The sequence below is a fragment of the Schistocerca piceifrons genome, chromosome 1 (genome assembly GCF_021461385.2).
Source record: "Schistocerca piceifrons isolate TAMUIC-IGC-003096 chromosome 1, iqSchPice1.1, whole genome shotgun sequence".
Lineage (NCBI taxonomy): Eukaryota > Metazoa > Arthropoda > Insecta > Orthoptera > Acrididae > Schistocerca > Schistocerca piceifrons.
Window position 1 is genome coordinate 1,054,853,858 of NC_060138.1, and position 288,358 is coordinate 1,055,142,215.

The following is a 288,358-nucleotide window of genomic DNA, read 5'->3' on the forward strand; positions in this document are numbered from 1 at the left end:
GATGGACAGTCATTAAAAACGTTTGGCAGCCATCCGGAATTAATCCAAAATAAACTGGCGTGAACGGATAGCCGAAGTGATTAAGGTGACCGCTCGCGATAAGCGGGACATCCAACTTTTAGTCCAACTTTCACTCATTTTTTAACCTGCAAGCAGAACGAACGGTACTGTTTGCCTGCATGTCTGGATGGACAGTCATTAAAAACGTTTGGCAGCCATCCGGAATTAATCCAAAATAAACTGGCGTGAACGGATAGCCGAAGTGATTAAGGTGACCGCTCGCGATAAGCGGGACTTCCAACTTTTAGTCCAGACTCGACAAAAAAGTTATGTCATTAATAGGTAGTACGTCTGCACGTGACAAAGTTGATGACAAGATATTCGCAGTCAGCGAATTTATTTAGAAATAGCTTAGGTATTACTTTAAATAAATAGAGTACGCTGCATTAAATTTAATTTGTAGAATGTTTTGACTTTGTTCCAGACGTATAAATTCACTGTGTAAGGTGGTCATGACAGTTTGATTTTTGTATGTTGTCGATGTGCACGTCACGGAGAGAGAGAAAGAGCAAGTTGCGTTACTGTTAAAGAAACTTTGGACTTGTCGTGGCACAGTCTTTGCCTCTGTTCAGTATGATTTGTTCTTAGTTGAACTGTGGTAGGTCATGGGAGTATTCAGTAGTGCTGTGTTGAGTTGTGATGGTATCTAATAGATGAAGAAAGATTTATTTTAAAGGATAGCAAGGATGAATGTGTTAATCAGAAAGAGAAAATGATTAAATTTTGAATAATGGTAGTATTTTTGAAGAGAAGAAGTTTTGAGGTAAGGCTGCAGCACTGCACAGCTAGGAATTATTATTGTCAGCCAGTTAACTTGCTCAGAGCTGAGAGAGAGACCACCCCACTCCCCTGAGTCACTCGTTAACATATTAACAGATTATGCTGTTTGGTTTTTATAGTAATTCTCTGTTAACGTTGTAACCTTTTAAAATCATTGTTCACTTTGTTAAGCATAGTATTGTTCAGACCTAAGTTATGTGTGAAGATCACGCGAAGTTCTCTTCTCTCTTTCTGAATACATACTTCATTCTAAAATCGTTGTCTTTTAGTGCCATTTCATAGGAATAGTTATTCTTCCCATCCCACTGTTTGTGATTACGCGTTGCCACATGAAAGAGTTTGAATTTACCCCTATTTAGAAATAGAAATGTACGAGGGCAGTTCAATAAGTAATGCAACACATTTTTTTCTGAAACAGGGGTTGTTTTATTGAGCATTGAAATACACCAGGTTATTCCCCAACCTTTTAGCTACACAACACTATTTTTCAACGTAATCTCCATTCAATGCTACGGCCTTACGCCACCTTGAAATGAGGGCCTGTATGCCTGCACGGTACCATTCCACTAGTCGATGTCGGAGCCAACGTCGTACTGCATCAATAACTTCTTCATCATCCGCGTAGTGCCTCCCACGGATTGCGTCCTTCATTGGGCCAAACATATGGAAATCCGACGGTGCGAGATCGGGGCTGTAGGGTGCATGAGGAAGAACATTCCACTGAAGTTTTGTGAGCTCCTCTCGGGTACGAAGACTTGTGTGAGGTCTTGCGTTGTCATGAAGAAGAAGAAGTTCGTTCAGATTTTTGTGCCTACGAACACGCTGAAGTCGTTTCTTCAATTTCTGAAGAGTAGCACAATACATTTCAGAGTTGATCATTTGACCATGGGGAAGGACATCGAACAGAATAACCCCTTCAGCGTCCCAGAAGACTGTAACCATGACTTTACCGGCTGAGGGTATGGCTTTAAACTTTTTCTTGGTAGGGGAGTGGGTGTGGCGCCACTCCATTGATTGCCGTTTTGTTTCAGGTTCGAAGTGATGAACCCATGTTTCATCGCCTGTAATAATCTTTGACAAGAAATTGTCACCCTCAGCCACATGACGAGCAAGCAATTCCGCACAGATGGTTCTCCTTTGCTCTTTACGGTGTTCGGTTAGACAACGAGGGACCCAGCGGGAACAAACCTTTGAATATCCCAACTGGTGAACAATTGTGACAGCACTACCAATAGAGATGTCAAGTTGAGCACTGAGTTGTTTGATGGTGATCCGTCAATCATCTCGAACGAGTGTGTTCGCACGCTCCGCCATTGCAGGAGTCACAGCTGTGCACGGCCGGCCCGCACGCGGGAGATCAGACAGTCTTGCTTGACCTTGCGGCGATGATGACACACGCTTTGCCCAACGACTCACCGTGCTTTTGTCCACTGCCAGATCACCGTAGACATTCTGCAAGCGCCTATGAATATCTGGGATGCCCTGGTTTTCCGCCAAAAGAAACTTGATTACTGCCCGTTGTTTGCAACGCACATCCGTTACAGACGCCATTTTAACAGCTCCGTACAGCGCTGCCACCTGTCTGAAGTCAATGAAACTGTACGAGACGAAGCGGGAATGTTTGAAAATATTCCACAAGAAATTTCCGGTTTTTTCAACCAAAATTGGCCGAGAAAAAAATGTGTTGCATTACTTATTGAACTGCCCTCGTAGCTTAGTCGCTGCCTGCTTGCTGTTTGCTGTTGTGCTTTCGAGAAATCTGCAACAATGTTGTCAAGACGCGAGGTAAGTGGAAATTTTGATTGGGGCCAGATACTTGTTTTACTTCAGTTGCGCATTTAATACGAGGGGGAGTTGGAAAATAAGTTTCCCCTGTTGACTGTGGGCAGAGTTGTGTGATATGGGCGAAAGACGACACGGCAGGTGAACGCGCACGTGCAAGACACCGATACACCACTGGGTAGAGGTCAACCGCGACCAAGCAGATGGCGCTGTCGCAGTGCCTGCGCAAAGCGGAGGCCAGCTGCTCAGTCTTTTCCCGAAGCTATGGAGAGAAGATGCGTTTTGGAGTCGTGGTCAAAGGCGAAAGCTGTTATTCTCTATGAATGGGCACGTGGAGTATCAGGCACAGAAATTCATAACCGCCTTGTTGAGGTGTATGGCTCAGGTGTGATGTCGAGGCAAATGGTGCGGAGATGGTGCCAGCAATTCAGTGATGGACGTCAGCAAGTGCAGGACATACCGAGACCTGGACGGACGCGCACGACCACTACAGATGCAAATGTCAGGAAGGTGGATGACATGATTAAAGCGAACCGGTGTGTCATCATCGATGGAGGAGCGGCAGAACTTGGAATCGGACATGAGCGAGCTCACAAGATCATCCACGACGTTCTTCGATACAGAAACGTGTCAGCACGATGGGTGCCCCGGTAACTGACCCCGACACACATGGAATAACGCATGACGTTCAGCCTGGAACAGCTCATGCGTTACCATGAATCTGATGACCTTCTGTTTCGGATTGTGACGGGGGATGAAACGTGGGCCCATCACTACACGCCCGAATCGAGGGCCGCATCTATGGAGTGGAAACATCAGTCATCACCTGTCCGAAAGAAGTTCAGAAGCACACCGTCTGCAGGTAAAGTGCTACTCACCGTTTTCTGGGACGCCAAAGGAGTTTTGCCGCTGGAGTTTCTGGAGGGTGCAACCATTAATGCTGCGCGGTACTGTGCCATTCTGTCGAAACTGAAAGAGGTGATTCGAAAAAAGCGGCCTGGACTTCTCAGATCTGGCGTTCTGCTGTTGGATGACAATGCGAGACCACACACGGCGACGGCAACGCAAAACCATATTGCAACACTTGTTTGGGAGCGCCTAACCATCCGCATTACAGTCTGGATCTCGCACCGAGTGACTTCCATCTGTTTCCTGCTTTGAAGAAGACTCTCGGCGGAAGGCGCTTTGGCAGCAATGCTGACGTCAAACAAGCCGTTCAACGCTTTTTCCGTATGCAGCGCCCTAATTTTTTCCTGGAAGGCTTTTTGAAGCTTATAAAGCGGTATGACAAATGTCTCAATGTCCATGGAAATTATGTAGAAAAATAAAGATATGTCTTATCTTTAATGTCTCATTCTCTTTTTTTCCGTTCGCACACAACACTGACCACAGTCGACAGGGGAAACTTATTTTACAACTCCCCCAGGTATAAAGACAACCTGCATTTAGATCAGTTACAGTTCAGTTCAAGTTAGGTACTACTTAGTCAAAGGTTAGCACAGGAGTTTAAGCTGTATAACAGTTTGTGGGTGCATATTTTTGGTAATACATAGAGTTTTATAGAGTGGGAGGAAAATCTGCGATAAATTTCAGACGGAAACAAATATAATGGGGGGGGGGGGGTTACAATTGTAACATATTATGTAACATGAATCATATTCGTTTAATAAACGACGGTTGATAAGTGTCACAAAGAAACTTGTCAAGCTGTGTCCTAAATACGAGGTGTGTTTCAGCTTTTCCATTATGTAACTGTTGGTGTGTAATGTCTCCTCTTTCATCATTTTCTTCCGGCAGAAGTACGACGGTAAATCGTGATCAGTAATTTGAGAAACGTGAGTCTACTTGCAAGAACTGTTCACGATTCTGCTGCGGGTTACTTGTACATGTCGCCGTCAGACAGTGTGCGCAATAAAATATTTTTAATTTCTATTTCCTTCATACTTTAGTGAGATGTAACTTTCCTTCCAACTTTAGAAACAGTTTCGATATGTTAGCTACATTTAGCACACAACAATGTTATCACCTAAACTGAACCAAACGTAAAGTAGCCTACACCCACATTTTGCACTGCAAGCCCTTCAACTTTTATGCTGCAAAGTACTAGGAAGTTATTCAGAGTAACTAAATGATCAATACCGAAAAATAGACACTTCATCATTGAGCTGTGATATGAGACTGTAAGACAAGGGAGAAATCAATTTTGTGCCCATTTACTTTCCTCAGAATAGAATGAGAAAACGTGCAAATGTGAAACAAGCTGTTTTTCATTTTTTGAAGGAAAGGGAGAACATATACCTGAAAAGTAAGCTCAAAAGTTGATGTAGCTGTGCTTCATTTACGAGGGTCACTCCAAAAGAAATGCAGAATTTTTTTTTAAAATCCATGTTTGAAAGTTTTACAGTGTGCAGATACATCCTTTAGAAACAATATTTTCATTTCTCCACATAATTTCCTACCCTCTCAACTGCCTTACGCCATCTTGGAACCAGGGCCTGTATACCCGCACGGTAAAATTCTGGACCAACCTGTTGGAGTCACTGTTTGGCAGCATGCACAAGGGAGTCATCATCACCTTGTTCCATGAAGAGAGTCTTTCAGTTTCCCAAAGAGATGATAGTCACATGGATCCAGGTCAGGACTGTAAGACGGGTGTTTCAGTGTTGCCCATCCGAGTTTTGTGATCGCTTCCATGGTTGTTTGACTGACGTGTGGCCGTGCATTGTCGTGCAAAAGGAAAACATCCTGCTTTTGCCGATGTGGTCGAACACGACTCAGTCTAGCTTGAAGTTTCTTCAGTGTCGTCACATATGCATCAGAATTTATGGTGGTTCCACTTGGCATGATGTCCACAAGCAAGAGTCCTTCGGAATCGAAAAACACCGTAGCCATAACGTTTCCAGCAGAAGGTGTGGTTTTGAATTTTTTTCTTGGGTGAATTTGCATGATGCCACGCCATTGATTGTCTCTTCGGCTCTGGTGAAAAATGGTGGAGCCATGTTTCATCACCTGTCACAATTCTTCCAAGAAATTCATCTCCACCATTCTCGCACTGTTCCAAAAGTTCGCTGCATACCGTTTTTCTTGTTTCTTTGTGAGCCACTGTCAACATACTGGGAACCCACCTGGCACAAACATTTTTTAACGCCAACACTTTCAGTATTCTGCAAACACTTCCTTCCCCTATCCCAACGAAGCGTGACAATTCGTTCACTGTGATGCGTCTGTCAGCAGTTAACTCTCTGCACACTGACTGGAGTGTGTGCAGTACGAGGCCTGCCGCTGCGAGGACAATCCTCAATATTGCCGTGCCCGCTTTCATCATGTAGCCTGCTTGCCCATCGACTAACTCTACTGCGATCGACAGCAGCATCTCCATACACCTTTTTCAACCTCTTGTGGGTGTTTCCCACTGTCACGTTTTCACAGCACAGGAATTCTATGACAGCACGTTGCTTCTGACGAACGTCAAGTGCAGCTGCCATCTTGAAGACATGCTGTGACGGCGCCACTCACGGGAACAGGTTGAACTAAGTTTGAAAACTAGCGGGAAGGATGTATCTACACACTGCAAAACTTTCACACATGCAGAATGAAAACTGTATTTTTACAAAAATAGTGTGTATTTCTTTTGGAGTGACCTTCGTACATACAATATTTTTTACGGTTTTATAATCTTATATTTTTTACTGCAATAAGACCAGGGAACTCATTTTTTTCTTGTACTGCTATCGGACACTTCATGAGAACTGTCGTTGCTCTCCTGTGTGGCCTTTTCTCTTACTACAGCTCATAATACACTCCTGGAAATTGAAATAAGAACACCGTGAATTCATTGTCCCAGGAAGGGGAAACTTTATTGACACATTCCTGGGGTCAGATACATCACATGATCACACTGACAGAACCACAGGCACATAGACACAGGCAACAGAGCATGCACAATGTCGGCACTAGTACAGTGTATATCCACCTTTCGCAGCAATGCAGGCTGCTATTCTCCCATGGAGACGATCGTAGAGATGCTGGATGTAGTCCTGTGGAACGGCTTGCCATGCCATTTCCACCTGGCGCCTCAGTTGGACCAGCGTTCGTGCTGGACGTGCAGACCGCGTGAGACGACGCTTCATCCAGTCCCAAACATGCTCAATGGGGGACGGATCCGGAGATCTTGCTGGCCAGGGTAGTTGACTTACACATTCTAGAGCACGTTGGGTGGCACGGGATACATGCGGACGTGCATTGTCCTGTTGGAACAGCAAGTTCCCTTGCCGGTCTAGGAATGGTAGAACGATGGGTTCGATGACGGTTTGGATGTACCGTGCACTATTCAGTGTCCCCTCGACAATCACCAGTGGTGTACGGGATTGTGGCGCTCACCTGCACGGCGCCAAACACCCATACGACCATCATTGGCACCAAGGCAGAAGCGACTCTCATCGCTGAAGACGACACGTCTCCATTCGTCCCTCCATTCACGCCTGTCGCGACACCACTGGAGGCGGGCTGCACGATGTTGGGGCGTGAGGGGAAGACGGCCTAACGGTGTGCGGGACCGTAGCCCAGCTTCATGGAGACGGTTGCGAATGGTCATCGCCGATACCCCAGGAGCAACAGTGTCCCTAATTTGCTGGGAAGTGGCGGTGCGGTCCCCTACGGCACTGCGTAGGATCCTACGGTCTTGGCGTGCATCCGTGCGTCGCTGCGGTCCGGTCCCAGGTCGACGGGCACGTGCACCTTCCGCCGACCACTGGCGACAACATCGATGTACTGTGGAGACCTCACGCCCCACGTGTTGAGCAATTCGGCGGTACGTCCACCCGGCCTCCCGCATGCCCACTATATGCCCTCGCTCAAAGTCCGTCAACTGCACATACGGTTCACGTCCACGCTGTCGCGGCATGCTACCAGTGTTAAAGACTGCGATGGAGCTCCGTATGCCACGGCAAACTGGCTGACACTGACGGCGGCGGTGCACAAATGCTGCGCAGCTAGCGCCATTCGACGGCCAACGCCGCGGTTCCTGGTGTGTCCGCTGTGCCGTGCGTGTGATCATTGCCTGTACAGCCCTCTCGCAGTGTCCGGAGCAAGTATGGTGGGTCTGACACACCGGTGTCAATGTGTTCTTTTTTCCATTTCCAGGAGTGTATATTTCTAACCGTAACAGTACATCGAACAACTGTTGACTTGTAGTTTATTCCGACAGCTAAAATGTACAATTAACAAAATAAACAAAAGGTATCCATTCGCCTTTTGCTTCAGACACTGCTGTTACTAGGTTTCAATATGGCGGACTTCTCACATGGTCACTACATTTTGGCGCGTGGATTGCAGCTAAGTTTCCATTCTGTATACTCTTTGTGCCGAGGAAGACACTAGGTTAAATGGTGTTATTCTAGTACGCGGATGAATAACCCCACATTTTTGGACAAATATCGTGGTGTTTATCGCCTCATGAACATGGTTAAACTCGGACAGATCGATGTCACTGGGATCTCATCGCGCCCTCCACGTTACTCTCCTGTTCCTTCCAATGTTAACTCCAAATCCTAATGTTTGATTCTCAATCGATAACACAAGAAAAACTATTGTTTACACGCCGCGGCACAGATGTCAACGAGGTAGGCTGCACAGGTCATTCCATCAGCGCAAGGGTTCTATTCTTGCGAGGGCGCGCTGGTCGCCTATTTTTATCCATCGATTGCGAGCGGCCACCAGCGTCACGTAACTGGAGAGACGGCGCCAAGTGACGTTCCTCGTCGAGTGTCCTCCACCCCCACCACGGCGGCCGGCATCCTCAGGCTCTGCACTGAGCGATCGAACGTCTTCGAGGAAAGTCCAGGTAACGTAAGCCTGTACGGGGACCACATTCACGCACAGTACAAAAGAGGGAAAAAATGTAGTCGTTCATTATAACGAACGTAAGAAGCTTTCATCTAAACTGCTCAAAAAATTTATTTCGCCACCCTTATGAAAAGTTCGACCTTTTTTTTTATCAGAAGCTTCTTTCTCAGTATTGTTTTGACCAAAGGAAACAGTTACGTACAGCCATAGCAACACCGGTAAAAAAACTGCACATATGACTTCCAATGCACGAGCAATGATGCTCACACAGTATTCTGTTAATATGGGAGAGTTACAGGAACGGTTGTGGGCGAAGGGGAGGGGGCTGCAACACACGGAGAGCTTACCTGCATATTAAAACGTTGTTAGCTGTGGTGACCTTTTGTTTGACACGGTCGTAAAACATCTCTACTGCGTAACACTGCCCGTCTAGAAGTCCCTCTCGTTCCATCACGAAAACCGTTGCTTTTTTCTCGTGCACTGGCTCCTCCCATGTTGCCAACACCAATGGTTTTGTGAACACGCTCTTACCACAGGAAACGCAGACGAATTTTTCTTTGTTAAGTCTCTTGGTAAGGTTGATTTTGCACATGGCATGTGAGTGACATTGCCTTTCTCACCTCGGATGAATTTGAACGACCTGGCTCCCATTTCCCGTCCCAGGAAATGGCCATTAGGTACAGGTGACAGAAATTGTTGGATAGCGATATGCACGTATACAGTTGGCGGTAATATCGCATACACAAGGTATAAAAGGGCTACTCATTGGTGAAGCTGCCATTTGTGCTCAGGTGATTCAAGTGAAAACGTTTGAGACGTGATTACCGCCGCAGGAATTAACAGACTTTGAACGTACAATGGTAATTGGAGCTAGACGCATGGGACACTCCATTCCGGAAATCGTTACGATATTCAATATTCCGAGATCCATAGTATAAAGCAGAGCTTTCTCTTCTTTGCTTAAAATATCATTTCTTGGTATTCATATTGCTGCTTTTCTTTTCTCGTGAAGTCTCTTTAATTTTCCTGTAGGCGGTGTCTATCTTTCCCTGTTTATATTTGCTTTTAAATCCTTCCATTTCTCCTTTAGCCATTGCTGCTGAGCTATTTTGCACCTTCTGTCAATTCCCTTTCGAATACTTCATTAGCTGCAATTTTTATATTTTTTCCTTTTGTCAGTTATATTCAGTATGTCCTGTGATATCCAAAGATTTTTACTAGGCTTTCTATTTTTAGCTGTTTGATCCTCTGCTGCCTTCACTATTTCGTCTCTCAAAGCAACCCATTTGTCTTCTACTGTATTCCTTCCCTCGTTTCAGTCAACCTTTGCCCAATGCTCCCTCCGAAACTGGCAACGACCTGTGGGTCTTTCAACTTATCCAGATCCCAGTTACCTATTTTCTACGATTCCTTCAGCTTTAATCAGTAGTTCATTATCAACAAATTGTGGTTATATTCCAAATCTGCACCTGGAAATGTCTTATAGTTCAAAATCTGGCTCCGAAATTCCTATCGCACTGTTATAAATGAAAGTGAAACCGTGCGGTGTCTCCGGGTCTCTTCCACATATACAACCTTCTTTCATGATTCTTAAAGCAAGTGTTAGCGATGATTAAATTATGTTCTGTGCAAAATTCTACCAGAGGCTTCCTCTTTCATTCCTTTCCCCCAGGTTCATATTCACCTACAATTTTTCCTTCTCTTCCTTTTCCTACTTACGAATTCCAGTTGCACGTCACGGTTAAATTTTCTTCTCCGTTAACAATCTGAATAATTTCTTTTATCTCATCATTCATTTTTCGAATCTCTTCATAATCTGCGGAGCTCGTTAGCATATCAAATTGTACCGCGTGTATTTTGGCAACGATAATGTGTTCACTATGCTGCTCTTGCTAGTTTCCCCGCTTTCCAATTTCGTTACTCATTATTACAACCACTCGTGGTCAGGTGAGTACAGGCCAGTAATTACAAGGAAGGTTACTGCAAAGAAGCCTTTGGTTACAGGTGAAATACTTCGACGACGAATAAAAGAAGGAGCCGGCCGCTGTGACCGAGCGGTTCTAGGCTCTTCAGTCCGGAACCACGCGGCTGCTACGGTCTCAGGTTCGAATCCTGCCTCGGGCATAGATGTGTGTGATGTCCTTCGGTTAGTTAGGTTTAAGAAGTTCTATGTCTAGGAAACTGATGACCTCAGATGTTAAGTCCCATAGTGATGAGAGCTATTTTTGAAGAATGAAGGGTGTACAAAAATGTAGAAAAGACATAAATACAGGAATATAAATCATTCAGGAAGGAAATAAAAGGAAGTGCAGGGCAGCCTAGGCGAAATGGCTGTACAATATATGTGAAGAAAGTCGAAACAGCTATCTGTGAGATTAAGAGAAGGGCGGAAACATTAAGAGAGCAATGGAAATTCCACTGTTAAGTACAGAGGATAGAGCAGATCGGTGTAAAGAGTTCACTAAAGGCCTCTACAAAGGGGAGGAATTGTCTGACGACTTAACAGAAGAAGAAATTCGAGTCGATGTGGAAGAAAAAAAAAAAGGTTCAAATGGTTCTGAGCACTATGGGACTTAACATCTGAGGTCGACAGTCCCCTAGAACTTAGAACTACTTAAACTTAACTAACCTAAGGACATCACACACATCCATGCGCGAGGCAGGATTCGAACCTGTGACCGTAGCAGTCGCGCGGTTCCGGACTGAAGTGCCTAGAACCGCTCGGCCACCGCGGCCGGCGATGTGGAAGAGATGGGGAATCGATTACTATCAGAATCAGTATTTAAAAGAGCTTTGGAAGGCTTGAGATCAAGAACGGCAGAAAGGTTCGATAACTTTCCACCGAACTTAATTGGGAGAAGTGGCAACCAAACAACTATTAAAGTTGATGTGCAGAATCTATGAGACTGGCAGCATATCATGCGATATTCCGTCTAATTTCAAGGAAAAATATCATCCACGCAATTACGAAGATAGATACGTGCGGGAACTATCGCACAATCAGGTTAACATATCATGCATCCAAGTTGCTAAGAAGGTAAAGACACCGAAGAGGCAGTCCTAACATGCGCTCGATTATGAAGCAACACTAATGAAAAATTGAGACACGTTCATAGGCTTTGTCTACCTGGAAAAAACTTTACACTACGTAAAATGGAGAAAGATATTTGAAATTCTGAGAAAATAGGAGGAAGCCTTAGGGTAAGTTAATAAATACGAGAAATAAGAGGAAACAATAAAAATGGAAGCCAAAGGACGAAGTGCTCGGATTAACAAGCGTGTAAGACGGGAATGTAGTCTTTCGCCCCTACTACTCAATCTGGAAAGAAGGGATACAAAAGCATACACTCCTTTACAAATTGTGTTATGAAACTTATCATTTATATCAATCTGTTATTCCAATATGCACACACTTTTACAAATTGAGTTATGAAACTTATCATTTATATTAATCCGTTATTCCAACTTGCGAAGAGAAAAAGGAACGAATTATTTTTATGTCTAGTATGCACAAAAAATATGAAATTAGATTTTGCAATCGCAAGAGAATTCTGAAATCTTGTGAACTTTAATTTCAGTTTTCCCGAAACTTCAAGAAGTTTTTTTTACACCCCTTTGCTTCTCACTTCCTCAGTTACAAATGATGGAAAAAGATGGAGAGAAGTCCCTCTACTTCAGGGAAATGAACGCGCCAATTTGGAAAGGTGGGAGAGCGAGAACCTATCGCGCCAACGCTAGAACAAACCCCAGTTTGCAGACATTCATTGATATGGAAGAGACTGGAACGAAGAAGTTGCGTAGAGTGTGTGACATGATTAGCCACGGTTGGATGTTTCTGGCCAGTATCATTGCCGAAGCAACTTAGTGTAAGGAATGTAATGAATTAGAACTGTAATATTGTACCTGAGGCAGTGTTTTGTGACTTTTACTAAATATAATTGTTTATCGAAATTGTGTGTGACAAGCCAACATGTTTGACCGGCATCACTTCACCTATATTAGGATTTTATTCATAATCCACGAACTGTTCTGAATGAGCCTAAAAGTGACAGTTTTCACTTAAACAGTTAATTAAGTTATTTGCTAAAATGTGCTAAATAGGCCGGCCGTTGTGGCCGAGCGGTTCTAGGCGCTTCAGTCTGGAACCGCACCACCGCCACCGTCGCAGGTTCGAATCCTGCCTCGGGTATGGATGTGTGTGATGTCCTTAGGTTAGTTAGGTTTAAGTAGTTCTAAGTTCTAGGGGACTGAGACTTCAGATGTTAAGGCCCATAGTGCTCAGAGCCCTCTGAACCATTTTTTGTGCTAAATAACCTGAACGTGAATGTCGTTTTCGAGTGCCCCACTTGTTGATCAGAGTGAATAAGTTTATTTAATACAAAATTATATTTATTCAGTTTTGTTTATAGAGGTAATACAGACCCTTTTTAATTTGGACCTGAAAAGTGTATTGTACAGTAGGCGTGTACTACACCACCTTAAGGGCTTTCTTCACGTTCTACGCGGTAAATGCTGATTTGTGATATGTGAAGTTTTGTTGCAGAATAATATGTTTATATTTTACTAGATGATTCATCCTAAAAGTGACTCTTGAGTCTTTAATAGAGCATAAGGGTTTCCATACTTTACAGGGTTGCACATTATTAATCAGTCTAACTTCATTAAAGAATATACGCCTGAATATTACGAATGTTTGTCTAGAGATTCATTCGCGTATCATAAAAGATTCAGGGCCCTAAGTGTATGTTACTGTAAGGTTGAATAATCAGTTAACGTTCATATAATAACAGCCTGGTTACATTCTATGTGTTGGTATGTTATAAAAGTTTGATCAAGAGTGCAAAGGTGCACCACAACAAGTTAATCAATTGGTGATCATTAAAGAACATTAAGGTTACCTAATTTGTCAGCTAGTACACTATAATGTGAAAAAGTTTATTGCTTCATTCATACTTTGATAATTGCAACGCAATAGTAAATGACTGATGCGGCAGGTTTTTTTCTCGTCCGATTTCATTTCTGTTTTGGATTCTGAATGTAGAAGGAATTACGAGCTTAGTTTTCGTTCTTCAGCTATTAAATTCACGAACATTTATTTGAATGCGTGGTGTCTATTCCGAAAGAACAGACACCACGCGGAATACGCAGCTGTGATACATATTATGGAAATTGAAGATGGAGGGAGGAGAAAGGAAATAAAAGGACTAGTGATATCAGCTGCATCGCGACTTTATATGAAATCAGCAGTGACGAGTGAACATGAGTGCCAGACCGGGATGTACCGCTTACTAAATAGTTGTGTTAACCACTGTACCACAAGAACAAATCGTTTGTCGCAATTGCGTCGCAAGCTCCACCTGTCCGCAGTCCCTGTCTGTGTCCTCGATGGTCGCCGCGTAGGCATTCCCGCTAATAAGAAGACCCAGGTTCGAGTCCCGGCCGCAGCACAAATTTTAATTCATTTCTTCTGCTTCGATCATTATCAAACATGTGAATTCGTGGTGTCTGTGATACATATTGTGTATATTGAAGGTGGAGGGACAAGAAAGGAAAGGAAAGGGAACGGACTATTGACATCTGTTGCATCGGGACTTTATGTGGAATCACAGCTGCGTATTCCACGTGGCGTCTGCTCTTTCGAACATGCTCCAAAGAACAGACACCACTCATTCGTATAACTGATTCACCTCTATGAGCTATGAATCCACCATCATAGGTATCTTATAGATTTTTTCGATCATTATTGTAGATAATGAAGAGACTTAAATGTCAGAGGGAAAAATTTAATTATAAGCTCTTTAAGATCACCTATGGTACAGGACTTTCCCATTATGTCAACGGTGGGGTGTTATTCCAATGTCGGAGAGCCCTGGCAATAGTGACAATGTAAGGGAAAATAAGCAGCAGATATGAACTGAAGTTTGTCTTGGGCAGAGCATTCAGCTTATGTAGTTCGTGCAGCAATGGTGACCATCCTGCTGTGGTGGTGTAATGGTTAGCATTTCTGCCTAACAAGCTAGAAGGCCCGGGTTTGAGGCCTGGTCGCAACACAAATTTTAATTCATTTCTTCTGCTTCGATCATTATCGTAGATAATGAGGAGACTTAAATGTCTCAGGGAAACAATTATAAGATCATATATTTGACTCACCTCGACAGGCGATGGATCCACCACGTTGAGCGCGGATGCACAGTCACGTCCGGCCGCCTGTGGGAATATCAAAGTAGCGAGCATAGAGGACATGGACGGGGACACGGATAGGCGGTGCCAGGTGGGAGTGTGGATCGGCCGAGAAGCGTGCTAGAATAATCAGCGCAATTGCGATAGACACTATGTGCGGGTGACGCAGTGATTAACGCTACTGTCTATTCAGCACGAGATCCCAGGTTCGGTGCCAGTCCGGCACACATTTTTCACTCGTCGCCGCTGTTCCGCATAAAGTCCCGATGCTGGTGACATGAATAGTCATTCCCTCTCTCCTCCCTCTACCTTCAGTTTACATGATATCATGAACGTTTGTCCTGAAATTATTTGTCCATTTTGGGCTGGCGGTAGTTTTTGTTCAAACTGTCACTTACTGTTACTGTTTTATGAGGAATGTTGGGTCAAATCCTGTTATTACTTCAGTTTATTTCTTTTAATACGGGGCTACGTTAGGAAAAGAAATTCATAATCCAATCATCTAGTCCATCTGATGCACATTCACGGTCGACTAAAATCCTGTAAAAGTGATAACATTAACTGAATTTGCGGAAGCGCTGCTGTAATAGTGCTTCAAATGTTCAAATGTGTGTGAATTCCTAAGGGACCGAACTGCTTAGGTCATCGGTCCCTAGACGTACACACTACTTAAACTAACTTAAACTAACTATGGTAAGAACAACACACACACCGATGCCCGAGGTAGGACTCGTACCTCCTGCGAAATAGTGCTTCAGTTGAATGTTTTATCACTTATGGTATATTGAGTGTGATAGGCTCACGGCTTAGATGACGGCCTCTTTTCCCTATTTATCTCTTTTTTGCTGATTCGTTCTGCTGCCATTTACAACTTATCATCTCACGACTAGGTATTTTTTTCCGGGAAAGTTAATCGCTTTCTCAATCGGAGTTCTTCACCGTTACCCTGATCTTAACGTCATAGGGGTGTACCCCAACGGTGGCAATACTAAGCGCTCACAGAGTTCATGGTATTATGAGTGCTTCTAGAGCAATGCATTGTGGCTAGATTCCCAATTTGTCTGAGGTTTCATCCCAAAGGATTAGCAAATCTTTTACTCGTTTCGTTTTGTCTCCCCCTCGTAATTATGAGCATCGTTCTTCGGTACTTCATTGCATCAACTTCACCTATTCTGCCAACTTTACTTCTTTCTTCTGGATTCTATACTCTCTAACTCTCTTACCTGGTATTAAGAATTATTTCATTAGCATCCGATGTGTCAGTTCCTTGTGTTCGTGCCGGCCGCGGTGGTCTAGCGGTTCTAGGCGCTCAGTCCGGAGCCGCCCGACTGCTACGGTCGCAGGTTCGAATCCTGCCTCGGGCATGGATGTGTGTGATGTCCTTAGGTTAGTTAGGATTAAGTAGTTCTAAGTTCTAGGGGACTGATGACCACAGATGTTAAGTCCTATAGAGCTCAGAGCCATTTGACCCATTTGACCCTTGTGTTCGTATTTTTATAAGTCTCCTGTTTTCGTAGTCGTGGTCACAATATGTTATTTCTGCAACTTGCGGCGTTCCTGGCTCCTCCTTCGGACTGGAATCCATCAAAATAATTCACAAATTCGTGTTTCCCTGTTCAATCTTTCTTGATTCAACAGCTGTTTCCTGACCCATTCTAACCTATTTGGGCTTTCTTCGGATGGGGAACGAAGTTTTTTACTTTGTCTGGAAGGCAGTTTTAAGTCTCATTGAAAATACTTCAGGAAGGAAGAACTGCCATAGAAATCGCAGCTTCCCAACATATTGCAGTTCCGCTATCGTGTGTGTTGGGGTTTATGGGCGCTCAACATCGAGGTCATCAGCGCCCTTGGTTCCGCTATCAGCTCACCTTTGACCTGCAGGAGCCGTTTTCTTGCCAAGTATTGATTAAAGCACTTCCTTACAGCTCTTCAAGCTTTCCGGGTTTATAACATGCAGAATCTCACCACAGACGACAATCAGTAAGTAGTGTTGACCATAGTCCGTGTTTAAGCCAGTTTCGTTGCTCTAAACAATTACTCGAACTTTCCTACGAAATTCACTGGTTAAATTCGTAAATGTATGTGTGAAAATGTTTCCCGAGGAGGATTAATGATAGTCCACTGCACTGACCGCGCAGTGGGGTAAGCAGCGACTGGAATCTAGCAATCATCTGATTTTCTACTCGAGTTTCGTGAATTCCTGATTCTCTCCTTACAGCCTGCTCTACAGTCGTTATTGATGACTGCACGGTCTCCAATGCTGCTGGTGGAAATGTTCATTCCTTTCAGGTTATTCTCGTCAGTGAGACATATATTCCTGGTTCAAATGGCTCTGAGCACTATGGGACTTAACTTCTGAGGTCATCAGTCCCTTAGAACTTAGAACTACTTAAACCTAACTAACCTAAGGACATCACACACATCCATGCCCGAGGCAGGATTCGAACCTGCGACCGTAGCGGTCGCGCGGTTCCGGACTGTAGCGCCTAGATACACTCCTGTCTATGAAATCTGCTGATTACCCCCACTAACTAATGGTAGAACTACACGAGTGAATGAGGCACCTAATAACCCTCTGTTTCTGTTTCCTTCATCGACAGGGTCTGTCAGAAGTTACATTCCAGCACCAGATAGAGAAATCTTCTCACTTGCAAACCAGGTTCCTTGGTTTGTACTCACAGTACGTTTACTATTAAAAAGAAGCGGTATTTTATACAGTTTTTCTCTCTGGCAGATTTATTTATCGCTAATATAGTCTCTACCGTGTTAACTAAAGTTTCTAGTTTATTATTTCGTTGTTCATCGTTGCTTATTAAACATCAGGCATTTTAGTTGTATCTACATTTTGGTGAATGACACTTATTCTACTTCACAAACTCCCGTATTAAATGCTTGTAATCCATCTGAAGCTCCCTGTATACTTGTTTGCATACCATCAGCATTTTCCTCTATGTCTTTCAATCACTGATAAAACCTTGAAACTGATTAGTAACGCCAGAGGATAGTAACGATTTGCTGACCCTGAACGTAAATAATTGTAACACATTGCACATTCTTAAGAAAAGAAATCCGCTACTGTATAATTACACTATTGATGACAAACCGCTGGAAACAGCATCAGAGTAAAATATCTAGGAGTAACTATCCAAAGCGTCATTAAGAGGGATGACCACATAAAACAGATACTGGGAAAAGCAGATGCCAGACTCAGATTCATAGGAAAAATCTTAAGAAAATGTAACTCATCCACAAAGTGACTTATAAGACGCTTGTTCGACCGATTCTTGAGTATGTTTCATCTGTCTGGGATCCATACCAGGTAGGACTGATAGGAAAGGTAGAGAAGATCCAACGAAGAGCGGCGCATTTCGTCACGGGATCGTTTAGCTGGCGAGAGAGCGTTACGGAGATGCTCAACAAGCTCCATCGGCAGACGTTACAAGAGAGTCGTTGTGAATCAAGGAGATATTTACCACCGAAATTGCGAGAGAGCGCTGTCCAGGAAGAGTCGGACAACATATTACTTCGCCCCACGTAAGTCTCGCGTAATGACCACGAAGAGAAAATTCGAGAAATTAGAGGTAATACAGAGGCTTACCGACAGCCATTCTGCCCGCGCGTTTTCCGAGTGGAACAGTTAGTGGCACAAAAAGTACCGTCCGCCGCAGACCATTGGGTGCCTTGCGGATTATGATGTAGATCTAAAGTTGCTCTCTAGGTTTTTTCTGCGTAGTGGCTAAGTGATTCATTATATGTTGCGTGAAATCCGCCTTCTGGGGTAAGGACCTTTTCGGTTAGTCGAGATTTTGGTGGATGTGCTGATGCAGTTGGGACGACTGTCGTAGAAATTGCTGTTATCACTGGAACAACCGGTTTTTGCTCATATTCGTTTTTTTCAACGCCATTTAACCGAACAATTAAAACCGCTTGAAATACTAGGTTTCTGAAATAATCGATTTTTTTATTCCTGTTATTTCCTGTATTAAACGTGAAAATGGAACAAATATTGACTCTTTAGTTTCGAGATACGTAGAATCAAAATATTAAACAGGCAAATTAAAGGAATCTTAGTTCGGCCATCATTCGCTGCTTTCCTCGAAAAGTGATAAGCGGTTGACTACTACAAAAAGTCACCAGTATTCTGCTGCTGATTCTAATTTTCTGAAACTCTGCTTAAAAATGATGTTGTAATCGCGGACAATACAAAAAGCCTGTGCTAAAGGGTGAAAACTGAGTCTGAAGAACTCTGTTTTTCGTGTTAATTTGTCCAGTTTCAAGGCCTGCGGGGAGAGAATGACATTTTATGTAGACACAGAGAGCAGATCAGCTACTTTCTATTTCAATTGTAGACTACGAATGAATGGTTAATTTTTACGTTTTCTCCTTGTACGGGGTATTCAAAAAGTCTCTCCGCAGTGCCGTATTATTGGTAGCCGTGCGTGCCGTATACCGCAGTGAATATACCGAGATAAAACTCAGTGATATACAAGATATTAATTAATTTAATATTTATTTTCACTTACAAATTTTCACATTAAATGTTTAAAGTGTCCCCCTTATTGTTGAATACACAATTCAATTCGTCTAATCATGTTTCCAAACACAAGCTGTAACATTTCTTCTGTAACAGAAGCATTGAAAGTGGATATTGCAGTTTTCAATTCATCAATGGATTTTGGACGATTTTTATAGACAGTTGCTTTCACTGCACCCCAGAAGGCAAAGTCAGATGGTGTTAGGTCACGCGATCGTGGAGGCCAAAGTCCCTGTAAAATTATGCGATCACCAGAAACATCAGCAAGCAGTGACATTGAAACGCGAGCTGTATACGCGGTTACACCATCTTTTTGAAAATAGCTGTTCAGTATTTTACTTAAAACAAGTTCTCCTATGAATGGATACAGAGTACCACTGCAGTATCGTTGTGCGTTTATTATTTCGTTGAAAAATATGAGACCCACAATCCGACGTCTAGAAATTGCAATCCAAACTCCTATTTTCACAGAATGAAGTGGTTCCTCATGAATACACAATGGATTTGCTGTACTCCACATACGTGAATTTTGCGAGTTCAGCGTTGATAAATGAAACCGCCCCTCATCAGTGAAAAACGTTTCATTAAGAATATCCCTTCCATTTTGTTGAACGAAGTTTTTGGAGCGTTGACAATGATGCAGTCTCTGGCCATGATCAGTATTCTTCAGTTCTTGCACGACTGTCACTTTGTATGGGAAAAGTTCTAATTTTTTCCCTACAGCTGTGTGGGCCGTTCTGACACTAACGTCGTTCCTGGACGAGTTTTCTTACTGACTTGTTCGGACTCACGGGCATTCTATCGAAAAACGCTAGGACGGCCACTTCTCGGTGCATCTGTCACCGAACCCGTACTTCGAAATATGTTTGTCAAATCGTGCACAGTATCGCGATGTGGGAGTGTTGTCTCCGGGAAAACTGAATTAAATGTTTGACGAACTGAAACTGTGAATTTACCGCCAGCTTTGAACACTTCAATGGTTAGCATTTTATCAGTGACAAAAAAGAAACAAACGAACAAAGGAACTAAACTTAAACGTTCACGTCAACACGTAACGACACACACCAACGATACTACTGACGCTGGCTGAGATAAACGAAACAGTGGAATGTTGGGAGAGTCCACTGCAAGGGAAGTAACCCACGCAGGCGAACAATCATACGGCACTGCGGAGAGACTTTTTGAACACCCCGTATTATGACACAAGTGGGTTGTGGCTCGTCCCGTTTTTAACCTTTCATTCGTAACATACTACCAGACTAGGGATGATGCCATTTTGTAATATGCTATAACGACCGTCCGACGATAATGAGAAACTACCATATAGACGAGCTGGCGCAAATCTTGCACACTGGGTGTCCACACGTGCCATTTAATAGGCCGCGCCACGTTGGAACAGGTAATTATTGCCTCGGCAGTACTGTAGCAATTCTTATCCTACGTGTTTGTCGCTCGTTTCGGTCGGTATTGTTATTGAAATAGCACTAGCGCTTTGCACATATTATGTAATGACGCAATATTTCAAAGGATTGCAAATTCTACGAATAAAAATTACTCATTCTTAGAAAAGGTTTATTTGAAAACGAAAAACTGTCCCTATTGCTAATTGTTATTTCCTTGTAAATAATAGATTTCAGCTATCAGTAGTCCTTTTGAAATTTTATTGGCAGATCTAGATTTCAGCTAGAAACTAACCATTCTCAATGCACTATCATTTTTTATCATCGAGTATTCAATGAATTGTGGATGAAGCCCAACCAACTGGCATTACATGCATTGATAAAAAATTATAGTGCATTGAGAATAGTTACTTTCTAGCTGAAATCTAGATCTGCCAATAAAATTTCAAAAGGACGACTGATAGTTGAAATCTATTATTTACAAGTCAATATAACTGTCACTGCGTGCAACAGCCTTCTGAATGGAAGGTAACTCGAATTAGTATTTCAGTCTTTTTTACCCGGTTATTAGAAAAAATAAAAACATCTGTTATAATCGAGACCAAACAATCACCGAAAGGTACCGGTCATTCGGAACTAAAATACCGGTATCGGCTTTAACCGGTCGGTTTTTCTCATCCCTAGACAGTTGTCGAAACGGCTATGCCTCTGAATCCCTCCCATGGCGTCAGCATGGCTCCCCAACAGTGGCGACGCTCTAGCCCCGACTCTGTGGTCAAATGGTTCAAATGGCTCTGAGCACTATGGGACTACTGGAGAGGTCATCAGTCCCCTAGAGCTTAGAACTACTTAAACCTAACTAACCTAAGACGTCACACACATCCATGCCCGACGCAGGATTCGAACCTGCGACCGTAGCGATCGCGCGGTTCCAGACTGTAGCGCCTAGAACCGCTCGGCCACCCCGGCCGGCCTCTGTGGTCATTTCGCTGCTCCAGACTGGTTTTTACCCTCGTACGGTTAATTGAGAAGGCCTTGTATTCTCGCAATTCATTACATCCCCGCAGTGTGAGGTTTCCCTCCACACCGGCGAGTGCAACCACGGACGCATTGCACTCATCTAACTAAGGTGTTGCTGAGACAAACTTTTACATCAGCGTGAAAACTGCTGTTTCTTATCTCGGAACGTCTGCAATGTAGAAGGTATGTGGACACACGACTCGGGAGCTTGTACGTTGTTAATAAGCGCTTTGGTCTGGCTGGCCTCAGGCGGCTGCATTCAAAAATATGAGACTGCGCTCTCCGAATCCTGCCTCCCTGCTCTGGGTTGCTGGATGCTCTTAGCTACCGTATTTGTAACCAGTCAGAACGAACGTAGACCACGCGATTGCCCTCTTTCTCCAGCATCTCTGCACAGCTTCTAGCCGAATATTTTCCCAGGATGCTTTGTGGTTGTGTATGTCGCTGGAAACATCAGGTCCTGTCACAGTAAAGGCAAGATGCAGTAACACCCTCTGCCGATATCCGCATGGCGTTAAGTAACAGCTCATACTCATTGATGCTCACTACCGACTTTGCCTGTATGACTAGTAAAACAGTTTGAATTAAATGCAGTCACCAGATTAATGTTACTCAATGACTTCTCGGAAAGAATCTAAATACACGGGCAGGAAATAACCACATTACCAACAAATAATTAATGTAGAGTAATGAAACTGAATGAAGAAGAAAGCAAAAATAAGGAGGGGAGTAAGGCAAGGCTGCCCATTATCACCATATTTGTACAACTTATTTGAAAAATTTAAAAGAATAACCAAAGGAATTAAAATTAATGGGGAACGAATACACTGTATCCTTTTTGCAGATGATATAGTAGTACTTGCTGACTCAGTCAAGGAAATGGAGTTTATGTTGCTAAAACTTGCCTAAATCCTAAGAGAATTTAATCTAAAAATAAATAAGAAGAAAACAAAAACTATGGTAGCAGGGAAGACAAAAGAAAATGGTAAAGTTAATATTAAACTAGAAGATGATGTTCTAGAGCAGGATGAGAACTTCTGTTATTTGGGGAGCACAATCATTGACGACAATAAATGTATCACAGATATAAAGAGAAGAATAGCCTTGGCAAAGCAAGCTTTCCGAAATAAAAGGAATAAGACAATCATATATGCCTAGAAAGTAGGAAAAAGTATGCCAAAACTTTTGTCTGGAGTGTCTTAACACACGGATGTGAAGCGTGGACTCTGGGGAAGGCAGAGAAAAAGAGACTGGAAGCAATTGAAATGTGGGTATGGAGAAGAATGACGAAAAGAAGCTGGATAGCTAGAAAAAGTAATGAACAGGTCATAAGAGAAGTGAATGAGAATAGAACGCTGCTAAATTATGTACGAAGAAGAGAATCAAAAATGATAGGGCACATAATGAGACGCAACCAGTTCCTAAAGAATGTATTTGAAGGAAAAGTTTTAGGGAAAATATCAAGAGGCACGCCAAGAGCAACGTATTTTAATAACATCAAAGAAGATTTGGGGATAAAATCGTATGAAGAATTGAAGAGGATGACAGTGGAGAAAGGGACGTGGCTAAATCGACAAGGTATAGCCTTTAGTTTATGATGATGAATGAAACTGCGGGAATACATTTGTCTAGGTGAGATATTTAAATGATTAACATTGCAAGATCACAGATTAATGTAAGCGCGAGAAACGCCAGTGCAAATGTGAACTGCTGGTACATTAATAACTGATGTAACCGCCAGAATGTTGAATGCAAACATGTATGCATTGTGTTGTACAGGTATCGGACGTCAGTTTGTGGGATGAAGTTCCATGAGTCTTCTACTTGATAGGTCAATACAGGAACGTTTAATATTGTTTGCGGATGACGCTGCAGTTGTCGTCCATTGATGTCCCATAAGTGCTCGGTTGCAGACAGATATAGTGATCGAGCAGGCCAGGGCAACTTGTCGACACTCTGCAGACCATGTTGGGTCACAATAACGGTATGTGGGCGAGCGTTCTCGTGTTGGAAAACACCTCCTGGAATGCTGTTCATGAATGGCAGCACGGCAGGACGAATCACCAGAAGGTCGTACGAATTTACAGGCAGGATGCGTGGAATAACCAAGAGAGTGCTACTGCTGTCATACGAAATAGCGGCTCGGATCATAACTCAACGTGCAGGTCCAGTCAATACAGCAAGAAGACATGTTGGATGCACGCCGTCAATTGGTCTCCTCCTGATCAACGCACGGCCATCACTGGCACCGAGGCAGAACCAGTTTTCATCATAGGACACTACAGGCCTCAACCCTGCCCCCCTCACCCCCCCCCCCCCCTCCACACCGACGAGCTCTTGCTTGTCACCACTGCACCACTGAAGTCGCAAATGGCGGTGGTTTGCGGTCAGGGCGTCTGGCTCGGAACTGTCCTTGAAGTAACCGATATATTACAGTCTTCGGTTGTTTGCAGATGAGGCTGTCGTTTATCGACTAATAAAGTAATCAGAAGATCAAAACAAACTGCAAAATGATTTAGAATAGATATATGAATGGTGCGAAAAGGGGCAGTTGACCCTAAATAACGAAAAGTGTGAGGTCGTCCACATGAGTGCTAAAAGCAACTCGTTAAACTTCGGTTATACGATAAATCAGTCTAATCTAAAAGCCGTAAATTTAACTAAATACGTAGATATTACAATTACGAACAACCTAAATTGGAAAGAACACACAGAAAATGTTGTGGGGAAGGCGAACCAAAGGCTGTGTTTTATTGGCGGGACACTTAGAGAATGTAACAGACCTACTAAGGAGACTGCCTACACTACGCTTGTCCGTCCTCTTGTAGAATACTGCTGCGCGGTGTGGGATCCTTAACAAATAAGACTGACGGAGTACATCTAAAAAGTTCAAAGAAAGGCAGCACGTTTTGTACTATTGCGAAATATGGGAGAGAGTATCACAGAAATGATGCAGGATTTGGACTGGAAATCATTAAAAGAAAGGCGTTTTTCGTTGCGACGGAATCTTCTCACGAAATTCCAATCACCGACTTTCTCCTCCGAATGCGAAAAAATTTGTTGACACCGACCTACATAGGGAGAAACGATCACCACGATAAAGGAAATCAGAGCTCGTACGGAAAGATATAGCTGTTCATTCTTTCCGTGCGCTATACGAGATTGGAATAATAGAGACTTGTGACGGTCGTTCGATGAACCCTCTGCCAGGCACTTAAATATGATTTGCACAGTATCTACATCTACATCTACATCTACATCCATACTCCGCAAGCGACCTGACGGTGTGTGGCGGAGGGTACCTTGAGTACCTCTATCGGTTCTCCCTTCTATTCCAGTCTCGTATTGTTCGTGGAAAGAAGGATTGTCGGTATGCCTCTGTGTGGGCTCTAATCTCTCTGATTTTATCCTCATGGTCTCTTCGCGAGATATACGTAGGAGGGAGCACTATACTGCTTGACTCTTCGGTGAAGGTATGTTCTCGAAACTTTGACAAAAGCCCGTACCGAGCTACTGAGCGACTCTCCTGCAGAGTCTTCCACTGGAGTTTATCTATCATCTCCGCAACGCTTTCGCGATTACTAAATGATTCTGTAACGAAGCGCGCTGTTCTCCGTTGGATCTTCTCTATCTCTTCTATCAACCCTATCTGGTACGGATCCCACACTGCTGAGCAGTATTCAAGCAGTGGGCGAACAAGCGTACTGTAACCTACTTCCTTTGTTTTCGGATTGCATTTCCTTAGGATTCTTCCAATGAATCTCAGTCTGGCATCTGCTTTACCGACGATCAACATTATATGATCATTCCATTTTAAATCACTCCTAATGCGCTACTCCCAGATAATTTATGGTATTAACTGCTTCCAGTTGCTGACCTGCTATTTTGTAGCTAAATGATAAAGGATCTATCTTTCTGTGTATTCGCAGCACATTACACTTGTCTACATTGAGATTCAATTGCCATTCCCTGCACCATGCGTCAATTCGCTGCAGATCCTCCTGCATTTCAGTACAATTTTCCACTGTTACAACCTCTCGATACACCACAGCATCATGTGCAAAAAGCCTCAGTGAACTTCCGATGTCATCCACAAGGTCATTTATGTATATTGTGAATAGCAACGGTCCTATGACACTCCCCTGCGGAACACCTGAAATCACTCTTACTTCGGAAGACTTCTCTCCATTGAGAATGACATGCTGCATCCTGTTATCTAGGAACTCCTCAATCCACTCACACAATTGGTCTGATAGTCCATATGCTCTTACTACAGAGATGTAGATGTAGATATAGAACAGTTCATTGTGTCGCTGTGGTGTCAACTGCCGCTGAAACTGCTGCTGCAGGTGCGGTATGGTGCGCCACACCCATACGCTGAACACGATGGTCTTTCCTCTCGGCAGTGCCACATGGCCGGTTCTTCTTGCGACCGTACATTCCAGTGACCACTGCTGCCAACAGTTATGTACAGTGGCTACATTTCTGCCAAGTCCTTCTGCAATACCGGAGAAGTAACATCCAGTTTCTCGTAGCTCTATTACACGACCTTCTTCAAACTTAGTGAGTTGTTGATAACGGCGTCTTTGTCGGTTTAAAGGTATTCTTGGCTAATGTCAACACACCACTTTCAGTCTCAAAAGTAACTAATGTTCACTATGGTTACAGCATGTATTTAAAGAAAATCTGTTTTACATCTTCACAGCGGCGGTACTAGCGCCTCCCATGCGAATGGCTCCAAGTTATAATAGACATCATCTTTCAAATATAGAAACACCCCTACAACTTTCGCTTACATCGCACAACTCCTTCTTGGGGCTGCGATTTTTTTCCCCATCAGTGTATTTTTGGGGCTGGTCATACAAAAGAATTTGTGAACACAGGAGTTTTGGTAACAAAAGGAAATACACTGAAGAGCCAAAGAGACTGGTACATCAGCCTAATATCGTGTTTGACCACCGCGAGCACGCAAAAGTTCCGCAACAGGACGTGGCATGGACTCGACTAGTATCTGAAGTGGTACTGGACGGGACAGACACCATGAATCCTGCAGGGCTGTCCACAGATCCTTAAGATTACGAGGGGGTGGAGACCTCTTCTGAACAGCACGTTGCAAGGCATCCCAGATGAGCTCAATAATTTTCCTGTCAGGGATTTTGGTGGCTAACGGAAGTCAAATAAACTCAGTGGAGAGTTCCTAGGGCCACTCTGTAGCAATTCTGGACGTGTGGGGTGTCGCATTATCCTGCTGGAATTGCCCAAGTCTGTGGCAATGCACAATGGACATACGGATGCAGGTGATCAGAAAGTATGCTTGCGTACGTGTCACCTGTCACAGTCGTATCTAGACGTATCAGGGATCCCTTATCACTCGATCTGCATACGTCCCACACCATTAGAGAGCCTCCTCCTGCTTCAAGAGTCCCCTGATGACATGCAGGGTCATGAATTTATGAGGCTGTCTCCTTATCAGTACACGTCCATCCACTCGATACAATTTGAAACGAGACTCATCCGACCAGGTAACATGTTTGCAGTCATAAACAGTCCAATGTCGGTACTGACGGCCACTATACAAAATTTCTCCCGATGCTCGACCAAGAGCTGTTGTATCCTGCCTACTCGTCGACTATGGGGTGCCTAGGAAACTTGCTATCTCGGATCGCTGGACAACAATTCAGGCAAATCGTATTAATGAATTTTTATTACAGTAAGAGAAATGACAATACTTAACTTTGGGAATTTACAACTGTGTGTCGCAAGCAATTGGCTACAGTCAAATAAGATGTCTCTTCAGTGTACACAACTCCTAATACAAGTGAAACAATACTGTTCATAAGTCGCTGCTGTAGCGTTCGTAGAATGACTTGTCTTTTTAACAAATAAAAATCAAATAAAGTAATAATATAATAATAATAATAATTCAGACTAAGAGCAGCCGACCAGTTGCAAAGGATAAAGTAATCTTTACCTAGGTTTCAATAGATATAAATCTATCTTCTTCAGAAGAGGGCAGTATTATAACAACATGAAGTGATATGTCCTTATCGTTTAGGCAAACATCTGCGTAGTTACATTAATTATATAAAATATAGCCCTGAAAACAGGGTTTGTCAGACAAATAAAATAGGTACATAGAAGTTGGAGAGCGCCTGCAACTTCTATGTACCTATTTTATTTGTCTGACAAACCCTGTTTTCAGGGCTATATTTTATACAATTAATGTAACTACGCAGATGTTTGCCTAAACGATAAGGACATATCACTTCATGTTGTTATAATACTGCCCTCTTCTGAAGAAGATAGATTTATATCTATTGAAACCTAGGTAAAGATTACTTTATCCTTTGCAACTGGTCGGCTGCTCTTAGTCTGATTTACGTGGAACCGTTGCTGTAGCGCAGCTATGTTTAAAGTACTATAATAATAATTTGTAATAATAATAATTGTTTGCATAAGTATTTGAGAGATTAATGTTTGTTTCGCCTTTAAGATCGGAATTGGATTTCTTAATGTTTCATAAAATCTTACGTAGCATTGTTCATTGTCACACAATGAAATAAATGCAATTTATGCCGTGAATTTATCGAGCTTCGCACGTCCGAAGATGTACGGAACGTAGCCAGGGCTCATTATATATTTTTTGTAGACAAAGTCTGATATCTGACCTCAGCTTCAATCATGAGAATGGGGTGACTAAAACTACTAAAACAGAGAAAAGCATACGTTTAAACAAAACATGTATTCATTTCAACATATACATTACGATATGAGTGACACTTACGTAAAATTCTAGGTAAATAATTGCAGATAATTCACAAATGAGAGCGACTTATTAATTCTGCGCCTCTTTTCTGCAAATAAGTATCGATATATCTTAAGAATAGTGTAGGCAACTCTTGTTGCGTAAATGTCAATTTTTCTTCTTTCACAGTTTCACTAGCAAGTGTGTATTCAAACAGTTACTAAATTGAAGTTGCCCCCCCCCCCCCCCACCCCGAATGTTCCTCAGTCACGACCTGGGGCTCGGTAATGACTGGTTCTAGTTTACCTGGTTTTTCTGGTCATTGGTAAGTGTAGTTGTAGTTTCATTAGCTATCTCGATAATATTTACATTAGGGTATTGTCTTTGCCAGTCGCCTGTCTGTTTTCGGTTGGCTGATGTTATTTGTTGGTGTTTGTGTCGCTTGTTTGTGCAAAATTCCCTTGTGGCATCTGAATATGATTTTGTGGTGGCGGTTGCTGTGTTTGCCACTGTCTCGCATAATACTGATTGTTGTTCCGGTTAAAGTGCGGTGTAGGTGTTCCATTTCTTGTGTAATCTGTGTTGTTGTTTCTTTGCCAGTGTTTCTGTTTGGCTTTGTGTCCGTTGTTGTTTCCGTCATTCCTTCTTGAATTAAAATTGTCGTTTCTTCGTTTTTTTGTACGGGTTATCTCCCTGTGAATAGTTACAGTTGTTGTTTGTGTGCAGCTGTGAGTTTTGGTGATTGTTTTGCATGTTTACTGTGTGTTGTGAACTTTGCTGCCTGTTTGGTAATGTGGCAATGTAGACATGTTGATTCCTTCTGCGTGAGTTGTGTGTTGATTCTTGTTCTTCATACAGAAAATCAACAGCATCTAACTTTTCCAAAAAATATTCAAGATCGTCGTCGGGTAAGTACAGTAATTTCTCTTTAATATTAAAAGGAAACCTTGCTTTCAGTGATCGGATCACATCTTTTGGTTTCACTGGTTCATTAACGAAGTGTATCATGTTTAGATACTTCTCGAAATATCGGCGCAGATTGCCGTTTTTAGGATTGAAGTGTTCGGGTTCAGTGACTTGTTTGCGGATACGTTCCTGCACAGTGGGTGACCAAAACTTATTCAAGAAGGCGCGTTCAAACTGCCCGTATGTTACACATCTGTCGCTTTCATGGTAAGCCCAGACAGCAACGTTTCCTTGAATGTAATCCACAACGTGTGCAATGCGTTTGTGGTCGCTCCACGAACCTGGGAATGCGTTGCTAAAAGCTTTTAAGAAGATGACAGGGTGTACTGTGTTTTTGCCTGGTATAGAAGGTTGGAATTTACGGTGCTTGAATAGACTTTCTTCTTCTTTGTTACGTGTTCGTCTGTTTCTGTCCGTGTAATCATTGAATTCTTCCCTGTGTGTACATGTTTCTTCATCAAAATGATAATTGTATTGTATTTCAGGTGATGGGTATCTGTTGCTTTGCGTGTCACTGTATTGTGTATTTGAGTGTTGAAATTCGTGTGTGTAGGCCTACATGTGTTCATTTCCGAATCGAGATTTTCTTCTGTGTGTGTTAAAATGTGTATTGGGCGTACTATTATGTTGTGCTTGGCACTGAGTTGTCTTCGTTTGCATATCGTCATCGATTACTCGTCTGTTGTTGTTCATGTATTCCACTACAGAATCGTGCACAATATGTGGCAATGTGTTTTGTATACATTCTTCAAAAATTTGGTCTTTGTGTGCTGTCAATTCTTTAAATTGTGAATTAATGCGAGAGAAATGGGGTTCAGCCTCTCTCTGTATTGTTGTGTGAATCTGTTTGTGGATGTCAGCTACGTTTGTTTCTATTGTATTCACCTTTAAATTAATTTCGGCACATGCGTGTGTGTTTGATTCTAATTTGCAATTAATAGTTTCACAGGTTTTTGTCAATTCATGGATGTGATTGGCATTGTCGCTTTGTCGTAACTCTAAATTTTCAAATTTTTCCGTAAGATCGTTGAACTGTTTGGAAAGACGTGTATTAATTTCATCTACCTTTTGTGTCAGTTGTTCATTTGATGCTCTCAGAGTGGCGAAGTCTGATTTTATCTCATTTCTGAAAGCAGCATTGTCTGTCATTAATTGTGTGAATTTTTCGTCATTTTGTCTTTGATTGGTTGATACATCTTGCTTAATATTGGATATGCCTTCCGAAATTGAATTCAGTATAGAGGCAAAATTTTGATTGCAAAATGAGCTTGTCCCCGCCGCGTCATTAGACGTGACGTGGTCTCTCAGGTCTCCTTTGGGCGTTTGTGTGTGTCTGTAGCAGGTTATCTTGATGTGTTTGCGTGTCTGTATTAATTTCTGTGTCTGAATGTGTCTGTGTATCCATGTTTGCGTTACTTGATTGTTGTTCCATTGTGTACTGGTGTCGAGTTTTTACCATATCGTGAATAAATAGTGTGCAACAAAAAAAATTGTTTAAACGCGTAGTGTTAAAATATCCTGCCTATGTGCGTGTTTAAATGAGTGAGAATGACTTTAAAGATCGAAAGTAGTATACGTGTTAATGGTGACTAGCCATTTTGCTTGAATCTTGTACAATGTCGGCCGTATTGTGCAATGTAACTTGCGTATTGTTGGATCGGAATATAATCGTCTGAATAATGAGATTTCGCAGAATTTGGGAAAAAATTACTGAATGTACACTGAATATTGAATTTAATTCTGAGAAAAATAATTTTGAATGAAAAATGTGCTTGGAATCAATTGTGGATGCGCGAGTGCTGCGTCTTACCGTACGTGTCGTCTTGATGCGAAGATTGCATGGCCAGTCCAAATTGTCCCCAGATTTTATTCGTTTTCTCCAATATTCTCGTCACATAGGTTGTTGCCGGTCAGGATGTACATGAAAAAGAACAATTAGTTGCAGTACAGATACAATAATGAGTCCTGGCACGCAGTCGACAGTTTAACAAATAAAAATAAAATAAAATAATAATATAATAATAAGTTGTAATAATAATAATTGTTTGGATAAGTAATTGAAAGATTAATGTTTGTTTCGCCCTTACGATTGGAATTGGATTTCTTAATGTTTCATAAAATCTTACGTAACATTGTTCATTGAGGTCACACAATAAAGTAAATGCAATTTACGCCGTGAACTTATCGAGCTTCTCACGTCCGAAGATGTACGGAACGTAGCCAGGGCTCATTATATATTTTTTTGTAGACAAAATCTGATATCTGACCTCAGCTTCAATCATGAGAATGGGGTGACTAAAACTACTAAAACAGAGAAAAGCATACGATTAAATAAAACATGTATTCATTTCAATATATACATTATGATATGAATGACACTTACGTAAAATTCTAGGTAAATAATTGCAGGTAATGCACAAATGAGAGCGACTTATTAATTATGCGCCTCTTTTCTGCAAATAAGTATCAATATGGCTAACTGTGGAGCCACACAAAATATGACGTCCTTCTAGGACAACGAATGCCTACTGGCTGCGACAAGAGAGCGGTGTTAATTCCTTTGTTTTGCTTTCTCTTGTCTTAAAAAATCGATACAAATAACGTAAGTTTTGTAAATTAAATATCGCCTGTGCTCAAGTGCAAATGGTTCCTTAAATCTTCCACTGGGCAGAGTGGTGCTTATGTTCTCTTCGCCTAGAGGCCGCTGCTGTTTCGGTGTCATCCTAGAGAGGGGTCGGTCAGCCCACTATTGGCTAACATCGTCTCACAGCCCCCTCTGCTCTAACGTTCTTGACCGTCGTGCCGGCACTTGGCTTTACGCCGGAACGACAGCCATGTACTACCCAACGCGCGATCCTCTCCTCTGTTGCTTACCTCGCGCATGTCTTTGCCTGTTTTAAAGTAACATCTATAATCGGAAATAAGCGTTTGGCGTCATTGGCCGGGAGGCCCCTTGCGCGGCAGGTCCGGCCGCCTTGGTGCAGGTCTTATGACATTCGACGTCACATTGGGCGACCTGCGCGCCCGATGGGGATGAAATGATGATGAAGACAACACAACACCCAATTCCTGAGCGTAGAAAATCCCCGGCCCAACCGGGAATTGAACCCAGGCCTGTAGGACGGCAATCCGTCACGCTGACCACTCAGCTACCGGGGAGGACACATGTATAAATACATAACTTTGTCTCATTACCACAACCCCACCTGTGTGATGACGAATCAGAATGTCGGTATTACTACGCACTGATCGTCAGCTCCATCAGAAGTGTAGGATTCTTTGTGGTATGTCTTGTAAATTACTCGATTAGCGCCCCCTCATCGACAGTTTTCAGTTGTTGCAACGTGATATTATTAGGCGGAATTGTATTTCTTTTTTTGAGCCGCGGCGGATTCGTTTTGGTCTGTTTTTAGTCACCGCGGGAAAAAACGAACGAAAAATAGGAAGGTTGTACATTTTTTGTTACTTAAGAGCTATTTTCCATGGTGCGAATGGAACGTAATTCCTTACATTAGGGCTGTCGTACAAATCTTGGAAAAATGAGCACACTGGTAGCATCGTCGTCAGATACCACTCGTCTGTCTTGTAGAACTTACCAGAACAAGATGGAAATAAAAAAGGAGTCTATCAATCCATCGTTTTTAACTTGGAGAAAGTCCAGTATAATTTTTTCTGGATTTGTGGGAAGTTAAATGGAGACTGTTATTCGTGCTGTATTAGTCTAGAATCTTTTGTCAAGAAAAGGTGTCAGTTGGTATAGCATAAAAGTAGAATGTTAGTATGGATAAGGACAAGCACAACCTTTTTCATTTAGAGTTTATTTCGGGTTATTGGAATGTGTGGTCGTTACATGTAAATTACTGTCACTTAACTTACGGAAATGTGGCTGTAGAATGAATTCTTAGTGAAGCGTTCTTCAAATGATCTGGTACGAGGAAGGCTCGTAAGCATGTTGTTTCATAATTTTGCTATCATTGGCCACAGAATATAGCCTACACAAAAATTTAAGATGGTAGAAACAGTGTCTAGAGCCATTCATGTATCGCAGTAAGGCCGGTGATTGGAACTTCACGTAAAATGCATCATTTCAGTTTCTTTTACTTTCATCCAGTTCTACATCGATTTTCTTTAATTCAGTGTAAATAGTATTTTTTCTATCATTCCCCTAAAACTTGTAATTCTGTGCCGGCCGAGGTGGCCGAGCGGTTCTAGGCGCTACAGTCTGGAACTGCGCGACCGCTACGTCGCAGGTTCGAATCCTACCTCGGGCATGGATGTGTGTGATGTCCTTAGGTTAGTTAGGTTTAAGTATTTCTAAGTTCTACGGGACTGAGACCTCAGAAGTTAAGTCCATACTGCTCAGAGCCATTTGAACCATTTTGTAATTCTGTGTAAACAGTGGAGCAAACAGAACTAGAAGTCACGAGGTACCTGATTAGTACGGTTTGGCAGAAAGTGAAGTGTTTTCTGAATTTACAGGCTGATTTCTTTCCCCGTGTACAAACTCTAATGATTGATCGATGAGAAGATATGGAAAATGAAGGTCTAATGAACTTATGTCCGGAAATACCTTGTTTCCCTTCTACAGAGCATTTATTCAATCATACATTGTTACAGAGACAGCAGTCTAATACCCGCTACCATGCAGAGACAATTTGCACCAAATGTTCTAACGTAGAACCACAAATGTAGATTGTAGACGGTAAGCAACAGTACATTATAATATTCCATAAAGAAGAATTTTGTTTGAGTTTGAAGTTTACAGATAATACAAGACACGTAATATGTTTCTGATACTTAAGTTGCAAAAACATCTTCTCGAATAGACAGTGGCAAGTGGTTCAAGAATGGTTCCAACGCAGCTTATTTCCACCTTAGTGTGTGACTACTGTTTGATATTTCAAATTTTAGTTTCACTTGCATCTGAATTTCTTTTTGTAGAGCCCGAAAAACGCTTACGTCGTTATTTACTGTCGGAGTGCTGCGTAATCGAGGAATTTCCATTGTAATCAGCGGTGACGTAGCGCCTGTGGGACAGGCGGCTGGTTTATCAGTGTCAAAGTCATAACTGGAGTGCTTGGCCAAGAGTGAGTAGCCGTCAGCGTCAGCAAGATAAGCAATTAGGCCGTCGCACATGAAACGCCCGATTTCCAGATGACGTAAGCTGGGTATTTGCAAACTCAGCTCGGTGGAGCTTGTGTATTGGGGGGCTTGGCATCCATATCCCCTGAAATTAGAGATGGGAGCAATCGAATGTAAACAATCGACTGAGCTGGTTGTTGGAAAACAATCGTCTTATTCGATGATGATTTTATGTTGAGGATCACTTTTTACCCAGTCAAATGCTTTCTTCGACCATCATATCCCTGATAGTTTTGGCATTTTGATCGATAGGAAGTTTACTATGACGTAAACGCCTATTCATAAACAGGGACGAGACACTGGCACTAAATAAAAGCGAATATCGAGACACAATAATAGTGACGATTGGCGATACCGGAATGCAGTCAACAATCAAGATTTATCAATACTGAAGTTTTCATTCACTTCACTCTAAACTTCTGAAAATATTTCATTTTTGGAAACTTACTTTTTATTCACCTTTTCTTAATATAACATACAAGGGCTGTTTGGAAAGTAAGGTCCGATCGGTCGCGAAATGAAAACCACAGTGAAAATCAAAAATATTTTATTCGAAACAGTTAGTGACACCTTCCAGCTATCTCTCTAAATAGTCGCCGCTCGGACTTAGACATTTGTCGTGGCGTTGTACAAACTTTCCAGTATTCTCGTCACAGAAAGCAGCCGCCTGTGCTTTCCACCAATTCTCTATACTGGTCTGCCCTTCGTTGATTATGCCAAAATGTTGTCTTTGTAACCAGCAGTTCATGTGAGCAGAGAACAACGGAGCGAGTCAGTCAAGGGCTGCATTGTGGATGATCAAACACTTCCCCTCGAAAACGCTGCAGGAGAGTCTTCATTGTCCTTGCAAAATGCGGCTGAAAATTGTCTTCAAGAAAGAAACGCATGGCATTTACACTCCTGGAAATTGAAATAAGAACACCGTGAATTCATTGTCCCAGGAAGGGGAAACTTTATTGACACATTCCTGGGGTCAGATACATCACATGATCACACTGACAGAACCACAGGCACATAGACACAGGCAACAGAGCATGCACAATGTCGGCACTAGTACAGTGTATATCCACCTTTCGCAGCAATGCAGGCTGCTATTCTCCCGTGGAGACGATCGTAGAGATGCTGGATGTAGTCCTGTGGAACGGCTTGCCATGCCATTTCCACCTGGCGCCACAGTTGGACCAGCGTTCGTGCTGGACGTGCAGACCGCGTGAGACGACGCTTCATCCAGTCCCAAACATGCTCAATGGGGGACAGATCCGGAGATCTTGCTGGCCAGGGTAGTTGAGTTACACCTTCTAGAGCACGTTGGGTGGCACGGGATACATGCGGACGTGCATTGTCCTGTTGGAACAGCAAGTTCCCTTGCCGGTCTAGGAATGGTAGAACGATGGGTTCGATGACGGTTTGGATGTACCGTGCACTATTCAGTGTCCCCTCGACGATCACCAGTGGTGTACGGCCAGTGTAGGAGATCGCTCCCCACACCATGATGCCGGGTGTTGGCCCTGTGTGCCTCGGTCGTATGCAGTCCTGATTGTGGCGCTCACCTGCACGGCGCCAAACACGCATACGACCATCATTGGCACCAAGGCAGAAGCGACTCTCATCGCTGAAGACGACACGTCTCCATTCGTCCCTCCATTCACGCCTGTCGCGACACCACTGGAGGCGGGCTGCACGATGTTGGGGCGTGAGCGGAAGACGGCCTAACGGTGTGCGGGACCGTAGCCCAGCTTCGTGGAGACGGTTGCGAATGGTCCTCGCCGATACCCCAGGAGCAACAGTGTCCCTAATTTGCTGGGAAGTGGCGGTGCGGTCCCCTACGGCACTGCGTAGGATCCTACGGTCTTGGCGTGCATCCGTGCGTCGCTGCGGTCCGGTCCCAGGTCGACGGGCACGTGCACCTTCCGCCGACCACTGGCGACAACATCGATGTACTGTGGAGACCTCACGCCCCACGTGTTGAGCAATTCGGCGGTACGTCCACCCGGCCTCCCGCATGCCCACTATACGCCCTCGCTCAAAGTCCGTCAACTGCACATACGGTTCACGTCCACGCTGTCGCGGCATGCTACCAGTGTTAAAGACTGCGATGGAGCTCCGTATGCCACGGCAAACTGGCTGACACTGACGGCGGCGGTGCACAAATGCTACGCAGCTAGCGCCATTCGACGGCCAACACCGCTGTTCCTGGTGTGTCCGCTGTGCCGTGCGTGTGATCATTGCTTGTACAGCCCTCTCGCAGTGTCCGGAGCAAGTATGGTGGGTCTGACACACCGGTGTCAATGTGTTCTTTTTTCCATTTCCAGGAGTGTATGTTATGTGGGCTGCATAGCTTCAGGCGAAATCTCTCACCAGATCCACATACTAGACAGGAGACACTGTTGTTTTAGTCGTTTCTAAGTGATCACTTTGCGCTCTGAACCGAAAAGTGCGATGTGAAGCGATCGATAGGCACACTAAAGACTGTGCCCAACGCATCTGTGCAAATTTCCATCGGATTTTCACAGTGGTTTCCATTTCGCATTTAACCAGACCTTACTTTCTGAATACGCCTCGTACGTTATTTGTTTTCGTAAAACTTGGAATTGCTAGTCATGGCTCGTGTACGGCCGAAAATGCTGGAAAAGTATGTGGGTGAAGACATTCATGTAACTGACGTAATCGTTAGACTTCTGTCAGTCGGTTATCTCACATTAAAGGAAACCACTCAAACCCGGAGGGCGAGTGAAAATTATTCGTGAAGCTGACATGGACCAGAGATTAGTTTCATTCGGTTGTTTCACTGGACTGAAAAGACCGACTGAACGGAAAAACAATCGACTAGCCAGTCGGTTGTTAAGCAAGCTGGTTGTCCCATCACTTCTAGAAAAGAGCAAGGAGTCGTTCAAATGGCAACTTTTTGGTGACGCAAAATACGTAATGTTTCTTGGCTCTGAGTTCGAGATTAGAATAATAAAAAGAATTGAGAAAAGTTAGGATGGTCCTTTTAATATTTCAGGTGTACTACATAGTCTGTCCTACTTGAGTACAATGCACAGAACGTCTTTATAAATATGTGAACCTGTCAGACAAGTTTGTATTTATGACGTTGTTCAACTTAGGCATCACACAGACTTTAATGTCGATTATGTCGACAAAGCTTTCACGCTTCACTGAATTTTTGCAGATTGTCTTTTTGTGGTAGGTTCGTGTTGTTAACACTATGCCTCGTCACTCGTGGTGACGTTTCAGAAAAGAATTCTGTCACGTTTTTCAACTTAATTAAATGGCGGAAAGCGTCTCTGTATCCTTATTTTTGTTAGGGAATCAAGATGTGCGGGACAAACTTTGCACACACTTTTGACTTCTCGGCACATCCTGGAGAATGTCTTGAACACTTGAGTTAAAGACGTTCTGTTCTTGCTCCATTGCTATTTGTGACACAACAACGTTACCACACTATGGCTACAAGTCACTACATAACACTGCCTGCTCACACCTGACTGGTCGAATGCACATATGTTGTTCACAGTTGTTAGTTCAAGCTACTACCATAGTTACTGCATTGACGTCGCTTGCACCGCAGTAATAAAATGTGTCTGAAATTTGTTGGGCAGAATGTGTATATATACTCTAGAAGAAAGTTAAACATGAATATATCTAGTACGATAGTGAAGAAACACTATACGAGGTGCGACAATAAAGTAATGAGACTGATTTTCTTTGTAAGATGTGGCAACCCTGCAGGCTTGCGTACGCACAATATCTTTGATCTTGGTCTATAAGCTGCTTCTAGTCCAAGCAGCACATCAATGCAACTGCTCAGTCGTGAGTTGTGCTGTAGTAAGTTAACACATGTTTTCCCTCGTCACGGAAATGGAACCGCATAATATTGCGCAACGGTATGTCATTTCTTTTTGCGTTAAATTGGGTGAAAACGCGACGACAACTTACGGTAAGCTTCAGAAGGCTTTTGGAGAGGAGGTTATGTCAAGAGCTCAAGTTTTTCGTTGGCATAAAATGTTTAGTGAAGGCAGAACGAATGTTGAAGATGAAGACCGCAGTGGATGACCATCAACCTTACGGACTGATGCCAACATGGCCAGGGTGCGTGAACTCGTACGATCTGATCGAAGATTATCCGTGAAAATGGTTGCAGAAGAACTGAACATCAATCGAGAAACGGTTCGTCTATTAATAACTGAAGATCTTGGTATGAGAAAGATTTGTGCAAAAATAGTCCCCAAAAATCTCAGAGCACAACAGTGAGAAACACGGAAAAATGTGGCAGGCCATCTGTTAGAGCAAACGGAAATCAATCCAGAATTGTGGAGCCGTGTTATAACTGGAGATGAAAGTCGGTTTTTTCAGTACGGTCCAGAGACAAAACGCCAAAGTTCGCAATGGTGCTCAAAGGAATCACCCAGACCAAAAAAAGCTCGAATGTCAAAGTCAAAAGTGAAATGCATGCTTGTATGCTTCTTTGATTCCAAGGGAATTGTTCATAAAGGGTGGGTGCCTCCTGGAAAAACAATTAACCAATATTACTACAAAGAAATTTTAGAAAGACTTCGTAAAAGAGTTCCTCGTGTCCGTGCCAACATTGCTGATAATTGGATTCTGCATCACGATAGTGCGCCATCCCATACTGCTCGGTCAGTACAGCAATTTTTAACTTCAAAACAAATTTCAATACTACCATAGCCACCTTATTCACCAGATATCGCTCTGTGCGAAGTTTTTTCTATTTCCAAGAGTCAAAACGGCGGTCAAGGGACACCATTTTCAAACAACACAAGATGCCCAAAAAGCTGTGACGAGGGTCTTGGAGAATATTACAAAAGATGAGATCCAGAAATGCTGCGATCAATGGCAGAAGTGCTGGAAAAAGTGTGTGCAATCAGAAGGGAACTAATTTGAAGGAGACAACACTAAACTTGACTAAAATGGTAAGCGACATTTTTTTTTCCACATCAGTCTCATTATTTTATTGTCGCACCTCGTATTTTACCGTAAAAACTGAGAAACTTTTTGAATATGTCCAATATCTGTTTGTAGTTAGCGCACTGCGTTTCTAGATTTCTTTTCCCTTACCCTCTATTTTTACTCCTCTTCTAGAACGCTTCATCACCAACATTTTCGGGATCACTTGCTTTTCGTAATTTCTTTCTCTTCTTTAGGAGTTCAACTGCAAAATGCGGCTCTGCAAATAAATCTTTATAAAAGAAAGAAACAATGTCATTAAGGCATTGCAGTTACAATAACAGCAATAATGTTAACTGATTTTTCCGTTGCTTCTTGGTAGAACATCTCCATCATTACAGATGAAAAACATAATACTGTATGAGTTCTAATGTATTAATGTATACTGTTAACCAGTTTTCGGCTTACAAGATCAATAACAAGCTTTAAGTAACTATCGTGGTCAAAGAAAGTGCAATAGTTATGAACAATATTGAAAAAGATGTTGCACCCTATGAGTGAGGTACCAACACAGAGAACAGACATTTCAATGGTAACTCAATTAAAAATAAGCTAAACAGTGAATAAATGTGAAGGGAGAAAACCAGAAAAACGTTAACATAAAACTCGTAAAACCAGTACCTATGTAATAGTTTATATTACGAGTAATCAGCAATCAAACTGAAATGAAATTAGTGTGACAACGGTACTGAGTGACAGGTTGAGGAGATATTACATCTGGAAGGTAACGCAAAACGGAATAAAGGGCAGAATTGGTACTTATAACAACAGAATAAAATGGTCCAAATGGCTCTAAGCACTACGGGACTTAACCGAAATCCTGTAACTATAGGTTTCCCTACTACTTGATGAACGCGGCAGTCAGCTGTAGTTTCAGTAGTAAAGGTAAGACCCGTTTAGGGGCTAGTCAACACTGGGATGTACAAAATAACCTATCCCAACTGTGATAAGTTGTATTTTGATGTTAAGTCCCATAGTGCTCAGAGCCATTAGCCATTTTATTTTGATCAGTCAGGTATACATAGCAGCTGAACATGAACGAAGCTGGAAGTTGCAGAATTATGGCTCCACATTTGCAGGTCATGTAATGAGTGATGGCAACAGCTACTGGATGATCCGACACAGCTTCCCACATTTAGCGCTGCCAAAAGAAGTATCTCGGCTTGAACAGGAATCCGTTATTCCAATAGATTTTAGAAGTTTTACAGACCACGGTGTTTAGGATGGTGGATGGTGAAAGCATTCCATTGTGTTACTCTTAATTTGCCCACTATCTGATTTTAAAAATATGCATGAAGTTACTCAAAAAATATGCATGAAATAATGTGCAGAACCACATTTGGCGAAAGCAATATCTGGGAAATCCCCGCAGTCACATTCTTGAGCTGCAATATCATATGCTATTTGAATCACATTCTAGAATTCAGTAACATGTGCATGAGTATTGTACCCAGCCACTTGCCAGGAATATCTGAGCGTAAGCTGATACATTGGAGCTGACAATTGCTTATAAAGGATATGATGTACTTTCATTATAAAAATTCTATTTCCTAATTTAGTGTCGAAGTCACTTCAGAGAGTCCTTGTAGAGTCTGTTATCGTTCTTGCCTATATTTTCTATTGCCTGAAGAAATATACATGCAAAGGCTGTACGTATTTTGTTGTTCTTGGTGGAATGACCATGCACTCAGTATATTTACCGCAAATGAATCATTTACTTTTGTTGTGTCCTCGTGAGCACTCCAAGCACTCCAAGACTCACAAAGTAGATACATTGCTGGTTATTTGCTACACTTACAATAACAAATTTCAGGAAAAATGATTTTAAATGGTCGTTTGACCATTTTTCCACTTGTGCTAGCCTCGAAATGTATGTTTGATAGAAGACTGTCTTCAAGAGCCTTTTTAACTTTCGGGTTAAAAGTTTGTTATTAGGTGTACACTCACTGAAAGTCCAACATCTATTGTATAACTATGAGTTGTATTATGTATAGACTGGACCAAAGACAACTGTTGATTTTTCTTCGTTTTTAATGTCACATCACAAGTTAGTTCATAATTAAACCCACTTTGATGAGACGTAGGACTTACTGAAATTAAGAGAACGTGGATGGGAGAACCCATCAATATAACTTTCGTTTTTTTTTTTTTTTTTTTTTTTTTTTTTTTTTTTTTTTTTTTTTTTTTTTTTTTTTTTTTTACAAAATGAACAAATTTGTAAAATGAATAAGCTTTTGCGAGAAAAATAAAAACAGCAAACAATATTTCAACGATTACAAGCCGACCGGACCTGCAACCCGCCCGTTACTACCGCGCTGGACACACTTTCTCTTAATAAATGCCCTTCTGCAACACATGAGAACTGTATAAGCACAATTAATGACAAGAGTGGTTCAATTATTCAAAACAGATGACGCAACTTTTCATTTGAAATCTGTATGTCGAGGTGTTCGGGGTTAAGCCGCGCACCAGTGCATAAAGGTTAAACAGATTAGGAAACAATACGACAATGATAAGGCTTACTTCAAAGCAATCAACCCCTTAATTTCAATCCGCAAGCAAGGTGCGACTGGATTCCAACCCGTCCGTTTTGACAATCTTATCTTGACTAAAGGCCTGGCTGTTAATATTTTCCAAATTAAACTGGTTGTCATTTATTAAGATCGCTCTGAAGAAACGTCTTAAAACATTACTTGTGAACACTTACTACAAGAGAACTCACTCGGCCGAACCACAAGATCCAGTTAAAAATACACCAATAATGACCGGTCTTTCAAATACAACAACGCACAGCTTAGTACAACAGGTTGTTCAGATTATAACTAATGCAATTACAATAAAGAACTGAACCGGTTAACATCTAAATCTAACCACAAGACCCCTGTTTTGTTTAACAGCAACCTGTGCCTCAGTACAATTGTTCCGGCTGTATTTACGACCAGGAGCTGATTAATTAGAACATTAATGATCGGATATACACCAGAAAGTAAAGGCAATATAGTAGTGGAACAAATTTTCAAACGACAACTAGTGTCTTAGTACAATACTACGGCATATATTTACGACCAAAGAGCCGACCGAGTAAAACTCTGAGGGGTCGGGTACAAACCAGAAAATAATTAGGAGGGCAACTAGACAATGACACAAATCACCACGAGGATTACAGAATACTACTCCCCTTTATCAACAAGCGGTTCCATGGATACACGATGCGTCGCGGCGGTTACTGAGTGGTGCTCATGGAAACCAGCCAGGCCACGAGCGGTCGTCCGATACGAATGCTGCCAACCAACCAACGGAATGTCGGCCTGCTGTTTGTAGTCGACGCTGACTCTGGTGAAGTACTCCGGTATCTTCGCTCTGCGCAGGTCCTCCTTGAGTAGCTCGTGGCTTCGGCCGCTTGGACCTCGTGACCACATCTTGTAGCGACGCTACCGCCAACCCCAAGCGTCGTGCCTGCCCGTCTTTGGCCAGCGAACCCGTATATATATATATATATATATATATATATATATATATATATATATATATATATATATATATATATATATATATCGGCATAATCGGCAAGCAAAGACCTTCTAAGGACACAACCCGCCGATACCAACTCTTCCTCATAGATAGTGCCAATGGGGCCGCAAGAGGGATAGTCGATACTACCCTTGAGCTAGTGGCGCCAGACAGAACAGTCTTCTAACTTAGTGGCACCCCGGCCTTCATTCTGTTGCCAAAACTGTCAGTTCTATCGTTTACTCGGTTTCTGTAGCACCTTACATATGTATTATCTCTTCAAGCTGTTCTTTAGGACTCTTTCCACGTGACAATTGTATTTTATTGGGACTGACAAGCTTTTTTGGGTAATACAGTACGTAAACGGAGATGAAAATCGAATGATCATGGGGGACTGGAAAGCAGTTGTAATAGAATGAGTAGAAGCATAGGTTACAGGAGAACATGGGCTTGGCACAATGAAAGAGAGAGGAGGTGGAGTAACTGAGTTCTGTAATAAATTTCAGGTATTAATAGCGAATACTCTATTTAGGAATCACAAGATGAGGAGGTATACTTAAAAAATGCCTGGTGATACGAAAAAATTTCACTTAGATTACATCTTGGTCAGACAAAGATTCCGAAAACAGATTCTGGATTGTAAAGCGTTCACAGGAGCATATATACAGGGTGTTACAAAAAGGTATGGCCAAACTTTCAGGAAACATTCATCACACACAAAGAAAGAAAATATGTTACGCGGACATGTGTCCGGAAACGCTTACTTTCCATGTTAGAGCTCATTTTATTACTTCTCTTCAAATCACATTAATCATGGAACGGAAACACCCAGCAACAGAACGTACCAGCGTGACTTCAAACACTTTGTTACAGGAAATGTTCAAAATGTCCTCCGTTAGCAAGGATACATGCATCCACCCTCCGTCGCATGGAATCCCTGATGCACTGATGCAGCCCTGGAGAATGGAGTATTGTATCACAGACGTCCACAATACGAGCACGAAGAGTCTCTACATTTGGTACCGGGGTTGCGTAGACAAGAGCTTTCAAATGCCCCCATAAATGAACGTCAAGTGGGTAGAGGTCAGGAGAGCGTGGAGGCCATGGAATTGGTCTGCGTCTACCAATCCATCGGTCACCGAATCTGTTGTTGAGAAGCGTACGATCACTTCGACTGAAATGTGCAGGAGCTCCATCGTGCATGAACCACATGTTGTGTCGTACTTGTAAACGCACATGTTCTAGCAGCACAGGTAGAGCATCCCGTATGAAATCATGATAACGTGCTCCATTAAGCGTAGGTGGAAGGACATGGGGCCCAATCAAGCACTGGACTCGCATTCGGGAGGCCGACGGTTCAATCCCGCGTCCGGCCATCCTGATTTAGGTTTTCCGTGATTTCCCTAAATCGCTCCAGGCAAATGCCGGGATGGTGCCTCTGAAAGGGCACGGCCGACTTCCTTCCCCATCCTCCCCTAATTCGATGAGACCGATGACCACGCTGTCTGGTCTCTTTCCTCAACCAACCAACCAACCCAATCAAGACATCACCAACAATGCCTGCCCATACGTTCACAGAAAATCTGTGTTGATGACGTGATTGCACAATTGCGTGTGGATTCTCGTCAGCCCACACATGTTGATTGTGAAAATTTACAATTTGATCCCGTTGGATGAAGCCTCATCCGTAAAGAGAACATTTGCACTGAAATGAGGATTGACACATTGTTGGATGAACCATTCGCAGAAGTGTACCCGCGGAGGCCAATCAGCTGCTGATAGTGCCTGCACACTCTGTAAATGGTACAGAAACAACTGTTTCTCCCATAGCACTCTCCATACAGTGACGTGGTCAACGTTACCTTGTACAGCAGCAACTTCTCTGACGCTGACATTAGGGTTATCGTCAACTGCACGAAGAATTGCCTCGTCCATTGCAGGTGTCCTCGTCGTTCTAGTTCTTCACCAGTCGCGAGTCATAGGCTGGAATGTTCCGTGCTCCCTAAGACGCCGATCAATTGCTTCGAACGTCTTCCTGTCGGGACACCTTCCTTCTAGAAATCTGTCTCGATACAAACGTACCGCGCCACGGCTATTGCCCCGTGCTAATCCATACATCATATTGGCATCAGCCAACTCCGCATATGTAAACATTGCACTGATTGCAAAACCACGTTCTTGAATAACACTAATCTGTTGATGCTACGTACTGATGTGCTTGATGCTAGTACTGTAGAGCAATGAGTCGCATGTCAACACAAGCACCGAAGTCAACATTACCTTCCTTCAATTGGGCCAACTGGCGGTGAATCGAGGAAGTACAGTACTTGCTGACGAAACTAAAATGAGCTCTAACATGGAAATTAAGCGTTTTCGGACTCATGTCCACATAACATCTTTTCTTTATTTGTGTGAGAGGAATGTTTCCTGAAAGTTTGGCCGTACCTTTTTGTAACACCCTGTAGATTCAGATCACAATGTAGTAGTGATGAAGAGTAGGCTTAAGTTTAAGAGATTGGTAAGAAAGAATCAATACGCAAAGAAGTAGGACACGAAAGTAATAGGGAATGACGAGATGCGCTTGAAGTTCTCTAAGACTATCGGTACAACAATAAGGAAGAAGAGGAATGGACATCTCTAAAAAGGGCAGTCACAGAAGTTGGAAAGAAAAGGATGGGTACAAAGAAGGTAACAGCAAAGAAAACGTGGGTAACAGAAGATATATTTCGGTTGATCGATGAAAGAAGGAAGTACAAAAGTGTTCAGGGAAATTCAGGAATACAGAAATACAAGTCGCTGAGGAACGAAATAAATAGGCAGTGTAGGGAAGCAAAGACAAAATGATTGCATGAAAAATGTGAAGAAATCGAAAAATAAATGATTTTCGGAAGGACTAACTCAGCGTATAGGAAAGTCAAAACAAACATCGGTGAAATTAAAAGCAAGAGTGGTAGCGGCGCGCGGGATTAGCCGAGCGGTCTTGGGCGCTACAGTCATGGACCGTGCTGCTGGTCCCGGCGGAGGTTCGAGTCCTCCCTCGGGCATGGGTGTGTGTGTTTGTCCTTAGGATAATTTCCGTTAAGTAGTGTGTAAGCTTAGGGACTGATGACCTTAGCAGTTAAGTCCCGTAAGATTTCACACACATTTGATCATTTTCGAAGAGTGGTAGCATAAAGAGTGCAACGAGAATTCTACTGTTAAATGCAGAGGAGAGAGCGGATAGGTGGAAAGGGTACATTGAAGGTCTCTGTGAGCGGAAAGATTTGTCTGATGTGATAGAAGAAGAAACCGGAGTCGATTTAGAAGAAATAGGGGATCCAGTATTAGAATCAGAATTTTAAGACAGCTTTGGAGGACTTAAGATCAAGTAAGACAGAAGGAACAGGTAAGATTCCATCACTGGGGAAAGTCGCAACAAAATGACTATTCACGTTGCTATGTAGAATGTATGAGTCTGTCGACATGCCGTCTGACTTTCATAAAAATATCATCCACACATTTCCGAAGACTGGAAGAGCTAACAAGTGCGAGAATTATCGCATAATCAGCTTAACAGCTTATGCATCCAAGTTGCTGACAACAATAATATACAGAAGAATGGAAAAGAAAATTGAGGATGTGTTGGAAGACGATCAGTTTGGCTTTAGGAAATGTAAAGACACCAGAGAGGCATTTCTGACGTTGCAGTTGATAACTGAAGCAAGACTAAAGAAAAATCAAGACACGTTCATAGGATTTGTCGACCTTGTAAAAAAGTTCGACGGTGTAAAATGGTGTAAGATGTTCGAAATTCTGAGAAAAATAGGAATAAGCTGTAGGGAGAGATGGGTGATATCCAATATTTACAAGAGCCAAGAAGGAATACTAAGAGTGGACGACCAATACGATGTGCTCGGGTTAAAAAGGGGGCAAGACAGGGATGTAATCTTTCGCCCATCGAAGAAGCACTGATGGAAGTAAAAGAAAGCTTCAGGAGTGGAATTAAAATACAAGATGAAAGGATTTGCTGATGACACTGCTTTCCTGTGAAAATGAAAAAGAATTGCATGATCTGCTAAATAGAATGAACTGTCTAATGAGCACAGGATATAGACTGAGAGTAAATCGAAGCAAGACGAAAGTAATGAGAAGTAGCAGAAATGAGAACAGCGAAAAACTTAACATCGTGATTGATTGTCACGAAGTAGATGAAGTTAAGGAATTCTGCTACCTAGGCAGCAAAATAACCGATGGAGCAAGGAGGACATCAAAAGCAGACTAGCACTGGCAAAAAGGGCATTCCGGGCCAAGAGAATTCTACTAGTATCAAACGTAGGTCTTAATTTGAGGAAGAAATTAATGACATATGTACGTTTGAAGCACAGCATTGTATGGTAGTGAAACACGGACTGTAGAAAAACCGGAACAGACGAGAATCGAAGCATCTGAGATGTGCTGATACAAACGAAATTTGAAAATTAGGTGGACTGGTAAGGTGAGGAATGAAGAGGTTCTGTGCAGAATCGGAGAGGAAAGGAATATACGGAAAACACTAACAAGAAGAAAGGACAGGAAAAAAGGCAATTGTTAAGGCATCAGGGAATGACCTCCATGCTGCTAGAGGGAGCTGTAGAGGGCAGAAACTGTAGAGGAAGACAGAGATTGGAATACACCCAGCAAAAAATTGAGGATGTAGGTTGCAAGTGCTGCTCTGAGGTGAAGAGGTTGGCACAGGAGAGGAATTCGTGGTGGGCCGCATCAAACCGGTCAGAAGACTGATTACTCAAAAGAAAAAAAAAAAGAAAGCTTAGAATTTTATCTTTGTAAGTGTTACATCAGTATACAGTCTGGACTGGAAGACTTGCCTTCATTAAGCGATTTAAATTAAATTGCTTCCCTCCACAGACGGTATCTACTTCTAAGTTCCTCATGTTGGCAGCTGTTCTTGATCCGAATCCTCGGAAATTTACTTTCTATTCTTTGGTTATGGAATTTCGGAAAACTGCGTTCAGTATTTACGCTTTGTGGTACTTTCTTTGGTAACATCGCTGTTGCTATTGTGCAGTGAAAGTATTGATTGTGTTTGCAGCTGGTGTACTTTACATACGACTAGAATCACTTTCTATTTTCTGTCTGATTTCGAGACAGAGTTATGAAATGAAGTTCTATCCATAATTCCATGTAAAGGCTAAATTATCTTTCGAGAAAAGCCACAAATGCTCTACGATCAAATTAACCACCCTGCGAGCTAGCTGCCAACAGGTTCCGCGATTCCATTTATGCGGTAACGTCATTTGACGACTGCGCGAAATTACGTTTTCATGTGCAGTGATGACTGGACCCGAATACACAATTTCTATGATAAGCAGACAGATGGCGCATATAGTCTCCAGCCAGTTTTCCTCTTCAATTGAAATAATTTATAGGCAGATCATGAAGTACAAGTAACTGTCACGAACCAGTGCCAAAATGATGATTGATCAGCTTATCAAAAAAAGCGCATACGTATATAGACTTGGGGAAAAACCACACACAAAGACAAATACCGGTATTACGGAACCCGTTCATTAGTATGCTAACACTTTATTTGTTAAAAATGGTTCAAATGGCTCTAAGCACTACGGGACTTAACATCTGAGGTCATCAGTCCCCTAGACTTAGAACTACTTAAACCTAACTAACCTAAGACATAACACATCCATGGCCGAGCAGGATTCGAACCTGCGACCATAGCAGCATCGCGGTTCCGGACTGAAGCCCCCCTAGAACCGCTCGGCTACAGCGGCCGGCTCTTTATTTGTTAGGTGAAATTCGTGACTACTGTCACCCATAGTCCAAAATTTCTGTGTACTCATACTGAATTTCAGTTAAAAGTCTAACAAGTAAGTCCCGGACTTGGGAAATGAGCGTCAGGCTCTGATGGGGGAATACCGCTTTGCAATACTTGGAAAGGTCCTAGTGTAAGTGGATTTGCTGTTGCCTTCCTCAGAACTGTTACGAAGTGTCAGGTGTGTCTCTTACGTTGTGTGGATTATTGAGTTTATCTTGCAAAGAATGAATGGATAACAGAGCGTGAAAACCGGTCCCGGTCTCGAATAACACTAAGGGCGCTGCCGAACTCAATGCACTCATCCAAGTAAAGGTTCACCATCAAAAGCCTTGTGCCACGATACACATGATACGCAGTGGAGATGATTGAAATTTAAGTCAGGACATTGGCGCAAAGTCAGAAGATAAGGAACTTTAGCCATCACCTCTCCTTCCCTTGCTGTGCAAATACAGGCGATTGAAAGTTTTCCATCGTTAGGCTTCGAACTAGTGACCTCAGGATCGAGGACCACCGCACAATTGTGTATTAGCCGACTCGATGTTGAAATATCGATTAGAAAACAAATATATACATTTTTTGAAAACACAATTTTAAAAAATTTTTCTCTACAGGTAGTTGCCGATTTTGGCGAAGTCCCAAAATGTTAGCTTATTTTTCCTATTTCTAATACCTAAGACCATAAGAAAAAATATTCTGTGGCTGTTTCTCTTAGTTACACTGGGACCGCGCTTACTCCTCTTCAACGATTTCACCCAAACTTATGGTATTTCCAGGGTTTGGCAAGAAATGAAAGTGACAGAAACGGGAAATCCAGATGGCCAAGCGTTTGGAAAAAATAGCATTTTCAATGCAGATCGGGAGAGGAATGAGCCATTTACATTCGCGTAGTTCGTAAGCTCCGGTTGGCGCAGTGGAAAGAGTTCAGTTAGGTTATCCCAGGGTCTTGGGGTCGAGTGCCTTTGCGGTAACATTATTTTACTGTCAATTTTTACGTTACTGACACTGCAAATAAACTGAAGTAAAGCTCAATGTGTAGTATTTATTAATATCTTCAAAAAGGCGCGAAAAGAAAAATTTGAGATTGCAAGCAAATTTTCAAGAAATGATTGCAATTACAACGTCCACGAGGACTCAACATTTTAAACTACATTCTTTCATTATTTTGCTGTTGATGACTTACACGTCATGGTATTACATTATTCGTAAAACAGAGAAAGTACTAGTTAATACATCTTCCACGTATTATAAACTCCACATTTTTACAATTAAGGTGTGGTTTTAAAGTTTCTTTAGAAAAAGAAACTTGCTTTAAATTCACAAAAGGTCCTCTCTCACTGCACAGTTTGATAGCAAACCTCGCGTAACTCTGCTCGAGGGTCAATATGAAACTAACGGAATAGGAAGTCACGTACGCTTTAATTACAATCCCTTCTTGAAAAGTTTTTACAGAGTCCTCGTGGTGGAAAGCACAATCCTTTCTTGGAATTTTATTTGCAATCACGAATTTCCTTTCGCATTTCCTTTATGTTAATAATATAATCCTTTGTATGAATAAATACAGTATATTGAGCATTATATCCGTTTATCCGCAGTGTAACTAACGTAAAAATAAAAAAAAGAAAGAAGTTTCTTAGTAGGGACTTGACCCCATGACGCTCGTATTATCGTTATGTATTCGTTCCGATGTGCCAAACTTTGGATGGAAACTATGCAAACATAAATGACTCCCATCTCGCCCGACCCGCGCCTAAAATGCTAGTTCTCCTAAATGCATAGCCATCTGGAGTTCCTCCTTCTCTGATTTTCATTTATGGCCAAGCTCTGCATATAATCACACGGAAAAAACAACATGTAGCTATGTTTATACATAAAAACCGTTTGAGTATATTGTGCATACTGTAAACACGTGACGCTCTCAGAACTCCTCCGGACCACTGTAATGTTACGAGCTGTGTGTTGGCTATGTATAGATTGTTGAAAAGAAAGGAAATTGTGGTTGAACTTCATGTAGCTGGCAATCTCCAAAATTAACTTGTTCAGAAAATAGCACTAGTGACGACAAGAAAGTTCTCGGGAATCGTTTCCTTATAGTCAAGGAGACAAGAAAGTGTCTCCTTGACTATAAGGAAACGACTCCCGAGAAGCTAGTTGAGTCCCTGAGAACGGCTTCACAACGTATTTTCTTGCATTTGAAATTTATCATTATTGACTGGTGAAAATCTATTACAAAAAAATATAAATATTTTAAGATGTAACAACAGGAATAAAAATGATATCCATTATCCATTAATTAATATTACAGTGTTCCAGTAATGGGCTAATAAACAGTAACAAGTTTCAGAATGAAGATATGTTTTATTGGCAACGTATAGTGTTTAGTAGATGAAATGTGTGTGTAAGTTGTGAAAAATTAATTTATTCGTAGATTAATACTAACATGGTACTGTAAATGCAAGAAACTCAGGTAAATGGTCTACGTCTAAATATACATACACTGAGAAAATGAATTTTTATGTATCGGCGAACATGTGCAACGAAACATTCAGTTGCTAAATAATTCCTCAAGGATCATTCTTTTACAGATGATTTGTCAAGGTATCCGTTCACACTGCAATTCTTCCCAAGTTTCCTTCCGTTCTGCATAAACAAATTTTCCGGTCAGCCTCGTCTTCGGGTGCGAAATGTTTTCCAACGAATTTGGAAGCAAAGTCTAATATACCGATGAGATAGCAGAAAATTTTAAGGAAAGAAGGCTAGAGTTTAATGCCCAGTCGAAGAGAGCTCATTAAAGATGGAGGATAAGCTTGGATTGGACTACGATGAGTAAGGAAATTAGACGCGACACTTCTCAAAGAAACAGCTTCACCATTCGCTTTAACTGATGCAGGGGAAATCACGGAAATCCTAAATCTGGATGGTTTGATAAACGTTTGAATATCGCTCCTCTCGAATGCGCGTACAGTGTCTTGGACGTAGTAAATTACTTCCGCAAGCAAATGTCATCTGTTCAGTCGCTAATTGATCAGTCTGGTACCGAAATGAAGGAAGACAAAGGGTGAAATATTTGGGTTCCGTCGCACTGAAGAAGACCGTACTACGGTTCGTCTCGATTCTTTCATGGACACTGCACGGTTGGATATAGAAATGAGTGATCTTTATCTCGTCAACCTGAACGCTGCTGGGTTCACTCATACTTCTTTTCTTAATGCTAGTCTCTTGACCTTCTCGTAAATTCTGCCATCTTTAATTTCATCCCCTGTCTTCTTCCCTCCCTCATTCCCTTTATCAGAGAAATGAAGTGGCATGAATGGCGGATGAGATGGCGAAGCAGAGACTGTTTTGAACAAACTCCTTGTCCGTCCTTTTACCTGCTGTCAGTGCATGGGACCTTCAACAGTCTCCTCTAACACCACACGTCGAAAGGTTGCAGCCTTTTCTTTTCCAGCTGAGTCCAGTTTTCTGCACCACACCTCCATCGACTCCAAAAGCAGCTCTTTAAGAATCGTTTCATAGTAGTCAAGGAGATACTGTTTTTTTTTGAGTCAGTGGTATTCTTTTTTGAAAAAGTAATTCTTTTGGTTGGGCTATCCCAGTCTTAACGTAGCGATATTGAGAGCGGTATGTCCGCTATGTAAAATTATTCAGAAGAACGGGAGGTTTGGTTGGACATCATGTAGCTGCAAGATCCCGCAAGGTCGCTAGGCTAGGTAGCTATGCGAGTGCAGGGGAGAACTGAATGTAAGCATCCTGGAATTCCAGCAGCGGTGACGGTAAACTGTCCCTGAGGAGTATGGCCAACTTCTGACTGTGCTAAAATTGGAGCTACTTGGATAAAGATGGTGTCATTATTCTGACATATCAGCAATGCTGCTCATATGGAATCTTGTCATCAATAATACCAAAAATTACTCGGTGTACGAGACCACAGACTGTACTGCAGCACAACGGCTTCGTAACAAGAAAATCACCATACTGTGGGTGAGGGGCCACCATCGTATCAGTGGCTAAGAGTGCCATCCCTGGACGGAGAAATACGAACATTTTCCCTGCACAGATCTCATGCAACATACACGGCAGCAGATCACAAACTTGTGGAACAATGATTGGCGCCTACCGTATCAACAAAGGGGAATGCATTAAGCAACTATACTACCATAGTCTGCACTACCGTGGTACTGCATTGATATGTACCACAGACGGTTTCTGGTCACGGTGTAACCAAGGGCGGTTCAGACTGCATCTCTGTCGGCTACAAGTGACTGACTCGCCTCTACGTGTTTGTGGCATGAGGGAGGTCATTGACCACACCATTCTCGACTGTCCACTGCCATAAAACGCGACAACTGAACTGCTGCTGTACTTGGTGCTTAGTGGACAACAGCTGATGGGATGCATCTTTTGATTTGTAACAAATGATGTGCTGGAGGCTGGCTGAATGGATAATGTCCGAAGGCCACAATAATTAAAAGAAAAATAAATAAAAAAGGACCACTCCTAAAGCAAAGCTTCAGATATTCACTAGATACACTAAAATCACTACCAGACGAGCACCAGAAAATCAGATGACAGTACTGAAAACTCAATAAAAAGACGAATTCAATAAAAGCATTGCCGTATTTTTACAACAAACATTAACAAAGTAGTAAACATTAATGTCTATAATTGTTTGTAACAACAGTAAAAGAAGCTACAGGCGCATTACATATGCGTACAATAACCATTAGATAGGTACTGAAACCAGCTATAAAATGCCCATATTAATTTTAATACTGCATAGGCAAACTAATTGTCATAAACAAATAATTTAACAGTTATTAACTGAGTTCCAAAACAAAGGGTTCTCCACAGATACACTATAGGTTAGCATCAGCATGAATGGTTTGTCTTATTATTCCAATTTTTTTACATCTACATACGCTGAAAAACACATTTACGTGCCTGGCTGAGGGTTCATCGAACAGCCTCCACAATAATTCTCTATTTTCCAATCTCGTACAGCGTGGAAGAAACGAACACGTGTATCTTTCCGTGTGAGATTTGATTTCCCTTATTTTATTATGATGATCATTCCTTCCTATGTACGTCAGCGTTGTAGGGAAGCAGCCTACTCACGCCGTAGTAAATTCACATCAGTCTTTCCATTGTGTGCCAGCCAGTCCGCTGTAACTAGCTCTGATGTCATAAATGTTGCGCAATACTTTAAAAATCAAGTAAATAACCTAAAATGTTTCTAGCATGCCAGGAGTAAAACTAAATTAATATGTGTTGAATATCAGTTCGATAACTTTAACCATGTTCGAAATTTGGACGTTTTCTGTAAAAATCATTGGCGCAACAAAAAAGAGCTAGAGACTTAAAAATTTATATTTAGATTCCTTTTTCATAATTATTTAATAGAAACAGTCTTGTGGATCTCACGAATTAAGATTGTAGTTGTAATTCAATATTTTCTGGTTTTTGTCTTAAAAATTAAGGAAGCAAGATAGATTAAGTAGGCTAATAAATAAGGCTAGGATGTTTATATTTAAGTAGAATGGAGATCCGCTATAATCATAAAGATGTGAAAAATTTCAATTGAATAACTATAAAACTATAGCGTTAGCGTATCACCAAAGGGCAAGTTCAGAGCTCGTCTATTGTGTGTAGTGTAATTAAATTAATTCTCTCGCCCAAAATAATTGACTTTGCCACATCAGCCTTTTATTATGATTACTTACGTGTGTGCTGATTGCACATTTAAATTGAGAGCTTCATCTGCCATCAGCAAAAGCAGCTATGATTTATTCAATAACTTAAAGTGGTGCATTACTAGCCCAGCGGCTAGTCGGGAGAGACGATCTGATCAGGCGTTCCCTTAGCCGTCCGCACCGCGGCTTTATATATAAGAACGCTGCGCGAGGAAGCAAGGCCCCAGTTCTCTCCAGACGCTGAATAGCACGCCATTTGTGTCGGGAGTCGCGTCGGTATCATTGCTATAAACAGCCTCGGATGCCTTATTGAGTTACTCGGGATACGCGTAACCATGAAATCATTTTCGAGTGAAGTATTAATTCTGGAATGACTTTAATGACCTATCTTCAGTTTGCGTATGTCGTATTTTCACGTGCCGCCGCGGGACAGACATTCTACCATTATTTAGCGTGGCGTTTGATGAACATTATCTTCAAATTATGGCGAGCATTCACTTAAACATTTAATTTGGATAGTTATAGTTGCATCAGCGCATTAGACTCTGAACTGCTCTGTTAGTCAGATTGTGTGGATCCTTTTTTTTCATCTGTGACTTTCAGAATATATCGAACGTTTTTTTTTCACGATCGTTTTTCATTATAAATCCCAGACAATCTCCTAATTCCTCAGAGCTATAAGCTGTAGCTATAAGTGTATATCTCAGATGAAGTGGGCACTAGGAATTCTAATTACAGGCTTCAAGTTTTGTTAATCACTTTCTGGTTGCCAATATTGTAGTTAGAGAGCCAGTGTTGAGAACGGCAAACAACAGCATAAATAATAGGAGCATTTATATAACAATTAATTCCCCCCGCCGCCCCTCATATGGTTAATCGGCCGTGAAGTGTTTCAACATTCAAACATTTATAAAACAATAATTCTACCCGCCGCCCCACATATGGTGCATCGGCTGGGAAGTGTTTCTACATTCTACCAAACATTTATACAACAGTAAAATAATTTCACCCGCCGCCCCACAAATGGTGCATCGGCCGGGAAACAAACTGAGTAAAAGTGAAAGTGATTTTTAAATATTCGGATTCGGGAGTGAAATGCGACACGCAATTGAGTAATAAAACAGTGATAGTGACGTGTGCATGTGGACGACATAACTGGATTAACAACGCATCTGGATTGACATACAACAGCCGTCGGAGTGCCGTCTGCAGTTCAACGTGCCGCGTCGCATCAGTAATCCTGGTACGCCGCGCCAGCAGCGCCATACGTCGTGCAGAAGGAACTAAGTTAAGTGAAAAGCTGTTAAAAATTTTACTAACCTGCACTAAAAGACTGTCGGAAATGGAAATGCCAGAAGAAACCGAGGTTAAACTTAAATCAGAACATATGTGTGTTGAGGGAACTGTAAATCCAGACAACGGTTCAAGTGTAAATATGCATGAAAATAGTAATATTAAAGCGAAATATGAAGTATCGTCTCCTGGCGGTAGTGTGAAAAGGGGCAATGTTTCAATAATAGAGACCCCTGTAGTAAAGCAGAAATCAGAAATTGTTGATTTATTGGATGATAGTTTATCTGATGAGTTAAAAACGAAACAGTCATCAGAGGTGGTAGAGTTTAAACAGTAGAAGTTAGATATGACTGATCAAACAGAAGTTTCATTTAGTTTTGATGATTCTGGTGTTGGAGCTAGTTTTTCATCACCCGAGTGTGATAAAAAGCCAGCTAGTGAGCAACCCAAAGACACTGCGGCTATTGATTTAAATGTTATATTACAAGCAATAGCTGCCAGTATTGCAAAAATGTCAGCCAGTAATGCTAGAATGACAGCTGAATTAAAGTCTGAAATTGTGGCCAGCCAAACAAATTTTAATAAACGGTTTGAGGCAATGGACAATAAATTAGAATCCAATAATGCTGAATTAAAGTATGAGATTGTGGCCAGCCAAACTAATTTTAATAAACGATTGGAGGTAATGGACGATACCTTCAAGGCTGGTTGCAATAAGTTGAAAGAGGATCTGGACAGTTTGAACTATAAAATTGATTACAATCATGAGGATATTAAGAAAAAGGTTGCTCAACAATTTTCTGAAATGTATAAAACAGTAAAATCCGAAGTTGCTGAGATTCGCAAAGACTTCCAAATGGAAGATGCGAAGCTGGAGCACAAGTTAACAGAAAAGATCGAGGCGGAATCTGAACTGTGCTCAGATAGGTTTAAAGATGTTAAAATAAAAGTAAACATATGTCAAGCAGAAGTAGACGCAATCAAAACTGAGACTACTCATATTGTGCAAAGAGCAGATAATGTTGAAATGAGAGTAGAAAATATTAGTACTAACATTGCTAACATTGAGAATAAAGTAGCTTCAGTAACTTCTGGTAATGGTAGTATACAACAAGTTGTAGCTGCAAACGCCGCTTTTATCAGGTGTCGGCAGTTCTTGCGGTTCGATCCAGATAAAAGTATCCAACCGCTAGATTTCTGGAACGATTTTGAAGATGTGATTCCACCAACTTGGTCTGAACGAGAGAAAATCTCATTCATTAGAAGCCATTTAGCAGGTGACGCCATGCGTTGGTCAGCTGATGTTATGTTGAAGTGTAAAACATTAGCGGAGTTTAAAACAGCTTTCATTAATGAGTATTGGTCTAGCAATAAGCAAAATGAAGTGTTGAGTGAATTTTGGAGTGGAAAACGGTTCAATGCAGGCAAGGAATCTATTAGAGAGTTTGCCAGGTCATGGATCTCACGTTTGTCACATTTGGACGAAAAACTAAAACCTGAAATGATAATACTAGGTCTTGAAGCCGAACTGCCATGGTATTGGCAAACTAGAATTATATCTGCCCCTAGAGACAATCTGGATCGTTTCATTGAATATTTGGAACGTGTAGAACGTGTTGCTGCCAATGAAGAGCAAGCACGTAATAACAGAAATGCTAATAACACTAGTAGTAATCTGAAGTACGAGCAGAATGGCAATGTAAACATCAGGAAAGTAGGTGTTCGCCATCCTAAGAGAGGTAGGAATTGGAGAAATAATTATCAGAACCAACAATGGCATCCAAATGATAGTAATTTTGTTCCAAAAAAAATTATGCAGGTAAACACAGTGCGGAAAGCAATGCTGTGCCAGTTAACTATAATGGAAATAAAGGAAACAATAGTAGGCCGAGGCAGGAAAACTAGTTCCCGTCTATGAGGACACTGGCGCTCACCAGGCGGTTACTTTTCCTAAGCCAGTAGTTACGATAATTTGTAAGACAGATCAGAATACTCAGACTGAATATGTGGATGAAGGGTCGGTAGCATCTAAGGATACAGCTGAAATATTAGACCACTCACAGTATTTGATAGATACCGTGTTAGAGACGCTCTCTAAGTGGGAAGAGGAAGAGAAGGCGCAGCAGTGTAACGGTAAGGAAGAGCTACAACATACTGAATTGTCAGGTGAAGAGCAGAAGAAATTCATGCTTATATTTACGATGAGGATGATGTGCTCTTATCTAAAGTGCCTGTGCATAATGTTGATACTGTACTAATAAATTTAGAACAGGAGGTAAGTGAGAATGTAGAGGGTAGCCTGTTGGGGGTCGATGAACCCAGTAGCTGTGACCAGTTGTCACTTGAGAAGGAACCCGACGATAATAGAGAAAGTGGTTTAGCTGTAACTAGTATTATGCCCGGTCTGGATGCGCAGAATCGCTCAGACTATAGTATTTTGGGTCATGTTCAGCAAACTAAATGTAATGAAGTCGTGCGGTGTTTCGATTTAAAATTAATAGACCGACTGGAAAAGGCAGCTGATAATGTAATTCAGGAAACCCCTACACACTTTGACCTAAATTTAATGAAGACAAATGTCGATCACTTTAGTTCGAGACAAATCCAAAAGGAACTATTGGATGAATTTGAGGAGCCACCTGTACAACCTAGAATAAGCCACCCTATAATAATAGTGAATATGTTGGGTATCAATGTACGTTGTCTCTTAGACAGTGGAAGTGAGGTGAGTGCAATATCTCAGTCCTTCTTTGATGCATTACCTGGTAAAGACAAGCTTACAGTAATGAGGATATTAGGACTAAGAATAATTGGTGCTACTGGCAAGGTGTCAAAAACGGTAAAGCAAGAAGCTTTGCTGCCCTTTAACATTAATGGTAATTTAATTGATCATCCATGCTTAATTGTAAACAATCTCAGTATTGAGGTTTTAATTGGCATAGATTCCTTGTCAAAATATCAGAGTGTTGTTGACTTTGAAAGAAGCCAGTTAAAAATGGTCTTGCCGATAACCGGAGTAATTACAGTACCTTTTAGTGATAAACATGTATTAGCTAATGATGGAACTTGGGAGCTGCCTATACGAGTTCTGAAAAATAGGAAATATTGGGATGAAGATGTTAATCTTAGTAAAAGTAAGCTTAACATAGAAGAAGAAGAAGCAATTATTTTGGACAAAATAGAAGCTAAATTGCAGGAAATCTATAAAATTTCAGCTAATCAGAGGGAAGAACTAAGACAGGTTTTAAAAAGGCATCATAAGGTATTTTCAAATCGACCTGGCGTGGTCAAAGGTTATGAATGTCAATTAAAGGTGAAACCTGGCCAAGTGTTTTTCAGGAAGCCATACCAAATACATGTAGCTAGGAAGGAGGCAGTTCGAAAGGAGATACAGAGAATGCTAGAGTGGGGTGTAATTGAGAAAGCGGTCAGTGAGTACAATAATCCGCTTGTTGTTGTACCAGAAAGAGACAGGAGTGTCAGATTGGTCTTGGACGCTCGTTGGTTGAATGAAGTAGTGGTTAGGGAAAGTGATAGACCGCAGAACATGGACGAGGTATTGCAAAAGTTCCGGGGAGTAAAATTCTTAACTTCTATGGACATCACGTGTGGATATTGGAATTTGCCACTGGCGGAAAGTTCAAGGAAGTACACAGCTTTCTTGTACGAAGGAGTTTGTTACCAATATCGTGTGGTACCTTTCGGACTTAATATCTCTGTTTGTGTCTTCGTACGTGTGATGTGCCATGTTTTAGGACCGGCCTTAATTAATAAAATAACAGGCTACGTAAATGATCTGTTAATAGCATCTCCAACCAGGGAAGAACACATAGCTTTATTAGAGGAAGTGTTAGAGGCTATTGAGAGAGGTGGCATGAAACTAAAGATTGAAAAGACAGAGTGCGTTAAAGAGGAAATAGGTTTCTTGGGATATATGATAAGTGGAAAAGGTATTCTGCCTGACCCAGGCAAGCTAGCAGTCATTGAAAAATTTGAGGCTCCCAGAAACAAGAAGCAGTTGAGATCGATGTTCGGTCTTTTCGGTTTCTATAGGCGTTTTGTTAGTGATCAGGCTTTTAATGCGCCCTGTCTTCACCTGCTGCTGAAAAAGAATACCCCGTGGGTTTGGACAGCAGAATGTCAACAGGCGTTTGAGGTGCTTAAACAATCTTTAATTAATAGTCCTATTTTACATCATCCTGATTTTGAAAAACCATTCTGTATGTCTGTTGATGCTAGTGGCTATGGTATAGCTGTGGAGATATTCCAAGTAGAGATAGAGAACGAACAAGAAGTGCACAAGACTATAGCTTTCGCAAGTCGATCTTTACAGGCAGCAGAGAGAAATTATGGCATCTCAGAACTGGAAGCATTGGCAATTGTATTTGGGGTACAGAAGTTTGAGCAGTATCTATTAGGTCACAAGATAATTGTTTACAGTGACCATAAGGCGTTGACCTTTTTAAAGACCTGTAAGTTGATAGAATGCTCGTTTGGTAAGATGGTCATTGTATCTCCAGCAGTTTGACCTTGAGGTTAGATATATTCAAGGGAAAGACAATCTGGTAGCTGATGGGTTATCTAGAAGTGCGGAGCTCTGTGATGGCGCAGGAATTACAGCAACAGACCTAAGTGAAGTACGAATGTTTGCGTTGCACGAAGTGAAGGAAGAAAGTGCATTAAAGAGAGTGATTAAGAACTTGAGACGTGAGCAGAATGCAGATAACCAGCTGAAATTAGTGAAGAGCTATTTAGGAAATGCAAACTATCCTAAGGTTTCGCCATACTATTGTCTGCATAAAGGTATTATGTTTAGGAGGAAAAAGGTAGGTGTTTCTGAGTGGAAGCTCACAACATGTAGACTTACTAATCGACTATGTACACCTGAGGTATGGGCACTACGGTGCAAAGATGTGCATTGCAAAATTAAAAGAGAAGGTTGTGTTTGACAACATGTACCGCCGTGTGGCCAAGCGTCTAGCATCTTGTGTAGTGTGCCAGAAAGTCCGTGCTTCTAACACCAGAATACAAGGAGATATGCATTCAGTAGAGCCAACTGAAACCCTAGAATTACTGGCTTGTGATTTGTTTGGCCCTCTTCCTGCTTCGAGAGGTGGGTGCACCCATGTTTTTGATGTTGTGGATGGATTCAGTAAATATGTTAAGCTGTACCCAATTAAAAGAGCAAATGCAAAAATGCTGGTAGAAAAGTTGGAAAAAGATTTCTTCGTGAACGTTGGCGTTCCGAAGAATTTGCCGTCAGACAATGGGCCTCAATTTACTTCTGATAGATTTAAGGAATGTCTAGATATGGCCGGAGTGAAACATCTGAAAATATCTGCGTATTTCCCCCAAGGAAATATTAGTGAACGTATTATGAGAGAATTGAATAGGCTTTGCAGGGCTTATTGTGCTCGGAAACACTCAAGTTGGGCAGAGCACATTAAGTATTTTGAGAATGTAATTAACAACTTAAGACATGATGCAACTGGTTTTGCACCTTGCGAATTGATGTTTGGCCAAGATGTTTTGGCCGAAGAATTTGCTGTCAGACAATGGGCCTCAATTTACTTCTGATAGATTTAAGGAATGTCTAGATAAGGCCGGAGTGAAACATCTGAAAATATCTGCGTATTTCCCCCAAGGAAATATGAGTGAACGTATTATGAGAGAATTGAATAGGCTTTGCAGGACTTATTGTGCTCGGAAACACTCAAGTTGGGCAGAGCACATTAAGTATTTTGAGAATGTAATTAACAACTTAAGACATGATGCAACTGGTTTTGCACCTTGCGAATTGATGTTTGGCCAAGAACCACACAATGTGATTGCAGATATGGTAGAATTCCCTATTCTAACGCAAATATCCACAGACGAGAAGAAATTAAAGGCTAGGGCAAATATAAGAAAAAGAGCGTTGGAAAGGAAGAAGCGTCATGACACAAAAGCTGTACCCACCAGTTTTGAAATAGGTCAAATAGTCCTGGTCAAAACCAAGGAAAAATCAAAGAAAATAAATGCAGAAACAAAGAAATTCATGTTCGTATACCAAAGACCTTTCAGGATCATAGGAAAACCACATGCCAATGCATATAGGCTAGAGTACCCTAAAAGTAAAAAGGTATTAGGTCTCAGGAACGTGATCGACCTAAAGAAGTTCATAGGCAGTGAATGAATGCTGTAGGGAGGAGGTTGTTCTGTAACCTCTACACAGTGTGGCAGCTGTGCAGTCCCGGCTGTGTGAGATCTTCTTTCCTTTTCAGCTCTCACTCATTCTTCATCTTTCCTGTCTACAGAAATTTCGACCCCTTCTTTCCCATACGAAAAAATTTCTGAAACCAATGAATGCTGTAGGGAGGAGGTTGTTCTATAACCTCTACACAATGTGGCAGCTGTGCAGTCCCAGCTGCGTGAGATCTTCTTTCCTTTTCAGGTCTCACTCATTCTTCATCTTTCCTATCCACATAAAATTTCGACCCCTTCTTTCCAATACGAAAATTTTCTGAAACCAATGAATGCTGTAGGGAGGAGGTTGTTCTGCAACCTCTACACAGTGTGGCAGCTGTGCAGTCCCAGCTGTGTGAGATCTTCTTTCCTTTTCAGGTCTCACTCATTCTTCATCTTTCCTATCCACATAAAATTTCGACCCCTTCTTCCAATACGAAAATTTTCTGAAACCAATGAATGCTCTAGGGAGGAGGTTGTTCTGTAACCTCTACACAGTGTGGCAGCTGTGCAGTCCCAGTTGTGTGAGATCTTCTTTCCTTTTCAGGTCTCACTCATTCTTCATCTTTCCTATCCACATAAAATTTCGACCCCTTCTTTCCAATACGAAAATTTTCTGAAACCAATGAATGCTGTAGGGAGGAGGTTGTTCTGTAACCTCTACACAGTGTGGCAGCTGTGCAGTCCCAGCTGTGTGAGATCTTCTTTCCTTTTCAGGTTTCAGTCGTTCTTCATCTTTCCTGTCTACAAAAATTTCGACCCCTTCTTTCCTATATGAAAAATTTTCTGAAACCAATGAATGCTGTAGGGAGGAGGTTGTTCTGTAACCTCTACACAGTGTGGCAGCTGTGCAGTCCCAGCTGTGTGAGATCTTCTTTCCTTTTCAGGTTTCAGTCATTCTTCATCTTTCCTGTCTACAAAAATTTCGACCCCTTCTTTCCCACATGAAAAATTTTCTGAAACCAATGAATGCTGTAGGGAGGAGGTTGTTCTGTAACCTCTACACAGTGTGGCAGCTGTGCAGTCCCAGCTGTGTGAGATCTTCTTTCCTTTTCAGGTCTCACTCATTCTTCATCTTTCCTATCCACATAAAATTTCGACCCCTTCTTCCAATACGAAAATTTTCTGAAACCAATGAATGCTCTAGGGAGGAGGTTGTTCTGTAACCTCTACACAGTGTGGCAGCTGTGCAGTCCCAGCTGTGTGAGATCTTCTTTCTTTTTCAGGTCTCACTCATTCTTCATCTTTCCTATCCACATAAAATTTCGACCCCTTCTTTCCAATACGAAAATTTTCTGAAACCAATGAATGCTGTAGGGAGGAGGTTGTTCTGTAACCTCTACACAGTGTGGCAGCTGTGCAGTCCCAGCTGTGTGAGATCTTCTTTCCTTTTCAGGTCTCACTCATTCTTCATCTTTCCTATCCACATAAATTTTCGACCCCTTCTTTCCAATACGAAAATTTTCTGAAGCCAATGAATGCTGTAGCGAGGAGGTTGTTCTGTAACCTCTACACAGTGTGGAATTCTTTTATTATGATTACTTACGTGTGTGCTGATTGCGCATTTAAATTGAGAGCTTCATCTGCCATCAGCAAAAGAAGCTATGGTTTATTCAATAACTTAAAGTGATGCATTACTAGCCCAGCGGCTAGTCGGGACACCCGATTTGATCAGGCGTTCCTTTAGCCGTCCGCACCGCGGCCTTATATATAAGAACGCTGCGCAAGGAAGCAAGGCCCCAGTTCTCTCCAGACGCTGAATAGCACGCCATCTGTGTCGGGAGTCGCGTCGCGTCGGTATCATTGCTATAAACAGCCTCGGATGCCGTATTAAGTTACTCGGGATACGCGTAACCATGAAATCATTTTCGAGTGAAGTATTAATTCTGGAATGACTTTAATGACCTATCTTCAGTTTGCGTATGTCGTATTTCCACGTGCCGCCGCGGGACAGACATTCTACCATTATTTAGCGTGGCGTTTGATGAATATTATCTTCAAATTATGGCGAGCATTCACTTAAACATTTAATTTGGACAGTTATAGTTGCATCAGTACATTAGACTCTGAACTGCTCTGTTAGTCAGATTGTGTGGATCCTTTTGTTTCATCTGTGACTTTCAGAATATATCGAACGTTTTTTTTTTCACGATCGTTTTTGATTATAAATCCCAGACAATCTCCTAATTCCTCAGAGTTATAAGCTGTAGCTATAAGTGTATTTCTCAGATGAAGTGGGCACTAGGAATTCTAATTACAGGCTTCACGCTTTGTTAATCACTTTCTGGTTGCCAAGATTGTAGTTAGAGAGCCAGTGTTGAGAACGGCAAACAACAGCATAAATAATAGGAACATTTATATAACAATTAATTCCACCCGCCGCCCCTCATATGGTTAATCGGCCGTGAAGTGTTTCAACATTCGAACATTTATAAAACAATAATTCTACCCGCCGCCCCACATATGGTGCATCGGCCGGGAAGTGTTTCTACATTCTACCAAACATTAATACAACAGTAAAATAATTCCACCCGCCGCCCCACAGCGTCAACAAAATATTCTCGCATTCGTAGGAGAAAACTGGTGGTTGAAATTTTGTTAGTAGATTCTATAGCAACGAAAAACGCTCTTGTTTTAATGATGCTCACCCAAAATGCTGTATCATTTCAGTGACACTCTTTCCCCTATTTCGTGATAATACATAACTTGTTGCCCTTCTTTGAACTTTCTTGATGTACTCCTTCAGTCCTATCTGGTAAGGATCACACATCGCGCAGCAGTATCCTAGAACAGGACGGACAAGGTAGTGGAGGTAGTCTCTTTAGTTTACGTTTGTTTAATAAAAATTTTTACAATTCGTTATTTGTAAGATGTGTGTTTCAGTAGCACAGTGCGGAAGCGGCAAGCTGAATAAAGTTGCCTGTTTGACTAGTGACAATCGTTCTGTTTTTACGATGTATAAAATATAAATTACAGTTGACTGTTCTACAATGTGTAATGAAGTAATATATGTCTGAAAATTACCTATACATGTATATTATATACATGTAAAATATTTAAGACTGTAAAAACTGGTTCGAATCCTGCCTCGGGCATGGATGTGTGTGATGTCCTTAGGTTAGTTAGGTTTAAGTAATTCTAAGTCTAGGGGATTGATGACCTCAGATGTTAAGTGCCATAGTGCTTAGCGCCGCGCCATTTGAAACATTTTTTTTTGAAAAAACTGGTATTCTGTAGAGTGGTGGTCTAACTTCAAGATACTCAGTTGACTATAGTGGTTAGTCACATGACGGAATTGGCGAGCAGAGTATGGATCTTGGACTTTTGTGTTCGTATCTGGTTTGGTAAGGTTCTTGGTAAGATTTCAGCGGCCCTCTTAGACGCGTGTGTTTAAGAGATGGTTCAGCGATGGGAATGTTTGGATATGCACCTATTTTTTCAGTCCAACAGTTTGCTACTTAGAAAATATTGAATAGTGACTGCTCGTATAGCTATAAGTGACTTTTCTTTGCCGTGGTGACGTATTTATTGTGTTCAGTCTTTAATAAACTTACTGAACTTCAGGAATATTATTTAGTTTTAGTGGCTTTGGTGCAATAATGTCTTTGGCTTATTGCATCATTCTCTGCGAGTGCTCTGCTAGGTCAGTTACTTCACATTTTACTTGGTTCACTGTGTATAAATGTTAGCCTGTGTAAGGCCGCCATTCAGAGTACCTAACATTTGTTCTGAATGAATCGCTGGGAAATTTTAATCCTGTGGTTAGGGTGCATCAGTATCTTGTGAGCTCAATACTTTCTTACCTCATTTATTTATGTGCGTTTGTAAACTGTTAACTGGTTGTTCATTTGACTGGACGAGGCGTGATTAATCGATGCTTTCGTAATAGCATAATGCAACAGTGGACAACCAAACCCCTTAATTTGCGAACCAGCCATAGACACTTTTACGGTTCTGTACTCTTCCTCCGATGGTTAGGTAACAGCAAACTGTTTTCAGCTGACGGTCCACCTCATAGTATTTATCAGTTACCTTGAAGCAACAGTGCAGTTGCAATTGTTTGGTCCCATCCGGGATTAAAGTAGTTTCAGCTTAAGACGTTACATCAGTTACACTTTTTTATCCTCTATGACACAACTTCCCAAGTACCTGAATTAATCACTTGCGTCAGATTTTTGCCTTGTAAGTGCACGATTGCGTTCTAATTTGCACCTCTTGTGCAATTCCTAATTTTCGTTTTGCTGTTGTTGGTCTTCATATAGTATCCTTCTGGTGAAACATCTTTTGTTGCTCGCCTTGATTTTTGTGTAATAAGGCCATGCCATTTTCGATAAAGATGGTTTTGAACTGTTCTCTGTTAACTTCTTTCCCGTTGCTGATAGTTCCTCACATTTCGATTATTGCATTTTCCATGTAAACATTATGTAATAATGGAGACAAACAATATTTCTGTTTAGTCCTTTTAATATCGAGTAGGTGGTCCGTTGCCTCCTATGATAGCAATCTGACACTGGAATTACAGGATTATTCTTTTCTACTTTTTTCTTCATCTCTTTCAATCATATCTTCCAGTTAACGTTACCAAATGGTTTCTGTGTCTATGAAGACGCTAAAGCTTAGTAAGTTGAACCTCAAGGATTCCTCTATGAATACTCGCAAAGTGAGAACTGCCTTTTACGTTACACGGTTACTTCGAAACGCATCCTGGTCATACTGTGAACATTCTTTTGCTTTCTGCTCCGTGCTATAATAGATAATACAGCTTAGCATTTTTGTGGGAAGTGTTACGACACTGTGTATTCAGCACTGTTCGGACTTATTTGCGTTGGTAGTCTTTGGAACGGAAGTCTTTACGTGTCTGCTCAAAATTGTGGGGTATTTCTCCCTTCACTTACATTTCGTTTATCATCTGAAGTAGCGTATCTTTAAATTTTTATCCGAGTGATTTCAGTAATTCTCTAGGGATGTTTATGTTCGAATGTGTGTGATTTCCTAAGGGACCAAACTGCTCAGGTCATCGATCCCTAGACTTACATACTACTTAAACTTACTTAATCTAACTTATGCTAAGAACAACACACACACCCAGGCCCGAGGGAGGACTCGAACCCCTGGCGGGAGGGGCCGCGCAATCCGTGACATGGCGCCTCAAACTACGCGGCAACTCGACGCGGCTCCACGAACTTTATAATCTTCCAGCTCCTTTAATGCTCTGTCGAAATCTTCCCTGAGTATTGGTGAGCCAAGGTCCTCTTCGTAAACCTCATTAATTTTCTAGTCATTTATACACCTCTTCTACTCTTTACGTGTTACTACTTTATCTGCCTACTCGCGTTGTCTGGTATTCTTTCCTTTTAAAGGAATAATACTTCGTGTGAATTAGGTTTGAATGGCTTGATATGCACTTTCCGTATGACCTTTTACTAAATTTTCATCCACCACTTTAAATTTATTTAAAATCATTCTTTCCGTGATTTCATCATCTACATCTACATACATATGCCGCAAACCACCGGCGTGGCGGAGGGTAACCTATTCCACTACTTGTCATTTCCTTCCCTGTCCCATTCGCAAATAGACCGAGGGGAAAACGACTATCTGTATGCTTCCGTACGAGCACTAATGTCTCTACCCTAATCTTTGTCGTCCTTACGTGAAATGTACGTTGACGGCAATAGAATGGTTCTGCAGTCAGTCTCAAATGCCGGTTCTCTAAATTTTCGCTATGGCGCTCCTCGAAAAGAACTTCGCCTTCCCTCCTGTGAATCCTATTTGAGTTCCTGAAGCTCCTCCGTAATAAGTGCGTGTTCTTAAAACCTACCGGTAACGGATGTAGCAAAGCGTCTCTGAATTGCTTCGATGTCTTCCTTTTATCAGATCTGGCGCGTATCCCGAACATTCCAACAGACCTCAAGAGTGGGTCGCACTAGTGTCTTACATGTAGTATCCTTCACACATGAATCACATCTTCCTAAGCTTTTCCCAATAAACCGAAGTCGGCCATTTGACTTCCCAACTACAGTTCTTACATGTTCATTCCATTCCATACTGATTTGCAGCATTACGCCAAGACTTTTAACGTTGTGAGTGCGTCAAGCCGCGCGGGATTAGCCGAGCGGTCTAGGGCGCTGCAGTCATGGACTGTGCAACTGGTCCCGGCGGAGGTTCGAGTCCTCCCTCGGGTATGGGTGTCTGTTTGTTTGTCCTTAGGGTAATTTAGGTTAAGTAGTGTGTAAGCTTAGGGACTGATGACCTTAGCAGTTAAGTCCCATAAGATTTCACACACATTTGAACATTTTTTTTTACTGCGTCAAGCAGCACACTGCTAATGCTGTACTCTAACATTGAGGGTTTGTTTTTTCCTACACATCTGCATTGACTTACATCTTTCTAAATTTAGAGCTACCAGCCATTCATCATACCAACAAGAAATTTCGACTAAGTCATCATGTATCCTTCTACAAACTCAACGGCGACATCTGCCCCCTGACTGCTGCTTGCGCTGTCCGCCTGATCGTTGACGTATGTGGAAAATAACACCGGCCCTATCACATCTCCAGTCTGATCTACGGCTATTTTGCATTTCATCCTTTCATTAATCATGGTCAGCATATTTTCCATTATACGTGGCTAATCCTATACTTTTTCTTTCCCGAAACACTTTTCTGCTCTTTTCAAAACCAGAATTTTTGAGTTGATTACTGTATCTGTTTTTTTATTGATACGTAGTCTAGTTGGTAGCAGTCATTATCATCTGGCACAGTTCATTTCTGGTTGCCTGAAGAACGTATTCGCCAAAACAAAGCTGTTGTGGAGTCATTCGATACTGGGAACGCATTATACATGATGTGGTAGATACTCGATTTTGTACAAAACTTGTTCCGCAGCTGGCAGCGTTTTATCGTAGTTCGTTAGAAGAACGAAATGAATTAAGAGATAAGAAAGAGGCCCAGGTCATTCGCGTTTCCAAGAAGATTTCCTGGACTGATACATAGAACGATGAACCTGTATCACTGACCTCAATTGTTTGTTTAATGGTACACCTTCTAAATACGCTTATTGTGACCTTTTTGGAGAATCTCCTCTGGATGAATCAACACGGATTCCACAGGAATGACGTGGAACAGATACCTTTCTGGTTGTGCCGTCGAGATAATAAAATATATTTCGGGGACAAATTGTTATATTCGCAACTGTGGACGGCTCTTCCTCCTCCTGATTTGTCCATAAAAGCGCAATCACCTTTTGCGCCATTGCAGCGAGATGTTTCCTTAAATACTACATGAGTTATGTCAACGGATATACTAATGGGAGGAAAATGAGTAACGAGGAGGACTACTTCTCGAGACATACGTTAGTTATTTGAGGTACGCAGGGGACGGTGTGTAGGAATTCAGTATCCCGAGGGCTCGCATTGCAGAAAGATTAACATAGGTACCCAGCAAGTTACCATACGCAACCTTGTACAGCTACTAGTCATTCGCTTTCCCGTTCCACTCTCAAATGGAACCAGCGAAAAACGATTGTCCTTAAGTTTCCGTACGAGCCCTAAAAGCTCTTACGTTGTCTTCGGGGTCCTTACCTGAGATGTGTTTTCGTAGCAGTCAGTCGTAAATGTCGGTTCTCTAAACGTTCTCTGTATTGTTTCGCGATAAGAACGTCTTCTTCCCTCGAGGGATTCCAATGTGAGTTCACGCAGCATTTACGTAATACCCGCGTGTTGATCGAACTTACCGTCAACAGATCCAGCAACACACCTCTTAACTCGGCTTCCCTGCCACCGACCTTACATGCTATTTCCATTTCGAATCCCTTGCAAGGTTACGCCTAGATATTTAACTGACGTGATTGTGTCAGGCAGCACGCAACTAGTGCTTTATTCTAACATTATAGACTTATTTTTCCTGCGCATCTACATTAAGTTAAATTTTTCTACATTTAGATTCCAAACTCTCATGCACACCGAACAGAAATTCTCTCCAGGTCAATCAGTATCGCCGGCCGCAGTGGCCGAGCGGTTCTAGGCGCTTCAGTCCGGAACCGCGCGACTGCCATAGTCGCAGGTTCGAATCCTGCCTCGGGCATGGATGTGTGTGATGTCCTTAGGTTAGTTAGGTTTAAGTAGTTCTAAGTTCTAGGGGATTGATGACCTCATATGTTAAGTCCCATAGTGCTCAGAGCCATTTGAACCATCATCCAGCATCCTCGAGAGAGAGAGAGAGAGAGAGAGAGAGAGAGAGAGAACAAGGGCACTCCTATCACATTTGCCTGGGGCACTGCTGATAATACCCTTGTCTCTGATGAAGGCTGACGTCTTGCTCGTAACTTTGAAAATATGGATACATAGACGTCCAGATATGAGTCAAGAAGTCGTAAGCACTGGCCGAAAAGCGGGAAGACTTAAGCGACTGCTACTGGCCAAAAAGGAGCCATTTTACACATCAGCGTCGAAAATCCATTCAGATGATCAGAAACCTCAATTTGCCAATGAGTGAAATTACTGTTCGGCGATGTTATCATACTGCAGTTTTTTTTCATTGCAGTGCTGCAAGAAAACAAGCCAATGCACCTCGTCATCGAGAAACTAGTCCAGCTGGTAAGGATTTCTGTCACTTACGTTCCGACTGACACCAAAAACCATTATCCCAGCACAAAATGGAAGCATATCGTGGATGTTTAACAGTTAAATGCCTGCAGCCTGCATAGGATTTTACGTCTTATCAGCATAAGCATACTTGGGACAGAATGGTTGTACAGTCGGACGCAACCAGGCAGTCAAGTCCTATAACGCATTTGCTGGAAGCAAAGCGGAGGTACGATGAAGTACACAAAAGGAGAAAAACCCGTACATTCTCAGAAAACACTTTCGAAGAAAAAAAATACCCCATGACTGACTTTTGCGATTTTCCGGTGAGTTGGCGTACTTAGCTCGCTTGCTGTTACTTTGAGAATGACGAATTTTCAGTTCGTTTCAATGAAACTGAAAGAATACCACAATTTCGAACGATCTAAGAGTTGCGTAAATTCCGAGTAACTGCAAAGGACTGAAATACTGGTTAACTGGAACCTCGGATGCCCCTCTATACTGTTTGCAGTCGATGCTGTTTTCTATAGGGATGTTGCAGCACCAGTGAAACTGTGGCGAAATATCTCTCTAAAACAAATCTCTATTTTCTAGGCTACTGTCGTGTGAGCAACGATTTATTTCTCGCTGAAGAGGTTACCGTGTGAAACGCTGTCCATCTCCATCAACTAAATAACTCAAAACTGGATAGATGCGTAATCCGTAGAAAACCGCCCCTATCGGAGTACAAAAAGTGTGAATATATTCGTGACTATTTAAAAGATTGACTGAAACGTGGGGTACTAGCTGCCTCATTCTACTTTCCTCTCCTCCTTTAAAATTTTCCCAATAATTTGGCATCTGAAAGTATTTCCTTATTTTAACATGCAACTCGTCTCATACTCCCACAGGCTCCCACAACAGTAGTTAATTCACACCCATTGGTCCATCGCTGTCACTCATACCCATCCAATCCAGTTGCGCTCTCTCACTGACTCACTCAGCCCAACTCATTGCCATTATATCTTTGTGTCTGTCTGTCATTGTCTCCTGTGTCATAGCCACTGTCTCCTTAATTCTGTCCTGCTACTACAGTCTTCTCTCACTGTCACTGTCTCCTTCTTTGTCCCTCTTACTGCTAATATCTCATTACTCTCTTCCTACTGCTGTTGTTTTTTGTCACTGTTTCCATGTCTCTCTTCCTTGTTGTCACTGTCATATATTCTATCTCTCATTATCACTGGCTTTCACCCACTTCCACTTTCTCTTTATTCCTCACCACCCCTACTTCCTCCTGGCACTGTCTCCTTCATTCTTTTCCTACCACTGTTCAGTCACTGTCAACTAAGTTCCTCTTACAACGCGTCCCTATCTTTCTCTTACACTGCCATTGACACCTTTGCTCTTCATACAACAAACAGCTGTCTACTATCTTCCAGTATTTATTACTTTACCGTCTCTTTGCCAATACCACTGCCTTCTTCTGTCTCAGAGGCGCGAATGTGATTGCATGACAATATGTTGGGAAAAATTTTCAACGCTACTCAGGAAGATACTACATTTTTCAGTCAGAGTCTTTCAAATGAACAGGAATATATTCGCATTTTTTGTAGGGATATTTCTCGTAGGTTCCCTTCTTTTCCCTGCTGCAGCAGGGCGTGTAATTCTTATGAAAAGCAATATATCCGTGGGTAAAATTTAGATAGTTTACCCACATGAAATTGAAATAATGCAAAAATAATTTTACACCTCAGACCGGATTTTATGTGCAAAAAAAAAAAAAAAATTGCATGTGCTTCAGTACTACAACATGGTGGTTCCAGATGATAACAGAGACTTTTCTTGCAGCATATTTTTCCGTCCTAAGCAACTTTATAATCTACGTTTCCGGTTCACACTGGATTTTACTTGTACAAGCAGGGTAACTTTAAACCTGTATATCTCGGAAACGGATAACGATACGAAGAAAATTTACAAGATTGTTCGAGATCGGCATTTTAGGAATACATCGTAAAAATTACATCCGTTTAGTGTACATAGCCATATCAGACAAGGGTTTTGGTACAAATAAAAAAAAAAAAACGTTTTTGGGGTGTTTCAGGGCAACGGATGAAGATTTTAGGAAATGGGGAGATGTTTATTGTAGATAAAGATCTAGAGAATATACTATTAAAATTTGAACAATTTGATGTGGTTGTTTATTATGTTTTGCCTCAGACAGTAATTTACGTGTAGAAGTAGGGTAACTACGAACCTTTGTATCTCGGAAACTGATACAGATATCAAGAAAATTTTCAAAGTTTTTCGAGATTGGCATCTTAGGAATATTTCGTTAAAATTTCAGCCATTTACTGCGCTTACCTGTGTTGGAATATTAGACTGGGTTTTGGTCCGCAAATGTAGTAAAAAATCCCTTTTTTGGGATTTTCCGAGGAATCGACCATTAGCTAATAGTGCCTCCATAAGTCCCACCAAGCCCACTGTAGACCGCATCAAACGGAAAAAGAACCGACCGATCTGCTCCATTTGCCTAAGCAGAAGGAAGTGTATAATACTGATACTTTGACCCTGTACTGCAGGTTAGTAACATTAAGACGATCCTTCCAAGAGATATCCAAAACACTTGACCCTACCTTTTTATCACTAATAGAACCCGAGGCATGAGCACCAGAAAATCCAGTTGTTTTGTAACATGAATGCCGACAAGCCATAATAGTGTCCTGTAACTGTGCGCGCTTTTCCATTTGTGCGTAAATTTGACACGGAATTAGTTACGCAGTATTGTTTCTTTTAAAACTGTAAGTAACAGTTTAACATTGAATCTCGGATCAATCAGAAATGCGTTGTCGACTCGTGTAGTATGAAACGGAAAGCAGGACCACAGATCGGAGAAATGTCGAAAGAGAAGGCCTGCAACTTCAATTACACCATTGATTTTCTCGATGTTGACTAACAACAGGTGTTCAGTAAAAGGTTGTGTACAATATCTTTGTTCCAGATATTCCCGGTATACCGCATTTTCAGTTACCGCCCTTGAATGTGACACCGCTTTTCCAAGAACAGCGAGCGCCCTTGCTGCCTTCGGGATTCCCGCATCCCTTGCGCACGCGAAACATGCGTGCGGAGGTCCGCGCCGTCTGCAGGTAGGCAACCCGCCGCTCCCGATGTCAAGGTCGCGCGCGCCCTGCCTCTAGCGTCGCCCACGCAACCCAGGCGCAGTGTGACGTCAGCGCGCCGCGCCGTGACGTCAGGCGCCGTCGCCATGGCGACGCCGCGACGCCGCGTGACGCGTGCGGCCAGAAGTGCTGCTAGCCCCCTGGGACCCAGGTTTCCTTGGAGGAACGACCGACTCCCGCACTGACGTTGTTTCACCCATGCTTCTTCGGTGGTTGCTACGGCACACTGTTATACACAACGAACACGTTTTTGTGTATTATTTGTTCCGTAATACTGTTTGTGAGTAAACACACTGTACGAATAATAGGTCTAACGCTCTGCCTATAATTTTGATTGGTTTCTGCTACTAAAAAATCTACAACTACGTGGATGGTACTTTTTGCCGATGATACAAGTACAGCTATCACACCCAACAGACAAGAATTAACTGGTGAAATTGTAAACGATGTTTTTCAGAAAAACATTAAGTGGTTCTCTGCAAATGGGCTCTCATTAAACTTTGACAAAACACAGTATATACAGTTCCACACAGTAAATGGAATGACACCATTAATAAATGTAGACTTCGATCAGAAATCGGTAGCTAATGTAGAATATTCAAAGTTTCTAGGTGTGTGCATTCATGAGGGGTTGAACTGGAAAAAAACACACTGAGGATGTGCTGAAACGTTTGAGTTCAGCTACTTATGCTATTAAGGTCATTGCAAATTTTGGCGATATACATCTTACCATGCCTACATTCATTCTCTGCTTTCGTATGGCATCATATTCTGGGGTAACTCGTCATTGAGCAAAAGAGTGTTCATTGCACAAAGCGTGTAATCAGAATAATTGCCGGAGCTCATCCAAGATCATCCTGCAGACACTCATTTAAAGAGCTACAAATCTTCACTGTAGCCTCACAATATATAAATTCACTTATGAAATTTATTCACAATCCGAACGAATTCAAAAGTAATAGCAATGTACATGGCTATAACACTAGGAGAAAGGATGATCTTCGCTGTTGTTGTTGTGGTCTTCAGTCCTGAGACTGGTTTGATGCAGCTCTCCATGCTACTCTATCCTGTGCAAGCTTCTTCATCTCCCAGTACCTACTGCAACCTACATCCTTCTGAATCTGCTTAGTGTATTCATCTCTTGGTCTCCCTCTACGATTTTTACCCTCCACGCTGCCCTCCAATACTAAATTGGTGATCCCTTGATGCCTCAGAACATGTCCTGCCAACCGATCACTTCTTCTGGTCAAGTTGTGCCACAAACTTCTCTTCTCCCCAATCCTATTCAATACTTCCTCAATAGTTATGTGATCTACCCATCTAATCTTTAGCATTCTTCTGCAGCACCACATTTCGAAAGCTTCTATTCTCTTCTTGTCCAAACTATTTATCGTCCGTGTTTCACTTCCATACATGGCTACACTCCATACAAATACTTTAAGAAATGACTTCCTGACACTTAAATCTATACTCGATGTTAACAAATTTCTCTTCTTCAGAAACGCTTTCCTTGCCATTGTCAGTCTACATTTTATATCCTCTCTACTTCGACCATCATCAGTTATTGTGCCCCCCAAATAGCAAAACTCCTTTACTACTTTAAGTGTCTCATTTCCTAATCTAATTCCCTCAGCATCACCCGACTTAATTCGACTACATTCCATTATCCTCGTTTTGCTTTAGTTGATGTTCATTTTATATCCTCCTTTCAAGACACTGTCCATTCCATTCAACTGCTCTTCCAAGTCCTTTGCTGTCTCTGAAAGAATTACAATGTCATCGCGAACCTCAAAGTTTTTATTTCTTCTCCATGGATTTTAATACCTACTCCGAATTTTTCTTTTGTTCCCTTTACTGCTTGCTCAATATACAGATTGAACAAAATCGGGGAGAGGCTACAACCCTGTCTTACTCCCTTCCCAACCACTGCTTCCCTTTCACGTCCCTCGACTCTTATAACTGCCATCTGGTTTCTGTACAAATTGTAAATAGCCTTTCGCTCCCTGTATTTTACCCCTGCCACCTTTAGAATTTCAAAGAGAGTATTCCAGTCAACATTGTCAAAAGCTTTCTCTAAGTCTACAAATGCTAGAAACGTAGGTCAGCCTTTCCTTAATCTGTCTTCTAAGATAAGTCGTAAGGTCAGTGTTGCCTCACGTGTTCCAGTGTTTCTACGGAATCCAAACTGATCTTCGCCGAGGTTGGCTTCTACTAGTTTCTCCACTCGTCTGTAAAGAATTCGTGTTAGTATTTTGCAGCTGTGACTTATTAAACTGATAGTTCGGTAATTTTCACATCTGACAACACCTGCTTTCTTTGGGATTGGAATTATTATATTCTTCTTGAAGTCTGTTGGTATTTCGCCTGTTTCATACATCTTGCTGACCAGATGGTAGAGTTTTGTCAGGACTGGCTCTCCCAAGGCCGTCAGTAGTTCCAATGGAATGTTGTCTACTCCCGGGGCCTTGTTTCGGCTCATGTCTTTCAGAGCTCTGTCAAACTCTTCACGCAGTATCGTATCTCCCATTTCATCTTCATCTACATCCTCTTCCATTTCCATAATATTGTCCTCAAGTACATCGCCCTTGTATAGACCCTCTATATACTCCTTCCACCTTTCTGCTTTCCCTTCTTTGCTTAGAACTGGGTTTCCATCTGAGCTCTTGATGTTCATACATGTGGTTCTCTTATCTCCAAAGGTCTCTTTAATTTTCCTGTAGGCAGTATCTATCTTACCCCTAGTGAGATAAGCCACTACATCCTTACATTTGTCCTCTAGCCATCCCTGCTTAGCCATTTTGCACTTCCTGTCGATCTCATTTTTGAGACGTTTGTATTCCTTTTTGCCTGCTTCATTTACTGCATTTTTATATTTTCTCCTTTCATCAATTAAATTCAATAATTCTTCTGTTGCCCACGGATTTCTACTAGCCCTCGTCTTTTTATCTACTTGATCCTCTGCTGCCTTCACTACTTCATCCCTCAAAGCTACCCATTCTTCTTCTACTGTATTTCTTTCCCCCATTCCTGTCAATTGTTCCCTTATGCTCTCCCTGAAACTCTGTACAATCTCTGGTTCTTTCAGTTTATCCAGGTTCCATCTCCTTAAATTCCCACCTTTTTGCAGTTTCTTCGGTTTTAATCTACAGGTCATAACCAATAGATTGTGGTCAGAGTCCACATCTGCCCCTGGAAATGTCTTACAATTTAAAACATGGTTCCTAAATCTCTGTCTTACCATTATATAATCTACCTGATACCTTTTAGTATCTCCAGGATTCTTCCAGGTATATAACCTTCTTTCATGATTCTTAAACCAAGTGTTAGCTATGATTATGTTGTGCTCTGTGCAAAATTCTACCAGGCGGCTTCCTCTTTCATTTCTTAGCCCCAATCCATATTCACCTACTACGTTTCCTTCTCTCCCTTTTCCTACACTCGAATTCCAGTCACCCATGACTATTAAATTTTCGTCTCCCTTCACTATCTGAATAATTTCTTTTATTTCATCATACATTTCTTCAATTTCTTCGTCATCTGCAGAGCTAGTTGGCATATAAACTTCTACTACTGTAGTAGGTGTGGGCTTCGTATCTATCTTGGCCACAATAATGCGTTCAGTATGCTGTTTGTAGTAGCTTACCCGCATACCTATTTTGCTATTCATTATTAAACCTACACCTGCTTTACCCCTATTTGATTATGTGTTTATAACCCTGTAGTCACCCGACCATAAGTCTTGTTCCTCCTGCCACCGAACTTCACTAATTCCCACTATATCTAACTTTAACCTATCCATTTCCCTTTTTAAATTTTCTAACCTACCTGCCCGATTAAGGGATCTGACATTCCACGCTCCGATCCGTAGAACGCCAGTTTTCTTTCTCCTGATAACGACATCCTCTTGAGTAGTCCCCGGCCGGAGATCCGAATGGGGGACTATTTTACCTCCGGAATATTTTACCCAAGAGGACGCCATCATCATTTAATCATACAGTAAAGCTGCATGCCCTCGGGAAAAATTACGGCTGTAGTTTCACCTTGCTTTCAGCCGTTCGCAGTACCAGCACAGCAAGGCCGTTTTGGTTATTGTTACAAGGCCAGATCAGTCAATCATCCAGACTGTTGCCCTTGCAACTACTGAAAAGGCTGCTGCCCCTCTTCAGGAACCACACGTTTGTCTGGCCTCTCAACAGATACCCCTCCGTTGTGATTGCACCTACTGTACGGCTATCTGTATCGCTGAGGCACGCAAGCCTCCCCACCAACGGCAAGGTCCATGGTTCATGGGGGGGGGGGGGGGGGGGATCTTCGCTACTCAAGGTTAAATTTGACTTTGGCTGAGAAGGGGGTAAATTACGCTGCCACAAAAGTCTTTGGTCACTTACCTAATAGCATCAAAAATCTGACAGATAGCCATATAGCATTTAAAAGGAAATTAAAACAGTTGCCTAATGGCAACTCCTTCTACTCATTAGATGATTTTTGGGATATAGTAAGTGGGTAATTTCCCAGCCCCCACAAAAAAAAAAAAATTAAAAATATTGAGTGTCATAATATTTTGTGTAATGTAATATCTTGTATAGACACCTTTTATTAACCTGACACTTTCCACGTCATTACGGAGTGTCGTATTCATGATCTATGGAACAAGCACTATTCTAATCTAATCTCTCTAAATCACATTTAAGTGCCTGGCAGAGGGTTCATCGAACCACCTTCACAATTCTCTGTTATTCCAATCTCGTATAGCGCACGGGAAGAATGAACACCTATATCTTTCCGTACGAGCTCTAATGTCCCTTATTTTATCTTGGTGATCGTTCCTCACTATGTAAGTCGGTTTCAACAAAATATTTTCGCATTCGGAGGAGAAAGTTTGTGATTGGAATTTCGTGAGAAGATTCCGTCGCAACAAAAAACGCCTTTCTTTTAACGATGTCCATTCCAAATCCTGTAGCATTTCTGTGACACTATCTCCCATATTTCGCGCTAGTACAAAACGTGCTGCCTTTCTTTGAACTTTTTCGATGTACTCACTCAGCCCCATTTGGTAAGGACCTCACACCACGCAACAGTATTCTAAAAGAGAACGGACAAGCGTAGTGTAGGCAGTCTCCTTAGTAGGTCTGTTACATTTTCTAAGAGTCCTGCCAATAAAACGCAGTCTTTGGTTAGCCTTCCCACAACATTTTCTGTGTGTTCCTTCCCATTTAAATTGTTCGTAAATGTAATACCTAGGTATTTAGTTGAATTTACGGCTCTTAGATTAGACTGATTTATCGTATAACCGAAGTTTAACGCGTTCCTTTTAGCACTCATGTGGATGACCTCACACTTTTCGGAATTCAGGGTCAACTGCCACTTGTCGCACCATTCCGACATTTCTTATAAATCGTTTTGCAGTTTGTTTTGATCTTATGATGACTTTATTAGTCGATAAACGGCAGCGTCATCTACAAACAACCGAAGACGGCTGCTCAGATTGTCTCCCAAATCGTTTATATAGATAAGGAACAGCAAAGGGCCTTGGGGAACGCCATAAATCACTTCTGTTTTACTCGATGACTTTCCGTCGATTACAACGAACTGTGACCTCTCTGACGGGAAATCACATCTCCAGTCACATAGCTGAGACGATATTCCATAAGCATGCAATTTCACTACAAGCCGCTTGTGTGGCACAGTATCAAAAGCCTTCCGGAAATCCAGAAATACGGAATCGATCTGAAATCCCTTGTCAATAGCACTCAGAATGTGAATAAAGAGCTAGTTGTGTTTCACAAGAACGATGTTTTCTAAACCCATGTTGACTGTGTGTGTATAGACCGTATTGAATTAGTTCAAGTCTGTTATGTGTTACCATTATACCTAAATTGAAAGAAAAAGAATCGTTTTTTACGTTAATTTGTTCCAAGCGTTTGAATCCACTGATGTAGCTTAGAAATAAACGAAAAGCAAGGAAATGTTGAAATTTGAAACGCTGATAAAAACGGATTGATGCAGACAAATGGTTCAAATGGCTCTGAGCACTATGCGACTTAACTTCTGAGGTCATCAGTCGCCTAGAACTTAGAACTAATTAAACCTAACTAACCTAAGGACATCACACACATCCATGCCCGAGGCAGGATTCGAACCTGCGACCGTAGCGGTCACGCGGTCCCAGACTGTAGCGCCTTTAACCGCACGGCCACACGGGCCGGCGATTGATGCAGACCTTCAGTTGGTATTTTATACAACCTTGCGTCTCATGAATCTTATTTTGAGCTGTTTAGTACGTCATATTACGTCTAAAACTTCGCTTCCACCGTTTTTTCTCGAAGTTCGGAGGTTTATTGTGAAAAACTTACAGAATCAAACACTCGATGAAGTAACACATCAGAAATTTTGGCTACAGTCTTTCTGCCATACATTCACAGACAGATGGACAGAATCGGCCACATATTGAACAAACACGGTGTAAGGCCTATTTATAAACCGACAAAGAAGATCAAACAGTTTCATATCGGCAAACAACGAACATAAGCGGCATTGTAGGTTGGGGCAGGTGGAGAAATCGGCTGTAGCGGAGCACGTGCTGTGTGAGACCGACCACATAGTAAAATTTGTCGCACGCAAGTTTTGCGGTAGAGAAGAGCTATCACACCCGGTCGTTCAGAGATGCTATAGCAACACACAAATCCTGGATTTCCGTGCTGCAGCGAACGGCCGTTGCAGATAGGAAGCGGAGAAGTGCAGCGGAAATCATCACTGTAAAGCCCTCGGACGTTGGCGCGCCAGGTACGTATAATCTGCGGCCGCAAGCTCGACTCCAGTCCACCACCAACAATGGAGAACGAAGCTTTGACAATGCCAGCCACTCGTGCTGGCGAAATGTTAGAAAAATCATCAAAGAAATGTCGACCGAAGAATTCGGGGCAGAAGCCAACAGGGAGTTTGTCAAAAAAAAAAAATTATAGTTCAAAGTACTGGCCATAGCTGACCGCTACTTTCTCCCACCTTTCGGGCAGCAAACAAATCCAGCGACACAGGAAATAGTCGTCTTTTGAATAGATCCATGAATCGATCCAATTTTGCAATTGTTCATTTGACCGGACATACTAGAAAGCCAACCCGTCTGCCATTGTTCGAAAAAAGTGGAAGTCAGAGATGGCAATGTCTGGAGAATCCGACGGGTGGGGTTTCCAAGTTATGTTTTGACGGTCTTGCAACATGAAGTTGAGCAAGTTACAGTGTAAAATCACCTTTTCATGTCTGTCACTGTACTGTGGCCGTTTTTCAGCGTTGGGCTTAAACGCATGATTGCTTTCGATAACGGTCTCCTATGATTATTTCCGTTGGTTTTAGAAGCTTACAATACTATCTTTCTTCCACCGACATGCCGGTCTTTGAGTCAAAATCACAGTTCTTGAACCGGTGAAATCACTCCCTGGGCATTCTTTCAGTAATACGTGCCTCATCATAGGTCTTACCCAGTGTTTTATGAAACACAACCGCAGGTTTCTTCAAGTTGAAGCGGAAAATGAAAACTTCCCGCAAGTGAAGAAAACGGGTGTCGTAAGCTGACTAATTCTATCAAGAATAACTTTATGATGGTGTAACAAATCGACTAATATTCTGATGTCTACAAATCCCTAGCTTATAGTATGACACTTACCACCAACTACCTACGCCACCACTTGCAGCTGCTGCCATCTATTGCAAAACGTCGGAAGGAAAGTTATAGACCTAATAGTATGACATAGTTACGAATCGACGTAAGTGATTGTATCAGAACAGTATTTCGTTGCCATAATGAACTAATTTGTCGAGTTTTATAATAGTCTGTTATTCGAACTACTACTACACTCCTCCATGTGATGCTGTACAACAGAAATACAATCGTTTTCGACACTTATGGAGAGAGGAATCTAGGAAGTAACCACAAATCAGCAGTAAAATGTAGTATTCCATTAAGGTCATTGAGGTGTGGGATGCACAGAAAAAGTGAGGCAGAGTTTACTGTCGAAGAAATTTTGGAATGAGGTGTCTTCTAGGAAAGGTACTAACCTTGCTGCATTGCGAAGTGATATTAATCTTTTCGATTCGGAATTATGTTCCTAACGAAAAGTAAGGAAAACTATCTGAATGAAGAAGAACCGTTGCTATCGATAAAATATCCTGGTCACTGGATACCTGGTTTTATTGCTTTCCTTTTGTGACGTTTTACAACCCAAACGCTACTCGCTCGATAACTTTCGGTTCCGTTTTCTGCTCACCTCAGTCCACTGGCGTCAGTTTCGTCGACGTAATGTTTGACGTAAGAAAACAGAGATAAGACAAAGAACTTACGCTCAGCATTGTAACAAGATACTATTGCTAAGTTCTTCTTCTTTCTCTGAGAGACCTGCGGTGCTCGCGTTACCATTACTGAAACACTTTACATTTAAATCTAGGGTGTCCGTAAAGACCAGCTGAAAAGTCTTGGAAACTATTAGCGATAGCTCATCTTAGTTGATCGAAATTCGTTGTTATGCCAGACCCATGGTCGCTCGTAGAACATCAAGACGAAATGAGAGTTCTGCCCATGTACGGGTCAGCGTTGCAACATGAACAATTCTGATTGCTTCATTGATTGCTGCACAAAGGGTAGAAATGTCTAGCGTCATTGATTGATGTGAACACGCAATCCTTGACGTAATCACACCAAACTAGTCTAATGGCGTGACGTCGGAAGAGCGCGGGGCCATGCGATTGCGCCATCACGACTCACTATGTTAACACTTTATGAACAGTAGATCTTGCTTACCGCAATGCGCATGATGCAGCACGAATCAACTTTTGGGGACTGCTCATTCCGCTGATTCCGTCGTATTTCATCCGTACCTGATGGAGATTAATTTAGCGTCGGGTTGTCGTGAGGTTTGCGGGAAACTAAGTGGACTGAGTACCACGCTATAGGCATCCGTGTTTCTCTAATTCCAAGAAAGCGAGTACCGGGATGTTTCCTATGAAAACTCCGCTATCAATATCCCGCTCCATAGTGATCAGTTCGAGCTTGTGCTCATTCGTCGATGAGACCATAAACCTATTATTCTTTTTTCTTCGGGACTTAAAAATGAAAAAAGTAAGCGAAGTAAGAGGCATACTTAACGCGAAGTAACTCCAAAATGCACCATTGTCTTTCCAAACGTACTCTTTTTCGGTAGTGGTTTCATATGACCAGTTAGTTTATTTCTTGTTTGTAGAGAGTCGTCAGGAGGTTGAGTTTTACTGTGTATGACGAGTGAGAGTAGCATTCATATCACGCTAGGTGAGGAGAGCCCTACGTCATACTAACGTAGGCGCGCGTCATCTTGAGTTTCACGAGTCGTCCTATCGACTGTTGTGTGCATTCTGTAAACATCGACTGTTGTGTGCGTCTCGAATCTGTATTGTCCATTGTTCTTAGTTGATTTAGAACTTGAAATTAAACTTAAATGGCACTAGCTGGTTTAATATTTCCCGCAACATTCGGAATTTTCTTCGGAACCGCTTCAGTTTCCCAGTTTAACGGTTCTGCCCACATGAATTATGTACAATTCATTGGCTTTTATAAAAATACGAAACACTTTAATTTCTCCCTATTTCCGTTTTTATCCATATGATAATTGGATTAAAAAATGACTAGACACTTTCGTTATGATTCCTTTATTCAGACATTTATTACGTTCATGAAACACACAATAAAATCCTACAGTCTTTGGATTGCAGCTTAATAATTAATCATTTCACCTTTCCACTCACACGATTTATTCATGATTAATCGGATTTTAAAAAAATTACTAAAAGCTTTTTTTTTACTTTCATTATGATTCCTTCGTTCAGACATTCATTATGTTCATGAAACACTCAATAACATACCAAATTGTTGGGATTACAGCTTAATAATTAATTCAACTGGGATGAGCATAACAGATAACTCCTGTCACCTCGTTTGTGCATATGTATTTACATTTAGATTTGACGTTATCGGTACAACTGCAAAGATCGATATACGTACTCACGTAGTCGATTTAGGCTATTTACGTCACGATGACGTAGTCTTACGTCACTGTGACGCAGGGTTCTCCTCATCTAGCGTGAGATGAATGCTATCCGACGAGTGGCGTATGTCTGCTATTTGGTTTAAGTGGCAGTGGAAAGCTATGATGAGTAATGACAGCAGGCTGTCTATGGAACAGTGCCAAACTTGTAGTTGTCATAATTACTTTGTTCTAAATTTTAGTCTCAGTACTTATGAATATTTACATCCTTAACCATTTCTCGGATGGTTGATTATTTGAAAAAGACGGCATTGGAACATCCCGTAGTTAACTTATTCACTATTTCTGGGATGCTACATGATCACTGATTAGCACATCACGAGACACGGCGTTGAAGCAATAAGTTTTCATATAGAATTATGATCGAAGCAATTATCACCTTACAGTTATTTGTTCTACAAGGGGCTATCAAAAAGTTTCCGTTCGAAGGCCACACTAAACCAATGCCTGCGTGCCAGTGCTTATATAACCGCATCGGAGTCGCGCTAGGTTGCATATACGCTGCAGTAGCGCCCTCGAACGGAAGCTTTTTGATTCCCTTTTATACAATTCGATATTCCCCGGGCGTATAAAAAACTGTACGAATTATATACTATCTAATCACAGGCCCTATTGTACTCAGATGTGATACACACCATCAGCTACAGACACCATCATTAATTAATCCTCCTGCCACATATAGTACCAACACCACATCTTCTGCAGTTGAAAACTGCATTGGATACACAACCAACCCTAAAGTCAAGTTAATGTGGCAAAAGAACTCTCAATATTGAAACGAATATCTTTGAGTAATGATTGTAATAATAACCTAGCACATCTTATGTCAAAGCGGTAGGTGGATCAAAACAAAATGTCCAGACAAAAAAAAAAAAAAAAAAATGGTTCAAATGGCTCTGAGCACTATGGGACTTAACAGCTGTGGTCATCAGTCCCATAGAACTTAGAACTACTCAAACCTAACTAACCTAAGGACATCACACACATCCATGCCCGAGGCAGGATTCGAACCTGCGACCGTAGCAGTCGCGCGGTTCCGGACTGCGCGCCTAGAACCGCGAGACCACCGCGGCCGGCAAAATGTCCAGACACTCTGTGACCAAAATGGTACTGAAACAGAGGATGGCAGACTAAAGGCCGAAATACTAAATGTCTTTTTCCAAAGCTGTTTCACAGAGGAAGACTGCACTGTAGTTCAAATGGTTTAAAATGTTTCAAATGGCTCTGAGCACTATGGGACTTAACATCTGAGGTCATCAGTCCCCTAGAAGTTAGAACTACTTAAACCTAACTAACCTAAAGACATCACACACATCCAAAGCCCGAAGCAGGATTCGAACCTGCGACCGTAGCGGTCCCGCGGTTCCAGACTGTAGCGCCTAGAACCGCTCGGCCACACCGGTCGGCGCACTGTAGTTTCTTCTCTAGATTGTCGCACAGATGACAAAATGGAAGATATCGAAATAGATGACAGAGGGATAGAAAAACAATTAAAATCGCTCAAAAGAGGAAAGGCCGCTGGACCTGATGGGATACCAGTTCGATTTTACACAGAGTACGCGAAAGGACTTGCTCCCCTTCTTGCAGAGGTGTACCACAGAGCGTAGCGTTCCAAAAGATTGGAAAGGGGCACAGGTCATCCCTGTTTTCAAGAAGGGACGTCGAACAGATGCGCAGAACTATAGACCTATATCTCTAACGTCGATCAGTTGTAGAATTTTGGAACACGTATTATGTTGGACTTTTCTGGAGACTAGAAATCTACTCTGTAGGAATCAGCATGGGTTTCGAAAAAGACGATCGTGTGAAACCCAGCTCGCGCTATTCGTCCACGAGACTCAGAGGGCCATAGACATGGGTTCCCAGGTAGATACCGTGTTTCTTGATTTCCGCAAGGCGTTCGATACAGATCCCCACAGTCGTTTAATGAACGAAGTAAGAGCATATGGACTATCAGACCAATTGTGTGATTGGATTGAAGAGTTCCTAGATAACGGAGCGCAGCATGTCATTCTCAATGGAGAGAAGTCTTCCGAAGTAAGAGTGATTTCGGGTGTGTCGCAGGGGAGTGTCGTAGCTATATATTTGCTATTCACAATATATATAAATGACCTTGTGGATAACATCGGAAGTTCACTGAGGCTTTTTGCGGATGATGCTGTAGTATATCGAGAGGTTGTAACAATGGAAAATTGTACTGAAATGCAGGAGGATCTGCAACGAATTGACGCATGGTGCAGGGAATGGCAATTGAATCTCAATGTAGACAAGTGTAATGTGCTGCGAATACATAGAAAGAAAGATCCTTTATCATTAAACTACAATATAACAGGTCAGCAACTGGAATCAGTTAATTTCATAAATTATCTGGTAGTAGGCATTAGGAGTGTTTTAAAATGGAATGATCATATAAAGTTAATCGTCGGTAAAGCAGATGTCAGACTGAGATTCATTGGAAGAATTCTAAGCAAATGTAGTCCGAAAACAAAGTAAGTAGGTTACAGTGCACTTGTTCGCCCACTGCCTGAATACTGCTCACCGGTGTGGGATCCGTACCAAATAGGGTTGATAGAAGAAATAGAGAAGATCCAACGGAGAGCAGCGCGCTTCGTTACAGGATCATGCAGTAATCGTGAAAGCGTTACGGAGATGATAGATAAACTCCAGTGGAAGACTCTGCAAGAGAGACGCTCAGTAGCTCGGTGCGGGCTTTTGTTGAAGTTTCGTGAACATACTTTCACCGAGAAGTCAAGCAGTATATTGCTCCCTCCTATGTATATCTCGCGAAGAGACGAGAATAAAATCAGAGAGATTAGAGTCCACACAGAGGCATTTCGACTATCTTTCTTTCCACGAATAATACAAGACTGGAATAGAAGGGAGAACCGTTAGAGGTACTCCAGGTACCCTCCATCACACAACGTGGCCTGCGGAGTATGGATGTAGATGTAGATGTAGATGTAGAACCTATCCGACAGACGGCACAAAAAAGGAACAAAAAAGTGAAAACTGAAGGAAATTGAAAACAAATTCGAATGAAAATAAACAAGAAACAACAAAATCTCTGACAACACCTTCGAGAGGAGAAATTTCTGAAAATACAGCCAAACGTCTTGTTTACGTATTTTCTCTAGTGGGCTGTTTGAAATCCGGTCCATAGGAGAGTCGCGGTTTTTTCCAGCCAATTATTTAGTGAGTTGATTGTGGGGCAGAAGGAATCTAAGTTGGGAATAAATTTTTTTATTGTTATTTTTTATTGCTTTTCGTTCTATAGGTGTAGCGGCTGTTCAAGCAATGATCCATATACAGCCAGTGACTTCACAGCCAGATACGTTGTGAGGTAGTAGTGAGCTGGAGGGAATCTAGTTGGGAACATTTGGGAGTGGACATACTGGTTGGATATTTGCCTTACAACCCAGCAGAACCTCCCTGATACCTTATTCAGAATCGGGCGATGCCAATATTTTCAATTCTGGGACTGTATCTCGTTCATCAAAGAATAAAAGCTTAGCGGAGCATGAGAAAGTGTACTTGTTTACGAGTATAAAGAGCAAATTAGATGACATTCTGGGTGACAATTATTGAACTATATGAAATAAAAGCGTCATAACATCTGAACGGTTCGCGCTAGGAAGATCAAACTGCATCGTTGGCCATGAGGGATGATGGGAATTAGAATGCGCTATATGGTTTGGGTTAGCAACGAATCCCACTTTCATTTGGGTGGGTTCGTCAATAAGCAAAACAGCCGCATCTGGAGGACTGAGACTCCGCATTTCACGATCGAAAAGTCTCTTCACCCTCCACGGGTGACTGGGTAGTTTGCAATGTCCAGTCACGGAATAAGTGGGGCGATATTCCTTGATGGTACGGTGACTATCGAACGGTACGTGAAGCTTTGGAAGATGATTTCATTCCCATTATCTAAAGTGGCCCTGATTTCGACAATATGTGGTTCGTGCAAGACGGAGCTCGACTCCATTGAAGCAGAAGAGTTTTTAATGTCCTGGAGGAGCACTTTGGGAACCGTATTCTGGCTCTGGGGTATTCAGAGGCCACTGACATGGACCTCGATTAGCCGCCATATTCTCCGGACTTGAAAACATATGACTTCTTTTTATGGGCCTATATTAAAGAGATGTACAGCAGTCACCCCAGGAACATTGTTCAGATGTTAACAGCCATTCAACAGGTCAGCAAGAGCTCAGATTTCTCAGCTCTTTAAGAGTAGCTGTCATAGATGGAACAAAAAACTCAGTCTTTTATACGAGGGTAATCCCAGAAGTAAGGTCTCCTATTATTTTGTAAGTACTCAGACCTGTTTATTTCTACAATGGTTTACATCAGTTTACAGCCTGAACATTTAGCTATTTTTCGACATAATCACCATTTATGTCGATGCATTTTTGTAGACGCTGTGGCAGTTTTTGTATGCTTATGTCATACCAGTTTGCTGCCATGCTGTTCAGAAAGCTATGAACCTCTTCTTTCACCTCGTCATCGGAGCTGAATTGCTTTCCGGCCAAATGTTCTTTTAACCTAGGGAACAGGTGACAGTCACTGGGCGCCAAGTCAGGACTATAGGGTGGGTGGGTGATTATGTTCCACAGAAACTGTTGCAGGAGAGCAACGGTTTGGCGAGCGATGTGTGGGCTAGCGTTGTCATGGAGAATGTGTGCGCCTTTGCTCAACATTCCTCTTCTCTGGTTCTGAATTGCCCGTTTGAGTTTTTTCAGAGTCTCACAGTACCTGTCAGCGTTAACTGTGGTCCCAGCGACTCAGCTCCGACGACGAGGTGAAGAAAGAGGTTCATAACTTCCTAAACAGCATGGCGGTAAGCTGGTATGACATGGGCATACAAAAACTGCCATAGCGTCTACAGAAATACATCGACAGAAATGGTGATCATGTCAAAAAATAGCTAAATGTTCAAGCTGTGAACTGCTGTAAGCCATTGTAGAAATAAACAGGTCTATGTACTTATAAAAAAATTGACCTTACTTTTGGGATTACCCTCGTATATCCCGACACACAAAAATCACAAGGTGTGCGGTATGGTGACCTGAGAGGACAAAAGCAATGAACAACGTCTTGTTGTCCACCTCTCCCAACCAAACGTTGTGGGATGGTGTTGTTAATATAACGCTGCACCTCAAGGGGAAAGTGAGGTGGCGTGCTGTCAAGCATAAAAATGAAACAATTGGAATATTCGTGAAGTTGAGGAAACAACCATTTTTGCCGCATATCGAGGTAAGACATTCCTGTCACAGTTTTCTCCGCAAGAAGTGGTGCATAAACTTTGTGAACAGAAACGGTACAAAACAAAAGTAGTTTCGGTGACTCTCTTTCATGATCGACGACCCTGCCAGGAATCTGTGGTCTTCAAATTCTTACATTATGGTGGTTTACCATACGCGATAGATGGAACGACGAATCGTCCGAAATGAAGAGTCGTTCCGAAAAAGTGTCCTCTGCCATATCCTGGAATACTGCAATGTAAAATTGGTACTTTCTGTTACGGTATCCGGGACGCAGTTGTTACAGTAACTGCAAGTGTCGTTTCAGGATACGCCGCACGGTTGTTTGAGAAAGTTAAAGTTTTTGGCCTGCCCGTCTTGTGGACTTCCGAGGGCCCCGTGTGAGCGCATCTCACATACACTCGTCATTTTGATCAGACTTCCGTGGCTGACCAGTCCTCTTCCCTTTGCATATGCAACCAACATCCAAGAATTTTGTACGTCAGTCATGTACCTGCTTGTCCAGAATCGGTTTCTTGCTGAATTGACGGCGGAATCCACGTTGCGCGTGAACAATGGATTGACTTTGCGCAAATTCCAGTATAGAAAATGATATCGCTCGTGGTGTAGTTGTGATGTCGCTGCAAACAAACAACGACGCAGCTGTGCGAAAACTTTGATCCTTCCTCTGTCCAGTGACATGTGCAATGTGTTTCTATCTTTTATGTTTTGTCTGTAACAAGCAATTGAAATACGTTCTTTCTTTTTGAATTACCTAGCACATCGTTGATTTCTACAACCGTAGTACATAGAAGCCACTCATCTGTGCGTCTGATAGTTACACCTATATACCCTTATTAAAACATTTCAGATACTTTACGCTTAACTCGTGAAATAATTCTTGACAGATCTTACCTATTGTAAAGTATTATTATGTATTACTTTACATTTCTTCGAGTGAGTTGCATTTTTAGAATTTGAGCGAGGAGGGGGCAGTGAATCATAGTGGGTTAAAGATAAAATAAAGTGCGGCGTGGGATAAGTGAGCTGCTCAGTAGGCCGGTATTCATTTCGCCGGGCGGTGACGCGGAGCTACAGGTCGTCCACCTGTGACGCGGCTGTTTCGTGACCGGCGGACTGCGCGCAGTCTGGGTAATTGCCCTGCTTAAGGCGCTCAGAATACGCTCCGCCTCTCCTTCTTACGCCGTAATCTAGTGCCGCCACTTTTAGCTCGCGTTTTAATCCTGTTTGTTCAAGATCCGTATCTCGCTGTCCAGCTAAGCAGGAACAGCAAGAGCGAAATGCAGAAACTGCAGGTCACTGAAACGTTCCCCGATGGATTCAGTACCACTAACATAATACTAAAGAATAAGAAAGGATACCTCTGTTTTGTAAGTTCTTCTGCTTCCACGGCTAGTACCAATACGAATAAAATTATTGTGAGTAACAGGCCGCATCGTTATGAAACAATGAAATCATCCAAAATACCGACGGTTCGACCATCTTTGCTGCGTTGTCTTCAGGAAGACTAAATATCTATACTATTTTTGTTCTAGATGAGATGTGGACACGCAATAATAGGGGATGACTCTTGCACATTGTTGACACTTTTCATAGTGAATTACCTGATGCTAATTGCACCACTAACTAAAACTGCGACACGGAAAACAAAAAATGGTTCAAATGGCTCTGAGCACTATGGGACTTAACTTCTAATGTCATTAGTCTCCTAGAACTTAAACTACTTAAACCTACTTAACCTAAGGACATCACACACATCCATGCCCGAGGCAGGATTCGAACCTGCGCCTGTAGCGGTCGCACAGTTCCAGACTGAAGCGCCTAGAACCGCTCGGCCACTTCGGCCGGCTACGAAACACCGATTTATCAGTAGGCCCAAAAATATACAGGGTATACAATAAATAACAGCGAAAACTACGATTATATACGAAAATATACAATAATAGATTGAAAAACGTTCCCGTAAACATGGGTCCGCAAAACAGGTGTTTGCGAAGCAATTACCAGTTAGTGGGTGCGAGGCACCACTGACTTCAGTACGAAATATTCTCCTACTTAGTATGAATGTATCTGAAATGACAGCTTTTCGATTTTGCTATATGGTAACAAACGAAGATTAAGAGTTACTGGGCCACTGAACCTTAGGGACCATTTTCTCTTGGGTTGAATTTGTTCCGATCTCGGTCTTAAAGCACGCGATTCATAATCTTTACTTAAGTATGCTAAACACTGGACTATTTTCCAGCAATTTGTTTTCCTAATTTGTTTGTAACTTACGAAATCGTTTTTGTGGGTTACGGTGAGTAAAGATAACATCACCAAGAAACGCTCAGTCTATTGATTTCTCCTTAAAAGTCATCATATAATTAATTTAACAGAGAATTAGTATCTGTAAAAGATGTAATTTTCTATTATATTTCTGGTATAATTTACAACGAATGCCACGTGTACTTTCTAAACATCCAAATTCTTGATCATTTATGCCAAATTGTAATTTATTACGCACTAGGTAAATAGCCTTCATTTTATTCCGAATCCACATATTATTTTGCCATAAACTATTTCACGTAGCACAAAAAGTAATGTTCCCAAATGAAAACAAAACTTGCCACGTAGAATATTTTGTTTGTTCTAATTCTTAATTGTGGACTATATAGAGTATCTTTTGTAACTATTTTAGTTCTCAGATTTTCCTATTGATTAAAAGATGCGTTTTTACTTAGATTTTTCACTGTTATTAAAGCCGGATTTCATTACCATAATTAATTTCACAAAGAAATTTCTAGAACATTGTATCGTAAGGCTGATTTATAAATACACATATCAAAAAAGTTTTGCATCAACTCGGTTCCTAGAACTCCTGAAGACAGCCGTTGACTGTGGATATTGTATCACAGACGCAGTCCCTTTGACTGTTCAGAGATGTCACTAAACCAGCCCAAAGATGTAAACAACCATGCATGAGCAGCGCCTATTAGACGGAGGGGGTCCGACAGTCGATCAGTTGAAGTCATTCCACCAGGAACAGGTACACGGCTCGTATTGTCTGTAGTTCAGCCATGCCTAAACGGTCAATACCACGGTTTGATCGCGTCCGCATTGTCACTTTGAGCCAGGAAAGGCTCTCAACAAGGGAACTGTCCAGGCGTCTCGGAGTGAACCAAAGCGATGTTGTTCGGACATGGAGGAGATACAGAGGGACTATCGATGACATGCCTCGCTCAGGCCGCCCAAGGGCTACTACTCCAGTGGTTCAAATGGCTCTGAGCACTATGGGACTTAACTGCTGTGGTCATCAGTCCCCTAGAACTTAGAACTACTTAAACCTAACTAACCCAAGGACATCACACACATCCATGCCCGAGGCAGGATTCGAACCTGCGACCGGAGCGGTCACGCGGTTCCAGACTGAAGCGCCTTTAACCGCACGGCCACACCGGCCGGCCTACTACTCCAGTGGATGGCTGCTACCTACAGATTATGTCTCGGAGAAACCTTGACAGTAACGCCAGCAAGTTGATTAATGCTTTTTGTGCAACCACAGTACGTCGTGTTACGGCTCAAACTTTGCGCAGTAGGCTGCGTGATACGGCACTTCACTCCCGACGTCCATGGCGAGGTCCATCTTTGCAATGACGACACCATGCAGCGCGGTACAGATGGGCCCAACAACATGCCGAATGGACCGCTCAGGATTGGCGTCACGTCCTCCTCACCGGTGAGTGTCGCATATGCCTTCAACCATACAATCGTTGGAGATGTGTTCACAGGTAGCCCGGTCAGGCTGAACGCCTTAGACACACTGTCCAGCGAGTGCAGCAAGGTGGAGGTTCCCTGCTGCTCTTAGGGTGGCAGTATGAGGGCCAGCGTACGCCGCTGGTGGTCATAGTAGGTGCTGTAACGGCTGTATGATACGTGAATGCCATCCTCCGACCTATCGTGCAACCATATCGGCAGGATATTGACGAGGCATTCATGCTCCTATCGTCCACATCTTGTGAATGACTTCCTTTAGGAGAACGACAGCGCTCGACTAGAGTGGCCAGCATGTTCTCCAAACATGAACCCTGTCGAATGTGCCTGGGATAGATTGTTTCTGCATAGTTTCCGGAACAGTCGGAACCGAGGTCATGCAAAACTTTTTTTGAAGTGTGTACCACCGAATGCGCACCAAAGATATAGTTCGTATTTTGCATTGGAATGACACACATCATTGTTGGCATGTCTGTGTAAGCGGTTCTCAGCGTGTCTTTTGTTATCTGCAACTGCGCGCGAAAGAAATTGTATGGATGAAAGTATGTTATGGTTGAAATTGTATTTTCGACACAAAGTTCTATATTGTTGCAGAAAACGAACCGTGGAATCTTTTTCAATGTGGCACATTATTCTGAAATATGACTGACAAAGAGCAATGAAACGTTTGAAATAACTCAAATAATGAATGTTTAACAACAGTGTATTTCCTTGCTGGTATGTCCTTTTGTACTGACGAGACAAAGACTGCCATATTTAATTGAAGACATAAAAAGATGGGAGCCTAGTTTGTTCTGCTAATCATTAAAGTGAATTATGGATGACTCCTTTCAACGAATTCTATTTCCGTTAAAATAACAAAAACATTCGCTGAAAGTCTATTGGATTCTGAAACAAATATAACTTTATTACGGTAAATCGGAAGAGAGTCATTTTACCATCTAATTGGGCTCAAATTTCACCTATGGAGCATGGTTGGTAAACGTGCATGATGGAGAATTTGCACATTTTTCTGCTGAGAGACCATTTCAGTCCAAGATGGACAGGCTGAGATCACCTGACCTCTATATTTCTCTGTCTGCCAACCCAAAAATAAAGCGTACAGCACTCTCACTGAAACGGTCGTAGAGATGCAACAGCGAATTGTGCATTCTTATCAAGAGTTATGAGATGATCCGCCATGTCTGACAGAATTGGTAACTGACTGCGGGGAAGAATGCAGTATTGCTTACAGTCGGGAGGACCACAAGCGCAAAGCTTCCTTTAACAGGTAAGACTGTGCAGTTAACTGTAACATGTAACGTGGTGAATTTGTATTGTACGAGTATTTCTTGTGAAAGTAGGCCGTGGGTAAAATTTGAGCCGACCGAGATGGGGAATCAAACGAAAAGTTGACGTTTCAAATACGTTTGTATTTGTTTGCACGTGTATTTGATACTGAAATCAGTGGCGGCACGTAACCATGCGAGTATATTTAATAGAAAAACGAAACAAATGAACAGTGAGTGAGGTAAGAGTTATTTAATCAATTAGATCGACTGAAAGGCATTACTTACAATTATTAGCATCCATTGGTTTATTCCTGGTGCACACATTACCTCTGAAAACATGACTTAAGTTTTCCAGTTACGTTCCATCTATAGCACTACACAAATTTTGCCAAAGGCAGCAACTTTCAGACGCCCACAGAATGTAAACAGACGATAGAGAGCTACCAAAGAAAAAAAATTTGTCGGCACAGAGATTTTCTTTGAACAACACTTGCATTATCGATAGCTGCATATTGACGATAGTAAATATACGCTGTTGTTGATGTTTTTGTTGTTGTTGTGATCTTCAGTCATGGGACTGGTTTGATGCAGCTCTCCATGCTACTCTATCCTGTGCAACTTCTTCATCTCCCAGTACCTACTGCAGCCTACATCCTTCTGAATCTGCTTAGTGTATTCATCTCTTGGTCTCCCTCTACGATTTTTACCCTCCATGATGCCCTCCAGTACTAAATTGGTGATCCCTTGATGCCTCAGAACATGTCTTACCAACCGATCCCTTCTTCTAGTCAAGTTGTGCCACAAACTCCTCTTCTCCGCAATTCTATTCAATACCTCATTAGTTATGTGATCTACCCATCTAATCTTCAGCATTCTTCTGTAGCACCACATATCGAAAGCTTCTATTCTCTTCTTGTCTAAGCTATTTATCGTCCATGTTTCACTTCCATACATGGCTACACTCCATGCAAATACTTTCAGAAACGACTTCCTGACACTTAAATCTATACTCGATGTTAACAAATTTCTCTTCTTCAGAAACGCTTTCCTTGCCATTGTCAGTCTACACTTTATATCCTCTCTACTTCAACCATCATGTTATTTTGCTCCCCAAATAGTAAAACTCCTTTACTACTTTAAGTGTCTCATTTCCTATTCAAATTCCCTCAGCATCACCCAACTTAATTCGACTACATTCCATTACCCTTGTTGATGTTCATCTTATACCCTCCTTTCAAGACACTGACCATTCCGTTCAACTGCTCTTCCAAGTCCTTTGCTGTCTCTGAAAGAATTACAATGTCATCGGCGATCCTCAAACTTTTTATTTCTTCTCCATGGATTTTAATACCTACTCTGAATTTTTCTTTTGCTTCCTTAACTGCTTGCTCAATATACAGATTAAATAGCATCGGGGAGAGGCTACAACCATGCCTCACTCCCTTCCCAACCACTGCTTCCCTTTCATGTCCCTCGACTCTTATAACTTGCATCTGATTTCTGTACAAATTGTAAATAGCCTTTCACTTCCTGTATTTTTCCCCTGCCATCTTCAGAATTTGAAAGAGAGTATTCCAGTCAACATTGTCAAAAGCTTTCTCTAAGTCTACAAATGCTAAAGACGTAGGTTTGCCTTTCCTTAATTTTTCTTCTAAGATAAGTCGTAGGGTCAGTATTACCTCACGTGTCCCAACATTTTTACGGAATCCAATCTGATGTTTCCCGAGGCCGGCTTCTACCAGTTTTTCCATTCGTCTGTAAAGAAGAATTCGTGTTAGTATTTTGCAGCTGTGACTTATTAAACTGATAGTTCGGTAATTTTCACATCTGACAACACCTGCTTTCTTTGGGATTGGAATTATTATATTCTTCTTGAAGTCTGAGGGAATTTCGCCTGTCTCATACATCTTGCCCACCAGATGGTAGAGTTTTGTCAGGACTGGCTCTCCCGAGGCTGTCAGTAGTTCTAATGGAATGTTGTGTACTCCCGGGGCCTTGTTTCGACTTAGGTCTTTCAGTGCTCTGTCAAACTCTTCACGCAGTATCATATCTCCCATTTCATTTTGATCTACATCCTCTTCCATTTCCATAATATTGTCCTCAAGAACATCGCCCCTGTATAGAACCTCTATATACACCTTCCACCTTTCCGCTTTCCCTTCTTTGCTTAGAAATGGGTTTCCTTCTGAGCTCTTGATATTCATGCAAGTGGTTCTCGTTTCTCCAAAGGTCCCTTTAATTTTCCTGTAGACAGTATCTATCTTACTCCTCGTGAGATAAGCCTCTACATCCTTACATTTGTCCTCTAGCCATCCCTGCTTAACCGTTTTGCAGTTCCTGTCGATCTCATTTTTGAGATGTTTGTATTCCTTTTTGTCTGCTTCACTTACTGCATCGTTGTATTTTCTCCTTTCATCAATTAAATTCAGTATCTCTTCTCTTACCCAAGGATTTCTACGAGCCCTCATCGCTGGGTAACACAATTAAACGATCATTGTTTCGAAACGGTCTACTTGCCTCCTGTTAGGACGCAAAGGTTTGAAATCTGGTTCAAGGGTGCCTACAAAATTTCTTCTCTATTGGTGCGCTGGACGTCACCCTCGGGCTCGGTGACCCTCAAACAGCGGTAAGTTGACTCATCTGAAAAAGAGGCCACAGCTCAGCAGTTCATGTCAGGTGTAAGGCGGATAAATTATGTCACATTGGCACCAAATTTCGCCGCAATTCTCTCCACAGCCACTGCGATCTGGCACAGGATGCGAATGTCATTGCATCCCCTCTTATCCACATTTCACCCCTTGATTTGAGGCCTCTGTGTTGGAGATCAGAATCGCGACGTCTAGCCTTGAAATCAAGAGGTTTTCTTATCTTTGACTGAGAAAAACATTTCAGATACAGCGAGGCTCAGAATTGACGCGAGGAGGACTTATAGGGTGGCATAAACGGCGTCAATGAAACCTACCCTGCCCCTGGGGCGTTGATTCCCACACATTTCGCCGTTGAAAACGACAGCTCGCAGTGTGGTGAGCAACAGAATGACGATAGAGACAATCTTTGATACTGTTGACACCCCTGGGCAGTTCAGCCCTTCCTCAAGGACATTGTCACAGCAACACCATGACGCGATCGTACTTGTTTGGAGTGCAGTTCCACTAGCAGTTTTAGCTGTGGTGTTCAAGGTGGAACCACTAGGGTCCTGTCAAAGCCATTCGACGAAATTGGAACTCAATTGGAAACAGCAGAGGGTGCTTACGCGTCTTCAGACCTCTGTTTCGTGTTCTCCTGTGACGTGATTGCGCCATCCAGTTCGGCGATATCCTCGGTGGCACCTGCTTGCCTTTACTGAGCACTTTAAAAATGTACCTCTAAAAGGCAAACGGTGATGGAATCCTGCAGATAGGCAGCCTCTTGTCACTTATCCAACTGAGTATGCCTACTAACAAGCGTAAGAGCTGCAGAGTGGTCTGTCTGCAAGCGACTAGGACTCTGGCAGCAATTTCTCTCTGGGTAGGTACATTTTTAAAGGCTTCAACAAAGGTGGGCAATTTCCACTATGGGTGTTGCAGAACTGGGGTCTTAGAAGGGCCCTTTGCCGATTTGTCCACGCACGTTGCAATATTGCACCTCTACCTGACCACACAACAGGAGGGTGCGAAACGAATGGACTGAAAAGCATAAGCTCCTTTTGCTGCTTCGCACTGTGTTCATATGGTTCCAACTTGTACACTAGAACAAAAACGGCTACCATACTGTTTTCCAAAGGAGTGTGGTCATTTTCAATGGTGCCCTTAGGGAAGGGCTGAATCGTCCGGAAGGTATCATCTGTGTCAAAGACTGTCGAGAACGTCGTCCTGTCGCTCATCAAACCGCGAAATGTGTTGAGAAAGGGGTGCTTTTCCTCGGCCATTCATACGAAAACCGTGCGATTTAAACTCTGGGTGTCGTGCTTCTGACGTCCATAGCAGAGACCTCGTACGCGGTGGCGTTGCGTATAATTTTGGTGAAATTTCGTGTCAATGTGGCATCAGTGACCCACCTTATACGTCACATGAACTTCTGAGCCCTAGTCTTTTTTGGCTTGAGTCGACACTTTGCTGTTTGAAGCGTCGCCCAGTTCGGGGATGAAGTCGCAGGGCGCCACGCTTTGGCAACGTTACAAAGAACCGTTATCGGCACCTTTAAGCCAAATTTCAACGTTGCAACGGAAGACAAGAACACCCTCTCAAAAAACTGATCCCTAAACTGTGTTGTGGAGTGTAACAACTTCGACACTGTAGCGTCGTTGGATAAACATGGGTTGCCATCCACAAGCTGCTCACAATACCTTCGGAAACCCCCTCTCCCTAGCCCCACCCCACCCCCTCGCCCCCTCACTCGCCACGAAATTTGTCAGTCTTAGCGTGTTGTACGAGACGGCTCACTGGCGATTTTTCGATAGAGTTTTGGGAGCTATGGGGCGTTAAAATTCGTCGACTGCGCCGCTAAAGCTTCTTGCGATTTCGTTTGGTGTTTTAATTAGCTATGTAATCAATAATCATATTATAAAAGAATAATCAAATTGCTTTCCCAAAACCTTAATACCTGTCATAAACTTTTCCTTAACGCCCTCTAATTAGAACAAAATGACAATTTGTCTTTAGTAAATCCATAAAACCTCAAAACGTGTGGAACAAAAGATGAAGGATATCAGATATAGTGAACAATGAGTAAAGATTCTCTTCTTCTTCTTCTCACGATCAGTGTTAATTTTTGGAAATCATTCCAGATGGTATCCTGCAGCGACCAGTTCCTGGATAGAATGACTTGACTATCTAAAACACTATGTCTACCCATTCAAATGGTTCAAATGGCTCTGAGCACTATGGGACTTAACATCTGAGGTCATCAGTCCCCTAGAACCTAAAACTAATTAAACCTAAATAACCTAAGGACATCACACACAGCCATGCCCGAGGCAGGATTCGAACCTGCGACCGTAGTGGTCGCGCGGTTCCAGACTGAAGCGCCTAGAACCGCATGGCCACTGCGGCCGGCCTACGTATTCACTAGCATGTTGATCATCTTATGGAATGCTGAACAGCAATGATTATTCGTGGCATGGATTAGACAAGTCCTCTTATTTATCGGTGTGGAGCTAGAGACGGTGACCCAGATGTGTTACATCAGTTTCAGACCAGATGGATTTCGTGCCAAAGACTTCACAGTCAGTCCACTGTAGTACTCCTCAAACCATTGGCCTTTTGACACGAACACTTATCCTACTGGCATATGCCATTGTCGAAGGGGAAGACATCAAGCATGAAGTGGTGCAGGTGGTCCGCAGTGATGTCCATGTGGACCGCAGCTGTCATGGTGCTTTCGATTACTACCACAAATTCTATGGAAGGGCAAGTGAATGATGCCCTCCCCGAGCGGTATAACAATGGCCCTGCTGGCCCGCGTCCATGATGTGGTGCATACTTCGAGCAGCCATTCGATCGGACGGCGGCGTATCCGGATACGTCCGTTCATTTGCTGTACAAGGAAACATGTTTCATTCGAGCAGATGGCACCTTTCCATTGAGCCAGGGTCCAATCTCGAATATCCCGTGCTCACTACAATCGTAATTGACGATGTCGTAGGGTCATCACAGGACAGGCAATGGTCTTCTGCTGTGGAGCCCCATGTGGAACAATGAGTGCTGAACAGAGTGCTCAGAAACACTCGCGCCTGAGCCAACATCATGGTCTGTCATGAGATTTGCTGCCGATCGCCGCCTGTCTCACTTGATAGAGCGTGATAGAGCGAGCAAGTCTCCAACCTCCACTTTCAGTGATGAGGCGTTATGTCCGACATCTTGTCCCCCGCTCCTGGTTTCACCATTCTTCAGCACTTTCCATAGATAATCACGACAGTAGCACACTAGAAAGCGAGCGGCTTCGCCTTTTCTAGATGCTCGTTCCCAGGCGCAGGAGAGTAACGGTCTGCCATTTATCAAAGTTGCTTGTGTTAGTGGATTTCTCCATTTGCTGTCCGTTTAGTGGCAAGAACCATTTCCCATTCCTGTCTGCTCTGCTTATGTAGTTTCCCCATAGCGTCACGTGCCGACAACGCTGGGACGCTGGGGCTCGTGTTGGGCAATGTTGATAATGTTTTGGCTTATATACTGCTTCAGAAAAGGAGTGGAGCTAACAGAGACATGGTCAGAGGTCAATGTGACTTCGTACACATATACGCCATAAAAGGGTACGTAAATCGTTAGAGATGCAAATTTATGTGTCAGGTAGTACGGCCACCAGAGTGCATTAATATTCTACGTGTTTAGTGGTGTTACCAGGCCTGGTAAGGGTTGTGAGCTGCGTCGGATATTGAGTGATCACTGTGAAGAGTACGGAGATGCCGTGTGGTCATGTGCCACTGTCTTATCAGCAGCTGAAAGCGTTTGAAAGAGCCTCATTGTGTATGCATTTGGCCGGCTGGTCGAATAGTACAGTATCCACTTTTACGAGGCGGATGTGACAGAAGCCTGATGTTGCACTCCATGACAACGTGGGGGTAGGACTACTCATCATCAAGGTATAGGTGGAGCACGTATGAGCATGATGAAAGAGGATCGCGCTCTTGTGCACCAAGCATATCACTTCATCACATCTGCGTCTGAATTCCGACAACAACTAATGTACTCCCTGCAACATTTTGTTTCATACCGCGCCGTTACTCGGAGACTAGCAGCAGCCGGACCAGTGAATTACTGTCCCATGCGCAGTGTGCCGACGTTAACACCAAAACACAACTGGCCGTGTTTGGAGTCGTGTCGTGATCTTAGTGTGTTCAGCAATCGTCTCACGTCTGCGCCACCCCGGATGTGGATTGCCTGTGAGTATGCCGGCGACTTGGGGAGAGGTCCCATTTTTCCAGTGTTCTCACCAAGTAATATAGTTCTGCCATTTTTCAACAGGATAATGCCCATCCATACATCACTATGAACTGTCTGTGTGAAGCTGAGATATTCTGCCGGCCAGAAAAATCTTCAGATGTGTCCATGCATGCGACCAGTTCGGACGTCAACTGTGTCCTAATTCCAGTATCAAGGGTATAAAGGAACAGACACAACAGAGTGAAAATCTCATTCTGGAAACATCCCCCAGGTTGTAGCGAAGTCATGTCTCCACAGTATCTTTTCTTTCAGGAGTGCTAATTCTGCAAGGTTCGCAGGAGAGCTTCTGTGAAGTTTGGAAGGTAGGAGACGAGATACAGGCAGAAGTAATGCTGTGAGGACGGGACGTGGGTCGTGCTTGGGTAGCTCAGATGGTAGAGCACTTGCCCGCGAAAGGCAAAGGTCCCGAGTTCGAGTCTCGGTCCGGCACACAGTTTTAATCTGCCAGGAAGTTTCATATCAGCGCACACTCCGCTGCAAGGTGAAAATCTCATTCTGGAGACACAACAGTAGTCGCCCTTGGAGAGGGCACAACGGCTTTACGACGCCCTTCCCAGCAGAATCAGTGCCCACATACTGGTCAGGTGGGGTACAACATCAGTGATAGTGGGCTGATAATGCCATGTTATTCGTAAATTTGAGTCGATTTTGTGATTACTGAGATAACATCATATACCCTCTCAACCAGTGAGGTTTCAGTCCTTTTCTCTTCCCTTTCTGGTTGCTTACCTTTTTTGTCAGGCAGTCTACATAAATTGTGCAAATTATAAATGTATAGTCGTACTGTATTGTCAAAAATTTGTACTTAGCAAACCGTTTCCATATGGTTCCCTAATTATTACAAAGTAACTGTACCTCAGTAGCAACACCCGAAAACTCCAAACGTTTCAAAAAAAAAAGTAAATCACATATAGTGAACAATGAGCAATGATTCTCTTCTGTTTCTCCCGATCCGTGGTCGTTATTGGTGTAAGGTGTCAGGCAAATCCAACACCTTCCATGAAAACCCTGACATGATAAGCAAATCCAGTAGTATGTCACATAGCTCCGAATAAATCGTGACATTAAATTAACAAAAGTAATACGAGTAACAAGTGAGCAAATAGAATTCCACAGACTAACACAAGAATGCCTAAATGCATGTCGTACCTTCCCACCGTGAGACAGACGCAGTTCCGAGGGGAGAAACGAGAACAGAAGCCGAGAGCAGAGCCGTGTTAAGCTGGAAGGCCCTACGATAAGGGACGGACACCCACGTCGCCAGCTAACCGCTAGGACCATCCCCCAGCCCATGTTAAAAGCTAGAGCCCTCAAGAAGATCAGTATAGATCTTACGATAACACTAAAAGGACCACACCAGCTGCAAGTTTTAGCGTGAGACTTTTTCGCGTCTCTGTTACGTTGCAAACTTTAAAAACATTGCCCCACCACGAAAAGTATAACGTTTCTCATTGGATAGACAGAATTTTTGTAGGCGGAGCTTAAGGTTAACATTGAGACCCTGACTGGTCAGATGAAAACACAGCCAGATAGTTTTTTAAACCAACTTCGGTAAATTGTAGTAAGGAGAAGTTAGGAGAGAGTTGCTTGAGAGTTGCTTCCGAGAGGGCGAGCTGGACGGAGCTGCGCCGACCGCCGCCCCCTGACGGACACCGACAGGGTAATGAACGCACGCGATGCCGCATAACAGCGCATAAAGCTTCACTCAGAACTGCAGAAGTGTCATCTGTTACACACCCTTTTTGCGTAATACTAGTGTCGATCGTCAATTAAAGCTCATGGTGTTCACATTTGCCACTTGAAGTAAAAATCTGAAACGCGATGATTTTTCTGTTATATAGTTACTGAGAAGCCACATCAGCCACTGTAATTTACGACAAATTAGATAAGTAATTAAAGATAATTGAGGGTCACTGTAGACCATTTTGATAGTTTTCTCTTTTGTGAAACTTTATTTAAACCTAGATTATAGATGTGATATGGCATAGGTCATCCTTCTATCTATTGTAGAACGTGGAAACCCATTCAGGGAATATTCGTTCACATTTGTGTTGAGCGCAGTTGGTTTTTACCATGCTGTATTAAAACATTTCCTTTTATCAATAGTGCAATTTATAAACAATGTTTTGTGAGTAGAATAAAATTTCCAATGGTAAACTTAACTGCTATTTCGACGTTATTTTACCAGCTAACTAAAAATAGGAAAGCCTTGAACCCCTTCCACTAAATTTAGTTAGTATTAAGATTCTTTTACAGGGAGTGCAGTGAAGCTGACGCTGAAATCATTAAGTATTTCGTTATATCATCGCTAGTCTTACTGAACTCTTCTGAACTCTACATGTCTATCTATCTACATCTATCTACATTTATACTCCGCAAGCCACCCAACGGTGTGTGGCGGAGGGCACTTTACGTGCCACTGTCATTACCTCCCTTTCCTGTTCCAGTCGCGTATGGTTCGCGGGAAGAACGACTGTCTGAAAGCCTCCGCGCGCGCTCTAATCTCTCTAATTTTACATTCGTGATCTCCTCGGGAGGTATAAGTAGGGGGAAGCAATATATTCGATACCTCATCCAGAAACGCACCCTCTCGAAACCTGGCGAGCAAGCTACACCGCGATGCAGAGCGCCTCTCTTGCAGAGTCTGCCACTTGAGTTTATTAAACATCTCCGTAACACTATCACGGTTACCAAATAACCCTGTGGCGAAACGCGCCGCTCTTCTTTGGATCTTCTCTATCTCCTCCGTCAAACCGATCTGGTACGGATCCCACACTGATGAGCAATACTCAAGTATAGGTCGAACGAGTGTTTTGTAAGCCACCTCCTTTGTTGATGGACTACATTTTCTAAGCACTCTCCCAATGAATCTCAACCTGGTACCCGCCTTACCAACAATTAATTTTATATGATCATTCCATTTCAAATCGTTCCGCACGCATACTCCTAGATATTTTACAGAAGTAACTGCTATCAGTGTTTGTTCCGCTATCATATAATCATACAATAAAGGATCCTTCTTTCTATGTATTCGCAATACGTTACATTTGTCTATGTTAAGGGTCAGTTGCCACTCCCTGCACCAAGTGCCTATCCGCTGCAGATCTTCCTGCATTTCGCTACAATTTTCTAATGCTGCAACTTCTCTGTATACTACAGCATCATCCGCGAAAAGCCGCATGGTACTTCCGACACTATCTACTAGGTCATTTATATATATTGTGAAAAGCAATGGTCCCATAACACTCCCCTGTGGCACGCCAGAGGTTAGTTTAACGTCTGTAGACGTCTCTCCATTGATAACAACATGCTGTTCTGTTTGCTAAAAACTCTTCAATCTAGCCACACAGCTGGTCTGATATTCCGTAGGCTCTTACTTTGTTTATCAGGCGACAGTGCGGAACTGTATCGAACGCCTTCCGGAAGTCAAGAAAAATAGCATCTACCTGGGAGCCTGTATCTAATATTTTCTGGGTCTCATGAACAAATAAAGCGAGTTGGGTCTCACACGATCGCTGTTTCCGGAATCCATGTTGATTCCTACATAGTAGATTCTGGGTTTCCAAAAACGACATGATACTCGAGCAAAAAACATGTTCTAAAATTCTACAACAGATCGACGTCAGAGATATAGGTCTATAGTTTTGCGCATCTGCTCGACGACCCTTCTTGAAGACTGGGACTATCTGTACTCTTTTCCAATCATTTGGAACCCTCTGTTCCTCTAGAGACCTGCGGTACACGGCTGTTAGAAGGGGGGCAAGTTCTTTCGCGTACTCTGTGTAGAATCGAATTGGTATCCCGTCAGGTCCAGTGGACTTTCCTCTATTGAGTGATTCCAGTTGCTTTTCTATTCCTTGGACACTTATTTCGATGTCAGCCATTTTTTCGTATGTGCGAGGATTTAGAGAAGGAACTGCAGTGCGGTCTTCCTCTGTGAAACAGTTTTGGAAAAAGGCGTTTAGTATTTCAGATTTACGCGTGTCATCCTCTGTTTCAATGCCATCATCATCCCGTAGTGTCTGGATATGCTGTTTCGAGCCACTTACTGATTTAACGTAAGACCAGAACTTCCTAGGATTTTCTGTCAAGTCGGTACATAGAATTTTACTTTCGAATTCACTGAACGCTTCACGCATAGCCCTCCTTCACTAACTTTGACATCGTTTAGCTTCTGTTTGTCTGAGAGGTTTTGGCTGCGTTTAAACGTGGAGTGGAGCTCTCTTTGCTTTCGCAGTAGTTTCCTAACTTTGTTGTTGTACCATGGTGGGTTTTTCCCGTCCCTCACAGTTTTACTCGGCAACGTACCTGTCTAAAACGCATTTTACCATTGCCTTGAACTTTTTCCATAAACACTCAACATTGTCAGTGTCGGAACAGAAATTTTCGTTTTGATCTGTTAGGTAGTCTGAAATCTGCCTTCTATTACTCTTGCTAAACAGATAAACCTTCCTCCCTTTTTTTTATATTCCTATTAACTTCCATATTCAGGAATGCTGCAACGGCCTTATGATCACTGATTCCCTGTTCTGTACATACAGAGTCGAAAAGTTCGGGTCTGTTGGTTATCAGTAGGTCCAAGATGTTATCTCCACGAGTCGGTTCTCTGTTTAATTGCTCGAGGTAATTTTTGGATAGTGCACTCAGTATAATGTCACTCGATGCTCTGTCCCTACCACCCGTCCTAAATATCTGAGTGTCCCAGTCTATATCTGGTAAATTGAAATCTCCACCTAAGACTATAACATGCTGAGAAAATTTATGTGAAATGTATTCCAAATTTTCTCTCAGTTGTTCTGCCACTAATGCTGCTGAGTCGGGAGGTCGGTAAAAGGAGCCAATTATTAACCTAGTTCGGTTGTTGAGTGTAACCTCCACCCATAATAATTCACAGGAACTATCCACTTCTACTTCACTACAGGATAAACTACTACTAACAGCGACGAACACTCCACCACCGGTTGCATGCAATCTATCCTTTCTAAACACCGTCTGTACCTTTGCAAAAATTTTGGCAGAATTTATCTCTGGCTTAAGCCAGCTTTCTGTACCTATAACGATTTCAGCTTCGGTGCTTTCTATCAGCGCTTGAAGTTCTGGTACTTTACCAACGCAGCTTCGACAGTTGACAATTACAATACCGATTGCTGCTTGGTCCCCGCATGTCCTGACTTTGCCCCGCACCCGTTGAGGCTGTTGCCCTTTCTGTACTTGCCCAAGGCCATCTAACCTAAAAAACCGCCCAGCCCACGCCACACAACCGCTGCTACCCGTGTAGCCGCTTGTTGCGTGTAGTGGACTCCTGACCTATCCAGCGGAACCCGAAACCCCACCACCCTATGGCGCAAGTCGAGGAATCTGCAGCCCACACGGTCGCAGAACCGTCTCAGCCTCTGATTCAGACCCTCCACCCGGCTCTGTACCAAAGGTCCGCAGTCAGTCCTGTCGACGATGCTGCAGATGGTGAGCTCTGCTTTCATTCCGCTAGCGAGACTGGCAGTCTTCACCAAATCAGATAGCCGCCGGAAGCCAGAGAGGATTTCCTCCGAGCCATAGCGACACACATCATTGATGCCGACATGAGCGACCACCTGCAGATGTGTGCACTCTGTACCCTTCATGGCATCCGGAAGGACCCTTTCCACATCTGGAATGACTCCTCCCGATATACACACGGAGTGCACATTGGTTTTCTTCCCCTCTCTTGCTGTCATGTGTGGTCTGGCGTCTCCTTACCAGCAACAGGTCCCAGGTTCAAACTTGTCAGTTCCCTAAAAAACACGCTCAGAGCGTCGTTGCGCGAAAGTGGTAGGGAGACACGATATAGAAAAGACAGACACCACGCAGAATGTTAGATTGGGAATCATTCTAGACGATAGTTCTGCAGCGACTGGTCTTTGTGTGATACGGCTAGAATGCAAAAACAAAAATCACTACGTGTATCGCAGTATAACTTCTAACTGTTAAAAAGCCTACGTATTCCATTAAATTACCTTTTTTGTGCTGGAGATAACACGAGACTTTTGAGGGAAACTTACCTCACCGATTTCAGGGGAACCACCTTGGCTCGTAAAACGTTCCTGATACGACAACCGCATTAAAGATTTCGCTAAGTATGTGGAGGTCGAAAATGTTACATCCAATAGTGTTCCAAACTACCTCATTTAGCGTTTGTTCACGGTGCTGTTCCAAAAGGCCAGTTGCTCACGGTAGATCTTAACACAAGTACATAGGAAAAATCGAAACTGGTCTTATCTGCAAATAAACTTTGTCACTCATCACGCCAGTAAGGTCGTTTGCGTACCAATTGCAATCAGATGCATTTGCGGTTCTTGGAAACTGTATGATACAGAGTGTCTACTCTCGTTGCAGCGTCCCTGTGGACAAGGTGTAAGGCCATTATCACGGTAACCTGAATGATTCGGTACAACATTTGGTACGGCCTTTTCCTCCCTCTACCCTTAAAACCGCTCTTCTTCAAACAACTTCACACCACTTCTATCACCTGATGGCCCATATTCGTGGGTAATCTCACCCACACGTAAAGAAAACATCACAGAACAGCATCCTGTGAGTTCCTCGACGTAGGTCTAATTACCAACAAAGGCACAGGTGACAGTAGAAGTTTTGCAAAGGTCAGCAAGCTAGTGCGGGCGTGGAGGGGCTCCATTTATAAAGAGAGCGTTCGCTGTAGTGTTCGAAATGTCACGATGTAACAAAGTCACATCGGAAGACAGGCCGCTTTTCCCGCACTAAGTTACTTGCTTGGTGATATTGCGTCCTTTGATGTGTATAAGGCAACCAGGTATCCGCATTCATGTTTCCACTGCGTTTGACAGTGCTTTACGTATCGTGTTTGGCGTTTCACTGACATTTCCGCTCACACAATAGAGATCACTTCTGCACGTCTTACACTGTACCCAATCGCTCTACATTCTACATCGCATACTGCTGGGACACGGCATTACGCATTCTCCGACTTCGAATTCATTCCGGCCAGTCTCTCTGGCAGTTGGAATCTTCACAAAAATGTTTCCATTTGTCGTGTATCTAACGATCGCTGTTAATAACAATTTGTATTGTAGAAAACCATACTACCTGCATACTTAGTTTTCTATTCGGTGATGGGGCATAGCTAGCGAAATTAATAGCTCCGCAAAATATTAATCAGTTTCCTATCGTAGCTTGTGTATCGCAAAAATATTTTAACATGTGAACGTCCTGTAAACTGAGTAACAATATAAGATTAAAGCGATGCCACAAGACTGTAACCTCTAAATGAATTAAGATGGAAACTTTAAGTAAACTTTGACTTATGCACAGAAATTAAATGTTTACATTGGCGTTAGCTGTAATTTATCGGTTCACGTTGTTTCCAGTAGTGGTCTCCCTGGAGCACATATACTGCCAGAAAAAAAGCAACGCCAAAAAATAATTAATGTAGAGCAATGAAATTTTGGGGATATATTTGTCTAGGTAAGATACCCATATTCAACTGATTGACATTGCAAGATCACATGTTAATGAGAGCACGAAATAAGCGACTGCAAATGGGAGATGGTGGTATGTTAAAAACCGGTGAAACCGCCAGAATATTGAATGCAGATGTGCACGCATTGTATTGCATAGGTGCCAGTTGTCAGTTTCGGGATGGGGTTTCATGCCTGTCACACTTGGTCCATAAATACAGGGACGGTTAATGCTGTCGTCCAATGATGTCCCAGGCGTGATCGATTGGAGACAAACCTAGTGATCGAGCAGGCAAAGGGAACATGTCGACACTCTGAAGAGAATGCTGGGCTACAATAGCGGTATGTGAGCGAGCGTTATCCTGTTGGAAAATACCCCTGGTATGCTGTTCATGAATGGCAGCACAACAGATCGAATCACCAGATTTACGTACAAATTAGCGTTCAAGGGGCATGGGATAACTATGACGGTGTTCCTGCTGTCATACGAAATAGCACCCAATACCATAACTCCAGATGCGGATCAAATGTGCCTAGCATGCACACAGATTGGTTGCAGGCCCTCTACTGGCCCTGTCCTAACCAATACACGACCATCACTGGCACCAACGTGGAGCCCGCTGTTATCAGTATACGCAACTGACCTCTACCCCGTCCACTAATTAGCTCTCTCTTGACACCATCGAAGTCGCAAATGGCGGTGGTTTCTGCTCAGTGAGATGCTCGCTACAGGGCCTCTGGCTCGGAACTGTCCTTGAAGTAACCGATTTGTAACAGTTCGTTGTGTGACTGTGGTGTCAACTGCTGCTCAGACTACCGTTGCAGACGCAATACGATGCGCTAGAGCCATAAACCGACCAGGATGATCTTCCATTTCGGTAGTGCCACGTGCTGGTCGGAGCCCCGGTCTTCTTGCGACCGTAAATTTCCTTGACCACCGCTGCAGCAATCATGTACGGTGGCTAAATTCATAGCAATTCTTTCTGGAACATCGCAGAAGGAACATATATCTTCTCGTAGCCCTACTAAGCGACCTCGTTGAAACTCAGTGATTCGTTGATAATGGAGTCTTTGTCGCCTTAATGGCATTCTAGACCAACGCCAAATCACCACGTCCAGTCTCAAAGGTCACTAATACTCAATACCGTTACACCGTGTTTAAAGCACATCTGATTGGCATCTTCATAGTAGTGCTATTAGCACCATTCTTACACGACTAATGCGTAATTTGAGTAGACGTCGTCTTTCAGAGGCGGAGACACGCCTGCCAACTTTCCCTTATGTTTCACAAATCATTCTTGGTGTTACGATTTTTCTCCGTGGGCGTAATTCCTCCTCGGTCTTGACTAAATGATTAAATATTACTTGTTCCGCATAATTAGCTAAAAGAAAGATAGGAACGAATTTATGGATCACTAAAATCTGTAATTGTTGGTCCGTTAGTAATATAGTGATGCATCGTGCAGAGAAATTTAAATATTTCACCTTAGTATTAGCGTAAAAAGCAATGTTGCTTTAAATGGGCTGACTTCAGAAACCAAATTCTGAAAGAAACGCAGGTTCCTGTACTGATGATGCGGTATGCATTTAAAATGGCAGCATTGGCTGTCGATCAATGGAATCACATTATTAGTAAGAACAACCTAGTTTTCGCCCCCTGATCACACTACTGTAAAACGCATTCAGAAACAAGGTTACGACAGGAAATATTAATACCGCAACAAGTCGTTAATTCATGTTTAAATCAAACGTAATTAGTCTAAATTGTAGAACAGCATTACCTTGTGCTATCCAAGCAGACAAGTGAGACAAGTAGAAGCGAGACGGAAATGTCAGTTGTTTTCAGATAAAAAGAAACGAAAAAATCACAGAAAATGTAATGTCTATGGCATACGAATTATGGGAGACAGTGGGTTTATTGTTCTTAATTTTTAGTGTCCTATTACTTGCAACTAGCTTGCTCGTTCATGTGTGTCGTGTCGAGATGGCGACAACACACGTTGCGACGCAAATAATTTACTGCGCAGGGCTGATTAAAACTGGAACACTTTTCACTACTAAAGTAAAAGGCCGCTGAAGCAGATCAGTTCGGGCCGCCCATACAAAGTTAAATCAGAGGCTACCTGCTGATATCGCAAGTACTGTCAAGAGGCTCCCAGCTGTTACCACAAAGACCCGGCACAATAGAGGTACCAGAGTTACGAAATTGTCGACGCAGCAGAAATGCAGAACCACTGTGGCGTAGGTAACCGGATTGCTTCACGTCCAAGCCATTGTGTTATTGACGCTTACGTGGTAGTGTGATTGATACCTTAGCAAAACAAGGACGTGTACAAACTCTAGGGATTGATCGATGGTTGTATACGAAAAAAAATTACATGGTTTCAATGCTAGAGACCATTTATTCAGTCATACATTGTTACAGAGACTGCGCTCTAGAACGCTCTGTACCAAACAGCCACAGTTACCGTATGTGTTGAAAATGGTGTCTGCGTGCCTCAAAGCATGCGTGTATGCTTCGTAGCATTTTCTGTCTCACACGTTCACATCGGCCAGGGTGCATCTGAACAGTGGCAAAGACAGCATGAATACGCTGCTCCAGTGTCTCCACATTTGGAATGGGCTCTACATGCACGATACTTTTGACATGGCCCCATAACCGGATGTCGCACGGGTAGTGAACCAATATTCAAGAAAGGAAATATGAGGAACCCATTGCATTACAACCCATATCACTGACCTCAATTTGTAGTAGGATTTTGGAGCATATACTGTACTCGAACATTATGAATCGCCTTTAAGAAAATGACTTATTGATACATAACCAACATCGATTCAGAAAATATCGTTCTTGTGCAACACAGATAAGTCTTTATTCCCATGAAGTAATGAGTGCTGTTGACAAGGCATCTCAGATCGATTCCATATTCCTAGATTTCCAGAAGGCTTTTGATACCGTTCCTCTCAAGCGACTATTAATCAAATTGCGTGTATATGGAGTGTCGTCCCAGTTGTGTGACTGGATTCGTGATTTCCTCTCAGAGAGGTCACAGTTCGTAGTGATAGACGGTAATCCATCAAGTAGAACAGAATTGATATCTGGCGTTCCGCAAGGTAGTGTCATAGGTCCTCTGCTGTTTCTGATTTACGTAAATGATCTACGTCATAATCTGAGCAGCCCCCTTAGACTGTTTGCAGATGAAGCTGTAATTTACCGTCTAGCAAAATCATCAGACGATTAATTCTAATTACAAAATGATCTAGAGAGGTATTCTATGTGGTGCGAAACGTGGCAGTTGGCACTAAACAAAGAAAAGTGCGAGGTCATCCACATGGGCACTAAAAGAAACCCGATAAATTTTGGGCATACGATAAATCGGACAAATCTAAGGGGTGTCAATTCCACTAAATACCTAGGAATTACAATTACGAGCAACTTAAATTGGAAAGACCACATAATTAATATTGTGGGGAAGGCGAAACAGAGACTGAGCTCTGTTGGTAAAACACTTAGAAGATAAGACAAAGCCACTAAAGAGACAGCCTACATTACATTTGTCCGTCCTGTGCTGGAATATTGCTGTGCAGTATGAGGTCCTTACCAGGTAGGATTGACCGAGGACATCGAAAAAGTGCAAAGAAGGGCAGCTCGTTTCGTGTTATCGCGCAATAGGGGTGACAGTGTCACTGATATGATACGCGAGTTGGGATGCCAGTCACTGAAACAAAGGTGGTTTTCTTTGCGGCGAGATCTATTTACAAAATTTCAATCACCAACTTTCTCTTCCGAATGCGTAAATATTTTGTTGACACCCACCTACGTAGGGAGAAATGATCACCACAATAAAATAAGAGAAATCAGAGCTCGAACGGAAAGATTTAGGTGTTCCTTTTTTCCACGCGCCATTCGAGAGTGGAATGATAGAGAAGTAGTATCAAAATGGTTCGATAAACCCTCTGCGAGGCACTAAAGTGTGAATTGCAGAGTAACCATGCAGATGTAGATGTAGAACAAGCAGGCCATGCAACTGGCCACCTCGTCCGATCCATCGACCAGGAAAGACACGGCTGAGATTCGTCCGGACATGAACAGTGAAGTGGGCTCGAGCACCATAATGTAGCAGCCACATAACCCTTCGAATCACCAATGGTACTTCTTCCAACAGGGAGGCAAAGTCGCCCACAAGAAACGCCGGTAGTTCCGGCCTGTTAGACGACGTGAACGGAAGACTGGTCACAAAAGATGGTCGCCAATTATCCTGGCCCACACATTCCGGCTGCACCGATGCCGATGACTCGCTGTCATAAATGGGGGTTTCGCATACTACTCTACAGATGACTGTTATGAAAGTTGAAGGTACCGCTCCGTGTAAAGGTGGCCACATTTATGAATAGGATGGATGACACATAGCCCGGAATCGTAGTTGTCTGGTGAAGAAACCAGTGACAAAACTGCTCCAGATGTAGAAAGTCTGTTGTTAGTATGCCCTGCCCACGCTGTAAGTGATAAGGGTAGTAACAATTGTCATGGAGAATGTTCCACACAGTCGACTGGCTTGCCCTGTATACTGGCGGGCCAACTGCCTGGTACTGACATGGCTGTCTCCTTCCACAATGTTAATCATATTTTCCTCCAAGTCAGGTCTCCGAACATTTCGGGTACGTCCTTCATGACTTCTTGCTTTCTGAAACGACCCTGCTCAGACAAACGGCGAGACACTGTCGCAGACACTGAATTCTGTAGTTGTTGTCAGCGGGGATAGGTCTCCTGATACAACCTAGCTCCCCGCCGCCAGCTGCCATTTGTCTTTACGTAAGTAAACACCATGTCGGCAAGCTCTCGATGCGAATACGGAACCGACAAGAGAGATGAATCGGACACAACATTACCAATTACTACGGCAGGAGAGGTTGCCAGGGAATGACGTAGAAGGAAACCGTGCATACTGTAACTCTGGCTGCTTGGTACAGCGCCTATTAGACCGCAATCTCAGTAACAAAGTAACAATAAATGGTTTCTAGCGTGGAAACAATGCATTTCCGGACATAAACTCATTAGACCCTTTTTGTTCCGCGTCCTCTTCTCATCGACCAGTTCCTAGAGTTTGTACACGGCGAAAAAAATCACCCCGTATATACAGGGTGGTCCATTGATAGTGACCGGGCCAAACACATCACGAAATAAGCATCAAACGAAAAAACTACAAAGAACAAAACTCGTCTAGCTTGAAGGGGGAAAACAGATGGCGCTATGGTTGGCCCGCTAGATGGCGCTGCCATAGGTCAAACGGATATCAACTGCGTTTTTAAAAAAATAGGAACCCCCATTTTTATTACGTATTCGTGTAGTACTTACAGAAATATGAATGTTTTAGTTCCACCACTTTTTTCGATTTGTGATAGATGGCGCTGTAATAGTCACAAACGTATAATTACGTGGTATCAAGTAACATTCCGCCAGTGCGGACGGTATTTGCTCCGTGATACGCACCCCGTGTTAAAATGGACCGTTTACCAATTGCGGAAAAGGTCGATATCGTGTTGATGTATGGCTATTGTGATCAAAATGCCCAACGGGCGTGTGCTATGTATGCTGCTCGGTATCCTGGACGACATCATCCAAGTGTCCGGACCGTTCGCTGGATAGTTACGTTATTTAAGAAAACAGAAAGTGTTCAGCCATATGTGAAACGTCAACCACGACACATAGGGAACACACACGGCACAGATATGTAAGTCCACGGTGTTGGTGATAAGTTGAGAAACGCGTCCCGAAACACATGTGCTACAAAACTCCACTGTTACCGTCGCATGTACCCCGACATCAGTACGGGATATTATCAACATGCACACATACACAGGCCGCACAACGTGTTGGCATACTCTGGATCAGGTGGTCGAGCAGCTGCTGGGGTACAGCCTCCCATTCTTGCACCAGTGCCTGTCGGAACTCCTGAAGTGTCGTGGGGGTTTGAAGACGTGCAGCGATACGTCGACAGAGAGGATCCCAGACGTGCTCGATGGGGTTTAGGTCTGGAGAACAGGCAGGCCACTCCATTCGCCTGATATCTTCTGTTTCAAGGTACTTCTCCACGATGGCAGCTCGGTGGGACCGTGCGTTATTATCTATCAGGAGGAAGGTGGGACCCACTGCACCCCTGAAAAGGCTGAAATACCGGTGCAAAATGACGTACCGATACACCTGACCTGTTACAGTTACTCTCTCAAACACATGCAGGGGTGCACGTGCACCAGTCATAATCCCACCCTACACCATCAAACCCCTACCTCCACTACCTCCATACAGGTCCCTTTCAAGGACATTAAGGGGTTGGTATCTAGTTCCTGGTTCACGCCAGATGAAAACACGGCGAGAATCACTGTTCATGCTATACCTGGACTCGTCCGTGAACATAACCTGGGACCATTGTTCCAATGACCATATGCCGTGTTCTTGACAGCAGGCTTTGCGGGCTCTCCTGTGACCAGGGGTCAGTGCAATGCACCTTGCAGGTCTCTGGGCGAATAAGCCATGTCTGTTCAGTCGTTTGTAGACTGTGTGTCTGGAGAAAACAGTTCCAGTGGCTGCGGTAAGGTCCCGAGCAAGGCTACCTGCAGGACTCCGTGTGAAGTTATTTATATGTTTACTAAAAGAAATCAGCTACATTTCGATTACGCGATAAGTCACAAAAATCTGAAGGCTGTAAATTCAGCTAAATACTTAGGTATTACAATTACAAAAAACCTAAATTGAAACGATCACATAGATAATATTGTGGGTAGAGCAAACCAAAGACTAGGATTTATTGGCAGAACAATTAGAAGGTGCAACAGGTCTACTAAAGAGACTGCTTACACACGCTTGTCCGCCCTATTCTGGAGTATTGCTGTGCGGTGTGGGATTCGCTTCAGGTGGGACTGGCTGATAACATCGATAAAGCGAAAAGAAGGGCAGCTTGTTTTGTATTATCGCGAAATAGTGGAGATAGTGTCACAAACATGAGACGTGAATTGGTGTGGCAATCATTTAAATAAAGGCATTTTTCGTTGCGACGGAAACTTCTCATGAAATTTCAATCTCCAGTTTTCTCCTCTGATTGCGAAAACATTCTGTTGGCACCCACCTACACAGGGAGAATGATCATCAGGATCAAATAAGAGAAGTCACGGCTCGCACAGAAAAATTTAAGTGCTCGTTTTTCCCGCGTTCCGTTCGAGAGCGGAACGGTAGAGAGACAGCTTGAAGGTACTTCATTGAACCCTCTGCCAAGCACTTTATTGTGAATAACAGAGTAATCACGCAGATGTAGATGTAGAATTACCAGATTTACGTACAGATTGTCAGTCAAGCGCGTGGGATAATCGCGAGAGTCTTCCTGCTGTCACATGAAACAGCACCTCAGACCATAGCTCCAGGTGTAGGTCCAGTGTGTTACCACACAAACAGGTTGGCTGCACGCTCTCAACTGCCTTCCTTCAAAGCAATACACGGTCATCACTGGCACTGAAGCAGAACCTTCTGCCATCAGTAAACACAACTGACCTCCACCCTGCCCAGCAATGAGCTCTCGCGTGACACCACTGAAATCGCAAATAGCGGTGGTTTAGGGACAGTGACCTGCACCCTGCAGGGCGTCTGGTTCGGAGCTGTCCTTGAATTAACAGGTTTCCAACAGTTCGTTGCGTCAATGTTGTGCGAACTGCTGCTAAAATTGTAGCTGAAGATGCAGTACGATGCGCCAGAGCCATAGTAGTGCCACGTAGCCGTTCGGTGTCGGCCTTCTTGTGATCGTACATTCTGCTAGCAGTCATGTACAGTGGCTACATCCCCTGCCAAGTCTTTCTGTAATATCGCAGTTGCTTCTCACAGCCCCATTACACGATCTCGTTGAAACGCAGTGAGGTCTTGATAATGACGCCGGCCGGGGTGGCCGAGCGCTACAGTCTGGAACCGCAGGACCGCTACGGTCGTAGGTTCGAATCCTACCTCGGGCATGGGTGTGTGTGATGTCCTTAGGTTAGTTAGGTTTAAGTAGTTCTAAGTTCTAGGGGACTGATGACCTCAGAAGTTAAGTCCCATAGTGCTCAGAGCCATTTGAACCATTTGATAATGACATCTTTGTCGCCCTACAGATGTTCTTGACTAACATGAACCCTCCAAGTCCAATCTCAAAGGTAGCTAAGACTCAGCTCGTGTTTGAAGCACACCTGGTTTGCATCCTCTTAGTGGTACTGCTAGCGCCTTTCTTTTGCAGCTGATACAAAATTTGAATAGTTTTTTAGATGTAGAAACACGCCTACCGACTTGCGTTTATGTCGCACAGCTTGCAGTTCTTTTTCCGTCAGTGTAGCTTAAGGGCGAGAAAGATTGTGGCAAATTCGTTGAATCTGGGTGCGGCCCCGGCACCCCTGTAATTGGCCATCATCCCAAATCTGTTGCAGTCAAGTATTTGAAGGAAGCACCTGAGGTGCGAATTCACGACATCTGGAAACATGTGGCCCCAGTAAGCCAATACCGATTTTGAGAGGTGCATATGGGGCCTGAAGATGTCGTAGTGAATTGCCCAAAGTGGTAATGAAAATAAATAAAACAACATCTCAGTTGCACGGCTGTTTGGCAAATTTCATTGTTAAAAAGGCTGTGAAAGTGGATTAGGCAGCCATAGTAGAGAAAGTAAAAGCTGAGAAAGAATGGGAACGAGATTAGAGCAGTCCAGTTACTCCGGAACAAGTGGCCAAAATGTGACAGGAATCGGACGCTTGGTGAGCTGAAGACGCCGAGTACGTTTCTCCAGCGCTAAAGAATATTACGAATTTTTGGGAACTTTAGATATTAAGAAAGATACAGGAAGGGGAGAAAAGGAGAAAGAAGTCATTAGTGTGAGCTTAATTGTTGCACAGAGTGCTAACGTTGTAGAAATGAAGGACAGTAATGTAGAATCATCAGCTCAGTAGCTTGGGAAACCCTGGAGTCTGATCTAGCTCTAGAGTCTGACTAACTAAATGTCCGGTGCACTGAAGCAAATGAGTGTGCGACTCGCAACATGGGTGATATTGATTTAGGTGCCGTTATATCTACGTCACTGGGTGATAATGATGTTGCTTAGAGGCCGTGGAGCCTGGGACAGGTGTACAGGAAAGTAAATGTGCCACAGATTTTTTTGTTGTGCAGAGTCCCACGGCGGGCAGTAAGTACTGCGGCAGATACGTAGGAAGCTATTGATGATGTTAGTGGTGTTGAGAATGCTGTGGATGATGAAGAAGTAAGACTCATATATTTTAGAAGGATATGGATTCGTCGCCACCTGCCTCGACACCCTCCTCAGAAGGGCGGAACTAGAAAGAGAAGAAAGACGAAAAATGGCTGTAAGGCTAATGGTACGGCGACAAGACTGAATCACGTCAAGAATGTATACCTAAGGATCAATTGGATATTGAACTTGCAACGTGATAGGTACTGACGGTAAGAAAAAATACTTGTTTTGTAAATAAAACTGCCTTTTCCTGCTGCTAGTTATTTTATTTATCCCATACGCGTTTCGCCTTCTCCTGTTCTAAGGCATCATCAGTGGGGTCTATAACGATACAGTTTTGTTAGTTTTAGATTATTAAACGGTTCACTTCACGATTTTTTGTAAAAAAAAGTAATTACTTACGATTTGCTGATGTGTGTTTCCTCACATCCGGTCTGGAGGTCGCACTACCACTTTTATCACTGCCATATAAGCACATCTTTGTGTTCTCCTTTCCACACATTGTTCACCATGTTTCACACTCCAGACCAGTAGTGCACAAGGTAACATTCGCCACACACCGTAAGATGGCTTTCGGAGTTTACGCGTAGATATACTATAGAAAAGTTGTTTTATGTTTTTCGTTTCTATTAGGCGGGTCAACTGAAGCCTGTTGCTCATATGTCTGTTCGGCGTGTTTTGTGGCAACCTTTACGCTTCAAACCATGCATTATTCAATTCGTGCACGCCCTTCATATTTGCGGAAGACAACAATTTGTTGAATTTCGTGAATTCATTCTGGGAGTGGAGACGAAAAGTAAGTCTTATTTCACACAGTTTTAATGTTCAGTCATGAGGTGACGTCCCTTTTCAGTGAAACAAAAGTCATATCTCCGACATAACCAGATATGGGATTCCTGTAATAGTATTTCCTGCAAAGAATAACTGGTGAGAAATGTTGTCTCGGGAACCGTCGCAGTTCTGCCAGATCGTAATACCAGTCACATACAATAGTCAAGCACGGGAGGGACTCTAAAAAAGCTTCATGAGCTTTACGACGGTTCCCGAGAAAACACGTGTCACCAATTACTTTTTGCAGGAAATACAGTTACAGGAATCCCATATCTGGTTATGTAGGAGATCAGACTTTTTCCACAATTGTGAGAACAAGATGGAAAATTCTTTCTTCACCTACACAGATAAACGCCACACTGGCACCTAAATGTAAGATAATTTCTTAATAATTGCTCAAATGGCTCTGAGCACTATGGGACTTAACCTTTGAGGTCATCAGTCCCCTAGAACGTAGAACTACTTAAACCTTACTAACCTAAGGACATCACACATATCCATGCCCGAGGCAGGATACGAACCTGCGACCGTAGCGGTCGCGCGGTTCCAGACTGTAGCGCCTAGAACCGCTCGGCCACCACGGCCGGCCCTTAATAATGAGCCGCCTGAACGACGGATCGGCCGGAAGGAGTGTACGGATCTCACATTTCATCATAGACCTCCCAGACCGCCTCATCTCATGGCACATGAATTTTTAATGTGGGAGTTTGTTGAAAGACCTCATTTATGCTCCTTTTCTTTCTGTTATAAGAATCGGCGATTATCAATTGTTTCATTACAAAGAAACGGACAGAAAATTTAAAACAACACGTGTGGAGTCGTAATTTTAGGTATTTGCAGTTGCTCTCAGGGGCAAACGCAAACAGTTCGTGTTTTCTTAACAGCAAAATACCTTATCATATTCAATTGTTTACTTTTGAAGAGATTCATTTGTAGCAGAACCTTGATAGATATTTTCGTGCTTCAAACTAAGATCACTGTTACTTCCTTTATTGTAAAACTGATGTAGACAGCCTTCAGCTACTTCTTAGTCATACTATTTCTTATGATTTTTTTGCCATAGCGTCTTTCTTCGGATGTTAGTTATGTTTTCAGGTCTCCTGTTCCAACGTTTGCCCTATGACCAAATTGAACGGTTCTAACACAACAATGACCTACAGTAAAACCCAAAGCGTTCAAATAATAAAGTTACTGAGATTTTTACAAAAAAATTTATTCATTGTATCCAGGTTTGCACACGGGTATCAACCATATCACGAAATCTTCACGGACTACATTAAACAATAAAGGTTTTTCAACAGTTGAAACAGTTATTTCTAAAACAGTTTCTCTCTTCACGTAGAAAGCTCTGCTATTATTCGTAAACGAGAAACCAGTACTGAAAAGTGAAACGAATCTCATTCCTTGACCGTTTAAATCCCCATCCGGCCACTCCAATTCTCAAATGTGTGTGAATTGATAAGAGACCAAAAGTGCTAAGGTCATCGGTCCCTAGTCTTACACACTACTTAAACTAACTTAGACGAACTTACGCTAAGGACGACACAACACCCATGCCCGAGGAAGGACTCTAACCTGCGATGGGGGCACACCAGTTTTCAGTGGTGTCCCTAAATCACTTATGCAACTGTCCATGTTGTGCCCTTCAAAAGGCCACCGCACTCCTATCAACAAAGTGGTGAGCGACGGCACTCAGAACACTCTTCTTCTTTGCTCCACGCATCATTCCTTGAAGAAAAATAATCACAGATCTTAAACAGGTTAACCACTGCAGTTCACAGCCTTCTAGGGCATTCTGCCACGCTGCATTGTGCCAGACAGAGCAGAAACTAACAATTTCTAAGGAAATAGGAATAAATAACTAAGAAATACAACCGTCCCGTTTTTTTCCGTGTGAAATAAAAGTAAAATAAAACCTGAGGCAAAATAGGCTTCGAGTAGATAACTACACTCCTGGAAATGGAAAAAAGAACACATTGACACCGGTGTGTCAGACCCACCATACTTGCTCCGGACACTGCGAGAGGGCTGTACAAGCAATGATCACACGCACGGCACAACGGACACACCAGGAACCGCGGTGTTGGCCGTCGAATGGCGCTAGCTGCGCAGCATTTGTGCACCGCCGCCGTCAGTGTCAGCCAGTTTGCCGTGGCATACGGAGCTCCATCGCTGTCTTTAACACTGGTAGCGTGCCGCGACAGCGTGGACGTGAACCGTATGTGCAGTTGACGGACTTTGAGCGAGGGCGTATAGTGGGCATGCGGGAGGCCGGGTGGACGTACCGCCGAATTGCTCAACACGTGGGGCGTGAGGTCTCCACAGTACATCGATGTTGTCGCCAGTGGTCGGCGGAAGGTGCACGTGCCCGTCGACCTGGGACCGGACCGCAGCGACGCAAGGATGCACGCCAAGACCGTAGGATCCTATGCAGTGCCGTAGGGGACCGCACCGCCACTTCCCAGCAAATTAGGGACGATGTTGCTCCTGGGGTAACGGCGAGGACCATTCGCAACCGTCTCCATGAAGCTGGGCAACGGTCCCGCACACCGTTAGGCCGTCTTCCGCTCACGCCCCAACATCGTGCAGCCCGCCTCCAGTGGTGTCGCGACAGGCGTGAATGGAGGGACGAATGGAGACGTGTCGTCTTCAGCGATGAGAGTCGCTTCTGCCTTGGTGCCAATGATGGTCGTATGCGTGTTTGGCGCCGTGCAGGTGAGTGCCACAATCAGGACTGCATACGACCGAGGCACACAGGGCCAACACCCGGCATCATGGTGTGGGGAGCGATCTCCTACACTGGCCGTACACCACTGGTGATCGTCGAGGGGACACTGAATAGTGCACGGTACATCCAAACCGTCATCGAACCCATCGTTCTACCATTCCTAGACCGGCAAGGGAACTTGCTGTTCCAACAGGACAATGCACGTCCGCATGTATCCCGTGCCACCCAACGTGCTCTAGAAGCTGTAAGTCAACTACCCTGGCCAGCAAGATCTCCGGATCTGTCCCCCATTGAGCATGTTTGGGACTGGATGAAGCGTCGTCTCACGCGGTCTGCACGTCCAGCACGAACGCTGGTCCAACTGAGGCGCCAGGTCTAAATGGCATGGCAAGCCGTTCCACAGGACTACATCCAGCATCACTACGATCGTCTCCATGGGAGAATAGCAGCCTGCATTGCTGCGAAAGGTGGATGTACACTGTACTATTGCCGACATTGTGCATGCTCTGTTGCCTGTGTCTATGTGCCTGTGGTTCTGTCAGTGTGATCATGTGATGTATCTGACCCCAGGAATGTGTCAATAAAGTTTCCCCTTCCTGGGACAATGAATTCACGGTGTTCTTATTTCAATTTCCAGGAGTGTATAAAATTTGCAGTATTCTTTTAGATAACTCATGCGTTAGTGGGTTAGCTCTAGTTTCACTGAGCTGGTTTACTTGGAAAGATGAGAACCATATTCCTGGTCCTGCAGGAAAAACAGATCGCTGATACGGGAAACGCAAGCTGTAGGCGGTGAGGTATGCCAGCCCGCAACGCTTCCGTTTGCTGGTCTGCCTACTGCGGCAACGGTTACGTGTTACATTTGTTCTGATCCACTTCCTTGTAATAACTCCGCAATGAGTGTCGATATCAACTTTGCGTCACGGTTTGTACATTAACAATGAGTACTGTCGCAACGAAAGAAATCAGAATCTCGACTGCGCGTAGCGAAAGAACAATCGTAATTTTGAAGGAAAAGCACGGATTTTCGTCATAATTAGGAAAGGCATTCGGCTTGAGTTATTTATCTTTAGAAAAAATCGCTATATGTGTTGCTTTTTAATTTAACAATAAATATGTTTTGGAAATATTGCCTTCAGCAAAATGTACAACAAATTGTGTTTGTGTTAATACAAAGGCCGGCCGCTGTGGCCGAGCGGTTCTAGGCGCTGTAGTCTGGAACCGCGCTGCTGCTGCGGTCGCAGATTTGAATCCTGCCTCGGGCATGGATGTGTGTGATGCCCTTAGGTTAGTTAGGTTTAACTAGTTCTAAGTCTAGGGGACTGATGACCTCAGACGTTAAGTCCCATAGTGCTCAGAGCCATTTTTTTTGTTAATACAGAATCTTCAAAACATATTTACTATCAGGAAATACTTGCTAACCCAAACGTTTTCACTAAAAGTGAGGTCGTCATCACAGCTCTGCCACATCCCACTGACTTAGTTGCGTAAAACTGGATTTGGGACTGGTGTAACTTCAGCAGCCACGAAATCTTACTAACATAGGTGTTAAATGGTTTATTTTCCTATCTGTACCCAACTTATGGTGGCAGTACGCTCAGAAAACAGCAAATTCTCCAGGTTTTGCTTTATGATACAACTGAAAATTATTGTCAAAAGAGATCAGCTTCATTATAAAGAAAACTAATTAAACTAAACTCCACCCAAAGGTACCTGCCGGCCGTCGTGTCATCCTTAGCCCACAGGCGTCACTGGATGCGGATATGGAGGGGCTTGTGGTCACCACACCGCTCTCCCGGCCGTACGTCAGTTTACGAGACGGGAGCCGCTATTTCTCAATCAAGTAGCTCCTCAGTTTGCCTCACAAGGACTGCGTGGACCCCGCATGCCAAAAGCGCTCGACAGACCGGTTGTTCACCCATCCAAGTGCTAGCCCATTCCTACAACGCTTAACTTCGGTGATCTGACGGCAACCGGTGTTACCCCTGCGGAAAGGCCGTTGGCTTATAAAGAAAACTATTTAAATTTAATTCTATAAAGTCAGTCAAATGAAAATGTGACAGATGAAAAAAGTATGTAAACTGTTAATTACTTGAGAAGTAATCGCCTTAATTGTTAATGTATTTAGCCCAGTATGAGGCAAGACAGTCAGAGCATTCACGTAAAATGTTTGCTGTTGTCTACGGAACCATGACTGTGCCCAGGTGTGCACATCTTCGATCGGTGACCACGAATGTCTTTCGTCAGAGCTCCAAAAATGTGGAAATGGCGTGAGGAGAGATCGTACTATACGTAGCATGTGCAAAGGCTTCCCAGTGATACATGTGCAACGCATTCGAAACAACCTTGGCAGTATGTGGGTCCCGACAAGGTAATGGGCCCCACGTGTTGCCAAGGTTGTTTCGAGTATTTTATAATGTAATAAATGTTACAGTCGAGTGAATTTGGAGTCGGTTATCTCAGAAGGTTTCGGAAGAGTACATCCACAGATGAAAAATGGTAGATGAACACAAAACCAGCTCTGAAGACAAAAGTCTCAAAGACCATCGGTAAATATTCGTGCCATTATTCACTTGTTCGCTAATATCTCAAGTCCTTCGGCATACAAACATAATAAATGGTATTCATACTTATCGGAGAAACTATTGTCGATATGTAAATTGTCTGTAGTAAATAAAGTAATAAACAGCATTTAAGACCAGTGCTATATATTTTTACCAGTGTCAGTTTTAAACTTGATTGTCTTTATACGTATACATGAGGCCAATATATCTAAGATTTACAAGTAGAGTAATTTGTCTAACCTACTCTTTTGTTAATAAACAGGGAATTTTACTGTTTAGACTCATGCAAGGGTGTGTATTTCATTTCACAAAGTGCTACGGTACAAAGTAGGACGGCAGTGTATGTGAAATGTTTGGTTTGGCTGCATGCGTTAAAGAAGTCAATTTGTTACTCATGGAGTATATTGAATTTTTTTTGTACTTATCCTCTTGTGTAAAGCAGTTGGTCATAAACTGAACTGTTCACTATGTTGGTTCGTTTTATTTAAAATTCTGACTACGATTAAATTCCAGATAATCGACGTTACTTACTGTTCTTAAGCGTTGTTAAGAGCTAAACGAACGGTAAACGCATCAAATGAATCTCCGTTTATAATAATTAGTGAGTTCATTAGCAAACATCGTCCAGATAACGTAGTACTGCACATGGCTCCAAACGTGGAATCCTTAAAAAAGAAGGCAACAGTGTTATTGATTGCAGAGTAGAACAAATTTTAATATTTAAACGTAAATGTATCGAATTTACGATGGAACTGACGTGGTCTGCGACGGTTCTACGACTGTGATAGAAAATATGTGAAGTATAGTAAGGTTGTAATATGGTTGTTTGAGAATTGGTAAAAATTCCTACAATCTGCTGCACGCTGTAAGGAGAGGCTCTTTTGCGATCGCCGGATATTCAGTTACAATGCAAATGAAAAAACTGTACCACGTTAACTGTCTCAAAAAGCAAAGTTTCTCTCTCTCTCTCTCTCTCTCTCTCTCTCTCTCTCTCTCACACACACACACACACGCAAGCGCTCGTATACATCTACACACGTGCATTCATCTACAGAGCGAACAGAAACATTAACTAAAAAACGTGACCACTTGTTAAATCTAGCCCACAAACGTAATGCTCCTCTGCTCTAAAGGTAAGTACGGAGCACTCAAAAGACAGAGTATAAATCTAGTTCGTTATCTTACGAACCGAACGCAGTAATACGTTTTCATTGCTCACTGTACCTATAAAGTTCCGTAAGGAGCTTTTGTCTTGATTACTTCAGGGCGCCAGATTATTCGTCATGAAAACACTAAAATCAAAGAACTCAATGAAAACGGTTCACAAACGCAGTGAGTGCCAAATTATTCCTCTATCGGTAGAATTGAAAACTGCAGCCAGGCCGTATTCGAACCCGAATTTCCTGCTCCTTGTAAGCTGTCGTCTTAACCACTCGCACCATCCGCACTCTTCCTGGGCTGATTGGGACGCACCTTAAAATCCCAGGATGGTGCTAACTTTCAACTTTCATGATAGATGAATAATCTGATTTTATCCATTATAAATGGTATTTTTCAAAGTGTGCTACTGTGAAAAATGGGTTTGTATATAAATTACTTTCAGCTACAGGTCACGATTTTCTTTTATTTATGTTTAACAAAAAATCGTGACTGATAGCAGAAATTTATTTATAAACATACCCACAGATGAATTATATTCCTATACTTGTGCTAGTGTAATATTTTTGATTTCAGTGCTTCATGGAGATTTGTAGAATGCATTCCCTTGAGCAAATCTGTTCCCTCAGTGGTGCTACATCTATATACCATGTGGTTGAATGTCTGGTTACAACTTTCACAAATAATAGGTGGGAAACAAAATGACATTGAAGGACCTGCTTACGGCGTCTTTTAAGCAGATCAGAGTTCAGCCCCAATCTGGAATATGTTTTCAGTTATCATGATAGATGGAGTCACATCACTGATAAGAGAAATTTCGGGAAACTAAGAATTTAGTTAGTGCGATGGCAAGAAGCTCATCTTCCAGTGAGTAGGATTTTGTGTTGTGACGCTTGACTTTCAAACTTCATAGCAATATAGCTGTTCTGTACAAAGTTCATTTACTAGATGTACTTCGTTGGAAGCCTGTTGAATGGAGTTTAGCACTACAAGGCTAAACAATTTTTGTAAGAAAAATGCTATATGTTATAGGAATGATTACAAACTATTTTCATAATGAGTGAAGACCGCTGTTGTCTAAAACATGTCATAAACAACTGGTCTTTTTCGTTTACCAAAAATAATGTTCCTTGTGCGCACCAAGAAAAGTAGACACAGAAGAATCATCGAGGGCGTGCTGAAAAGTAATGCCTCCGAATTTTTTATGTGAAAACTCTTAAAACTTTTTAAATAAAGCAAAAATTATTAACATTTTACAACTTTGTTCTTCATGTCTACATATTTGCAGCCCTCTGCTGCTAGGTGGCTCCGAATTGTGTAGCGTAACGTGGTGGTGTATAAGATAAGTATATCGGTGCTTGAGAAACAGCGTGTTGTAATAGAATTTAAAATTTAAGGAATTCCTCGGAACATGGAGCACCCTCTCCTTCAGCATGACAATACCAAGCCACAAAAGAGTGGAGTGATATCTGCAGCCGTCCGACGCTTTGACTTCACGGTTGTCGATCACCGTCTGTGCAGTCCATACTTGGGGCGATCCATTATTCATCTGTTTCAAAAACTTAAAGAAGACCTTCGAGAACTTCACTTTGGTAGTGATGACGTGGTGAAAGTAGAGAAGATATTGTGGCTCTGTCAACAAAGTCCAATGTTCTACAGAGACAGTAACAAAAAACTGGTCTGCCATTGGGCGAGATGTGTTCGTCACTAGGCTAACTATGCTGCGAAAGAAATATGTAGAGATGAACACTCGTATATGAAATAATCACCAACCAGTTTCATAAAAGAAATTTAGTTCATTAACCGGTTTCAGGCACTTAGTGTCCTCCTTCAGAAGGTTGTACAAGAAAATATGCCAAAAATAAGTAGAAATACCATACAATTGGTTTAAAATCCGTTAGATACAATTCTTTCACGAAACGTACTTGCGATCTGCATGTATTCCGTTACTAGTTGTTTCACTGTAATATAATTGTGCCCACTCTTCTTTTGCTCTATAGTCATTTTCCAATGATTTAGAATTGTCTCTACACTACAGGATCCAGCCCTACGATACGTTTCGCATTTTGTTTCTGTTGTCAGGCTCCCTCTTGGCATGCTACTGACCTCACTACAGCTGTTTGGGGATTGGTTCCCAAATCTCCCACCCATAGCGCCACTTATCGTTGCTATTGACTTTTTTTACAGTATTTGTCATTAGGTTTTTATATCACTTGCTATGGTGCTTATGTGCGATTACATTTTTCTTTATGTCTTATGACAACTATAACTGTGTACAGTTTTGGTTTATTATTTTATTGCACTTTCACCACCACTCGGAGACCAACATGGAGATATGCATGCCATTAGCTGATTAGCTCTAGATGTGCCATGATGTCTACACTTGTTGTTTGGCTTCTTTATACCATTTTGTATGGCACTCTGAACCACTGTAAACATTTACGAACTCTTATTTTATTAATGGATTAATTATTCTAGTACCTACTCCTCATGTATTTGTTGGACCACAACAATATGCTGCATGCATCTTATTGTTGACTCTCGCAAATAATCCGATAGTTATGTGTACCATTTTTTATCTTTAAGTTTTTAAATTTTTTAAACTTCTGATCCTTATTTTTAATACACTTACCCAACCTTTATTCATTTTTGGTATATGTTTTCCTGTATAGACTTCTGAACAAGGGCACTAAGTGCCTCAAACGGTTAACGAAATTAAATTTCTTTTACGCAAATAGTTATTGATTGTTTAGATATATACAACTATAGTTGCTGAAGATGAATAAAACACTAAGTATGTAGGGATGACGAATAAAGATATGGAATGTTAACAACGTTTGTTTTATTTAAGAAGTTCTAAGAGTTTTCACATAATAGATTCGGACTCATTACTTTTCAGCACGCTCTTATACAACCCCCGCTGACACCATAATTGTTCCAGTATATACTGTATGCTAAAAAGATTTACACGAGCCGATTTCAGTGTCGTCACTGGATAAATTTTTTGTTGTTACTCCACAGACCAATTGAGGTTGAGCCGCACAAAGGTGCGCCTTGCTTTCTTCGTATTGGCGCTGTTACAGGACTGCCGTTACAGGACTGTCAATATCGGTCGCTCTGGCCTTTCGTAAGTCACCGATGCTTCAGCGAGAGTGGCCTGTAGCAGTCAAAAACGATGTCTCAGTTTTGGGTTGATAGTTCCACGATTACTGTCAGTTAATGTCTTTGGACTACCAGACCGATGAGCAGGGTTAAGCGACCCTCAGCGTTTCCACTTGACTGGGACGCCACTAACTCAGGACAAGTGTATGGGTACATATGAGGCCTATGGAAGCTTGTGTTCCTTTACAACAGTGCTCCGTTGAAAATTCTCTTCGTAGACTGATCCTAGTTGACAGATGGAAGGCCACAGACATTGGTACCGCTACAGCGTATCGAATCTTACCATAACAAATTTCTGCTGGACACAATTTCGCAGGTGGCTCGGGGCTGCCCCGTCAGCTAGGGAATGGGATGAATTTTTGGAGCTTTCAGGAAATGAGATTGGCAATTGACCTACGGGGCGTGGAAACGTGGCGCTAACGGGGGTGAGAAGTATTTATTTTGACATTAGTACTGTGCAATAAGGAGCCGATTACTTTCCTTTATGGCGACTGAACGGAATCAAAAGGGCCAATGGCCAACTCAGGTGGAAATGTGAGTAGTTTGCATGTATGAGTGGACTTTGGATCGATGTACGGACATTTTTCATGAAGACATAAAAAGAGCCTACTGTTAATAATAAACTGTTTAATTTCAAAATCCTCTTTAATCATAGCATATTTATCGAGTAGAAATATTAAAGAATGACAGTAGCAGAAATGAGACGTTACGTGTCATATAAGCATGCCATTGTGGCCCTCAGTCCCAAGACTGGTTTTCTGCATCTCTCCACGCTACTCTATGTTGTTGATGTCTCAGAATGTGTCCTATCAACCGATCCCTTCTTTTAGTCAAGTTAGGACACAGATGTCTAATACGCCCAATTTCAAACCGTACCCTCTCATTGGCTACATGATCTATCCATCTAATCTTTACCACCACATCTCAAAAACTTCTATCTTCTTCGTATCTGAACCGTTTATCGTCTACGATTCGTTTCCACACAAGGCTACCCTTCAGACACCTTCAGAAAAGACTTCCAAACATTTATATCTGTAGCCAATTTTAAAACTTTTGTCTTCTTCAGGAACACTTTTCTCGCTATTTCTAATCCGAATTTTACATCCTTTCTACATCGGCATTATCAGTTGCGTTACCGCCCAAATATCGAAGATTTGATTCGATTACATTCCATACACCATCTTTTGCTTTTGTTGGTGTTCATCTTACATCTTCCTTTCAAAACACTGTCCATTCCATTCGACTGCTCTTCCAAGTCCTTTTCTGTCTCCAACTGAATTACAGTGTCATTGACGAACCTCTATGTTTTTATTTCCTTCCCCAGAACTTTAATCCCTTCTCTAAATTTTTCTGTGATTTCTTTACAACTTGTTCAGTTTACAGATTCAATAACGTTGGGGATAGTCAACAACTCTGTCTTACTCCCCTCTCAACCACATAGGCATACGATTATAGAAGTTATTATCCTGATACGTGTAACTCGGGAGTTATTTGTCCGATAAGGCTGGCTACAAACAGTCCGATGTCGAATAAAAATGACAGGAGACAACATATCAAAAGCCCAGCTGAACAAGTGAACGATGTATAAAATTGTTAAACGAACGAGCGACGCAACGATGTGGCGACAGAAAGGCGCTTTCTATTCTGCTTGACAACTGGTGTGTGCTTGACAACTGGTGTCAGGCTGGAAACAAGAGTCTCTCTTCGGTCTTGTTACGTAAATTTGGTGTCCTCTAACCGATCCCGAAAGGCGGCACGCGGGTGTCTATTAATAGCAGAGCCTCTAACCAGCCAGCCCCGGGTGGCTGGTGCGGCGCCTCGGGTGACGCCGCAAGAGGATGCCGCCCGCGGCAGCGGCACCGGCACCGGCACCGGCGCAGTGACGTCACAAGCCTGCGCCCATATTGAGCGGGCGGCCTGGCGGCGGGCAGTCGATATCGCGGCGCGGCTGACGCCCCGCGCGACAATCGATATCTACGTCAGCTGAGAGGCCCCAGGGCCGGGCGCGTAGCCACAGGCGGCTCGCCTCCCCATTCACGCGGCGCGGCACAGCTGCTCGCTGGCTCTGCCATCCTGAGCAGCCTACAATCACCGTTCGCACCCCCGTTGTTAATTCCTGTGGATTCTAACTATCGGGAATTCATTCCGACAACACAAGCTTTTGACCAGACCACGCAGCAATCTGTTTGCTATTTTTGATATTTATGGTACGTGCAGTATACCCGCAAAGCCCTTCTGTGACCTCCCCCCCCCCCCCCCCAAAGAACTCGAGAAAATCAATTTCTGAGCGTCTTTAACACCCTAAAGCAAGGTAGCTTTTTTTTTGAACTGGCTATGTGCCTCTTTGGCAGCGTGTTGACCTGCCACGGAGGCAGTCTGGGTTCGATATCCAGCTACGATAAACTTTTAAACAACGGTGCATCTACCATGATCATTTCTATGAAATGTAAAATACATGAAGATGACAAAAATTTTGCCGGCCGCTGGTGGCCGAGCGTTTCTAGGCGCTTCAGTCTCAAACCGCGCGATCGCTTCGGTCGCAGGTTCGAATCCTGCCTCGGGCATGGATGTGTGTGATGTCCTTAGGTTAGTTAGGTTCAAGTAGTTCTAAGTTCTAGGGGACTGATGACCTCAGATGTTAAGTCCCATAGTGCTCAGAGCCATTTGAACCATTTTTTGACAAAAATTTAATTTTAATATGTTTTATTTAAACAATCTTTATTAATAATATTTTATAAAAGATCATTAATTAAGAGCTTACATTACAAAGAAAACAGGATTATGTGTGTGGTTTGCAATTAAAAGTAAGATGAAGTGCTTATTTCATAATAATGGTAGTTAGATATGTGTTAATTAGCATATATTTGTTGAATTTTATATTTAGAGACGCAGGTATTCGAACTGAACAAAAAAATATTGACCGAAAGGAGACTCGGACCAGCATCATCAATATCAGCGCTACTGATTCTTCCTTCTTTATGTATTTACGCTTCACGAAAATGCTCGTGAAAAGAGCATCTTCGCCTAAAAATTTGCATTAGCAGGGAATCGAACCCTACGTGGGACACAAGCACTCCACCACAGAACCACGCCGGCCGGAGTGGCCGTGCGGTTCTAGGCGCTACAGTCTGGACCCGAGCGCCCGCTACGGTCGCAGGTTCGAATCCTGCCTCGGGCATGGATGTGTGTGATGTTCTTGGGTTAGTTAGGTTTAATTAGTTCTAAGTTCTAGGCGACTGATGACTTCAGAAGTTAAGTCGCATACTGCTCAGAGCCATTTGAACTACAGAGCCACGCTGCCTACAAACAACAAATCTGAATTTAGGGTTTTTAAATGGCTCGGAAAATCTCAGTAGTTCATTTTCTCGAGAACGTTTGAGAATTGCATCTATGCGCGTGGCTGACTGGTATTGAGCTCAGAACCTCGCGTGCTATAGGTATAAAAAGTTACAAAAATCTGATTGTTTGTGGCTCTCTTGTAAGTTAACTTTAATGACAGATCTACTCACGTTCTGTTAACTTGAAGACCCTTTACAATCCCGGTTTCGGAAGTTATTACACTAAAATTTTCTCTAACAAGATATTTGTTACTTTTTACGTCATGCATACTTTTTTTAATATCGGTGCGGAGATTATAACAAACCAACTTTGCGGATGTGCGATTTATTTAATTTGAAACGTGCAACATGTTTCTATCAGGTTGTACACTATGTTATCAAAAGTATCCGGACACCTGGCTGAAAATGACTTACAAATTCGTGGCGTCCTCTGTCGGTAATGCTGGAATTCAATATGGTGTTGACCCACCCTTAGCCTTGATGACAGCTTCGACTCTCGCAGGCATACGTTCAGTCAGGTGCTGGAAGGTTTCTTGGGGAATGGCAGTCCATCCTTCACGGAGTGCTGCACTGAAGAGAGGTATCGATGTCAGTCGGTGAGGCCTGGCACGAAGTCGGTGTTCCAAAACATCTCGAAGGTGTTCTATAGGATTCAGGTCAGGACTCTGTGCTGGCCAGTCCATTACAGCGATGGTTTTGTCGTGTAACTTCTCCGCCACAGACCGTGCATTATCAACAGATGCTCGATCGTGTTGAAAGATGTAATCGCCATCCCCGAATTTCTCTTCAACAGTGGGGAGCAAGAAGGTGCTTAAAACATCAATGTAGACCTTTTCTGTGATAGTGCCACGCAAAACAATAGGGGGTACAAGCCCCCTCCAAGAAAAACACGACCACATCATTACATCACCGCCTCCGAATTTTACTGTTGGCACTATACACACTGGCAGATGACGTTCACCGGGCGTTCGCCATACCCACACCCTGCCATCGATTCGCCACATTGTATACCGTGATTTGCAACCCCACACAACGTTTTTCCTGTTCAATCGTCCAATGTTTACGCTCCTTACGTTGAGTAAGGCGTCGTTTGGCATTTACCGGCCTGATGTGTGGCTTATAATCAGCCGCTCGGCCATGAAATACAAATTTTCTCATCTCCCGCCTAACTGTCATAGTACTTGCAGTGGATCCTGATGCAGTTTGGAATTCCTGTGTAATGGTCTGGATAGGTGTCTGCCTATTAGTCATTATGACACTCTTCAACTGTCGGTGGTCTCTGTCAGTCAACAGACGAGTTCGGCCTGTTCGCTTTTGTGGTGTACGTGTCCCTTCACGTTTCCATTTCACTACCACATCGGAAACTCTGGACCTAGGGATGTTTAGGAGTGTGGAAATTCCGCGTACAGACGTATGACGCAAGCGATACCCAATCACCTGACCACGTTCGAACTCCATGAGTTCCGCGGAGCGCCCCATTCTGCTCTCTCATGATGTCTAATGACTACTAAGGTCGCTTATATGGAGTACCTGGTAGTAGGCGGCAGCGCAATGCACCTAAAGTGAAAAAAGTACGTTTTTATTGGTGTCCACGTACTTTTGATCACATAGTGTATTTATATAAACACGGAAAACACAAATTATTATTTCGCATTATATCACACACTAACACACAAGTACTAAAATATGTTTATAACATCCATGTGGTAGGACGGATCTTAAAAGTACGAGGCAGTTACAATTAAACTTCCACTATTTCAGAGGTCACCCATGACAACCGAGTGATCGAAGGGCAATGAAAATTTGTGGAAACATTTTAAGGACATGTCCAAGAGAAATAACGAATGAACCATTGAAAGAAACGAATTTTAATTTCCGCAAAAGAGTGTAACATTTATTAATTGCGTACCATGTTTATGTACCAGGTTACAAACGTCACTCAATGTGACGACCATCTGTAGCCTGGAACGACACTTGAGACTGATCTATTGCTGCCCGAAACAACGGTGGATCATGAAATGTTCAGCTGTCGTTACACAGCACGTGCACTGCTTCAAGATCGCACATTTCGTCCAGGGTTCTCAGCCATGGCAACAGTAACTTCTGCAACAATTGGTGGCTCAATTGGCCTTCGGCTTCTTCCGGTAGCAGTTCCTAAAGCTCCAATTAATTCCGACTTCTGAATTATGTACGTCAATCCCGGTGCGGAAAGAGGACCTCTCTCTATTCCTTTAATGCTTCAGTATTCGCGAAGGCCAGCAGCACCATTGCTGTTGCTTTGATACAAAAGCTTTACTAGTGAAGTCCTGCTTACCTCGCCCCGACGCATGTTGAATGTTTTCAACTGTAATGTACACTGATGCTTATGTATCAGCCGCACTTCGCCATACCAGTACTGCCGCCTAACGGCAAATAATACACTAACGCTGATAACAACCCAAATACTGCAGCACACAGTCTGAACATCAGTCCTATAAAGTTTCGTATGCATATACGGTAACCAGTTGTGCGTCTACTCAGGCCCAAATAGCGAAAATTTTAACTGTAACCAAGACGCTGCCATTAATATATGAAACATGAGAAATAATAATTTGTGTTTTCCTTGTTTACAGAACTTGATAAAGGGATCATATCTTCCAAAACATAGCGTTTTTAAATTAAATAAATGACACATTTGGACAACTGATGCATCATAATCTCCATACCGATATAGTGATACAGATATACAATGATTTCACAACAAATAACACGTTTTAAGTTCTTGTTGCGTCCAAAGTTCTAATGATTTGGGTCGTGAGCTATTAAATATTTATTTATGGAAAATAACGGCTATTCGTTTTTTATCTTAGCCTCCGTTGAGTTGTATTCTTGTTTGTTTGTTCATTAACTTTTATGGTTTTTGAAGCTGCTACGACTTGATCTTCAATTACTTCAACACTGCGATCAGTGTATATCGGGACAAAGAATTCTAGCATCCTCTGGTATGGTAACTCATGTGTAAGCTTCATCTTCAGACACGTTGACACTGTACTGCATGTGTTCACTCAGTCTGATACTTACGATACCAGAAGAGGCTAGAGTACGTTACCAGGATATAATCGCAGTGGTGTATCACAGAGATCTAACAAAGCTGTAGAAAACTTGCAGTCAAATAAAGGGAAGGCATACATAACATTTCATTGGGTTGAGTTTCAACCAAATGACTATTCAGATTTATTTGTAGAATCTATGAACGTGGATAGAGAAGATCCAACGAAGAGCGGAGCGTTTCGTCACGGGATCGCTTAGCTGGCGAGAGAGTATTACGGAGATGCTAAACAAACTCCACTGGCACACGTTACAAGAGACGCGTTGTGCATCACGGAGAGATTTACTATTTAAACTTCGGGACGACACTTTTCAGGAGGAGTCGGACAACATTTTATTTCCCCCCATGTACAACTCGGGTATTGACCACGAGGAGAAAATTAGAAAAATGTTCAGATGTGTGTGAAATCTTATGGGACTTAACTGCTAAGGTTATCAGTCCCTAAGCTTACACACTACTTAACCTAAAGTATCTTAAGGACAAACACACACACCCATGCCCGAGGGAGGACTCGAACCTCCGCCGGTACCAGCCGCACAGTCCATGAGAGAAATTAGAGCCAATACAGAGGCTTACCGACAATCATTCTTCCCACTCTATAATCGCGAGAGGAACAGGGTTAGAGGGTTTAGATAGTGGCACCGAAAGTACCCTCCGCCACACACCATTAGGTGGATTGCGGAGTATGATGTATATGCAGATGTACATACCATCAGATTTTCGAAACAATATCAGCAGAAATTATGCCAAACGCATTCTCTGAAAATTATTCCGAGCAATTAGTTCATGAGCCCACTCGAAGATAAACGGTTGAAAAAAAAAATACTTGACCTCTTAGCAACAAATAACACTGATCTAATAACGATCATCAAAGCGGATGCAGGGATTAGTGAACACAGAGTTGCCGTAGCGAGACGGAATAACGTAACTTCCAAATCCAGGAAAAATAAACGAAAAGTATATCTATTCAAGAAAGCAGATAAAAATTCGCTTGACGCCTTCCTCAGAAACAATCTCCACTCCTTCCAAATTAACAAAGTAAGTATAGATCAGATGTGGCTTGATTTCAAAGAAATGGTATCGGTAGGAATTGAGAGATTTATATCGAATAAATTAATAAACGACGAAAAAAGTATGCCAAATTTAAAAGAACGCAAAATCCCCAAGACTGAAGATCTGTTGCAGAAGCTCGAAATTTAGAACGAATTTCAATGCCAGATGTTTATAATAGTTTCCATACCGAAACTTTGTTTCGAATACTGGCAAACAATCCAAAGAGATTCTGATCGTATATAAAGTACGCTAGCGGCAAGACAAAATCAATGCCTTCTCTACGCGATGGCAATGGAAATATTATCGATGACAGTGCTGCTAAAGCAGAGTTATTAAACACTGCCTTCCGAAATTTCTTCACCAAAGAAAAGGAAGTAAGTATTCCACAAGTAGATATCCTCGGAGTAGTGAAGCAACTTACATCACTTAATAAAAGCAAGTCTTCTGTTCCAGATTTTTTGTCAGCTAGGTTCCTTTTAGAGTATACTGATGCAAAAGTTCCATACTTAACTGTCATATACAATCGCTCGCTCGACGAAAGATGCGGACGCAAGGACTGGAAAGTTGCACTGGTCACATTACTATTCATGAAAGGCAATAGGAGTAATCAACTAAATTACAGGCCGATATCATTAACGTCGCCACACAGCAGGATTTTGGAACATGTATTGTTTTCGGAAATTGTGAATTACCTCGAAGAGAATGGTCTATTGACACAGTCAACACGGATTCAGAAAACATCGTTCTTTTGAAACGTAACTAGCTCTTTACTCACACAGTGTTGAGTGCTGTCGACAAGGGATTACAAATTGATTCCGTATTTGTAGATTTCCAGAAGGCTTTTGACACAGTACTTCACAAATGGCTTGTAATCAAATGGCTTGCCTATGGAATATCGTCTCAGTTACGCAACCGGTTTCATGATTTCCCGTCAGAGAGGCCACAGTTCGCAGCAACTGACGGAAAGTAATCGAGTAAAACAGAAGTGATCCCTGGCGTTCTCTAAGGTAGTGGTATAGGCCCTCTGCGATGTAGAGGACAATCTGAGCAGCCGTCTTAGGTTGTTTGCAGATGATGCTATCGTTTATTGTCTAGTAAAGTCGTCAGAAGATTAAAACAAATTGCAAGCGATTTAGATAAGGCATCTGGACGGTGCGAAAATTGGAAGTTGACCCTAAGTAATGAAAAGTGTGAGGTCATCCATATGAGTGCTAAAAAAGAATCCGTTAAACTTCATTTACACGATAACTCAACCAAATATAAAGACCGCACATTCAACTAAATAACTAGGAATTACAACTTGAACTGGAAAGAACACACAGAAAATGTTACGGGGAAGGTGAATCAAAAACTGCGTTTTATTGGCAGAAGATTTAGAAGATGCAATAGATCTACTAAAGAGACTGCCTACACTACGTTCGTCCGTACCTTTTTGGAGTGCTGCTGTGCGGATCCTTAAAAGATAGGATTAACGGAGTACATAGAGAAAGTTCAGACACGTATTTTGTATTATCGAGAAAAAGCGGAGAGAGTGGCAGGGACATGATAGAGGATTTGCTGTGGACAGAATTAAAACAAAGGCATTTCTTGCTGCGGCGGGATCTTCTCATGAAATTTCAATCGCCAACTTTCTCCTTCTAACGCGAAAATATTTTGTTGACGCCGACATAGAGAGGCGAAGCGATCATCATAATAAAATAAGGGAAATCAGAGGTCGCACAGAACGATAGAAGTGTTCCTTTTTTCCCCACACGCTGTTCGAGAGTGGAATGATAGAGAATTATTGTGAAGGTGGTTGGATGAACCCTCTGTCAGGCACTTAAGTGTGATTCGCAGAGTAGCTATGTAGACGTAAATATAGATATAGATGCACACAATCAAGAAGATAACAAGGGCAGTTAAATGAGAGAGCTATCACACTCATTTAACAGCTCATGCATCCAAGTTTCTGACAAGAATATTGTATAGAAGAATGGAAAGGGAAATTGAGGATCTGTAAGATTACGATCATTTTGGCTTTAGGAAAGGTAAAGATACCAGAGAGTTAGTTCTGTGATTGCGTTTTGTGACGAAAACCAGGTTTAAGAAAAATCCAGACATATTCATTGGGTTTGTAGGCTCAGAAACAGCATTGAAAAATGTAAAATGGAGAAAAATTTTGAGAAGATCGGGAATACGCTGTAGGCAAAGAGGGGTAATATATTTATAAGAACGAAGAAGGAACGGCAAGACTGGAAGACTAAGAGCGAAGTGCTCCCATTATGAAGTGTTGAAGGCACGGAAGCAGTTTTTCTCCTCCACTGTTCAATCTCCACAGCGAACAAGTAAAGGCAGAAATTAGAAAAACAAAGGCTCAGGGATGGCACTGAAACTCAGATGGAAGGGTATCAGCGATAATATTCGCTAATAACAACGCTGTCCTCAGTGGAAGCGAGGATGAATTCCAGAGCCTACTGAATGGAATGAACTGCGCAGCACGGAATATGGACTGAGAGTAAACCAAGGATAGACGAAAGTAATTAGGAGTGGCTGAAATGTGATTAGCGTTAAACTTAACATCCAAATTGGAGCACACGAAGTGCACGAGGTAAAGGAACTCTGCTACCTTGGAAGCAAAATTACACACGACGGACAAAGCAAAGAGGAAGTGGCCGTGCGGTTAAAGGCGCTGCAGTCTGGAACCGCAAGACCGCTACGGTCGCAGGTTCGAATCCTGCCTCGGGCATGGATGTTTGTGATGTCCTTAGGTTAGTTAGGTTTAACTAGTTCTAAGTTCTAGGGGACTAATGACCTCAGCAGTTGAGTCCCATAGTGCTCAGAGCCATTTGAACCATTTGAACCAAAGCAAAGAGGACGTGAAAATCAGACTAGCACAGGCAAAGAGGGAACGCATGGCCAAAAGAAGACTACCGGTATCTAACATCGGACTTAATTTGAAGAAGAAATTTCTGAGGATGTGCATTTGGAGCACAGTATTGTGTGAAACTGAGCTATTGACTGTGGAAAAAGCGGGGAAGAAGAGATGGAAGCTTGCGAGACTGGTTCTATTGAAGGATGTTGAAAATTTGGTGAACTGAAAGAAATTGAAAGGTTATCCGCAGAATCGGCTAGGGAAGGAACATGCAGAAAACATCGATAAGAATAAGGGACCTGTTACCACACAGGGAATACACTCCGTAGTACTGGAGAGACTTGGAGAGCGTAGGAAAACCGTAGATGGTTCAAATGGCTCTAAGCACTATGGGACTTAACATATGAGGTCCCCTAAGGCCATTAAACACATCCATGCCCGAGGCAGGATTCGAACCTGCGACCGTAGCAGCAGCGCGCTTACGGGCTGAAGCGCCTAGAACCGCTCGGTCACAGCGGTCGGCTAAAAACTGTAGAAGAAGACAGAGTTCGGAATACATCCAACTAGTAATTTAGGTCGTTGAATGTATGTGCTACTCTGAGATGGATAGTTTGGCACAGGAGAGAAGTTCGTGGAGGGCTGCATCAGACGAGTCAGAAGACTGATGACAAAAAGCTGGAAAAGGAAACCACATCGGTTACAACGCCAAAGGGCCTGAAAATGAAGCTTCCGTTGCAGTGAAATTGATAACATATAAGTAGAAAAAAACAATAAAGACAGCTGACTGGAAAAAAAATACTAAGAGAATAGCCATTACCCCCCGTAACAAAAACCCGAAAGATATCCTTTTTTCCACTGGTTTACTGGAATCCATCCTTTGATATTTAAGGTGACGTTTGAAATCTCCGTATCTAATAAACTTAACATTCATGAGGATAGTTCTTCCAAATTCTAATTTTTGCATACTTCTAGGATTTCCTCCGTTCCTCCTTCTAATGCGAAATTAACTATTCCCAAATTTCGTAGAATATGTCCCACAATCCATTTCTGCTTAGTTTACGTATCCAGCTCAGGACTTCATCTTCTCGCGTTTTATTTCCTTGCTTAACTTTATAACAATGTTCTTCAGCTAGGGCGCCACAGACAGGAACGTGTGGCTGATTCTGTATACCTGTAAATGCCAACAATCTAGGCTTTCTCACTATTTTTTTCTGTTAGCTAGGCAACCATATTCAATAAATTTTATTTATTATTTGTTTACTTGATTTTAGTTAGCACATGAAACGGACTGTTAGGTCTAAATTAGCCAGTCATGTACACCCACTGTTTAAAATTTTGGATATACACTAATAAATAGCCTAAGGTATATATTTTTGACATCGCTCTCTAACAATATAGTTCAAATGATTAAATCTGCTGCATCTTCTATTTTCTCACGGACCACACTTTTCTTCCAAGCAGTTCTGAGTTTCACACATATAGCTACAGAAATGTCCATCTCCATCATTTCGCGAATCAAACGTCTTTCACATCGTGTACTGTGCCGTTTGCAGTTATGATGTCTAGAAACTAGCTAGTCCCCTTTTATCTACGCTTTCTAATTTTCGCTTTTCCTTAATTTATCGTTACCCAAATTCTCGTTCAAGCGGGGTGTCTACTCACACTTTTCGAGCCCAACGGCTATCCCGTGTGTACATCTAGGCGTTGTGATTTACGGTACCTGCGCTTCTACTCTCATCCCGAAAGTTTCTCCCACTCCGCCAATTGTCTGTCCGACGCAAAAATCGAACAAAGGCGATACACTCCAACTTCCTTTTACACATTTGTTAATACTAAATTCTCTTCCTTGATTTTAGGCTTTTATCAGATCCTTTTGAATATTATAAATATTTTCAAATTATTCATCATCATTTTATCTCCCTTCAACATCTGAAACCACGACACATTTTTGAAGACTTTGTATTGGTCCAGAAATGATATGAAGATATAATAAATTCGAGTATTGATCACAAAGTTAGAATTCCTCGTTTTGTACCTTCACTTTTTCTAAAGTCAAATTGATATTCAGCAGCAGTTTCACAGTTCTTACAGTCTATATTTTCGAAACAATAGTTTACGTGTGTGAGATGTTACACTGATCGACCTAAAAAAGTTCGGCTTCGCTTATGTAGCTATAAGTGTAACCATTTTTCTACAGGAACAATTATCCTTAACTGAGTCTGTGTTGTGAACGTAAAAAACAAAAAGAAACACAAAAAAAATTTGCACGTAGATACGGTAAGCTTCTGCAGAAAAATTAACCTCCATCTAATTATTTTCACTTTATCTCATACCGATTTTTATTGATTTATCCCTTTTAGTCCTCATAGTGCATAGCTTCTACCCCCATATCAATCATTCTCTCATTCTCCCGAAACTTTTTCGTATCTCTCCTCGTTAAGAGTTTTGCAACAACCTCTACTATGAATGAGTGGAAAGAAAGCTCCTAAATTAAAATACAAAAAGCTCACTTGCAAAAGAGGCAGGAGGTTGCTATCAAATGCTACAGCTAGAACATTCTGGTAACCTGCAATATCACCATCGCAGCCTATGAAAACAGTAGCAATGATTTGTTCTCTCATCGGTTGCAAGGAATGGAACGCAAGGAACGTAGGGTTGATTGTAATTCATCCCCATCGCTTGTGCAAAACTTTGTAAATTGAAGGTGCTCCTTCCAAAAACTGCTCCAGTTTTTTTGTTTCATGAGGATCCTCAAATATACGAAGCCCCTTTTTGTTTTCTGTAAGACTCTAAAGTGTCTATATAAAATTTGGTGTGGTATCATAAACATTCTGATCTCCAGTCTCTGTGGAGTTCTTCTCATTTTCTATGGTGTTTCTACTTAATAATCCAAATATACTTAGCTACGTGTTATATGAATGCCTGGTGTCTGTTCTTTCGGACACTGCTGTCAAATGCATCGAGACATTACGTGGAATCAGGGGCGATGGGTGAAATCTGCAGCGAATTGACGCATGGTGCAGGGAATGGCAATTGAATCTCAATGTAGACAAGTGTAATGTGCTGCGAATACATAGAAAGATAGATCCCTTATCATTTAGCTACAAAATAGCAGGTCAGCAACTGGAAGCAGTTAATTCCATAAATTATCTGGGAGTACGCATTAGGAGTGATTTAAAATGAAATGATCATATTAAGTTAATCGTTGGTAAAGCAGAAGTCAGACTGAGATTCGTTGGAAGAATCCTAAGGAAATGCAATCCGAAAACAAAGGAAATAGGTTACAGTACGCTTGTTCGCCCACTGCTTGAATACTGCTCAGCAGTGTGGGATCCGTACCAGATAGGGTTGATAGAAGAGATAGAGAAGATCCAACGGAGAGCAGCACGCTTCGTTACAGGATCATTTAGTAATCGCAAAGGCGTTACGGTCATGACAGATAATCTCCAGTGGAAGACTCTGCAGGAGAGACGCTCAGTAGCTTGGTACAGGCTTTTGTTGAAGTTTCGAGAACATACTTTCACCGAAGAGTCAAGCAGTATATTGCTCCCTCCTACGTATATCTCGCGAAGAGACCATGAGGATAAAATCAAAGAGATTAGAGCCCACACAGAAGCATACCGACAATCCTTCTTTCCACGAACAATACGAGACTCGAATAGAAGGAGAACCGATAGAGGTACTCAAGGTACCCTCCACCACACACCGTCAGGTGGCTTGCGGAGTATGGATGTAGATATAGATGTAGAAATGCGCACCGGAGCGGGACTGGAACCCAGTATCTCCTGCTTACTAAGCAGGTGCGTTAACCACTGCGCAATCCGGGACACAGGGTTATCACACCTGCGCTGACTATCTTGGTACGCCTCAAGGCCAATCCAAACTCCCACCGAGCTTCATCTAACCGCAATCCCTGTCCATTTCCTCCATGTTTGCTCTGTGAGATTCCTGCAGGAGATCGGACGTATTTGTGCATCCACACAGACGATGGTGGATCCAATGCCCAGATAGGTCAATGCCTACGGGGGATGTTATAGAGAATCATACGCACCTTCTCAGTACCAAGGTCTACGTGGGAGGGGGGTTTATAGAGAATCTTACCACAGCCTAAGGGTACAATCACACGCACCTTCTCAGTACGACACCAACATCCTGCTAGTCGTGTCGGTGGCGGAGCCCTCTTCTGGAATCTTGCGTAGATGTGGCATATTATAACACAGAGAACGCGTGTCCTTGAACTGTCTGAAATGTGGTCTTCTTCGGCAACTATGCAGTAACATAACAATGTTGCAAAACGTAAAAAGTCATTTGAGTTACATGAGCTTGTTTATATTTATCTAGAAGACGCTCAAAAAACGAATATCAATCACATATCCTTCACAGTTCCAGCTTATCAGCACAACACATCGGCACAATTAACACTACAATGAATTCAGTTAACTAAAGCTAAAATAATTTCCTGCCGTCGGTCAAATTATGTCGCTAATTTATCTGTTTGTCATTGAACAGTTTGAAAGTGTCACTGTGCAATTCAAGCTTTATTATATAGATACTGTGCTTCTTCTTTTGGACATGCAATAATGCAGAGCTGCGAGCGAAGAGGAATAATGGGCAGGGGACTCTGCTCCGTAGTGTACGGCATATGTAGAGTTGGGTCTGACAGGAAACTTGCTCGGATTGCCTTGCGCGTCGAGCGAGCAGGTTGTTCTTACTTCTTACTGCAGCACTGAGTGTGTCAAAGTTGTGTGTACTCAGTGTATGGCTCGGCGTCGCATTGCTCTTGCCTAGCGAAGTTTGTTGTTGGTTTGTTCATTGGCGGCGGCATTCTCTGCCCGCGCCATGTCTGTCGAGTCTCCCAAGAACATTCCTCGTCGGGCTACCGTTCGTTCCAGTTCTGACGAGGTTACGCGTCATGTTCAACCAGGCACTTTAAAAATTCACATCTGGGTGATCGATGCTATTCGTGTAACTACGATCAGGAAGCTACTGCTTATTTTGATCGATTTGTATGCATTTTTAACGAAGTTCCCAGATCCTTTGCAAGTAGACCGGCTTCTGTCTCAGGTTGGTTCTCAGTTGATGTTCACACATCGTGATGGTCCCGTTAGTGCAATTCCTCTTGCAAATGCGGCGATCGAATATATTCCGGTCAGAGTTTACAATCTTCCACCCCAAGTGGATGGTTCATTTCTTAACGCGGCGTTGCTTCCTTTTGGAATCGTTCGCCGTACCCGGCGGCAACGCAGGTCTGCACAACATCGCTTGAAATGTTACAGTGGTACCCGAAACACAGAAATGTGTGTATAACACTAGGAATACCGGAATCCGCTGTACCCACGTGGACTATTTTCGACTCACAGTGGGAAACCAGCGCTTTATTCATATTTAGGTGGTGTTCTGAGTGTCGCCATGTTGACGGTGCATTTAAGAAGATTCTAAAGTGTAACGAAAGGGTGAGTTTGTCTCTAAAATGGATAGTACACTGTCAAACATAAATTTTCAGAAATAAACTTTATTTTAAATTTTACATAAATTCTAAAGTCTTTCAGCAATTATCGTTAAAAAAAACTAAAACTGTGTTACAATGTTTTTCTTTATAAAGAGATTGCAACAGAGTCAAAACATAGAGTTTGTGTGAGTGCTAATGTATTTTTACTTTTACAGACAAATAAAATAAATACGGGGTATTGGTGAAAGTTTCTAAAACGTAGCAGGTGACTAAAATACTTTCCGTGTTTTCTTGCTTGTTGCAATGAAGGAACTAAAACATAAGAACAAACAATTTCAGTATACAATTAATAAATATTTGGAAATATTTAAGAACAAAGAGCTGACGGAATTGTCTAAGCTGGGACGGGTTCACAGATCAGACATTCGACAAGAGTTTTTGTTTGGCAGCTTTTGCACACATATTTGTTGCACTTGAAGCAAACGTTTGATGTTTTACTCGCCTTTTGTTGTTTGCAGGAAATCTGAATTTGACAATGGCCTCAGTATCCGTATTGTCCAGCACTGGTATCGAGTGCCTGCAAGGGGATATTGACTCCTCTCTGCAGTTTTTAGGGGGCTTCAAGCTCATCTGCTACTCTGAGGATAAAGTCTCGGCGTGAAATCTACTTAGTGGTAAGTAACTTAAAAATTGTGTGAGCATTAGTCATGGCAAGGTCAAGAATATTGTAAAAGACTTGCACAGGCCATCGGTGAGTACCAGCTCGGACACTGTAGTGTCTAGCCATTTGGTCTACTGTATCGGCTTCATACATATTAGTAAACTAAATAAATAATGAAGTTATATTCGGAAATTTTTTATTGATGTCAGTTATTTGGGGGTTGATATTTTTTCGCAGTCGCATCTCTCTGTAGAAATGCTGATATATTGCTTAAAGTTTCCAAATTGGGGCAACAAGAATGCCTTAATAGGTCAAAAATGCCGTGATGGAAGTGACCGTGTGACATGGGGCGTTATCATGATGCAGCATCCACTTGGGTGCTGCATCCGGTCTCATTCGATGCACCATTTTCATGAGCCTTTCAAGGACATCTTTGTAAAACACTTGGCTTCCAGTCGGTCCTGGAGGAACAAATCCGTTATGCACGATACCCCTACTGTCAAAAAAGCAAATCAGCATTGTTTTGATTAGATCATCTAGATTTATTCGGTCGAGATGACGTCTCGGTGTGCTACTTCTGACTTTGCCACTTTATCTCACTATTGTACTAAAAAATCCAGGATTCGTCTGATGTGATCACACGAATGAACGATTCGTAGTCATCGGCAGTCCTCTCAAGAGGATAAACACACACATTTCTTCGACTGTCCTTCTGCTCAGTTGTGAGATTCTTCGGCACCATTTTGGCACAAACTTTTCGAGTGTGCAAAACTTCGGTCAAAAATTGAAGCACAGTGGAAGTTTACCAGGTCACCCATCAACCGTACTGTTAAATACTGGTGTGATCTCTCAAGAGCACGCGCACCTTTGGTGTTTTCGTCAGTTTTTGAAGTGGGAAGTCTCCGGAGCGAGGTTAATTTTTAACTTGTTCTCTTCCTTCGAAAAAAAGATTTGTGCCAGCAAAAACTTGTGCTCTTGACAAGAAATGTTCCCCATAGGCCTGTTTCAACTTATGAAAGGTCGCACTTGCTTATTCCCCACGTTTAACACAAAACTTGATGGCACAATGGTGCTCTAAATTCCGCTGTTCCATAACACACAAAAAAAGACAACTTAACCGATGGTGCTCTCAAAAACCACGTCATAGCTGCACGGAGCCCAAACTCGGATTGAGCGTCTGAACACGTCGGTCTACACAAGTAGAACAGCACAGCGTTGCCAAATTGCTCGCAGTGTTGCCAGTCTCATTACTTTTCTCGTATACCTCGCATATTGTGGAATATAAGAGAACAAGGGGTTTTCTGACTACGATAGTAGGTGGAAACCATATTCTGAATTTGCTTTCTTGTGTTAACGGTTCACGAAATAATTGGTTTAATTATTCTCTCCAATCTAAAATCAGAAGTTACATATCGCCAGGGACACCCTTAATTGCATTACTTGGATGTATAAGGCGAAAGCAACCACACTGTGCATTTTTCTGAGTTTTTTGGGAAATCATTAGTTATTATTTAATTCTTGAAGAGTTAACTATGCAAAATTCATTACAGTTGCATCTAATTTATTTAACCACGTATGTATATGTCTATTCCGTTACATATTCGTGGTCAGATCGGATTTCCAGTTTGTTCTGCGGGGCTTAATAGTTCAGCGGTTTGTTTGATTGGTTATGGTAGTAGTTCAGGTTTTAAAACAGACACACACACACACACACACACACACACACACACACACACACACACCCATAACATACTAACATAGCTGTTCCATTATTTTGGTGAAAGCTAGATATGTAATAAATAAAAAATTTAAAACCCTGAAATAATTTCTTAAGGTCGAGGGGTTCAGCTAAGAAGCCCTACTGTCGCTCAATGCTCGCTTTGAATAGCTACTACCATAAATAACAAGTATGTCTCCTGTGCAGGCATGCAGTGTTTTTCCTACCACTAACTTTTCCCACACATTTGCTCATCACCTTCACTCTAACTGTAGTATCTGGTGATTTGCTCATCTTGGTCTGAAAAGTCACTGGTAGGTTATGCGTACCAGTGCTGTCTAGCTGTAGCAAATAAAGCTTGCTAGATCTAGCACGACTTGTAGGTTACAGTTCTGGTGAAGCTAGTTATGCAAGAAGCGCTATAGGCGAGGGAAGCCTACATCACATGACTCACCTAATTTTGGTCGTATTTCGAAGGGTTGTAGTACAAACTTTGATGTAATCCTGTACAACGCGTTTTTGAAGCGTACAGCGTACGCAATTGAAGCGTTTCCGAGCGAGAACTGTAGGTTCAAAGTTTTACGAGTCTGTTTATTAAGATACGACAGTTCCATATGATGAGCTAGCGCAACTGGCTGTGGTGCCAGACTAGACTTCATTTGCACCTCGTAAAATTCATTTCCCCCATGTGGAGTTTGCTAGTCCCCCATCGGGCGCCTCCCCAGGTGGCGGATAGGGGAACGCTCTCTAGATATAGAAATATATATAATTTCACGGCTGTTGACCGCTTCAAGTACCTAGGAAGCCTTTGTAGTAATAACAAAAAGAACAGTTATAGAAATAGATGCCCGTTTATCTGCAGCAAACAAGACACTTTTTAGTTTCATCAAAATTCTAAGAAAAAGATCACTTAGCAGAAACTTCAAAATTCGCTTATATCAATCGACCATTATACCTGTGATGTTATATGGATGTGAAACATTAATATTTAGAAAGAAAGATGAAGAAAAACTGTTAATATTCGAAGGTAGAGTACTAAGGAAAATTTTTGGACCTGTATAGGACGAAAATAACATGGAATGGAGAATAAGAAGAAATGAAAAATTAAGAGGGCTGTACAAACACCGTAACATCGACGAAGCGCTCAAGAGGAGAAGGTTGAATTTGGCAGGCCATATAGCAAGAATGACAGAGAATAGACTACAGAGAATGGCATTCAGCAGAACAATAGATGGAACGAGAGGAAGAGGCACACCCAGAATCAGATGGTGGGATAACATTCGGGAGGACACAACTAGGATGAACAGCAACAGCAACTGGACAAACAGCGCATTGGACAGGCAGAAGTGGAAGAGGCTCATAGAGCAGGCGTATGGCCGATAAGGCCCTTGCCACATGTTAATAAAAAAGAAAAAAAAGAGAAAAATTCATTTTCTTCTAACCCTTCACCAAACTGTTACATCGCTGCAACGAATTATGTTCGTTTGGAAAGCAATAATAATCTTATATAGCATATAAATGTCATTATTTGTTTGTTTGTTTGTAGGTCTCCTATGCGTTCCTATACCATTCTTCCTTTTAAAATGAAATTTTGGTGAGTTGTCGTGGGCCCGCCTACGAAGACTTCTCAATTAGCACCACCTTACCCGTGCCACCTCTCTAGGGGTGGAGTTGGGTTTGGGGGTTGAGAACCTATAACATATAAAACCATTCGGTAACGACCAGTAGTTGTATCGAAAACATAGTTTTCGGAGGACATTAGGATCAATGGCATAGCACCCATGAAGCAATTTCTGTCCAATGAGGCGCACATTTTAGTTGCTATATGCCAAAAATTAATATGACATTCCGACACCTCAAGTAGCTCTTCGGCTTGCGACAGTACCTAACGGTTACTGCAAATGTAGTTGCTCTTCCAAAGAGAATCACATACGAAGAAACCAGTTGCATCGTTACCTGCTGTTATACATATTTTAGGTATTTGTACCTGAGCTATGCACGGCTGTGTTTAAAGAAAACAACTCGATGTAGTCATATGGCCAACATCGCGCACGCCTGTTTTCATGCCTCACAGCTAATTCGCTGAGAATCTGTAGCTGTGATCCTGCAGTCAAATAATCTATGCATTAGCTAGAGTTGCGAGTTAATAAAATACACAGGAATACAAAATAAAAGTTAAATGAATGCTTTAATAATGAGGGTTCTATTCTAAGGTCTGTAATTTATGTAGGTGACAGATAATTACGTTAAATAATGTTTATTCAAGTAACGGCATCTCAAATAAACAGAAGTCGTCCTACAATATTCAGTTAAAATACAGACAGAAAATACCCTTATCAAATTCAGTAAACTTACGTTAAGAGCATTACGAAAATGATAGCAAAATGCCCAACCTAATATTCACCAGCTCAAAACAATTCAGAGTTCAACATCATGATTCACAAACTGACACACTTGATACAAAGACTAGTAACTCTTACTCTGTCTATTCTGAGTTCCATGAATCAAGCGGCAGTAGTTAATGTCCTAGTCTGGAACACGTCCAGACCTCTCGAAACATAAAGTCCCTTCATAAACTGAAGTGCGGCAGCGACCGTTCACTGCTCAGAATCTATCACCCATTCCATCAAAAACCACACTCTACCACAGGTATTTCTGCCTTCTTCCAGAACATCCAAGCGTCCCCTTCAAGATATAACCGACGATTGTCCTATAACAACTGTTCACTGCCCAGAATCTATCACGTAGACATCCAAATCATGCACGTTACCATAGACAGGTCTGCCTTCTTTCAGCACTCGATGCAAAGTGTCTAGAATCGCTCGCCCGACCTCTTCATGCGGTAAGGTCTCAGTCTCCACTTTACTCTTGTAAAGTTCCGCTACTGTCTGCTGTTTCATTGGCTGAAGGCCATCCCCACAGAGAAAACATCATGTGTAAGCTCTAAAGATATGATATGACTCATCTTGACTATTATTTTACAACAACATTCTAATAAAGACATGTTATAAATATTTGGTCGTAATCGAACCATTCACAACAATTATAAATAAAGGACTGTTTATAAATTAATAAGATAGTACTCTGACGTAATGCACTCACATTAAATGACAAAAAATTGTAGCAAGGAAATAAACAATTATTTATGTCTTCTTGGCAGAAGCGTCTTTTGGTTTTCTTTTCAGCTGGGATGTCTGATAACAAATGTGATTGACCACTTTCTAATTAGCACAGATTTTTAATACACTTGCAGTCAGCATTGAAATTTAGTTTAAGGCAAAATAATAAAGAGTTCATTGAATAAGTACACACTATAACGGTATGTGAGGGATTCATACAGTATCGATTTACTGTATTATCGTGGAGAGTACGATGTTCTGACAAACATTTGTGTAATAAAAAGGATACAAAAAATGTTGTAAGTCAATAAATAAAGTAGGTACAGATGAGTGGTTCTCTGGGATGATAGCTACCATGCAGTGCTCTCAACTGAGATTCCTTTGTTGAAATCACGTGAAGCATTTAAAAGTTGTTAATTCAGAGGTTCATTGTCACTGTTTAATCACTGTAAATTATAAACCGTTCTTGTTTTGAAGATATTGAAATTATTGTTGTGTCATTGGACGCGCATTATTTTTCAGGGATCGCCGATTCATTCAGATTTGCTTTAATATTTGATTGCAGATTGTTTATAGGCTTTCAACGGGCTGTAAAAAGTCAAAAAAATGGTTCAAATGGCTCTGAGCACTATGGGACCCAGTAGCTGAGGTCATTAGTCCCCTAGAACTTAGAACTAGTTAAACCTAACTAAGCTAAGGACACCAAAAACATCCATGCCCGAGGCAGGATTCGAACCTGCGACCGTAGCGGTCTTGCGGTTCCAGACTGCAGCGCCTTTAACCGCACGGCCACTTCGGCCGGCTGTAAAAAGTCATCTTTATGCTTTTATGATACTCCGCCAGTTCTGAAGCCTTGTCTCCTGCACAAAGGCCATGCGAACTACAGCTGTCCATATTCCCAGCTTTGGGATTTCCAGCGATGCACTTCTCGGCTCGCCTGCGGCAGCCACCCGACGTCTTAGTCCCGCCCACACGTAACCAGCCCACCAAGCAAATTCCGCTCTCCTCAGTATTAGCACAGTATCATATACGCAGAAGGTGCGGATTGGGGCGGTGGGACATAAAATAATAATTCAGAATTCGTTTTAGCAATTTCCATCAAGTTTGTCATATGCATGGCTCATTAATTATATACAAATACTGTAGAAACAGGAAACCTCTACAATCCCTAAGGTTGGAGGTAGGAATGAGAAGGAGCTACATTTAAAAAGTTTGACAAAAGCCTTTTGTTGCTTCTTTCCTGTCTATAGTTGACTTGGGATATTATCAAAGGACGAAGCGCAAATTACGTTGTTCAGAGCGTCAATCAGACAGCGACAATGAGCACACCAGGGAGCCAATAATCATTTCAGCGTGTTTTATTGCAAAAATTGTGCCGCATGGCAGAATATCACAACTGCATTTAACGTCCTCTCTGGAGTTCCACGGTGTAAAACAATGGAGCACCAGACTGTTTCCTCAGATTACAGATGAAACAGCATGGAAAAATTCGCTTCTACAGATAAATATGAAATACACACACACACACACACACACACACACACACACACACACACACACACACGCGCGCGCGCGTATGTATGCATATTCCAGATCTCCCAAGCCACTGGACCGATTTCAACTAAACTTGGTACAGGTATCACTTGCTGCATGGAAAGAATCACTGTGGGGTAAGATCCACCCAACTATCAAAGGGCTGGGGTTGGGGATGAAAAAGTAGTGTACGCGACGATGCGGGAAGCCGTGTGACGCCCCCGTATCGATAAAGCAGCGGTGAGCTACGTTTAAGAACCTTAACTAATTTCTGTGATATATTTTGTTTAAATAAATGGATGATTGTTTTACGTCTCCCTCGCTGCCTCAAAGGAGACACACTTCTGTTTTACCTCTACCGACGACAGGACGTCTTTTTCCATTACAGGTGCGGTTACCATTTTTAATGTGTAACTTTCACGTAAGTATCGTAAAATATATTTAAGTTAATTCAGTCTGTTGTTCTAATAATTTAATGAACATGAATCATCAGTATATTAAACAATTGTCCACGTTTCTCATTATAGCTTTAGTTTGTCTGTGGGATTGTCGACATATGCCAGTGACCAAGAGATGCATTTGGCTAGCAGAAATAGTCAATGCCGTTAGCACCACTGTACGGCCAAAATATCTGAGAACCTCGTCTTCTCGAATGTTTAGTTCGGGAATTTCAAAGTCCGATGCCTTCAAATTATTCTGTCATTATTTAAGTTTCAAATAACACGATCACGGCATCGCTTTGTTAAAAATGGTTCAAATGGCTCTGAGCACTATGGGACTTAAATTCTGAGGTCATCAGTCCCCTAGAACTTAGAACTATTTAAACCTAACTAGCCTAAGGACATCACACACATCCATACCCGAGGCAGGATTCTAACCTGTGACCGCAGCAGCAGTGCGGCTCCGGACTGAAGCGCTTAGAACCGCTCGGCCACAGCGGCCGGCATGAGGTTTTAATTTCTAACTTTTTTACTACTAACTGTATTCATGACACATCTTACAGACACTATTCACATATGTCACTGAATGTACCAGAAAAATTACGTTATTGTACGAGAGTTAGTTCAGCAGGTACGACGTCATAAACACGGAATACGTGAAAAATTACCGCATCATGGAAGACGTTTAAATTTATTACTTCGTTACTACTAATTATTCCCATCAGTTTTCGCAGACAGTATCCACATTTGCCGCTGAACGCACCTACAAAAATGTATCACTGTACGACATATACTTCATGAGGTATGATGTGTGGGCAGCTGCTGCATCATGCAAGGCGTTTTAATTTATTACTTCTTTACTTCTAACTCTATCCGCAACACATTTCGCAGACAGTAGACACATACACAACTGTATGTATCTGAAAAAGTATATCATTGTTCGACAGACAGTTCAGGAGATAGTACGTTATAAATATTGAGCTGCGTAAAAATGAAACTGCATGGCGAAATTCGCTAGACATCCATATGAAATATATGTACAAATACGCTTGAAATGTCTTAAATACGTGTGAAATGTATTTGATATGTGCGTATGCGAACAAAGCCACTGGTAAAAAACTGATCTAAACTTCTGGAAGGATTTCAATCAAATATGGTACACATATTAGCTACAATCTGGGAAGAAATACTGTAGTGGTAGTGCAACGGTATTTTCGCGTTCTCGTCAATACGGTACCAGAACGTTTAAGTTCAACCACTGTAAAGACGGAAGATCCGCGATTCGGAATGTGAGAACTGTGCAGTAAGTAGCGGCAGGAACACCACCACAAAATCATGCAGCACTAACACTCCAAACCATCGACTCTCGGAGAGAGATTTTAACCGTGTTCAACCCAATGGTAAAGTATCGAACTATTTTTCTCCGAATCATACAGTTTGGGGGAAAAGCAGTGAGAATAGTTACTTTTGGAAACCTTTTATCATACAAAGCCTGTTATAACAATAAACTGTTTCGCTTAATGAAACGGCCGCCAGCCCAAATCGGGCACCGTGTCTACACAAAAAGATGAAGTCAATTTTCGACACTGAATAAATAACTACTTCCACTTACTACGGTCACTTGGCAGTAAGTACTATTAATCCCACTTTCTGTTTCTTATGGAATTTACCACTATACTTCAGTAATTATTTAAAGAAGACACACGTATGTTTTAACAAGGATACAAGAAAATATTAAACTTATAGATATCATTCATATGACCAAAACTATTATTTAACACGACTAAATTTCATTTCTCTAGGACTGTTATTTGTTAACGTTTTACTAACACCAACATTTGCCTGGCTTTCTTTGACATGGAGAAGCAAGACGAACAATTACTGTTAAGATTGTTGCAATTAAACAATTATGTTACTTTACTTTCAGAAATGCTATTGAAAACTTATTCTCATGGTCACGCAAAGCGGTGGCCCTTAAACTGATACGTGCAAACTTTAGTATTTAATAGTGATTTTCAGAATTTACTACAAAAACAGTACTCTTGCCAGTAATTTACTATTATTCAAGCTTCAATATACATCAGGATACTCGGAATAAATTCGTTTAGGTAAGGACCCTACTGAGGTAAACGACATAGGAAAAATCACGGTTAAACACAAAGGTACATTTAACACTTACATTCCACTGATTGAAGATGGATATTTCATACTGTGATACACTTCTAAATGAAGTACTTTGCATGTTACTGATGTGGAAGGTGGCGTGAGGCGGTGCTGCGTAGTAGCATTGCGCAGGTACGGCTCTTGATGTATAGCTCTGTCTTCCACTTGGTGGGGACGATAAAATTGCAAATTTCCGAGCTATTAATTTATTGCCGTACTGCGCCAATCACCTCCGAGACCGAAACCCAGTCTTGCAGTTAAATTCGGGCTCTAGTGCTTGACCAGCGTAATGCGTGTTCACTACGTGCAGGGCAGCTACCGACTATATGCTACTCGCGCGCCAATTCTCACTCGATCGCCACACCACCTTTTCCATTCCACTACAGAACGGAGTTCCGTTCTACCTATGATCCATACACATTTTCAATTTACACTTCTGCTTACAAAAACCCTAAATATGAACCATCTACAATTGCATGACAGCATATACATACAAAATTGACATAATTAATAATAGTTGTACTTCAAATATTACATAATTATTTACAAAATATGTTTTAATACATTTATTCCACCTACGTCAAAGAGGTTATTTTAAATAAATAAACTGCACTTAACAAAAGCTTACTCTCGTTATAGTATTTTCTTAATTTTTCAAAATTATTATGTAATAAAAATTTTCAAATATACAGATTAATGGCAATATTATATTTACAATAGCATTACGGTAGGAACCACCAGCCTCCTACTGGGGTGAGCGTGAAAACGTGGAGAAAGACAGAAGACGAGGAGATGGAGAGCCAGTGAGGGGGAGGGAACGGATAGGCGCAGATAGGCGGTGGAGATGGACAGAGATTGGGGAGGGGGAAATAAGACAGAGAGAGGTGAGAGGAGGAGATGGACCGAGCATGGAAAGAGGAGGCAGGCAGGCAGAGAGATAGGGAAGGAGCAGATGATCAGAGACGGGGGAAGAGGAGATGAACAGAGGGGGAGGATTAGTTGGGCAGAGAAGGGGGTGGAGGTCCGTTTCCTCCTGTCCATCTCTGTGTCTGTGTCCACCTTCTTCTCCCTCCTCTAAATCCATCTACTCCTCCCTCTCTCTTTGTCAATCTCCTCCTCCCCATCTGTGCATCTCTTCCTTCTCCCTGTCTCTTTCCATCTGCTCGTTCCCCATCTCTCTGCCTGTCTCTTCCTTCTTCTATCTCTGTCCATCTCTCCCTCTCTTCAAATAAGTATATATATAGGAATATCACATGAGTATAGCGGAAGTCAGCCACCCGCACATCGCGCAACAATTGTTGTTCAAGGCAGCAGACAGTATCCGTGACAAACAACTGTGTGGGCGGCCACGTACGGCAGCATGTCATGCAACCTCGGCTAGCGTGCTAGCTAAGCTGACAGTCAGTCCAACACGGTCAACAAGACGAGTGGATCAAGAATGTGGCATCAGTGATGCATCCGTATCCAGGATATTATCCAGAAATAACCTGCATCCGTATCGTGTGCATTTGGTCCAGGAACTTCATGGAGATAACGCAGACAGACGAGTGCAGTTCTTTGAATATTTTCCAGTAAGACGGACGCACCAGCTACACCTTGAAGCTGGCTTCTTTCCATCAACACTGAATGAACATGACGCTGTTTACTGGACAGCCTAGAGTCCATAAACTGCTGTAGACGCTCGTCATCAGACTGATCGAAGATTAAATAGGTGGGGTGGCATATATGGTAATGTTCTCATCAGTCCCATGTACCTTAACATCAAGCTCACTGCTGAACTGCACAGAGAGTGCTCGAGATGACATTCCTAACGCATTTAGATAATATATCCCAAGTAAAACGAACGTGGTTTTTCTTTCAGGAAGAAGAAGAACCACTTTCTTTTGGACGATCAACCAGCGAACTGCTGAGTGAAGTTTTATGCGGGCGTTCGGTATGTTGAAGCTTCCAGTGGAGTGGTCCCCGGGGTCGCCACATTTGACCCGTTCCTATGGGGCATCTCAAATGTGTAATGTGCAGGGACTGCTGGAAAACACCAGAGGAGGCTGTGCAGCAGTAACACCTACGGTGTTGTGTAAAGTGCTCGAAGTTGTGCGAACCTTATTCGGATGTGCCGTCAACAATCAATTTGAACCATCCCTCCAGTTGTGTCCAAGCAGAGCAGCCGCAGTACGTTGCGGTTCAAGTCATTAATATATTTTGATTTTGCCAATCCGTCAGTTTGATGTTACGATTATCAATTTTGTTGAAACTTCCTCACAGATTAAAAGTGTGTGCCGTACCGAGACTCTAACTTGGACCTTTGCCTTTTGCTGGCAAGCGCTCTGCCAAGTAAGCTACCCAAGCACGACTCACGACCTGTCCACACAGCTTCAATTCTGCCAGTACCTCGTCTCCTACCTTCCAAACTTCACAGAAGCTCTTCTGCGAAAGGCTAATTCGAGTCTCGGTCCGGCATGCAGTTTTATAATGTCAGGAAGTTTCATATCAAAATGGTTCAAATGGCTCTGAGCACTATGGGGCTTAACTTCTGTGGTCATCAGTCCCCTAGAACTTAGAACTACTTAAACCTAACTAACCTAAGGACATCACACACATCCATGCCCGAGGCAGGATTCGAACCTGCGACCGCAGCGGCCGCGCGGTTCCAGACTGTAGCGCCTAGAACCGCTCGGCCACCACGGCCGGCGTTTCATATCAGCGCACTTTCCGCTGCAGTGTGAAAATCTCATTCATTAATTCTGTTGTTAAATCGTAAGTGGTGTACGAATATATATTGATTTGTTTGTGTTTGTTTCAGTTTGCCAATTTGACAGTCGCCTTCACTCCTTAAATTTGTAATTTCATGCAGACTAATAATGGTACCCAATAATTAACCTGAAGGGGAATCTTATGTCACAACAACTACCTCATGATTTAATACAATGTATTTCCAACAATATTTGCCCTCTATCATTCTTTCAGCATCTGCACAAATAAATGAGTTCAAATGCTTCAAATGGCTCTGAGCACTATGGGACTTAACATCTGCCGGCCCGTGTGGCTGAGCACTTCTAGGCGCTTCAGTCTGGAACCGCGCGACCGCTACGGTCGCAGGTTCGAATCGTGCCTCGGGCATGGATGTCTGTGATGCCCTTAGGTTGATTAGGTGTAAGTAGTTCTAAGTTCTAAGGGACTGATGAGCTCAGATGTTAAGTCCCATAACGATCAGAGCCATTTGAACCATTTTGAACTTAACATCTGAGGTCATCAGTCCCCTAGAACTTCTTAAACCTAACTAACCTAAGGACATCACACACATCCATACCCGAGGCAGGATTCGAACCTGCGACCGTAGCAGTGGCGAGGTTCCGGACTGAAGCGCCTAGAACCACTCGGCCTCAGCGGCCGGCAATAAAGGAGTTATTTGGGCGTTCAGTAAGTAATGCGATATTTTTTTCTTGACAGATTTCGATTGAAAAAATGCGGAATTTGTTGTGGGTCATCGTGAAATATTCCCACTTGAGCCCCAATAGTTTCATGAAATTTCTATAGATGGCTTTCAAAGGGGTTTCTGTAACGGAGGTGCATTCCAAGCGGACAGCTGTCACTGAGTACGTTTTGGTGAAAAATCAGAACATCTTAGATATTCACAGGTGCTTGCAGAATGTCTGCGGAGACCTGGCAGAGAACAAAAGCACGGTGAGTCGGTGGACGAGGCTTCTGTGATCATCGCATAAAGGTGGCGCAAAAAGTGTCATCTTCCGCGTGCCGGCAGGCCGCACACAGCTGTGACTCTCGCAACGTTAAAATGTGCGGACGGATGGTGATGGACGGATCACAATCAAACACCTCGCTGCTCAGCCGGGCGCCTATGTTGGTAGTGCTGACACATTCGTCGTCCAGTTGGGGAGCTCAAAGGTGTGGCTGGCCGTGGTGGCCGAGCTGTTCTAGGCGCTGCAGTCTGGGACCGCGCGACCGCTACGGTCGCAAGTTCGAATCCTGCCTCGGGCATGGATGTTTGTGATGTTCTTAGGTTAGTTAGGTTTAAGTAGTTCTAAGTTCTAAGGGACTGGTGATCTCAGCAGTTAAGTCCCATAGTGCTCAGAGCCATTTGAACCATTTCAAAGGTGCGTGTCCACTGTATTCCTCGCCGCCTAACAGAAAACCATAAAGTGCAACGAAGTACCATCTTTATACTTATACGGATACTTGATGACCTGCAGCCGTCTAGAATGAAATTAGAATTATGTATTAATACCTTCAGCTGTTGACAGGCGTTGGTATATATCAACGGGGAGGGATGAAAATGTGTGCCCCGACCGGGTCTCGAACCCGGGATCTCCTGCTTGCATGGAGGACGCTCTGTCAATTTGACCCACCGGGCACAGACAGGATAGTGCGGCTGCAGTGACTATCTTACGCCCGCTTCCCGCGAGACCCAGATTCTCACCTTATATGTCCACACACTACATTCGTAGTGTCCCTACCCAACGCACTCATTACTCGTGGAAGACTTTCTAAGAGTTCGGGTATTATGTGTGCATCCGCACAGAAGAAGAAGGTCATGGCCAGTATTGCCAGAACTATATACTTATATGGATTTGGTGTGTGTTCTTTCGGACATGTCTGAAAGAACAGACAGCATTGATGACTTGCAGCTGTCTAGAAAGAAATTAGAATTATATATTAATACCTTCAGCTGCTGACGGGCGTTGATACGTATCAACGGGGATAGATGAAAATGCGTGTCCCGACCGGGACTCGAAGGCGGCATCTCCTGCTTACATTGCAGACGCTATATCAATCAGAGCCACCGGACATGTCCGAAAGAACAGACACCATGTCCATATAAGTATATAGTTCTGGCAATACCTGCCATGACCTCTTCTTCTGCGCGGATGCACACATATTAACCGAATTCTTACGGGACTTGGTAAGAAGGTCTTCCACGAGTAATGAGTGTGCTGGGTAGGGACACTACGAATGTAGTGTGTGGACATATAATGTGAGAATGTGGGTCTCGCGGGAGGCGTGCATGAGATAGTCCCTGCAGTCGCACTGTCCTCTGTGTCCTCGATGGCTCAGATGGTAGCTCAGCGTGTTCCGTCAGAGAGCTGTTTTGCCTCTGTAATAAAAAAAAAAACTGAGTGGAAGGATCAACAAACGAACTTGAACGGATGTCATGTGACGTCCGCAACGACCAAACACAACTATCAACAACGAACATAATGGAAAAAAGAAAAAAAATGGATAGAGCGTCTGTCATTTAAGCAGGAGATACCGGGTTCGAGTCCCGGTCAGGGAACACATTTTCACCTGTCCCCGTTGATATATATCAAAGCCCGTCAGCAGCTGAAGGTATTAATACATAATTGTAAGTACCATCTGGGTGGAATAGTTGCGGCATACGAGGCTGATCGTGACAATTTTTTGTCGAAGACCACCAGAGCCGATGAAACATCAGTTCATCACTTCGAACGGCAAACAAAATGGCAATCCATGAAGGGAGACAATACTACATCTTCTCCGAAGAAAAAGTTCAAAGTCGCATCCTTAAACGGTAAAGTCATGGCGACGGTGTTCCGGGACTCTGATGGGATTATTCTGTTTGGTGATCTCCCACATGCTGCAAAGATTACTTCTCAATCGTATTGTGCTAACCTCAAGAAACTAAAGAAACGACTTCAGGTTATTCGTCGCTACAAAAATGCATACGATGTTCAACTTTCCCACAGACAACGCAAGGCCTCACACAAGTCTGCGCACCCAAGAAGAGCTCACAGAACGCCACTGGGCTGTCCTTTCTCATCCACCCTAAAGCCCGGATCTCGCACCTTCCGACTTCCACGTATTTGGCCCAGTGGAGGATGCACTCTATGGGAGGCAGTAAGTGAATGATGCAGGAAAACGTTGGCTCCGATGTCGACCAGGAGAGGGTACGTTGCAAGCATACAGCGTTCCCAGCAAGGTGGTGTGAAGCTGTCGCATTAAATGGAGATGATGTTGAAAAATATGATCTTGTAGCCAAAAGATTGGGGAATAATGTGGTGTATTTTACTTATGAATAAAACCACCCTGCTTTCAGGATAAAATAAGTTGCATTTCTCATTGTATGTATTCTCATACATATACACACACACACACACACACACATTATATATATATATATATATATATATATATATATATATATATATATGTGTGTGTGTGTGTGTGTGTGTGTGTGTGTGTGTGTGTGTGAAGTAATTAAGTATACGTAGCGTGTGTGTACGCTGGTGAAAGCACTGTTAAAGGGCTAGTAATGATGATAATTTGGTGGTACATTCGTGGTAGAATAAGGAAGTCACTTCGGGCTATACGTACTTCAAACTAGGTGCGGTGTTTTCCTGTTGGTTGCGGGGAACGGGGTTTCCTAGTTTGCTACATGCTCTGTTACAGACCGTCTCATTTTGATACTAGAACTGGTCGAGATTGTAGTGAACAGTTCATAACTGCTTAGGACGCTCGTTCGTTATAGCATATTGCATTTATTGTGTAATGCTTAGATAAGTTTTTAGTAGCCATATGATGGATAAATAAATGTTCATTTCATCGCGAGCCCTTATTGTAGTTCGATTATATACTACCTGTCCTAAAGTCTCTGCACACCTGTTAGTGGACACTAATAAGGGCGTGTCCATTTCCGCCTATATAGCGACTTGAACTCCGCTGTGGATACTTTGAATAAGACGTCTTACGTCTGTGGAAGAATCGCAGCCTATTCTTCCTCAAGAGCCAAAACCAGAGGTGAACCGGACTTTATAACTCATTCAAAATGGATGACATTGAGTTCAAGCAAGCCAGTCCATTTCAAGAATGTTATTGTCCACAAACTATTGCCTCACAGATTCTGCAGGGTGCATTCTCATGCTGATGTCTCTGAATTGTTACTTTGGCGTATATAGTACATAATGCTGTGTTCATATTGTTCCTCATTTAGCGTTTTCTTAAACACGGTAAGGGAACAACACTCAAACCATGAAGAACACCCTTAGATCGCGACACAACCTCCCTCGTACTGTTGACACTACACATGATGTCAGATAACATTTTCCATTTTTTTCCACTACCCCTTGCAATGCTCGACTGCCAGAACACGAAGTCTGCCTGATATTGATTTAGTTGTGGTTGTTCCTTCGCCTTGGGCTGCTTTAGAATGGTAGAAATGTCCCTGATGGATCTGTCACTCGGTTGACATCTAGCGACTAGTCCACGTTCGAAGTCGCTGAGCTTTCTGTTGTTACTGCTTCTCTACCAACAACAGAATATTCGCCGCCCTCTGATACACGTTCGGGTCCGCCTCTCGTGTCATCTAATGATGAATTCCTATTTGCATAAACGTGTCCAGGAGCGAGTGGAACGTAGACGAGAAGCGGTATAGACTCAAAAAGAACGGTGTGCAATATGATCTTATTTGAGGAAACTCTTGAAGTGTAGATCGTTACATAACCATGTTCGACAACATTGTAATAATGCTATCTAAACTAGTTTCTGAATAAAATAAAATATTGCACCATCCTGGCAGTACAGCATCATATATAAGGGCGTTCAGAAAGAAACGAGGTGGAGGCATAATTACAGAAGTATTGACCCTGGCTGTTGAGACACTTGTCCCACTGTGACACAAGGCAGTGAATGGCTGCCTCATAAAATTTCCGCGGCTGCGATGTTAACCACGTCCGCACCTACAACTGAACGTCGTCGTCCACACGATTGCAGGAAAGGCTATGCTGACGTTCTTCTCTGAGCAAGATGGCCCCTTCTGATTCACTTCCTGCAGCACGGGACAACAGTGAATGCCCAGCGTTACTCGCAATCGTTGACCACCCTTCGCCAAGCGATCAAATTAAAACGACCAGGTAATCTCACCTGTGGGCTCATTCTGCTTCACGACAATGCAAAGCCTCATATGTCCAACACAGTCGCGGCACTACTGCAGAAATTCAAGTGGGAGGTTCTCGGCCACCATCCATACAGTCCGGACATCTCTCCCTGTGACTACGCCATTTTTGGTCCCCTTAAAAAGTCTCTGAAGGACAAACAATTCACCTCGGACGACGACGTCCAGCTGTACGTGCGGAACTGGCTAACATCGCAGCCCCAGGAATTTTGTGAGACAGCTATTCACCGCCTTGTGTCACAGTGGGACAAGTGTCTCAACAGCCAGGGTCAATAATTCTAACACACAGGTACTGGTTTCTGTAATCATGCCTCCGGGTCATTTCTTTTCGAACGCCCCTTATACTCAAAATGCATTACGATGCTATGTTCGAATGGTGATTCGTGGAGCTTAATAAGACTGAATTATGATTTTCTTGATTTATGTTTTGTCAATAACATTGCCAGTACTGTTTTTTAGCAGTTCATCAGTGATATCGTCTTATTCACGAGTAAAATTTGTAACCGTTACAACTGTCAGTTTTGCTTCTTTATGATCTAAGGCAGCGCCTGTTTTAAACTACTGACAATTATCTTTTTAGTTAGAGTAAATCATATGATTTTTCACTTAGAATGCTTACCTTCGTCTGGAGGTGTGGCGGAATTGCTCTCATTTCGGAGTCAGGTGCGTGTTTGTCACCGATTTTTTATTCTGTTGTTGTTCTGCAGCCATACAGATTTAATTAAATAAGAAAATTAAAGGATAACCATGACTCCCTACAGTGGGTCCACAGGGATCATGCATATAATCAACAACCATTGGTCATAGAATTAAGGTTAAGTGTTATTTAGGTACATGGTGAACAGGCTCAATACCAACAAGACAAGCGACAGAAATATCTAGGTCAATGACAAGATTTAGCAGAAATAATCTAAAAAAACAAGTAGCCGCTAAACAAGCTAAGCCGTCCCTACCAACCCAGGATGGAAGAAGGAACTGGAATATAAAATGGAATCATATGATATAGGTATTCTGATGTACACCCAAAAAAGTTAAAGGGCTGCAGAATACATTGTAAACCCAATAGTAAACCAGTATATAGAGGCACTACAGAATTAAAATAAAAAACAGATAGAGCAAGAGAACATTTGTCTACAAGCTCAGCTGGAGGTATCGAGATGCAACCTGTCGGAATAACAAGGAAAAGCATAGAAACTGTTCTTGAAGCACAGTACCTACGTATGAATGTGATTTATATTTCGGACTTACTTTAAATTTCTTCCTCATAAAATTTTTTTCCATGCATTTTGAGAGCCCATTTCAAAGCATTAGCGTCGCCTTTACAAGTCTTCGCGGCTGGTATTTGTATCAAATTTGCTAACAACCGAAAAATAGCTACAAGGGAGGTAGGGAATGTAGACTCAATATGCCCAGTTTTATCGCCAAAATTACTACAAAGGCTGAGGTCTGTAGTAGTGCACTGATTCGTAGTAAATTTATACAAGTGTCCCTCGCCGATTACTTTTTATAAACTTATTCTATTTTAAATAACTCTGAGTGGACATCAAAATAATTGCGGTATTTCGTAGTGTGGTAGTAAATACTAATTTTGAAAACTACGTTGTGAAACATACGACAGACGTAGCTCATTAGATCAGTGCGTGATGATTATCGGAAATAATAACAGCAGGCAGGCAGGCAGACCAATAGCATGGGATGAAAGTCGATGAGAAATTAAACAACCTGGTCGTTAATAGCACGTCAAAACTAACCCGCCTACTGAGAGAGGTGGCGCAGTTGTTATCACACTGGACTCACATTCGGGAAGATGACGGTTCAGACCCGGCCGTCCTGATTTACGTATCCGGCGATTTCCGTACGTCGCTTCAGGCAAAGACTGGGATGGTGTCTTTCAAAGGGCACAATCCTTCCCTAATCCTATGGGATCGATGACCACGCAGTTTTGTCCCCCCCCCCCTCCCAAAATGAACCAAATTAACCCTTCTAGTTGCAAAGTAAACAACTGAAACTTGTTTACAGTGAATAAAACTTAGCGTTTATCGACAAACTTCATATGTGGAAAAGTAAATAGTAACTGATCAGTTACTACTGCAGTAATGCAAGTGTAAATGATGGCCGAGAATCCTACAAGTTCTAGGGGACTGATGGCTTCAGAAGTTAAGTCCCATAGTGCTCAGAGCCATTTTTTTGAATTTCTCTGTTCGTCACAGTTTACGTAAGCCTATGTATTAACTGCTCTTTGTAATAATACAGTCTGCTAATAAGGAGTGATTGATTTCCATGCGGTTGTTACATTTCACGTTTATTTCCTCAATAATTATTAATGAGGCTTGCTGTACGGTTTGATTTACTGAAGCAGCAAGAGGAGAAAGCAATGGGGAAAACATTTCGTGACAAGCTCGCGAATGGTATCAACAAACTCTAGCCGGTAATGCCACTCAGGTAACTGACTGAATGAAGTGTTTGCGCAGTAGCAACGGATATCAGAGATACACAGACTAACAATACTTTTCTCTGTTATTGTTATTGGCCATCACTTTGAGCATCACTTTCCCGCACAAACGGTTTCCTCGTTTCCTGTCAGCGGCTAACAGGATTGCAGAACGTGTGGCACTTGCAGTAAAGGAAATGTCAAACAGTTACAGAATAATCAGTTTCTCTGAAAAAGGAAGCGAGGCGTAGACGTGTTCTTTAGTTGTATTCAATATTTTTCTTTTTCCTGGTTCACCTCCTGGACTGTTCACAGAAATCGGCGCTGTGGGTTTTCCGACCGCGCAAAGAACAAACGAGATACGGCAGATGCACCAGGTTTAACGCCTCTATTGAGCGTTACGTTTTGCCGGTTGGGGAATCTACTCGGGGATCAGTGCGGGGCGTTAAGTTTCGTAATTAGGTAAATCATTAGGTGGGCATTACGCCGCTACGCAGGCACTCATTACGGCGGAACCTGGTGTTATCTGCCCTGTTTGCTGTCGCTACTTCCGCTATCGTCATTCCGAGGGTAGATAAAGTCCGTGTGGGAAGAGCAGAGCTATCTGCAATCGACCGAGCCGTTTCGCAATATCTTGTTCCACTCGCGTTAGCAGATTCGGTAACAGTCCCCCGCGACTGTCGAGATAAGTCATTGCCCGACAAGTTGCGATTGCAAGCAGCCGACGTCATGCATTCGATTTGTGACGTTGGCGCTGATCAGGGTTATGCAAGCCGCCTTTTCGTTTACTGATTTCACAAAACAAGTATGGATTCATATGGCAACATAACACTTGTTGAAATCGTTTACCGCTGAGGTATCAGTGTAATACGCATGTTGCTATTAACATACAGTCTGTTGCAGTCTTTCAATCAGGAACGACTAATCACAAAGAGGCGATACTTTTATAAAGGAAAACATTTTGGTATAATCCGTAGTTCATGTGTTATACGTATGTGGAATCTGTATGGTTCTGAAACTGAATGTCGACGGTTATACACGAATTACATTTTATTAAAGTCATGTTCGAATAACTTAATGTGTTCAGTCTTCGCTGAGCCTCACAGCATGCTTCACACTCTCGGTCAGTGACCGTCCAACTCTGTCAAGCCTGGCAGGAGTTTCTTTGATGCAGTGTAAAGCTTTATTGATACGCGCAATCAGTTCATCTTTGATGGCCATTGAAGTAATTTATGTTACACACTTTGCATGTCCCTCTACTCTCCAAGAAAGACAAAAGAACAGGGGGCGTTAAGGCGTACCAACTCAGTGGCCAGAGGTACACCTTGTTTCTTGCACTTAAAGTCGACGGTTAACAGTGTTTTTGCGGGCCTCTGTCATTCTGTTTTCTACCAAGCAGATGCGTTATTATAACAAATGTAACCTTTGGTTAAAGGTAATCGGCGAAATATCCAATCTAAACTAAAAATATTCACGAAAATAATTCTTCCAGTAACTACATACGATTCGGGAGTGTACTGGGACCATCCTCTCCAAGAAGGTGCAAGTTCATCCAAAATAAATTTTTGCATATTGGTAGTAACTCTTCCCGTTATCTAATAAATTTAGCATTTTACAAAGAACTCAGTGCTCATGAAAGTCCCTAAATAATACAGGACGGAAGTTAATCACGTCATTTTACACAATCGTTTGACCTTAGATATAAATTCACTCGACTGATTCTAAACGACCTAAATCCAATACTAACACAATAAAACAAAGATAAGTAGTAACAACATAATTAAATTTATTTAAAGTCAGTATCGCCATTAGACTGTTGTTTATTTACAGTGTTACATTTACACTTACACAACCATGATTTCGGCTTCAAAATGCCATTCTCAAGTGTTTTAAGTGATATAAATTGCCTAAGATGGCATACTGTCGTATTAAAATACCCTATTAGAATCGATATTTCTGGCAGAGCCTACTGGTTTGTTTCATTACTGAGTACACCATCTTGACTGAAGATAGTACGCCATCTTAGGCAATTTATAACACTTAAAACACTTGACAATGGCGCTTTGAAGCCGAAATCATGATTGTGTAGCCGCACGGGATTAGCCGAGCGGTCTAAGGAGCTGCAGTCATGGGCTGTGCGGCTGATCGTGGCGGAGGTTCGATTCCTCCCTCGGGCATGAGTGTGTGTGTTTGTCCTTAGGATAATTTAGGTTAAGTAGTCTGTAAGCTTAGGGACCGATGACCTTAGCAGTTAAGTCCCATAAGATTTCACACACATTTGAACATTTTTGAACATGATTGTGCAAGTGTAAATGTAACACTGTAAATAAACAACAGCGTAATGGCGGTACTGACTTTAAAGAAATATCTTATGACTGTGGCCCCGCATTATGAAAACACTTATTAAACGTAATTAAATACCAGACAAAAGGAATAAGACTATAGCTTCCGCGGGTTTATAAAATGAACGGATCGTGAATCCCTCATATTACTCGTTCGGTCTGTAAATATAACACTCAGAAACTTATCCATTGAGTTGCACTAAGGACACGGAAGTCCTAGAGTATGTTTACTAACTATTCCATCCCAAATACTCACGAAAACCTCACGTTGGGAAGCTCCAGCAGCATGTGATTCACGGCAGTTACTCTTTTTGAGCAGAAACTATCACGTGAATTCCACATTTGGTACGAATTCTGGTGCATAACATACGAACATACTGTTTCCTCAATTTCATATATATATATATATATATATATATATATAATATTTTTGCAATTGAGATATTTTTCGTATGTATGAAAGTGTAGACTCCACATATTAAACAAATTTTTAAATTCCTTACGCTGCATGAAAGTATACTCGTACCTACTCCCAGACTGAGATGGTTTGTCATAATTCACACAATTGGACAACGTCAAGATTGGACGTTAGAAGCTGTTTCTTTCAATGCCATATTATAGGTCGTCTTCCCGTTGTCTTAGAAAGACCTAAAAAAATAGTAGCTCTCAGCCTGCATCTTATAACCATGCAGATGGTTTCACTGAGTAAAACAGAAGGAACGTATCATGTATAGGGCAACGATAAACTAAGTGCTCTTCAAATGTTCGTTTCTCAACACTTGTCCAACCCCATAGCTTTATGGAACCTTGGACTATCATAAATAATTCCGACATCACTCTGTAAACTGGCTGTTTAGGTTTTTATGTAGTTAACGCCACGTAGCGCTCTGTATGAAAATCACTGACTGTGCTGTGTGTTTGCTCTGTTGTGGCCCCTTACCTGTCTGCATGTCAAGAGTTAGCACTGTCTTTCCATTGGAAGGACAACACTACTTCTTCAAGACTGCATGGAAATCCACTACTTCCGTGTGCATTTTCTTTTACTGCTCATACTTTGTACTACTGTGATGAATGATCAGGACTGTCTTTATGGACTGTGACGACAATTTTTGCTTCTGACCAAGAGTGTGTCAATAAGTGTGTGCATTTTATATATTTATTAGCGTTAATATAAAATTTTTTAGCAATTGTGCGTTGTCCACTGCTCAAAACAATGTGTAAAATTTTTTGTGGGGAGCATGGGGTCTATGTAAGTGGGCTGCTTAGGTTTTTATGTTGGTAACGCCACGTAGCGCTCTGTATGAGAATCAATGACTGCGCTGTGTGCAGTCTGTGGCTGGTTGGCATTGTTGCAATATTCGCTATTGTAGTGTTGGGCAGTTGGATGTGAACAGCGCGTAGCGTTGCGCAGTTGGAGGTGAGCCGCCAGCAGTGGTGGATGTGGAGAGAGCGAGATGGCAGAGTTTTGAGAGCTTACTATAAGCGGAAGATCTGGACGTGTGTCCAACAGAAAAAGAAAATTTGTAAAGATGGATGTCATGAATTGATATAAAAGAACATTATTAAGGTAAGTACATTGTCTGTTCTCTATCAAAATCTTTCATTTGCTAACTATGCCTATCAGTAGTTTGTGCCTTCAGTAGTTAGAATCTTTTATTTAGCTGGCAGTATTGGCGCTCGCTGTGTTGCAGTTCGAGTAACGAAGGTTTTTGTGAGGTAAGTGATTCATGAACGGTATAGATTATTGTTAGTCAGGGCCATTCTTTTGTAGGGGTAATTGAAAGTCAGATTGCGTTGCGCTAAAAATATTGTGTGTCGGTTTAGTGATGATCAGAATAAGTAAAGAGAAAACTGTTCGAGTACTTTGACTTTTGCCCAGCAGTTTGAAAATCAAATAACGTAGAAGTTTACCAGCACAGTCATGCTTAATTTTTCTAATGGGACGTTTCAACTCTCTCTCTTACAACCAGTATTAAAGCGGTCAGTGGGGTCAGACGCTAGAGGCCATAGAGTCAATTAAAGCACAGCCCAGGATATAGATCGGATGCCCTGCACGAGAAGTTGTTTAATGAATATTTCGCTGTTAACCGCTTAGCGTGTATCAAATGTAATGAGCTATGCGATAGAGGTGAGGGGGAAATATACGCTGATAATCTGGGAGGAAAGAAGCTTGAAAAAAAGCTGTAACAGCTTCCTCCCAGTGGAGGAACAACATTTCATTTCTGATCAATGACAAAAAATCTGGGGTCACAAGAAATTTAGAAAAATTCAAAGGGGCTACACACATAAGACGTAATCTTATGGTTGTGATCTATCCGATACTCGTCCATTGTTGATTCTGCGGATTCTTCTGTTGCCTAGTTATCCGTGAAGTGTGCACCCATCTTTTCTAACTGATGGTCACTCGTTCGTGGACTTGTCGCGAATATCGATAAACAGGTATCGGATACGAGAAACATCGGTCATGTTAAACTGAACTTGTGCATTTCTTAGGTGACATCCTAAAAGCAGAATTAAGGGAATCAGGTAGATAGAGTACTTATAGAGTCCAAAAAGTGTTTGACTCAATATCCTACCAACACTTATTCACTGACGTACGATCACATCGGATTTCAAACGAAATTTCTTACTTATGTTAGTTTGGATGGCATCTATAGAGGCAGAATTATCTCATAGAAGTGCCGTGAGATCCTTGTTGTTCACATTATATTCAAAGGCTATTTCTTTTCTGAGGTCTTATCTGTCGCGAAAACCAAAAATGATGTATTTGAAACATTTAGCTAAACCTACCAGTTTTCTGTCTACCTAGTAGAGATGGCGATTATCGTTGAAACAACCGTTTTTCGGTTACACCGATCTTTTCCCACGTCAGTTGAAAGTTAAGAACATTCAAAATAACCGCTTTCTGAAATAAACGATTTTCGTTTTTTGATTCCTATTATTTCCTATAATAAACGTAGAAAGCGAAAAAAATAGTAAAATTTTGACTTTCTTGGCTTCAAGATACACTGAATTAAATATTAACTTATGTAGGCAAACAAAAGTAAACTTCGTCCGTCCACCATTCGCCACTTATCTCGAAAAGTGAAAAGTGGTTGAATACCACAAAAAATCACCACTGTTCTACTACTGATTCAAATTTTTTGAAACTCTGCTCACAAATAATTTTGTAATGGGGGATCGTACCACTATTGGACATTACTAGTAGTCAGTGCTTAAGACTGAAAACAGAAGCTGAAGAACTTTGTTTTTCCTGTTAATTTGTCCGTTTTCAAGAGCTGTGAGCAGATGAAGGCTTATTATGTAGACACAGTGAGCGGATCAGCTGCGTTCTACTTGCATTGTGCACTATTGTTAAATTTTTAATTTATTTCTGTTACCATAACTTCCTTACACTTTTATTATTTCATAGAAATTGCTTTAACCTTTTAAAGCAAATGAAGCATTGTGCTTCAGTGTTACGTTAATTTGTAAAAATATTTTCAGACAAGGGTTAGTGCCATTCTGTAACACAAGTGATATCCGGCAACGACAGCGACAAACTATCTTATAGATCAGGTGGGGGCAGACTTACACACTGCTTGTTCACGTGTACCTCAAGCCACGACTCCCAGCAACAGGGACATCATTGTTTCACCAATGTGTACCAGTTCTTAAGCCATGTGTTCGTTGCAAATTTGTCAGCATTGTTATTAAAATAGCACTGATCGCTTTTCCCACGTTCTATAATAGCGCAAAATCTCAAACCAGTGCAAATTTTACGATTAAATGTTACTTCTTTTTTTAAAATGGTGTATTTAAAAACGAAAAATTTTCGCACTACTGTTGTGACTAAACGATAGGCAGTTTTTTAATCAGTTATTAGAAAAAATAAAAAAAACTTCTACCATAAGCGAGACGAAGAAATACCGATAAATACCGATAAATACCGGTTATTCGGAACTGAAATAAGGGTATCGGTTTTAACCAGTCGGTTTTTCACATCCCTACTACATAGTTCTACTCCGACTCATAGTGTTGTCCCAAATTTCCGTCAATTCTCTACGCTGGGTCGGCCGGAGTGGCCAAGCGGTTCTAGACGCTTCAGTCTGGAACCGCGCGACCGCTGGGGTCACAGGTTCGAATCCTGCCTCGGGCATGGATGTGTGTGTTGTCCATAGGTTAGTTAGGTTTAAGTAGTTCTAAGTTCTAGGGGACTGATGACCTCAGAAGTTAAGTCCCATAGTGCTCAGAGCCATTTGAACCAATCTCTACGCTGGTCTGCTTTTCGTTGTCTGTGCCAAAATGCTGTTATCACAGCCAGTGGTTGTGTAACGAAAGAGATGACAGAGACAGCCAAGTCCGGGCTGTATGGTGGGTGGTCAAACAATTCCCATCGAAAACGCTGCAGGAGCGTCTTTGTTGCAGCTGCAGTGTGCGGACAAGCAGTGTCGTAAAGAAGGCCATCGTCCGATGACATACCTCTTCACTAGCCCTGAACTGCTTTTCGTAGACGAATTTGTCGAATTGCCTGATGCACTCGCTGAACACGATCATCGGTTGACCTTCGCTTCCTTGACTGACCGCTTACATCATGAACGTCTGTAACTCCTGCTTATAGAGTTCCTACAACATGGTTTCATCTTGTTGTCAAGCGTAGCAGTTGAGTTATGTGTGCTGTAAGAAATTAGGCGGAGACCCTCAGCATGAAGACATGGAATGACAGCACGCATTTCACATTTGGCGGGAGGCGCTATTGCTCTAGCCATCTTTACGTGCTCATTGCGCTCGCAGAACTGAAAAGCGCGGCGTGACGCGATCGACGGACATACTAGCGACACTATGCAACGCATCTGAGCAAAGCGTCATCGGATTTCACTGTGGTTGTAATCTGGCGAACGATCGGACCTGAAAAAAAAATAGCTGTCCTGTTAATTACCCGTCAGGCAACATTAATAGTGACCTCAGCCTTTTGAAGATGTAGTTATGCAACTATATTGTGCAGTACGGTCTGAAGAAAAGCTGCAAAATATTCAATCAGACATAGATGAAATTGAAACAAATGAGCCCTCGGTCACAATTTTTTAGTCTTATTAACCAGATTTCAACACTTTTAAGAGTGCCGTCATCAGAATTTATAGATTTAAAGTGGTCTATAACAGGATTACAAATTTACGGGAAAATTTTTTATATAAAAATGTGTAGGTACTGACTAACAATAAAAAACAGACACAGTACTTACATCTCATCTATAAAATAAATAACAGGCCAGAAGGGCTATAGTCACAAAATATTTAGAAGGAATGTGTGAAGGCGAGTCTGTAAGGGCTGCTCATACCTATACAGCCATAGGTTGCAATTTTTTATGTAAAGGTGGCAACCTGTGGCTGTACAGGTAAGAGCCGCCCTTAGACGCTCGCCTGCACACATTCCATCTAAATATTTTGCGAGTAAAGTCCTTCTGGCCTGTTATTTATTTTATACGTGATATGTAAGTACTGTCTCTGCCTTGTATTGTCCGCAGCTAGTGGTCTCGTGGTCGCGTTCTCACTTCCCGAGCACAGGGTGCCGGGTTCAATTCTCGGCGGAGTCAGAGGTTTTCACCTGCCTCGAGATGAGTGGGCGTTTCTGCTGTGATCATCGTTTCATGATCACTCCTGCAAGTGGCGAGCTTTGACTGAGCAAAGGTTGGAATTTGTACAGGCGCTGATAACCCCGCTGTTGAGCGCCCCGCAAACCAAACATCATCATCTGTATTGTATTGTTAGCCAGTACTTACTGTTTTTTATATAAAGTTTTTTCACATAAATTTGTAATCATGTTGTAGGCCACTTTAAATGTCTAAATTCTGATGAAGCCACTCTTAGAAATGTTGAAACCACATTGTGACGAGGGCTCATTTTTTTCAATTTTAATTTATAAACGATCACTGAACCAAGCAGCCATGTTCAAAACTTTGGGACATTGGTGAGATTTTCGACTGGTCAAAAGACTGGCAACTTTTTTTAAATTTCCAGAAATGTAAAAATCTGTGAATCATAAACTGTTTGTTGTATGACTCACTACTGGAACCAAGTTGTAACAGATTATAGGGATATGAAACGTGATGATTACATAGGCTCACTCGTAGGTGAAGCAAATGGCAGATGTCAGTCCATTGGTAGGATACTGAGAACATGTGATCAGTCCACAAAAGAGATAAATTACAAAACATGCATTCAATAAGTCATAGAATATTACTCATACCAAAAATGACTATCAAGAGATACGGGGCTATTCGGGAAATTAGGTCCGAGCGATCGCGAAATGGAAACGACAGTGAATATCCTGTTAAACTTTGAACAGATGTGATGGGCAGTGTCTCTTGTATGAACATAGATCGCGTCACGTCGCTCTTTACAGATGTGAGCGCACGGTGAGCACTTAAAGATACCTAGAGAAAAGTGTCTCTAGCCAAATGTGAGGGTCTGGTGAGAGATTTCGCCTGAGGCTCTTCAGCCCGCATAACACGACTGTCATGCGTTTACTTCTTCATGACAATTCTCGCCCGCGCTCGGCAGGGGTAATGAAGTAGCTCCTGGAACTGAGTTTCGTTTCTGCTCACTTGAACCACTGGCTATCAACACAACTTTCTGGCACAGACAATGAGCTGTAGACTGACGTAGACATTTGGCGGAAAGCACAGGCGGCTGCCTTCCCTGGCGAGGGCATTGGAAAGTTGGTACAACGCTACGACAAACGTCTAAGTCGAAGTGGCGACTGTGTCAGAGAAGTAACTGTTTCAAATAATTTTTTTTCATTTTCACAGTGGTTTCCATTTCGCGACCTAGCGGACTTTACTTTCCGAATAGCCTTTGCAATAGCAGTGTACAAAGAAATACAGTACAAATGGTCACACTTTTTTTGACTGCCGGGAGAGCGTCTCGGAGGTGCTGAAAAATCTGAACTGTCAAACACTTGAAGATATAAAGAAAATATGTTAAATGTGGAATCTAGGAATATACTACAGGATCATGTATGGTGGTCTATAGCGGCGACTAAGACAAGATCAGACAAATTACAACATGCCGCATATGCGGAAGGAAACTGATCGAATGGAAGGTACGCTCTGTCCAGCACTTTACGGTAGTTTGCAGCGAATGTATGGGGATGTAGGTCAGACGCCGAGATGGCGGCGACTCACTGCCGGACACGTTTACGAGGGCCGTTCTCCGGAGTACACTACCTGCCAGATGCTCCAGCCGGCTGAAACTGATGGCAAGTGAATGGTTCAAAATGGTGCAAATGGCTCTGAGCACTATGGGACTTAACATCTGAGCTTATCAGTCCCCTAGAACTTAGAACTACTTAAACCTAACTAACCTAAGGATATCACACACATCCATGCCCGAGGCAGGATTCGAACCTGTGACCGTAGCAGTCGCGCGGTTCAGGACTGAAGCGCCTAGAACCGCTCGGTCACAGCGGCCGGTTAGCAAGCGAATGGTGACACTCTTAAATCAGCAACTCGATATATGTTTATAATGCGATAGCAGAACTGTATTCAGGGGCTCAGATGAAATAATTAACGTACGACATATCTCCCACTCAGGCCAAGTGGCCATATGATTTATCAGGCAATTATACAATTTTATTGGTTTGTTGAAAAAGCAATTAAATGGTGAAATTTATATTGTTAACACTTCCAGCCACTTTCCCTACCCCAGCAACTCACTGCACTCTCCCCATCTACATCTCCCATGATCTCTCGGGCAGCTGTAAAGTTAGTGACCAAGCACTGCCAGCATGCACAGTATACTATAGTACAAGATGTTTGTAAAGAAATGTGCTGTCGCATGTAGCACATACAGAAAAACAAAACGTGAACAGTACAGGATGTGCGCAAAGAAATGTGCTATCGCATTTAGCATATACAGTAAAACAAAACATGGACAGGATTCAGAATGAATGTATGTAAAAAACACAACCATGTAGTTGTAAAATGTAAACTTTCACGGCCGCGAATGTCGCAATTAATAAAATGTTCCGGGCTATCATGCTGTGGTAGTACGTATTCCACTTTAAAACCCGAGGTTTCGTCCCGATCCGCGGAAGACATTTTCAAAGGGGATCGTAGCTATGTTGAATGTCCGATTCACACCCTATCTCGCTACTGACTACAGCAAAATTCCGCTTCCGCGAGCTTCCGCGCAGTTGCGTGACGTCACGTGTTTTGAATATGCGAGCTCAATTGGCCACTGTCGACTGCCATTACCCGTTGTTGCTATCATCCCATGGTGGAAGACTGGTATACTTCTTCGTCAGCACCGGAATCCAAATAACATTCAATTTCAAGCCCTCTTTTTTAGTACTGAAGTTCCTGGGTTGTTGTGTCATCTCTGTGGCCTCCCTGTATAGCCTTTCATGATGTGCGCTTGTGGCTGTCAGTACTTGAGTCCTATTAAAATGAACGTGGTGGCCTCCTGGCTGTAAGACATGCTCCGAAACAGCTGTCGCATGTAGTTGCCCTTGTGCTCTTCGCGTCGATTCTTGACAGTTCTTTTTGTAGTACCCACGTACAGCTCCCCATAACTTCACGAAATCCTATAAATTCCAACTTTTCCCAGCAGTTGGCGAGCATCCTTGGCCGATTTTAAGTGAGCTTGTATCTTCCGTGTAGTTCTGTAGATTACCGCGATGTTCCGCCTTTTCAGGATTTTTCCTATTCGGTCAGTCATGTCCTTAATGAATGGGAGAAAAACTTTCAATTTGACCGGCGCTTGAGCATCACCATAATTTCTACGTGGTGGTCTTAACTCTCTTTTCACCTCAGTGCACGAATAACCATTCTTAGTACTAATTTTTTACAGACACTATGAATCACACGACATTAGTATTTTGCTGCATGCATCTTACTGTTGACATCCGCAAATAACGCGACACGTACAATTTTCTCAAGAAGGACATTAAGTGCCCGAACCCGGTAAATTAAAATTCTTTTTTGCAACTTTTTGCTTATTATTCCGCTTCATGCATTGAAGCGACAAAGAAACTGGTATAGGCATGCGTATTCAAATACAGAGCTATGTAAACAGGCAGAATATGGCGCTGCGGTCGGCAGTGCCTATATAAGACAACAAGTGTCTGGCGCAGTTGTTAGATCGGCTACTGCTGTTACAACGGCAAGTTATCAAGATTTAAGTGAGTTTGAACGTGATGTTATGATTGGCGCACGAGCGATGGGGCACAGCATCTCCAAGGTAGCGACGAAGTGGGAATTTTCCTGTACGACCATTTCACGAGTGTACCATAAATATCAGGAATCCGGTAAAACATCAAATCCCCGACATCGCTGCGACAGGAAAAAGATCCTGCAAGAACGGGACCAACGGCAACTGAAGAGAATCGTTCAGCCTGACAGAAGTGGAATCCTTCCGCAAATTGCTGCAGATTTCAATGCGTGCCATTAACAAGTGTCAGGGTGCGAATCATTCAATGAAACATCATCGATATTGGCTTTCGGAGCACGACACAGAGCTTTATGCCTCGCCTGGGCCCGTCAACACCGATATGGGACTATTGATGACTGGGGACATATTGGCTAGTAGATGAGTCTCTTTGCAAATTGTATCGAGCAGATGGACGTGTGCGGGTATGGAGACAACTTCATGCATCCAACGACCTTGCATGTCAGCAGGGGATTGTTAAAGCTGGTGGAGGCTCTGTAATAGTGTGGGGCGTGTGCAGTTGGAGTGATATTGGACCCTTGATACGTCTAGGTACGACTGACAGGTGAAACGTACGTGAACATCCTGTGTGATCACCTGCATCCATTAATGTTCATTGTGAATTCCGACGGACTTGGGCTGTTCCAGCAGAACAATGCGACACTTCACACGTCCAGAATTGCTACAGCATGGCTCCAGGGACATTTTTCTGAGTTTAAACACTTCCACTGGCCACCAAACTCCCCAGACGCGAACGTTATTGAGCATATCTGGGATGCCTTGCAGCGTGCTGTTCAGAAGAGATCTCCACCCCCTACGACATCATAATCTATCGATTAGTATTCAAACTGATCTGTAGCGTAGCTGAGAACCGGACAAGGGTACATCTAGAATCTGTCGGCATAGAGGATGTAACAGTTTTGTTCATTTACAAGTTAATTCTGTACATACACATAAATGAGTAAATTTCAGATCTTAGCATATAGTGTTTGCAGTATGTATACCATATACCATCCCAATTATGTAAAAGCATGTATGAAGTTAAAGTTCTTATTAGTTTATTTATCCCATTTGTTAGCAAATAAATCATTCATGATGGGCAGCCCTACAGGATTCATGGTGTCAGTTCTCTCCAGCACTACTTTGGACATTAGTCGTCTACATGCCACGTCGTGTTGGGGCACTTCTGCGTGCTCGTGGGGGCCCTACACGATATTAGGCAGGTGTACCAGTGTCTTTGGATCTTTACTGTGCGACAACAGTTGCTGAGGGTGGAGAAACTGCTAGTCTCTGCTAAGTAAAAAGGAAGTTCCATACATCACGACTGACAGGGAGACCGTGAGATGGTCAGCCGCCTAATTGGAAAGGTTTTCCGTCCTGCGTGCATAAAGGACCGTGAGGAAGATGATGTTACGCTATCTGGGATTTGCATTGTAAGTGCATCTGTTGGGTCTAGATGACTCTAATGAAAGTGTGTGTAGCATGGTGTCATGTGTATGTTGTGTTATGGTGATAGAAGAAGGAGGGTGAAACATAGCACACTTCCCTCAAATAACACCAGGGAGGGCGCCGAACTTACCGTCGCTATCCGACGGACGGGCCACCATAAAAAGTGTCACATATCCTCACTCCATGAGACACCGAGGAGAGGTTCGGAAATTATTGCAGGACACTGGCGCAAAGTTGGATGATCAAGAACTGTACGCCACCACCTCTCCTCACCACCACCAGATTTCGAACCAGCAACCTCTGAGTCGAGCGCCACCGTACAGGATTGCGTTCGCTACCTTCGCCCTCGAGGTAAGTTGTGAAGTGGAGTTTGCACAGTTTTGAAACGAAGACTAAAACAGTATTCCAACAATCTCTAGGATCTGGATAATGTATCTCTCTGCGATGCCTTTCCATCTAGAAGTACTAGTGCATAAAGTTACGTTAAGGGTCTTCCGCGAAGATACGAAGTTGTCAGGGTTGTCCGTGAGTCGCGCTTTGGTAGCAGCCCCGTCCCGACCACGCCACTGTACAGACCGGTCAGTCACCGCCTGCTAAGACGGCGGTAAACACGATCTACACAGTCTGATCAAAAGTATACGGCCGCCCCTACGTAATGCGAAATTGACCACTAGATTTCACAAGAGGTGGATCCACCAGTATAAAAGGAGGCGAGGAGTATTGCTTTGTCAGTATAAAAGCTATAACAGCGAAATGGGTCGGATAGCTCAGTAATTTCGAATTTGGGCTAGTCATTGGATGTTACCTGAGTCACTAGTCCATCAGGGACATTTCAGCACTTCTAAAGCTACCCAACTCGACGGTTAGTGGTTCAAATGGTTCAAATGGCTCTGAGCACTATGGGACTTAACATCTGAAGTCATCAGTCCCCTAGAACTTAGAACTACTTAAACCTAACTAACCTAAGGACATCACACACATCCATGCCCGAGGCAGGAGTCGAACCTGCGACCGTAGCGGTCGCGCGGCTCCAGACTGAAGCGCCTAGAACCGCTCAGCCACACCAGCCGGCGACGGTTAGTGAAGTGACTGTGAAGTGGAAATGCGTACGAGCAACCATAGCTAAACCGAGACAAACAGATCTTACGTACTGCCAGGCAGGAAATGTCGAGCACTGGAGAGGGTGATTGTAAAAAAATCACATGAAATCAGCGGAATAAATCACTCGTGATTCGAAAGTGCTAGAAGTATTAATATAAATAATTTGTAACATTCATTTCTTTAGAAAACAGGGGAGGTTGTCGCCGCTGCATCTCTTGTTCCCTGTCCATTGTCCTGCACCTCCTTTGCATCTACACTGGACTTCCGGGGAACATAACTGCGAGAATGATTAGTAAAAAGATTTTCTTTACACTTGCCGCTCTTCTTTCCTCAGTCAGCAAATTTGTTTAAGACATAGTTCTGTTTTAAACCAATACTTTAGGGTGGAAGAAATAGGCGAGTGTAACCGAACACTTACACGTGGATTGGTTTTGTCCACTAATGAATATAATATCTCCTTTGTAGCTGTCATATGTATGTTTTTCCGCCTCTGTGGAGAACACTATTCTTCTCGTCGAAAGTTCTGAGCGGGGTGGTCTAGCAGCAAGTGTCGGTAAACAATGGTTATGACGCAAAGAAATAACGCTCTGAATTGAATCCACCTCAAATATATAACATGATACTTTGTATGTACCTTTCAGAATCTAGAGCACTTTTGGAAAATGCTGATTTTCAAACGATACGGATTAAAAATTATGCTTCATTATTTTGAATACTGGACGTGATACTTGATATTAACAAACAGTTTAAGCGGTTCGGACTTTTATCATCTTTCTTGTAGTTTTTTCTACTGAAGCCATACAGCCTTCTGTCAGTGCTTTAGTAATTTTCTAGCATTGTATAGCGCAAGATTACATTTATTTAAAAATTACGTATTTCGTTTTAAAATTAATACATTATTTTGATGAAGGAGAGATCCTATATTAGATGATAATATTTGACGACGACTGATTAACTTAACTGTTGTGTGCAATGAATTAGTTGGTTAGCATAGCGTTCGCTTTCGAAAAAAAAAAAAAAAGTGACTCATGTCTTCTGGTGTTACTTCACCACATTCGCAATAAGGAAGGGCTGGAAAGTGTATGTAAGCTGGCTGGGGAATAATCAACGATTACATTTCATGCGAATTATGGAATTATAAACTGCAGGACTTGGAGGGAATGTTCCGCTGTATTTGTTCGCAACATATCCCTTTACTGTCTACAGAGGATTGAGGTTTTTTTTTCCGCATTGGCATCTTGTTATTCTATATAATGTGTTCTGCAGGTCCGATGGCACTCATGAGAATTTTTTAAATGTGCCATTTTGAAAAGCGGTCTTCGCTGTCATCGACTATTTCATTATGTTTAATTTTAGCGTGTCCCTGACTCCCTTATAAATTTTGCTGCTTTTCCAACATTTTAATTTTCCTTGGTGGTTTTCACAATGTCAGTTACCAGTGGATTAGTTTTCTTGAGTTTGGCTGTGGTCTGTGTATCTTGGAGCAAGCCTCTCCAGCGGTTAAATTCAAATCGTTTGTTACGGTTAGGTTTTCAAGTAAAGTATGGCTGCAGCTACAGTTGTAGTTTATGCAGAAAAGCTAGCAGTTCCACTGGGAAACGAAATCACTTCCTTGTAACTCATGCATGGACACAGGAACGCCCACTCAGCCATTGTCAGTGGTTTTGAATCTAGAAATACTTCGGGAAGTTATCAGCAATATTGCGAACCGCTTCAGCGACATGTGGGATACATTATCACCCCAACTGCTGACCTAATATTTTCCGGTTTAGCGCAGCATCTTCACGTGGCATGGACTCAAAATTTCGATGGAAATCCCCTGCATAAATACTGACCCATGCTATCTCTATAGCCATCCATAATTACAAAAGTGTTGTCGTAGCAGGACTTTGTGCCTGAACCGATATCTCGACTATGTCCCATAAATGGTCGATGGGATTCATACAGGCGATCTGGATGACGAAATTATTCGCTCGAATGTCTAGAATATTCTTCAGACCAATCGCGAACAACTGCGGCTCCTTGAAATGGTGTGTTGTCATCAACAGAAATTCCATCGTTTTAAGGGAACATGAAGACCAAGAATGGCTGCAAATGGTCTCCAAGAAGCCGAATATAATCATTTACAATCAATTATCGGTTCAGCTGGACCAGTCCATTCCATGCAGAGACAGCCCACACTATTATGAAGCCATCACCAGGTTGCACAGTGCCCTGTTAACAACTTGGGTCCATGCTCTAACACTGCCAGCAGCTCTTATCAACTGAAATCGGGACCCATCAGACCAGATCGCGGTTTTCCAGTCGCCTACGGTCCAGCCGATATGGACATGCCATTTCGTGCTGTTAGCAAAGGCATTTGTGTAGTTCCCACTGCTGCCACAGCCCAGTAACGCCACATTTCGCCCCACTGCCCTAATGGATACGTTCGTCGTATGCCCACATTGATTCCTACGCTTATTTCACGCAGTGCTGCTTGTCTGTTAGCAATGACAACTCCACGCAAATGCCGCTGCTCTTTGTCGTTAAGTGAAGGCCATAGGCTACTGTGTTGCCCATGGTGTGGGGTAACACGTGAAATCTTGGAATAATGAAATCCGTAACGATTTCCTAAATGGACTGTCCCATGCATCTAGCTCTAACTGCTGTTCCACGATCAAAGTCTGTCAGTACCCGTTGTGCGGCCATAATCACGTCGAAAACCCTTTCACACGAATCACCTTTGTGCAAACGACAGCTCCGTCAATGCACTGCCCCTTTTATACCTTGTGTACGCAATACTATCCCAAGACTTTTGTCCCCTCAGAGTATAGATCACATTCTCTCCGTATGTCTTGCCACTACATTATCATCGGTAGACACTTCCTTTACAGATCTAAAATATCTCGTTTTAAACACTGCACTCTGGAAGCTAACTCTTTTCGTAAGTGTCTAATGTTATGTAAAGTGTAGAGAGTTTGGAATCTCTGTCGTTCTGTGAAACTTACCGATTTTTACACCTTTTATACATTTGAAGGATTTACATTTTAACGAATAATATCCTGTTTTAATTTGCATCCACTGTGAGCTGATAAATAGCCCTATTGAATACCGAAAGATTATAATTCTTTACCTGGAATTTCTACTTCAGGGAAAATTGTCCTAGTTCATTAGCATTGTGTAGCGGTCTTTTCAGCCACTGTCTGGCGTAGGGCGTCTGATAGCCGTCGCATGTGGAGTATCTGGGACGGAAGAAATCGTTAATGATGGGCTCCCTGCCGGTAATGATCAATTACGGCAGGCCGACCTGTACTTTCCACTTCCCTGGCTCTCATTGTAGTATCTGCTGTTTATGAGCCTTTCTGTAGTCATACTCGTTTTGTAACGCTGGAGCTACGTCCTAAGCTATGAAAAAGAATTTCGCACACACTATCAATCTACATGTCAGCTATTTTCAGTGTGTTAATAACAGTAGTATACATACCAACTACGTAGCTCATTTGGTTTACTTTGGGAATTCTAGCCCACTTTTTTTTTATGTTTGTGATGATTCCATGCCCCTTTATATATGACATCTTACTGAAGGCGAGAAAGGCCACACCCAATTTTCCTTTCCCTTCTCTCTTCCTCCAGTCAGAGCTTACTACTGCAACTGCCAGTAAAATGAAACAGCCAGTCACGGAATTGTGCGAAAATGAGGCAACAAATCGGAATACATCTTGAAACTACGCAAGCTTCATTTCAGTTGCCTGTAATTGGCGTCAAGGTAAATGATACGCATTACTTCGAAAAAAGTTACGTAACCTTCATTTGAAAAGCCGCCAAAGACAAAATGGGTGTTATTTTGACAGGTATTTGCCTCTGAAGCGTGTGGACACAAAGACATAAAACGAACACACACACACACACACACACACACACACACACACACATGCAAGCAACCACAAACACACAATTAAAATGAAATACATTATCACAACTGGAAGTGCACAAAAGTATGCGAACACTCAGAATTTTATTTTTTGCGCTATGTTCAAAATTTTTTTATCAAAAATTACGTAAAGGATGTAACTTTCACTATTTCAAAGTTCTTTACAGAAGGCTCAAAAATATCCGAACGCTCTGAACCTCTTTATACCTAATTTTTAAAATATTTATCGAAGACATTGTGTAAAGGGTGTAAATGGTAGCACTTCAAAGTGCTTTACAAAGTACTTAAAGGTGTCTGAAGGCTCTGGAGATTTTATGACGAAAGAATTTATTGAGAAACTTACGTAAAGCAGCACTTGCTAATGCCCGCATCCCGTGGTCGTGCGGTAGCGTTCTCGCTTCCCATGCCCGGGTTCCCGGGTTCGATTCCCGGCGGGGTCAGGGATTTTCTCTGCCTCGTGATGGCTGGGTGTTGTGTGATGTCCTTAGGTTAGTTAGGTTTAAGTAGTTCTAAGTTCTAGGGGACTCTTGACCATGGATGTTAAGTCCCATAGTGCTCAGAGCCATTTGAACCATTTGCACTTGCTAATGTGCAAAGTTCTATTTCTGTACCATCGATGGTGTAAGGTACAATAGAACCCCTATTTATCTAAGTGTTTTTTTGCTGTAGATGATAGTTGATGTTCTCATATGCAACATGCCACTCTCCAATTGAATCTTACGTTTTGTTTTCCGCATCCAGTGCATACTTTCCCCCCCAGAAAAACTTTAAGAGACATGATAAAACAGGTTAAGGTGCAGATGATATATCATTAGAGGAATTTGATAAAGTTTTAGTGGGAAGTCCGCCACTGGTAGCTGAGTGGTAACTGGTGCAATAGCTCAGCGTGTTTGGTCAGAGGGTTAGCTACCCTCTGTAATTAAAAAAAAAAATTGAGTGAATGGATCAACTAAGAACGTAAACGGATGTCTCCGTATGTCCGCCCCGAACAAATTCAACAAACGATATAGAACAAAATGAGAGAGACAAAAAAAAAAAAGTGTTCAGTGCGACGGAAAGTCATACTTAACGGCCCGGGTTCGATTCCCGGCTGGGTCGGAGATTTTCTCCCCTCAGAGACTGGGTGTTGTGTTATCCTTATCGTCATCATTTCATCCCCATGGACACGCAAGTCGCCGAAGTGGCGTCAACTCGAATGACTTGCACAAGGCGAACGGTCTACCCAACGGGAGGTCCTAGCCACACAGCATTTACATTTATTTAGCGGGAACTTAATAAAGTTTAGGGGCAGTTTCATACATTTTTCGGGCAAGCTGATGCGGTTTAGAACCGTTGATATATTTTCAGGACAGGTTGATACTTTTCGGAGCAAGTTGATCCAGTGTTGGTGACAAATTAATACAGTTTTAGGGCAAGTCGACACAGGTTTGGAGTAAGTTGATATATTTCTGAAGCAACCTGATACATTTTCAGGGTAAGTTGAAACAGGTTAGGCAACAAGTTCATTCAGTTTGGGTAGAAGCTGATACTGTATCGTTGCAAGTTAATATAGTTTATGTGTGTACACAACACCATAAAATTAAGTACAATATTTCCACATGTCGGTTACTATACTTTCAACTGCCTAGTTTCAGCTATTTTACAATGTCATTGAACTACTCACTTTCAGCTATTTGACTTCGATGGCTAAGCATACATAAACAGCTTAGCACAATCGCCTGACGCCACACACATACTGCGAGGTGGGATGGGGATGGTTCAAATGGCTCTGAGCACTATGAGACTTAACATCTGAGATCATCAGTTCTCTGGAATTAGAACTACTTAAACCTAACTAACCTAAGGACATCACACATATCCATGCCCGAGGCAGGATTCGAAGCTGCGACCGTAGCAGCAGCGCGGTTCCGGACTGAAGCGCCTAGAACCGCTCGCCTACAGCGGCTGGCTGGGAGGGGGAGGTAGATAAGGGGGAAACATGTTCCAAGAGCTCCACCTTCCCACAGGTTTTGGTGGACAACCGCCGATTGATGCATCAACAAACAAAGATTTGCTGTTAGTATGCTTTCTGATCATACTGTTATGATAAATACATTCCAAGCTTGGGGAGAGTTTGGATGAATTGTGAACTAGTCCCAACTGCTTTTTGCGAACTTAAGATGTTGCCAATACCAACATCGTGGGAATAACAATGGTTACTTGGGTAAGTCCCGTCGACAAGTGCACAGTAAGCTGAGAGTTAGATTGGCAGTACTGCTCAAGTGTGTTTTGCAATGTTGTAAAACCAATTTTTATGTATTTTGATGAATTTAAGGCGTGGTACAAATATAAAATTATATTTATCGCCTAATTTAGAATTTGTTTCAGTAGTACCAAGAAGGAAGTTATGAGTGATTTACTAAATAATACAGATGTGGAAATATTTTATTTGAGGGCCGATTGTGTTGGATAATTGTGGTACAAAGGTGTGGAAAATAACATTGCGAGATCGGCGTAAACACTGCATTTATTATATTTCTGACATACTTAAGCAGGCATTTTAGACTTGGAACGGACATTATGGTATTTGGAGGCATTGTACAATAACTTAGAAAATAATTAATTTCAGGAATCTTTTGTTTCTCATACATAGCGTGGTTCATAGATTGAAGTATGGAAGTTTATAAATCCTTCCATTTATTAGTGATGAGACGGAGAAGGGAACAAAAACAAACACTGTCCGAAACAGGCCTTGAAGACCGCACGGTTCCTGCCAGCCGCCTTGTCATCCGCAGTCCTTAGGTGTCAGCGTCTGCGAATAAGGAGGGCAAGCGACCAGCACACAGCTCTCCCGCCATTGACAGTTTTCATGACTGGTGCCGCTACTTCTCAATCAAGTAGTTCCTCAATTGGCACACAAGGACTGAGTGCACCCCGCTTGCCAACAGCACTCGACAGACCTGAACGGCGACCCAGCCAAGTGCTAGCCAAGCCCGACAGCACTTAACTTTGTGATCTGACGGGAGCCGGTGCTTCCACGGCGGAAAGGTCATTGGCCTAACAATTTTTTTTCCTTTATTAGATTTCGATTCCCATCCCGAGAGGGGGGCAGGCTGGCAGCAGCACAATACGCTGCTCTACAGCCGAGAGAAAAGTTAAACAAACAATGGTGAGAGAACAAACAATACAGAAAAGGCTATAAAACGGTGACTTCGTGAATAACAGTAAAATGGCGGAAAGTTGTGGAAATGAAAATACAAAAAAATGACATTGACGATGCAGATGAAGACACACTGGAAGGAGACAGGCACAGTTAAAAAACATGGCCACAGTCTGGTTTCTGTTCGCATGAGATAAAACCACAACTAGCGACAGTATGGTGGCTGTTCACAACACTGACAGGGGATGCACAACACTGAACACTCACTTAAAACAACACTGTAGAGGCGACATGGCGGCAGATGGGGAGGGGGGAGGGAGGACCTGGACCGATGAGGGGGAGAAAGGGGGGGAGGAGAGGAAAGGTAAAAAAATGGGGGAGCCGATGGAGGGAGGGGACATAGAAAAGATAGGGGGCTGGGCAGACGCAAGAAGGAGTGGGAAAGTCAATGGAGAGGAGAGAGAAAAGGACTCAGGGTAGAGAAGGGGGGCAGAGAGAGGGTAGATGGGAAAAAAACAGGATGGAATTGGGAGGAGAGGGAGCCCGGGAAAGGGACAGAGGAGGGGAGGGGCAGGTGAGGATCAGAGTTGATAGGTGGGATAAATGGAGGAAGAGAGGGCGTGATCCAGGAGGGGGAGTCGATGGAAGCCAACTTGGGAAAGGAGATGAAGGGTGTAGAGGTGTTTGGTAGGAGGGACACAATGGTGAAGGCGCGGCAGAGGGCGGGGGTTGGAGAGGAGAAACCAGGGGATGAGGGGGATCAAGGTGGCGGGAGGTGTAGAGGACACGGATATGTTCGAGGGAAAGGAGCAGATGGGGGAAAAGGAATCAGGTCGTAGAGGATCCGCATGCGGGACAGGAGGTGTATACAGAAGGCTGGCCTAACAATAAAGGAAGATTAGAATTTAATGTCCTGCTGACAGCGTGGCTGTTGGAGGTGGAGCACAAGCACGGATTACGAAATGATGGGGAAGGAAATCGCCTGTGCTCTTTTGAAAAGAGTCATTTCGACATTTTCTTGGAGCAATGTTAGGACATCACAGGAAACCTAGATCTGGATGGCCGTACAAGGATTTGAACTGTCGTCCGCCGGAAAGCGAGTACACAGGGCTGACCACTGCGCCATCTTGCTCGGTAGTGACGCCAAGCGACAGGATCGTAAAGCAGCAGTTGCGATTATTTAACATTTGGGAGTTTTGTAGAGTAGTAGTTGAAGAAAAACTCATCTTTGGCAACTAAGTATTTCTAATTCATTAATCACATTACACAAGCGAACATTGGTTTTTAGCTTTTAACAAAGAGTTCGTTTTACATTCCTTCTCACAGAAGAGAAATACAGGTATCACAAGTTGTATTACACGCTTGTGGTGGGAATTGAAATTCATCGCAGAACTTATGTTTTCAAGCCATAGGAGCTTTCGTCATCTATCTTGCACGACAGGCAATCCATTGCAGCAATCCTTTCGTGGTCTCCTTACCTTTCAATTATTTCTCATGAAATACAGAACATCCTTCGATAGGAAGTACTCTAAGAATTATATGGAACTGACTGTAATGTTCAACACAGGATGATAAAGTTTTTTATCCTGCATATTTCCTATTAAATCAATCTGTTTTAATATAGTTTCATATTTAGTACAGGCCAATATGCGATGTTGTTAGGTAACACATCAGATGACGCTTGACCTCGCAGTTAAATTAATATTACCACCCAGACATAAAATAATTTCAAAACAAGGCCATCGGACTTCCTTAGAAAATGTGGGTTCAATCTGAACAACGTAATATTTAACTGCAAAGCTGAAGGCGCCTGATCGTTGCGTCACCATACGTACAGACGCAAACTCAATGTGAACTGCCAAAAAGTAAGAACTGATATTTCACTTTATAGGAAAGGATCAGTGGTTTAGTTAAGACTGAAATAAATTCAATTTTATCTCTACAGTCGTTGTTTTTTCAGCTAATGCCTGCTCTAATCGGTGTCCAGAAAGCGAAGAATTATCTTTGTGAAACTATCTAGGAGCGTATCCGATTATCAAGGATTTAATTTACACGAAAGCTGATTCCTATTTCATCGCTGTTCCACTTGTTTGATGTCGATTTCAAAACATTACACAACTCATACGTGATTTGATACCTAATGGAAAGTATATCACAGTCAGTATTTCATTTCTGATATTCGTTCTGAATTTACGTTTTTATTCGGTGAAAGAGAATTATGCATAAACTAACTCTTTACCCTGGAGCATGAAATTGTGCTTCAGCAAGAGAGGTCTCAATTAACTCTGAAAATTCAATATTATTCTGTCTGGGCAGTTGTTCTATCGAAATATCTGGAACAAATAGAGATATCGAGACTCGGCGACTTGCCATTTGTTTGTTGACATTTCCGTGCTGAATTCTGGTTTACAACTGATTAAAATCGATTCCAGACCAAGTGCCTTGAAATTTGTATTTTGTTTAGTCTAGTCAATTTTGTGATTCTACCGCTCATTTTTTCCTGAAACGCTTCTGAGTTTGATTTCGTGTACCTAAAGTCTGCAAGATAAGCAGTAGAGATCTTTTTCCAGAACATTTACAGAAGAAAACATGTTTAGTGTCGGTATTTAATGCTGTTGCATCAAAAACTAAGCCATTACGGGACTGAAAACTCCATTCGGGAAGAATTTTGTAGTCAGTTTTTATCTATTCTTTTCTGTAATCAGTTCACCGTCAGAAACATACGTAAGATTACAAGTATGGAATGAGTAGTGAGACACGAGTTTTTGACGTGGGAATAGCACTGTTTACTTTGGTAACACTCGTCGACAAGTGCACTTTAAGCTGTAAGTTATATCAACAGGAATGCTGAAGTGTGTTTTGGAAGGCGGCATGTGTATCATATTACACCGAGCTGGCAGTCAAATGCATTGGATGTCAGCAAGTCAAGGGTTCTCGGAACAAACAGAACGTTCTGTCACTGAGTTCGGTCTTGCCAGTGCGAGCCAGCCGGCCTCGTCGTGATTGACAAGTATCATAGAACAGTTTAGATGTCGAAAATAAATAGAGTTTATGTTGTACCTTACAGCATCTATGATACAGAATTCGAATGCACTGCGAGCTACACCTTTTAAGTAATTTTTTGGATAATTACTTTTCAATATGCCTCAAAAAGAGAATTCAGACCATTCGGACGTGTTTGAACACCCTGTAAAATACTTTGAAATACTGCAAGTTGTAGCCTTTTCGTAATTTATTGCGTAATTGCCTTTGAACATAGCGCAAAAAATTCACAGTGTTCGTTGGAGCATGCCATAACGCACATTGGAATACTGCAATTTACACAGCTTACGTAATTTTTTGGACACATACTTGTGAACATGAAAAATCTGGGCTCAAGCGCATGCAGTTGATATCTTTGAAACTGATGCAACATTATGTATATATATTTGACTTTGGCGCCTATACAAGTGGAGGTAATGTATTTTTTTCACAGATACCTAACTTGACTACCTTTTTACACATCTGCAATGAAGATTATGCAGTTTCACAGCTGCCTTCAGACTGGCTGTCTCATTTTAATAGTACGCTGTGATTGGCTACTTGCTTTAATGACAGATATAATACTAACCTGTGACTGGTAGAGAGGGGAAGGGGGGTAAGGAGAAAGGGAGCGTGGTTTATTAAGCGATTATGGTGACATCATAGATGAACTGGGGTGACTTCGTCACTTCTTAGACAAAGTGGGCTGAATAGTATTCACAATTTTAAGTTTTTTGAATGTTGTGTTTCAAAAAGACCCGGGTATGCATTTGCACTGTAAAATAATTTTCAAACATGACACACTGAAATCTGTCATCTTATAAGCTTAAAAGGCACTCCTACAGATTGTTTCAATGTATGCAGGATGTTTATAGAACGAATAGCGTTACAACAATACAAGAATCTCCTCAGACACAGGACTAAAAAAGGTCTTTCTGTAGTTTACACCTAAGTGGTAGAATTTTCTATTCTGATGGGTAGCTTTCTTGGCACTATTAGAATGCCCTTGTAGGTACATTCCTGGCTCTCCAATCTTCATTTCATTTCGTTATATCAGCAATTTTATGAAGAATAGTTCAACAACAATAATAGCTTTTTCAACTCAAATTCCTTCGTGTAGTATCTAATGATGTTATAATTTCATCTGCTTGTCTAAGAAGACCAGGTAACACTTTTCACTATTCAGCTGTTAGCATTCCAGTTGCACTGTGAAGTAGGATTAATAAATAATTTCAGTTGCTACTTTCGTTTGCATAATGCCTAGGAGTGGCGCAAACCGTGAAGCGAAATTTCGCTTGCCTACAAACAATATGAAGAACAGTGTTTGAATCGGGACTAATGCATGGATATTAAATTTCAGAATGGTAAGGCGACTAGAGGCGAAAAGTAGAAAATCCAGGTTCAAGACCTCGTCGTGTCACAAAATTTTCAACCGTCACTCTGATCTATAAAAATGCGATTACTGCGCTATGTACTGGTTCTCACTACAGTTGGTTTCTTGTTTCATATATATGTTCAGCATTTTTGCAGCACGCAAAGGAATTACTACAGCATGTACATGAAACGTTCTGATACATGCCTAATTACAAAGCCGAGTGCATCGCTTTGTAATGTATCAAACTATGTATAGTACATCTGACGAGAAGTAATATCCGTCAGTTCTCCAGGTATGTTACGTAAGTGATCCAGTCACTGAGTGCAAATAAATATCGTCTTCATAATAAAAATTCATTCGAAGGTTAAGTCACTACTGGTACAAAAACCCACAACCAAATATTAGAAAATTGGAATACTTTTCTTTCTGAAATGTGTATTCAGCTGAAATACACTTTTGGGGACCCATGCTCAGATGCACATCAATCAGCGTCGCATAACAACCGTATGTACACACGAAAGCCAGTGCAGCTGAAGTTCTTTGGGGAAAGATATTTTGGTCTGCCTGAGAGTAGCATGTCAAATATTTTGTTTCGAAAACCGTTACTGTCAAAAGTTACTAGTGTTACTATAAAATGTCTCTGACCAATCAGAGTGCACCTTAAAACACGCCCCGCCCTCGCCCTGCCCCCCCCCCTCCAATTTTTACTTAAGTCGTCATTTGATGATGGACTACTTACACGAGTTAGAAGAGGTAATAAAAGTGGTCGGATCGGTCACTTGTTAGAACAGTAATTAACAAGTATCAAAACATAACCAAATACGCGTTGAATCCAGACTCCACCCCCTGCACTTTTGGTGACAACTAACACAACGGTTGCCGCATTCAAACATAGCATCGTCCGGAGATGGAGCAATGGTCAGGACCCTTTTCGTTTTAAGTTGCGGAAACATATATCAGACACATAAGTTTGCTACTTATCTGTCAATTGTAGTTGCGCTGCCCAGTGTATGTTCTCATGGATGAAGTAGTACTGCTCCAACAGCAGCTGCTGCCATCAAAGTTGCTGGTCTCTTCGTTGACACTCTCACACTCATTCTGTCTCTCACTCTGTTACTACGTTATTATGCTACTGACTGATATTAGCTGTGGTGGTCCTTTTACTGGCCTACTCGCTGAGAAACCCGGCGTTCACTGGGTGTTTATTTATTTAAATCAACTGTCAGTGCATCTTCTCCTTCCCCCTCTGTCTGCCCATGTGCCCTGTCTCTGTACACATCCTCCTCCCCATCTCCCTACGCCTCCCCTCTCTCTACCCATCTCTTCTCTCTTATCCACGTCTCCTCTCTCTATCCAAGCCCTTCCCCCTGTCCATCATCCTCATCCCTCCCTCTCTATGGGCCCCTCACTGTGTAGTCTTCCTCTACCACCGAACTCTCTGTCCATATCTTCCAGCTCTCTCTCTGTCCATCTCCTTCTCCCCCTCTAATTCCATCTCCTTCTCCCTTTTTGTAACTCTCCTCCTTTTCTTCTCTCTTTCCATCTCCTCCCTCTCTTTGTCCATCTCCACCTCTTCCTCTCTTTATCCATCTCCACCTCCCCCTCTCTCTGTCCATCTCCTTCTCCTCCCTCTCTCTGTCCATCTTCTCCTTCCCGTTCATATCCTCCCCTTTCCTTGCTGTGTACATCTCCTTCTCTCCCTGTCCATCTCGACCTCTTCCTTTTCTCTGTTCATTTCCTTCTCCCCACGTGTCTCTTCATCACCTCCTCCCCCATCTCTCTGCCTGTATCTTCCTCTCTCTGTATCTGTCCATCTCCTCCTCTTTCCTCTCTCTGTCCACTCCTCTCCCCAATCTCTATTTCCCTCTCCCATATCTCTGTCCATCTCTTCCTCCTGCCCCCTCCTATGCATTCCTATCTCCTACTTGACCCTCGCTATCTGCCCATCTCCTCATCCTCCCTTCTCTCTCCACGTTATCACACTCACCCCAATAGGACGCTGGTGGTTCTTACCCCTACAGCATTTCTTTCCAGAATGTAATTAATATTTTTACCAAATATGGTTCAAATCGTTTCATGGATTCAAGATGAGTTTTTACCCGTGACTTTGCTCGCGTATGCAGTTATCAAATATATTTGACACATATTTCACTTCTGTGCATAGCGGATTTCGCCCTGCAGTTTCATTTACACTCAGCGTAATGTTTATGACGTCGTAGCTCTTAACTATATGCGCTATAATGAAATAAATTTGCAGCTACATCCAGTGTATTTATGCCTACGATTTGCGAAATGTGTTGTGCTTAGTGTTAGTACTAAAGAAGTAATAAATTAAAGCGTCATACATGATGCAGCAGTATCTCACGCACCTCAGTGTTTATGACATCATCTCTCCTGAACTATGTGTCGTACAATGATGTAGTTTTTCTGGTACAGTCCGTGGTATATGTAAATACTGTCTGCAAAATATGTCACGAATACAGTAAGAAGTAATAAATTAATACATCATGATTCATGCGGCAGTCTTACTGTATGAAGAGCGAAAATGGAGTAAGTGATAAGCTTTCCTCTTTTCATCGTTTTGTGAGGGTCATCAGAGAAAAAAGTTTTGTAAAGGTTTGAAATTAAGTGTAAAATTTCTTGCAGGTCGCTAAGTGCTCTCGTTCTCAAATACTGTATAACTAAACAACAGGTGTTCTCCTGTCACAGGCTACACTGGATTTCACCTCCACCCCCTTGATAAGTGGGTGGTTCTCACCCCTAAAGTGATTCTTTCAAACAGTATATGATATGCGTACCAAATTTGGCTGATATCGGTCCAGTTGCTTACAAGGGGCTGTGGAACATACATACAAACATACATATGTACATGTGAACTTACGTATATTCATACATGCACACGTAGATTTTTGTAGTTTGTGTGGATTAAGTGCCTGTTTTAACACTGGTCTTGTTGCAGATGAACTCTTCATTGTATTTATGACCTGCTGGAACATTCCATATGTACATGACCATCTTAATCTCTGAAAAATAGCCAAGATACTTATTCAGATTTTTCCTATCATGAGTGTAGCATCAGACTTCACTCCCTTGGGGTTTGGAAAGTGGTAACCATATGCTGAGAGCATGGCTGACCTTCAAGTGATAACTCAGGGCCATTTGCTCCAAATGCATTATATTTTACAAATATCCTGCCTGCTGTTGCATCACCTCTCAGCACATACAGACCTGTCTGTCAAGAACTTTCTTTGCAACGACTTATGTTCTCATATTCAAATAAAATATTCCCTGTTCATGTCACTCTTGACGGGATCTGCCAGGCTGAGGCCAGTCAGTGGCCACCATTGCTGGACACAGTGGGCAGACTTCGAGGGTCATGAGTTCAAATTAGGCGCCTGCACGTCAGCAACAGTCACAAGCCGTTAGCGTTTTGCCCCGTGGAACTGACACAGCTGCGTCAGCAATGGCGCCGCCACAATTGCGCTGCTTCAGCATTCCACAGTGGACACATCCCTGCTGGCTATTAGCCACGACTGGCATCTGGGCAACAACTGTCGAAGTACTGTATGGAAGGCAGCAAATAATTACAACAATAGATAATGTTCTTATGTCGAGTAAGCCCTCTTGACTCTGTTCTCACCATGGTACTGGGTAAGCCATTCCACAGCTTTCCACATATGAAACTCTAAAGCAAGAAATGGACAGCCCACAACATGTCTGAAAGAAATTACCACTAACACAAAGATCAGCCTCAGACATGCCTTTTTTGTTTTTAAATTATGAAGGTTACTACACAGGGTGTGCCAACACCCTCGCCACAGCGGTAACACGAGTTCCAGCAGAGCACCAAAGTTAAGCGCTGTTTGGCTTGGCTAGCACTTGGATGGGTGACCGTCCGGATCCGCCGAGCGCCATTGTCAAGTGGGGTTCACTCAGCCCTTGCGAGGCCAATTGAGGAGCTGCCTGACTGAGAAGTAGCGGCTTCGGTCGCAAAAGCTGACGATGGGAGTATTGTTCTTACTGGTGTTGAGTATACTAGGCACTTAATCCCAGATGAAAAAGTCCAGAGGGGTGACGTCAGCAGAGCGTATTGGCCCATGGGACTGGGCACACCCTTCCAGTTACTCTCTGCGTGAAGTTGTCTGTGAGGTATCCCCTGCCCCGACTTCAAAGTGCACTGGAGCACAATGGTTCTGAAACTAGAAGCTAGTGCGCAATCATTCGTGAACGTTCTCTTTGAGTTCAGGCGAGGTATTCTTCAGAAATTTCAAATACCAAGCACCATTCACGTAGTCTGGTAAGAAGTGTGGTCCAATAAGGTGAACTCCAAGAATTCCATCCAAAATGTTCACTGAGAATCTCACCAGGTAACTTCTCGTACAGGTAGTGCGTCAATTTTCAACAGTCCAATGTTGGCTGAAAAACACTATTTTACAGCTATAGGTTCCTGACATCAAAACGTTCAAAATTTCATCCTATAGAATCTTCCAAATTTTTAAATCGTTGTTCAGTTTCATCCTGTAATTACCAATAAGATCCAGGTTAAGAGCTTAGTAATGGGACTGGGATTTATCTGATAAGGGTCGTCGGGTATATGATTTCTTCCCGAGCAAAAGGAAACGCTTAAGTTATGTGAAATCTAGCACTGTCGTGATAGGTTCCGTATTAGGAGCAACTTCATCACTTTCATCGTCGACAAGAAGGAACATATGAACGGAGTAGTACCAACAACATTGTGTTCAAATGTCTTCTACACAACTGTCTTACACCCGAAAATAGCCCTGACGATCCGCCTTGAGCTGTTGTGTTAGACCCAGTACTTCGGAGTACGACAGGGATACTGTATCACAATATTTATAAAATTGAATATTGCCAGCAGTTTAAGAGGTGCAGAAGTTGCACACAATCCATCTTCGGGAGGAAGAGAGTTCAAATCTCCTTCGGCCGTCCAGATCTTCATTTTCCTTAGTTTTCGTATATATGTTTGGCAAATGCCGCGGTGGTTCCTTTGGAAGGCATCCACCCGATATTTTTCCCAGAGTTTCCACAGTCAGACTTTTTGCCCGGTTTGTAACGACGTCGATGGAACGGTAAACCGTAGTCTTCCTTGCTCCCTGTGAACTGGTCATATAGAGTTTATTTTACGTCATTATTTTACCGACTTGTTTTCGTCTGCGGTACGGAATGGCTAACGTTAAAATACGAGTATATACGATGCCGAACTAAAATTTAAGCAGTTCATCTGAAGTTTATTAGTCACACCGAAATTCATGACTGGTATTCGTGATATTTCTTCCGTCGTATCAGACTGAGTTTATGAATAGCTGATAACTGACTACGTTCTGTCCTTATCATTCGTTGCAACTCCCAGTTGTCCACAAAAATATTATAAGCTTAATTCAGCCGTAATGCACCAATAACCAAACGATATTCAGGGTGAGGCAAATAGAAGTGGACCAGAGAATAGTGTTCCAGGTTTCAAAGAAACACAGTAGAGGAAAGGAAAGACAGTACCAACCTGACTATAGCAGATGTTGAAAGTGACCACCATTCATCTCTTGACGTTTTCGGGCTCTGGTCAGCAAGTTGCTGAAGGTGGATCGAAGCTCGACTGCAGGAATTGCTGCAGCTTTATCCGAAATCTTCTGCTGCGGTTCTTGAAGACTGTGAGGGTTGTTGCAATACATCTTAGACTTGAGGCCTACCACACAAAGTAATCGCACACTCATTGATCAGGTGAACTGGGTGGCCAGCTAGGACCGCGACTAGACTGACCTTTGCTAACAACTCTGTTAGGCGTGAAGATTCTGTAAACGTGATCCAAGATTTGGCTGACTGTATGGGCAGTTGCTGCATGCTGTTGGAAGTAACTATACGTCTTTTCCTCCTGCGTTAATGCTGACACAAACTCACGTCCCATCGTATCCACTTCTCTGGGCCACTTCTATTTGCCCCACCCAGTATTACGCGTTAACATACACTAATGTCCACAATTTAAGCAACAAACGGAAATTCTACAAGGTTGCTTTTATTTTGCCACAAAACGGTATAAAGCGTAATAGCGAAATAGAATAACATGTAAAGAGTACAGAACGCAGTCAAGTGCAACATGCATAACGGTAGACAAAAATGTTGTGAATGACTTAATCAATCTCAAGTAAAGAGAATAATGTCCATGCTTCCTGCACAGCTGCTCACAAGTCTTGGAGAGTGGTTGATGGGTGCTGATATGATGCAACTCGTCTCCTCTATGGGACTGAAATCGGGAGAGCGAGCAATATGTTCCTTTTCCAAAAAATCATCAACCACCAGTGCTCTATGAGGTCGAGCATTATCTTATATCAACACGAAACCTGGGCCCACAGCACCTTGCAACAACCGCGCATAAGATCCCAAGATCACCTGACGGCACCTGACAGCAGTTAAATCCTGCTGATTCACCCGCAAAGGTTCATGTAGGGGAGTTCGATTGGTAAACTTAATCACTGCCCACACCATTATGAAGCCTCCTCGATATCGGTCACTTTCCACACTGTTTGGGTACTGAAATCGTGTTCTAAGCGCCCTCCAGATGTGAATCCTTCGCGAGTGACACTCCAGACCAAACCGGTACTCACCTGTGCAAAGAACGGTGGACCACCGATCGACCGTCCATATAGCTTGTTGACGGCTCCAATCTAGACGTTCCCTTCCGTGAAGACACACCAGAGGTAAACAGAAAGCAGGTCTCCAGCAATAAAGGCCACTCTGCTGAAGCCTTCTGTACACCGTTTGCCTCGATACAACACGTCTAGGGGATGCTGCGAGGTCAGATGTCAGCTGTAGTGCAGTACTAAGGCGTCACCGACGTGTCCTTACAGCCAAATAACGACCACTCTTTAAGGTGTGACATGTGATCGTCACTGTCCTGGTCTACGGGATACAGTTTCGGTCTCGCCTCATCCGTTATACTGGTAGTTTCCATAGTTACCAAGCTTGTGTCCCACCATCTGTCTATCACTTGTTGAGGGCAACAAACCTTCACACGTCCGGTATCGTGGTTAACGAAGTGTTTTATCGACATTTTAGCTGTTATATATGAAGTTTTAGTTTAAAATAAGTAACTGTTCTCGTTTTTTACTTTAATGGGCAAAGTAAGTGTATTTTAGAAGTAGCTTTTATTACTTGTACTGACGATTCATAGCCATTGGACAGTAATAACGTCATGCTGGAGAGGGCGGCGGAGCTGTCACTATTTAACCACGAGCAGCTGAGACACAGTGAGCACCTGTCACCTCCGTTGGTATATGATTCACAGAACTTACATTTTATAACTATTTCGATTTATTATTATAATGATGTTGTTACCTTTGTAGAGTAGAAGGTCTGAAGATGATCTAATAGCTCGAAACCGGTCGCCAGTTTAAATATAATACTGGTTTTAGCAAATTTTATTGATAAACTTGAGGTCATTGTTTTCTTAAAACAGTGCTCCATAAAACATTTAACAACATTCTCATTCGGCAAAGCAGTCTAAAGTAAATAATAAGGCTACTGGTCGCGCAGTGATTTATTCCAATTGGTTCAATTGGTTCTGAGCACTATGGGACTTAATTTCTGAGGTCATCAGTTCCCTAGAACTTAGAACTACTTAAACCTAACTAACCTAAGGACATCACACACATCCATGCCCGAGGCAGGATTCGAACCTGCGACCGTAGCAGTCGCGCGGTTCCTGACTGTAGCGCCTAGAACCGCTCGGCCACCCCGGACGGCTGATTTATTTCACTTCACATTCTTACAACTGAACAAAACAGGGCTGAGCCTGGTTGTGTCTTGCAGGTAAGTATCAACTGAAGGGGCTAAACGAATTTTCTTGGATGAAATTAGGAACAAAAATTTTCATATGCCTCAGTACAACCATTCTCTAAGAGGTTGCAGTTTTAATACGCGATCGTTAGCCATCGTGTTGTGACTGATAAGGAAGCCATTCTGTGTGTTACTGAGAGCCATTCATTGTATTCAACTCCTTTACAGTTAATCAGATTTGGTTTAGAGTAATTGGCATCACACACATTGAAAATAATTTACATAGTTTATGTTAGTGTTCGAAAGTAGGCTAGATTAGAGTTCATGGAAGACACATTTATCGGCATTTAAAAGTCAAACAGTTTTGAGTTACGTTTTTTAGATGACAAGTTTCAACGTGATTGGTTTCACCCTTGCGTCTTCAGTGGTCAACATTTTCTTTTTGCCTATCGAACAAAGGAGTGGAGTAAAGTCTATTATTGGAAGATACCCCAAATCCGCTCTTCCCCGAAGAATAACTTTGAATAATAGGAACAGAGTTGCCCTATATACTGAAGTTGCAATAAGATTCCTTTTTTATTACCACTGAACATCCCCCCCCATTCTCATACCGTCCCCAATTTCAAGTTACCCGGAGTCCATCTCCTCACCAGTCGTTCGGCAGCCATTTGCACTGTAGCCAACTTAAGTGTGATCTGTCGGTATTTTGCTCCAGGGTCACAATACCGGTGATTCGACCTTTCTCGAAGTATGAAATGTGGGAATAACTACTTACCCCGGACATTCTGTGTTACGATCTCCTCCTGAAGAGTTCCACTAACGTTATTCAGAAAATAGACATCACGTACTCACACCAGTCGTCACCCAAAGGAATGGCTTTTATCTGTACTGAAAATTAGTTCGCTTAAGAACGAAATTTTAATCAACGTATCCCAAACGCTCGCAAGTAGGTATACTGGAATGTCAATTTGGAAGCGTTTAGCAAAGATAAAAAAAAACACCGGTTGGATCACAGTTTCTTTAATAACGGCTACAGGATTCGATCTGTCCTGCAGTAGACTTCAGATCTGGCACTGAAAGATGCGGTTTATCAAAGATATTAATGGTGTAATACTGGGTGGCCGAAATAAAAGACGCCCCGTGTTATACTGAATGTGGTATTTGAAGCTATCTCAGTGTTTTTATTTCTTAACGCTAGGGCGGCGCTCGAGTGGGGTCACGTAATGTCAAGTGGTGATTAAACGATCCGTGCTGCGTTGACAGTAGTCAGTTAACATCATGTTGTGAATGCAGTAGGTCAGAATGCCTTTTCAGTCGAGCAGATAGTGTTTATTGTTGAAACATTTTCCTGGTGTAAATCGTTTAAAACGTTAAATGAGAGGTTAACGATAAAATATCCGGAGACAATGGCTCCTGCAAAATCTGTTGTGCAGAAATTGATCACATAATGTAGAGCGACAGGTTCAGTTGGTAACGCCGAAGGTGACGTGTTCACGGGACTATGTTCGTAAGTCCACGGAAATGACAGACACCGGTGCTCCGAAATGAACATCAAACGAACGTCATGCCATAACGTGTTGTAGCTGTTACAGATGCGAGCGTACAAAGTAAGAGTGATGGAAGCACTAAAACCAGCTGATTACGCAGAAAAACAACACTATTGCGAATGGTTACTCACGCATGTGAACTCTCAAAACACAGGTTGGCAGCTAATCCCGGGGAACGCTCTGAGGTGCCTGTGCATGATCCGGAAGTAGGTGATTAGTGTGCAGTTTCAGACCAATGGATTTGTAGGACCCATTTTTTTTAACAACACAATGCATTATCAAGTTTGTGTAACAGAACTGTTGCGATCATTCATAGCATAACGGAAGAAGAACTAGAGCATGCACTTTTCCAGCAAGATGATGATGATGATGATCGGTTTGTGGGGCGCTCAACTGCGCGGTCATCAGCGCCCGTACGAAGTCCCAATTCTTACACAGTCCATTTTTTTCACAATCCAGTCTAGAGGCTGTCACAAATGATGAAGATTATGATGATGATGAAATGATAAGGACAACATAAACATCAGGTTACCTTCCATTCGGAACGTTATAGCCAGTTCCCGAGCAGAGAAAATCCCTAACCCGGCAGGTTCCAGCAAGATGGCGCTACGGCTCACACTTCACGCTTTTCAAAGTCATATGTCCATATGTCCATATTTTCCGTAGGTTTATGGCCTCCCAGATCGCCCGATGTGTCTGCCAATGGGTTTTACACTGAATTGCCAAACAAATTGGTATAGGCATGGCTATTCAAATACAGAGATATGTAAACAGGCATAATACTGCGCGGCGGTCGACAACGCCTATATAAGACAAGTATATTTCACAGTTGTTATACTCCAACAACCAGGCCCATTTCACCTTCTCCCGTCTTGACACCCTCGTTTAAATCCCAGTCATGGCGCGACAGCAACGTATCCTTTTCAACAACATCCGCTCCCTTCCCGCCAACAAAAACCTGTTCCTGCACACCCTTGCCACCCACCGCGTGGATGCCTTCCTCCTCAATGAAACCTTCCTGCAACCTCACCACACCGTCCACACTTCGCCCTACCTCCTCCACCGCTCCGATAATCCCCTCCCGATTGCGCGTGGCGGAGTTGCCATTGGTCACCACCGCCAGATCCCCGTTCGGCTCCAACCTCTCCTTCCCGACCCCACCGAACACCTGATCCTTAGTCTCTTCTTCCCCGGCCTTACCGTTACCTGCGCCACCATCTATGTCCGCCCCAACGCTCCTATTCCCTTCGACTTCCTCTCCCACGTCGATCGTACCTTTTCCTCCTACGTGATCGCCGCCGACCTCAACATCCATAGTCGTTCCGCTGCCCAGTTACGGCGATGGCATCGGTTCCTCTCCACCCTTCAAGGTGACCTCGTCCCCATCCCCCGGCATACCCGTCCTGAATCCAACTCCACTCCTGATGTTATCCTCTCCTCCCCCAACCTCCTTGGCCGCATAACGGTGGATGTCCTGGAGCCTATTGGTAGCGACCATCTCCCTGTCCTCCTCACCGTTTCAGACGGTCGTCGGCCTCGCCCCGACCCTCGTACTGACCCTCCCCCTAAGTATGTCCACGACTATTCCCGAGCCGACTGGAATGCCTACCGGGATACCCTTTCCACCCAGGTCGATAGCCACCCTCTCACCTACCACCACCCTGACGATGTCACCCATGCCGCCTCCTTTCTCCAGCGGACCTTGTCTGAGGCCGTGGAGGCCCACGTTCCTACTGTCGCCATCCACCCCCACCGTCCTACCTTACCCCCACAGGCTGTTCTCCTCCTCCGTGAATCCCGTCGTCTCTACCGTGCCTTCCTCCGCACGCGTGACCCGGACACACTACGACGCCACCGGCAACTCCAGCGACACGTTCGTAATTTGCTCGTGGCTAAGAAACGCCAGGACTGGCGACAGACATGCACCCGTTTAAATGCAACCCTACCAATCAACTCGTCCAAGTTCTGGTCGGTCTTCCGTCGCCTTACCGGAACTAAACCCTCCCCCTATTATCCTCTTCTCCATGATGATCACCCTTTCCCTGACTCCCTTAGTAAGGCCAATCACTTTGCCTCCTACCTCTCCGATGTATTTTCCGTCCCCGATGATCCCCAGTTCGATTACTCCCTCTTCCCGGATATCCGCGATCGAACTGACACCTCTTCCCCTCCCCTCGCTCCTGGCTTCCAGTACTTGGACAACATTACACACACGGAACTCAATGCCCCTATCACTACACAGGATCTCATTGCTACCCTCCGCACAAAACGCAACACCGCTCCTGGTCACGATCGTGCCACCTACCGTCACCTTCGTGAAGCTCCTGTCTCTTTCCTCTCCACCCTGGCCAGGCTCTACAATGTAGTCCTGTCCACCGGTTACTACCCCGACCTGTGGAAAACCTCCCGTATCCTCATGTTCCTTAAACCTGGCAAACCGCCGTCCGCCGTCTCCTCCTACCGTCCCATCAGCCTTACCTCGGTCTTCAGCAAGGTCCTAGAATCTATCCTCACCCGCCGCATCCACCAGCATCTCCGCCAGCACCGCCTCCTTCCCGTCACCCAGTGTGGCTTTCGGCCATCCTTCTCTTCCGACGATCTTCTCCTTCACCTCACTCATCTCCTTTCCGAACAGCTTAATTCCCGTCGCTCCGCCATCTTCCTCTCACTTGACCTCGAACGCGCTTATGACCGCGTCTGGCATTCCGGTCTCCTCTTCAAGCTCCAAACCTTTGCCCTTCCCATTAACTACGTCCGTCTGATCGGTTCCTTTCTCTCCCGCCGTCCTTCCTATGTCACCATCCATAACACCGATTCCTACACCATTTTCCCCTCCGCCGGTGTGCCCCAAGGCTCCGTCCTCTCCCCCCTTCTGTACCTTTTGTACACGGCGGACATGCCGCCGCCGTCGCCCCCCATCCACCTCCTCCAGTTTGCCGATGACACCGCCTTCCTCGCCCTTGCCCCCACCCTGCAACGCTCCCAACGCCTTCTCCAATCCCATCTTGACCGGTTCACCGCTTGGTGCAACCAGTGGTTGCTCAAGGTCAATCCCTCCAAAACCCAGGCGATCATTGTAGGCAAAACCACCCCTTCCTTCCGCCTCCTTGATTTCTATCTCACCGTTTATGGCCGTCCCATCGCTCTCACCCCCACCCTTAAGTACCTTGGCGTCACCCTCGACCGTCGCCTCTCCTGGACTCCCCATCTCCAGACAATCCAAGCCAAGGCACGTTCCCGACTCCGTCTCCTCAAGCTCCTTTCCGGCCGCACGTGGGGTCTGGACCCCTCCACCATCCTCCACACCTATAAGTCCCTCATCCGCCCTATCCTCTGTTACGCCCATCCAGCCTGGATCTCCGCCCCCCCTTCCTTTTATAAATCCCTCCAAATCCTTGAACGCCATGCTCTCCGCCTTGCCTATCGCATCCGTCTCCCTTCCCCCACGCGGATCCTGTATGACCTTATCCCCTTCCCCCACCTCCTCCTCTTCCTCGAAAGGATACGAATCCTATACACCTCCCGTAAACTCGATCCTCCTCACCCGCTCGTCTCCCCGATCCTCTCCCACCCCCGCCCGCTGCCGCGCCTGTACTCCCATGTCCCACCCGGTCTCCATCTCTCCACCCTCCTTACCCTCTCCCAAGGTGGTTTCCGCCAGCTCCCTCTCCCTGATGATGTCCTCATCCCCTCCATCTACCCCTCCTATCAACTTTGACCCTGCCCCCCCTCCCTCCTGGTGTCCTTTCCCTTCGGCACCCTCCCTCCTTTCTCTTCCCTTCCCTTCTCTTTCCTTTTCCCCCATCCCCTCCCTCCACCCCTCTTCTTCCGGGCTTCCCCTCCCCCTTCCTCTCTCCCTCCTCTTTCCCCTGCCCGTGGCGTCCCTGCTCTCCCCTCTCGCTTTCCCACTCCCCCTCCTCCTCCTCCTCCTCCTCTCTTGGCAGGTCCCCGGACTCGCACACGCCTCGTGAACTTTCGCGCGCCGGAGATCATCGCCCTCGTTTTAGTGTCTGTGCCGTCGTGTCTGTGCCTCAGTGTTTTTCGCCGTCCACGCTCCTTCGTTCACGTGTGTCATCTACCTCGTCAGTGTTTGTGCCCAGTGCCGACGGTTTTTCTTGTTTGTTTCGTCAAGTGTGAACGGCTTCATGTTTTTTTAACTATTGTATCTCCTGTTTTTTAAACCGCCATTCTGTTACTTGTCTGTTTCCCTTTCTTTTTTATTGTACTGCTTATGGCTGAAGAGCGGAGTACACTGTTCCGCTGCCAGCCCACCTTGTATGGGGTGTCCAAATTACAATAAAGAAAAAAAAAATCACAGTTGTTAGATCGCTTACTGCTGCTACAATGGCAGGTTATCAAGATTTGAGTGGGTTTCAACGTGGTGTTATAGTCGGCACACGAGCGATGAGACACAGCGTCTCCGAGGTTGCGATGAAGTGGGGATTTTCCCGTACGACCATTTCATGAGTGTGCCGTGAGTATCAGAAATGCGGTAAAACAAATTCCCGACATCGCTACCGCCGGAAAACGATCCTGCAAGAATAGGACCAACGACGACTGAAGAGAATCGTTCAAAGTGACAGAAGTCCAACCCTTCCGCAAATTGCTGCAGATTTCGATGCTGGGCCATCAACAAGTGTCAGTGTGCGAACCATTCAACGAAACGTTATCGACATGGGATTTCGGAGCCAAACGCCCACTCGTGTACCCTTGATGAATACAGGTCACAAAGCTTTACGCCTCACTTGGGCCCGTCATCACTGACACTGGACTGCTGATAAATGGAAACATGCTGCCTGGTCGGACGATTCTCGTTTCAAATTGTATCGAGCGGATGGACGTGTACGCGTATGGAGACAATCTCATGAATCCATGAACCCTGCATGTCAGCAGGGGACTGTTCAAGCTGTTGGAGGCTCTGTAATGGTGTGGTCCGTGTGCAATTGGAGTGATATGGGACCCCCGATACGTCTAGATACGACTCTTAACAGGTGACACGTACATAAGCATCCTGTCTGATCACCTGCATCCATTCATGTCCATTGCGCATCCCAACCGACTTCGGAAATTCCAGTAGGATACTGCGATTGCTGCAGATTGGCTCCAGAAACACTCTTCTGAGTTTAAACACTTCCTAAAATTTCCCAGACTTGAACATTATTGAGCATATCTGGGATGCCTTGCAACATGCTGTTCAGAAGGTTCAAATGGTTCAGATGGCTCTGAGCACTATGGGACTTAACATCCGAGGTCATCAGTCCCCTAGAACTTAGAACTACTGAAACCTAACTAACCTAAGGACATCTCACACATCCATACCCGAGGCAGGATTCGAACTTCTGACCGTAGCAGTCGCGAGGTTCCAGACTGAAGCGCCTAGAACCGCTCGGCCACCACGGCCACCTGTTCAAAAGAGTTTTCCATCCTCCCGTACTTTTACGGATTTATGACAGCCTGCAGGACTCATGGCGTCAGTTCCCTCCAGCACTACTTCAGATGCTAGTAGAGTCCATGCCACTACGTGTTGCGGCAGTTCTGCATGCTCGCGGGGGCGCTATACGCTATTAGGTTGGTTTACCAGTTTCTTTGGCTCTTCACTGTATTTGTGGGGTAATTTAAAGCGTAATGTTTACAGTAACAATCCATATAGAACTGAAGAGTTGAAAAGACTCATTCGCAATGCGATTGGAGAAATCATACCAGATGAATTTGCAAAAGTTTCCAGAAATATTTTGAAACATGCTGAGTTATGTATCGAAGTTTATGGTGAACATTTTCAGCACCTCCTGTAAACTATTAATCTATTCGTTGTTCTTCATAATAGCAATTTACTACTCTGTATTCTATATTCACAATAAGCAAGTGAATGGTCCCTATGTTGTTTATAAGACAAGGGGTCTCTATTATTTTGGCGACTCTATACTTCCCACTTACGGCAGTATATTGTTGCGTCCTGAGACAGTGTCTCTCACTGTCGCAAACAACAATAAAAATAACAATGCGTGTGCATTGCAGTGTTCTTCGTAGGAAACCGCAGTCTCCATTAAAGAAGCAGTGAGAGAGAGAAGAGTACCGCAGCGCGTCGATATCCGCGCAGAGTTGGCGAGGGTCGAACCAACGCAGTCTCCGCCGAATATGGGTCACCAGGTTTGCGTCCGGTCTGAGTCATCAGACTCGGCCGCGCCGTTTACAGCTTTTATCTCTCGTTATTGTCGTCGCTCGGTGTTACTTCCCGGTAAGAGCCTTATCGTCTTGTTTGACACCTACAATTAATTGCGCCCCAGTGACTAATCTCTCCTGTCTGTGAACAGTATTTAGTACGCAGGATATTGTGGCGTGACTCTTCAGCGGTATTTTCAACGTATTATTTAAAAAACGACCATCTTTCCTGCAGATATTTGAGGACAAAAATCTAATTACTCCGTTGTCAAGCAGTTTGCGCTATCTTTCGCGCCAACATAGCATGGATAAAGCCAGTTAAGTTGGAAACAGTCATTCGATCGCAGGTCTGAAAGAACGCACTGAGGTAAAATTGATTGCATTGTTATCTATATGTATATGTATTTTTTGTGTTTGGATGTTTTGATTCAAGTCAAGACATACGTTGAGGAATATTTTTGATATTCAGCAAGTGGTTCCCCTGATCTACAAGGAAACTTGCAAAGACTTTTTTCATCATTTATGCCCCCAACAACCAAGAAAAAGTAATTGTTATCGAAATGAAAGAGTTGTTGTTCATGTGATGAACGGTAATGAACGACATTATTTCAACTGTTTTGGATTTACGTTCGCTTTCCATCTGATGGAAATTCATAGTGCCACCTGTTTCTTACAAGTATGTTGGTCAGATACCGCGTGGCTGTAATTGAAGCGTACCTACTCACAGATGTCCAGTGGGCTGTAATTATCGTGTGGCAGCGAAACTTCGTAGATATGTTAACGCATCAATGCGGAACCTATGTACGCTTGAAAAAAGTTGGTTCCAATTTTGGCCACCAAGAGCAAGTCTGGCACTTTACAGCATCTTGTCCACGTTTACGTTACTCATACTGAACAAATTGCGTAAGCGGCGGATAGTAATAAATCAACATTATGCCTGTCTCACTTGTTTGATCCTTCCTACCCAAGTCCCGTTCCTAATCCATTACATATGGAAACATTTCTATGCTTCTTTCTTGCACTCACAGCGCCAGATTTGCACCTGGCGGCAGAACTGGAACTTTTTTCAGCGTAAATCGGTGCCACATTAACGAATTAGCATATTTGCCACGTTTCGCTGTCATACGATAATTACAGCCCGCAATGGATCTCTGCGAGAAGTTGCACTTTAATAATAACCACTTCAGTTGCTATCATTCACCTGGAGTCAAATTTCTTTAACTACGTGTAAAATTAATGACAGTGAATATTACCTTTCCATTTAAAGTATTTACTGTCCGAATTCACTGAAATCGCTAAGTGAAGAGTGTTTCAAATTTCAGCATTTCAAAATGTAAGCTCTTTTTTCATATTAAAATTATACATCATTCCTTTTTCAGAATTGTTATTTTTCGTCAAAGCACTTTTAAATACGTTTTATGAACGCATGTAGGACCATGGGTGGGATTGTGGAGCGCTCTACACTTTGAGAACAATTGGACTAATGCAGTAATTTGAAACAGGTAAAGTCTCATCAAGTAGGACATACGATTGCAAGTATCAGCGCACATGTTAAGTTCCGTAAAGTGGATGTAAAATACAGGCTGGCAATGGTAAGTAAAGTCATTTCTAAAAGTACTTGTGTAGTGTTACGGAAGTGAACCGTGGACAGTGAAAAATACAGGCAATAAGTGGAGATGCTAGGGCTTGGGTAAATAATGAAGATGTAGTGAAAATAGAGGATATTTTCTCTCCAATACGCTCCGTAGCCGTTCCCACAAGGTAAAGCAAGCTGCACTGCGAAGCGTGTTATGTATAGGGTGTCCCATTTATCTTCATCACCCTAAATAACTGTTTGTCCAGATGCAAATTACAAAATGTTTCAAGCAAATGTTCTTTAGACATCAGGGGACATGAATCAGTATGCTTGCTTTCGTTGTAGCTTTGTTTTTTACAAAGATATGGACAACGGTATGACTTTTTTAAATGGCACCGTTTATTTTTTATTCGGTAATTCATTTCCTCTCCTAAGGACCTATTCAAAAATGTATCACAGTGTACCATTCACTGAAACACAACGTTATTAATTACATAACACAACACTGACGTTGACGTGTAATGCACACCCATCATTCTGTCAACTATCGTCAGTTGAAGAGTCGTGTGAGTAGAAAGTACACCAAAGAAGAGAAGGTAGAAATGCTACTCATCTATGGGGAATGTAAGTTAGCAGAACAGTAATTGCAATACCGTTTTCTTTTGTACGGGTACATTTAGTACAGTAGTTTAGTCCTTTTAAATACTGCTGTGTAGAGCAGGCATACAGTAAAGGCTGTCCTTCCTACAAACTGCATCGACATACGTTTTTTTTTATTGTTGTTGTTGTTGCTGAAGGTAGGCGAAATGCTACGCAGGCAGCGGAACTGTACAGAGAGCGATATCCTGACAAGAACCCACGTTCCTGACGGATGTTTTCTCGTCTTGTTGCGACGCTCCAGGAAACGGTAAGTTTCAACGCACGACAACGCAATAGTCGTAGCACTCGCACAGACGAAGCTGCCGAAGTTGCTGTTCCCGCTTCCGTTGCAATGAATCCACATGTGAGCACATGATAGCGGAGTGGCCGCGCGGTTTGAGGCGTCATGTCACGGATTCCGCGGTCCCTCCCACCGGAGGTTCGAATCCACCCTTGGGCATGGGTTTTGTGTTGTTCTTAGCATAAGTTAGTTCAAGTAGTGTGTAAGTCTAGGGACCGATGACCTCAGCAGTTAGGTCCCTTAGAAATTAAAACACATTTGAGCATTTGAACAAACTGACGATGAAGTTTGGCAACATTTCCGTCTTCTTCACGTATTCTCACTACAATACATCAGCTGAACTAGTTACGCATTAATTGTACCTGCATATGGTTCAAATGGCTCTAAGCGCTATGGGACGTAACATCTGAGGTCATCAGTCCCCTAGACCTAGAACTACGTAAACCTAACTAACCTAAGGACATCACACACATCCATGCCCAAGGCAGGATTCGAACCTGCGACTGTAGCAGCAGCGCAGTTCCGGACAAGCACCTAGAACCGCTCGGCCACAGCTGCCGGCTTCTACCTGCAACAAATTAATCTACAGCGATATATTATCAGTTTTGAATGGTCAGTGGAAGAATAGGTCTATTTAGTACATAATAAAATGAAAATGTATAATGCTTATTTTATCTTTGGCGTACCTCTGAGATGTTTTCAATTACCCAAGGGGTACCCTGGATGTAGATCACTGCTTTAGCTAAACAGTTTACTCAAAAGATGAACAGATATATCATTCAATTAAAATAATACAAGGGTAGTTTCGGTTGAAAGAATGAATGCATTGTTCAGCCTGCAGAAAAACTGCAAACTGGGTTCACTTGCAAAGACGGAATGAATAATTTAGACAATCTGCAAAACTAAAAGTACTGAACCAGAGGGTTTCATTCATTTGGCCCCACAAACTTATTTTACTCAAAGGAAATGAATGTAATGTAATCCTTTTTAAATTTAGCCATATTTTGTAACTATTTTGTTTAGAATTATAAAAAGGATGCGATCACAAACCACAATCGGAGCCGACAAGGCATGAACGCCCGCTTCAGTTGCCCACGGTCGCTACGTTCTCGATGCATAGCGTTACTAGGCAACCACCTCTCTGTACTTGTACGCGGACTCAAATAAAAACTCCAGTAGTTGTAACGTAAAAAGAAATAACAAGGCGTTCTAACTACAATAACACTTGATTATTATAAAAGTTCATCACCCTTAGCTTTATGTAGCGTCATAAGCAACACGTCGTATCCATAATTTGTTGTGCCTTTTATCCCGCTGCGGCGCCGTGTCGGCATGGTTAAGGATTGATTTGGCATGGTTTCCATCGTTACGCCCTGTAACGAGATGTGTGGACTTCTACTGTCTGAGTATAGTGTTAGTCGAGTGAAAGTGGCCGGCTGGTGTGGCTGTACGGTTCTAGGCGCTTCAGTCTGGATCCGCGTGACCGCTAACGTCGCAGGTTCGAATCCTGCCTCGGGTATGGATGTGTGTGGTGTCCTTAGGTTACTTAGGTTTAAGTAGTTCTAAGTTCTAGGGGACTGATGACCACAGATGTTAAGTCCCATAGTGCTCAGAGCCATTTGAACCATTTGAGTGAAAGTGAGCGAAAGTTTTTTAATGTTTGCCAACCGTGTAAATGAGGCGGGAGTAAGGTACCAACCTGCTACTCACCTAGTGGAACGTAGGAAACCGACTAAAATCCACATTCAGGGTGCCCGGCACACCATCCCTCGTCGTTAACCCTCTGGGTGGATTTCATCGCCGGCTGGTGTGGCCGAGCGGTTCTAGGCGCTTCAGTCTGGAACCTCGATACTGCTACGGACGCAGGTTCGAATCCTGCCTCGGGCATGGGTGTGTGTGATGTCCTTAGGTTAGTTAGGTTAAGTAGTTCTAAGTTCTAGGGAACTGATGACATCAGATGTTAAGTCCCATAGTCCTCAGAGCCATTTGCACCATTTTTTTGGGATTTCATCCACGGCCGGCGCACGTCACTGTCCCGGAAGCGGAGCTTCACCATACTGGGCTATTTGGACCGGTTCCCTTCTATAATGAACTACTTATCACAATTCTGACCTGCATAGGTCTGGGATGATCAACAAGTCACACCGTTACGTGAAAAAAGTCATGGGATAACTCCCAATATCGTGTCTGACCCTATTTTGCCGGCGTAGTGCAGCAACTGGATGTGGCATGGACTCAACAAGTAATTGCATATTCCATCTAGAAATGCTGAGCCATGCTGCCTCTGCAGCTGCCAATAATTGCGGAAATGTTGCCGTTGCAGGATTTTATGCACGAACTGAGCTTTCGATTATGTCCCATAAATGTTCGATGGAATTCATATCAGGCGTTTTGGTGGCGAAACCATTCGTTCGAATTTTCCAGAACGCTCCTCAAATCAGTTGCGAACAGTAGTTGCCCGGTGATATGGCGCATTTCCATCCATAAAAATTCCATCCCTGTTTGGGGACATTGCTGTAAACTGTCTCCAAGTAATCGAATACAACCATTTCCAAGCAATGATCGGTTCAGTTGGACCAGAGGACATAGTGTATTCCGTGTAAACACACTCCAGATCACACCATTACGGAGCTACCACCAGGCTGTATAGCGTGTTGTTGACAGCTTGGGTCCAGGGCTTCCTGAGGTCTGTGCCACACTCGAATCCTGCCATCAGCTCTTACCAACTGAAATTGGGACCAATCTGACCAGGCCACGATATTCCAGTCGTCTAGGATCCAACCGGTCCCGAACCCAGGAGAGGTGCTGCAGGCGATGTCGTGCTGTTAGCAAAGGCACTCGCGTCGGTCGTCTGCTGCCCTGGCCCATTAACGCCAAATGTCGACGCACTGTCCTAACAGTTAGTCACTCGTTCAACATTGATTTATGCGCTTATTTCACGCTGTGTTGCTTGTCTGTTAGCACTGACAACTCTACGCAAACGACGCTGATGTCGGTCGTTAAGTGAAGGGCGCGACCACTGCGTTGTCCGTGGTGACAGGAAATGCCTGAAATTTGGTATTCTCGGCACACTGTTGACACTTGGTGTCACGGAATATTGAGTTCCACAACGATTTCGGAAACGGAATATCTCAGGCGTCTAGCTTCAACTACCTTTCCGCATTCATAGTCTGTTAACACCTGCAGTGGGGCCATAATCGCGTGAGTCACCTCAGTACAAATTGTATATATGTATAGTGGCCATTAAAATTGCTACACCAAGAAAAAATGCAGATGATAAACGGGTATTCATTGGACAAATATATTGTACTAGAACTGACATGTATCACATTTTCACGCATTTGGGTGCATAGATCCTAAGAAATCAGTGCCCAGAACAACCACCTCTGGCCGTAATAACGGCCTTGATACGCCTGGGCATTGAATCGAACAGAGCTTGGATGGCGTGTACAGGTACAGCTGCACATGCAGCTTCAACACGATACCACAGTTCATCAAGAGTAGTGACTGCCGTATTGTGACGAGCCAGTTGCTCGGCCTCCATTGGCCAGACCTTTTCAATTGGTGACAGATCAGGAGAATGTGCTGGCCAGGGCAGCAGTCGAACATTTTCTGGATCCAAAATGGCCTGTACGGGACCTGCAACATGCGGTCGTGCATTATTCTGCTGAAATGTAGGGTTTCGCAGGGATCGAATGAAGGGTAGAGCCACGGGTCGTAACTCATCTGAAATGTAACACCCACTGTTTAAAGTGCCATCAATGCGAACAAGAGGTAACCGAGACGTGTAACCAATGGCACCCCATACCATCACGCCGGGTGATACGCCAGTATGGCGATGACGAATACACGCTTCCAATGTGCGTTCACCGCGATGTCGCCAAACACGGATGCGATCATCATGATGCTGTAAACAGAACTTGGATTCATCTGAAAAAAATGACGTTTTGCCGTTCGTGCACCCAGGTTCGTCGTTGAGTACACCATCGCAGGCGCTTCTGTCTGTGATGCAGCGTCAAGGGTAACCGCAGCCATGTCTCCGAGTTGATAGTCCATGCTGCTGCAAACGTCGTCGAACTGTTCGTGCAGATGTTTGTTGTCTTGTAAACGTCCCCATCTGTTGAGTCAGGGATCGAGACGTGGCTGCACGATCCGTTACAGCCATGCGGATGAGATGCCTGTCATCTCGACTGCTAGTGATACGAGGCCATTGGGATCCAGCACGGCGTTCCGTATTACCCTCTTGAGCCCACCGACTCCATATTCTGATAACAGTCATTGGATCTCGACCAACGCGAGCAGCAATGTCGCGATACGATAAACCGCAATCGTGATAGGCTACAATCCAACTTTTGTCAAAGTCGGAAACGTGATGGTACGCATTCCTCCTCCTTACACGAGGCATCACAACAACGTTTTACCAGGCAACGCCGGTCAACTGGTGTTTGTGTATGAGAAATCAATTGGAAACTTTTCTCATGTCAGCACGTTGTAGGTGTCACCTCCGGCGCCAACGTTGTGTGAATTCTCTGAAAAGCTAATCATTTGCATATCACAGCATCTTGTTCGTGTCGGTTAAATTTCGCGCATGTAGCACGTCATCTTCGTGGTGCAGCAATTTTAATGGCCAGTAGTGTTATCGTTATCCGATGACATTTGTCACCTGTGTGTATAACAAAAAGAAATGTGTAACTGAGAAGGCAAAATGAACGATAAATTTTAACTGTGATGCAGTACTGCGTACTCTCTAGCGACGAATGTATAGGCAATAGTGAAACAAAAAAATTAGTTACACCATCTTTTTTGAGGTGTAATTTAAATTATGATTCCCCTCGGAGCTCAGAGCAGGGGGCGCGAGCTTCCAAGATGAACACTACAGATTGCTAGTGTCGGAAAAAGCGGACGTCACGTTTCGGTAGTCGCAGCGCGGAGCATCGTCAGGCGCGTGAGACGTCCTTTTGCAGGTTCCGGGAAGGAGCCACCTGTGGCGAGACCAGCTGAATGGGGGAGGTGACGCGCGGGCTGGCACGTGCGGTAGGCGCCGCCGTCAATGGGCGCGACGTGCGGCGATGACGAGGGCAGGCCAGCCCAGGGCAGGGCACGGCTGCGCGCCCATTGACAGAGGGAGGCAAAAGTTCAGAGTTGAGCAGGTCGCGCGTCGCGAGCGCTGTTGAAGTTCAGGGTTCAGCCGGTCTGCAGGTCCCCGGGTGCCGCGAGGCATGCGGCCTCGTGAGCGGGCGCAAACCCTCCTTGCTCAGCTTTCTCGCGGATTTCAGCTCGCTGCGTGGAATTACACCGCTGTCATAAATATACAATTATTGCGTTATATCTAGTGAGCAGAACCCGGCAGGTGCCATAACCCGATGTTCCAGAAATTACGCTCAGTGGAAGAGGAGTCAAAACAAGGGAATACGTGTTTTGGCTTACCTGTAGATAGTCGAACGTTTGTGTGACAAAAACTGTCAAAGTTTTTGACGTAATTTACCGGTCGATAACGTCAGGTTAACTGATGGCAATACAGTTACTGCAGCGGTGTGGTTGTGATCGACGGGTTATTATTGTCGTGCAACATATCGTCACGGGCATTGCAACCAGAGTCAGCGTAAATGGACAGCTTACTCAACCCATCGAGGTCCAAAGAGGAGTGCCACAGGGGAGCCCTCTCTCCATGATGTTATTTGTTTTATCGCTCGAGACACTCTTACGCTTTATTCATGATAAACTTGCAGACCTTTCGACCGCAGGGACGTCCTTCGTGGTTCGTGCTTACGCTGAGGACGTCGGAGTGTTACTGCCCAACGACGGAGACGTATCAACCCTCAAGACCGCGGTAGACGAGTACTGTCGTGCTTCCGGTGGTAAAATCAACACCGATAAATTCACCTTTCTCAACATTCGAGGATTCGACGCAGCTATTGTACCTTGGGCGAAGCGTGTCGAAGCCCACACCACTCTGGGGATGATTATCAACAAATGCCCGCTAAAAATGAATGCAAAAAAATTGGAAGCAGGTCACCAATAAAATGCAAGGTGCCATCTAAGAAAACAATTGGCGGTCCGTTGACACTCTCCAAGCATACGACTCCTCATCAGTTATATATTCAGTAAAGCGTACTATATGGCCCAAATATTTCCAGTCCCCAGGATGCAGGCCAGACAGGTGATGAGACTCTCTAAGAGATTTATCTGGCAAGGGCGTCTGTTCAAAGTGAAATACACCACGCTGACGACTTCTAGACGGCCGGCGGACCCAACATGCCTGACATTAACTGAAACTGTACTCCGTTATATATTAAACGAATCACCAACTTGTTGGACAAGGATCCTCTCAGCGTAAGCAGTTGGCTCTTTCGAACCCTACAACCCACCGATATGCACCCACCCACTGATGTAGGTAAAATGCATTACAAACTACGACATGTCAAGCAGTTTTTTCTTGAAGTAAGCTATATTGATGGACATTATTTCACGCAGGATTTACCGAGGACGTACCTGTCATTAAACAGATGGACATCTCGAATAGCCCGGAGTCCCATTGAACTTAAATACCCCAGTGTTCATTGGAAGGCAGTTCGGGACAACATAAGTTTAACCGTCCACACTGCTGACGTGACGTCCACATGGTATAAAGTGGTAAACAATGTTATACCCACTAATGAAAGGTTGCAGAGAATCGGCTTATGTGACAGTGATAAATGCGTCCGCTGTGGTCTGGTCGACACCTTACGCCATCGCTTCACTTGTGGCGGTCATCTCATTCAAAATATGGCTCTGAGCACTATGGGACTTAACATCTGTGGTCATCAGTCCCCTAGAACTTAGAACTACGTAAACCTAACTAACCTAAGGACATCACGCACATCCATGCCCGAGGCAGGATTCGAACCTGCGACCGTAGCAGTCGCGGTCATCTCATTAACTGGAAATGGGTGCAACAGAGGCTGGGCCTGATTACCCGCAGAAGCCCAGCCAGCCACTGCACTGACATCTTGCTCTGGCCGGACACGAAACATTTTCCCCCTACCAAGAACAACACCGTGATGTGGCTGTTAGGACAGTTTGTAACATTTATCATCATCCACATTAGTGAAGATAATCTCATTAGTTTCGAGGGTTATATGAGAACGGCACGTTGGAAGATGAAACGTTACCGAAATTTCAGGACGATGTTCGGTTATTCTCGACACCGGTAAGGACAAAAATCACATGCAAGACTGTGTAGCGAACAAAATACACAACGAATGAGTGGTTACACCTGTTGCTAGGACTGCTCCCGACTTCTCAACGGTGTTATTAACTTCATTTGACATTGTCCTTAATTTATGTTGCCTGTGCTTGTCTTTGTTATCCGTTTGTATGCTTCAAATGACTTCCTGTGAAGAGTTTGGACGGTTGAGAATCAATTGACAGAACTGCAATTCTAGTTAAGACAATATATATATATATATATATATATATATATATATATATATTACTTTAATATGTTTGCGTTGTTTTGGTTCTATGTCTGGACTGAAGGTGCTATTGCAGTTTAATATTTTTGTTCTGTTTTGTAAGCTTATAAATGGCACTATATTGAAATGTGTTCTTCAGTCTATTGCAGGATAAAATTCGTGTTGAAACAGTTCCAGTACTTCATTATTATGTTTTTGTGCTTATGTGCTTATATGATTGTTTTAATAAAGAAAAAAAATAATAAAAAAATGGCAGAGTGGCTAGTGCGCGGCCTCTCACTGTTTGCGTCCCGTGTTCGAAACCCAGTTATTGTTTTTATTTATTTTATTTTATTTCATACTTTTCGTTTGATTACTAATGTCTGTAGAAGATTACTACACAAATGTTTCTTCTCAAGTTAAGGGATACAAGGGCGTTATATTAATTGTAAAACTGTAACTGTCATACATTTATTATACACACGGATCAGCAGAACATTGTGACCGCCTATCTAATAGCAAGTATTTCCATCTCTGGCACGGATGACAGCGGCGACACGTAGTGGCACAGAAGCAATGAGACCCTGGTAGGTCACTGGAGGGAACCGGGACCACAACTGCACATGCAAGTCATCTCATGAACTCTGACGCGTCATGTTCAATCATATCCCAGATGTGTTCGATTAGGCTCAGGTCTGGCGACCTGGTGTGGGGGGGGGGGGGAGGGGGGCGGCAGCAGCACACCATTGTGTTTCTCGAATCACTCCATCACACTCCTGGCCTTCTGGCCTTGTTACAATCTTTTTATATTCTCGTATTCTTGTATTTCATCCTTATATCAGTCCATCACACTCCTGGCCTTGTGACATGGCCCATTATTTTGCTGAAAAATGCTACTGCCGTCGGGAAACATTACCGTCACGAAGGAGTGTTGAAAGGTATGTGCTAAGGTCTGATCAGGGCGGCTCCAGAAAATAGTCGGTAGTTGCCAACCGCAAGGTGGAACGAGTATAATATCCTTGAGTAGGAGGATCTTTGATGGTTAAGAGAGCCAGGAGTGCGCAGTTAAAAAAAAAGGGGGGGGGGGGGGGAGTCGCAGGTAGGTGCCCGGAGGAAGCAGACTTGTGATGACAGCGTTAAGGTAGGTCGCTGCCCCTGACCAAACTTTAGTACGTAAATGACAGAAGATACATATATAATCATTTCAAATTGGTTTTTGTTAGAAAATGTTCAGAGTTAGGATTTGTATGTCCTCGGTTTGACGCAGTAAGCGTTTTGTAAAATTTTTTGTAAGAGTGACTCGTGCTACGAAAATGTTTGAAATGGTAGGTTTTGTGTATGACTTAAAATTTTAACAATATATTTATTGAGATCAACATTGTGTTTAAATCTAACAGCCTGAATCATAATCCACATCCTTTGCTTGTACTGAATATGAAAATGAGTAGTAAACTCAAGTTACCCACCAATGAAAGAACCAAGTAAACATCAGGGCCAAAAGATAATTTTCCAGTACCATCCTAATGCCAATGCACAAACGGCATTATTCTCTTAAACTTGATTGCTCAGTCAAATATATGTTGCATTTCTAGCAAAATGGAGGAGTGCAAGAAACAAATTCACAGATGCAGTCAGATGCAGGTTTGCTGAATAATTAATTTAGAACAATCTTATCACCGATACTTTCACAGAATAAAAGGATACAATTTTGGTTAGATACTCTCAGTGTACGTGGTCGACCACCAGCTACCACACTCCTTGGCCATCATGGTGCTTTGCATGAGCTCCACTGGACCCGTGAAAGCCCACGTGAATGTTCCGCCGCCATCTTGTCTCAAACACGCAGTACAGGTGTCCAGGAGCTGTTCCCCTGTAAAACGACGGATCCGCATCTTCCCACTGGCATAATGAAGAAGTTATCGGGATTCATCAGACCGTGTAACGCTTTGCACTGCGCGAACGTCCAGTGCCGATGATCACGTGCCCATTTCAGAAGTAGTTGCCGATCTCGACGTACTAACATTGGCACACGCATGAGTCGTCGGCTGCGGAGGCCCACAGTTACGAATGTTCGGTACACTGTGTGTTCAGACACACTTGTACTCTGGCCAGCACTAAAATCTGAAGTTAGTTCTGCCACAGTTCGCCGCTAGTTCTGTTTCACCAGTCTGCCCAGCCTACGATGTCCGACATCTGTAATGAGGAGTGGCCCCCAACTCCACGACGACGTGATTTTGCCACATATGGAAGACATTCACCACAGCACTCTTCGAACACCAGACGAGTCGTGCTGTTACGAAATGCCCGTGTCGAGCATCCGGGCCATCACAATCTTCCCTCGTTCAAACTCAGGTAGATCGCGCGCCTTCCCCATTCTACTCACGCACAAACCGCAAACTGATACTACATGCACCGTGCGTGTGTCTATCTAGCCGTCAGGTGATGCTGCTATCGTCTGGTTTGGTTTACATCGATAGTAGGTCGGTGGTCATAATGTTCTGACTGATCACTGTAATACACTACTGGCCATTAAAATTCCTACACCACGAAGATGACGTGCTACAGACGCGAAATTTAACCGACAGGAAGAACATGCTGTGATATGTAAATGATTAGTTTTTCAGAGCATTCACACAAGATTCGCGCCGGTGGCGACACGTACAACTTTCTGACATGAGGAAAGTTTCCAACCGATTTCTCATACACAAACAGCAGTTGACCGGCGTTGCCTGGTGAAACGTTGTTGTGATGCCTCGTCTAAGGAGGAGAAATGCGTACCATCACGTTCCCGACTTTGATAAAGGTAGGATTGTAGCCTATCGCGATTGCGGTTTATCGTAGCGTGACATTGCTGCTCGCGTTGGTCGAGTTCCAATGACTGTTAGCAGAATATGGAATCGGTGAGTTCAGGAGGGTAATACGGAACGCCGTGCTGGATCCCAACGGCTTCGTATCACTAGCAATCGAGATGAGAGGCATCTTATCCGCATGGCTGTAACGGATCGTGCAGCCACGTGTCGATCCCTGAGTCAACAGATGGGGACGTTTGCAAGACAACAACCATCCGAACGCACAGTTCGAAGACGTTTGCAGCAGCATGGACTATCAGCTCGGAGACCATGGCTGCGGTTACCCGTGACGCTGCATCACAGACAGGAGCGCCTACGATGGTGTACTCAACGACGAACCTGGGTGCACGAATGGCAAAACGTCATTTTTTCGGATGAATCCAGGTTCTGTTTACAGCATCATGATGATCGTATCCGTGTTTGGCGACATCGCGGTGAACGCACATTGGAAGCGTGTATTCGTCATCGCCATACTGGTGTATCACCTGGCGTGATGGTATGGGGTGCCATTGGTTACACGTCTCGGTCACCTCTTGTTCGCATTGACGGCACTTTAAACAGTGGGTGTTACATTTCAGATGAGTTACGACCCGTGGCTCTACCCTTCATTCGATCCCTGCGAAACCCTACATTTCAGCAGGATAATGCACGACCGCATATTGCAGGTCTTGTACGGGCCTTTCTGGATAGAGAAAATGTTCGACTGCTGCCCTGGCCAGCACATTCTCCAGATCTCTCACCAATTGAAAACGTCTGGTCAATGGTGGCCGAGCAACTGGCTCGTCACAATACGCCATTCACTACTCTTGATGAACTGTGGTATCGTGTTGAAGCTGCATGGTCAGCCATCCACGCTCTGTTTGACTAAATACCCAGGCGTATCAAGGCCGTTATTACGGCCAGAGGTTGTTGTTCTGGGGATCTATGCACCCAAACTGCGTGAAAATGTAATCACATGTCAGTTCTAGTATAATATATTTTGTCCAATGAAAACCCGTTTATCGTTTGCATTTCTTCTTGGTGTAACAATTTTAATGACCAGTAGTGTACATGTGTATATGGTATTTTCGAGGGTTACAATCTTTTTATATTCTCGTATTGTTGTATTTCATCCTTATATCAATTGTTAATTCTTATACTATATTCATGCGTTTCATCTTCAGGAAGATTTTGTGCATTCCCTTAGGCTATAATGATCGCAGAAACATTCGAAACACAGAAATTCGCAACACTGCGAGCACTTGGTGGAGGGCGGTTGGCCACAGCGCGATTTCTCCGTATAAATCACAGTTGGGAAAGAAACATCATTAGCATTGCCGAAGATTTCACGTGTTGGGAATAATTTTGTGGCAAATCACTTTTCCGAAAACCTGTGCTTGCAAATGATTACCAATCAAGATACGCTACAGAAATTTTACCGAAACATTAAAATAATTTTTCATGAATTTACTTTATTTTTTTTTTTTTTAGATTTATTCATCAGGCATACTATTAGGAGACGAATAAAAACAACGTTATTTCAGCATACATTGCAAAATATTCGTGTAGTAATCTTCTACGGACATGTATAGCTAAACGAAAAACAGAAACAGAAATAATAATTGGGTTTCGAGGACGGGGCGCAGAAGTGTGAAGCCGGGATGCTAGCCACTGAATCACGGCTTCATTTGAACTATTTACTCTCTCCAACGCTCACAAAGTGCTTCAAAACCTTTGACCGTCGTTTTCTCAGAAACGGTGGAGACACGTGTTCGCTTATTTTGACCTCTCTTCTACTGAGCGAAGTTCTGTGAAATCAGGTTATGGTACATGTCGTGTTTCCCTCGTAAGCAAAGAAAAGTGAAGGAAAATCTAGACACGTATATAGGATCTGTTGACTAGGAAAAACCGTTAGACGATGTAAAATGTTGCAAGATATTGGAAATTCTTTGGAAAATAGTGATAAGCAGTAGGGAAAGCGGTGTAATTACAGTAGGTACAAGATCCAAGAAGGAAAAATATGACTGGAAGACCAAGAACGAAGTTGTTGTTGTTGTTGTTGTGGTCTTCAGTCCTTAGACTGGTTTGATGCAGCTCTCCATGCTACTCTATCCTGTGCAAGCTTTTCATCTCTCAGTACCTACTGCAACCTACATCCTTTTGAATCTGCTTAGTGTATTCATCTCTTGGTCTCCCTCTACGATTTTTACCCTCCACGCTGCCCTCCAATACTAAATTGGTGATCCCTTGATGCCTCAGAACATGTCCTACCAACCGATCCCTTCTTCTGGACAAGTTGTGCCACAAACTTCTCTTCTCCCCAATCCTATTCAATACTTCCTCATTAGTTATGTGATCTACCCATCTAATCTTCAGCATTCTTCTGTAGCACCACATTTCGAAAGCTTCTATTCTCTTCTTGTCCAAACTATTTATCGTCCACGTTTCACTTCCATACATGGCTACACTCCATACAAATACTTTCAGAAACGACTTCCTGACACTTAAATCTATACTCGATGTTAACAAATTTCTCTTCTTCAGAAACGCTTTCCTTGCCATTGCCAGTCTAGATTTTATATCCTCTCTACTTCGACCATCATCAGTTATTTTGCTCCCCAAATAGCAAACCTTCTTTACTACTTTAAGTGTCTCATTTCCTAATCTAATTCCCTCAGCATCACCCGACTTAATTAGATTACATTCCATTATCCTTGTTTTGCTTTTGTTGATGTTCATCTTATATCCTCCTTTCAAGACACTGTCCATTCCATTCAACTGCTCTTCCAAGTCCTTTGCTGTCTCTGACAGAATTACAATGTCATCGGCGAACCTCAAAGTTTTTATTTCTTCTCCATGAATTTTGATACCTACTCCAAATTTTTCTTTTGTTTCGTTTACTGCTTGCTCAATATACAGATTGAACAACATCGGGGAGAGGCTACAACCCTGTCTTACTCCCTTCCAAACCACTGCTTCCCTTTCATGTCCCTCGACTCTTATAACTGCCATCTGGTTTCTGTACAAATTGTAAATAGCCTTTCGCTCCCTGTATTTTACCCCTGCCAACTTTAGAATTTAAAAGAGAGTATTCCAGTCAACATTGTCAAATGCTTTCTCTAAGTCTACAAATGCTAGAAACGTAGGTTTGCCTTTCCTTAATCTTTCTTCTAAGATTAGTCGTAAGGTGAGTATTGCCTCACGTGTTCCAGTGTTTGTACGGAATCCAAACTGATCTTCCCCGAGGTCGGCTTCTACTAGTTTTTCCATTCGTCTGTAAAGAATTCGTGTTAGTATTTTGCAGCTGTGACTTATTAAACTGATAGTTCGGTAATTTTCACATCTGTCAACACCTGCTTTCTTTGGGATTGGAATTATCATATTCTTCTTGAAGTCTGAGGGTATTTCGCCTGTTTCATACATCTTGCTCACCAGATGGTAGAGTTTTGTCAGGACTGGCTCTCCCAAGACCGTCAGTAGTTCCAGTGGAATGTTGTCTACTCCGGGGGCCTTGTTTCGACTCAGGTCTTTCAGTGCTCCGTCAAACTCTTCACGCAGTATCATATCTCCCATTTCATCTTCATCTACATCCTCTTCAATTTCCATAATATTGTCCTCAAGTACATCGCCCTTGTATAGACTCTCTATATACTCCTTCCACCTTTCTGCTTTCCCTTCTTTGCTTAGAACTGGGTTTCCATCTGAGCTCTTGATATTCATACAAGTCGTTCTCTTATCTCCAACGGTCTCTTTAATTTTCCTGTAGGCAGTATCTATCTTACCCCTAGTGAGATAGGCCTCTACATCCTTACATTTGTCCTCTAGCCATCCCTGCTTAGCCATTTTGCACTTCCTGTCGATCTCATTTTTGAGACGTTTGTATTCCTTTTTGCCTGCTTCATTTACTGCATTTTTATATTTTCTCCTTTCATCAATTAAATTCAATATTTCTTCTGTTACCCAAGGATTTCTACTAGCCCTCGTCTTTTTACCTACTTGATCCTCTGCTGCCTTCGCTACTTCATCCCCCATTCTTCTTCTACTGTATTTCTTTCCCCCATTCCTATCAATTGTTCCCTTATGCTCTCCCTGAAACTCTGTACAACCTCTGGTTCTTTCAGTTTATCCAGGTCCCATCTCCTTAAATTCCCACCTTTTTGCAGTTTCTTCAGTTTTTATCTACAGGTCATAACCAATAGATTGTGGTCAGAGTCCACGTCTGCCCCTGGAAATGTCTCACAATTTAAAACCAGGTTCCTAAATCTCTGTCTTACCATTATATAATCTATCTGATACCTTTTAGTATCTACAGAGTTCTTCCATGTATACAACCTTCTTTTATGATTCTTGAACCAAGTGTTAGCTATGATTATGTTGTGCTCTGTGCAAAATTCTACCAGGCGGCTTCCTCTTTCATTTCTTAGGCCCAATCCATATTCACCTACTATGTTTCCTTCTCTCCCTTTTCCTACACTCGAATTCCAGTCACCCATGACTATCAAATTTTCGTCTCCCTTCAAAATCCGAATAATTTCTTTTATTTCATCATACATTTCTTCAATTGCTTCGTCATCTGCAGAGCTAGTTGGCATATAAACTTGTACTACTGTAGTAGGTGTGGGCTTCGTATCTATCTTGGCCACAATAATGCGTTCACTATGTTGTTTGTAGTAGCTTACCCGCATTCCTATTTTCCTATTCATTTTTAAATCTACTCCTGCATTACCCCTATTTGATTTTGTGTTTATAACCCTGTAGTCACCTGACCAGAAGTGTTGTTCCTCCTGCCACCGAACTTCACTAATTCCCAGTATATCTAACTTCAATCTATCCATTTCCCTTTTTAAATTTTCTAACCTACCTGCCCGATTAAGGGATCTGACATTCCACGCTCCGATCCGTAGAACGCCAGTTTTCTTTCTCCTGATAACGACATCCTCTTGAGTAGTCCCCGCCCGGAGATCCGAATGGGGGGCTATTTTACCTCCGGAATATTTTACCCAAGAGGACGCCATCATCATGTAATCATACAATAAAGCTGCATGCCCTCGGGAAAAATTACGGCTGTAGTTTCCCCTTGCTTTCAGCTTCAGAACGAAGTGCTCGGGTTAAAAAGTGTGTGAGACAGGGATGTAGTCTTTCGCCCCCACTGTTCAATCTATACAACGAAAAAGCAATTACGGAAATAAAAGAAAGGGGCAAGTGTGGAATTAAAATGCAGAATGAAAGGATGTAAATCATAAGATTAGCTGATGAAACTACTATCCTCAGTGGAAGTAAAAAAAAATTACAGGATGTGTTGAACGGAATGAACACTAATGGGTACAGAACATGATTATGGAACCACGAACCGATGAAAGACGAATGAGAATTAGCAGAAATAAGAACAGCGAGCACTTAACGTCAGGACTGGGGATCACAAATTGAAGAAATTCTGCTACCTTGCCAGCAAGTAACCAATGGTGGACGGAGTAGGTGGGACATAAAAAGCAGACTTTTTTTGAATCATCAGTCTTCTCACTGGTTTGATGCGGCCCGCCAGGAATTTCTCTCCTGTGCCAACCTCTTCATCTCAGAGTAGCACTTGCAGCCTACATCCCCAATTATCTGCTGGATGTAGTCCAATCTCTGCCTTCCTATACAGTTTTTGCCCTCCATAGCTCCCTCTAATACCATGGAAGTCAGTCCCTGATGTCTTAACACATGTCCAATCATCCTGTCACTTCTCCTTGTCAGTGTTTTCCACATGTTCCTTCCCTTTCCGATTCTTACCTTATCAGTCCACATAATTTTCAACATTCGTCTGTAGCACCACATCTCAAATGCTTCGATTCTCTTCTGTTCCGGTTTTCCCACAGTCCATGTTTCACTACCATACAATACTGTGCTTCATACGTATATTCTCTGAAATTTCTTTCTCAAATTGAAGTTTATGACTGATACTAGTAGACATCTCTTGGCCGAGAATGCCCTTTTTACAAGTGCTAGCCTGCTTTTGATGTCCTCCTTGCTCCGTCGGTCATGGGTTATTTTGCTGCCTAGGTAGCAGAATTCTTCAACAGCATCTACTTCGTGACCATCAATCCTGATGTTTTCTCGCTGTTCTCGTTCTGCTACTTTTGATTACTTTCATCTTTCTTCGATTTACTCTCAGTCCATGTTGCGTACTCATTAGACTCTCCATTCCATTCAGCAGATTATGTATTTCTTCTTCAGTTTCACTCAGGATAGCAATGTCATCAGCGAATCGTATCATTGATACCCTTTCACTTTAAATTTTAAATCCACTCCTGAACCTTTCCTTTATTTCCATCATTGCTTCTTCGATATACAGGTTGAACAATAGTGGCGAAAGACTACAACCAGTCTTACTCCCTTTTGAATCCGAGCATATCGTCCTTGGTCGCCCACTCTTGTTGTTCCCACTTGGTTCTTATACATATTGTATATTATCCGTCTCTACCTATAGCTTAGCCCTACATTTCTAAGAATTTCGAACATCTTGAACCATTTTACATTGTCGAACGCTTTTTACGGGTCGACAAATCTTCTGAATGTGTCTTGATTTTTCTTTAGTCTTGCTTCCATTATCAATCGCAACGTCAGAGTTGCCTCTCTGATGCCTTTACCTTTGCCGGCCGGTGTGGCCGAGCGGTTCTAGGCGCTACAGTCTGGAACCGCGCAACCGCTACGGTCGCAGGTTCGAATCCTGCCTCGGGCATGGGTGTGTGTGATATCCTTAGGTTAGTTAGGTTTAAGTAGTTCTAAGTTATAGGGGACTGATGACCTCAGAAGTTTAGTGCCATAGTGCTCAGAGCCATTTGAACCTTTACCTTTCCCAAAGCCTGATTTCGGAATCTCTGTCTTAACATGATGTAATATAACTGAAATCTTCCCGTATGACCCGGCCTTTTCCAAGTATATCTCTTGCTCTTGTGATTCTTGAACAGAGTATTCGTTATTACTAACTGAAATTTATTACAGAACTGTCCGCCCGGATAGCTGAATGGTGAGCGTGACAGACTGCCGTCCTAAGGGACCCGGGTTCGATTCCCGGCTGGGTCGGGGATTTTCTCCGCTCAGGGACTGGGTGTTGTGTTGTCTTGTCTTCATCATCATTTGATCCCCATCCGGAGCGCAGGGCGCCCAATGTGGCGTCAAATGTAATAAGATCTGCAAGAAGGCGACCTGACCTGCCCCGTAAGGACCTCCGGCCAATGACGCCAAACGCTCATTTCCATTACAGAACTCAATTAGTCTTTCTCCTCTCTCATCTCTTGTCCCAAGGCCATATTCTCCTGTGAAATTTTCTTCTACTCCGTCGCCTACAACAGCGTTCCAGTCCCACATGAGTGCTGGTAGAAAGTGTATTCCTGGCCAAGAGAAATGTACTAGTTCGAAACATTGACTTTAATTTGAGGAAGAAATTTCTGAGATTGTACGTTTGGAGTACTGCATTGTATGGCAGTGGAACATGGAGTGTGGGGAGATAGAAGAGAAGGAATATATGGAAAACATTAACAAGGAGAAAGGATACGATGATAGGACATCTGTTAAAAACACCAGGGAATAACTTTCATTGTACTAGACGCAATTGTAGAGGGTAAAAACTGTAGAGGAAGACAAGATTGGAATACATTTAGCAAGTAATTGTGGACGAAGGTTACAAGTGCTACTCTGAGATCAATAGGTTGGCACAGCAGAGGGATTCGTTGCGGGCCGCATCAAACCAGTCAGAAGACAGATGACTCATAAAAAAGTCTAAGTAAGATATCTGAAGAGTTACCAGGGCAGTGTAGAGCTTAAGCTATGTATACCAACGTACTCCGTAAGGAACTTAACATTGAAAGTTCCTGGCGAATCAAGACAATGCCAGACCGGGACTCGGTGCCTGAATCTTCCTTGTCCCTCGTAGGAAATACACTTACGGACTGAGCTATGCAGGGGTGAGTCAAGACCCGTTCAGAACAGACCACCCTCTTCTACTGAGTGAAAGACTGATTAACGTTGTTTATTTTATTGCTTCCTTTAGACCTACCTTCTACATATACAATACGTCGTGTCTCACCATATTAGAAATAACATTCATAGTAATAATAATAACACTACTAATGAAAATAACAATAATAATGATTCAGTAATTTATTATTTTTATTAGTATTTGTTTATCGTATTGTACAGTCTTGATTACAAAAATGGATCAGCTGCCCCTACGTCTGTATCAGGAACGGTATCCAGACAAGCGACAGAAACGTAATCGAGTAAGTGCTCTCCTAGAGCTTTGGCCGACTGCCAGTAAAAAGGATCATATTGTAAAAAAATCAAATAAAGATTAGCCATGATTTAGACAGTATTTTTGGACCTTGATATGCCTTACTTTTGACATACTTATCAAATTGTCTCCGGTCCCTCTTTGTGCAATTACTGGCGTGGTCATACGGGTTTTGGATGTCTCTGTAGATTTATTCCGTTTGTAGTTCTTAATCTTTCGTAAATGGTTTAGATGTTATATATCAGAACGCTGTTACTTCCACACTTCCCACTTTTATATCTCCTGGCCAGCCGGTGTGGCCGAGCGGTTCTAGGCGCTTCAGTCTGGAGCGGCGCGACCGCTTACGGTCGCAGGTTCGAATCCTGCCTCGGGCATGGATGCGTGTGATGTCCTTAGGTTAGTTAGGTTTAAGTGGTTCTAAGTCCAGGGGACTGATGACCTCAGATGTTAAGTCCCATAGTGCTCAGAGCCATTTGAACCATTTTATATCTCCTGTTAATTTCGTTATTTCCGACGGTAAAACACTGTTTATAAGGCAACGCTTCTGAAACATTTACGAAAAATGAAGTACTATAAACGGAATAAACTTGCTGAGAGATCCAAAATCTGTATAACTACACTGTTAATTACACAAAGAAAGAGGCACTTGGATCAAAGCTCTGATAGGGAACTTATATCAATTATGTAGCTGTCATCTCTCTCGGTACTGTTCCTGATGCAAATGTAGAATGGGTTCCATAAAACGAATCGGTAGGAACAATTCAATCACCCTGTACAAGGGACAGCCAAGAAAACGAAGCAGATGGAAAAACAGTAAGTAAACTGTTAATTTTTGCAAAAGTAATTTCCGTTACTATTAATACATTGTGAAACAAGACAGTCAGTGCCATCATGAGGTTGCCTACAGAGCCATGATTGTATCCCGGAGGGTACCTCGTCATCCAACGAAAATCAGCAGCCACGAGTGTCTTTCTTCAGGCCTTCAGAAACATGTAAATGGCATGGTGAGAAATAGGGACTATACGGAGAGTATGTCAGGGCCTCCCAGCTAAACTTCTACAGCAGGGGCGAGGGAGGGGGGCGGGGCAAGGGGAGCACATACTGTTGCTTAAGAAGGGAGCCATAAATTGAAATACATCCAAAAAAAAAGTTCCGGGACCTGTACAGAAAATTGGAATAGAGATCAACATAAACATCATTTCCGCCCTATTTATTGCTCATGAAAACCACACATTGATTGCTGTATCACCATACAGCGAGACCTTCAGAGGTGCTGGTCCAGGTTGCTGTACACACCGGTGCCTGTAATACCCATTAGCATATCCTCTTGCATTGATGCATACCTGTATTCGTCGTGGCATACTACCCACAAGTTCATCAAGGCACTGTTGGTGCAGATTGTCTCACTCCTCAACGGCGATTCGGGGTAGATCTCTCAGAGTGGTTGGTGGGCCACGTCGACCATAAACAGCCCTTTTCAATATATCCCAGGCACGTTCGATAGGGTTCATGTCAGGAGAACATGCTGGCCACTCTAGTCGAGCGATGTCGTTATCCTGAAGGAAGTCACTCACAAGATGTGCACGATGGTAACGTGAATTGTCGACCATGAAGACGAATGCCTCGCCAATATGTTGCCGACATGGTTGCACTATCGGTCGGAGGAAGGCATTCACGTATCGTTCAGCCGTTACAGCGCCTTCCGTGACCACCAGCGGTGTACTTCGGCCCCACATAATGCCACCCCAAAACATCAGGGAACCTCCACCTTGCTGCATTTGCTGGACAGTGTGTCTAAGGCGTTCAGCCTGACCGGATTGTCTCCAAACACGTCTCGGACGATTGTGTGGTTGAAGGCATATGGAACATTCATCGGTGAAGAGAACGTGATGCCAGTCCTGAGCGGTCCATTCGGCTATGTTGGGCCCGTCTGTACCGCGCTGCATAGCGTCGTGGTTGCAAATATGGACCTCGCCATGGACGTCGGGAGTGAAGTTGCGCATCATTCAGCCTATTGCGCACTGTTTGAGTCGTAATACGCCGTCCTGTGCCTGCTCGAAAAGCATTATTCAACATGGTGGCGTTGCTGTCAAGGTTTCTCCGAGCCATAATCCGTAGACAGCGGTCATCCACTGCAGTAGTAGGCCTAGGGAAGCCTGAGCGAGGCATGTCATCGACAGTTTTTGTCTCTTTGTATCTCCTCCATGGCCGAAAAATATCGCTTTGGCTCACTCCGAGACGCGTGAACACTTCCCTTCTTGAGAGCCCTTACTGGCACAAAGTAACAAAGCGGACGCGATCGATCCGTGGTATTGACCGTCTAGGCATGGTTGAACTACAGACAACACGAGCCGTGTACCTCTTCCCAGGTGGAATGACTAGAACTGATAGTCAGTCGAACACCCTCCTTCTAATAGGCGCTGCTCATGCATGGATGGTTGCATCTTTGGGCGGGTTTAGTGACATCTCTGAACAGTCAAAGGAACTGTGACTGTGATAAAGCATCCACAGTGAGCTTCTATCTTCATGAGTTCTGGGAACCGGGGTGATGCAAAACTTTTATTGTGGGTATATCAGGAGATAATTCGAGGTATGCCGTCAACCGGTATTTGGGTGTACAATGGGACAAGGGAGGTTTCGTTTGCCCCTGAATGTAGTAAAATTGTACCACTAGTGTGTATTAACAGTAATTTTGGGCTTTGGTGCCAGTGTTTGGGAGCACAGGTTACTGTTTTGTTGGAGCTACCGTGAGTCTCACCTGCGAGCACCACTCATGCAGAATTCCAAGGAGCGTGCCACATTTATTGTATGGTGATTCCTGACTGTTGGCGTGCACTTAGTGCAACTGGTATGACGAATTTTAAGTAAGGGTAACAAAGGAAATATATACACTCCTGGAAATGGAAAAAAAACACATTGACACCGGTGTGTCAGACCCACCATACTTGCTCCGGACACTGCGAGAGGGCTGTACAAGCAATGATCACACGCACGGCACAGCGGACACACCAGGAACCGCGGTGTTGGCCGTCGAATGGCGCTAGCTGCGCAGCATTTGTGCACCGCCGCCGTCAGTGTCAGTCAGTTTGCCGTGGCATACGGAGCTCCATCGCAGTCTTTAACACTGGTAGCATGCCGCGACAGCGTGGACGTGAACCGTATGTGCAGTTGACGGACTTTGAGCGAGGGCGTATAGTGGGCATGCGGGAGGCCGGGTGGACGTACCGCCGAATTGCTCAACACGTGGGGCGTGAGGTCTCCACAGTACATCGATGTTGTCGCCAGTGGTCGGCGGAAGGTGCACGTGCCCGTCGACTTGGGACCGGACCGCAGCGACGCACGGATGCACGCCAAGACCGTAGGATCCTACGCAGTGACGTAGGGGACCGCACCACCACTTCCCAGCAAATTAGGGACACTGTTGCTCCTGGGGTATCGGCGAGGACCATTCGCAACCGTCTCCATGAAGCTGGGCTACGGTCCCGCACACCGTTAGGCCGTCTTCCGCTCACGCCCCAACACCGTGCAGCCCGCCTCCAGTGGTGTCGCGACAGGCGTGAATGGAGGGACGAATGGAGACGTGTCGTCTTCAGCGATGAGAGTCGCTTCTGCCTTGGTGCCAATGATGGTCGTATGCGTGTTTGGCGCCGTGCAGGTGAGCGCCACAATCAGGACTGCATACGACCGAGGCACACAGGGCCAACACCCGGCATCATGGTGTGGGGAGCGATCTCCTACACTGGCCGTACACCACTGGTGATCGTCGAGGGGACACTGAATAGTGCACGGTACATCCAAACCGTCATCGAACCCATCGTTCTACCATTCCTAGACCGGCAAGGGAACTTGCTGTTCCAACAGGACAATGCACGTCCGCATGTATTCCGTGCCACCCAACGTGCTCTAGAAGGTGTAAGTCAACTACCCTGGCCAGCAAGATCTCCGGATCTGTCCCCCATTGAGCATGTTTGGGACTGGATGAAGCCTCGTCTCACGCGGTCTGCACGTCCAGCACGAACGCTGGTCCAACTGAGGCGCCAGGTGGAAATGGCATGTCAAGCCGTTCCACAGGACTACATCCAGCATCTCTACGATCGTCTCCATGGGAGAATAGCAGCCTGCATTGCTGCGAAAGGTGGATATACACTGTACTAGTGCCGACATTGTGCATGCTCTGTTGCCTGTGTCTATGTGCCTGTGGTTCTGTCAGTGTGATCATGTGATGTATCTGACCCCAGGAATGTGTCAATAAAGTTTCCCCTTCCTGGGACAATGAATTCACGGTGTTCTTATTTCAATTTCCAGGAGTGAATGTGGTCGCAAATGTAGTATGTTTTGGTAACAATGTAGTTGACTGTTTTATGCTTTTATATTGGCTAAAGTAGATAAAATGAATAGTAGTCATAAAATATTTGATAGTAAAAGCCATTTCAGATTAGGTTCTACATAAGAGGGCTACGGGCAGAGGGAAACAGAATACTTACGAAGATAATATACATTGGTATTTCAAGACCTCTGCTGTAAACACTGGGTAAGGAGAAGTTGTTTGTTTTGAGAAACTGCGAATTAAAGTTTCTAATATAATCTTGTAAATAACATGTTTCAACTCATGGATTGCGATTTCCTAAACTAAACAAGACTATGTTTGCAGATATTTCTAGAGTAACAACGTATGATTAAAACAGTAAACTGTATCCAAAATTTTATTCTTAAAAATGCGTCATTGGATACCTAACATTGTTTACTGGCAAATTCAGTGAACGTAACGTGTATTAACATTAATTTACCACTATGTAATTGCTCGTCGATTAATGAAAATCACTTTGAATTTTCTCGAAAATACAAGTTTTTAATATTCATATTGTTTCAGTTTATGAGACTAAGATTTGCATTACAAATTTTTACAATAACGGAGTATAACAACCTCAATAAATAGTCTATGATTCAGCAAAGTATAAAATTAACTTTTTGTCGCCTCACTACAGCTCGTAAACAATTTTAAAGACGGCCCTTATCATTTCTGACGTACACTGTCACGTAAATTTACGTAAACGATAGGACCCAAGGACACATTGTAACATTGTTACGTTGCTTCAATAATTATTCACATTTACCCCGTCAGCAACAGCTTTTGAAGCTGACGAAGTTGTTGTGAGTGAGAATCTGAAATTACAGATGGAGCTGCCATTTATGTTTATCGCGGTTCTCTGTAGTACATTCTAAAAAGGGGAAAAAAAGAAACGCGATGCACCACGAAGGAACTATAAAAAACGGGACAGAAATCGATAGATGTAATGTACATGTACAGGCAAAGCTATTATTACAATTTCAGAAAAAATTGGATCATTTATTCAAGAGAAAAAAATGATTCAAAAGGCTCTAAGCACTATGGGACTTAACATATGACGTCATCAGTCCCCTAGACGTAGAACTGCTTAAACCTAACTAACCTAAGGACATCACACACATCCATGCCCGAGGCAGGATTCGAACCTGCGACCGTAGAAGCCGCGGGATTCCGGATTGAATCGCTTAGAGCCGCTCGACCACAGCGGCCGGCACTATTAAAGAGAAACAACTTCGCAAATGGAGCAATAACGTGTTGCTCCACCTCTGCTCCTCATGCAAAGAGTTATTCGGCTTGATATTGATTAGTAGAATTGTTGGATGACGTCCGAGGGAGCTCATGATATTTCTATCCAATTTGCTTATTAGGTCGTCAAAATCTCGAGGAGGCTGGAGAACCCTTCCCATAATGCTTCAAACGGTCTTAATTAGCGAGAGGTCCAGTGACCATGCTGGCCACGGTAAAGTTTGACCAGCACGTAGAATCTCTCGCCCTATGCGGGCTGGCATTATTTTGTTGAAATCTAAGCCCAGTAAGGTTTACCATGAAGGGCAACAAAACGGGGCGTAGAATGCAATCGACGTACCATTGTGCCGTAAGGGTGCCGAGGATGACAACCGAAGGGATCCAGGTATGAAAAGAGATGTGACACTAGGTCATAACACATGGCTCTCAGGCCGTATGGCGGGCGACAGTCAGAGTGGTATCCCATAGCTGTACGCGGCTTCCCCAGACACTTCTTCACTGTCATAGGGGCTCATTCGAAGCGGGACTAACCACCGAGGACAATTCTTCTACAGTTAATGAGATTCCATGCCGAAGACATAACTGTAGACGCCCTGGACCGCGGTGCGACACCAGACCGCCAGACGGCCTATCAGCCAGGGATGGTGGTTTGGGGTGCCATTTATTTTCATAGCAGGACCACTGTGCTTGTTATCCGCGGCGTTCACACAGCACAGCGGTACGTTGAACATATTCTGCGCCCTGTTTTGTTACTCTTCATGGCAATCTATCCTGGGCTTATATTTCAGCAACATAATGCCCGCCCGCACATGACGAGAGTTCCTTGGTGCTTTCCAAACCCTACGCTGGCCAGCAACGTAGCCGCGTCTCTCCCCACTTAAGACTGGAGCTGGACAGAATTTAGCACGATACCTCTCAGGAGGACATCCAACAACTCTGCCAATCCATGCCAAGCCGAATAACTGCTTGTGTAAGTGCACGCTTTAATGAGGTGCACAGCCGTGGACAAAACGAGCGAGACCCCTCGCCTTTTCGTTATGCTGATCCGCACAGCTTTAAAGTCTGCTACACAGTATAACAGGCAAGGCGACAAGTGCTACCAACATACTATGCACAGGCGTGAAATTGATAAACTGCCCGATCTTTGTCAGACTGCTTTCAATCATATGTAAGACTATACGAGGGTTGGAACTTAAATAGTGGCAACTATTTATTCACAACCGATACAAAAGAGTTACATGTTTGCACCTGTTACTGTTCTTCAAAGTAGTTACCAGCGTTGTGTAGAACCCGTTGCCGTTACTCGCTAGTAACAGTATTTTGTGATTTCGATAAACATCCTGAATGATTGTCACATAAGCGGTGACATAAAGGTAGAAAATTCATGTTTTAGAGTACAGAAAACTCAATGCAACAGAAACTGCAGATCATTTTGCCATTTTAATTGCGAAATTGCCGGCTTATTCGTGTCTAGGGTAATAATAGAGGGCTGTTTGCCTGGCTTGTCTGCTAGCATAGTGAAAGGTGTTTGCTACTGCAAGGGAGGCCTGGTTTGTTTTCGATTCTAATCTCGATGGAGGCAGATAGACTATTAGTAAAGCAATTTTAAGAAATTCTCGCGCCCCCTATACGTTTTATTGCTACATTTATTCTGTACTGGCGCCCTGTGGATGTCAATATGAAACTGTTGTAGAATTTCGTACTTGTTACTGCCTTCCTTTTTCCGCTTCTGTCAATAACTGAATTGACTTACGTGTGGCACTGAATGATTTGTAACTGAATTTCGTTATGAATCTTCACGCATTGCTTAATTTGCACACTTTCATGGTAGGTTAGCAACGGTAATCCACTATGACTGGTCTGAAAGTTGACACAAACCATTTCGCGGCCGATTGTGAATAATATTTTGCTAATTTGTAACGATCTGGGGTACTTTGTCTTACTAGAACAGTTGTGTTATCTCGATAAGCTGAAATTCATTTTTATTAGTACAGTTCTTTCTAATTAGCGTTTCTTCTTTCATTTATATCTTATATTTAAGTGTTGTGTTTAACACACTAACAGCATTAATGTAGTCTTACATATGATTGAAAACAGTCTGACAAAGATCGGGCAGTTTATCAATTTCACGCCTTTGCATGGTATGTTCGTAGTACTTCGTCGCCTTGCCTGTTATGCAGTGTAGCACACTTTAAGGCTGTGAAGATCAGCATAACGAAAAGGCGAGGGGTCTCGCTCGTTTTGTCCACGACTGTACAATTTGCGAGGCTCTTTTTCTTGAATAAATTATCCAGTTTTTCTGTAATTGTAATCATGTATTTGCCTGTGCATATGCAGTACATTTACCGATTTCCGTCCCATTTGGATAATTTCTTCGTAGTACCTCGCTTTTTTTCTTCTTAGAGTGTAATATATGTAACGTAGTTCACGTATAAATTTTTACATGTTATAGCTATGTTCCCCAACGATTGGTCCTTACCATTATGTACTACCGACTTCATATAAATACACTGGTGACCAAAATTAATGCAGTAAACCGCTATTACCCCGTCCTAATTCATGATATAAACATACAAACTGAAAAAAAATATTTGGTTACGATCGTGTTCTACAGGGAGGATGACATTCCGATCAACGGACAATCACATAGCAATGACGTCAGGACACCTATAAAGTGGGGTAGTCTCACAATCACTGTGTACATAGTCACAAACGGTGCAGAATGGCACAGAGAAGATGCCTACGGACTCTGCTATGGAGGGCTATAGGAAGAATGGAGTCAGGAGTGTCGCAAACTGATGTGGCCTGATACCTTAATGTGTTCCTCGGATGAGGCGACAGTTCATAGAGACCGAAACTGTATCCCAGAGACCAGGACCGTGCCGATCACGTATGACATCAGAAAGAGTGGACCGCTATTTGGCTGCAAGGGCACGAAGGTCAACTGGCATCTGACTTGTAGCACCCGCTGGACGTGTTGTATCGAGGCAAACGGTGTACAGAAGACCTCAGCAGAATGGCCTTTATTGCTGGAGAACTGCTGTTTTCACAGAAGGGAGCGTCTAGAGTGGAGCCGTCAACAATGGCTTGTTCAAATGGCTCTGAGCACTATGGGACGTAACATCTGTGGTCATCAGTCCCCTAGAACTTAGAACTAGTTAAACCTAACTAACCTAAGGACATCACACACATCCATGCCCGAGGCAGGATTCGAACTTGCGACCGTAGCAGTCGCGCGGTTCCGGACTGAGCGCCTAGAAACGCTAGACCACCGCGGCCGGCGAGCCGTCAACAATCCGAACGGTGGGCCAATGTTCTTTTCACAGATGAGTTTGGAGAGTGATTCTCAAGCACTTCCCACCTGGATGGCACATGAAACACGATTTAGGGATCCAGACATTGTGGAAAGAGACCGATATTGAGGAGGACCCCAAACGGTGTGGGCAGGGATTATGTGGACCACTTGTATACCTCTTCATGAAATTGTACGGGTGAATCAGCAAGATTTAACTGCTCACATATACAGTGAGGAGATCTTGGAATCTCATGCGCGGTTGTTGCGAGGTGGTGTGAGCCCAGACGTCTTAATGATGGACGATAATGCTCGACCCCATAGAGCACAGATGGTTCGTGTTTTTTTAGAAACGGAAGATACTGCACGCATGGCGTGGCCTGCTCGCTCTTCCGATTTTAATCCCATAGAGCATGTTTGGGATGCATTAAGGAGACGGATTGCATCACGTCAACATCCACGAATCAATTTTAAAGACTTGTGAGTGGCTCTGCAGTAAGAATGGGCGTTATTGCCTCAACATGACATTGATGGCATCATTCACAGCACGTCCCGTCGTTGTCACGTCTGTATTGCTGCCAGAAGTGATCAGACCCCATTCTGAGCAGGTTAACTAGTTGTCAGAATGTGTGTACAAATCCGTTAATTTGGAAACAAACGACGAACATTTTTGTCTACCCTTATGCATGTTGCAGTTGATTACGTTCTGTATTCTTTACATTGTTTCTACTTTTTACTATCATATGATTATATTGTTTTGTGCCAAAGTAAACGCAACCATTCAAAATTTCCGTTTGTTGCTTTAATTTTGGACACCAGTGTAGATACGTGCCCCGAAGGCTGCCAGAGCGCGTCAGTTTTCTATCTCTGCCTTAGTAATAACGTTTTTATTTGACCACTCTTTATTGTGTTTTTCTCTTTTTTTTGGGCAATCTCGGAAACAGTTACACATCGGGACTGTTTACGCCACTGTGTTGCACTCCATGTGTTAAGAACCCCCCTCCGAAGTGCATGTCCTCGTCACCGTCGCTGAGATGGACCTGGATGGTGTGCCGACGTGGCACTGAAGTCGTACCGCGGGTTCTGCCTCGTGTGGCGCTGTGACCCTGGTGCCGGCCGCTGTGGCCGAGCGGTTCTAGGCGCTTCAGTCCGGAACCACGCTGCTGCTACGGTCGCAGGTTCGAATCCTGCCTCGAGCGTGGATGTCCTTAGGTTAGTTAGGTTTAAGTAGTTCTAAGTCTAGGGGACTGATGACCTCAGATGTTAAGTCCCATAGTGCTTAGAGCCATTTGAACCATTTTGTGATCCTGGTTGCACAAGCACATTCTGTAACGCAGCTCTGCGACTCACGTCTTTCACAACACCAGGAGAACTCGCTAACATTTCGTTAACCACATACGCACTTCTGAGGTGATGTCGTGCGGGATTGGAAGGTTTTTATAATTGGTGTACCCTGGCAGCTGTCTGTTTTTCATGTCGGGAAATGGTGTTTGAAACGCAGTCTATTTTCCACAATCCACAATTTCTTAAAAGTTCGTATAGCAGTTGGTTAGCCTCTATTCGTTGCCTACTTTCATTATAGGCGTTGCAGTTAAAGATAATGTTGTTGGAATTTTCCGTATGACCACTCTCACAGATATCATTGTCACTGACATTTTGACATTGCCCTCTCAATATGTATACTCCTTACTGCCGTTTCTTGTTACCAACATTAGTTTATTCCCAAGAATAAGCAGATTTCATTCGGTTAATACTCGGCAGAAATCAAACCTCCATTTGGATCGGATTTCCTCAACTCTTTTACAAAAAGGTGTGCAGTATACTGCTGCATCCATTTTCAATAAGCTGCCACTCGAATTCAAAAATCTTAGCAGTAATCCACGCGCTTTGAAATCGAAACTGAAGAGTTTCCTCATGGGTCACTCCTTCTATTCTGTCGAGGAGTTCCTTGAAAAATTAAGCTGATTCTTATTGTATTGCTGATTGCATTTACTTTAACTTATGGATTGACCTTTTTTCAGGTTCATGAACATTTATTTTTATGTGTTATTACTTTTATGTTGTAAGTTCATGTACTGACACGTACCATGACCTTGGAGATTTGCTCCTCAATTTGGTCCTACGGAACTTGACGTGTAAATAAAAAAATAAATAAAAAAACTTCCGTTGATCCCATACAAGTAAACTTGATATGGGACGCGTCCCGTTACGTAATGCGGAGGTTTGTATTGATTCTAGCACTTGATGGAGCGTTAACTGTGGCCATAGTGGCTAAGCAAGAATGGCTGTGAGCACTATGGGACTTAACATTTGAGGTTATCAGTCCCCTAGAACTTAAAGAACTACTTAAACCTAACTAACCTAAGGACATCACACACATCCATGCCCGGATCAGGACTCGAACCTGCGACCGTAGCGGTCGGGCGGTTCCAGACTGATGCGCCTAGAATCGCTCGGCCACACAAGGCCGGCAGTGGCTAAGCGTCAAGTTTGTGAGTGTGTGAAATAATTATTTGTATCACAACGTCTACCTTTTCTAGCGTTTAATGTTGGGAACTGGCACTGTAGCAAACTGAACGGCTATTCTTTATCTTTCGTACATCAATGCTGTATTCCCAAATAATGCAAGTGGTGTAGTTACGGAAACTGATAAAATGAGTCGCCAAAACTGGAACTGTGTAACTGTATAATTAACTTCAATCAGATTGATTAGAAGACGAAAACTGTGAACTAAATAAGCCGTCCTGTGAAACTATATTGTGGGGAACATTGAGCAGTGCTACAATGCGTGACTTCACAGTACTTGACTTGCAGTTCCAACACATAAGCTAACAGGACAAAAATTCTGCATAAAACACCAGTCGGTTTTGGAAAGAATAAATAATCAAGAATGTCTCAGTAAAATTGTCCTGTGATTTTTACGTACGCTATCTGACTAAACAAACTTCCAAACAATAAATAACACAAACGAAAATGTAGCACCGTACTGTGAGAATAAGACGGGCTGCTCAAGAAATGATATGTGCAATGAATTTCATCCAAACAATAGTAGTGTGTTGTAATGGTTCTTTATTTACGAAACCATTACCACCCGCTAACCCTATTTTTCGATACCGTAGATTAATGAATGTTTTTCTACGTAATGTCTGATCTTTTTCACTCTATTCAAATTTGGTTTCATTATAAAATGGTTCAAATGGCTCTGAGCATTATGGGACTTAACTGCTGAGGTCATCAGTCCCCTAGAACTTAGAACTACTTAAACCTAACTAACCTAAGGACATCACACACATCCATGCCCGGATCAGGAGTCGAACCTGCGACCGTAGCGGTCACGTGGTTCCAAACTGAAGCGCCTAGATCCGCACGGCCACACCGGCCGGCGTTTCATTTTTATATGTATGTACGTCGATATTTTGAGATGGTGAAATCGATATAATATCTAGTGTGAATATCTTTGTACTTATCGTTATCTTTGATGCTGGCCTGTAACTTTTGGCCCGTAAGCGTACAGAGTAATCAAGTTTTTGAGTTGAATATGAACAGTCTCGACTCTGTGTTGGAAATAAAAAGATGAGTCCGAGTTGTGGACAATGAAAAATGTTGTGAGTTTTATTAAGAGCAGTAACGGCTGCGAAATTGTATGATGAAGTTATGTTTTGAACATGCGAAAGTATAAAAAGTGTAGTAAATGTGATTTTTTTTGAAAAGTGAGTGTCAAGAATTATTTATAGTGACCATTGTTTAAAAAAGTATGAAGCACATTGCAATGAAGAACATAAATCGTCAAATTAATCCTGAAAGATTGTCTTCGTAAATTCTTCAAGTCGGCGTAGTTAACATCCGAGTGCCTTTCGCACCAACAGCGACAGTCATGCTGCATAGACAACATTTTTAATTACGAGCCAAAGCCAGAGCGAGATCGTCGTTGGATTGCAAATACAAGATAAGTGATATTATTGTTAATTTTCTTCAGTGACTGTAATCAAATGGTTCAAATGGCCCTGAGCACTATGCGACTTAACTTCTGAGGTCATCAGTCGCCTATAACTTAGAACTAATTAAACGTAACTAACCTAAGGACATCACACACATCCATGCCCGAGGCAGGATTCGAACCTGCGACCGTAGCGGTCGTTCGGCTCCAGACTGCAGCGCCTAGAACCGCACGGCCACTCCAGCAGGCGACTGTAATCAATTGATGTCGCAATACCTGCCACATTAAAGACCTTTTAGTTGCGCAATAAAAAGATCATACTTTTGAGTGCGTGACGTGATGATTTTTGCACTAATTAACTGTTAGTGGAGGTATTGTTATAGTGTAGATAAGCTGAGATTTCTTGTCTGATGGGAGGTTGTTAGGCCATTCCGTTCAGTTGCGATAACCACTGCGTCCGGGTGACCTAGTGGTCAGAGCATCTGCTTACTGAACAGGAGACCCCGATTCGAACCCCGGTCCGGCACAAATTTTCAACTTTGTCCGTTGATTTAAATGCCAATTCGCAACCAATTTCTTTGTGTCTTAATTGATATTGACTGATGGATCAAAAACGGCGAGTGTTCTTTCGGACATGTCGGAGAGCACAGACACCACGTACGCATAACTAAGAAGAAGACGGCTAATGATTTCTTCATTGCGGTTGCACATCACGCTCGAACGCTCACGGGAGTGCGCTAGTAGTGAGGATAATCGGCAAGGGAAATACATTGGTAGTATGCGGACATGTTGAGAATTTGGGTCTGAGGGGAGGGGTGCAGTTGCGATGATCACTGTGTCCACATGACTTAGCAAGCAAAATACACAGTTTCGAATTCAGGTCCGGCACAAATTTTCAGATGATGATTATGTTTGGTTTGTGCAGCGCTCAACTGCGTTGTCATCAGCGTCCGTACAAAGTCCTAAGTTTTACACAGTCCAGTTTAGTCACTGTCACGAATGATGATGATGATATGATGAGGACAACACAAACACCCAGTCCCCGGGCAGAGAAAATCGCCAACCCGGTCGGGAATCGAGCCCGGGACCCCGTGATCCAGAGGCAGCAACGCTATTCTCTAGACCACGAGCTGCGGGCACAAAGTTTCAGCTTTACCCATTGATTTAAATCAATGCACACTCGTAACCAATGTCTGTAGTTCCTTTCTGTCTTTAGCTAGACTGGACTGATAACGAATTCTGATGGTGTATCCTGACTGTAATGTAACTGGCCCTAAAAATTTTTTTGTGGCTTACTTGCGGCAACGGAAACTTAGTACAACTCGAAGCGAAGAACATAAAATATGCAGCCCAGTAGAAAACAAGCTAAAACGGAGAGAAAAAGCCATGCTCAGTGAAATACAAGGATGTGCAACAATTCTAAACTATTCATGCTTCATCTTTTAAGAAACTATATTCCGTTCTGTGCAGTGCGGCGACTCACTAAATCAGAAAATATGAAGTTCTTTCATAAGAGGACGGTCGAGCAATCTTAACTTGCAAAGTAATTAAATGGAAATGAAGTTTTGAAAAACTGTATTAGAAAAACTGAAACTCATTGTCTGGATATTGCAATCATTTTTACGTAATTTATCTTTAATATGTATGTATGTATGTATGTATTGATCTGGGAACCGAGAAATGACGGAGAGGCTTCGTACCCGCCTTAGCCCTCAGTGGTGCACAACCCCACAACAGGCCACAGCAGTCCACTCACTAAACCTCCGCCCACACCAAACCCAGGGTTATTACGCGGTTCGGACACCAGTGGAAGGTAGTGAATCAGTCATCGTGGGACAATATGGACTCTGAAAAACAAAAGACAGAAAAGGGATGCTAGTGGAATTCTGTCAACTATACAACTTGGTGGTTATCAACACTTGGTTCAAGAAAATGAAGGATGAGTTGTACACTTGAAAGAGTCCAGGAGACATTAACAGATGTCAGATAGACTACACACCCGTCAACCAGAGGTTTATAGGCAGCATGAAAGGCGCCAAGTATATACCGGTTGCCGGTGTCGAGTCGGATCGCAACTTTCTGGTTTGTAGCCATTAGAACAAGACTGAAGAAGATCCGACAGCATTGGAGGAGAAAGTTAAAACAGAGCAATAAGGCAGTGAAGCGAGATGTGAATATGACACTTCGGAAGTGCAATCGCGAAATGTTCAAGTGGTTTTGTTGAATACTTCAAATAGTGAAATTTGGAGGGAAGCAAGAGAGCAAGGAAACCCTGGAACACCAATGAGATGCTGGAAGAGATGGAGGAAAGGAGGAGGTGTAAAATGTTAATGAAGAAGAATACAGCTGATTTAACAACACAGTCAGGAGAGAAATAGATGAAGCGAAGGAAAATTACAAAGAAGAGGCATGCGACGAAATAGAGGAACTACAAAGAAGAGGAAGGTGTGGCCTCATGTACCAGAAAAGGAAGGGGGTGGCAGGGAGCGAGAACAAAGGAGTAAAGACAGAAGACTCTAGAGGACAAATGGTTATTAAACAAACAGAGGTGCTGAAACATAGGAAGAATACATAAAGGAACTCTACGATAAGGAACATCGTCCTGAAGGCATTGGTATAAAGACAGAGGAGGCGATTGACGAAGACGAAAAAGGCGCCGCATATTGACAACGGAAGTAAGAGAAACGATTGAGGACGTGAAGAGGAGGAAAGCGACAGGAGACGACGACGTACCGGTGGATTTGCTGAAAGAAATCGGAAACGGAAAACCTACGAAACTGGAGAAGGAATTTTTGGACATCACTGTCGTTGCTCTTGAGAAGAAACAATAAGCCAAGAAATGTAGTGATTACAAGAAAATGCGACCGATTTCACACGTGATGGAAATCATTGCAAGAGCATTCAACAGACGGATGGAGCACAAAATTGAAGAAGTAATGGGAGAAGACCAGTTTTGGTTTAGGAAAGGAAAAGGAAACAGGGACGCCATTAACATGGTGAGGATTTCATCGGACGAAGCTTTGACTGTTAACAAAGAAGTTCGTTCTTGTTTTGTAGACTGGCAGAACGCCTTCGACAGATTCAACTAGACAAAATTGAAGACCATATTTAAGCAGATGAAAATCAGCTGGAGAGATCAACTTCTACTTGGGTAAGAGGGAAAAAGTGCTACTGAACTACGGAGAAAGAAACTCCATGGAAATAGGAAAATAATCAATACAAGGATGTTGTTTATTGCTGTGTCTCTTCAACCTGTATGGAGAGTGGTTTTCTACAGAAGCTTTGAAAGGATGCGAAAACTTGAGTATAGAAGGACGATTCATCAACAGCATCAAATATGTAGAAGACCTGGAATTGCTCGCCAAAAATCAAAAATAGCTACAACAGATGATAAACCGGTTGGTGGCAACTGGAAGGAAATATAGCATGGAAATCAACATCTAGAAGTAAAAAATGATATGAATATAAAAACGGGAGCAACCTTAGAGAATAACTGTCGATAATCGAAACCTGTAGAATGTGATGTAGTTCAACTACTTGGGAAGTTTGTTGATAAAGGATGCCCACTTCAAAAATGAAATTCGAGCAAGACTCACCATGGCCAAAACCGCATTCAACAAGAAGAATTACGGAAGAAACTGGGGAAGTACGGAGCAGAGACGTAGACTATAAGAAAAATGGAAAAGGAAATACCTGGAAAGGTTTGAAATGTGGTGCTGGAGAAGAATAGAGAAGATCATCTGGACAAATGGGTTGACGAACAATGATTTACTGAGAAGAGTAGGAGAGAGGAAAAATATTCTGAAAACAATTTTTCAGAGGAAGGCCAATTAGATCTGACACATAATTAGACACGAAGGGCTCATACACGACGTCTTCGAAAGAAAGATCAGAGAACAACAGGAAGGAGAAGGAGAATTTAACGTTGGGATGACATGAATGACGGATGAGGTTTCGGCAGGTTGAAGGAAGAAGATAGGAAACAATGACATCAGAAAGTCTCCGTATGAAGACATGGACCTATCGCTGGGCAGGATACAACATAATAATACTTATTATATCATTACCAATCACATTAGTAATCATCGTCGGCTATGAGGCAGTCAACGGAATACATCGTGTTTTGAGACGCCATCAGATGGCAGCAGTCTTTTACAGCACAAAATTATGTCCTCGAAATACACTCCTGGAAATTGAAATAAGAACACCGTGAATTCATTGTCCCAGGAAGGGGAAACTTTATTGACACATTCCTGGGGTCAGATACATCACATGATCACACTGACAGAACCACAGGCACATAGGCACAGGCAACAGAGCATGCACAATGTCGGCACTAGTACAGTGTATATCCACCTTTTGCAGCAATGCAGGCTGCTATTCTCCCATGGAGACGATCGTAGAGATGCTGGATGTAGTCCTGTGGAACGGCTTGCCATGCCATTTCCACCTGGCGCCTCAGTTGGACCTGCGTTCGTGCTGGACGTGCAGACCGCGTGAGACGACGCTTCATCCAGTCCCAAACATGCTCAATGGGGGACAGATCCGGAGATCTTGCTGGCCAGGGTAGTTGACTTACACCTTCTAGAGCACGTTGGGTGGCACGGGATACATGCGGACGTGCATTGTCCTGTTGGAACAGCAAGTTCCCTTGCCGGTCTAGGAATGGTAGAACGATGGGTTCGATGACGGTTTGGATGTACCGTGCACTATTCAGTGTCCCCTCGACGATCACCAGTGGTGTACGGCCAGTGTAGGAGATCGCTCCCCACACCATGATGCCGGGTGTTGGCCCTGTGTGCCTCGGTCGTATGCAGTCCTGATTGTGGCGCTCACCTGCACGGCGCCATACACGCATACGACCATCATTGGCACCAAGGCAGAAGCGACTCTCATCGCTGACGACGACACATCTCCATTCGTCCCTCCATTCACGCCTGTCGCGACACCACTGGAGGCGGGCTGCACGATGTTGGGGTGTGAGCGGAAGACGGCCTAACGGTGTGCGGGACCGTAGCCCAGCTTCATGGAGACGGTTGCGAATGGTCCTCGCCGATACCCCAGGAGCAACAGTGTCCCTAATTTGCTGGGAAGTGGCGGTGCGGTCCCCTACGGCACTGCGTAGGATCCTACGGTCTTGGCGTGCATCCGTGCGTCGCTGCGGTCCGGTCCCAGGTCGACGGGCACGTGCACCTTCCGCCGACCACTGGCGATAACATCGATGTACTGTGGAGACCTCACGCCCCACGTGTTGAGCAATTCGGCGGTACGTCCACCCGGCCTCCCGCATGCCCACTATACGCCCTCGCTCAAAGTCCGTCAACTGCACATACGGTTCACGTCCACGCTGTCGCGGCATGCTACCAGTGTTAAAGACTGCGATGGAGCTCCGTATGCCACGGCAAACTGGCTGACACTGACGGCGGCGGTGCACAAATGCTGCGCAGCTAGCGCCATTCGACGGCCAACACCGCGGTTCCTGGTGTGTCTGCTGTGCCGTGCGTGTGATCATTGCTTGTACAGCCCTCTCGCAGTGTCCGGAGCAAGTATGGTGGGTCTGACACACCGGTGTCAATGTGTTCTTTTTTCCATTTCCAGGAGTGTATATATGAAAGTAAACGGTTTATATACCTGGTCTTCCAAATACGTACGTCAAAAATTATTTCAAAAATATTATTACTGTGTTTTATATCTGTTACAAGCTGAGACTTAGTCGCGAACAAAAACACTGATCCAGGAAGTATAGAATTTGTTTCTTTAATTCACTCACAATCACAAAATTTGTCTTCAGACTATCTGTTTGGGTCCATAGCGACCTTCTTCAGATGTGTTTAAATTATATCCTACTATAAAAAATTCAAAGTGGTTATCTTTGACTATACTCCTTTCGTTTTATCGTATTAAGATTTTTTTAAACAAGTCTGAAGATGGATCGAAATCGATAGATTCACAATTTTTATGATCATTGACTGGAATTAAATAAACCATTTCTACACAGTCAACGCAAGTATGAACACACTATAATACTCTCAAGCTAGACAGGAAATCATTAATGTGGAGCTATAATAATAATAGCATACTGATATGCGTTTTTTGTTATCCTATGTTCTTTACTAATCAGTGTCTGAATTTAATTCTTTAATGTCACATAAGAATTTCTATTTTGTATAAATTTATTGTGATTCGTACTTTCTGTAATCATTTTAAGTTAATTTAACGTCAAAGGAAATCACAAAATATTATCGTAACAACTCTTCCACTAACATAAATTCATGATGAGAAATATTCGCTCCATGGTTCTATAGTAATCAGTCGTCAAAATTTCTCATAAGGTAGCTGAATTTAACTGGTTGTACATTTACTTAAAACATATGACACTAGACTGCGAGATAAATTACAGTGTCAATGCATTCCACTGAAGTTGGAGTAACTACCACTGACTTGCATCTGTTTTTAAAGTTTTGCACTGTAAATGCAAAATAATTTTTATTATTTCATTTCCTACCGCTTAACGTTGTTTTAATGTACAATTAACTCACTAGCTTAAAGTGATTTAGAGATTATCACGACTTTCTAAGTCGTTGTAAATATGCTTCTATTATTCTTTCTGACTGCTGTCAAAGGCATATTTCTCCGAAGCTCCTTTGTCTAGCTGAAGACAGGTGGCCGTTTCAGTACACACTGGGCAGCTACCTCGTCATTGAGCTGAAAATGGTGGCGTCTCCAGCTAAAATTACCAAAATTAAGCTGCAAATCAATACGTTCAAAACTCCCTACAGACATTAGTCCGATATTCATTAAACGTCTTGAATAATCCAAGGAAACCTTCAGGATTTATGTAGATAAGCTATTTCGCAAAAAACACAAAAAGTTTATCTTCTAAGGATGAGTACTCGCACTGTTATTACATTTGCTCCAGCGAAGTGCAAATTTATTTAAAACTTAACCTTTCACACACAAATTGTGTACTATGCCCTTGCAAAATAAATGGTTATTTGCACGTTGAACAATTCAAATGGCCTTGTAATATTTGATTTGTCCCACCAACACAGTCCATGCCCCCTTCGTACAGTTCATAGAGATGTCTTCCTCCATACTAAGGAGTAAAAATAATCTAGGCAGTTCTTGACAGTACACTACTGTTTCACTCTACATCTTCAGTTAGTAATTTCCTTGCAACTGGATATAGCAGTTGTAAGGCATTAAAGAAAAACCCAGCCTCTCCTCTTCTTCTCTTCTTTCCTGAAAATCTTATCCATGCAATTAACCAACCTTTTTCTCCTATTTGTCGACACATCCCTCTTCTTTACTGATCAGCCTCCACAGTCTCTGATACTTTATATGCGTAATGTCCACTGAAACTTCGCCAACACGTTCGCTTCACAATATTTCTTCCTTCCCCATTACATGCACCGTTCTTGTAGTAACGTACCTCTATCCTCTCACTTCATCTTATCTACACCGATCACTATCACCTGTCTTCCTGTCCCTACCTCGATTAAGAGATATAGATATTAATTTTGACGTAATGGACACAGTATTTCATAACAAATATCAGAAAATTTACATTGCATACATTCAGTCATTACCATCATGCAAAGGTACAATAAAAGGAATACATTTACACACAAAAGTTTCATACATTCGGACACATTAATTCATATTTTACACTACTATTAACAAGATCGGTAAATAAAACGGAGACTAACTTTACATTGTAACCGAAGACTACTATCAAATTAACAATAAATTTTACGTAAGACGGAAACCTCAGTTTCAACCTTGTGGGGGTGAAAATAATCGGTGATTAGTTACTTGGCTAAGCGGCTGCATCTCGAAAGGAAAGTGGTTACATTTGGTCAAAGACATCGACGCGACTGCCGTATGCTTGTGAAAGCAGAAGGTAAGTGACAAGTGAAGGCAACGGAAAGAAATGGACGAAAATTATTCTCACCCGGACGATGCCTGTTTTACATCCACAATATGTTGTCGCTAGCATCTTACGTCGCACTCCGACGTAAAGGATTACTTGCAAATTAACGTTAAACAAAATACATCAAGAGAACTCGAAAGTCCACTAGCAATGAAGACACAAAGAAGTAACAGCGTATGTCATTCATAACAAATCAGATCAGTGCAAGAAAATGATTGTTGGTACCTACTATTCATAGAAGTGGGTTTTCCGCTTCACATACAGGGTTATTCATAAGTACCAACAGGGTTTCAAAACGTGAGCGCAGGAGAACTGCTAGATGTACAGAAAAATAAACACATATCAGTGGGCAGAGCATTTCTTCTAATTTTTAACTCATGTTACACTGCTAAATATAGGCACCGTTTGTGACGTAACAAATGTCAATACGTGGATGCAACTGACTGAACTCTCTGGAGGGGAAGGCGTAACAACAGCCCGCTTTGGAAATCTGTCCAGTGGATTGCCTGTGCGCAGGCGCGAACTAATTCGATGCGACAATGCGGAGGGACTGATTTATTCACCTCTTGTGACACACCTGACTCCTAGCAGTACACTCTATGCCTACGCCACAGTGCGTACTACATATCGAAATTTGGGGAGACACACCATCTTTTATGTCATTTTCCTGCCTGTCTCGCAGTTTTCGCAGCCCCAGTGGTACATATTAGTAACTTTGCACTTCTCAAAATTCTAAAATAAGGCTCAACGGAAATATTCTAAAACATTTAACCAAGTTGGTTCTGATGATTACCCGACATTGTCAGCTGTATTGCGAGCCGATCTCAGAATCCAAACATGGTTGTTCTCTTATTGCACAAATTTTATGCATTGGGCCGTAACCTAGACCGTGGGCTATCTATCGCACTTCCGTAGTGTGCCACTAGGTACAACTTACACCTTAGGCTGCGTATCACAATATCCTGGTATACTACATTAATGCTAATACATCACACTATTCATATGTTCTTACATCACATTCCTTCAGCAAGAAAAGACTTTCTAATTAACATTTACGTTTATAGCAACTTCAACCTAGCAATTGTGCTGAGTATTATATAACATTGTACAGTGTAGTAAGGCCCAGAATTAATTTAAGAGATTCCTTGTTTGCAGCCCAGACGCTCGCGTAATGAGCTTTTTCTCTTGTTATACCTACTAAGTTATTCTAACTAAACTTTATAATATTGAGAGGAGATAGTAAAAGCGTTGTCTACCATAGGACAAATTAAGCCGTTAGTGATAGTTGTGCTTACATTAGGGATTGTTACATACAGCCACAGTAGAACCTTCAGTCTCACCTAACTAGGGTCTTACTGCGTCATGCTAAACCCAGACCTCTATCTATGCTGTATTCAGTGGTCTTCTTTACTGCTACCACGTCATACGAGGTAAAGACAGCGCACTTTGTGAAATGATATTACTTGTGTCTTTTATTACTTGGTATGTTCTATGAAGTTGGTACTTTTAAAGATATTAATGAGCTCTGATATCTGGTATTGTAAGCATTGTAAAATCTACGTCTAAAATACACTACCGGGAAAAAATTAGTGCACTTGGAGAGACGACGTCGATTTTGATTCGATCGTGGCGTATGCCAGCTGGAGGATAGTAGATCTAGTGCTAACGGTTTCAACGTCGTATGCCAACAGACAGCGTAGTGGCGTAGCTTCCAAGGCGCCATCTGCGTCTACCGTTTAAGAAGGAATGCTCACAGGAAGAAGCCTCAATGTGGTGCAAACATGCTTTCCGGAGAATTCCTACGCAAGTTGGACGTGCGGAGTCAGATGTGCAACGATGCTTGTATCAGTAGTCACGGGAACGTTGTCACACCTGTAATCGAAGATCTGAACGTCCACGCAGCACAGACGCCCGCCAGGGTCTCGTATTGCAAGGGCAGCAATGAAAGCTTGTGAGTTCAGTCATGTCAACATGAACTGCCTTGCACAGCGGGAAATAATGCGGTCATGACGTGCTGTTTAAAATTTTGTGAAAGTAAACATTGTCCGTAGTAGGCTTGTAACGCCGGGAATGCATACCCTCCTATTTCCATCTATTGTACTATAAAAATTTTTCCTTATTTTGTTACCTGAAGATATGACATTTCTGTGTCTTTATATATTGTAATTGTTTTACTATATATATATATATATATATATATATATATATATATATATATATATATTTATGCATTTATGTCGATGTATAATTGGTTTGTTTTGTAAATATCATTTGTATTTTTACGCTGGGTCTGGCCTAGGGAAAACTATGCTATCGAACGATTACATCGATAGGTCGTGTGGAGAACCAAAGTGTTTAGGATCTTTGGGAGTGTTAACTCTGCCCCGTGGAGCGCGGGCAGAGCAGAGTCTGGCTGGAGTAGTGCGGTTGGGCAGGTGTGTTGTGTGACGCTCCCGCGAGTTGCCGTGCTTTCGGGGTTTGGCAGCATGTAATTGCGCTCGACTTGCTATGATAGTTTCTGACACGATGTCGCGGACGGGAAGCATTAGCTGGCGCATATCAAGAGTCAGTTCCGCCTGGTGACAGTGTCGAGAAGAAGGCGCGCCAACATCCAGCTTCTGCAACAAAAAAATGGTTCAAATGGCTCGGAGCACTATGGGACTTAACATCTGAGGTCATCAGTCCCCTAGAACTTAGAACTACTTAAACCTAACTAACCTAGGGACATCACACACATTCATGCCCGAGGCAGGATTCGAACCTGCGACCGTAGCGGTCGCGCGGTTCAAGACAGAGGCTCCTAGAACCGCTCGACCACCACGGCCGGCCTTCTGCAATAGCGACGGCCGACAATGAGTGACTGTCGCCACCTCCTCGACCGACGACTTCAAACCTTCAATCAACCAACAAGGAAGACTGGAAGCACGTAAAGTTTTAGAACTGTATGGCAGACCGCTGCTTTTAAAATTGTTGCATCACAAAATTACAGCAACTTAGCATGAACCTTTGTTGCTCATTGTCCCAATTGCATTACCAAGCAGGGTCCCTTCCTTTTCCGAAATGAACCCGAGTGTCATTGGAATTCAGACGCCAGCATTAAAGTAATACCATTCCATTTCACTGCTTTAATTTCAAAGTTCAGTTAAGGTATTCATAGCTGGCTGCAATATTTAGATTACACAAGCACAAATTAAGAGTGCGAGTTTTGTTAGCATATTTTAGCTCAGCTTGGTACGTACTAAATGTTACTATTGTTAATTGTCCAGAATCATTTAATTCAAGTTCAAAGTTAAATCTTTTATTTCTAAATTGCGTAGATTCAAGTAGCTTTTGAAATGATTGTTGAGGTAGCCCAAGACTAACCTTATTTTACTGAATTTCGTAATGCATCAGAAACAAATCGCACTATTAATTTCAGTCACTAAATTAGCTTTGAATTTTAGGGTTTTATTAATTCTTTTGCTAAATTAAGTCAGAGTGTAGCGAAATGTATCACTTCTGACAAACTTTCAGTTTCCACACAACACGTGTCAACCTTCAGTTGCCACGCTTTAAGTACTAATTATATGTGCAATAACCTTTCTTTTTCAGTTATTATAGCAGTTGTCCATAGGACTGGCGACCGTAATTTTCCCCAAATCTCAAATATCTAATTAACGCCGATTACTTGTTAACGTGACGATCGCATCTTTACTCTCTTTATTAATTTTACCCCTTTCTCAAAATTAATTTCCACCAATTTCATTTGCATTTTTCCTTTCATTTAGATGTAACCACTTCCTCCCTCTTTACCGACAGATTAAGTTCGGTGACGATTGCTTTTCCCAAATTTCCATTAGGTATACGCGGTTTAATTTTTCACTGTCAGTAAGGTAGAAAAGTGAGGGGGAGGTTACAGGCTGTACAACTATATCACTTAGCCGTTGTGTGATTGGCCAATTTCGACGCTATGTCATTTTCAAGCACTTTTACGTAAGCATTATTATATAATATTGAATAATGCTTACGTACCGTGTATGTGATACAAAGGTATATCCTATTTCGGGCAACGTTTTCTTTCACAAGGTTTTTAATGACTGTGCACCCACATACAAACAAAATTTTTGATACTATTGAAAATCTAACCTACCCCGTCACAGAAATAACTCCTTAAAGTGTACAAAGGAAACTTACACACATTTCACTTGCCTAAATAACCGTTTTGAGAGACACACTGCTCCACGTTACGTGTTATTGCCCCGTAATTGTAGTCATTTACGTGACATAACCCTTTCCTCACGACTTTTAAATTTGCTCAACTACGGTATGTTCCACACAATTGTTTACCGAAGACAGCTGACAGGAATGAAAAAAGAAAATATTTGCCGCTCACGAAGCACCACGCCTCCACGTCAACACCGTATTTTTCCGTTGTCTGTTTACCTCTTCCTATCTCTGCTGACGTGTTGGATTCCCTGACTGAACATTATTACCAAGGAAGGTCGCGCTCATAATGTACAAGGAAAAAACGGGTATCATTCCGCTTACGTTATACCCTAAATGTCCTGTATGGTCTAAGAGCGTGAGAACGTAAAGGATATGAACTTTTTTGAGGTTTCTTCGTCCCGCTACGTCTTTTGTATTACTCGCTAAATGTCTTCTTCGTTGTGTTACATTTTTCTCCATGACTGCTGCTTACAGCAGGATGTGCTTCCTCCTTGTGCATTTCCCCGATTCTTCTGTCTTGAAACGGATATTCTTTCTTTGCCTTCAGCTCTGTACGTCGTCCAGACGTTGGTGCACGCGTTTAAATTTTATGTAAGTTGTGGCAGCTCCGTTCTTTAAAAAGTGATTCTTGAATTTTATTAAATGTTATTTAATCCCGAGCGCTAAATTCGGTTATAGGTTTAGTTCTTACAGATGGTCTCGGGTGAATCATTGCAGTAAAAGGTTTAAAACAGAAATACCCTAGAACATTTAAGTTGACACTGTAAGAATCGTTGCATCTCACTGCATTACACATGCTCTGCAACTACAGGCGCCGTAAACCAACAACTGAACGCGCAATGTAAAAATCTATACAAATAGTAATGTAAAGATACGTTTGTTCGACATCTTAAATATCCGAGTTATCCACCGACTGCTCTAAAATTTTGGTACATCGTTGCATTCCAATAAGCAGTATTTGTCATAGTATTAAGGGAAAATGTTGTTACCAAAAATCTCCAAAATTTCATGATCGATTTACTTCTGAATTTTCACACCTTACTCTAATAAAGGTTCGGATGGATATAAGCTACTTATTTTAATATACATGGTGATTACAGTTAAAGTTAAACTTTCAAACCGCTTTAGGAATGACACCATTGGTCATAATGACGTCAAATTGTAACAGAATATTATCGGAGAACGGGGAAAACGTATGGCAGAAGAGAAATAATTTGTTTCTTGTAATTTTTCTTCAGAATCCATGTATTCATAAAAAATGGTTCAAATGGCTCTGAGCACTATGGGACTTAACTTCCTATGGTCATCAGTCCCCTATAACTTAGAACTACTTAAACCTAACTAACCTAAGGACATCACACACATCCATGCCCGAGGCAGGATTCGAACCTGCGACCGTAGCAGTCCCGCGGTTCCAGACTGCGCGCATGTATTCATAAGGGTAAACTACTTTTTTAATTATTACATCTAATAGCTCACCTTCGAACTATTTTGTTGTTTCTATAAATTGTTCTTATGTAAGATTGTACGATACTGTACCAATATTTTAAGCCATAAACTTAGATGTATATAAAAATCTTAATGTTAATTCATTATCAACATGTTTAATAAAAGAAATATTTCTTTGTTCATTATTTTCAATTGCATCAGTATCTTTATTATCTATTGCTAATTCTTTAATAAGCAAATGGACATCATAATTTGTTAAATTATTAATGTAAACTGGAATAAATTTAGGATTTGGTAATTGCGATGGCAATCTTCATGTGCAGCTCCACGATATTTTCCTGTTAAATGGCAATGATCGTTTACTTTCTTTCACCAAAAGTAAATTTTTTCCACAAATATTACAAGTTTCTGAATTTCTATACTCGACTGCATCTTCTTACACCACGCGGCGTCTCCTCCTGTATTTCTGTGGCCACTGCTTCCACTGACGTCGATTCAATTGGTTTCCTCCATCTACCAGGTTGCATAACAAAAAAATCAGTCTTTTCGAATTTCCGAATCATTTTCTCCAGACCCATGGCAGTCATCGGACGAACGCCTTTTTCAAACCCTTCAGTGTCCGGAACTTCTGGAGAGCTACGTGTGCACACGCATTATTCTTGTAATGCGGCTTCACAAGCAGAGCGCGATCCTGCATTGAGACAGTCACGGCGAACGCCGCAGACGCGAAAGGAGGAAAAGCCGTGTCCCCTACGTGTTTATACCAACTTCAATTGGTCGTGAACTTAATGTTTTGGGCTAGTTTAGATGGCGGCATCGGCTTCAAGTGTTCTACATAATGCCACATGCCTTCTTTTTTGCCTGCATGCGATGCAGTGACTGACTATTACAACCTCATATTTTTCGCGCTATCATTGCAAACAACCGACAGTGGCGGATATCGTGCCTGTGAATACCATTGTTCAACATTTCCACCACATTCACATCAGTCTCTCTGATAGAAAGTTGGTGGCAGTTCAGCCGCTCTTAGAGGTGAATACGAAACTCTTTTTCCCGAAATTATTAATAAAAGTATCTTTCCCCACTTGCTATGACTCAGCAACAGTCTGATATTTATTATCCTCGCTTTACATTTGGAATTAACATTTTGACAGGGAATAAAAAAACGTATGTACCTGATCATCACAAACATTTACACATCAGTATACGAGTACGTTCGCTTGCTGTTGACTTTCTCCATACCTTAATGGAGGTGCAACTTTTAGCTCCTTGTAGATGCCTTCGTCTTAGATCCAACTTACTTATGTAGAAGAAACACCGTGTTCTATATCTCGTTGCTTCCATAAATCTTGAACTTTGGGACTGCACTTGTTAAATATGTACTTCTGAAGAATAAATGTTGTTCTGTACTTTTCATACCTCAACTATTTACTGCGTTTATTTTGCTATTTATTTCTCCAGGCTCTGTGATCGATGGGAAATAACACCACAGCTAAAGGGCAACCCGAAATTTACCCCACAAATTCGCATGCTGTTCACTCACGAGGCCTTTTGTTGACAAAAGCAATATTCACTTAATTCTTCTCCCACAAGTTTGCAGTCAGTAGCCTGGTGCTCACCTCTGTCTGCTTACCGTTTTAGTGAAGTTTAGTGTTATCTCCTTCAAAGTAGTTCCCTTCTGATTGCACACACTTTTTCCAGCGCTTCTGCCATTGATGGTAACATTTCTGGAACTCATCTTCTGTAATGTCCTCCAACACCCTCGTCACAGCTTTTTGGACATCTTGTGGTGTTTGAAAATAGTGTCCCTTGAGCGTCGTTGTGATTCTTGCAAATAGAAAAAATGTCTCACGGAGCGATATCTGGTGAATAAGGCGGCTGTAATAGTACTGTAATTTGTTTTGAGGTTAAAAATTGCTGTACTGACAGAGCAGTATGGGATGGTGCATTATAGTGATGCAGAATCCAACTATCAGCAATGTTGGCATGGATATGAAGAATTCTTTTACGAAGTCTTTCTAAAATTTCTTTGTAATAATATTGGTTAACTTTTTGTCCATGAGGCACCCACTCTTTATGAACAATTCCCTTGGACTCAAAGAAGCACACAAGCATGCATTTCACTTTTGACTTCGACATGCGAGCTTGTTTTGTTCTGGGTGAACCCTTTGAGCGCTATTGCGAACTTTGGCGTATTGTCTCTGGATCGTATTGAAAAAACCAACTTTCATAACTAGTGATAACACGGATCAGCAATTCTGGATTTATTTCCGTTTGTTCTGACAGATCGGCTGCCACATTTTTCCGTGTTTCGCGCTGTTATGGTGTGAGTTTTTTGGGGACCATTTTTTCACAAATCTTTCCTATACCTAGATCTTCAGTTATTACTAGACGAATCATTTCTTGATTCATGTTCAGTTCTTCTACAATCATTTTCATGGATAATCTTCGATCAGATCGTACAAGTTCACACACCCTGGCCAAGTTGACATCCGTTCATGAGGTTGATGGTCGTCCACTGTGGTCTTCAACTTCAACATTCGTTCTGGCTTCTCTAAACATTTTATGCCAACGAAAAACTTGAGAACTTGACATAACCTCTTCTCCAAAAGCCTTCTGAAGCTTACCGTAAGTTGTCATCGCGTTTTCACCCATTTCAATGCAAAAAAGAAATGGCATACCATTGTGCAATATTATGCGGCTCCATTTCCGTGATGAGAGACACACACACGTGTTAACTTATTATAGCACAACTCACGACTGAGCAGTTGTATCGACGTGCCACTTGGACTAGAAGCAGCTTATGGACCAAGGTCAAAGATATTGTTTCTACGCAAGCCTGCAGGGTTACCATATCTTGCACAGAAAATCAGTCTCATTACTTTATTGTCGCACCTTGTATTCTGTGCAAAATTCATCGAAGAATCTCTCTGTTACTTATCAAGAAAAGTGTTCCTACAGTAACAAATCCAGCCAATAGTAAGTGAAAAAATGATGAAACTTCACATGTAAAAAAAAATTATTTTATTATGTTTCTGAACTTCGACTGCTATGAGAGTGAATCCTGAATCCTTCCTGGCCATGCTGACAAAGTTTTATGAATTTATTTGTAAAAGTATATACAGTGGAAATTAAAATGTCCTGTGGTGCCTCTCCTACTCCAAGTCGGCCCGTTTGAAGTCCTAACTCTTTTAAATATTTTGGGATAATACCAAGAAGAGAAACGAAACAGAACGAATACGGAATTCCGGTAGTAGGAAAGGTGAATGGGGAACTTAGAATTGTTGCAAGTGCTCTAGGAAATAGCGATGCATTCTAAAAGGAACTCAACCAGGCATCTATTAGCGGACTCTAATAGGGGTGTGTCCACTCTCCGTCTTTACGACAGCTTGAACACTGCTGTTGGCGCTTTCAATGAGGTATCTGTCTGTGGAGAAACGATAGGAATGGGCTATACACCTGGTTTTCCAAATATATACGTCAAAAAATTATTACAAAAATATTATTACTGTGACTTATATCAGCTTTATGGTCGTTGTTAGCAGAGACATAAAGTGTAAACTACTGACGTTACAATAAGAATTTCTTGGTGTTACACTTTTAAAACACGCCGGTGAGCTCTGTTTTAGTCCACTGCACCTCTTCCGTATCCCTGTATTCCGTCCTTGGTCCTGGTTCCGGTGTTTCCTTCCACAGACAATGATTGAAGCGAAAATTGCAACCGGGAAGGGATGTTACGGGAACAGAGTTTTCATAGCTTTAATTGTAGGTAGCTATTTCAAAGTCTAACACTGCAGTTTTCGGTGGCCATCCAGACATCCTATTTTTATATGCATTTTGAATTTTGTCCGGAAGTAAACCAACTAAAATAGGAACTACTTTCTTCTCTTCCTCTTCCGTACTTCCGATGTCGACGTATACCGGATGGCAGAAAGTGTCACAACAAACATGTTTACATTCACTGATGAGCCGAAACATTATGACCACCTGTTTAACAGCTTGTTTGTCTGTGTATGGAACGAAATATATCACTGATTCTGCATATCAGGGATCCGACATTTTGTTGGTAGGTTTGGGAAGATATGTGGCATTATATGTCTATGCACAAGTCATATAATTCGCTTAAATAGAGGGCCGCTGATTTGTGTACGCGTTGATGGCACCCGATGGCGGCCCAGATGGGTTCCATAGGATTTACAGCAGGCGGATATGATCGCCGAGACATCAACGTGAGTTCACTATAATCCTCGTGAAACCTCTATAGCACGGTTCTGGCTCCGAGACATGTACAGTTACACTACTGAATGATGACATCGCCTTCGGGAAAGATACCAAGAATGAAGAGCTGCAGGTGCTTCGCAGTTGTCAGCAGTTGTCTTCGATTATTACCACGAGTCCTCTGCAAGTGTAGGAGGATGTCTCCCATAACATAATACTGCTCATATTGCCTGTGTCCGTGGCGAGGTGCACGTTTCGAGCCGCTGTTCACCTCGATGACGGCGTTTGTGGAGACGACCATCGACCTAGCGTAGCAAAAATGTGATTCACCCTAAGAGCCGACACGTTTCCATTGATCGACGGTCGAATCCCGATGGTCCCGTGTCCACTGCAATCGTAACTCACCACGTCGTCGGGTCAACATGTGAACACGTAGGGATGGTCTGCTGCAGCGCTCCATTTACACATGCACCAGCATTGTGTTCTTTCGACAGAGATGCCACAGTTCACCATCTATTCTACTTTACAGAACAGAAAAGCCTCCGAGCCCCACGTTCTGTGAAAAGTCGAGGGCGTCCAACGACATAGTCAGTTACGATTGCAGTGGGCACGGGACCATCGGGATTCGACCGCGATCAATGGAAACGTGTCAGCTCTTCGGGCGAATCACATTTTTGCTACGCTAGGTCGATGGTCGTCTCCACAAACGCCGTCATCGAGGTGAACAGCGTCTCGAAACGTGCAGCGTACCACTGACACAGGCGATGTGGGCAGTATTATCTTATGGGAGATATCCTCCTGCACTTACATGGGACCTGTGGTAATAATCGAAGACACTCTGACAGCTGTGAACCACTTGCAGCTCTTCATGTTTGAGATCTTCCCCGACGGCGACCAGTGGTAGTTTCACCGTCCTTCTACCTCTTTCCGTAGGTGCTCACAACAGTAACATGTGAACATTCGACCAGCTTCGCCGTTTTTGGGACATTCGTTCACAGGCTCTACTTGATACTAAACTGCTGTTCGTTCAAGTCGCTGATCTCGATTTATTTCCCCATTTGCAGGCCATATCATCGCTAGGGTGCTCCCTCGTCCGGTATCGCTCCGCTTACATACTTATGTTACCGCATCACGTGCCCGCAACAGCACTAGGCGGCGTACAGCGTCACGGTGGGCAGTGTTTATAGCGTTTTGGCAGATCTGTGTATTGCTTACGCATAGTACGACAGTTGTCTTGGTCATTTATACATATTCATATTTTTCATTTATGCAGCACTTCCTGTAATAATTACATTACTGGCCATTAAAATTACTGCACCACGAAGATGACGTGCTACAGACGCGAAATTTAACCAACAGGAAGAAGATGCTGTGATATGCAAATCATTAGCTTTTCAGAGCATTCACACAAGGTTGGCGCCGGTGGCGACACCTACTACTTGCTGACATAAGGAAGTTTCCAACTGTTTTTTTCATACATAAACAGCAGTTGACCGGCGTTACCTGGTGAAACTTTGTTGTGATGCCTCGTGTAAGGAGGAGAAATGCGTAACATCACGTTTCCGACTTTGATAAAGGTCGGATTGTAGCCCATCGCGATTGCAGTTTATCGTATCGCGACATTGCCGCTCGCATTGTTTGAGATCCAATGACTATTAGCAGAATATCGAATCGCAGGGTTCAGGAGGGTAATACGGAATGCCGTGCTGGATCCCAAAGGCCTCGTATCACTAGCAGTCAAGATGACAGGCATCTTATCCGCATGGCTGCAACGGATCGTGCGGCCACGTCTCGATCCCCGAGTCAACAGATGTGGACGTTTGCAAGACAACAAACGTCTGCACGAACAGTTCGACGACGTTTGCAGCAGCATGGACTATCAGCTCGGGGACCTTGGCTGCGGTTACCCTTGAAGCTGCATCACAGACAGCAGCGCCTGCGATGGTGTACTCAGCGACGGATCTGGGTGCAGGAATGGCAAAACGTCATTTTTTCGGATGAATCCAGTTCTGTTTACAGCATCATGATGGTCGCATCCGTGTTTGGCGACATTGCGGTGAACCCACATTGGAAGCGTGTATTCGTCATCGCCATACTGGCGTATCACCCACCGTTATGGTATGGTGTGCCATTGGTTACACGTCTAGGTCACCTCTTGTTCGCATTGAGGGCACTTTGAACCGTGCACGTTACATTTCAGATGTGTTACGACCCGTGGCTCTACCCTTCATTCGATCCCTGCGAAACCCTACATTTCAGCAGGATAATGCACGACCGCATATTACAGGACCTGTATGGGCCTTTCTGGATACTGAAAATTTTCGACTGCTGCCCTCGCCAGCACATTCTCCAGATATCTCACCAATTGAAAACGTCTGGTCAATGGTGGCCGAGCAACTGGCTCGTCACAATACGCCAGTCACTACTCTTGATGAACTGTGGTATCGTGTTGAAGATGCATTTGGCAGCTGTACCTGTACACACCATCGAAGCTCTGTTTGTCTCAATGCCCAGGCGTATCAAGGCCGTTATTACGGCCAGAGGTGGTGGTTCTGGGTACTGATTTCTCAGGATCTATGCACCCAAACTGCGTGAAAATGTAATCACATGTCAGTTCTAGTATAATGTTTTTGTCCAAAGAATATCCGTTTATCATCTGCATTTCTTCTTGGTGTAGCAATTTTAATGGCCAGTAGTGAACTACCGAATTCATGTCATCTGCTCACTTACAGCTCCAGTTGTCAAATCTCAAACCTGGTTGACGTGCAGATGACTTGCAGTTGTCAATTTTTATTTTTCTCTCTTTATTGTGACTCAAGACAAATTCAGACACAGTATAGATGATTATGAAAATACCTCAGTCCTAAGATGATGTGGTTTTAATACTGCAGTAAAGGGAAACGGAATCAGAAATTGATATGACGTGAGGTTGCCGTACACCGGGTGCCAAAATGTTATTAAACAAACTGATAAATTGGTATTGATCTGCAAATATCGCAGTGAAAACAAACTGCTTGAAGGATTAATATATGAAAACATTTACGTTTGTTATTGGGTCAATCATACGTATTGAAGCATCCATTTAGAAAAATTAGTGAATTACTTTGCTGGTAAACCCCTTACGTTATTTGATTTTCAAACAGCTGAACAAAACTGAACCTACTCAGACATTTCTCCCTTTAATTATTCTGTCATCACTAAACTGACACACAATATTTTTAGCGCAACGCAATCTGACTTTCAGTAATCCCTACAAAATAATAGCCCTGACTAACAATAACCTATACCTTTCATGACTCACTTACGTCACAAAAATCTTCGTTACTCGAACTACTGCAATACAGCAAGCGCCAATACTGCCAGCTAAATAAAGGATTCTAACTACTGAAGGCACTAACTACTGATAGGCATAGTTAGCAAATGAGAGATTTTGATAGAGAACAAACAATGTATTTACCTTAACAGTGTTCAAAAGTCATAATATATGTATCAGTTCATGACATCGAGTCTTACAAATTTAGTCTTTCTGATGGACACACGTCCAGATCATCCGCTCTCAAAACTCCGCCATCTCTCTGCCCACATCCACCACTGCTGGCTCACCTCCAACTGCACAACGCTACGCGCTGTTAACAGCCAACTGCCCAACACTACAATAAAGAATATTCCAACAATGCCAACCAGCCACAGACTGCACGCAGCACAGCCAGTGATTTTCATACAGAGCGCTCCGTGGCGTTACCAACATAAAAACCTAAACAGCCTACTTACAATATGTATTATCAGGGCCGATTTGATTGGGCACAGAGTCAACTCATTAAATAGGCAAGAGGGGCAGGGACGTCAGTCACTTCGTCACACCACTCGCAGGCCTGGGCAGTTGAGATGTGAACATGGGCGTCGATTACCTCTCGTCCTATGTGTGGCTGCGGGTTGACGGTCGGTAACTTTTGTCTGCGGTATTCTGCAGATTCTTTGGTTAGCTTAAGTCGGCGCTCCAGTGCGGCTTCACTTTTGGCCTTACTCACTACGGGTAGAGCGTGGATTCGGCGGGCAACGCGGTGTTATAGTTTGCATGTCCTTGGTTGCCGTGGTCTGCAGTCATTATCTCGCAGAGGGGTGTCAGCGTAATATTGGGAAGCTCAGGTTAGACAAGGAATTGTAGACTGATGCTTAAAGATTTGAGCATCAGAGCACAAGAAAGGTCCACTGACATGGAATGGAAAACGAATATGTCACAAAATGATTATAAGCACTGGATTACTTTTAAATGCAGGGATCTGACTGAAAGTCTGAAGACTGTGAAACGAGAGCAATTTGTTAGACCTCCAGAACAGAATGGACACTCACTGTCTCTCCTCTCCTGTCCGATTCCTCCCCATCTAATTGCTGACTGATTGATCCTCGGCTGCTTGTGCTTCGTGATTTTGTTAATGGCGCCTGACTGTGTCCGCCAGAGTAAGTCGTATCGTCTTTGTCAATGACAGAATCAGATTACAATATCGTCAAATGAACGGCTGACACTGTGTAATCACGACTCCAAGTCTAGGTACGACAAAATTTCAGATCTTGATGCATCCAGCTTGTAACCTGGAAACTCTCACGCCGATCTCATGATGGTCTTTCATTGTGGTGCTTCTCATCGGTGGCTTCTGGCTTCCTAGTGTACTGCATACTGATGGATATTTCTTCATCCGTCTGTCTGCATTTCTGAGTCGTGAAGGTTCAAAAAATGGTTCAAATGGCTCTGAGCAATATGGGACTTAACTGCTGTGTTCGTCAGTCCCCTAGAACTTAGAACTAATTAAACCTAACTAACCTAAGGACATCACACACATCCATGCCCGAGGTAGGATTCGAACATGCGACCGTAGCGGTCGCGCGGTTCCAGACTGAAGCGCCTCGAACCGCTCGGCCACAGTGGCCGGCAGTCGTGAAGGATACAGCAACCCAACAACATACCCAACTGCTTCTAACCCCTCTTACACGCGGGTGCAGCCTAAGTGGACCCATATTAAGCTAAGCACCTAGCGGCGCATTACAGTACGTGTGAGTAGCTCTCAGATATTACCGCATTGTATTGCTTTATTGTAGCTGATAGATTTTACGATTTGAAATATTACTGAAGTTACCCATTGGTCATAATTCTACAATCACACTCTTAGATAGAAAACCTACGTGACATATGTGTGTTATCTTTGTGATTACGGATGTCAGTTCTTTATGAAACCAACTTCTTCTACTTGGTTTTATTTGCCATCAATGATATTTTATGATGGAAGAGCTAACGAGTATATGGGTGTCCATAATTGAAGTTCCAGTTCCAGAAATCTGTAGCAAGGGAGCCACTGCTCAGAATGACAGATTTGAACAGCATATTATAGAGTACTCATAAAGAGGGAAACGTCATGGAGCAAGAAAAGAAAAAAAAAAGGAAGAAAGAAACCAACACGAAAATTTGGTCAATAGATGACTCTATAAACGTCTTAACGTAAATGAGGTTGGCTACAAAAGACAAATGAATCGCAATACGATGGCTGTAGTTCGAGCTGCATATTACACCATCTGTCCTGTTCAATGTGCGTGACTGCACAAGTTCGACAGCCAACAGTTGTGGGGCACTGTAAGTTAGGTAAGCCCATTCACCACGGCTAGGTCACAACACGTCGCATAGGAAATATCGATTTTTAACTGTCCTGAGGCCAAAAATAGCCTGAAAAGAAAAATGACATCGTTTCTTAATTTTCGTGGGGTAAGAAACCGCATAAAAATCAAAATGACAACGTTTGATGTCATGAGTCTCGCACAAGACTTGTGCAATATGCTGTCCACCGTTTTTTGCTACAAGTTGACATCGAGAAAGACCATGTTTCACAACAGATCAGAGTGACTTCGTGGTCACGTTCAGAAAGGGTTGAGCAGTGCGTGCCTTCAATTCAGCTTAGTTCGTAATTGGAGCACTGAACACAACCTCTTTCAGATAACCCCATAGTCAGAAGTCACACGGCTTGAGATCAGGTGATCCTGGCGGCCAGGCTGTAGCGATATAACGGCTGATAATGCTAGCACTTCCGAAATGCCTCTGCAGCAGCCGCTTCAGTGGCTGTGCATTGTGCGGAAGAGGGCCATTTTTCATGAAAATTACCCCACCCACGCTGTTGAAGGGTTGGAATGTCGTTGGTGTGCAAAAGACTCTCATAGCGTTTAGCACTGACGGTACAGATAACAGGACACGCAGGACCCGTCTCCTCGAAGAGATACGGCTCTGCGATAAAAGATGCCCTCAAACCGCACCACACAGTCACCTTTGCAGAATGAGGTGGTACCTGTTGATGTGCTGCGGATTTTCTGTTGCGAATACTCTTCAGTTCTGCATGCTGACATGTCCTTGGAGATGGAAATGGGCTTCGCCAGGCCACAGAATGTTCCACGGCCATTCATTGTCCACTTCCATGCGAGCAAGAAATTCCAGAGCGAACTTTGTCTTTCTGGTAGGTTAGCAGGAACATCGGTGATTTATTGAAAGAATACACTGCCATTCGACTGTATATTACTGTATTTTTCTTCTGTACACTCTAGATTTCTGCTTTCACTCCATTATCAAGTACAATGTTATCAGACTATTGACATAATTCTACTGTGTACTGTGCAGGATGACAAACGCACGCCGGCCGGTGTGGCCTTGCGGTTCTAGGCGCTTCAGTCTGGAACCGCGTGACCGCTACAGTCGCAGGTTCGAATCCTGCCTCGGGCATGGATGTGTGTGATGTTTTTAGGTTAGTTAGGTTTAAGTAGTTCTAAGTTCTAGGGGACTGATGACCACAGATGTTAAGTCCCATAGTGCTCAGAGCCATTTGAACCATTTGAATTTGACAAACGCACAGTATTTGTCATCCTTCATGTTATACAGCAAAACGGTGTTAATGGTATACGAACACTGTACTCGATAAGGGCGTAAAATCCGAATTCTAGATGGCACAGAAGAGAAAAACAGTGATATACATTATTGTGGCGAAGATAGATACGAAGCCCACACCTACTACAGTAGTACAACTTTATATGCCAACTAGCTCTGCAGATGACGAAGAAATTGAAGAAATGTATGATGAAATAAAAGAAATTATTCAGATAGTGAAGGGAGACGAAAATTTAATAGTCATGGGTGACTGGAATTCGAGTGTAGGAAAAGGGAGAGAAGGAAACGTAGTAGGTGAATATGGATTGGGGCTAAGAAATGAAAGAGGAAGCCGCCTGGTAGAATTCTGCACAGAGCACAACTTAATCATAGCTAACACTTGGTTTAAGAATCATGATAGAAGGTTGTATACATGGAAGAACCCTGGAGATACTAAAAGGTATCAGGTAGATTATATAATGGTAAGACATAGATTTAGGAACCAGGTTTTAAATTGTAACACATTTCCAGGGGCAGATGCGGACTCTGACCACAATCTATTGGTTATGACCTGTAGATTAAAACCGAAGAAACTGCAAAAAGGTGGGAATTTAAGGAGATGGGACCTGGATAAACTGAAAGAACCAGAGGTTGTACAGAGTTTCAGGGAGAGCATAAGGGAACAATTGACAGGAATGGGGGAAAGAAATACAGTAGAAGAAGAATGGGTAGCTTTGAGGGATGAAGTAGTGAAGGCAGCAGAGGATCAAGTAGGTAAAAAGACGAGGGCTAGTAGAAATCCTTGGGTAACAGAAGAAATATTGAATTCAATTGATGAAAACAGAAAATATAAAAACGCAGTAAATGAAGCAGGCAAAAAGGAATACAAACGTCTCAAAAATGAGATCGACAGGAAGTGCAAAATGGCTTAGCGGGGATGGCTAGAGGACAAATGTAAGGATGTAGAGGCTTATCTCACTAGGGTTACGATAGATACTGCCTACAGGAATATTAAAGAGACCTTTGGAGATAAGAGAACCACTTGTATGAACATCAAGAGCTCAGATGGAAACCCAGTTCTAAGCAAAGAAGGGAAAGCAGAAAGGTGGAAGGAGTATATAGAGGGTCTATACAAGGGCGATGTACTTGAGGACAATATTATGGAAATGGAAGAGGATGTAGATGAAAATGAAATGGGAGATACGATACTGCGTGAAGAGTTTGACAGAGCACTGAAAGACCTGAGTCGAAACAAGGCCCCCGGAGTAGACAACATTCCATTGGAACTACTGACGGCCTTGGGAGAGCCAGTCCTGACAAAACTCTACCATCTGGTGAGCAAAACGTATGAAACAGGCGAGATACCCTCAGACTTCAAGAAGAATATAATAATTCCAATCCCAAAGAAAGCAGGTGTTGACAGATGTGAGAATTACCGAACAATCAGTTTAATAAGCCACAGCTGCAAAATACTAACACTAATTCTTTACAGACGAATGGAAAAACTAGTAGAAGCCGACCTCGGGGAAGATCAGTTTGGATTCCGTAGAAATACTGGAACACGTGAGGCAATACTGACCTTACGACTTATCTTAGAAGAAAGATTAAGGAAAGGCAAACCTACGTTTCTAGCATTTGTAGACTTAGAGAAAGCTTTTGACAATGTTGACTGGAATACTCTCTTTGAAATTCTAAAGGTGGCAAGGGTAAAATACAGGGAGCGAAAGGCTGTTTACAATTTGTACAGAAACCAGATGGCAGTTATAAGAGTCGAGGGACATGAAAGGGAAGCAGTGGTTGGGAAGGGAGTAAGACAGGGTTGTAGCCTCTCCCCGATGTTATTCAATCTGTATATTGAGCAAGCAGTAAAGGAAACAAAAGAAAAATTCGGAGTAGGTATTAAAATCCATGGAGAAGAAATAAAAACTTCGAGGTTCGCCGATGACATTGTAATTCTGTCAGAGACAGCAAAGGACTTGGAAGAGCAGTTGAACGGAATGGATGGTGTCTTGAAGGGAGGATATAAGATGAACATCAACAAAAGCAAAACGAAGATAATGGAATGTAGTCGAATTAAGTCTGGTGATGTTGAGGGTATTAGATTAGGAAATGAGACACTTACAGTAGTAAAGGAGTTTTGCTATTTGGGGAGCAAAATAACTGATGATGGTCGAAGTAGAAAGGATATAAAATGTAGACTGACAATGGCAAGGAAAGCGTTTCTGAAGAAGAGAAATTTGTTAACATCGAGTATAGATTTAAGTGTCAGGAAGTCATTTCTGAAAGTATTTGTATGGAGTGTAGCCATGTATGGAAGTGAAACATGGACGGTAAATAGTTTGGACAAGAAGAGAATAGAAGCTTTCGAAATGTGGTGCTACAGAAGAATGCTGAAGATTAGATGGGCAGATCACATAACTAATGAGGAGGTACTGAATAGGATTGGGGAGAAGAGTTTGTGGCGCAACTTGGCCAGAAGAAGGGATCGGTTGGTAGGACATGTTCTGAGGCATCAAGGGATCACCAATTTAGTATTGGAGGGCAGCGTGGAGGGTAAAAATCGTAGGGGGAGACCAAGAGATGAATACACTAAGCAGATTCAGAAGGATGTAGGTTGCAGTAGGTACTGGGAGATGAAGAAGCTTGCACAGGATAGAGTAGCATGGAGAGCTGCATCAAACGAGTCTCAGGACTGAAGACCACAACAACACAATAACATTCAAATCGCGGTGTATTCTTTGAAAAAGTAGTTTTGACTGTGACTCAGTGTCAACAAAAACTTTTTGTCGTTGATTTTGTATGGCTAGCAATGAAAGATGTTTCGTCGGATTTTACGCACCCCGCTCGCAGGCTGTCCAACGTTCGGGTAATTCCCCGTGCACTGCGTGTTTGCACACCAGCGCTCCACAGCTCCTGAAATACTGTAGCCACGTCTTCAACAACGTCGGACAACTGCTTCCGTCCCTATGCCACACTACACTTCAAAAGAACCAGTTTTTTCGAATTTTGTAATCAGTTCTTCCAGACCCTTAGCAGACATTGGACTGATGCCTTTTTTCACGCCCTTGAGTATCTGTAACTTCTGCAGGGCTACGAGTGCACAGTCACCTTTCTTGTTAAAAGAGCTTTAACAGCAGTACTCGTTCCTTCATAGAAACAGTCATGTTGGAGGTCCCGAAGCAAACTGAGCAAGTGTGCCGTGCGTGTGTTGATGTGCATATTCTGACGCTTACAGTGCCATATTGGTCAAATTTTCGTTAATTTCTTTTGTTTAGTGCTGTTTCACCTGAATAAATAAAACACTGTTCAAATTCGACGTCATTCTGAGCAGTGGTTACGTTTTTACAGCGTTTTGAAACTGAAACTTTAATTCAGGACACCTTGTATCTATTAAGTTACTACAACTGGCTTATATTCTGTTTACTCACTGCCTTTAACTTTAAGTGGAAACTGATGTACTGACGCCTAACACTGCTTGATAAAAGTGGTCTTAAAATTCTACATTAAAATGGTGTAAGCCGAAACTGAACATTGGCATGAAAATAAAATAAAAATTGAGAGTTAAAGCATCGTAAAGTAATCCAGAAAGTTCCTGTTGGCCAACTCCTTCTACTTCATCGATGGATATCTGTACAAAGTTTATAGCTCATAACTCTGCCTGCATTAGAATTACAATTTGCCTCTTTCCACATGCCAGAGACTCCTCCCCAAGGCATGCATGGTAAACGATACATGTAATGTAATGTACAGACGTCAGTCTGAAGGCTACATATAGCACCGCCAGCAATCAGAAATTCACTGAATTGAATTGTTTGGGCTGAAGCATGATGTTACTTGCTGTTCCACAACAAATTCCGCATTTTGTCAACCGAAACTGGCCGAGAAAACAATGCGTTACATTACTTATTGAACGCCACTGGTAGCTTCAATGTTATCAATTTTGAAATGATAGCAGAACTTTATGGACAGCCTGCACATCCTCGACGTATTGCAGCTTAAACGCCTCATTGAGTCTGTCGGTTCGCTCGCCGCTTCATACCACGACGCGTCGAATCACACTACAGGCTTTCAGTGAGCTACCGTCCTCTGTGTTGTTTAGTCCACTGAAGTTCTGCATATTCATGTTCCACTGTGAGCTATGAGCTACGGCTGTCCAATCATGTATTTGCATACTGCATGCAGTTTCCTTCGTATTATTTGTAGTTACGTGGGGCAGCAGGTGTTTGTACACCAACAAATAGGGCAACTTCATTCACGGGCACGTCCAAATTCCGTAGCTCATTTCTGCCGTTTCATCACGTCCCAACGTTGACTGCGCTGATTCTATAGAACTGACGGTCACATACACATCGCGTCAATGCCATTACTTACGCCAGAGAAGATGGATCGCATGATCGTCTGGTACCATTTCTACACAGTTTACAATGATCTAAGGCTGTCTGAAGCACATAAAGTTTCTCACGAACTGCATTCACTGAAATTAAATGAATGGAATCAAAGGGGGAAATAAGTGATAAACAGCTACTCAGTGAAAACTGTTCAGAAATAGTGAGCATTTAATGTAATTCAGGATAGAAAGACTGTTAGCATCGGTCGTAACATAATCTTTTTTGTTGCAGATATAGACTCCAACTAACAGAGTGGCTCACATCTTTGTGTTGTAGGTCGTCATACAGTCTAGAAGTTATTATAACAACACATATTCCAACATAATTTAGGCCCAAACATTAGTCTAAACTACTTGTAAATGCCTAAATCATCACGGAATATGTGGAACACACTTCGTATACCGTGATAGAAACTTTTATTGTTCCCAGACGAGCGCTGTCAAGTCTTATCTTACCGTCATCTGATCTAAAGAGAGAACACGAAGATAAAATACAAAATTTGACTGACCTTAAGCAACTTGTTACCAAAGTGCCATGTTACATTTCATGAAGTCGAAGCATAAAAGGCACTAAGCACATACGCATTTCTTGATAAAAGAAACACAGAGGTTATAAAACGCACATAGTTGATAATATCCTCGTACTATCCATGCAGATAGGCGCCGGACACGACTCTTGCACGCTGGCCGCACAACACTACGCTACAGGCGGAGTGTTGATATAGAAGCGACAGATCCGCTACAAAGGTACCTGTCTCGCCGTTGGATGGCGTAATTAGTACAGACTAAATGATCACATACCGTAGTTACAAGCAATGAATAGCTGCGCACAAGATACACTCCTGGAAATGGAAAAAAGAACACATTGACACCGGTGTGTCAGACCCACCATACTTGCTCCGGACACTGCGAGAGGGCTGTACAAGCAATGGTCACACGCACGGCACAGCGGACACACCAGGAACCGCGGTGTTGGCCGTCGAATGGCGCTAGCTGCGCAGCATTTGTGCACCGCCGCCGTCAGTGTCAGCCAGTTTGCCGTGGCATACGGAGCTCCATCGCAGTCTTTAACACTGGTAGCATGCCGCGACAGCGTGGACGTGAACCGTATGTGCAGTTGACGGACTTTGAACGAGGGTGTATAGTGGGCATGCGGGAGGCTGGGTGGACGTACCGCCGAATTGCTCAACACGTGGGGCGTGAGGTCTCCACAGTACATCGATGTTGTCGCCAGTGGTCGGCGGAAGGTGCACGTGCCCGTCGACCTGGGACCGGACCGCAGCGACGCACGGATGCACGCCAAGACCGTAGGATCCTACGCAGTGCCGTAGGGGACCGCACCGCCACTTCCCAGCAAATTAGGGACACTGTTGCTCCTGGGGTATCGGCGAGGACCATTCGCAACCGTCTCCATGAAGCTGGGCTACGGTCCCGCACACCGTTAGGCCGTCTTCCGCTCACGCCCCAACATCGTGCAGCCCGCCTCCAGCGGTGTCGCGACAGGCGTGAATGGAGGGACGAATGGAGACGTGTCGTCTTCAGCGATGAGAGTCGCTTCTGCCTTGGTGCCAATGATGGTCGTATGCGTGTTTGGCGCCGTGCAGGTGAGCGCCACAATCAGGACTGCATACGACCGAGGCACACAGGGCCAACACCCGGGATCATGGTGTGGGGAGCGATCTCCTACACTGGCCGTACACCACTGGTGATCGTCGAGGGGACACTGAATAGTGCACGGTACATCCAAACCGTCATCGAACCCATCGTTCTACCATTCCTAGACCGGCAAGGGAACTTGCTGTTCCAACAGGACAATGAACGTCCGCATGTATCCCGTGCCACCCAACGTGCTCTAGAAGGTGTAAGTCAACTACCCTGGCCAGCAAGATCTCCGGATCTGTCCCCCATTGAGCATGTTTGGGACTGGATGAAGCGTCGTCTCACGCGGTCTGCACGTCCAACACGAACGCTGGTCCAACTGAGGCGCCAGGTGGAAATGGCATGTCAAGCCGTTCCACAGGACTACATCCAGCATCTCTACGATCGTCTCCATGGGAGAATAGCAGCCTGCATTGCTGCGAAAGGTGGATATACACTGTACTAGTGCCGACATTGTGCATGCTCTGTTGCCTGTGTCTATGTGCCTGTGGTTCTGTCAGTGTGATCATGTGATGTATCTGACCCCAGGAATGTGTCAATAAAGTTTCCCCTTCCTGGGACAATGAATTCACGGTGTTCTTATTTCAATTTCCAGGAGTGTATAAACGTGCATTTTTCAAACTGCCGGATATAACAATAAGGAGTGCCAACTGACAATACATTTAAAATTATCATGGGCTTACGCTCCACATAAAATCTAGTCATACATGCCATTTGCTTACTCTACACTGAGGAAATTATAGCAATAAACAAAAAATTGTAAAAATAACCAATATCTTTACTTAACAAAGCAACATGATGCAAAGAAGAAAAACCTCAGTGAAGCGATCGTCGGGCAGGTATCACTCATGTGAAGAGTTAAGGTACGGAAATACCACACAGAGCTGAATTTACTGCAAGTGTCACCTAATTAAGATGCAAGCCCGTTGGATCCAAGGTGTCTATTACAGAGTTAAGTTGAATACACAACAATGTAGATAACAACAATAAAATTAAAGTAAACAATAAACTGTGACCAATTAACGTGCGCTTCATACGTCATCTAAAGGCGAGATAGATAACTCTGTTGCGGGTCTGTCGCCTCTATATTAACTCTGCCTGTAGCGGAGTCCTGTGCGGCGAGCTAGGGAGAGTCACGTCCACCGTCGATATGCGTGGCTCGTATGAGGATGTTATCAGCTGTGTGCATTTTATTAACTGCGTGTTTTTTTTATCAAGATATTTATATGTGTGAAGTGCCTTTTGCGCGCTGACTTCATGTAATGTAACACTGCACTTTTATAACAAGTTGCATAAGGTAGCCGGCCGGAGTGGCCGTGCGGTTCTAGGCGTTACAGTCTGGAACCGAGTGACCGCTACGGTCGCAGGTTCGAATGCTGCCTCGGGCATGGATGTGTGTGATGTCCTTAGGTTAGTTAGGTTTAATTAGTTCTAAGTTCTAGGCGACTGATGACCTTAGAAGTTAAGTCGCATAGTGCTCAGAGCCATTTGAACTATTTTGCATAAGGTATGTAAATTTTTTTGTTTTATATAATGGGTGAAATTAATTGTAGTCATTCCTTCACCTGCCCTCGTCCTCATTATCTTCATGTTCTCCTTCTAGATCAGATGATGGCGGCGCAAGACAGTTGAAATCGTTCGTCTTGGAACAATAAAAGTTTCTATACTGCGATCACGGCGTACGAATTGTGTTCAACATATTCCCGTACAACTTAGGCGTGCACAAGCATTTTGGTCTCATGCTTGTGTCTAAGTTATATAGGAATATATGTCGTTACAATTATGTTGAGTCTACATGACTACCTATAACGCGCTGGTGACAGCTGCACTGTTAGCTGAAGTCTAGAACTGAAATAAAAACGAGAGATAGTGCTAAGATCGATGCTGACCTTCATTCCATCCTGGATTACATCACTGTAGTGGGACACAATCCTTCCCGTGGAATCGAACATGATGTAAATTAATTGATTTACCATTACAACTAAAAATTTTTACCCAGTTGGCATTATTTCCTATTTATAGCAAAAGTCTCTTTAGCCATTACATTTATTTATTTTGGAGGATTCACTATTTTGTCAGATCTCGGTAGAATGTTTTATACATTATGAATGAAAACAGACACGACACTGGTGTAGTATTCTACAACATTTCTTACTTTTTGTACAGTTCGGTTTTTGGCTTTTACGACATCGTCAGGTACACACATAAATGTATGTGACTGTCAAATTTTTGTTGGATCAAAGACTTTAAACTAGTAATCTGCAGAGTTACTCAATTGCTTTCAATAGATGACAATTGTTAATGTTTGATTTAGGGCTATAACAAGAAGAACTATTCCAATGAAAATGTGATGAAAAATTATTGAACTTAGATAAAATATGAGACACATTAAATAATGAACTGTATAACAAATTACCACTATTGTTCTGAGAAGGAAAAAGTAAACTGAACAATAAACTTTGATGGCTTGTTCCAAGTGAGCACACATTATTGGTCTCTCTTTGACCAATAATAAAGACAGCACTTCAGCTTTGGAAAAGAGTGGAATACATAAAATCACTTGTTATTGTGGCAAATTCTACATTGGTCAGTGTGGCAGGGCAGTATACACCAGCTTGAAGCAACACCATAAAAATTAGAAATTTACAGAAAGGATACTCTACTTTTGTAGACTACCTACTTAAACAAGCTCATTATTACCAGGTACAACATAAAGTCTGACATCACATCCATAAAAGGAGGAAGATGAACGACCTTGAGATAATAGAAATTAATAAACACATGTCCATTTGCCCAAACTTCGTACTGAATGATCAGACACAGGTCCTTGGTCGCCACTTCTCACTGTAAATACTGTTCATAATCTCAGCCAGACCATGTGGTAAATATCCCCTCCTACTCAGTCCCATTTCTCACACTGTATGCTATTGCCCTGTTAAGAATGTATTCTTTGTGTAATCACAGCTGCTTTACTTACCAGTTTAATCTCATTTGTATATTTTATCAGTTTTTAATATTAGACGTATTAAAGACAAGATTATTTTGCTCAGCCATGTTCCAAGTCATTAAAGCTTGTTGTTCAATTTATTTTCTTCTCACAACAATAGTTGTAATTTGTATATAGCTCATTATTTAAGGTATCATGAATTTTATCTAAGTTCCGTAGTTTTTCATCTCTTTTGCACTGAAATAATTGCTATCGTTTTAGTCCTAATGCAAACATTAATAACTATCATCTGTGGAATATAACTGAGAAACTCTCTAGATGCAGCAGTCTGAAATCTTTGGTCCAACAAATACTTAACAGACACTCATATTTACGGTAGTTTAATAGCCAAGAGTGTTGTGTGTGCTCTCATTCATAATTTATTTATTTTATTTTTTAATTAGTTGGTTAGTTTGTTACATGTTCCACAAATAATGTGAACGCGTACTTTACCGAAATTACGTGGAACGAGTCAATTTACAGGGCATGTATATATGGTTAGTGCTAACATTATTAAACACATTATCTTTTTATTTCTACTCAGGCAACTACATTTAATGGTTACCAGTTTGGAAATAGAAACCCTTCAGTGGAATAGGTGCTGTCCAGGAGATTTAAAACTTGCTTCGCTACCTGTGAAACATTTTGTGTTATTATGTAAATGACCAAAACTATATATTGCTGGTCCTCTCTGAGCCACTGCCAGTTTTTACAGTGGGTACTAAATGTCATTTTGCTCTCTAGTGTTGTAGGTATGTACATCACTGTTCTTCTCAAATTGTGATGGATATTCATGACGAATTTAATTAGTGGAAGTATGTATTACGATGACGCAGAAGAAATGTCTACCTCCTTGTTGTCCATTCGTGGACGAACACCACATGTTATTCTTACTGCTCGCTTTTCTGCAATCGATACTTCTGCGCGACATTATTGAGTGGGAATGTGTGAAACACGTCAGGAGGCTGATACGTTTGTTTCCAATATTAGCAATTACACGAGGAGCAAAAGTAGCTGAATTTAAATGTTTGAAAAGCTCAGTAATATGCTTCTACATGTTCAAATTTTCATCAAAATTTACACCAAAAATTTGGAACATTCTACCCTACTTACTGACTCCTGCTCACGTGCTGCGTCAGTTGTTTGTATGACTATTTGTTGTACAGAACTGAATGTAGTGTGTTACTGCAAAGTTTAGGGATAGTCCATGTTAATAGAACCACTTAATAATTCTTTGAAAAATATAATTTAATGGTATTTATTATAAAACTAGTATCGTCTGCAAAACGTAGCAATTTTGCTTGGAAGGTCATTTACATATACAAGGAATAGTAATGGGCCCAAAATTGAGCCCTGTGGGACTCCCTTTGTGATTTTTACCCCAGTCACTAAAATTTTCCACCTTTCCCACATTGTCTGAATAGTACAGCACAACGTTTTGAATTCTGTTTGTGAAGAATGATTCACACCAGCTGTTTGTAAAGCCATCTGTTCCATCGTCTGGCAAGGCTTTTCATTTTTCACGGTGTTTTTATTATCTCGTATAGTTTAGCATACGTGCACCAATTTCACTAGAATTTCATATCATTGCATTTCATTTATTTGATGCCCACTGATCTAATTCAGTTTCGTTTCAGCGAATTTCATTGAATTGGTGTACATACATGTTTCATGATCTTGCTGAAAGTGACGCGAAACAGGTGGCCTACTTCCGTGCCAAATATTTATCGGTAATCCGGAAGCGCAGTGACGGAAGCAGGCGGGCAGCGACGCACGTGGCGGCATCCGTATAGGGGAAATTGATCGCGGACGCTGGCGCGGGCTCCGGGAATAGACGGTGCTCGGACCGCGTGCGTCACTCTAGACCACACCACACCACATCGATGGAGTAGCGGTCGATAGGTCGACGGCGGAACACCTAGCGAGGTCAAACGCGCGCCGCCCTCCGAAACTGCTCGTCGCTTCTTATTTCAGCTGCCGACCTTGTTTTGCGCTGAACTCTCTCGATCACTCGAAGGTTTTTCAAGGCTCAAAAATCATATGATGCCTTATCGACGTACATAGTTCTTAACCCTACTGGTGTCATTATTGTCATCTCAGCCTTTGTCCACGACATGTGGGGTCTCTCTTAGAATAGTTACAGTATTGTGTTTGGGTGATGTGCCTAACTGTCCTAAAACTATTTATCTGGCAATGTTTCCGCTGTTGTACGTTATCGCAGCATCTGACGCTCATAGCTGTAAAGTGACCAATAAAGATATTTTTAGGGATGGGGGTCCCCTCGATGTTGAAGACCTCATTTAGATTTTCAGTTCGGCCGTGTAAGCACTTCCTCAATAGGTCAGGATAGGCAAGGTCTCTGTAGACTGGTTTGATTTGGTCAACAATCGAATCAGGGACCGAGTGCTTGTGTGTGAATGTGTTCAGGCTGCCAGCTGCCTGTGACCCCCACAAACTTGCACCATGTGTCAGGAGTGGCACACATAGGAAATCTGTTGGCTTCTCGTCAATGGATACACAGTGGACGCAACTGGCCCACACAGCTTTGTTCATTGCCTTCAGGTCTCCAGAATTCTCCCTAATGGCATTCCCATAACATTTATGCAACTCATTTGATAACTTTATCCGTCAACCTACACTTCATAGACTTGCATCAGAAAGCTCTGTTCCACCGAGTTTGTTCCTAAGTGTACGAAGGCGGGTGCATATCCTCTTTTTAACATGCTCCACTCATTCTAATTTTACTACTGGAACAAAATAGTGTTTACTCTGGCAGACAGCAGTGGATGCTTTGGTTCACCATCGTCTAGGTATTCAGTACACCGTACACCTCTCTCTGGCTCAGATCTACTGAAGACAGCTGCAGCAGCAGAAACTTCCATCGCCCCACTTGAGCCTTCGTAGTTTTCACGCAGCTAGGTTTGTGGAGAGCAATTCTGTTTCGATCTGTGCCTATTACTGAGCATCCATGGCAGTGTTCAGAATGTTTCTGGAAATCAACAACTTTACCTGTGTCAACACTTGTTGGTGTAGAACAGCCGTTCTTTGAAGTACACTCCTTCTTCTGCCAGATTCCATAAAATACAATAGGAATGTCATTTAGACTGTCATTAATATCTGCTGCTTCTTTGGCTGCAGGTATCATTGAATATTCTGCTACTATAGTTACAGCATCTAATATGTAGTAGCCCAACTGTGACATTTTGGAGGGGTTTTGGCAAATTCACTGTTGCATGTAACACTAGCACTTTAACAGCTGTAAGATCCTTCACAATGCATTGAAGACCATAAACTAACCTCAGAGCAGTGTCATATAAATCACTGTGGAACACTATTGCAATGTGCAAAATAGTTTTTCACTCCTGCAGACTCAGCACACTATTTTCAGTTTACAAACTAAACCTACTCTGGCACTTGCATCTTCACACAAACTGACATGACCACCACAAAATTTGCAGGCCACCACTTTAATTAGTATACAATGCAGTAATCCTAGATCTGCTATAATATTAGTATTTCCTCAACTTCCCTCTACTTCTGTGCACATATCAACTGTGATATTTCTCAAATTACTTCGTGGTGTTTCACGTACAAGAGCCACGCTGCTGTTTCACTGACTTTTACCTTCATTTTCTGCAGTTTTACGGCGTTGTTCCAAGAAACGTCGTATTCACAAGCAATAGCAACAACCGAGACACTTTTCCAAGAAAACTATTTTTGTTCACAAACGCGCTCTCAGACTATGGAAATGAGCTGTGTCATGTTAACGAGAATATGAACCGCATTTTACCCTTAAAAAAAAAGCAACTAAGTCTCGAACTGTGAAAGAGCCGGAGATATAACAAGTCTTACGAAAAGGGGCAAAAAGTTATTACAGAGCGACAGATATCATAAAAATTACAAAAAAGTTAGTGATAACTGGTGAACCGTAATAACTAATAGATATAAATGTTCAGAAAAGAACACGGCATTTAATTACGCGAAAAACTAATAATTGATTTTTTGAAAAATTTAACCCTACTCTCTCACCTTGATGCAATAACCAACACCGAACAGTATGAAGACATTAGCCTATTTTATAGAGAACTATCCTGGCTAAGACCCTGTTTGCTTCATCGACTCTTCAGTAATCGCAACCGCAATTATTCGGATGAACCCAAATAGTGCGACCACCATGTGCTACTAATACAGGGCGTTTCAAAAAGAAAGAGCAGATTTCAAACATTTATTTCTCAAAAACTACAAATGATAGAAACACAATTCCAACGGTCCTTCACTCAATATGAGTACCAAATGTTACACAACAAATATCAAAACTGTACCTCAATATGAGCACCATTTGTTACACGACAAATATCAAACCGGTATCTCATTTCTTGCCACACACGACGCAACTGGTCTTTAGTTACCGAATTCACGGCCGCAACAATTCGATGTCGTACCTCTTGAAGAGTAGCGGGCATAGGTGGGACATAAACACAGTCCTTTATGTACCCCCACAAATAAAAATCGCAGGGAGTAAGGTCTGGTGACCTGGGAGGCCACAGACGATGACATTGATCTTGTGCTCCTGCTCTTCCAATCCACCGTCCTGGAATGGTGTTATTTAGGTACCGTCGTACAGGTTCAGAGAAGTGTGGTGGGGCGCCATCTTGCATGAAGATGAAGTGATTTGAATCTTCCTGAAGTTGAGGAAATAGCCAGTTTTCTAACATGTCCAGGTAAATGGTTCCTGTGATAGTTTTCTCCATGAAAAAGAAAGGTCCATAAACTTTGTTTACCGAAATTGCACAAAAGACGTTAACCTTTGGTGAGTCTCTTTCATGTTGAATAACGTCCCTCGGAGTTTCACTCGCCCAAATTCGTACGTTATGCCGATTAACTTTACCAGAAATGTGAAACGTTGATTCATCTGAAAAAATTAATCGTTCGGCAAAATTGTCCTCTTCCATGTCCTGTAGAATTGCAGTTGAAAATTCGAACCTTTTGTTGTGGTCGTCAGGACGCAATGCTTGCAATAACTGCAGTTTGTACGGCTTCATGTGCAGACGCTTACTCAGAACGCGCCATACCGTTGTTTTAGACATGTTTAGTTCGTGACTTGCCCGTGTCGTGGATTTTCTAGGGCTCCTTTCGTAAGCTGCACGGACACGCTCGACATTTTCATCCGATGTGCGTGGACGACCCGTGCTTTTTCGCTTGCAGATGCAACCATCTTCTACGAATCTGTGATGCCACTCATAAATTTGCTTATGACGAGGCGGCTGTTTGTTGAATTGACGGCGGAATGCACGTTGCACACCAACAATGGACTCTAACTTTGCAAATTGCAGCACACAAAATGATCGTTCCTGTGGTGTCGTCGCCATTTTCCTACAAACAAACGCCAGCGCCACTGCGGATTTGCATGGAACTTCTGCGCGGACCATTGAAAAACTTTGAACCTTTCTCTGACAAGAAACGTTTGAATTGTGTTTCTATCATTTGTAGTTTTTGAGAAATAAATGTTTGAAATCTGCTCTTTCTTTTTGAAACGCCCTGTATTAACAAGGAGTTAAAGAACTAAAAGATTTTTTGATCAGGAGTTCAGAATCTACATTTCTCGCCATTAAAACTGCAACACCAAAAAAGGATTGCTACTAATGGAAGTATGCTTGTTGTGTGTACTGTATATACAGTATAGGAGGAAGAATGTGTGATTGCATTTTGTAGGGAATTTGGGCGTATACTTTGTGTGAAATTAAGTGAACATGGAGCGGTCACTTCTGGCATCAATGCTGGCTCTAACTCATCTAGGCATCAAGTCGAACTGAATTTGGATAAGAGATAAGGGTACTTCATTCCACGCTACCATAAACAATGTAATGATTATGATCATTAATACCGGTTGGAAAGTCTCGTGCTAGTGTGATGACAACCCATTACTATCTGTTTTCAGGGAGCAAGAAACGTGGCGAACGTCCTGGTTAGGACAACCACTCAACACCCTTTCTATCGACGTAAGTCCATTGAGGTGCTGTACAGAGCTGACACGCGAATGAAAAGACGAAGTGGTGCCATTCCCGAGTCCCACGTTGTCACTGGGCGCACCACTCTCTGTTGCCATGTCATGGGAAGCCGCACCAATGGTTCTCGTGCTGACTCTCTATGATGCTCTAGACACTCCATGATGCTCTAGACACCTTCTCGCAGTCTGTGGCTATAGATGCATTGCTGTAAAAACGCCCGTTTCCTGACTCAAATTACGTGTCTTGGCTTAACGATTCAACAATCGAAAAAAAAAGTCTGTCCTCTCAGGCGCTAGTCACGTGGAGAATTTGAGATTGAGCAGCAATATCGTAAAATGCGGCACTATCCTGCCGATTTCGAATTCCGACACTTCCTGCCACACCTTCCTAAGAGGGCGTGCTGGAAAGTAATGTCTCCGAATTTTTTTATGTGAAAACTCTTAAAGCTTTTCAAATAAAACAAACGTTGTTAACATTCTGCGTCTTTATTCTTCAAGTTTGCCTTTTCCTTCCTCAGCATAGTCATCCTGTCCTTCTCCCAGAGAGAGACAATTTTGTTGAACCGTCATTAGAATGTTTGTCTTCGGCGACTGAGCCACAACCATACCTCGGCTTGCACCGCTTCTTCACTACGAAAGTGAAGTCCTCGAAGTGCTCTTTAAATTTTGGAAACAGATGAAAACCGCATGGAGCCAAGTGGTGAGTGTATGGAGAATGATCAGTGACAGTGAACTCAAGGTGTCGGATTGTTGCAGATGTTCCAGCACTCTTGCGTGGTGTAGAATTGTCATGCCGAAGGAGAGGGTGCTTCACGTGTGGTGGAACTCCTTGAATTCGAAATTAGATTTCAGCAATCTGTTTCTCACGCATCGACTAGTTACGTTACACTCTGCCATGTTAAACACTGTAATTCGGAGCTCTCTAGCGACAGATGGCTGCAAATATAGAAACCTAAAGAATAAAGAGATAGAATATTAATAATGTTTGTTTTATTTTTAAAAAAACTTTAAGACTTTCAACGTAAAAAATTCGGAAGCATTACTATTGAGCAGGCCTTCGTGCTTCTTGCACGAAGATAAACGATTTTTCCACAAACAGCCGACATTCAAACGCGATCTCTGTATGAGGAACCCGCCGTGTAGTACATCCTTAAATTCATAATTTGGCTAGAGTTACTCCTACCTACATTGCGCAGTTGTGGTGAAATGCTAAACATCTGCATATTTGAGCACGCACTACAATCATGCCAACTTGACGTTAGTCACATGTCACATTCCTGGTGTTGTTATTTTATAAGGAGTGATTAAAAACTTTCCTTTCGAAGGCCGTACACTCCACAATCGGTATGCTAAGGACGCAAAGTTCCAGTGGGCATTGAGGGAATTGTCCCACTGACGAACCAGGTTGAAGATACCCCATTGGTAAACACAGGGCCCGCTGTGCAAAAAATTCCTAATTGTCACTGCGACAGGAATCGGCGACCTTTCACTTCCTTTCTTAAGGGATCGAAACTGTGATAATCTCAGGGGTCAGAGACCAGGACTCTAGGGCGGGTGTTCGATTATCTTCCATTTGAGTTTGTGTACCTTCTGCGTTATGACATTTGCGGTATGGAGACGTGCGTATCGAATTGCAACCAACACTGAACTGGGCACACCACAAATGTGGTTTTCGACAGTCATGCTGGTCCGTATACATTCTTAATTCTCCTATGGATGTCTACCGGTGTTTGTCCTAAGCCAGCCAAGAAAAGAATAACAGCACTTCGTGTTTGGGCGTAGTACATGTCCCACATTTACCACACACATGTCGGAATGATACGGATGTCACATTAATCCCTTGCCTACATGATGGTGCTTATATCCCTGAAACGGAAACTATTTGATCGCTCTTATAATACTCACATGTATAGTAACGTAAATATGTACCGTTGGAAAACAAATAAGACAGGGCGGAAAAGGCTCCAGGCCCTGAAAGAAAGCCCTTTAGATTTACATTGAATAAACTCCTCACTTAACCTTTTTCCTAAGTCATATATACTAAGGAAAAAAAATACGCACCATGAAGGAATTACCCCAATGGGACGGAAATCGGTACACGTGACGTACATTTACAGAGAAACAAATGATAATAATTTTAAAAAAATAGATGATTTATTCTACTTAAAGCTGAGCAAGTTAATACTGCGTTGCTCCTCCTCTGATCCTTATGCAAGAAGTTATTCGGACTGGCAGTGGTTGATAGAGTTTTTGAGTGCCCTTCAGACGCTTATCGTGCAAAATTCTGTCCAATTGGCGCTTTAGGTGGTCAAAATGCGGAGATGGTTGGAAGGCCTTGTCGGTAGTAATCCCAACGTTCTAGATTGGGGAGAGATCCGGCCACTTTCTGACACACTATGATTTGCAAAGACAACTCTCACAGTGTGCGGAACGACATTATCTTGCTGAAATACACTGCTGGCCATTAAAATTGCTACACCAAGAAGAAATGCAGATGATAAACGGGTATTCATTGGACATATATATTATACTAGAACTGACATGACATTACATTTTCACGCAGTTTCGGTGCATAGATCCTCAGAAATCAGTTCCCAGAACAACCACCTTTGGCCGTAATAACGGCCTTGATACGCCTGGCCATTGAGTCAAACAGAGCTTCGATAGCGTGTACGGGTACAGCTGCCCATGCAGCTTCAACACGATACCACAGTTCATCAAGAGTAGTGACTGGCTTATTGTGACGAGCCAGTTGCTCGGCCACCATTGACCAGACTTTTCGATTGGTGAGAGATCTGGAGAATGTGCTGGCCAGGGCAGCAGTCGAACATTTTCTGTATCCAGAAAGTCCCGTATAGGACCTGCAACATGCGGTCGTGCATTATCCTGCTGAAATGTAGGGTTTCGCAGTGATCGAATGGAGGTTAGAGCCACGGGTCGTAACACATCTGAAATGTAACGTTTACTGTTAAAAGTGCCGTCAATGCGAACAAGAGGTGACCGAGACGTGTAACCAATGGCACTCTATACCATCACGCCGGGTGATATGCCAGTATGGCGATGACGAATACACGCTTCCAATGTGCGTTCACCATGATGTCGCCAAACACGGATGTGACCATCATGATGCTGTAAGCAGAACCTGGATTCATGCGAAAAAATGAGGTTTTGCCATTCGTGCACCCAGGTTCGTCGTTTACACCATCGTAGGCGCTCCTGTCTGTGATGCAGCGTCAAGGGTAACCGCAACCACGGTCTCCGAGCTGATAGTCCATGCAGCTGCAAACGTCGTTGAACTGTTTGTGCAGATGGTTGTTGTCTTGCTATCGTCTCCATCTGTTGACTCAGGGATCGAAACGTGACTTCACGATCTGTTACAGCCATGCGGATAAGTTGCCTGTCATCTCGACTGCCAGTGATCCGAGGTCGTTGGGATCCAGCACGGCGTTCCGTATTACCCTCCTGAACCCACCGATTCCATATTTGTCAACAGTCATCCTTCTATGAAATGAAATGCGATCCTTGACCAAAACTTCTAGCTGAGGGGCTGTATGGCAGGTAACAGTCAAGTTGGCATTCCGCTGCTGTATGGGGTGTCTCCAGAAACTCCTTCTCTGGCAATTTGGGTTCGGCTCGAAGCTGGGTTCATCACTGAAGCGAATTCTGCTCCAGTAAATGAGACTCCTGGCCCCGATGACCAGGGAAGACGCGTCTGAAGACTCCCCGGACTTCGGTGGATAATCAAACTGTCCCGTTGACTTTTTGGTTCTTTTATGAATAGGGAAGAGATACAGAAAGGCCTTACTAGTAATAAAAGTTGTTGTATATTAGCTTTTTTATTTTTTACTGGTCTTTGTAATGAAAAGCTATGTAGCTATACATTGTTGGTAAATCAGTCAGTCTGGACTCGCATTCGGGAGGACGACGGTTCAATCCCGTCTCCGGCCATCCTGATTTAGGTTTTCCGTGATTTCCCTAAATCGTTTCAGGCAAATGCCGGGATGGTTCCTTTGAAAGGGCACGGCCGATTTCCTTCCCAGTCCTTCCCTAACCCGAGCTTGCACTCCATCTCTAATGACCTCGTTGTCGACGGGACGTTAAATACTAACCACCACCACCACCTAAATCAGTCAGTCAGTGTACGAGCATTATGAGCATTCCAGAATGAATGATGACCTGCACATTACTAGTATTGGTGTCTGTGAATCACGTGACAAGCACCTGCACCGAGCGAAGTGGCGCACTGGTTAGCACAGTGGACTCGTATTCGGGAGGACGACGGCTCAATCCCGCGTCTAGCCATCCTGATTTAGGTTTTCCGTGATTTCCCTAAACCACTTCAAGCAAATGCCAGGATGGTTCCTTTTAGAGGGCATGGCCGAGTTCCTTCCACATCCTTCCCTAATCCGATGAGACCGATGACCTCGCTGTTTGCTCTCTTCCCCCAAAAGCACCAAACGAACCAAACCGCGCAGTTTGGCGTCTTCCCCCAAATCAATCCAATCCAATCCAACAAACACCTGCACTCACACAAAATCTTAGTTTTTACAAACAGTGCCATCCAGACAAATTATTTAAAGGAACCTCGTTTTGTTCCCATGAGTCAGCTTCCGAAGAAGCGATAAAGATCTCGGTGTTCCATCAGAAGCTTTAATCTTGCAATTTGGAAAGAGTTTCTTTTCTCCTCGCGAAGCGATGAGCCCACTTTCCGGCGCTGTTCTCCGCAGGGTTAGTAACCTGTGGCCTAAAAAGCTGTAAGAGTGTTCCTAATTGGTTAATCGAAAAAAATCGCAGAGCAGATGTCAGGACCCCAGAGTCGGAGAAATGCAGACGTGGAGAAGTTGGCTGAAGTCCAATAGAAAACTTAGCCAAGGCATGGAAGACTAAGTCAGAATTGTTTATGAACTGCAGACGTGGTCGAATAACATTTGGTTAATGGTGTAAGACTCTAGGTAAGAGGGAAGATAGTGTCTTAATTGGCGCGCATCCCTTCCTGCATCCTAAAGAGCCATTTTCAGAGGCGCAAGTGAACTGCACGAACTGCTACAGGGAAGAAAGAAGGTGATGTCAATGGAAAACTTGCTTGTGATATGAAAGAGAACACACCTCGTCAGGAGATCTGGCAGATAGCTGATGTATTGCAGTCTGCAGCCAATCACAACGCTTCTGGGCTACTGAATGTGGCGAGAATTTGTAGCTCTGGCGAGCAGGGTATGAGAATTGTAGGTGTACTGCTAGGATTAGGTGCATTTCGCAAATCTAATCCTTTTCTCGAGTGAATGCGGGCTCATTCATTACTCACTCAGCAATTTTATTTATAAATGTAGTTTATTTTTCCCGTGGATTCAGACAACCATTGTGTGTCCACCTTGGGGTTTTCTTCCCGAAATTCATGCGTAAATTACTTTTTATCCCATTCAGCTAAGCTATTCAGTCTTTGCTAGGGACATTCAAGTGTTACATTAGTACTATTACACGTCAACAGTTGTTAATTTTCTTAATCTGCATTTCTTGTGATCGAACAGTTTCTGTAATAATTTGTAATTAATTTGCAAGAGCTGTTCAGAAAGTAACGTCCGATCGGTAGTGAAATGGCAACTATTGTGAAAATCAAAAAGGTTTATTTGCAGCAGGCAATACCTTAGTCGTAGAAGGCAGCCGTCTTTTCTTTATGCTAATTCAGCACACCGGTCTACAGCTCATTTCCTGTGCCAAAATGTAGTTTTCATAGCCAGAGGGCCACGTGAGCAGAGACAGGAGTCAGGGAGAACAAGTTGCTGCTTGTATTGAGGGTGATCAAACACTTACAATCGAAAACCCTGTGGGTGCATCTTCACTGCCCCTGTAGAGTGCGGCCAAGAATTGTCATGAAGAAAAGAAAGCTTGACAGTTATGTTATGTGGGCTGCATGAGATTAGGTGAAATCTTTCACCAGGCGGCAGATACTATTTTCTAGGCATGTTTATGTGCTCACTGTGCGCTGAGAACTGAAGAGATGACGTGACGCTATCGATGGGCATACTAGAGAACTGTTAAACACATCTGCGAGAAGCTTCATCGGATTTTCACTGTGGTTTCCAGTTCATACACGATCGGGCTTTACTCTCCGATTAGCCCTCGTATGTTAGCAGGGACCTTTGTAATAGACAGGAATTAATGTGGAACAATGTTTCATTTCATAGTTAGTTTGTTATCTTTTGTGAGGTGCAACATCCATATCCTATTAGCTCTCCATTGGACAACATCTTCTATTCTATGGCCATGAACCCATGGGGAGTGCTCTGGCTATGAGCACTCCATCCGATGCAGATCATGCTGATATCCAAAGGGGTACGTTGAAAGCTTATCTGTCTCTGAGAATGTGAAAGTTGCGGCATTATTTTCATTATGGCAGACATTATTGTAACAGAAAAAGTATTAAAAAGACAAAAAAACTGGCTTATTCCAACCCATAGCGTATTACAAACGGGACTATGAGATGGCAGCGGACCAATTAAGTACGATGCTTGCCTAAGAAAACTGTAGAAATTTCAAAGACACTCTGGGGGAAAACTATACGAAGAAGAAAGAGAGATATTAACTAGCCATGACAGTTCTAAAGATTCGTTGCATGTGGTACCATAGACTGCAGCACTTACTAACGAATCAACACCATCGTAGCGTCGTAAATGTAGTATCTATTTCGGCATATGTTGTGTCGATGCGATGTTCTCGGAACTCGATGGAATTACCTGTAAGCCTGGGCTCTGCAATCGTCACTCTAGGGTAATGGAACTCATAGTATACTGTTATCTAGCGCTGAGGCGGAGTCCTTAAAGAGAAACGAAATTGACAAATGAGACGAAATGAGCGAGAGAGTTGAAACAGAGATACTTTTGTGTTAGCAGAAGAGCCAACACCGTGCTAAGAGTGGAGGCTGAAATGCCCGCGTTTTAGCTCACGCAGGCTGGCGTGAGGAGGGAAGAACTATGCTGACGTGAGGTCTGAAACATGACAAGGAATTAGAATTCAGAAAGCGGACGTAATTATTTTGATACTTAACTTTAATCCATTAATGATGAACGTCGCTCTTGACGGTATATGATTCAGAATATTATCTGTTCAGAATATATTGTTGAAGATAGTAATTATTGTAACTGAATATGGCGCCTTGCTAGGTCGTAGCAAATGACGTAGCTGAAGGCTAAGCTAAACTGTCGTCTCTGCAAATGAGAGCGTATGTAGACAGTGAACCATCGCTAGCCAAGTCGGCTGTACAACTGGGGCGAGTGCTAGGGAGTATCTCTAGACTAGACCTGCCGTGTGGCGGCACTCGGTATGCAATCACTGATAGTGGCGACACCCGGGTCCGACGTATACTAACGGACCGCGGTCGATTTAAAGGCTACCACCTAGCAAGTGTGGTGTCTGTCGGTGACACCACAGATACCACCGCTAAAAACATAGCACTGTCAAACTCACAGGATCACTGCACTGACCTACACCTATTAAGTCTTTGTGTGTGCGTCGGGTAGGGGTGGGGGGTGGGGGGTGGGGGTGGGTGGGGGGAGGGACCGACCTTCTTAACTCGATGGTTATGCTCTCCACATGGCGTCATGCGTAGATGTAGATATTACTATACAAACGTCTACATCCGCTCTCGGTAGGATCAAGAACAAGAACCTAATTACGTTTTTCATAAAAGTGATTTATGGTAACCATGGAATTATTTTACCATCACTGTATGATAGTCCACTCCTTCCAATACACAGAGTCAGTTCCTTAACTTTTCGCATAATTGAGTATCTGGCGTAAATTTGTATACAGCCTGCAGTTAATGTGCTTGCTTAATATACGGTATACACTGAAGTGCCAAGGGAACTGCTATGAGCATGTGTATTCAATGACAGGGACATGTAAACTGGCAGAATACGGCACTGCAGTCGGAAACTCCTATATAAAACAAGAAGTGTCTGGCGCAGTTGTTATATGGGTTACTGCTGCTACAATGGCAGGTTAATAAGATTCAAATGAGTTTGAACGAGGTGTTATAGTCGGCGCTCGAGCGATGGAACACAGCATCTTCGAGGCAGCGATGAAATGGGAATTTTCCCGTACAACCATTTCACGAGTGTGCCATGAATATCAGGATTTTGGTAAAACGTCAAATCTCCGACATCGCTGAGGCCGGAAAAAAATACTTCAAGAACGGGACCAACGACAATTGAAGAGAATCGTTCAACGTGAGAGAGGTGCAATCCTGCTGTAAATTGCTGGAGATTTCAGTGCTGGGGCATCAAAAAGAGTCAGCGTGCGAACTGTTAAACGAAACTTCATCGAAGTGAGCTTTCGGAAGCGAAGGACCAATCGTTTACCCTTTATAACTGCGCGACACGAAGCTTTATGCCCCGCCTGGGCCCGCCAACAACGACATTGGACTTTGATGACCAGAAATATAGTACCTGGTCAGACGAGTCTAGTTTCAAATTGTTTCGCCGGCCGGAATGGCCGTGCGGTTCTAGGCGCTACAGTCTGGAACCGAGCAACCGCTACGGTCGCAGGTTCGAATCCTGCCTCGGGCATGGATGTGTGGGATTCCTTAGGTTAGTTCGCTTTAATTAGTTCTAAGTTCTAGGTGACTGATGACCTGAGAAGTTAAGTCGCATAGTGCTCAGAGCCATTTGAACCATTTTTTTTTCAAATTGTTTCGAGCGGATGGACATTTACGGGTATGGAGACAACTTCATGAACCCATGGACCCAGCACGCCAGCAGGGGACTGTTCCAGCTGGTGGAGGCTGTGTAGTGGTACGGGGTCTGTGCAGTTGGAGTGATATTGTACCCCTGATACGTCTAGATACTACTCTGACAGGTGACATGTACACTCTGTGACATAAAACTCGACCGGCGGCCGGACCCTTGAGAGGCTAAGTCCGCGCCGATCGCGACGTGGGACAAGAAAACTGGCCAACTCGCTAATTCTCTAAGTCCGGTTATCTGCACAATCTGGCAACACTGTAGACTGCAGCACTTCCTGGAGGAAAACTTGTCTCATGATAGAGGAATCGTAGGCTGACTACGCCTGCAGTCTAGCGGTAGCGTGCGCTGTTTCTGTTCATAATGTCAGTGCATTGAGAGCAGCTGGCATAAAATATGTTTATGGTCTCTTCTGTCTGAATGCTGGAGACGTGAATGTAATGGTAGCGCAGATTCAATCTATTTCGCTTTCTGATACACCGATATCAAAATTTTATCCAGTAACCATTTTGCTGCAGATTTTTCTGCAGACTGTCCTCCTCTGGACGCCGTATGCGGCAAAGCTCCGGGATCCATTTGCTGGCTACCGGCAGCGGCCGTGGCGACAGCAGCGGCGCTGCACTCCCCCGTTCTTTATCGAAAGCGCCTGCTACTGCTCATCGCTTTTGATGATTTAAAACGCTTTATTATTAAATGTTGCTCCACAGAAAATTTCTACAATTTCCATTCACGCTCAAAAGCAACGGAGACAGACGCCCTGATTAGTAGGCGGGTAATATATTACATTAATCGGCAAGAGCTGTGTATGGCCCGAAATTAATTTTATAGACTGGGACGAAATTAAACCACCTCGCTACATTCGATGAATTTATAAATGCTTCATACCTCATTTCTTTTCCTTTCAAACTCAATTATTTGTGCAACTTTTGGTCAATGTTCGGATGTTTTCGTCAAGCCAGAGTGAGCGTCTATGGTGTAAAGTGTATTACAGTTCTTGTTTCATTCCTTGTGGTAAACTATGCGATAAACTGTGTGAATACCTTGCAATGCATGCTCTGTAGCAGTGCAGGAACACTGCACATTTGGAGTTCCATGTATGGGTTTATGAAGTATTTA